Below are 288,358 nucleotides of genomic sequence, written 5' to 3' on the forward strand. Positions count from 1 at the left end.
CAGGAATCACCGTCCCGGGCCACTGGGTCGCTACCCTGGCCGGATGTTCCCGCGCAGGCTCGGCCTGCTCAGGCTTCCGTGGCACCCCTCACCGTGACCGCGGCGCGCCCGTTCCGCCGGCTCACCTCGGCCGAGCTACTCGAGCGGCGCCGCCAAGGGTTGTTCTTCAACTGCGACGAGCCCTACACGCCAGGCCACGTCTGCCCGCGACTCTTCTACCTGGAGGCTTCAGACTACATTCCGGAGGACGCCGTCGCCGCCGACCTGGCCGCCCCAGCTGTCGCGAAGGTGTTTGACGCTGGTTGATCACCTCGAGGAGTTCAGCAAGTGCTTCCCCACCTTACAGCTCGAGGACGAACTGTTTGTGCACGCGGGGAGAAGTGTTATGACCGGCATATTAGGGGCTTAGCCCAGTGAGTTGTGGCCCAAGTTATCTTATCATTATTAGGGGCTTAGCCCAATTATCTTATCGTTATTAGGATCGTTTGCTTAGGAGTCAAGTAAACCTCTCTATATAAGGAGAGGAGATGTATCAATCTAATCAAGCAAGAAGCAATCATTATTTGCTCGGCTTCGCGAAGGGTGCTGGGAGACCTAACCCTAGCCGCCTCTTGCGCCGCCGCCGCCTCTTCTTCATCGCGCCACGGCGCCCTGTTGCCGGCAGCCGCGATCGCATCTCCGTCAACCCTCCCCTTTCCCGTACAACCTACACCCTAGACCAGGCAGGATCCTAGCTCCTACCAGCTTATCACTAAAATTTGGTACTAGAAGCATTTCCTGAAAAGAACAAAAAAATGGTAGAAGCATCATGTTTTAATTGAGAACCTCAATCAATTGTCATTATGTATGACTACATATGCTGCCTTTGATGTAGTTCATGGTTAAGCATACATGAGCCATGGATTTTATTTTACTTTATTATTAATTTAGCGGATGCCGATATATATGACCATCGTTATTATCAGTCAAAACAAAGATAGTAGTACTAACTTAGTATATTCGCAATTCTACTTACTTTGGATTAATTTCAGGCTGTAGGTGGACACGGGCCACCCACGGTGCCCACTTAAAGGCATGTTTATTTTGCGTTCGTGGACATCCACGGTCAATGCACCCACATCGAACCCACTTATCTGGGCACGCCACCGGGATTAGGGCTCGCTGCCAGCCATGGCCGGCCTACCCCGTCGTCCACCTCCTCCATGGCCGACCTAGCGACTCCGTCGACCTCCTCTATGGCCACACTAGCATCGTCGTCCATCTCCGCCGTGGGCGCCGCAGCGCCACCGTCTACCTCTGTCGCAGCTGCCAGCCGCCGGCGCTCGCGGACGTGCTCGCCGACGGTCCTGCAGGCTCGAGGACGTACTCCTGTGTCCGACGTCCATGGAATCTAGGCCTGCTCGTCGGTGTCCGCGAGGGCCGCGGCCTGTTGGACGGCCACGTCGGCAGCCGGTCTCCGTGCATCGCCAGCACCCGCTGCCGCGCCGCCGCCAGCCATGGACGCTTGTATTTGTGTCTGTGTTTGTGTGTGTGTGAGGTGTTAACCTGGTATAAATGCTACTCTACTGAAAACTGGAAAATGTATGGCTATTAGTTAGTTGATTCAGTCATCCGAACTGTTGGGTTTCTTTCAGCCTAAATGCTTCAAAGTGCAGCTGCGCTTTCTGACGAAGCCGAGCGCATGCGCTACAGCTGTTCATTGGCTCATGGCCCGGATAAATCATCGCCCAAATTTGGAAAAATTCTCACCCACCCATTCTATATATGGAAAGATTCCTCTACAACGGTGCGTTGATTTTTCTCCACGTGTTTTGACCAAACACGTCAATGCAATGATGACATAACATGCATTAATTCCAGTACGAGAAACTTCAAAAAGCCATAACTTTCAAAACGCGTGTCGGAATGATGATCCATTTTCACTGCTGGGTTCTTGATGACGAACGCTTCAAAACTAGATCTCATATGAATATGTTTTGAAGGTTTTTTTTTCAAAAGCAACTTTGATGCTAAATGAGGCAATTTCAGTGCTAAACAGAAGCAACTTTGATGCTAGATGAATTGCATCGTGTGTATTAGTGAATTCATCTAGTAGCCTACTAATAGTTGTGTGCAGTAGTTTAATAGATGGTTACCATGGTTGCTAAGTTGAATACATCGAAAACTAATTTGTAGATAGTTTAGTTTCCAACGATACTATGAAAGTTGTTTACCGTGAAGTGAAAAGTTGTCTAACACGGCTTCTAAGGCCCTGTTTGTTTGGGCTTTTATTTATGCTTTTGCAGTTTTTCCACTTTGGTCAAAAAGCCATAAAAACTCCTAAATAGATTATTTTGAATCTTTTATGGCTTTTGGAGCCAAATATTGTTATATTGATTTACCGTGGACGTGCTCGCCGACGGTCCTGCAGGCTCGAGGACATACTCCTGTGTCCGACGTCCATGGAATCTAGGCCTGCTCGTCGGTGTCCGTGAGGGCCGCGGCCTGTTGGACGGCCACGTCGGCAGCCGGTCTCCGTGCATCGCCAGCACCCGCTACCGCGCCGCCGCCAGCCAAGGACGCTTGTATTTGTGTCTGTGTTTGTGTGTGTGTGAGGTGTTAACCTGGTATAAATGCTACTCTACTGAAAACTGGAAAATGTATGGCTATTAGTTAGTTGATTCAGTCATCCGAACTGTTGGGTTTCTTTCAGCCTAAATGCTTCAAAGTGCAGCTGCGCTTTCTGACGAAGCCGAGCGCATGCGCTACAGCTGTTCATTGGCTCGTGGCCCGGATAAATCATCGCCCAGATTTGGAAAAATTCTCACCCACCATTGTATATATGGAAAGATTACTCTACAACAGTGCGTTGATTTTTCTCCACGTGTTTTGACCAAACACGTCAATGCAATGATGACATAACATGCATTAATTCCAGTACGAGAAACTTCAAAAAGCCATAACTTTCAAACCGCGTGTCGGAATGATGATCCATTTTCACTGCTGGGTTCTTGATGACGAACGCTTCAAAACTAGATCTCATATGAATATGTTTTGAAGGTTTTTTTTTTCAAAAGCAACTTTGATGCTAAATGAGGCAACTTCAGTGCTAAACAGAAGAAACTTTGATGCTAGATGAATTGCATCGTGTGTATTAGTGAATTCATCTAGTAGCCTACTAATAGTTGTGTGCAGTAGTTTAATAGATGGTTACCATGGTTGCTAAGTTGAATACATCGAAAACTAATTTGTAGATAGTTTAGTTTCCAACGATACTATGAAAGTTGTTTACCGTGGAGTGAAAAGTTGTCTAACACGGCTTCTAAGGCCCTGTTTGTTTGGGCTTTTACTTATGCTTTTGCAGTTTTTCCACTTTGGTCAAAAAGCCATAAAAACTCCTAAATAGATTATTTTGAATCTTTTATGGCTTTTGGAGCCAAATATTGTTATATTGATTTACCGTGGACGTGCTCGCCGCCGGTCCTGCAGGCTCGAGGACGTACTCCTGTGTCCGACGTCCATGGAATCTAGGCCTGCTCGTCGGTGTCCGTGAGGGCCGCGGCCTGTTGGACGGCCACGTCGGCAGCCGGTCTCCGTGCATCGCCAGCACCCGCTGCCGCGCCGCCGCCAGCCATGGACGCTTGTATTTGTGTATGTGTTTGTGTGTGTGTGAGGTGTTAACCTGGTATAAATGCTACTCTACTGAAAACTGGAAAATGTATGGCTATTAGTTAGTTGATTCAGTCATCCGAACTGTTGGGTTTCTTTCAGCCTAAATGCTTCAAAGTGCAGCTGCGCTTTCTAACGAAGCCGAGCGCATGCGCTACAGCTGTTCATTGGCTCGTGGCCCGGATAAATCATCGCCCAGATTTGGAAAAATTCTCACCCACCCATTGTATATATGGAAAGATTACTCTACAACAGTGCGTTGATTTTTCTCCACGTGTTTTGACCAAACACGTCAATGCAATGATGACATAACATGCATTAATTCCAGTACGAGAAACTTCAAAAAGCCATAACTTTCAAACCGCGTGTCGGAATGATGATCCATTTTCACTGCTGGGTTCTTGATGATGAACGCTTCAAAACTAGATCTCATATGAATATGTTTTGAAGGTTTTTTTTCAAAAGCAACTTTGATGCTAAATGAGGCAACTTCAGTGCTAAACAGAAGAAACTTTGATGCTAGATGAATTGCATCGTGTGTATTAGTGAATTCATCTAGTAGCCTACTAATAGTTGTGTGCAGTAGTTTAATAGATGGTTACCATGGTTGCTAAGTTGAATACATCGAAAACTAATTTGTAGATAGTTTAGTTTCCAACGATACTATGAAAGTTGTTTACCGTGGAGTGAAAAGTTGTCTAACACGGCTTCTAAGGCCCTGTTTGTTTGGGCTTTTACTTATGTTTTTGCAGTTTTTCCACTTTGGTCAAAAATCCATAAAAACTCCTAAATATATTATTTTGAATCTTTTATGGCTTTTGGAGCCAAATATTGTTATATTGATTTACCGTGGACGTGCTCGCCGCCGGTCCTGCAGGCTCGAGGACGTACTCATGTGTCCGACGTCCATGGAATCTAGGCCTGCTCGTCGGTGTCCGTGAGGGCCGCGGCCTGTTGGACGGCCACGTCGGCAGCCGGTCTCCGTGCATCGCCAGCACCCGCTGCCGCGCCGCCGCCAGCCATGGACGCTTGTATTTGTGTCTGTGTTTGTGTGTGTGTGAGGTGTTAACCTGGTATAAATGCTACTCTACTGAAAACTGGAAAATGTATGGCTATTAGTTAGTTGATTCAGTCATCCGAACTGTTGGGTTTCTTTCAGCCTAAATGCTTCAAAGTGCAGCTGCGCTTTCTGACGAAGCCGAGCGCATGCGCTACAGCTGTTCATTGGCTCGTGGCCCGGATAAATCATCGCCCAGATTTGGAAAAATTCTCACCCACCCATTGTATATATGGAAAGATTACTCTACAACAGTGCGTTGATTTTTCTCCACGTGTCTTGACCAAACACGTCAATGCAATGATGACATAACATGCATTAATTCCAGTACGAGAAACTTCAAAAAGCCATAACTTTCAAACCGCGTGTCGGAATGATGATCCATTTTCACTGCTGGGTTCTTGATGACGAACGCTTCAAAACTAGATCTCATATGAATATGTTTTGAAGGTTTTTTTTTCAAAAGCAACTTTGATGCTAAATGAGGCAACTTCAGTGCTAAACAGAAGCAACTTTGATGCTAGATGAATTGCATCGTGTGTATTAGTGAATTCATCTAGTAGCCTACTAATAGTTGTGTGCAGTAGTTTAATAGATGGTTACCATGGTTGCTAAGTTGAATACATTGAAAACTAATTTGTAGATAGTTTACTTTCCAACGATACTATGAAAGTTGTTTACCGTGGAGTGAAAAGTTGTCTAACACGGCTTCTAAGGCCCTGTTTGTTTGGGCTTTTACTTATGCTTTTGCAGTTTTTCCACTTTGGTCAAAAAGCCATAAAAACTCCTAAATAGATTATTTTGAATCTTTTATGGCTTTTGGAGCCAAATATTGTTATATTGATTTATCAAAAGACATAAAAGCTCCAAAAGCACCTATTTAGGAGCTTTTATGGCTTTTCTGTCAAAATGAGAATGCTGCAAAAGCAGAAGCAAAAGCCCAAACAAACAGGGCCTAAGTTGTCTGCCTCAGAAACCAAGTTGCCTATATTGCTACAAATTGCCGATATTGCTACGAAGTTGCCTACGGATGATCCCCAATGGCCTAAAATACGTACTATGAAAGTTGTCCATCTAGGGACATAAGTTGCCTACAATGTCAAAAGGTTTATGTGGGATCTAAGGTTTCTATCATGATCCAAATTCCAAACTATGTGGGGATGGATGGTATGAGAGCTTTTTTATTTCCTTTTCTGGGGTAGTTTACCCGCCTACGCTAATGAACGCGTGTGTGTTGGCTAGCCAGGTCGTGGGTGTTGACTAGTGGCAAAAGTTGGGACAGATGAGAAGTTGCATAGGGGGTGATGAGAAATTTCATAGGGGGCGGATCAGACAGTTGCCTGCAAAACTACACAAGTTGTTCATAAGTTTGGCATGAGTTGCCAACAAAAATCATGGAAATCACCAGATATAATGATGGAAAACACACATTAGTTGATTGTTGAATGCACTAGAGTTGCACGAAAACACCCTAAAAGTTGCTAACTTTTTTTGTGTGATACTCGAGTGCATAACGATCTTAAAGTTATTGTCCTTGTTTTGCCTCCAATAGCCCCATCAATGGTGAACTTAGACTTTTCCATATGTGGTTGCTTTTTTTCTAAGTACCAACTCAGAGTACACATGAGTAGTCTGGTGAGGGCACTGGAGCTGTATAAATACAACCCAAAACTTGCTAACTTTTTTTGTGTGCCACTCGAGTGCATAACAATCTCGAAGTTTTCTACCACGACCAGCAAGTATTCTACCATAACTACCTTCATCTCCAAGTTGATAGTGCTATAGAAAATGTACTTTCCGAGGTAGCCTAACATTATCCTAGGTTGCCTGCCATGACTAGTGAGTAGCCTAACATTATCCTAAGTTGCATAGAACACCTTTTCGGTATGGTAAGCAACTTAGTTTCATTTATAGGCAACTTGGCAACATTGATGGACAACTTTTTAACATTTTATAGGCAACTGAAATAGTAATGACACTCAACTAAGCATCAATGATGGGCAACTCATAGTGTTTTTAGGCAACTTAGAAAATACAATGATAAGCAACTTCATAATATTGTAGGCAACTAATCTACAAAGTTAGACAACTGAGCAGCAATGTTAGGTAACTAATTACCAATAGAAGGTAACTGGACATTGATGGTAGGCCAATTTCATAGTATTGTAGGCAACAGGGCATCAATGATAGGCAACTGAACATCCATGTTAGGCAACTGAGCAACCATGGTAGACAAGTTGTGCTAATGTTAGCAAAATCCATTGATATACATAGTGCAATGGAGTTTCTTATATGTAGCACTAAAGGTGCCTCATGTTTTGTGTGATTTTCTCATTTTTACAAAAGCCAACCTAATGGGCAGTCCTACTAGGGAAAAAATGAAGTTGCCTTCCTATAGCACTAAAATTGCCTCCATCGAACCCAAAGTTGCCTCGAAAAAAGTTCGACGAAAGCAATCAATATGAGATCTAGTTTTGAAGAACTCGTCGCGAGAAACCCAAATGTGAAAATAAAATTGGATTTCGATGCTTAAATCAAAAGTTACAGGTTTTTAAACATTTTGAACCACAAATAAATGCATGTCGGAACAAGATTCTTTTTTTGGTGGACCACGTCAAGCGCGTCAGCTGGTCCTTCCATATTTAGAAAAGCGCTTGATCCAAACATATGGCATTTTTTCGGTGGACCACGTCAAGCGCGTCAGCTGGTCCTTCCATATTTAGAAAATTGCTCGATCCAAACAACTGGCGCTCGGGCGCCCTCTAGCCACGTCCTTCTTTCAGCGAGCGGTCTTTCTTGCCCTAGAGGCTCCATCGACGAGCACTAGGCCAAGGGCATGCCGTGCATGCCAGCAGTACGTGCGCATCATGCACACGAGATGTTCGAGCTCCCGACGAACCGGTCATGGTAGCTCATTGATGTCTACTACACAACCTTCTTCTTGTAGACGTTGTTGGGCCTCCAAGTGCAGAGGTTTGTAGGACAGTAGCAAATTTCCCTCAAGTGGATGACCTAAGGTTTATCAATCCGTGGGAGATGTAGGATGAAGACGGTCTCTCAAACAACCCTGCAACCAAATAACAAAGAGTCTCTTGTGTCCCCAACACACCCAATACAATGGTAAATTGTATAGGTGCACTAGTTCGGTGAAGAGATGGTGATACAAGTGCAATATGGATGGTAGATATAGGTTTTTGTAATCTGAAAATATAAAAACAACAAGGTAGCAAGCGATAAAAGTGAGCGTAAACGGTATTGCAATGCTAGGAAACAAGGCCTAGGGTTCATACTTTCACTAGTGCAAGTTCTCTCAACAATAATAACATAATTAGATCATATAACAATCCCTCAACATGCAACAAAGAGTCACTCCAAAGTCACTAATAGCGGAGAACAGACGAAGAGATTATTGTAGGGTACGAAACCACCTCAAAGTTATCCTTTCTGATCGATCTATTCAAGAGCCCGTAGAAAAATAACACGAAGCTATTCTTTCCGTTCGATCTATCCTAGAGTTTGTACTAGAATAACACCTTAAGACACAAATCAACCAAAACCCTAATGTCACCTAGATACTCCAATGTCACCTCAAGTATCCGTGGGTATGATTATATGATATGCATCACACAATCTCAGATTCATCTATTCAACCAACACAAATAACTTCAAAGAGTGCCCCAAAGTTTCTACCGGAGAGTCAAGACGAAAACGTGTGCCAACCCCTATGCATAAGTTCACAAGGTCACTGAACCCGCAAGTTGATCACCAAAACATACATCAAGTAGATCACGTGAATATCCCATTGTCACCACAGATAAGCACATGCAACACATAGATCAAGTGTTCTCAAATCCTTAAAGACTCAATCCGATAAGATAACTTCAAAGGGAAAACTCAATCCATTACAAGAGATAGAGGGGAGAAACATCATAAGATCCAACTATAATATCAAAGCTCGCGATATCAAGATCGTGCCAAATCAAGAACATGAGAGAGAGAGAGAGATCAAACACATAGCTACGGGTACATACCCTTAGCCCCGAGGGTGAACTACTCCCTCCTCGTCATGGAGAGCGTCGGGATGATGAAGATGGCCACCGGAGAGGGATCCCCCCTTCGGCAGGGTGCCGGAACGGGTGTAGATTGGTTTTCGGTGGCTACAGAGGCTTGCGGCGGCGGAACTCCCGATCTAGGTTATGTTCTGGAAGTTTGGTCATATATAAGAGGTTTTGGCGTCGGGAACAAGCCAGGGGGGTCTCCGAGGCGGCCACGAGGTAGGGGGGCGCGCCCCACCCTCATGGGTGCCTTGGGACTCTTCTGGCCCATCTCCGGTGCTCCGTGGGCTTTTTCTGGTCCAAAAACGATCTCCGTGAAATTTCAGGTCAATTGGACTCCGTTTGGTTTTCCTTCTCTGCGATACTCAAAAACAAGTAAAAAACAGAAACTGACACTGGGCTCTAGGTTAATAGGTTAGTCCCAAAAACATATAAAATGGCATATAAATGCATATAAAACATCCTAGATGGATAATATAATAGCATGGAACAATCAAAAATTATAGATATGTTGGAGACGTATCAAGCATCCCCAAGCTTAATTCCTGCTCGTCCTCCAGTAGGTAAATGATAAAAACAGAATTTTTGATGTGGAATGCTACCTAACATATTTATTAATGTAATCTTCTTTATTGTGTCATGAATGTTCAGATCCGAAAGATTCAAGACAATAGTTTAATATTGACATAAAAATAATAATACTTCAAGCATGCATACTAACCAAGCAATTATGTCCTCTCAAAATAACATATCCAAAGAAAGCTCATCCCTACAAAATCATATAGTTTGGTCATACTTCATTTTCGTCACATAAAATGCTCCCATCATGCACAACCCCGATGACAAGCCAAGCAATTGTTTCATACTTTTGTATTCTCGAACTTTTTCAACTTTCACGCAATACATGAGCGCGAGCCATGGATATAGCACTATGGGTGGAATAGAATATGATGATGGAGGTTGTGTGGAGAAGACAAAAAAGGAGAAAGTCTCACATCGACGCGGCTAATCAACGGGCTATGGAGATGCCCATCAATTGATGTCAATGCGAGGAGTAGGGATTGCCATGCAACGGATGCACTAGAGCTATAAATGTATGAAAGCTCAACAAAAGAAACTAAGTGGGTGTGCATCCAACTTGCTTGCTCACGAAGACCTAGGGCATTTGAGGAAGCCCATTGTTGGAATATACAAGCCAAGTTCTATAATAAAAAATTCCCACTAGTATATGAAAGTGACAATATAAGAGACTCTCTATCATGAAGATCATGGTGCTACTTTGAAGCACAAATATGGTAAAAGGATAGTAGCATTGTCCCTTCTCTCTTTTTCTCTCATTTTTTTTGGGCCTTTTTTTATTCGGCCTTTCTCTTCTTTTTTTCTTTTTTTTCATCCGAAGTCTCATCCCGACTTGTGGGGGAATCATAGTCTCCATCATCCTTTCCTCACATGGGACAATGCTCTAATAATGAAGATCAACACACTTTTATTTACTTACAACTCAAGAATTACAACTCGATACTTAGAACAAAATATGACTGTATGTGAATGCCTCCGGCGGTGTACCGGGATGTGCAATGAATCAAGAGTGACATGTATGAAAGAATTATGAAGGTGGCTTTGCCACAAATACGATGTCAACTACATGATCATGCAAGGCAATATGACAATCACTACTAGAAAAAGGGCTATAGATGGGATTGACACTAATGGCGCACCAGACAAGCGGTGCGCCATTAGTATATACTAATGGCGCACCATCTTCTGATACGCCATTAGAGTTGAAACTACTAATGGCGCACCTGGCGCAGGGTGCGCCATTAGTATCAAAAAAAATTAACTAGTGCGCCTGTCCAAACATACTAATGGCGCATCCAGACACAGTGCGCCATTACTAGGGTGCGCCATTAGTATCAAAAAAAAATTTAACTAGTGCGCATGTCCAAACATACTAATGGCGCATCCAGACACAGTGCGCCATTACTAGTTGTAACTAGTAATGGCGCACCTGCCGGAAAGTGCGCCACTAATGTTGTTTTTTCTATTATATTTTTTATTCCCTTTTTTGCAAAACTACTAATGGCGCACTTTTCCACCGTGCGCCATTACTAGTTTAAACTAGTAATGGCGCACTGTGGAATAGTGCGCCATTAGTATGTTTTTTTTGCAAAACTACTAATGGCGCACCACCAGAAGGTGCGCCATTAGTAATCTGGATTACTAATGGCGCATTTAGAGTTGGTGCGCCATTAGTAAGTGGGCAGCAACAAGATATTTTGAACAGCCTCTCCTACCCACACTCACTTTCTCCCCACTTCATTCTCTCCACCTCCTCCTTGTCTCGGGTGCCTCCTCTTTTTCACCTCATTTCCACCATAGATTCATTCAATTTAAGTGGTTAAATTACCTTGTTTTGATAGGTAAGTAAGGGGGGAAGCTATATTTATGTTGTTCTCCCTACAACAATGTGCACATGCACTTTTTATGGCCTAGCTAGATCTATGTATGTTCGTGGTGTTGCATATGTTTGTGGTGTTGCATATGTGTTTGTGTTTGGAGGTGTACCGATATTTGAAATGCGATAGTTGCCAATATTTTGCCGGAATGTTGATTCATTTCCGTTTCGGCGAGAATTTTGGCATTAAGCATTCTTTTTGGTCCTATTTTTAGGGAAAGTCATGCCAAATTTTTCTTGGTTCTAAAATATCGTTTTGCTCTACCCCGCAGGCGACCATGGTCCGCATGATGACCGAAGGCATCGTGAATAGGTTTTTGAGGTTTGCGAAGGCCGAGATGCTTCAAAAGAACGAGACGGAGATAAGATGTCCGTGTCGAAGATGCAAGCTGAAGAGCCTTATTGCGGACCCGGAACCCGGGCAGGTGCGGGACCACCTGCTCTTGCGTGGTTTCATGGATGGCTATCAGTGGTAAGGTGATGAAGATGACTACGAAGTCGTCCATGGGGGCCGGGCAAGAAATGAGGAAGGGCAGCAAGACAACCACCGCGGCTCGGGCGGGCGAGAAGACGAAGAATCCCCAGGAGATGATCACGACGGTGATGCTGTACACAGTCATCATGTAGAAGATGCAGGACATGATGATGAGGAAGATGCCGGAGCAGACGACGGGCATGATCATGAAGATGATGATGCCGGCGGAGCAGACGACGCTGGACCATCGATGGGCTGGGTGCAGGACCCTCATATTCAAGAGCTGCTTCTCAAGCAGACGGATAACGCAAGAGCTGCCGCCCGAGAGAAAGCCAAGATGGATCAACTTGAGTTAGACGTGGTTACTCCATTGTATGAAGGATGCAGGCCCGAGGATACCCGCCTGAAAGTAACGCTCATGGCTCTGGAGATGAAGGTAAAACACAAAATGACCGACGCATGCTTCGACGAGAACATGTCATTCTGGCACGAACGTCTACCCAAGGGGAACAAGTGCCCGACCAGTTTGGAGGAGGCGAAGAAAATCGTGTGTCCTCTGGATTTACCGCACGTGAAATACCATGTGTGCATGAACAATTGCATCATTTATCGGGACGAGCACGCGGAGTCACCATATGTCCGGTGTGCGGCGTCACTCGATACAAGAAGAGGAAGAAAGCTCCTCGAAAAGTGGTGTGGTACTTTCCGATCACTCCTCGTCTGCAGTGGTATTTCGCGGACCCTAAGGTAGCAAAGCTCCTGCGTTGGCACGCGGATAGGGAGGAGAAGAAGCGAGAAGATGACGCAAATGATCCGGAGATAGATAAAAAAGACAAGATGCTGAGTCACCCTAAGGATGCGAGCCAGTGGCAAGCGTTGAACTTCGAAGACCTAGAATTTGGGAACGATCCAAGGAACATCGTGCTGGGCGCGAGCACCGATGGAGTCAATCCGTTTGGCAGCCAGAGAAGCACACATAGCACCTGGCTTGTGTTTGTGTGGATGTACAACCTTCCCCCCTGGTTGTGCATGAAGAGGAAGTACATTCACATGAGTATGCTAATTGAAGGACCGAAACAACCAGGGAACAACATCAATCTGTATCTGGGGCTGCTGAAAGAGGAGCTTGACATGCTGTGGAAAATGCCAGCCAATACGTGGGACGTCGCAGAGAAAGAATATTTCCCTATGAGAGCCGCGCTGCTCACGATGGTGCACGACTATCTCGGTTACGGATATGTCGCGGGGCAGGTGGTCCACGGATTTTCTGGATGCGTCAGGTGCATGGATGACACAACGTATCGCCAGCTAGATAGAGATCCCGGGTCTTCGAAAACCGTGTTCATGGGACATCGAAGGTGGCTTCGTGACGATGACCCGTGGAGAAAACGCAAGGATCTATTCGATGGTGAAACCGAACCCCGAGGACGCCCGCGTACGAGGAGCGGCGAGGAAATAGACGAGCTGTTGAAAAATTGGAAAGACTGCCCACTGCCGGGAAAGAAGCAAAAGGCGCCAGAGCCGGGAAAGAAGCGAAAGGCGCCAGAGCCGCTGCTGAAGGTATGGAAAACGAGGTCTGTTTTCTGGGACTTGCCGTACTGGAAGATCCACCGTGTGCCTCACAGCCTTGATGTCATGCATATCACGAAGAATGTGTGCGAGAGTCTGCTTGGTACCCTGCTCAACATGCCAGAGAGGACCAAAGATGGGCCGAAAGCAAGGGCAGACTTGAAATCAATGGGCATCAGGCAGGAGCTTCACGCTATATATGATGATGATGATGATGATGAGGCGAAGCAGGACACGGAAAGTCGTCGCAAAGGCAAAAAGGCCAAGAAGACCGGAAATGACTACCCTCCCGCGTGCTTCACTCTAAGTCAGGAGGAGATCGAGCAGTTTTTCACCTGCCTCGTAGGAGTAAAACTTCCTTACGGTTACGCGGGGAAGATAAGCAGATACCTAGACCTAGCGAAGCTGAAGTTCAGCGGGATGAAGTCTCACGACTGTCACGTGCTGATGACGCAGATACTTCCAGTTGCAATCCGTGGGATCATGGACGCGCACGTCCGTGAAACGCTATTTGGCCTATGCAACTTTTTCGACGTCATCTCTCGGAAGTCTGTTGGCGTGAGGCAACTCAGAAGGCTATAGGAAGAGATCGTGGTGATACTATGCGAGCTTGAGATGTACTTCCCGCCCGCATTCTTCGACGTTATGGTGCATCTGCTGGTCCATATCGTGGACGATATCATCCAACTCGGGCCGACGTTCCTGCACAGCATGATGCCGTTCGAAAGGATGAATGGTGTCATCAAAGGATACGTTCGCAACATGTCACGTCCAGAGGGAAGCATAGCCAGGGGCTTTCTGACCGAAGAGTGCATCTCCTACTGCACGAATTATCTAGGCATCGAGAACCCCGTTGGTCTGCCCGTCAACAGGCACCTCGGCAGGCTCGCTGGATGGGGTCACCGTGAGGGTCGCCGCGAAATGCATGTCGACTTCGAGGGTCGACTCGCCGACTTTGAAAGAGCAAACCTAGTCGCGCTACAACACATAGACGTGGTCGATCCTTGGGTGGTAGAGCACAAAACCTTTATTAAGAAGACGTACAATGACCGAGGCCAACAGAGGACGGACGGAGATATACTCAAAGAGCACAACTCATGTTTCACGCGTTGGTTCAAGCAGAAGCTTCTGTCGTACCCTTTACATGAGGATTCTTCCGCGGAAGAACAACTCATATTCGCCTTGTCACAGGGCGCCGAGCACAACCTGATGACCTATGAGGCGTACGATATCAACGGCTACACATTCTACACGGAGGCCAAGGACATGAAGAGCGATGGTTATCAGAACTCCGGGGTAACGATGGAATCCTACACCGGTAACGACAAGGACAGATACTACGGAAGGATCGAGGAGATCTGGGAGCTGAGCTACGCTAGAGAGAAGGTCCCGATGTTCCGTGTCAGATGGGCCAAGAGCGTCCTAAAAGAAGACCGGTATTTCACCACCATGGTTATACCCGAAGCCAAATCCAAGACCGCAGGCGCAAACATCACCGCGAAAAATGAGCCATGGGTACTGGCTTCCCAAGTGGACCAATGCTTCTTCATTACCGACCCGTCAAAGCCCAGTCGTGTTGTCGTGAGGAGAGGCAAAAGGAAGATCATCGGAATGGATGGAGTAGCCAATGAGCAAGACTTCGACAAGTACGGCGACCCGAGAATCGAACATGACGACGATGATGAAGTAGCAGCATACACCACAAGAAGAAGCAGGACCACCCTACCTAAAGGACGTCCGTTCCACAGAAGAACTCCATTTGCGAAAAAGAAGGGCAAGAAGATTGTGAACAGATAGCTAGCTAAGATCGATTGTATTTAAATCGTAGCCTTCATTTCTCGATTGTATTTCATGGGCACTTTTTGAACTATCATGAATATTTTTAAATTTCATGGACACTCGATATCGATCCCCCTCCATCTCGATCGCTATCCCACCTCGCCAGATCCGGTCCCCCTCGCCGCCGAGCACCCCCCGGTCCACCGGCCCCCCGCACCCCGCGCACCCTCCCCCGCTCCACCGGCATTACTGTTTGATGATATTTTTTAAAAATATATTACTGTCTTATAAAAAAATATTACTGTTATGATTTAAACAAGTTTGAACATATTTAAACACAAATAAATATCAAACATCATTTTAAATGCATAAAAAAAATTGTGGAGCCTGGGAATCGAACCCAGGACCTCCTAGTGTGAGAACTGGCTGTTGACCAGTCGAGCTAGTAGAGGGAACTTGGTGTGGATCAGGTCAGGTGGAAGATAACCTGTTGGCTCGAGCAGAAATCAAAAAAAATACTAATGGCGCACCAGGGTGAGGTGCGCCATTAGTATGGATGTACTTATGGCGCACCAGGGTGAGGTGCGCCATTAGTATGGATGTACCTGTTGGAAGATAACCTATCCCCTCTCTCTCCCTCGCCCTCGCCCTCGATCCCCTTCCCCTCTCCTCTCCCGACGCCGCTGCCCCGCCGCCTCGACGCCGCCCCGTCGTCCTCGTCTCCGCCCCGACGCCCCGACGCCGCTGCCCCTTCCCCTCTCCTCTCCCGACGCCGCTGCCCCGACCTCCTCCTCGCCCCTCGACGTCGCCCTCGATCCCCTTCCCCTCTCCTCTCCCGACGCCGCCACCCCGTCGTCCTCGCCCTCCTCCTCGTCCGCGCCACCGCCGCGCCGCTCCGACCTCCTCCTTGTCCCCTCCGGCCTCCTCCGCCTCCTCAGGTACTGCCCCCACCTCTCCCTCCCCCTCCAGCCTCCTCCTTCCCCTTTGTAAATTTTAGGGTGTAGGGTTTGCAAATTTTAGGGTTAGGGCAGTACATTTTAGGGCAAATCTAGCACAGTTAGCAAAGTTAGAAATCTTTTAGGAAATTAGGGTAGTAGCAAAAACAGTAGCAATTTAAAAAAAACAGTACCAAAAAAAATTAGGTATAAAAACAGTAGCAAATATAGCTAGGGTAATTTTGTTTAGGTATAAAAAACAGTAGCAATTTTAAAAGAATAGTAGCAATTTTAAAAACAGTAGCAAAAAAATTAGGTATAAAAACAGTAGCAAATAAAAAAAGAGTAGCAAATATAGCTAGGGAAATTTTGTTTAGGTATAAAAACAGTAGCAAATAAAAAAGCAGTAGCAAATTAAAAAAACAGTAGCAAAAAATTAGGTATAAAAACAGTAGCAAATATAGCTAGGGCAATTTTGTTTAGGTATAAAAAACAGTAGCTACAATTTGTAAAAAGCATGAGCAACTGAAAAATCATCCTGAAATATAGCTAGGACAAACTTCAGTCTTTTTTTTGTTTGTAACAGAAACCACAGTAGTAAATATTTCCTGAAGTAAATATTTTCAGTCATTACAAATATGATGATGCACCCTCAGGTTTGTCAGGTTCAGCTAAGAAAAACAAACACATGTAAAAGCGACAAGGATGGCTCTCAGCCAAACCAAAGCAAGCTATCCATGTAAGAGATCAGCTCACTCCAACAACTTTACTTAGTCTATTACAAAAACCAAACAATCTCTTTCTAAAAGCGACTGTCGTTTAAAAGAAGCTCATCACACAATCAACTTCCAGCGTAGCTCAAAACTTTTTCAGTCTTCAATTCTTTGCATACATTGGCACACACCCGACGTTCGTGAAACATCTCGGATGCCACCAGCAGTAACCTGCGCGTCCCTGCTACTGCTACCTGCAGATTGCACAAGTCAATTCTCTGTTTTATTTGCTTTAACATAACGGAATAACTAATGGTGGCTGCCTAATGATGACAGACTAAGTTTCTGATTTATTTGTTATAGAAGTGTAGATTCATTGGTAGCAATTGTTTTCAGTGTCTCATGTTGCTTGTAGTGTTTTGTCCAAAATGTTGAATGATACTGCTTGGAGATGCATATATTGTTTCACCTCTTCACATGCCAATGTATTTTCCATGTTGTGATGGAGGCCTTTTTTGCCTTGTCCACCCGAGAGGCCCTTGAGTTTGCCGGAATGTCGATTAACTTCCGTTCCGGCAAATTCGGGTACTCCATATGTCCTATTTTCAGCAAAGGTCATGCTGAAATTTTCCGTGAATTTTAGCATGACTTTGCTAAAAATAGGACATATGGGGTACTTGTGACTAATGCATGGGCCGGGGTATCTTGGTAGTTAATTAAGTAGGATCAAGTGCCCCGGCGTACTTGTGACTAATGCATGGCTTTTAGGGTGCCTCGGTGTCGATAAAAACCGAAATGATGAAAGCTTAGGCTTTTAGGGTGCCTCGGCGTCGAAAAACCCTCAATGATAAAAGCTTAGCTTTTAGGATGCCTCGGTGTCGACAAACCCTAAATGATGAGACCATGATCTTGTTCCTTGACAATAACCAACTTTTTGACCAAACTTTGTTCCTATTTAGAGAGAAACATGGCCAACAACGATGAGGCCGGGGGTTCGGGCGTCAAGCCATTCTGGAAGCTGTCCCAGGAGATGGAGGAGCAACCTCACTTGTATGAGGACGCCGCCTTCCCCACCGATCCTGAGACCACTGATGGTACCGCCGAGGATGACCCCACTGATGCCACCACTGATGGTGCCGCCGAGGATGCCACCACTGATGATGGCGGCGCACGCACAGATGGCAGCCAACCGAAGAGGCAACGGAAGGACCGGCGCCCGACCGTGCTCCGCACCCTCAAGGAGGAAGTTACTGAAGTGGACTCCGACGGGAATCCAACGGCGCCCGAACGAATAGTCAAGGGGTACTCGCTTCAGCTCGGGTGCATTCTCTGGAGCACCGTCTCGATCAACACCGAGAACCTGAGGCATCCTGACCGAGGGAATTTGCGCAACCTCCTCTTCACGAAGCTGCACGAACGATACAAGTTCCCCGCTGAATTTGAAAACACAAGCCTCAAAGGGAATAAAGTGAACAATGCTGCCCTCACGAAATGAGCAAGGCCCTGTCTACTTGGAAAAGCAATGTGAAGAGAATGATCGAGAAAGGTGAGAGTTATGAGAAGATCAAGGAGAAAAATCCTTCGATCACCGAAGATGACTACAACGACTTCAAGATCAATTGCTCGAGCACCGCAAACTCCGAATCAAGTAAGTGGGGGAAAGAAATGCGGGAGCTGAACTTAGGGGAACACACACTCGGTCCCGGCGGTTACAGAGTGGCGGAGCCTATATGGGACAAGGAGGAGGCGGACCGTGCCGAGCAAGGCCTACCGCCCCTCTTCGATAAATACGGTGACAAGCAGACCAGGAACTTTGTCAGGGACCGGTACAAGAAGGACCTGAAAACAAAGGAGCTTACCACAGATCCGAAGACCGGGGCGCTTGAGCTTGTTCTGGTAAGGAATACACCCCCCGCGTAATTAGCTCCATATGGTTGCATTCTAATTAATGAAGCCAAATTTCTAAATGGTTCACATTCCTTCCGCAGGCGACTGAAAGCAGTAGCGCGGGGTCGACTAAGAGCAACCCTTGGGACACCACTCTAAATAGGGCGTTGAATGTAATGAAGAACAAGGATAAGCTCAGTAAGCCGACGTCAGCTGGTCGTGTGGCCGGCAAAGGCTTGTCGACAAAATGGTCGTCATACTATAACACTGGTGGGCGAAAGGAGAAAAAGACCAGCTCAGAAAGCCAGGCGCGCAAGGTTCAAGAACTCAGGGCACAGGTGGCGCGGATTCCGGAGATTGTCCAAGAGCAAGTGCAACAACAACTCGGAGCGACGATCACCGCCATTGTGCCTACCTTGATCCAGGGGATTAGTGCGTGGATTGCGGGCGGCCAACAGGGGCCGCCCCCGATTCCTAGCTTCATGGCCAGCAACTCGCAGAACGCGATGGCGGGGCCATTGGTGTCTCCGGCGGAGGCGGCATTGGTGTCTCCGACGCCGGCACGGGAGCTTAATGCACCCGGGTGTACGCCGGCCGGCACCTCTGCAGCAAGCGGCCCCTCCGTCAACTGCACGCCCGCCGTTGGTGGTGCCTCGACATTAGCCGAGCTCGACGCCATCATCACGGTAACTAATTAAGCCTCTCTCGGCCGAGGACTTCATCTCCTTGCCTTTGACTGGGCATCCCTAACGCCCTACATGTTTTCGCAGGGCCCTCCGACGTTCCGTGCACTCTCCTGCACTTCGTGAACAACGAGTTGGTCGATGTCGCCAAGGGCAAAATCGTTCAACCGGGCAACCCCTTGTTCCACGGTACCCAGATGCCACCCAACTTGTTTAGGGTTCAACTGGTTCGGGTGCTGCCAGGCTGCGATGAGTTGTTACCTCCGATTCGACCCATCGGGGCCGACGATGATGACGTGATGACCCTCAGCGCCTGCCTGAGCTGGCGCCTGCTTTGGCCGAAGAGCCAGATTCGTTTGGGGGCGGGGGACACCACCCCAAAGATAACACCGCCAGTCGTGCCGGTGCCAAGTCGGCCCCATGGCAAGACCGCCGCAACGGTGCCGGACATCCCTATGCCACTGGATCCAAACATGCATATGGCACATGATCAGAACGACGACGACGACGATACATTTGCCAACGTCGATCAGTACTTTGGCGATCATGGGGACGGTGGCGACTTCATGGGGCCTCCTTCTCAAGAACCCAACCCAACAAAAGACGTGTGCGATCTAGCTGGTACCGCGGAGAAGCCAAGTTGCAACAGGCGTCGTCTGCAGTTCAGCTCTCAGGAGACGCCTCCAGTTGCCGACTTCACCGAGCCTCAGATAGGCGAGGTGTGAAATATGATCAGCCCCAACACACTCAAGAAGGCGGTCTGTGAGCAGAACTCGGTCCCATTACAGGAGAAGAAGAAGGCACGCAAAAGAAAAACTAACAAGGGTGCGGGCCAGCCGGCACCGAGTACGATCCGTGCTCAGGACGGGCCACCTTCAACTGCGGATATCTCGAGGAGGGTGCATGTGGCGGGTAGGCCGATGCTACCGAGAAATATGCTCGATGCTGCAACCGGTGCTATGCGGAGTCTGCATGACAGTGTTCTTTCTTTGGAGAAGCGGCGTCTCGGAGAGAAGGATGTGGCATACCCGGTTTTCGCGGCCAAGGTGCCAGAGGGCAAGGGCTTTGTGGATAACTCCATCGGGGGTACGATCGTCCTGCGGTTTGATGACATCCACGCTATGTTGAACCTTCATCCGCTGCACTACACCTTCGTTCGGCTATTTTCGCTGAGTATGGAGATGCGGATCATTCGCGACAAGACCCCAGACATCGTGATAGTCGACCCCTTCTACATGCGTGCCAAGATCTTGGGCAGTGCTGGGGACCGGCAAGTCGCGAGTTCTTACCTCGAAGGCGTCATTCTGGCAAACCAAGATAAGGACAACTTCCTCGTGCCTTACTTTCCCGAGTAAGTCCTCCCCTCAACCCCCCCGTAACATATGAATTCTTAGATTTCGATCGTTTTTCTTTTAACATTCCGTGTTTTCTGCAGTGACACACATTGCACGCTCATCCTCCTAAGCCCCAAATATTCCATGGCCACGTATTTCGACCCGGACCGTCAGTCGAACGTAGACTACACAAATGTCAAGAAGGTTCTTGATGATGTTCTCCCCGGCTACGTCAAATCTGGAGGCACCTTCACCAGGCCTATTCATAAGTACGACAAGCACGTGTTCTCCCACAATACGACGTTCTGCTGCGTCAAGCAGCCGCCTGGCGGTCAGAAGGGTGCCTACTACGCCATCCATCACATGCGGGCGATCGTACGGGACCATCATCAACTTCTGCTACCGAGTAGACTCAAAGATTGGGCCGCGAGCGTGTCGGCAATCCAGGACGCAGACATCAGACAAGAATTCTTTCGCATCCAGTCGGAGTTTGCGGAAATCATCCATCAAGATGTCCTTCGTACCTCGGGGCAGTTCTACCTCAGAAATCAACCGTCCAACAGTGACATCGACACAATCCTACAAATGCAGGCTGACAACGCCCGTTGTTTCATGACTCCCACGATAGACGGCGGCTTCATCCACGCTCCGGTCCCTTGAGTCGAGTCGAAAGCAGTGATGTTGTGTCTAGTTCTGAAACATCGATTGGCTCATGTTGTAATTAAACTTTAATGAACTTGTAGTATGTCTCTTTAGTTTCGAGAGTCCTTCAACTTAGATGTAATCGATGCTATTAATGTCTTGCCTTTCTCTTCCGATCGTTCTGTTGCATACTTATATATTGCTTATGTATTGTCTGTGAATTGGTACTAACGTTTCGTTTGGCTACTGCATAGCGATGCCGTGGTATGTCGTGTACAAGGGTAAGGTTCCCGGAGTCTACGACCACTGGGAGGAGTGTCGGAGACAGGTTCACCGATTCAGCGGTAACAGTTACAAAGGGTACGCCACTAGGGCCGAGGCCGAATCTAGATACGCCCGCTATCTAGCGGGAGAGGGGAGGGAGCGTTGGAGGAACCGGATGAAGACGAGTTTCATCGTGATGATGCTCATCGTGATGACCGCAACTCTCTTCTATGTGATGGTAGTTTAGATGATCGATATCGACTTGTAATGTAAAGACAAACTCGCGGTCTCGAGACTTGTAATATAATGTTCTATCTTTGTTCGGTCTTTTCAATTCGGAGACTAATATGATGAATTGTATTCGGAGACTAAAATGATGAATTGTATTCAGAGACTAATCTTCTATTGTATTCGATGAATCTGTTGTTGATGTGTGCTGTCTATATTTTGTCCAATTATACATTTTGTAACCTGTGCAAAAAACAAAAAATTAAAAAAAAACTAATATTCATACTAATGGCGCATCACATCATAGTGCGCCATTAGTATGCCAAAGGATACTAATGGCGCATCACTAAACAGTGCGCCATTAGTATGCCGAAGTTACTAATGGCGCATCCTGCTGTTGTGCGCCATTAGTATGCCAAAGCACCTGGGTACATGGCCCCCTGGGAGGCATACTAATGGCGCACTGTTGTATATACTAATGGTGCATCTGGGGTGCGCCATTGGTGCGCCATTAGTAAAATATACTAATGGCGTGCTACTAATGGCGCACCACTAATGCGCCATTAATGGCCAAATTAGGTGCGCCATTAGTAGGCCTTTTCCTAGTAGTGAATGATGATGCGTGTCATAATAAACGGAACGGTGGAAAGTTGCATGGCAATATATCTCGGGATGGCTATGGAAATGCCATAATAGGTAGGTATGGTGGCTGTTTTGAGGAAGATATAAGGAGGTTTATGTGTGATAGAGCGTATCATATCACGGGGTTTGGATGCACCGGCGAAGTTTGCACCAACTCTCACGGTGAGGAAGGGCAATGCACGATACCGAAGAGGCTAGCAATGATGGAAAGGTGAGAGTGCGTATAATCCATGGACTCAACCGTAGTCATAAAGAACTCACATACTTATTGCAAAAATCTACAAGTCATCAAAACCAAGCACTACGTGCATGCTCCTAGGGGGATAGATTGGTAGAAAAAGACCATCGCTCGTCCCCGACCGCCACTCATAAGGAGGACAATCAAAGAAACACCTCATGCTTCAAATTTGTCACACAACGGTTACCATACGTGCATGCTACGGGACTTGCAAACTTCAACACAAGTATTTCTCAAATTCACAACTACTCAACTAGCATGACTCTAATATCACTACCTTCATATCTCAAAACAATCATCAAGCATCAAACTTCTCATAGTATTCAATGTACCCTATATGGAAGTTTTTATTATACCCATCTTGGATGCCCATCATATTAGGACTAATTTCATAACCAAAGCAAATTACCATGCTGTTCTAAAGACTCTCAAAATAATATAAGTGAAGCATGAGATATCAACTATTTCTTCAAAATAAAACCACCGCCGTGCTCTAAAAAGATATAAGTGAAGCACTAGAGCAAATGAAAAACTACTACGAAAGATATAATTGAAGATCAATGAGTAGTCAAATAATTATGCAACTACGTGAAGACTCTCTAACATTTAAGAATTTCAGATCTTGTTATTTTATTCAAACAGCAAGCAAAACAAAATAAAATAAAATAACGCTCCAAGCAAAACACATATCATGTGATGAATAAAAATATAGCTCCAAGTAAAGTTACCGATGAACGAAGACCAAAGAGGGGATGCCATCCGGGGCATCCCCAAGCTTAGGCTCTTGGTTGTCCTTGAATATTACCTTGGGGTGCCTTGGGTATCCCCAATCTTAGGCTCTTGCCACTTCTTATTCCATAGTCCATCGAATCCTTACCCAAAACTTGAAAACTTCACAACACAAAACTCAACAGAAAACTCGTAAGCTCCGTTGGTATAAGAAAATAAATCACCACTTAGGTACTGTTGTGAACTCATTCTAAATTCATATTGGTGTAATATCTACTGTATTACAACTTCTCTATGGTTCATACCCTCCGATACTACTCATAGGTTCATCAAAATAAGCAGACAACACAATGAAAACAGAATCTGTCAAAAACAGAACAGTCTGTAGTAATCTGTATCATTCGAATACTTATGTAACTCCAAAAATTCTTAAATAAATTGGTGGACTTGAGTAGTTTGTCTATTAATCATCTGCAAAAAGAATCAACCTAAAAGCACTCTCCAGTAAAAAATGGCAGCTAATCTCGTGAGCGTAAAAGTTTCTGTTTTTTACAGCAAGATCGCATAGACTTCACCCAAGTCTTCCCAAAGGTTCTACTTGGCACAAACACTAATTAAAACATGAAGCCACATCTAAACAGAGGCTAGATGAATTATTTATTACTAAATAGGAGCAAAAATCAAAGAACAAAAATAAAGTTGGGTTGCCTCCCAACAAGCGCTAACGTTTAATGCCCTAGCTAGGCATGATGATTTCAATGATGCTCGCATAAAAGATAAGAATTGAAACATAAAGAGAGCATCATGAAGAATATGACTAGCACATTTAAGTCTAACCAACTTCCTATGAATAGGAATTTTGTGAGCAAACAACTTATGGCAGGAATCAACTAGCATAGGAAAGCAAAACAAGCATAGCTTCAAGATTTTCAACACATAGAGAGGAAACTTGATATTATTGCAATTCCTACAAGCATATGTTCCTCCCTCATAATAATTTTCAGTAGCATCATGAATTAATTCAACAATATAACCATCACCTAAAGCATTCTTTTCATGATCTACAAGCATAGAAATTTTGTTACTCTCCACATAAGCAAAATTCTTCTCATTCGGAATAGTGGGAGTATCATAAGAGACTCGAATACTATAAATTGTTTCCACATTGAAAGAGTAATGTTCAGAAAAAGGGTAATCATAATCATGACATGTTTTATAAATATAATCATGACTACTTTTTATAGCATAAGTTTCATCACAATAATCATCATAAATAGGAGGCATGCTATCATCATAATAAATTTGCTCATCAAAACTTGGAAGGCTAAAAATATCATCTTCATTAAACATAGCATCCCCAAGTTTGGGCCTTTTCATACCATAAGCATAATCACTCTCGTCATTAATAGTATGGATAGCACCAATAGTATAGCAATTATCATCATCACAATGAGTAATAGGAGCAACATCATTCGGGAGGGATACCTTTCTACCTTTGCTTCTCCGTCTTTTCTTTTTCTTCTTCACATCATGTGTGGGTTTAACCCTCTTTTTTGAGCTCCTTATTAATGAGATTGGTTGAATAGAAAGCTCCTCCTCGTTACCTGATTCATCATAAGAAATAATAGGAGGATATTGGGAAGTCTCTTCCCTTTCATTAGTATTCTCTTCATCTTCTATTTGTTTTCTTTTCTTTATGTAATTGGCAATATAAGGATTTTCAATGCAGTTCACCGCACAATACATAAAAATTTCTTCTAGATCAAAATCAAGAACTTTATCACGGACAAATTCTGGCATATCCTTAGTTATACGTTTCATTTCTTCATAACCCAAAAGCAAACTAAGTTCATTATGATGCTCAAGGGAAATCAAGTCATCACAATTTTTGGACACGATACGATCATGAAACAATTTGCATTGGATATTTAAATGACCACGTTCATTGCAAAGTTCACAAGGATGACTAAGAAAATTTAAATTTTCAGCACAAACATCTAGTCTTTCTTGCAACCATTTGGTTTCTAAATATTTATGCCTCTTGCAAAATCTATCTTCCCTATTTGGTGTGTACTTGCAAACTCTATGCACTCCACAAAAATTGACATGCTTATAAGAGACATTTTCATCATGACTAGTGCAATCATCATTAGTACTATGGATATTCAAGGAATTCATACTAACAAAATTGCAATCATGCTCGTCATTCAAATATTTAGTGCCAAACATTCTAATGCATTCTTCTTCTAACACTTTGGCACAATTATCAGAATTCTTATTTTCATGAAAGACATTAAAAAGATAAAGCAAATGAGGCACCCTCAATTCCATTTTTTTTGTAATTTTCTTTTATAGACTAAACTAGTGATAAAACAAGAAACAAAAAAATTCGATTGCAAGATCTAAAGAAATACCTTCAAGCACTCACCTCCCCGGCAACGGCGCCAGAAATGAGCTTGATGTCTACTACACAACCTTCTTCTTGTAGACGTTGTTGGGCCTCCAAGTGCAGAGGTTTGTAGGACAGTAGCAAATTTCCCTCAAGTGGATGACCTAAGGTTTATCAATCCGTGGGAGGTGTAGGATGAAGATGGTCTCTCTCAAACAACCCTGCAACCAAATAACAAAGAGTCTCTTGTGTCCCCAACACAACCAATACAATGGTAAATTGTATAGGTGCACTAGTTCGGCGAAGAGATGGTGATACAAGTGCAATATGGATGGCAGATATAGGTTTTTGTAATATGAAAATATAATAACAGCAAGGTAGCAAGCGATAAAAGTGAGCGTAAACGGTATTGCAATGCTAGGAAACAAGGCCTAAGGTTCATACTTTCACTAGTGCAAGTTCTCTCAATAATGATAACATAATTAGATCATATAACAATCCCTCAACATGCAACAAAGAGTCACTCCAAAGTCACTAATAGCGGAGAACAAACGAAGAGATTATTGTAGGGTACGAAACCACCTCAAAGTTATCCTTTCTGATCGATCTATTCAAGAGTCCGTAGTAAAATAACACGAAGTTATTCTTTCCGTTCGATCTATCCTAGAGTTCGTACTAGAATAGCACCTTAAGACACAAATCAACCAAAACCCTAATGTCACCTAGATACTCCAATGTCACCTCAAGTATCCGTGGGTATGATTATACGATATGCATCACACAATCTCAGATTCATCTATTCAACCAACACAAATAAGTTCAAAGAGTGCCCCAAAGTTTCTACCGGAGAGTCAAGACGAAAACGTGTGCCAACCCCTATGCGTAAGTTCACAAGGTCACTGAACCCGCAAGTTGATCACCAAAACATACATCAAGTAGATCACGCGAATATCCCATTGTCACCACAGATAAGCACATGCAAGACATACATCAAGTGTTCTCAAATCCTTAAAGACTCAATCCGATAAGATAACTTCAAAGGGAAAACTCAATCCATTACAAGAGATACAGGGGGAGAAACATCATAAGATCCAACTATAATAGAAAAGCTCGCGATATCAAGATTGTGCCAAATCAAGAACACGAGAGAGAGAGAGAGAGAGAGAGAGAGAGAGAGAGAGATCAAACACATAGCTACTGGTACATACCCTCAGCCCCGAGGGTGAACTACCCCCTCCTCGACATGGAGAGCGACGGGATGATAAAGATGGCCACCGGAGAGGGATCCCCCTCCGGCAGGGTGCCGGAACGGGTGTAGATTGATTTTCGGTGGCTACAGAGGCTTGCGGCGGCGGAACTCCCAATCTAGGTTATGTTCTGGAAATTTGGTCATATATAAGAGATTTTGGCGTCGGGAACAAGTCAGGGGGGTCTCCAAGGCGGCCACGAGGTAGGGGGCGCGCCCAGGGGGTAAGGCGCGCCCCCACCCTCATGGGTGTCTCGGGACTCTTCTGGCCCATCTCCGGTGCTCCGTGGGCTTCTTCTGTTTCAAAAATGGTCTCCCTGAAATTTCAGGTCAATTGGACTCCGTTTGATTTTCCTTTTCTGCGACACTCAAAAATAAGGAAAAACAGAAACTGGCACTGGGCTCTAGGTTAATAGGTTAGCCCAAAAATCATATAAAATAGTATATAAATACATATAAAACATCCTAGATGGATAATATAATAGCATGAAACAATCAAAAAATATATATATACGTTGGAGACGTATCACTCATCACCTCAAGTTGACAGTGCGACCGTATTTCAACAGATACATCTGCATGAATTTTATGGGCACCCCACTAAACCCACATATCTCACATAATAATATGTGGGCTTTAATGGGTATCCCATTTAATCTATGCGGCAGATGCGGGGCGGACACGTGCCTCCCGCGGAGCGTCCCACATACAGCCTGAATTATTATGCATGATAGCGAATGCCCAACGCCCTATCCCTATCCCTATCGGGTATCGGCTATGGTCCAAGCTTCCTCTGGCAAGTCTAGCCTTAAATTGTTTAACAACGTCAAAGATGTTTATCGCACCCTCACATACTTAATTACTTGTACTGCACTACGAAACATAAACTAAAAGGAGTACATAGATAGATGCCAAGTCAGTCACCTCACCAACCACCATATATGTGCATATATATACTCCATATTAATCAAGCGGCAGCCAAGTTTGACTTATCAATCATACAACTCTTATTCGCAAACAAAAGAAAATCATACAACTCCTAACATCTTTCCCTCTTGTAGATCGGTAACACTGGCATTCTTTTATGCAGGATAATTAACAATGCAGAATTATTTATGCACCAACAAGAGGATGGTGGTGCTCTACAAACTCAAGTAGCTACGGATAAATATGAGCGCCAAGGATTCCATGTCATGGATTATATTTGATTAACAATTTCACTGCAAGTAATACTTCTCCGTCTAACATGCTCCTTCGTCATAATTACAAACACCATAGTCAGATTGATGATTTCCCTCTTGATCATCTTATTTAGGTGCTCTCTTTCGGTTGCTGAAACTGACGAGATTAACTTCTTATATCAGAAGAACTGAATACCCCGCTCAGGCTTATTTTGCCTGAATTTACCCAAACAACCTACTTTGTCCGGTTTGTTTTCAGGAATGTAGTCTATGTCGCCGGAGCCCCTGTTTTGTTTAATGGAAAAACTGATAAATGTTGAAATCATTTTATACGGGGTAAGCCCTAAGTATTACAGATTCTAGGATGATACAAAAAAGATTCTAGTATGAAAATTTTAAGTTGTCGTACGTCCAACAGAATCCCGGTCTAGGGAACCTTCTAGAAGGTTCCTGAACAGGATTTTTTTTCTTATACTCTTTTTATTACCGTTTTCTTGTGGGTTTCATTCCTTTTTCTGTTTTCAAATTTTGAAAATTTCAAAAAATGTCCACAATTTAAAAAAGTTCGCAAAGTTGAAAGAGGGTTCACATTTTTCTAAAACTATTCGCACGTTTGAAAAAATCACAAATTTGGAAAAATGTTTGTGTTTTCGAAAATCATACAAAATTTGAAAAACATTTCGTATTTTTTTAATATTCATTTTTTGGAAAATTGTTCAGAAAATTTAAAAAAAATTCGTGTTTAAAAAAATCGAAATTTTGATAACAATGCTCGCAAAATTTAAAAAAACTGTTCGCGTTTTAAAAGTGGTTCTTGTTTTAAAAGTGTTCGCTATAGTATCCTTGGTCGGTTGGCTCAGTAATCGGTTTGATCTGCTATATACAGTACTATAGTGCTTCTTGCCTGGTTCGCTACAGTGCTCATCGCTCGCTCCATACGCCCGTTCGCTCTGCTCCTCCGCCAGTGGGCCGACCCAGTCGGGTCGCCTGCGTTTCCCCGACAGTCTGCCGCGGTAAGCGGCAGATAGAGCCCCTACTCGGCAGCATGCTCGCCTGCAATACGAGACCTCCTTTTCTATTGTATGCTGCGCGAATTTCCTATTGGGCGTTCAATGCACCCAATAGTCATGGTTTTGCCAGCCCGTATAGGTTATGTATCGATCCAACTTTAGTGGGAACGTTCCCTGTCCGGTTTTAACCGATTTTGAAAATCTTCTAGAAGCTTCCTGAATTGTTTTCCTTTGTTTCGTTTCTTTTACTGTTTTTTTTAATTCTGTTTCCCTTTTGTCTTAAATCTCAAATTAAAAAAATGTTCAATATATTCAAAACTTGTTTAGAATTTGAATGATTGATTACTTTTTCAAAGAAATTTTTGGAGTTTTATAAAGTCTTATTTTTTAAAAACTATTCAAAATTTCAAAAAAACAATTTAAAATATTTAAAATTTGTTCACATTATTAGAAAAGTAGAGTTTGAAAATTTGTACATAGGTTCCAACAGTGCCCGGAATTTCAAAATATTTCGCTTTCTTTCAAAACATTTTCACAAACTTGAAAAATGTTCACTTTTAAAAAAATGAATTTGCAAATTTTCGAGTCAAACGCTACAGTAAACTCGTGGTATAAGCATGCCAAGATATTCATGTGCTGCAGCAGTGATCCCCCTACAGTAAAGGTTGTTTTGTAGTAAAATGTAGAACGTGGCCCGTCGAGATTCCCCTTTGCATCGCGCCCCTATTGCATGCAGGGAGGGTCTAATAGGAGCTCCCAGTTCGATATACATCTTAGAATACTGCCTGACGCACATATCCATATGCAACTAAACGGTGGAGGAACAGCCGACGGTGCCAAGGGGAGTGCAATAGAGGGGGCGCCCGACGCTGACCAGGGGTGATGGCGACCATGCGGGCGACCGCGGCGGCGTACGCGCTCGTCGATGAGGCCGGCCCTCCGTCGCCGCCCTCCTTCGCCGGCTCCGCCCTCCTGCCCCGTCCTCCCCTTCCCTGCTCGCCGCCTCTCCCCCTCCCGGCATCACATCCCTCTGCCCCCTCGCCCTAGCTTCGCCTGACCAGGCGTGCTAGGCCGATTGGGCGGCCGAGGAAGACATGGCCGAGGCCGCTACGGCGGCGGCAGACCATCCCCGGCATGCTTGCCGGTTTGGTGACCAGCTCGCGGAGGTCGCCGCGCCAGAATTGGGGCTGCCGCTCCCGCCGTCCCCGCTTCCCCTCCTCCCCCTTCCCTTGCCGGTGCGGCCTCGTGCCCACCGCGCACCACCATCCCCACCGTTGCCGGTTGCGCGCCGCCAGGCCGGCCGACGTGGCGGTGGAGCCCGAGCCCGTGCTTGGGGGTGGCCGGAAGGGTGGACGTCGGTCGCGCCACGGTGTCTTAGCGCCGCTCCTCGCCGGCGTTGCTCCCCGACGCGTGCGTTCCGGTGCGGTCGCTTTCGGCGACGGCCGTGGTGGTTCCCCGGGCCCCTGCCTTTCGGGCCTTTCGCCCTTCCGCGGCGGCTCCGACCGGCATCTCGACGGCTGCGGCGTTGGGAGCTCCGGGAACCCTAGCTCCTTCCCCCCTCCTCTCTGGTCGGGATGGGCTGTCCCGGGCCTGTTGGGCTAGCTGGGACGGGGGAGTCCCCTGGGCCTCGGTGTCCTGTGGCTAGCCCACCGCAATCTGGGCCATCCCCCCCTCGTGGGCTCTGGCAGAGGCCCAGCTCGCCTGTGTGCAGCCACCCTCTTTAGGGTTTGCCGCTGGACCGGTGCCCGCTTCCTCACCCTGCCTCCCTCCAGCGCCACTCGCTTCCGGCTCCGCCTCCCGACTCCCTCCTGCGCCGCTCGCGCGCGACCCCCCACCCCTCTGCACCGTCTCCCCTCGCGCCTCCTCCCCCTCCCTCGCGGCGCAGCCCGCCATGGTCCGGGAGACGGGGGACGGTGCACCCCGTCCCAAGCGTCGCGCCGGGGCTCAGGATTTGCCGCTCCTCGCCGGAGGGCTCCCGGCGGGAGGCCGAGCTGCGTGATGATCTCCTCCGCTCCAATGGGCAGTCCACGGCCGACGGCGCCGATTGGCGCTCCGCGCGCGGCCGAGAGCGGTCTCCGTGGAGTGGCGAGGTCGCGGGCAGGACTGTGACCGCCGTGCCTTCCCCCGCCGCTCCCGCTCTCCGCCTTGGTCCGAACGTGCGTCGGCTTCCCCTCCGAGGCGCTACGACCCGCCACGCCGCCAAGCCCAATTCCCCCCGACCTGTCCAAATAGCAACAACAACCGCAACGGTCGGGGGGCGTTTGCGAACAAGAAGAAGAAGCGAGGTACCCAACCTCAGCCGGGCGCCCCGGCTTCCTCGGTCACTAACCCGACGGTGGTTGCGGCACCCCCCTCGACCACGGCCGCGGCCACCTGCTTCAACTGTGGGGTGGCCGGGCATGTCAGGTCGATGGCCCCAAGCCGTTAGCCTGCTACGTCTACAAGAAGACGGTGTTGGGGAACGCAGTAATTTCAAAAAAATCCTACGCACACGCAAGATCATGGTGATGCATAGCAACGAGAGGGGAGAGTGTAGTCCACGTACCATCGTAGACCATAAGCGGAAGCGTTATGACAACGCGGTTGATGTAGTCGTACGTCTTCACGATCCGAACGATCCTAGTACCGAAAGTACGGCACCTCCGCAATCTGCACACGTTCGGCTCGGTTACGTCCCACGAACTCTCGATCCAGATGAGTGACGAGGGAGAGCTTCGTCAGCACGACGGCGTGATGACGGTGATGATGAAGCTACCGGCGCAGGGCTTCGCCTAAGCACTGCAACGATATGACCGAGGTGGATTATGGTGGAGGGGGGCACCGCACATCCGGGACTCCGAACTATATTCGGTACATCAAAACACATAAACTCATAATACCGATCGTCACCGAACGTTAAGCATGCGGACCCTACGGGTTTGAGAACTATGTAGACATGACCGAGACTCATCTCCGGTCAATAACCAATAGCGGAACCTGGATGTTCATATTGGCTCCCACATATTCTACGAATATCTTTATCGGTCAAACCGCATAACAACATACGTTGTTCCCTTTGTCATCGGTATGTTACTTGCCCGAGATTCGATCGTCGGTATCTCAATACCTAGTTCAATCTCGTTACCGGCAAGTCTCTTTACTCGTTCCGTAATGCATCATCCCGCAACTAACTCATTAGTCACATTGCTTGCAAGGCTTATAGTGATGTGCATTACCGACAGGGCCCAGAGATACCTCTCCCACAATCGGAGTGACAAATCCTAATCTCGATCTATGCCAACTCAACAAGTACCATCGGAGACACCTGTAGAGCACCTTTATAATCACCCAGTTACGTTGTGACGTTTGGTAGCACACAAAGTGTTCCTCCGGTATTCGGGAGTTGCATAATCTCATACTCATAGGAACATGTATAAGTCATGGAGAAAGCAATAGCAACATACTAAACGATCAAATGCTAAGCTAACAGAATGGGTCAAGTCAATCAGATCATTCTCTAATGATGTGATCCCGTTAATCAAATGACAACTCATATCTATGGCTAGGAAACTTAACCATCTTTGATTCAACGAGCTAGTCAAGTAGAGGCATACTAGTGACGCTCTGTTTGTCTATGTATTCACACATGTACTAAGTTTCCGGTTAATACAATTCTAGCATGAATAATAAACATTTATCATGATATAAGGAAATATAAATAACAACTTTATTATTACCTCTAGGGCATATTTCCTTCAGTCTCCCACTTGCACTAGAGTCAATAATCTAGATTACACAGTAATGATTCTAACACTCATGGAGTCTTGGTGCTGATCATGTTTTGCTCGTGAGAGAGGCTTAGTCAACGGGTCTGCAACATTCAGATCCGTATGTATCTTGGAAATCTCTATGTCTCCCTCCTTGACTTGATCGCGGATGGAATTGAAGGGTCTCTTGATGTGCTTGGTTCTCTTGTGAAATCTGGATTCCTTTGCCAAGGCAATTGCACCAGTATTGTCACAAAATATTTTCATTGGACCCGATGCACTAGGTATTACACCTAGATCAGATATGAACTCCTTCATCCAGACTCCTTCATTTGCTGCTTCCGAAGCAGCTATGTACTCCGCTTCACACGTAGATCCCGCCACAACGCTTTGTTTAGAACTGCACCAACTAACAGCTCCACCGTTCAATATAAATATGTATCCGGTTTGTGACTTAGAGTCATCCGGATCAGTGTCAAAGCTTGCATCGACGTAACCATTTACGACGAGCTCTTTGTCACCTCCATAAACGAGAAACATATCCTTAGTCCTTTTCAGGTATTTCAGGATGTTCTTGACCTCTGTCCAGTGATCCACTCCTAGATTACTTTGGTACCTCCCTGCTAAACTAATAGCAAGGCACACATCAGGTATGGTACACAGCATTGCATACATGATAGAGCCTATGGCTGAAGCATAGGGAACAACTTTCATTTTCTCTCTATCTTCTACAGTGGTCGGGCATTGAGTCTGACTCAACTTCACACCTTGTAACACAGGCAAGAACCCTTTCTTTGCTTGATCCATTTTGAACTTCTTCAAAACTTTATCAAGGTATGTGCTTTGTGAAAGTCCAATTAAGCATCTCGATCTATCTCTATAGATCTTGATGCCCAATATATAAGCAGCTTCACCGAGGTCTTTCATTGAAAAACTCTTGTTCAAGTATCCTTTTATGCTATCCAGAAATTATATATCATTTCCAATCAACAATATGTCATCCACATATAATATTAGAAATGCTACAGAGCTCCCACTCACTTTCTTGTAAATACAGGCTTCTCCAAAAGTCTGTATAAAACCATATGCTTTGATCACACTATTTAAACGTTTATTCCAACTCCGAGATGCTTGCACCAGTCCATAAATGGATCGCTGGAGCTTGCACACTTTGTTAGCATCCTTTGGATCGATAAAACCTTCAGGTTGCATCATATACAACTCTTCTTCCAGAAATCCATTCAGGAATGTAGTCTTTACATCCATTTGCCAAATTCCATAGTCATAAAATGCAGCAATTGCTAACATGATTCGGACGGACTTAAGCATCGCTACGGGTGAGAATGTATCATCATAGTCAACTCCTTGAACTTGTCGAAAACCTTTCGCAACAAGTCGAGCTTTGTAGACAGTAACATTACCATCAGCGTCAGTCTTCTTCTTGAAGATCCATTTATTCTCGATGGCTTGCCGATCATCGGGCAAGTCAATCAAAGTCCACACTTTGTTCTCATACACGGATCCCATCTCAGATTTCATGGCCTCAAGCCATTTCACGGAATCTGGGCTCATCATCGCTTCCTCATAGTTTGTAGGTTCGTCATGGTCAAGTAACATGACCTCTAGAACAGGATTATCGTACCACTCTGGTGTGGATCTTACTCTGGTTGACCTACGAGGTTCAGTAGTAACTTGATCTGAAGTTACATGATCATCATCATTAGCTTCCTCACTAATTGGTGTAGGAGTCACAGGAACAGATTTCTGTGATGAACTACTTTATAATAAGGGAGCAGGTACAGTTACCTCATCAAGTTCTACTTTCCTCCCACTCACTTCTTTCGAGAGAAACTCCTTCCCTAGAAAGGATCCATTCTTAGCAACGAATGTCTTGCCTTCGGGTCTGTGATAGAAGGTGTACCCAACAGTCTCCTTTGGGTATCCTATGAAGACACATTTCTCCGATTTGGGTTCGAGCTTACCAGGTTGAAGCTTTTTCACATAAGCATCGCAGCCCTAAACTTTAAGAAACGACAACTTGGGTTTCTTGCCAAACCATAGTTCATAAGGTGTCGTCTCAACGGATTTAGATGGTGCCCTATTTAGCGTGAATGCAGCCGTCTCTAAAGCATAACCCCAAAACGATAGCGGTAAATCAGTAAGAGACATCATAGATCGCACCATATCTAGTAAAGTACGATTACGACGTTCGGACACACCATTACGCTATGGTGTTCCGGGTGGCGTGAGTTGCGAAACTATTCCGCATTGTTTCAAATGAAGACCAAACTCGTAACTCAAATATTCTCCTCCACGATCAGATCGTAGAAACTTTATTTTCTTGTTACGATGATTTTCCACTTCACTCTGAAATTCTTTGAACTTTTCAAATGTTTCAGAATTGTGCTTCATCAAGTAGATATACCCATATCTGCTCAAATCATCTGTGAAGGTGAGAAAATAACGATACCCGCCGCGAGCCTCAACATTCATCGGACCACATACATCAGTATGTATGATTTCCAACAAATCTGTTGCTCGCTCCATTGTTCCGGTGAACGGCGTTTTAGTCATCTTGCCCATGAGGCATGGTTCGCAAGTACCAAGTTATTCATAGTCAAGTGATTCCAAAAGTCCATCAGAATGGAGTTTCTTCATGCGCTTTACACCAATATGACCTAAACGGCAGTGCCACAGATATGTTGCACTATCATTATCAACTCTGCATCTTTTGGCTTCAATATTATGAATATGTGTGTCACTACTATCGAGATTCAACAAAAATAGACCACTCTTCAAGGGTGCATGACCATAAAATATATTACTCATATAAGTAGAACAACCATTATTCTCTGATTTAAATGAATAACCGTATCGCATCAAACAAGATCCAGATATAATGTTCATGCTTAGCGCTGGCACCAAATAACAATTATTCAGGTCTAAAACTAATCCCGAAGGTAGATGTAGAGGTAGCGTGCCGACTGTGATCACATCGACTTTGGAACCATTTCCCACGCGCATCGTCACCTCGTCCTTAGCCAATCTTTGCTTAATCTGTAGTCCCTGTTTCGGGTTGCAAATATTAGCAACAGAACCAGTATCAAATACCCAGGCACTACTGCGAGCATTAGTAAGGTACACATCAATAACATGTATATCACATATAACTTTGTTCACCTTGCCATCCTTCTTATCCGCCAAATACTTGGGGCAGTTCTGCTTTCAGTGACCAGTCCCTTTGAAGTAGAAGCACTCAGTCTCAGGCTTAGGTCCTGACTTGGGCTTCTTCACTTGAGCAGCAACTTGCTTGCCGTTCTTATTGAAGTTCCCCTTCTTCCCTTTACCCTTTTTCTTGAAACTGGTGGTCTTGTTGACCATCAACACTTGATGCTTTTTCTTGATTTCTACCTCCACAGCCTTTAGCATTGCCAAGAGCTCGGGAATTGTCTTATCCATCCCTTGCATATTATAGTTCATCACGAAGCTCTTGTAGCTTGGTGACAGTGATTGAAGAATTCTGTAAATGACACTATCATCAGGAAGATTAATTCCCAGTTGAATCAAGTGATTGTTATACCCAGACATTTTGAGTATATGCTCACTGACAGAACTATTCTCCTCCACCTTGCAGCTGTAGAACTTATTGGAGACTTCATATCTCTCAATCCGGGCATTTGCTTCAAATATTAACTTCAACTCCTGGAACATCTCATATGCTCCATGACGTTCAAAACGTCGTTGAAGTCCCGGTTCTAACCCGTAAAGCATGTCACACTGAACTATCGAGTAGTCATCAGCTTTGCTCTGCCAGACGTTCATAACATCTGGCGTTGCTCCTGCAGCGGGTTTGGCACCTAGCGGTGCTTCCAGGACGTAATTCTTCTGTGCAGTAATGAGGATAATCCTCAAATTATGGACCCAGTCCGTGTAGTTGCTACCATCATCTTTCAACTTAGTTTTCTCTAGGAACGCATTAAAATTCAACGGAACAACAGCACGGGCCATCTATCTACAACAACATAGACATGCAAAATACTATCAGGTACTAAGTTCATGATAAATTAAAGTTTAATTAATCAAATTACTTAATAACTCCCACTTAGATAGACATCCCTCCAATCATCTAAGTGATCACGTGATCCATATCAACTAAACATGTCCGATCATCACGTGAGATGGAGTAGTTTTCAATGGTGAACATCACTATGTTGATCATATCTACTATATGATTCACGCTCGACCTTTCGGTCTCAGTGTTCCGAGGACATATCTGCATATGCTAGGCTCGTCAAGTTTAACTTGAGTATTCTGCGTGTGCAAAACTGGCTTGCACCCGTTGTATGTGAACATAGAACTTATCACACTCGATCATCACGTGGTGTCTCGGCACGATGAACTTCCGCAACGGTGCATACTCTGGGAGAACACTTGTACCTTGAAATTTAATGAGAGATCATCTTATAATGCTACCACCGAACTAAGCAAAATAAGATGCATAAAGGATAAACATCACATGCAATCAATATAAGTGATATGATATGGCCATCATCATCTTGTGCCTTTGATCTCCATCTCCAAAGCATCGTCATGTCACCATCGTCACCAGGTTGACACCTTGATCTCCATCGAAGCATCGTTGTCGTCTCGCCAACTATTGCTTCTACGACTATCGTTACCGCTTAGTGATAAAGTAAAGCAATTACATGGCGATTGCATTTCATACAATAAAGCGACAATCATATGGCTCCTGCCAGTTGCCGATAACTCCGTTACAAAACATAATCATCTCATACAATAAAATTTAGCATCATGTCTTGACCATATCACATCACAACATGCCCTGCAAAAACAAGTTAGACGTCCTCTACTTTGTTGTTGCAAGTTTTACGTGGCTGCTACGGGCTGAGCAAGAACCGTTCTTACCTACGCATCAAAACCACAACGATTTGTCGTCAAGTATGTGTTGTTTTAACATTCAACAAGGACCGGGCGTAGCCATACTCGATTCAACTAAAGTTAGAGAAACTGACACCCGCCAGCCACCTGTGTGCGAAGCACGTCGGTAGAACCAGTCTCGCGTAAGCGTACGCGTAATGTCGGTCCGAGCCGCTTCATCCAACAATACCACTGAATCAAAGTATGACATGCTGGTAAGCAGTATGACTATTATCGCCCACAACTCACTTGTGTTCTACTCATGCATATAACATCTACGCATAGACATGGCTCGGATGCCACTGTTGGGGAACACAGTAATTTCAAAAAAAAAAATCTACGCACACGCAAGATCATGGTGATGCATAGTAACGAGAGGGGAGAGCGTAGTCCACGTACACTCGTAGACCATAAGCGGAAGCGTTATGACAACGCGGTTGATGTAGTCGTACGTCTTCATGATCCGACCGATCCTAGTACCGAAAGTACGACACCTCCGCAATCTGCACACGTTCGGCTCGGTGACGTCCCACGAACTCTCGATCCAGCTGAGTGTCGAGGGAGAGCTTCGTCAGCACGACGGCGTGATGACGGTGATGATGAAGCTACCGGCACAGGGCTTCGCCTAAGCACTGCAACGATATGACCGAGGTGGATTATGGTGGAGGGGGCACCGCACACGACTAAGAGATCAATGATCAACTTGTGTGTTCTGGGGTGCCCCCTTGCCCCCGTATATAAAGGAGCAAGGGGGAGGCCGGCCGGCCCTAGGGCGCGCCAAGGAGGGGAGGAGTCCTCCTCCTAGTAGGAGTAGGACTCCCCCTTTCCTAGTCAAACTAGGAGGGGGAAGGGGGAAGGAAGGAGAGGGAGAGAGGGAGGGAAAGAGGGGGCGCCGCCCCCCCTCCTTGTCCAATTCGGACTCCACAAGGGGGGCGCACGGCCAGCCCTAAGGCCCCCTCCTCTCTCTCTCTCTCACAAGGCCCATGTTGGCCCATTAGTTCCCCCGGGGGTTTCGATAACCCCCGGCACTCCAATAATTATCTGGTGACCCCCGGAACTCATCCGGTGTCCGTATATAGTCATCCAATATATCAATCTTTATGTCTCGACCATTTCGAGACTCCTCGTCATGTCTGTGATCACATCCGGGACTCCGAACTATCTTCGGTACATCAAAACACATAAACTCATAATACCGATCGTAAAGCGTGCGGACCCTACGGGTTCGAGAACTATGTAGACATGACCGAGACTCATCTCCGGTCAATAACCAATAGCGGAACCTGGATGTTCATATTGGCTCCCACATATTCTACGAAGATCTTTATCGGTCAAACCGCATAACAACATACATTGTTCCCTTTGTCATCGGTATGTTACTTGCCCGAGATTCGATCGTCGGTATCTCAATACATAGTTCAATCTCGTTACCAGCAAGTCTCTTTACTCGTTCCTTAATTCATCATCCCGCAACTAACTCATTAGTCACATTGCTTGCAAGGCTTATAGTGATGTGCATTACCGAGAGGGCCCAGAGATACCTCTCCGACAATCGGAGTGACAAATCCTAATCTCGATCTATGCCAACTCAACAAGTACCATCGGAGACACCTGTAGAGCACCTTTATAATCACCCAGTTACGTTGTGACGTTTGGTAGCACACAAAGTGTTCCTCCGATATTCGAGAGTTGCATAATCTCATAGTCATAGGAACATGTATGTCATGAAGAAAGCAATAGCAACATAATAAACGATCAAGTGTTAAGCTAACGAAATGGGTCAAGTCAATCACATCATTCTCTAATGATGTGATCCCGTTAATCAAATGACAACTCATGTCTATGGCTAGGAAACTTAACCATCTTTGATTCAACGAGCTAGTCAAGTAGAGGCATACTAGTGACACTCTGTTTGTCTATGTATTCACACATGTACTAAGTTTCCGGTTAATACAATTCTAGCATGAATAGTAAACATTTATCATGATATAAGGAAATATAAATAACAACTTTATTATTGCCTCTAGGGCATATTTCCTTTAGACGGATCATCCTGCCGCCCTCTGCCCGAACCACCAGCCTCCTGGGACGCTGGGGTTGTTTGGATACGCGTTGGATGACCTGTGCTTCTTCCAAATGGACCTCCCCGAGGTCCGGGCCACCCCGCCCATGACCACTCTCATCTCGGTCTTGGATGGCCGGACGGCTTCCCCGGCCATCATCTCTGAGGAGCTTCGCCACCTGTTTAACCCGGATTGGGATTGGGAGGTGACCCCGATCTCGGACCGGGAGTTCACCACGGTCTTCCCGACCCGGTCAGTCTCCGCTACGGCACCCACAGCGCCAGGCTCATGCTCGCCCTCAACCAGCTCTCAGTCCGCATCTCGGTTCCTTCTGTGGACCCGCTGGCGGTGGCCACCCTGTCCACCGTATGGGTGCAAATCCGTGGGCTTCCTCCACCTGCTCGGGATGAGGGTGTCCTCCGTGGCTTGTCCCGTTTGTTGGGCAAGTTTGTGGCTGTCGACAGCGCCTCTCTGCCCAAGGGCCCTGCTGTATAGGTTCAGATCAAGTCCCCAGACCCCTCCAAGCTCAAGACGGCGATCCGGATGTTCTTCAACGACGTTGGGTACGACCTGCACATCTCGGTTGAGGGTGGGACTCCCACTGATCCCCTCAGCCCAGATGATGGGGGTGGCGCTGACCCGGAGCCTGGTCCTGGCGGAGGGGCTGACGCTCAGGGCTCCCCCCGTAGCCCCCGCAGCCGCTCACCACTCGGAGGCCTCCGACGATGACTCGACAGACGCTGGGGACGACCCCTCCCCCCAGCCGGCTCCTCCCACCCCTCGTCTACTCACTGCTCGGGGCTGGGCTCTCACGACCCCTTCCCCGGGGACGAGTCTGAGGACATCGTGGCTATTGCAGCCATGCTCGACGAGGCTGCCACTCTCCCCCTCCCTTCCTCCCTGCGCTGCTGTCCTTGTCTGATGAGGAGGGGAGTGGAGACAGCCGGGGGAGCATGGAGGTCCATGCCCCATCCTCCCGCGGCTCGTATCTCCGGTGCCCGCTTGGGAGGTTCCCTCGGCGTCGGTTCTCCTGGATGCTGATCTCGCTGACATCGCCTCGCCCACGTCGTCCAGGCCGCCCAAGTGCCGGAGCCGCCACCGCTCGGCCTCTACCCCGGTCTCGTCGGCCCGGAAGAGCACCCGACTCGAGGCGGCGCCGCGGCTGGCGGGGGCCTCGCCGACTGCGGTGGAGAAGGCGTCTCGATGCGCCGCCATCCGCAACCTCGACACAGGTCCGTCCGACTCCCAGGCTCCTTGCCCTGACTCTGATGATGTTTTCGTCAATTCCTTTTCCGCTCTTGCTGGTGTTCCACTTGGCCATCTGGCCCAGGTCGCAGCCGATTCGGCTATAGTCTTCCTTGGCGAGAAGGGCCCGGTTTTAGAGCAGCTTGCGTCCCTCCAAGCCAAGGAGATCCTGGAGGGCCACCTCGCGACCACTAGGGCTCGCGAGGCGGCAGCAGCTGCGGAGGCTCCCCCCCTACGCCCCGCCGGGCTAGGGGCGGGGCCTTCCCGCGGATGACCCCGGCGAGATCCGCGGTTGGACGCGTTCTCGTACTGCCCGGTTGCGTCGGGCCCTTAGTGCCACTACTACCGTAGGGTCCAGGGAGGACCCGTTAGGCGAGTGATCATGCGCGCTCTATTCTGGAACCTTCGGTGCTTCGGTCATGATGGCCGCCGCAGGCATCTCATCGAGTACATGTGTGATGAGTCCATTGATGTGGTAGCAATCCAGGAAACAATGCGCACTGAGTTCTCTCTCGTTGAACTTGAGCGCCTTAGTAGACACCTGTTCGCATGGCACTGGTTGCCATCTAGTGGAGTGACAGGTCACTCTGGTGGCATCCTTCTAGGTATGAAGGATGCCACCTTTGAGGTGGGATCCATGGATCGTGGATCCCATTTCGTCAGCATGGATGTCTCGGAACATGATATGAATTTCATGTGGGAGATCATAGTGGTCTACAGCCCGGCTGACCATAGTCGCTCGACCTCTTTCTTGGCCGAGCTCCACGCCAAGATCACCTCCGCGACACTGCCGGTAGTGGTAGGAGGTGACTTCAACCTCCTCCGCTCTGCTGAGGAAAAGAGCAACTCGCGTGTCGACTTTGCAGAGATTCGTCGATTCAACGACTAGGTTGCTGACTTAGGGCTTCTAGAGTTGGACAGGGTCGGGGCGAGATTTACCTGGACCAACCGACAGGTTACCCCGACCCTTAGTGTGCTGGACCATGTGTTTGTTTCCCCTGACTGGGAGCTTCGGTTCTCTTTGGCCTCTCTCCAAGCTATTACCCGCATTGGGTCTGACCACGTTCCGCTTCTCTTATCATCTCGAGATGAGCGGCCCCATCCCCCCTCCGTTTCGTTTCGAAGCTTTCTGGCTCCGGCAGCCAGGCTTTATGGCCGCTGTCCAGGCTCACTGGGTCTCGGCATTAGCCGAGCCCCATATGCAAATGTCGATCCTGGACGAATGGCATCACCTATCCAAGCGATCCAGGCAGTTCATGAAAGGATGGGGTGCTGATATTGGGAGGGACCTTCGGATCCAGAAGGCTTCCCTCCTCGAGGAAATTCAGGCCCTGGATCTCCGCGAAGATATTTCTGGGATTTCTGCGGAGGAGTGGGCTCATAGATACGATCTGGAAGATTCTCTCATGGAGATCTATTCCAAGGAGGAGTTTTGGCGCCAGCGAGGCTCTATAAATTGGGTGCTGTTTGGTGATGCCAACACAGCTTACTTCCAGGCCATCACGAATGGTTGTAGGCGACGATGCTCCATTCCCCTCTTATGGGCAGGAGGTCAACTGTTTCAAGGTCCTTAGGCTATCCGCTTGCTTGTCGGTGACTTCCACAAGTCGTTATTTGCAGGGCGCCCTCGGGGTGGTATCACCCTTGCCGACCATATTTGGTGGCCTGACCAACAAATCTCCCCGGACGAAAATGCGGCCCTGCTCGCCCCGTTTGATGCCGCGGAGGTGGAGGATTTTGTCAAAGCCATGAACCCGGCTTCGGCCCGAGGCCCCGATGGATTGCCGGTGCGTTTTTTCCAAGCCTTCTGGCCGATGGTCAAGGAGACCATCCTTGACCTGTTCCGTGAGTTCTCTAGGGGGACATTAGACATGTCCCGGTTTAACTACGGGATCATCTCCCTGATTCCCAAGGTGTCGGGAGCTGCGGACATTAGGAAGTTCCGCCCTATCACAGTCCTCAATGTGATATTCCGGATTTTGGCGAAGGGGTATGCCACTAGGGCGGCCCTAATCGCCCCCCGGACCCATCACCCGAACCAATCGGCCTTTACGAAAGGCAGGTATATTCTGGATGGGATCCTCGTCCTTCACGAGGTCATCCATGAGGTCAAGAGCAAGCGCCTTCGCACTGTGTTCCTCAAGATTGACTTCCATAAAGCATACGACACCGTTCATTGGTCCTTCCTTCGGGAGGTGTTGATCAAGCATGGATTTGACTCCCACTGGTTGCCCGGGTGATGCAGTTAGTAACAAGCAGTCGTACTGCGGTGAACATTAATGGGTAGATCGGGCCCTACTTCATGACTGGCCAAGGAGTACGACAGGGTGACCCGATCTCCCCTTTTCTGTTCAACCTTGTGGTCGACCTGGCTTCGATCCTAGACTTGGCCAAACGAGCCGGCCACATCAAGGGGATTTGCCCCCATCTTGTCCCCAATGAAGGTCTAACCCACCTCCAATATGCAGATGACACCATTATGATGGTGGAAGGCTCGGACGAGGACATCCAGAACCTCAAGTTCCTCCTCTGCTTTCAGGAGATGTCGGGCCTCACGATTAATTTCGCCAAAAGTGAGGTGATGGTCCTTGGATACTCTTAGGCGGAAGCTCAGCGAATTGCCAATCGCTTGAATTGCCGCTTGGGGTCCTTCCCGACTACTTACCTAGGCATGCCAATTAGCGACACGCGTCTACTGGAGAAAGACTTCCGCCCAATAATCGCCAAAATCCAACCTCGGATGGAGCCTTGGTAGGGGAGATGGCTGTCCAAAGCCGCGCGAGTGATTTTGATGAACTCCTCCCTTATTAGCCTACTGATGTACGTCATGGGATTCTATAGTCTACATGAATCCCTACATCACGAGGTCACCAAACTCCTCTCCAGATTCTTCTGGGCTGGAGAGAACAATAAACAAAAGTACCACATGGTGAAGTGGTCTGAGATCTGTAAGCCTAAAGACCAGCGAGGCATTGGGGTCATTTCGTCCAACCGGATGAATATTGCCCTCCTCTCTAAATGGCTTTGGCGGATTCAGACCGATGAGGGCGGTCTCTAGCTTGAGATTATCCGGGCAAAGTACCTCTGCGGGCAACCGCTAGCCTTCACCCCTAGATCTGGAGGGTCCCAATTCTAGCAATCGGTGATCTGTCTGATGCCGGTATTGCGCATTGGGACCTCCATTAAGGTGAGCACCGGTTCCGACACCCTCTTTTGGCTGGATAGATGGGCCGGGACCCGTCCCTTCGCTGAACGCTTTTATGCACTATTCTCGATCTGTGTCCGCCCTCAGCTATCGCTTTAGCTGACCTGGGCGCTATTGCCTTCCACCATACCTTCGGGGCAGTGGAGCTCGAGCAATGGGATGAATTGCTTGAGTGTATTTCCCTTCACTCCCCCTCCCTGGAGCCCGACTCGTTGTCTTGGCATCTCGAGCCAAGTGGCTGATTCTCGACTAGATCCCTTTACCAGGCGATTGTCCCTACCCCTGGCCCGGTGGAGCTATCGGTTCTTTGGGAGATCAAACTCCCCTTAAAAATCCGCATATTTCTCTGGCAATGGGTCTGAGGCCGCCTCCCTTCAGGCACGGAGGTCCGGAAATGCAATGGCCCTGGGGATGGCCCCTGCCCCATTTGTTTGGTACCGGAAGACTGTAACCATATCTTCTTCCGGTGCCCTGTAGTGTAGTTCCTCTGGAGTTGCTTCCGGGAGGTGGTTGGCGGCGATTGGTGCCACGACAACCTCCCGGACTAGTTTGGGGAGGTCTTTAGACTCCCCGACGCTAGTCGCCCTCCCACTTGGGTAGCTCTGGGTACCCTGGCATGGACCCTCTGGTGTACCCGTAATAAACTAGTCATTGAGCGTGTGATTCCTCGTCGTGTGACTGATGCAATCTATAAAATGTGTGGCTTCTTACAGCTTTGGAGACCGCTTAGCAAGCGGCGCGACCGAGACGTCATCGACAACATCATTGCGGGTCTTCATTCTTCGGCGTCGGCTTTTGCCCCTCCACTGCCTCCCGAGCCGGATTAGCTTTTTTAGCTTTGTTTGGGGCTTGTCTTGCTGTGCCCCCAGCATGACTTTATGACTTGTTTGTACTCTGTACTACTGTGTTGGATGCTTGGTTCGTTGTTTTATAATATAAAGCGGGGGAAACCCTTTTTCTCAACTAGACGGTGGAGATATCAGGTTCAGTTGAGCCAAGGCTCAGAAAGAATATTCGTCCAAAGTAGCAAATATCCATTTCTGAGCGCGATCTCATCAGCACCATATGAACAGTAAAATAAAATAAAATACTACAAAAAATAAATAAAAAGTGCATGGAAGATGTTTCAGTGCGTGAGGTCCATGCAAAATTTCGGCTTGTTTGAACATCTGAGTAGCTCTTAGCAAAACAAAACTGCCAAAATAGTACATGAACAGTACACTGTTTCACAAACATCAAATTTGTCTATTTTGCTGAGAGCTACTCAGATGTCCAAATGAGCTGAAATTTGGCATGGACCTCACACACTGAAATGTCTATCTTGCAAAAAGGAATTTTTTTTTTATTTTTTCTAGTATTTTATTTGATTTTACTGTTCATGGCCGGTGTAGATGAGCTCGGGAGCCAATTTGCCCCTCTCCCAAAGTAGCTACTTTTCTGTCTAAAGTTGTTGAACCTAAAATTTGGCACTTCAAACTGGACATGTCACGTATGCACAACAGTAGTTTTCTTTGAGTTCCATGTGCACACCTGTCTGTATCATGTGTAAGATATTGTCGAATGCATAGCACTGGTCGCTTCCGGGTGTGCAAAACCGAACCGTAAACCAAAAACCAAACCGAGCCAAAATTTTGGGGTTTTCAAGTTTCGGTTTCAGTTTCAGTTTTGAAGTCTGAAAACCGTTTGCATTTCGATTGGTTAAACCGTTTGCATTTCAATTGGGCTGCTATAGTACAATACTTTCTAGCCATTTAGTGCTTCAGTTTACGTGATAGTAAACATGCACGTGCAACGCACGTCTAGACAAACATAGTATGGCTAAATTTCGGCAAAAACAACTCTTACATTTTACACATATTCTCTGCACAAGGCAAACTGATGCATGAAAGCACTCCATGTTACTACTTAGATCTTGTGGACCGCTTTTTTGTATTTTTACTACAATAGTTTGTATCTGTACAATAAGAAGCTCCCCCATTGTTTTTGTCCAAACAAATAGTCCAGTTCTAATATTCTCTTTAACAAAAACAAAGTGCAGCTCACATGATATTAAAAAACATAACCTTCACTTCCCGGGGAAAGAAGTATATAAAGGAGTGTGTTCCGCATCCCCTGTGATCACCAAAATAGTAAGCAGGGAGGATAACATAGCGAACTCACAGTTGTCATTTGTACATTAGAAGAAAACTTGTACCATAAATCAACAAATGTGCATCTTACAATAAACATAAGAAATTCTGAAATTGACACATAATTTTTGGAAACAGTATGAATACACTGTGCACAATTTAGGTAACAGTGACACTTGAGCTTTTCGATGTTCTTAGTCGCTAAAGTCTATCATTATAGTGCATATTTTGTCCCCCACATACTCCAAGAATGCTTTGTGTGACTTCTGAATATTACCGATATTAATCAACATATTAATAGTTTAATACTACCTCTTGTACCCCACATAAGTTTTCTCTAAGAATGAATCATTTATTCTGAATTCAATCCTATATCCCTGGAGCTAGTGCCTAGGTAGGCACAACCCACCTTAATTCCAGGCTAAGTGACATAATATGTAAAACACACGCTGACTAAATAGCACAAATAAGGCAACTCTAATCAAGGGGATGACATTACCTCTTGATACGGTCCAGTTTAATGCATCTGGTGGTAGGAAGTAAAGCCCAAGGAAGCCGACATGAACATGAGAAGTAATCATAGGAAACAGAGACTCTGCATCTTCATTTCTTCAGTATCCCTCTTGATCCCACTTTGTAAGACAAGATTGCTGCACAATTCTTATGTACGCGTCATATCTAATTACACATTTTCAGTACAGTAATCGGCAACCTAAGATAATCCCAATGCTAGAATTCTAGAGCGCTGGAAGCCCCATGATTCTTATTTATTCTCTAATGCACGTGCACCCACCAAACATACACTTTATGAGGGATAGTGAATTCAAATTTCTCAACCAGCCAAACTTATGCATCTAGTCAAATTCTAATCTTCGTATGTATAAGTATGAACCTCCTTGTAAAAATACAGGTCTAAAAAACACTCTTGCATCAGCCACATTTCCTCCTATATCTATATATGAGAATGATTTTCATGCTCCAGATCACATGTATTTTCCAAAGGGATTATCAAATGATTAATTAAACTCCGGAATAGCAATTTCTTCCTGTCCCAAAAAATGTTTCTAGTATCTATCAGAGGAAGATTGGTTGGTAGATGAAATTGCAGATCAAAAAGTTCTGACCCACCACCAAGTGCCAAAAGTGCAGTATTAGTCATGCAAACCACAAAATACCCCAGATCGAATTAAAGGTTCACCTGATTGATTTGTGAGACCTTCGGTGACCTCGACGGTGCACGTAGAGAGAACTGCAGGAGTTTCTTGATGGCCCAGCCGAAGGACGGCAGGAACGGTGATGACTGCACCTCTTGCGCTCGGAAGGTAAATTATGGTCGCAAGGTAGCAATGAGTTTCGTAGAATGCAAAGTTCATTCTCAGTGCCCTTTGAAGCTGTTAAACCAAATTAACAACACAATTGCCTAGTCACTTATTCCGGATCTTAAAACCTATGCAAGGTAGATTTGCAAGGCTCATTAATCCAATGCTTTATTTCGGTGAAGATTGAGATCTAAGAGGATAGGAAACGAAAGGGGTGAGATTTTACCATTTGATAGGCTGCAATATGAACTCCATCCCCTTTGATGGCGTCGTCTTCCTCAGCCGGCCTCCACTCTCACCCATGCATCGAGCATTGTCAGTTATGATTAATGAACATTTACATCAAAATTTCATATTTCTCTGCCACATATATACACAATTAGATGGATGACAAAACTGAAAACTAAATCTGAAGCATCTGTTGCGTCAAATTGCAAGTAATTAAACACTCACATGGAGGATCCGGCAACAAGATGTGATCTCCCTTGCTCCGTCCATGCACGGACGAAGCGGCTCGACGGCCCAGCCGGCGGGACCCTGGCCGCCAGCCCACACCTTGTGCAGGTCCTCCTCCACCTCATCCGTCACTCCGCACTTTTTCGCCCGCAACCACCCCATCCCGTGCGCCGCCCGCCGCAGCCGCTCCAGCTCGGTGGTGTCCAGCAGCCGCTAGGCGGGCGTCGGCTCCTGCGCCAATACTCGTCCCCCGCCGGGTCCCACGGGACCGGCCTCCCACTCCCATCTCCCCTGCCTCCTCTTCCCGATCTTCCTCGAGTGGGATGTGGAAGGGATGCTGCTGCGGGCTAGGTCTGGGCTTCGGACTTGAAGGCTAGGTCAAGGGAGCTGACCCGGCGGGTGATCCCGAGGACGACACGGCGAGCGCGGCCGCCGGGGACGCCGGCGCTGAGGGGATTCTCGTGGCCGTCGCAATCGCTAGGGCTGTGTCCGTGGCTCGTGCAAATTGCTAAACGTACACAGGTGAGGGTTAATTCTAATGCCAACGGTTAGATCTAATTAGATAGGTTAGATCGTGGGGTGGTATTTGGTCTTAATTTTTCTGTGTACGTGTTTCTGGGTGCGTTTAGGAAAGAATATGTTTGCTTGTTTAATAGTAGTAGAGATAGAGATTTCTGTGTACGTGTTTCTGGGTGCGTTTAGGAAAGAATATGTTTGCTTGTTTAATACTCCCTCCATTCCACCATGTAGTGCTTCCTCTATCTCCATGCTTCAACTTTGACCGTAAATTTAACTACCAAGACCGATTGCGGCGGAAGCAAAAATTATATCAGTGAATTCGTATTCGAAAGAAGTTTTTAATTATGTAATTTTTTCACCCGCCGCAGTCGGTCTCGTTCGTTAAATTTATGGTCAAAGTTCGACCTCGGGAAGCGCGGACGCACTATATTTTGGAATGGAGGGAGTAGTAGTAGAGATTAGCCTGACTGCTTATCCAACGTCCGTTCTTTATCCTTTGAGAGTGCTTTTTCTGCACCCCACCTCGGTGCACCTATGCAAAAAAACATACCAAAACATTTTGAAAAATCTGAAACTTTCTACGAATGATCATCAACAAATGTTAGAGAGGCTTGCAAAGTTTGGTGATCAAATGACATCCAAGGAACTCTGTACAGAAAAAAAAATACACAAAATATATGTGCATTGTTTGAGCAGAATTTGTAAAAAAGTTTACAGAGCTCCCTGGATGTTATTTGACCACCAAACTTTGCAAATCTCTCTAACATTTATCGATGGTCATTCCTACAAAGTTTCAGTTTTTCTTGAAATGTTCTGGTTTCTTTTCTTGCGTGGATGCACCGAGCTGGGGGGTAGCCACTACTTTCCCTTATCCTTTTCTAATTGTTTTTTTCCTCATTATGATATATATCATTTATTTACACGTGGAAAAGTTATGTGTTGGCTCAAAAATTCACGTCAACTTTGGTTAATTTGGTTATTACCGAAATTGAACCGAAAGGAAATGGTTATTACCGAAACCGATCCGTATCTATATATAAAACCATATAAACCAGAAACTGTATAAATTGAACCGAATCAAATCGAAAAAACCGAATGCACACCCCGACTCTTGGTACACATCCCGAGCATCTAGAACCTCACGCCAAAATGAGAGGTTAACATACCGTTTCACATCACTCGTACATGATATATATGCCATGGAAGAAACTTTCAAATCCAAATTCAGCGGCGTGTGGGTTGAACTCATATTTGGAACTCAGTTTTCCTTTCTTTTGGAAAAGGAGGTTAAAACCTCTGCACTATGCATCATTGTAAAGCACATAGTCATTCTTATTAATTACTCCCTCCGTCCAAAAAAGCTTGTCCCAAGAGGAACAAGCTTTTGGAACATCGATTTTTTTTTGCCACGCCTTCCACGAATGTCGTGTCATGCTGAATTTTCGCCAACATACAAAACATTTGCCAAAGTTCACCACAAAAAATTTCAGATTTTTTGAATTTTTTTACTATTTTTTGAATTTTACTGCTCACGAGGGATCATTTGAACTCGGGTGTAGATACTCCATGTCCCATGAGACGAAAGTCCTATTCTACTCTTGAGCACAAATGCTCCCGCGTGAACAGTATAATAAAAAAATAGTAAAAAAATTCTAAATTTTTTTCTGATAAACTTTGACAAATGATTTGTATGCATGCAAAAATTCAGTACGAAACGACATTCATGCAAGGCGTGGCAAGAAAAACAAAATCAGCACTCCAAAATGTTTCCAAAACTAGCATTTTTGGAACATCAATTTTTTTTTTGCCACGCCTTCCACGAATGTCGTTTCATGGTGAATTTTTGCCAACATACAAAACATTTGCCAAAGTTCACCACAAAAAAAATTCAGATTTTTTTATTTTTTTTATTTTACTGTTCATGAGGGAGCATTTGAGCTCGGGTGTAGATACTCCATGTCCAGGGCCATAACTAAATCATTGCAAAATATGAAATTACACCTACAATAAAGTCAACTTTTTCTATAGCGGCGTCTTTAAGAAGGGATAAACATCATCGCACCATCGTATTCATGTCTGATCGGAGACGCGTTGGACAAGAATTTTCATCCTGATTGTCGAGACAAGCCAATGAAGATCAACACAACAAGTACACAACGCTTTCAACAAGATAACACCGCAAGTTGGGTTTTGGTGACCAAGCTCCATGGAGACCAATTTTTTTGAAAATTCAGAATTCAAACTCTTCGGTTTCAAAAAAAATCTTTAAAAATTCTGCATATATATAAGGATGAAATATATGCGTGTGTAAAAATTCATGATGAAATACCTTGAATTGTGACCTGTAAAAAAATTCGTGGACTTTGGGATAAACAATATCATGTGCTGAAAAGCCACGTTTTTTTTTTTTGCATAGACCTCATTTCAACATATTTCATCATTGAAATTTACACACATGTACATTATACCTCTATGTATATCTGTATTTTTTCAGAATTTTTTGAAACATAAAAATATGAATTTTGATGAGTTTTGAATTGTTCAGAAAACGGCCTCCATGGATCTCCGCCTCCAAGAGCAGTTTTCGTGCAAGTTCGCTGCTGCTAAACCCGACGAGATTTGAGGAGCCCATGGAAGTGCGCTCAGAGAGGGCGTATTTTGAGGTACAGAGGTCAAATTTAAGAAGTTTCATATTGCCTCCTCTATGATTGAAAACATAAAACCCGGCTATTGTCCACTTGCAATCACGGATTTGTGTTGCAGCGCTGAAACTATAGACCCGATCTTCCTCTCTCCTACTGATGACGGTGTGCGTTTACACTGTGCTGGCATATTTACTGCTGCTGCTGATGCGAATGGATTGAGGGGTGGAGATGGAAGTAAAGACATGACTAGCAAATTACTTCGTCTCAGTTTTATAACACAAATTACCACATTGCTTACAAGGATGAAAATATATAAGGTTCTTGTCTTTCCCAACTTCTACGTTAAGCTTCTACCAGATCTAAACAAACATTTCTCGGAAACAAAAACGTAAACGTTCATAAGAAACCAGCACTTAGCTTCAGGAAATTTAAGCGACATAGCCCAAATTTTCCATCAAAGGCACATCAATAGTTCATACAAAAGAAACTGGAGTTCCCAGCACAAAAGGTTTGAGCATAACAGAAAACACATGCCAGCACCAGCTCATATACAAGACGGCATGCACATATATGCACATAACAGTGTAAGAGCTCTATATTCTGCTACTCTGCTTGCGGCTATATGTTTCTGCATGGAAGTACAGAGGACCCAGGAAACACAAGCTAAGTGCATCATCTCGTACATTATATCACACATAAATATTTTCGCTCTCCTCGGATATTGCAGTCAACTCGGATGACAAATGGTAAGAATCCTCAACATGGATGTGCCCTTCGTCACAGAAGAATGGCCTCGATGGCATTTGCAAGTCATCAACACCACCTTCCAGCATCTCTATGGCCTCGCTCATCGTTGGCCGATCATGAGATCTCATCTGAATGCACCATAGCCCAACAATGCACAGCTTCCTCTCTAGCTCATGCATGTCAGCAGCAGGAGATATCTCATCCACCTCTCGTTCAGTTAGCCTATCATACAACCATGATGGATAGTATGCCCGGCTTGAGTTCGGTGCATTTGGATCTGCATTTCGTCTTCCTCCAGCCATCTCCAGCAGCAGCATCCCAAAGCTGTAAACGTCCGACTTGCTTGATATGACGCCAAAGTTGCGAGATATCATCTCAGGAGCTATGTACCCAACAGTTCCGCGTAACGCGCTCAGTGGCACAAAACTGTTATCCCTTGGGTATAGCTTGGCGAGACCGAAATCAGAAACTTGTGGGATGAGGTTGCTGTCAAGAAGTATGTTGTGTGGCTTGATGTCAAAGTGTAGAATCTGCATATCACATCCTCGATGCAAATAATCAATCCCTCTAGCAATGCCCAAAGCAATCTCATTTAGCTTGTCCCAGGATAGACTCTTCTCAGACGAGAAGATGTACTTATCAAGCGATCCATGAGGCATGTACTCATAAACAAGAGCCCTCCTCATTTCCTCAGAGCAGAAACCTAATAGACGCACTACATTGACATGGTGAATATTTCCGATGGTGGACACCTCATTAATGAATTCTTCTCCATTGCACATGGAATTGACCAACATTTTAATGGCAACATGGACATCACCAGGGAGAACACCTTTGTACACAGAACCATAGCCTCCTTGGCCCAGCTTTTCTCTGAAGTGGCTTGTGATTGCGGTGATGTCTGTGTAAGCGTACCTTGTTGGGCCAAAGGCTTGTTGCATCTGGAGGAACTTCTCAATAACCGCGTCAACTGATATCTTCATTTTCCAGTATTTGTAGGCAAGGAAGGTCAACACGAGCAATGGTGCAAATACAAGCCTCGATAATATAGCAAGCACTGCATAAACGAGATTGCATACCTAAGTTCGATGTATACAATTATGTAGCCATAATGATTATGATTAGGTGATTCGGTCAATAATGAACTTCACAATATTTATAGCAGATATTATGACTACCGCAGCCCAAAATAATTTAGTCTGGTAGGAATAGTCATGAGATAGGATTTTTAGGACCCGGGTGTCTTATCAGCACCGTGCATTCAGAAATGGGTTCCTCGAGATTTGTACTGTGTCCTCAAGCAGGAATCTGATTAGCAGGGCTAAGCGGCGGGAGGCTCGTAACATTTGAAACAAATCTGACCTAGCCTAGCACTGTTTCTTCTGAAAAGAATCTTACTAGCTAGCTACAGTTTATAGGCTGATGTGACAATACAATTTTACCGGCAGCAAACTTCGACTAAGAAAAAGCGTGGGCTGAGGACCTGCATGGAATCTTACTCAGACAACAACAATTTTTTATTTGCAGCTGGACACTTGTCGGAGAACGGAATCCATGTTTCTTTTTCCTGGTAATGAGAAAGATGGCTGACAGATGTACCATTGCTACTAGAGGCTATCATGTCTGACTCGTGTACCTGGCTCACTTGTTCATGGCTCAACTTTAGCACAGTACACTACATGTGCGGCCGATTAATGACAATCTGCCTGACTAAACGTTTCAAAACCAGGAACTATGGGGCGCATCTAGATCAAACTAAACATGTAGCTGATACATACAACGTACGTTGACCCTCCATAAGCTTGACTGTACCAGGTACAAACAGTGAACCCGTGCATACTTGTACTAGCAGGTTCCCCATTCACACCTTGGTGCCCAACGCTGATGAAGTAAGAAGGTAAAAATCTTGATATAAAAACTGCCACTGATGTGAAACCCCTACACCCAGCATGCACCTGTCTATGTGTTGTCTTTTCAACTACACCCGGCCTGACCTGCTGCCAGGGCTACCATCCTGCTGTCCGTGACCACCTGCCATGCCTACTGAGTCTGCTGCAGCCTAGGACCGGCCCCTGCTTTACTCTGCAAATTGACTGCTTAATTCACACGACAACGCAAGTGGCCTATAGGCCTGGGCACGAATCTTTAAAGAACTAAATGCACCGGATAAGGGGGTGTCAGGACACCCGGGTGCTATGGCACCTTTTCGAATAGTCATTTATGCATTTCAAGAAATGGATGTCGATACCGACAATTGCAGAACTCTGATTTCCGATGCTTGTACTAGATATCTGTTTGTAGAAGTAGCTGCAAGTTATAACATTGATTAGTGAGAGGATATGCTGCTTTGAGGTAAGATAATCAAATCTGAGGGGGGCAATGAAAGCAGAGAAAAGTGTCTCGTCCACAGGGTGCAGACTCACCTCATTGAATCATTCAGGCATGTGTTGATGATCCAAGAATATGTCCAGGGTCTGTCTTGAAATTCAAAAGGAAATCGAAGAGCAAAACCATTCCTCATAAATTTTACAACATTTTCATAATCATAACTTATAAGACTATCTGGTGCCCTTATGTCCAAGCTACTCAAAGGAATCATGGCCAAGTATCTACATGAAGGCTCAACATTTCCAACATAATAAGAGAACATTGAAGTCAAAACATATACAAAAGAACTGTTTGTACTCAGGCAAGCAACGGGCCTGTAAAAAACATTATGCTTTATGATGCGTGGACAACTCAAAAAGGTAGCCCATGTAGATGCATACGGATAGAACAGGGTCATCTTTGCCGATCTCATACCAGAAACATAAGGATGATCCCTACTAGGAATAGGGCAAGTGTTGTTGTACAAATTGGCATCAACAGCCCAGAAAATAGACTCACTGTATGAGATATTGGTCACGAGGTATCTTCCCCTGTTGATGTGAATAATAGCATGGTTATCAACACAAACTAGCTCGTATTCTTGAACACCGCAACCAGGTGGATCACCTCGCAAACGGAAAGGATAGTGGATGTCTTGGAGATGTCCACAAGAGAAAGAAGGGCAAACTGCTTGTCCCAGAATATCTGCTGCTTCACTGCTTATTACAAGAACTGAAAGTGTAGAGGAAATTGTGAATGCTTTCAGAATAACAGAATGGGGGCCAATAGCTCCTGTGCGACGTTTTTGAGGTGAATTGGCAGGAGTACGACGTTGTTCGAGCGAATGGCTATGGTGCGACACATTTGAGCGTGTAAATAGCCCAGGGCCACATGGGGTGTTAAATGTGGTTAAATTGGTCGTCAACCAAGCCCGCCCGTTTATGTTAGGACATGTGGGTCCAACTTAATTGTTCTTCAAAACAGCTGACCATGCCCTGCCGCCCGATCGTGCCGGGCCCGCCACTCTGCCCCCCCTTCTTCGCCGGTGGCAGCGGATCTTGCGTTCTCGGTGGCGGCGGCGGAGCCCTCGTTCTCAACGGCGGCGGAGCCTTCGTCCTCAGAAAATGGTGAGTGAATTCAAACCCTAGTCGCCCTCCCGTTCCTCTCTCGGGCCCGTAGATCTCAGCTCGTTTCCTCTGTTTTCGCTTGCGGAATCGATAGGTTGTGAGGGGAGCCCGTGAGCATACTGAGATGGAGCCGCCAGATTCAACTTCGAATAGGTAATGCGCCTCTCTCCGATCCAATTTTGCATGCAATTAGGGGGTAGCCTTGTCTGCTCTTTCTCACGGGCTCACACTGTCCGCCACTGACAGAGGGGATGCTGCCGCTCGGACCTTCGAATTGATAGTCAATTTCTTTCCATCAAAGGCAAAATTAGTTGATGGTAGCATACAGAACATTGAGAGAGACACAACTGTTAAATGGGAGGTTGAGTTTACAGAGATTGATCCACAAGTTCTACAGAACATGGGAGAGACGGCAGTGAAGAAATGGGTGGAAAAAATTGGGGAGAATATAGTTTGGGGTCCAGAGCAAGAAGTATCACTGTTGCGGTTTGATGATTGGAAAGGAGAGTATGTGAGAATAGAAGATGGTGAACAGATTGTTGAAGAAATCGATCGGCAAAACGGCTGGACAAGCAAACGGGCTAATTTTTTTGCTGAGCTCGTTGATCTGAACATTTTTTCGAAGGTTGGATATGTGCCATCACAATTGGCTGCGCAGATGGTAGATGATGATTGGGCTACACAGAGGCCATTGATTCCCATGTGTACTGAACTTACAGTAATAGCCGAAGAGGGACAGGTGACTGGAACTGAAACTGAAACTGCAACAACTGTTGATTAGAATGTAGTTGAATTAGATGAGCCTACTGATTTGGTCATTGCACCAATGCCTGACATTGAATTTTCCATGTGTCCTCCCTTGACGAAAAGAAAGGCTGGCAGGCCTAAACAGAGTAGATTCAAGGCATGATTTGAGAAAGGTGGGAGTAGTAAGAAGGGAAAGGAAGATGGAAAGCCAAAAAGGGCCCAAAAAGGTAACAAAAACAGATGCAAGTTGTGCCAGGAACTTGGGCACAGAGTGGGGTCTGTCAAATGCCGTTACACTCCTGATAAGCCAAAGTATGTTCTTGTGTATTTTTTTGTGTTTTGATTTGGTGCTTTTTTCCAATTACTATATCTATAACATTTTCCCAATGCCCAGGAGGAAGCGAGCAAGTCAGCCCCTTGTTGTTGAACAGTGTTGGCCAACAAAAAAAGCAAGAGTCAATGGCGGTAGAAAGAAGAGAAGTGTGCCTGAGCCTGAGCAGACTGAAGAAAATCTTGCTGCAGTCAACATTCAGACTGAAGAAACTGCTCTCGAGGTTGAAACTGAACCTGAGCGTGTCGAGGTTCAGACTGAAGAAACCCATGTTGAGGTACACACCGAAGAAACTGAACCTGAGCGTGTCGAGGTTCAGACTGAAGAAACCCATGTTGGGGTACACACCGAAGAAACTGAAACTACTGTCAACATTGAGACTGAAGACACTGATCATGAGGGTGTTGGCGAGGTGTTGGAAAGACCAGTGAAGAAAACCAAGATGATCAGTGAACTTGTGTGTGTAGTAGAACCAAAAACAAGAAGTGCTAAGGCGAAGAAGGGCACGCGACGTGGTAGGAAGAGGTAGAACAGAGAACAGTTTGAAAATTTGGGGCATGTAATAATATTTGTAACTTGGTGCGTACTAGTAGTCACTATGTATCCCCGTATTTCTATTCGAACTTGTTTGTTGGTACCTTGTCTAAACCAGCCAAATAAAATTAAAATTAAAATTCAAATTTGGACTCAAATTTGAATTAGGGATGGGATATTGATGTTTTAATGCTATCTAAAGTACCTCAACTATGTTTGCTTGCTGATCATTCCGAGCCCTTTTGGTAAGTTGAACTCATAGTCATGAAAAGTGTGTCTCAAATGACCTCCAAAGGTAGGATAAACGGCCTCATATTTAAGCAAGTTTTTTTGGCACCTTATCTAAACCAGCCAAATAATTTTTCTACACATCTATTCTACCTATATAGTGTAAATCTAAAGTCTCACTATTTATTGAATTAATTTTCTATTATTTTTTTTTAAAAAAAACAAGGTTAAAGAAAATTATATATAAAACAAGTTTAAAACATGAAAATGAGAAAAGTAAGTTAAGACCTTCTTAGTCAATCCAAAATGAAGTTTTGGTGAGGTTTTCACACTTTTCATTTTCAAAACCCCACCTACTCTCGGGTTCCCACTACTCTCTCCCTTGAACTCCATACTACATTGTTCGAGGAATGACAATTTTGTGAAGGATTTTTCATAAAAATGTATGTAAACCATATTTATATTTTTTTTCTCGTTACTATACGACATAATAAGACTATGTGCGCAAGTTTTATATTTTTTTGATTTTTTTTGAATTAGTTATGCTCAACCCTAATCAGTCAAAACCCCTCAAAACCCCGCACACTACCGGGTCGTCGATCGTTGTGCGTGGACGGTTGAGATCAGGCGCTAGGGTTAGCTACAGTGTGCATCGATCCGCATGAGACACGCTGATTGGTTGAATCAGTGGGGTTTGGATCAGCCTCTTTCGTTGGGGCATCAGGACCGTTCATTTGAATCCAACGGCAAGAGTTGACGCGGTGCATGGACCAAGCCTACGCAGTGCCCTTTCCATCGTTGCATGTGTGCCCGTGCCTACCCGCAGCATGCATGCCCACCCGCAGAACTGCGCCTGTGCGTTGCATGCATGCCCTCGACGTAGCCCTGCTCCGCCACCCCTATCGACGCAGTAACCTGTCGCATGCCTACCATTACAATTGATGCATCGTCGCATGAAAGCATGCGCCCGGCCACAACGCAGCAGCCCGATGAAGACAACCAAAAAGCCAACGTTGCATTGCGTGCTGTACATGGCGTGCTCCTCTTTGAGGACGCAATACTGGCATGGGGTATCGATGTGGGTATCGATGCCCAGTTCAAACGACGTGCTGCCCGTTACAAGATGGGCAAATGAAGGCGTCCATTATTGTCATGTCTCCCATCGACCAAACGTTGCCCTCTAGCCAGGCCCTAGCAAAGATGTGCAAATTAATGGGCTACGGCATGAATGCACGGGCGGCACACGCAGAGAACTTCATGCAGGCGTGTCCCCTTGACCCATGACGGCACAGACGCGTCCGTGAGCCCGTCCCCCTTGACCCGCGACAAGGATCGCAACCCGTTTCCCACACTCGTGTACACACTTTCATGGGGCGCCACCAAACGCCGCCCGCCCATTAATTCTACGGGGTGAAACCACGTCGCACTTGGGCTATTTAAGCCGGGCACTATCGTCTTCCTCTCCCTCCTCATCCACACCCCATCCTCTGCCTCCTCTTCCCTCCTTCTTCCTTCTTCTCCATCAAACCCGATCGAGCCCTCGAGCCACCCCGCCACCATGCAGTACAACGGCCCCACCTACCGCTTCCCCCCAACCGTGCCGGAAAGGCTCTACCCGGCCGGAGTGTATGTAGAGAGAACCCTTAGGGTTTGGGCGATCTCGAGGTGGAGGGGCGCAAGGGAGTTAACGGAGTTCTTCCTTGCGGCCGGCTTCCGCCACCTCCCCCGCGGCACTCCTCGGATGTACCATCTTGAGGAGGTCAACCACAACGGCGTTGTGGTTGGGCTCCTCGCCACGTTCACTAACCCTTTCGATGCTTTCCATCTCCTCGGGCGAGCGTATTGGGTTGGTTGTGAGTTCATAGCTTTCACAACCTACAATATCTTCACTGACTTCAACGGCATCTTCCCCAACAACGGCGTTATGCACACGCTCCCGTACCCCATCAACAACGGGGAGGAGTGAAGGGAGGCACCCGGAGGAGCGAGGTGGCCTGGAGGAGGAGGAGAAGAAGAACCCGCGTTGCGTTTGGTGCCCCCCGATCTATCTAGCTTGCTATAGATCTATCGTATTAGTTTTTTTAAGTTGTAATCGTTATGCTACTATTATTAAGTTTTATTAGTACTTTAAGTTGTAAGGCCATCATGGAGTTGTAAGGCTATCGTGGAACTATGGGTTGCAATCGTTATGCTTCTATATAATCGTTATGCTACTATATATATTGTGTGTTTCGTGCTATTATTTGTGGATTGCTATGGGTTGTTCTTTCTTATTATTCGTGTATTGCTATGGGTTGCTACACCCCAATCACCACACACACCATCTTCAAAATATTGGCCAAACCATGGACATGCAACTAGGAGCCCCATGCAAATCCACTATATATGGACATGGGTGCAACTAGGAAATGCAAACTAATTTACTTCGGGCACTTCATGCAAGCATGCAACTCATTTAGTTCATGGAACCGTAGACATGCATAAAAACAATTAACATTTAGTTTTAGTGCATCAAAAAATGATCTATCACAAAATTTAGTGCAAGAAAAAGTCCAAAATAAAAACAAGTAACATTTTATTGGGCCCCATTTTATTTGCCGAAGTTAGAGGTGGGCTGGTGCCCCTACGCGGGTGGGCTGGTCTTGGCCATGGTTATTTTCTCAGGGCCCATTTTCTCACGGCCCAACATCTATTCGGCAGCCCAGTTTTGTTTTTACTAGAAACTGAATTTGGGTGTGTACCCTGTTAACTGAAGAACAAAAACAGAGGAAACAGAGCATGAACACTGAATAGGGCCCCTGAGAATATCATTACAATAATTCAAGCAAGTTTTGCTTCACACTAATTCAAATTCATCTAACGAATGATCCCTGGCTAACTCAAACTACTGGGCACCCCTGAAACTAGTTGACACACTAACTGAAACTATAACAAATTCTAGCGATTGATGAACATCAAGTAAAATAAACCCATAGCAATGACACAACCATAAAATGCTCCAGCCATCATATTTGCTTGCTGCTTCAAATCGATCAGATGCTTTAGTTGCTTGCCAATTTTCTTCAATTCACACTTCAGTTCTGCACTGTGCATCATCGGATCGGCTCTGTCCGCCAAATTGGGGGCTTGTTCCACGGCAAGCCGCCCCCCAAAATTGAGCTCTTGGGTTCCGGTTGATCCCTCCAATTTCAACCTTTCAACATAGTCATCGAGCCACTCAAAATGCCCACATTTCTTCAGAACCTGAAAAACAGGGGGCCGGCGGCGCATGAATCCTAGATCCACCACCCAGATCCACCGCCCTAATTCGAGGAAAAAAATAAAGAAATCGGGAGAAATTAGACCATAGGATTGGTCAAGAACACAGATCTAACCTGCCCCGGCTGTGGCTTGCTCAAGCATTTCACAAACTCGCGCCCACGATTGCCATTTTCTTCCCTCACACAAGTCAAACGCTTCAGAGGCTCCATGCGCGGGCAATCGGGGCATCTTGTCAACGGCAGTGGACCGTACTGCGTCCATGATTGGCGGGAGGCCGAAGTCGAGCTAGACATCACTCGCCGGCGGCGCGCTTCGTTGCCGGAGCAGAGGAAGAAGAAGGTGGGAAAGGAAAGGGGCAGGGCAAGCAATGGAGGGCGGGGGTGGTGGGTGGGTAGGCTGGCTCGGGCTCGTGGCTGGCTTGGGTCGGGGCACGCTGATGAGCACGGGCATGCTTGCGTGGATAAGTTGTGGGTCCCACCCGCATGCGAGTAACTGCTAGGGCCCGCGTGTCATAACTCGAATCGCTAACCCCTCCTGTTTTTCATTTCATGGTTAAACAGAGCCATGTCGCATTGGAGCTATTGTTTGCTTCTAAAACATCGCATCACAGCCATTCATTCCAACAACGTCGCACTCCTTCCAATTCGCATGAAAAACGTCGCACATGAGCTATTGGCCCACAGAATGGAGGGATGCACCAGAGTTCATCATGACAGCTCCGCTGGTGCAATGTCAGGCCCGGAAGCTATTATCAGAGTATATAAGAACGTTAATCATCTGGGGCCAGCTTGACCAATATGGTTTCAGAATGATATAGAAAGACAGCTTTTGGCATAGATGGGGCAAAAAGTCAGTCCGGTTTCCTTCGTGGTTGCTTCCTAACCCATTACCAGTCATGTGGTCTTGTTAGTCAAACAAGTCGGCACAGACTTTGACTTGCAGTCAATTCCCTTTAGAATACGCAACATCCAAGGAGTCATGTTAGTCAAACAAGCCGGCATAGACTTTGACTTGCAGTCAATTCCATTTGGCATACGCAACATCCAAGCCAGAATCCATCAATCTGTATCATGGGTAAGATTTTTCTTCTTTCTGATTCAACATTTAAAGAAGCTCAGTCTTGTTTCCTTCTTCCATACGGCTCAGCAACAAGCTCAGTTTTGTAGGCGAAACTTCATCTCCTTGCCTCCAGCCTTCATTTCATCACAGAAAATGTTTCAAGTTCTAGCCATAGCTCTGATATTTCCAGTTCTCACCTACAAAATCAGCATGGCCACGGCAAGCGGCGATGGTCAATTTTTCCATGACTGCCCACCATCAAGGTGTAGTGATGGCAACATAGAGATCCGATTTCCATTCCGCCTTGCAACCAGTCTCCCATCTTGTGGGGCACCTGGCATGGAGCTATCATGCTCTAAGGAAGCAGATACCATCCTACTTCATTCAATTCTTGGATTATGCAAGCACTAGTAGGAAAAGGGGCTTTTACCCCGGTTCATAAGAGCCTTTAGTCCCGGTTCTGGAACCAGGACTAAAGGGTCGTTACTAATGCCCTAGCCCTTTAGTCCCGGTTCTTACACGAACTGGGACTAAAGGCCGTCCACGTGGCCGGTGCGGGGAGCCCAGGCAGGAGGGCCTTTGGTCCCGGTTGGTGGCACCAACCGGGACCAATAGGCATCCACGCGTCAGCACCTGGCAGGAGCTGAGGTTTTTGTTTTTTTTGAAGGGGGGGGGGTTGGGGGTTTTGGGGGGTTAATTTAGGTTGTTATTAGGTACCTATTAAATAGAAGTGTCCTCTCTTATATCTCCGTGCTTGGTTTACCAACGCTACGTACTGCTATGCCTAAACATGGCTTAGATTGAAGTGAAGGCAACATGTGGTGCATGTCGAAAGTAATACTAATCCGGACTTGATCAAGTTTAGATTGTACTACTTTCGACACGCACCACATGCATGTTGCCTTCACTTCAATCCAATCCATGTTCATTTCACCCGCTGATATATAATAACTCTTCATGCGCGCATCATGCATCATCATATATAATAACAAGTCCTACTAATCATCATCATACAACTTCTACTTGTTATTAATAACAAGTCATACGATCATCATCCTCACAGTCATCGAACCAACCCTACTTAATTGTTCTTAGCACATGATCATCAGTATTAGGTAGGACCGAAATACCCTCTTTAAGGTAAAATAGCATAAAACAATATAGACCCTGACTCTCCATTATGGAGAATGGAGATCATCCTGTCTTCAATTCTTGCGCCTCGCTTCCTTTTGCTTCCAAGAACCTCCTTGCGACTGTCCATACATTTTTTTCCATTCTTTGATTTGCATGTCTCCACTTCTTTTAGAAATCCGGTATGGACAGTTGAGATTCGTAGGATGACCTGGTTGTATATTCAAAACATCAAGCCTACCATTCTGATACATCAAATGAGGCACACAATCCTCTGGGATTATCTGTTGAAAAACATAGTAATAACTTCATAGTTAGCAATGATAATGTACTAGTTTTAGAACTATGCAAAATATGCACGGATGTCGTAATAGTAAGAAATCTTACCAGGGTATCTCCATAGTAATTACCGTAGTTCAACACGTGCACTAGTGGCACGTATTGACCATAATGTTGAGGAGTTTGATTGTAGATATTGTAATTCTCAATATCAGTACAAAATCCGACCAGATGAGTTTTCTCCTTATAAGTTAACTCACAGCCATCGGTGTAGTAGGTTCTGTCTACCATGTTCCGCACATTGTTTGAACAATCAAAATAAGCTGTCAATGAAAATAAGCTGTCAACTATTTTGAAATGAACAATATAAATTAGCTAATAACTATGTTTGAGAAACTCACATAGCGGTAGAATTGGAGGCGTATCAACAAGGACCCAAATGTCCATATTGTCTTGCTCGATGTTAGGATCACCAAGATCCATGGTGACAAGCATACCCTCATCAAAACCATACATCTTGCAAAATGCTTCCCAATTTTTGCAACCAAAATGGGTTACGCTCTCAGAATTATACAGCTTTACTTCAAAATCTATATCATGATGGGTCCTTAGGTGAATTTTCTTTGTTTCCATACTTTCATGGTCTTCAAAACCCATCCTCTCCAAGACGTAGCGTCTTGCATGGCATGGGATAAGCTAGCCGAATTGTAAAAGATGAAAAGTACACGTTAAAATAGTTGAAGTCGTGCTTAATTACGAAAAAATAACACTTGTCGTCGTTGCGTACCGTTTCAACATCGAACGTCTCCTCCAGCTTAATACTGAAGCGCCGATCTTCGTCCAGGTGAGGCCTGTCGCACTGACCTCGGTCGTCGTGGCACCAGTCGCACTCCCCCGGGAGACTTTCGTCGTCCGAGTACGACATTTCCTATATTCATAATTCAAATATTAAACATCTACAATTAAATATATGTACTAAATAACCTAAGTTAGATCATTATTATTCATCACGGGTTGACTATCGGTTTGTCGAGTCTTTTCTTGAAAACTCTCAGCTCACGTGGTGTATACATTCGACCGTTGGTGATGGTCGCTCCTCCCTTTGTCCCCGTGTGCATTACACCAAAATGTCTAGCTAGCACACGGGAACAAAGGAGAAGCGACCCCCACGACAACAGTCGGGATTCTTCGTCCTCTCATATATATATGGTGGAACTCTCCCTCACTGATTCCTCTCTGACATTTGCGACCGTCGGTGATGGTAGCTCCTCCTTTCGTTCTCGAGTGCATTACACCAAATTGTCTAGCACACGGGAACGAAGGAGAAGCTACCCCCACGACAACAGTCGGGATTCTTCGTCCTCTCATATATGGTGGAGACTCGACAGACTTACAGTCAACCCGAAATATCGTTTAATTATCTTTCTAAAAGAGGATTTGGCTGGTCTCACCTAGATGTCGGAGGGGGCGGTGACGGGGACGACGGCGGGGATGATGGAGGGGCCGGGGGCTCCTAGATTTCTGCGAAAACAAAAACCCTATAAGCTATCAACTAATCATAGTGCTCTCCAATTTTAGCATTCAAAGTAGGATCGGAGTAGTTTTCCACTTTGAGCATTCAATAAGCAAAATCAAATCACAAAATAAAGTAGTATTCAAATTAGGATGCATTCAATTATAAGCAAAACTACATCATCTCCATGCGTCCGTACATCGTCGAATATTATCACTAATACACCTCGAATACTATCATACATATAGCATTGCTAGTACAGATAGAACAGTAGCGCCCGACGGGTATCGGCGCGGGCGGTGGACACCCAAAGGGACGGAACCATCACAGGATCATAGCTCCAGTGAGATCCCTGAAGAACCTGCCAGGTATTGTCGAACCTGCCCTCCAACGCAACCATGTAGCGACGGACGTGCTGGTCCTCCTCGCTGACACGGTGACGTACCACCTCCGCGGTGTCCGGAAGCCTCGGCACCGTCACTGGCCCACGCGAGCGCCACCAAACAAGGATCGGGTCAACGACGGGCTGGTTCCTCACCAACCTACGCCCACCGGAAGGTAGCACCTCCCAAAACCAGCCCGACGGAGCCCAGTCCCGGACATGGCCCCTCTGATCAAGCCGGCCTCCTCCGCCGAGTCGACGATGAGGATGCGGGATAGGCATCGTCGACGTCGATGCGGGAATAATTGCTTTAACTAAAAAAACAAACTAGTTCTATTAATTTCCTTACTATAAATAGAATAAAGCAGTACTTACTAAAAATAAACTAGCTAGTTTAAATAGTTCTATTATTTTTCTAACTAATTCTATTAAACACTTTCTAAGTAGTACTTACTAAAAGTTATCGGGGAGGGGGGTACATATATCGACAACGACATACCCGATAAAAAATAAGAAGAGGAAGAAGACGAAAAAAAAGAGGAGAAGAAGAAAGGAATAGAGGAGGAGATCGAAGAAAAAAAATAAAAAAAGAGGAGAAGAAGAAGGAATAGAGGAGAAGAAGAAAAAATAGAAGAATATATTATTCTATTTCTTCTTCTTCTCCTCTATTTCTTCTTCTTCTACTCTTTTTTTCTTCTTTTTCATCTTCTTATTTATTTCTCCTCTACTTCCTCTCCTCTTCTTCTTCTTCTTCTTCTTCTTCTTCTCCTTCTTCCTCTTCTTATTTTCCTTTTTTCTCTCCTTCTTTTTCTTCTAAATATGAACATATATAAATGACTTTGATCATACACAATTTCTATGAACAAAAAAAATCATAAAAATTCTATGAACAAAATTACAACAGAAAAAATCATAAAAATTCTATGAAAAAATTGATATATTCTTTGTATATATATGAACATACAAAAATTTGCATATTCAATAATAATATCACCAAAAAAATCTAAACTACACATCTAAATTACAACAACTAAATTAACTACACATCTAACTACACATCCAAATTAATACAACTAAATTACAAAAATCTAAACTACAAATATATAATAGCTAGGGGGCGCGGCGGCAGCGGCGGCGGCCATTACAGGGAGGAGGAGGAGGGGATCGGGGCGGCGCTCACAGGGTGGCGGAGGGCGACGGCGTGGGTGGCGGAGGGCGACGGCGACCGTGGCGGGCCGGGGGCGGAGGGCGGCGACGGTGACGTACGGGGCGACGGCTCGGGGGCACGCGGCGGAGGCCGACAGCGACGGCGGCGGGGGGCGGAGGACGACGATGACGGGCGATGGCGTGGGCTCGGGGGCACGGGCGACGGCGACGACGGCGGGGCAGCCTGGCGGCGTAGATCGAGCTCGCGGCGTCGTTGGGCGGGGGGACACTGGCGATGGAAATCAGAAAATTTCCTAAGTGCTTCTTATATAGCAAAGACTTTGGTCCCGGTTCAACGCACAAACCGGAACCAATACCTACCCTTTAGTCCCAGTTGGTGGCACCAACCGGGACCAAAGGCCTCTTTTCACCAGCGCAAAGGGCGGGAAGCAGAGGGCTTTGGTCCCGGTTGGTGGCACCAACCGGGACCAAAGGGGAGCATTGGTTCCGGTTGGAGCCACCAACCGGGACTAATGTGCTGGCGCGGTGCGGTGGGAAGTTTAGTCCCACCTCGCTAGCTGAGAGAGCTCAGCACCTGTTTATAAGCTGCGTTGCAGCTCAGGTGCTGAGCTCCTCTCTAATATGCAGGCATTACATGCCTACCTTTGTCACTGCCATGTTGGGCCTATTGGGCCTGCGGGCCTGCATCCTGGCCCATGTGCAGATGGGTTTCTAGTCGTATGCAGGCCGTGTGGCCCATTAGGCGGCATTTTATTTTTTCCAGTATTTTTTCTTTTTTGAATTATTTATTTTCTTTTGATTTTTGCTTTATTTTTTTATTCTTTTTGCTTTTAGCTCAGAATAATTATAAACTTTCTGTTACTCCATTAGTTTCCAAATTTGAATAGTTTAAATTTCATCCGGAAACTCGTCTGTTACAAAGGGATTTTATTTTTTAAAACTTATTTGAACTCCTGACTTTTTGTGTGTTCAAAATGCACCATTCAAAGCCACATCATCATTTTTCAATCCTTTCTGACTTCATTTGTTATTTTTCATGCATTTACTAATTATTTTGAGCTATAAGACCCTAAAATTGAAAAGCATTTCAAATGAACTCTGAAAAGGTTGAAAGTTGGCATGATATCATCATTTCATCCACATAGCATGTGCAAGAAAGTTGAGAGGGTTACGGCAAAAACTGGATGCACTTCGTATGCAAAACGGACAATCTCTTTCAAAGTATCGGGATTTCATCCGGAAACTCGTCTGTTACAAAGGGATTTCATTTTTTAAAACTTATTTGAACTCCTAACTTTTTGTGTGTTCAAAATGCACCATTCAAAGCCACATCATCATTTTTCAATCCTTTCTGACTTCATTTGTTATTTTTCATGCATTTACTAATTATTTTAAGCTATAAGACCCTAAAATTGAAAAGCATTTCAAATGAACTCTGAAAAGGTTTTGTTTCTACTTACAACAAAAAACTTATTTATTTTATTTCTAATTACTTATGTATTTTACTTTAATTATTTTATTTTTATTTATTTTACTGCTGCTATTTTTATTTATTTTACTGCTGCTTTTTTTTACTTAATTTATTAAGGTTTATTTATTGTAGTTACTATAGTTTATTTTATTTTATTTTATTAAGGTTTATTTAGTTTTATTAAGGTTTATTTATTTTATAAATATAAAAAATGAACATAGATGCGCTTATAGAGAAAATTAAACCTAAATTCACAGTAAATTTCAATTTACTGTGAATTTAGGTGAAATTTCTTGTATAAGGGCATCTATTTTCACTTTAAGAGAAGCTCAACAAGGCATAGAGGGACGGGCTTATAAACTGGTGTGAGCGCCCTTCGGTTGGCGAGGTGGGACTAAACACTGGCCGCAACTAGGACCAGCCCTTCAGTCCCGGTTTGTGGTATGAACCGGGACTAAAGGGTGGTGGGCCAGGAGCGTGGCCCATTGGTCCCGGTTTGTACTACCAACCGGGACCAAAGGGTCCATACGAACCGGGACCAATGCCCACGAGGCCCCGGCCGGCCCCCTGGGCTCACGAACTGGGACCAATGCTCACATTAGTCCTGGTTCGTGACTGAACCGGGGCTAATGTGAAAACTGCCCTGTGACCTAAGCCCTGTTTTCTACTAGTGAAGGTCACTGCAATCGACTATAGCGGTGGTACCCTGAATGTCATCCCGCTTGAAGAATCATGGACTCGGTGCCCGCTTCAGAAGATCTCTACCACCAACCTATCAACTACTCTCTACCACGAACCTATCAACTACTGTATACGTACCATGTACATCTCAAACTGCAACACTGGTACGCTGTTCAAGAGAGTTCAAACCAGATAAGAAGGCTCGTGTTACACCAGGTACAAGGGACAGTGTTGTTGGCCCAATCTCTTGCCTTAGCAACACAAGCCAACTCATGTATTTGATGGACTCTGCTGAATCCATGTCTCTTCTTCCCTTATATTGTACAGTGGTGTTGAATGGCATTTTGCTGCCTACTCCGTTGGGTTATGGTAGCAGATATTTTGTTCTCTTCAATATAAAGGCCAAAAGAATCCCGATAACCTTATTTTGGTCGGTTCCTAACATAACAAACATTTGTCAAGACTCTGAGCAAAAAGGGCACCCATGCGGATTCAGCTCACAACGCAGGCAGGCATTCTGCAAGAACCAAGGTACTATTTCTGACTTCTGAAGCACCAAAAAACAAGTTCAGAACATTTCCATGCCATAAATTATCTTGACAGAATGTCTAAAGGATTCAATAAAGAACAATTATCTTTATCCCATCACTGTGACATATGCAAATATGTTTGCTAACCAGCATATCTGAGTTCAATAAGTATTTCACGCCACCATGGTTCTGATACTCCAACCATATCCATTGTGAAAAGCATTATAGTTATCTTCAATATTGCTGAACTGATAACTATATTAAGCTCCAACAATTCTAACAAACAGGCTGGTTGAGGTATAAGATTGCTATAAGTTCTTTTAAGCCCTTTAAATATAAGGACATTCTCTAATAGACTCACTATTCACTAGGATGTTTAGGTTTTATGTTCATGTTGTAGAAGTCATACCAACCACACTAGTAGAAAAAGGACCATTTGTCCCGGTACGGGCACCGGGACTAAAGGGTCGGTAAGTATGCCCAATACCTTTAGTCCCGGTTCTTATACGAACCAGGACAGATGGGGCTCCACGTGGACACTACGGCTTGCCCTGGCAGGGGGCCTTTTGTCCCGGTTGGTAGCACCAAACGGGACCAATAAGCTACCACGCGTCAGCAGTTCAGGGGCTAGGGTTTTTGGTTTGTTTTCTAAAGGGGAGGGGGGGGGGGGTTGGGGGTTTTGGGGGCTTTTGTAGGGTTAATTTAGGTGTTTCATATATTGTGTTAGCTAGCTAATAGACAGAAGTGTCCTCTCTTATCTTCGTGCTTGGTCGACGCTACGTACTATACGCATAGAGAGGACTCCACACGCTAGCTAGTAAGCAAATGAAGGAAACCATTAAGTACAAAAGATCGTCATGAACACATGCATACAGAGAGAAGTGATATCGACCTCTCCTTCTCCGAGAGATTGGTCGAACAACAAGTTTTCGTATATCTATCCGACGCTACTACTGGCTACATATATACAATATAAGATCTCTTACAATCCCCTAATATATGTACTCAACTTCCACATGGTATTCTCCGGCATTATTGATGACGTGATCAAGAAAGAATCCCACCAATTCCTCTTGAATTGCTTTCATGCGATCTTGTGCTAGGAGTTCATCCCGCATCTGCCACGTCTAATTTGAAGAAGGGGGTCAATACATATATATGAATGAAACTCAACATAAATGATGGTAATAAAATGAAATTGTGAATATTATTGCTTACGCACTTCATATTGTCTTTTAGAGTAGCCCCGCTTATTCTTGGGGTCGCGTTGTAGATGAACTCGCAAAAGTAGTATCCACAGCGATTATTCCCGGGTTCCTGCCACAAGCACTTTACGAGAAATAGAGGTCAATCAAACTGATAATGCAGCATTATAAATGGCATTGATGAAAGTAGCTATAATCAACGGGAGATGTGCGGAACTAGCTAGTAGTACTTACTTTCGGGTATTTAAATCGCAGCTCCCCCAGCAGTCCCGGAGCTTGTGCGGTGAATACTTTCCAAACCCTGCGAGACAAAGAAAACAATTACTTGATATCAGGAAATGAACAAAGTTGCCGATATGGTGCGATAATGATCGATTGAACTTACTTCTTGAGCATTTTAGTCATGTCCGCATAGTCCTCGGGATCTTTTCGTCTCGAGTCTAAAACGGTTACTAGTCCCTGCTCAAGCTTAATCTCTAGGAGAATATAGTGGAACTTGCGCACGCATGCATAACTCATCAATTACATTACTATAACCTCGAGTAATAAGGGAAACCGAATATGCACAAGACAGTAACACTCACTTGAAATTCTAAGGAAAGAGTATTTTATCTTTGTTTTGATTTATTAGCAAGGATTTGAGCAAGTTGGCCTCGGTTTCTTTGGCATGAAATCTAAACGTAAATTCATCTATGAGATTTGTGTTAATGAACCCAATATTATAGATTTTTGCTTTTCTGCATTCGACGATCTTCAATCTGCATAATATAGTGAGGATAATTATATATACATGCAATGAAAGAGCTGAGTTATATATAGAGACTTAATGACAGAAGTAGTATTTACAGACAGTAGCAAGTGACCGTTAATTTATCGAGGGCCTTTTGATTGAAAAACTGGAAGAACTCCTCAAATGGAATAGTCAACAGATCAATTCCAACGAGGTCGTGCTCCTCTTTAACTCTCAGCGTCAAAGTATCCTTCCCCCAGACTCTCTACAGGTTTTCATGTACCAATCATGGAATCTTTGCATCATCGTTGTTAGAGGAGTTCCATCTTTGACGAGAGGCTTCCTGTATTGGTATCTGAATTCGTCCACCTCCATTATATCAAAATGTGCATCGTCGTCGTGCATGTAATCTGCAGGATTGGTACCGGGCAAGATCCCCGGATGATTAGCGATGATATCGCTAGACACCTTGAGAGGGGGGCACGATTGGTTCGCTTGTTCACCGAGCTGGGGATTTTTTTCCCAGCTCGTCGTTCTGCTAATTAACCTTCGATCACTGCAAGTACTTCCCGACCGCTCCGCTTTGATATATGACCTTTCAATAATGCGCTCATAGTTGGTTTTCGGCGGAGACGATGGTGGTTTCTTCAGGGCATCAATAGTGCACTTTGCTTTCACCGGATCTATCTTCTCCTTCGGAGGTGGATGTTTCTTAGCTCTTTGCGTTTCGAAGAAGTCCTTCACATAGGCTTGACAGATCTCCTCATTTTCCTCCGCGGTCATCTCATATGGTAACTTCTCTACAGGCTTGAGAGATGGACCGAATCTGTATTGCCACCCAGCTTTGGCTGTACTACTAGACGCCGGAGCAGACGGAGCGGCTGCGGCTGTCTTCTTTCCTTGCTTACGAGGCGGAGAAGAAGGACTACGACGTGCCGGAGCAGCCGGAGCGGCGGCAACTCTCTTGCACCCTTGCTGACGAGGTGGAGGAGGAGGCGGGCTGCTCGGACACGCCGGCACAGGCTAAGAAGGAGGCGAAGTGCCGCCACACACCGGAGAAGGAGGCGGAGTGCCCTGAACACTCATCGGAGGAGGAGGCGGAGTGCCCTGACTCGCTGGAGGAGGAGGAGGAGGAGGAGGCGGAGGCATCCAGTTAGGAAGGTTGATGAACTCCTTCTGCTATAGGCATGGAGTCTTCAGAGCAGAACCCAGCCGAGTCTCCCCTTCACCGGTAGGGTGGTCAAGCTCGAGCTCCTCAAATCCCTCCATTATTTCATCCACCATCACCCTAGCATATCCTTCTGGAATCGTCCGACAGTGAAAAGTTGCGCCGGGTTCAGGTGGTGCAACAGAGCCGACAGCCGCGTTGACTTTGAAGTTCTGCCATTTCGTCATAAGGTGGCAATGTTGAGACTCCGTGATAGTATCCCCGGGGTAGCTACCAGGAGCCATGAAGACGGGCTCCCAAAGCAGCTCGGTGGAAGCCACACTGCTTATCCGCTGAGATGGTGGGGTAGCTTCGACAGGTCGCTTGCTGTGAACTGCTTCTCGTTCCTCTAGCGCTTTTACCCTTGCATGCAGCGGCTGCAGTTGGGTCTGCTCCACTTTCCTCCTCCTCTCCTGGCCTTTGTAACTGCCTGCATCCGGAAACCCAGCCTTCCACAGAACGGAGCCTCGCGTGCCTCATGTCCGTCCAGGGTGCTCAGGATTCCTGAGGGCCATTGTGAGCTCGTTGTTCTCTCTGTCGGGAACGAACGTCCCTTCCTGCGCTGCGGCAATATACTCCTGAAGCTTCGTGACGGGTATTCGCAGTTGCTCGTTCGTCCAAATGCACTTCCCTATTTCAGGGTTCAAGGTTCCGCCAACCCTGAAGAACCAAGTCCTTGAACGGTCTGGCCAGTTCAATGTCTCTGGTTCGACCCCTTTATCAAGCAGGTCATTCTCAGCCTTTTCCCACAACGGCCGGGCTTTGAGGTAGCCACCTGACCCCGTGCGATGGTGATGCTCCTTCTTCGCAGCATTTTTCTTGTTTATCGCTGACATCTTCTTACTCTTGTCTGATGTCTTGTGGGACACAAATGCGTCCCAGTGATCTCTCATCTTCTCAAACCGGCCGGTGAATTCTGGTGTCTCTTCTTTGTCGACAAATTTTGTTTTTAGCTCATTCTTCCACCTCCTGAATAGATCTGCCATCTTCCTAAGAGCATGAGACTTAACCAATGGCTCTATAATAGTTGGCTTCTCCGGATCCTCCTCTGGCGGTAGGATGAAATTTGCCTTCAGCGCGGTCCAAAGATCATCTTTCTGCCTATCGTTGACATAAGACACCTCAGGGTCTTCATTCTTAGGCTTATACCATTGGTGGATGCTGATCGGGATCATGTCCCTAACAAGAACCCCGCACTGAGCAGAAAATGCTTCATTGGTCCGGATGGGTTCAATCAGTTGGCCATCGCGCGTGATTGCTGTGATCGTGAACCTTTCATCCAAGCACAACTTTTTCTTCGGGCCTCGTCTCGTTACCGAAGTTGTGCTCGATCCGGAGGGCTAGAAAAAAGAAGAAAGAAGAGAGTTAATATGTGTACATACCAAAACAATCAATGCATCAATTAGCTATAGTCAGCACATGCTTAATTAATATATATACCTGGCCGGACTCCGTTCGGTCACCGAAGCCGTCATCACGGTGTCCTTCTTCCACTAGCATTCGGTCACCGAAGCCATCATAATCATGTCCTTCCTCCTCCATTGTTCGATCACCGTAGCCTACTTCACCCTCTCCTTCTAGACCATCGGTGTCGTTGAGATACGACAAGAGATCACCTCCGGCTGCGATTATGTCCCCCAACACCTGTTCTGCTTCCTCGTCTCGGTCGTGCTCCATAGTTTCTGCAAATATTACAACATGGCAATTATTATACAAAACATGACAGATGGATATATTAGTGGCAAACGTAGACCTAGCTAGCTAATCACAACAAGGAATCATATTAGTGGCCTCGACGCTTCTCAAGGGTTAGGGGTGGCCTCAGCAACACTTCTAGGGTTCGCCAACACAATGGATGCTTCCCGGTGCTCACTTCGTTGCCCGCTCTTCCACATCGCCGTCGTCACGCCTGGGACGCCTGGTAAGATCGAGGCCCTAAACTCCCTACTCTTCTCCTCATATTTGCAGTTGAGTCAGTGCTAATCTCCTTGTGCTTGGAAAACAGTGTTCGAAACTACTGTACTAGTTTGAAGAACAGTTTACTGAAACTTTCGCTAGATCATTTTCAGTTAGGACATGGAAATAGTTTGAACTATTGTAGGATTATTATAGACAATCAGTAAGAGTTGTTGTATATATCAGTTTCTGCACAGATGCTAGAAGCTTTTCTTGAACCTAGTTGTTTGTTGGGGGGAAATCATTTCGTAAGTAAAAAAATCCACACTAAACCTTGATATGGAAAGTATTGGTTTTGATGCTGCTGTTCTCCAGTTTAATGCTAGTGGTAAAATTTGGAACCTGAAAACCCAAATCAGTTCAACTTAACAGAGAATACACTGTTTTGAACCTCATTACAGTGTTTTGAGGTTTTGTACACCAGCCATCTTCTTGATCTTCTCATTAACCCGTTTCTATGTCAGGTGCATGCCGAAGGAGGTCTTAGCGCAACATTATCAGGTCAGGCGGAGCAAGAATATCAAAGTGGAGCTGGGTGTCAAGGAGCATGCACATTGTGACACCAATCAAACCGGGATTGACAATAGTGTGCATAGAATATTGAGGATTGGTATCCAGGAGAATGCACATCGTCACAGCGAGCAAAATGTGATCGATGGATTGGCTCTGGAGCTGGATGCCATGTTGTATTGAGCTGGAGATGAGAAAGTGAGAAGCATACCTCCCCGCAGGTGCTCTGTGTTGCTCTTTTTCTCAGTGTGTGCTAACGTGTGAGAGTGATTCCTGCGAGTTCTGAGTCACTGGAGTTTTGTTTAGGGGAGGAGCAAGGTGGGAGTTCCGCTGCCGCAAGCCTCTGTAGCCACCAAAAACCAATCGGGACCCTGTTCCGGCACCCTCCCGGAGAGGGGATCCCTCACCGGTGTCCATCTTCATCATCCCGGCGCTCTCCATGACGAGAAGGGAGTAGTTCACCCTCAGGCCTGAGGGTATGTACCAGTAGCTATGTGTTTGATCTCTCTCTCTCTCTCTCTCTCTCTCTCTCTCTCTCGTGTTCTTGATTTGGCACGATCTTGATGTATCGCGAGCTTTGCTATTATAGTTGGATCTTATGATGTTTCTCCCCCCCTCTCTCTTGTAATGGATTGAGTTTTCCCTTTGAAGTTATCTTATCGGATTGAGTCTTTAAGGATTTGAGAACACTTGATGTATGTCTTGCATGTGCTTATCTGTGGTGACAATGGGATATTCACGTGATCCACTTGATGTATGTTTTGGTGATCAACTTGCGAGTTCCGTGACCTCTGAACTTATGCATAGGGGTTGGCACACGTTTTCGTCTTGACTCTCCGGTAGAAACTTTGGGGCACTCTTTGAACTTATTTGTGTTGGTTGAATAGATGAATCTGAGATTGTGTAATGCATATCGTATAATCATACCCACGGATACTTGAGGTGACATTGGAGTATCTAGGTGACATTAGGGTTTTGGTTGATTTGTGTCTTAAGGTGCTATTCTAGTACGAACTCTAGGATAGATCGAACGGAAAGAATAGCTTCGTGTTATTTTACTACGGACTCTTGAATAGATCGATCAGAAAGGATAACTTTGAGGTGGTTTCGTACCCTACAATAATCTCTTCGTTTGTTCTCCGCTATTAGTGACTTTGGAGTGACTCTTTGTTGCATGTTGAGGGATTGTTATATGATCTAATTATGTTATCATTATTGAGAGAACTTGCACTAGTGAAAGTATGAACCTTAGGCCTTGTTTCCTAGCATTGCAATACCGTTTACGCTCACTTTTATCGCTTGCTACCTTGCTGTTATTATATTTTCATATTACAAAAACCTATATCTGCCATCCATATTGCACTTGTATCACCATCTCTTCGCCGAACTAGTGCACCTATACAATTTACCATTGTATTGGTTGTGTTGGGGACACAAGAGACTCTTTGTTATTTGGTTGCAGGGTTGTTTGAGAGAGACCATCTTCATCCTACACCTCCCACGGATTGATAAACCTTAGGTCATCCACTTGAGGGAAATTTGCTACTGTCCTACAAACCTCTGCACTTGGAGGCCCAACAACGTCTACAAGAAGAAGGTTGTGTAGTAGACATCAGGCACCAACCGAGACTAAAGGGGAGGCATTGGTCCTGGTTGGTGCCACGAACCGGGACCAAAGGTGGGCGGTCCCAGTTCGTGCCACCAACCGGGACCAATAGCCTGTGCCTGGCGCAGCCGCGGTGGATGTTTAGTCCCACCTCGCTAGCTAAGGGGCTTCCGCACCAGTTTATAAGCGCGGCTCTGCCTCCCCTTTCGAACTCCTCTGAACTGCAGGCTTATGGGCCTAAACACACTGTATCTGCCTGTGGGCCTACTGGGCTTTCTGCGGGCCTGAATCCGGGTGGGTTTCTAGTCGTATTCAGGCCGTGGTGGCCGAGTAGGTGGCATTTTTTAATTTTTTTTCCATTTTTTCTTTGTTGCTTTATTTTTTTATTTTGTTTCTACTTACAACAAGATACTTACTGTTGCTATTTCTATTTATTTTATTAAAGATTATTTATTTTATTTTATTAAAGTTTATTTTATTTTATTTTGTTTCTACTTATTTATTTTATTAAAGTTTATTTTATTTTGTTTCTACTTATTTATTTTATTAAAGTTTATTTTATTTTATTTTGTTTCTACTTATTTATTTTATTTTATTTTGTTTCTACTTATTTATTTTATTAAAACTTATTTTGTTTCTACTTATTTATTTTATTAAATTTTATTTTATTTTATTTTGTTTCTACTTATTTATTTTATTTTCTTTTTTGCTTTTTTATTTATTTTATGGAAATTCTATTTGCTTTTAATGTTCTGAACAGAAAATGCTTAAATAATTTTAGTTACATAAATTTTATATAATTTTAGTTTCAATAATACTAGAGGTTTATAAAAGCTTTTTAGTTGATTACTTTAGCTATTAGAGTTTCATTAAAGTTTTCTAATTCATTCTTTTTTCTATTAGTACGGGTTCTAAGGCTGGGGCCCCACGAGCACCTTTAGTACCGGTTCGAAGGCTGGGGCCCCACGAGCACCTTTAGTACCGATTCGTGGCATGAACCAATAATAGAGTTTTTTAGTTGATTCTTTCTACAACTGTTTTTTAGTCCCACCTCGCGAAGCGAGAGGCACTTGCAGCGGTTTATAAGCCCTGAGTGCAGAGACAATGAAGGAGAGGCACAATGCTTACCTACACGTTGCTTAGCTTCAGGCCTTGAAATGGTGTAGACTGCATGGAGCTATTTGTGGTTTCTCAAGGCCTGAAGCTAAGCAATGTGCAGGTGAGCATTGTGCCTCTCTTTTATTTTTAATAACTTATTACAACTCTAGACTTTTTTGCGTTCAGTATGCACCATTCAAAGCCACGTCATCAACTTTCAACCCTTTCTGACATAATTTGTTATTTTTCATGCATTTACTGAATTTTTTAGCTATAAGACCCTGAAATTGAAAAGCATTTCAAATGAACTCTGAAAAGGTTGAAAGTTGGCATGGTATCATCATTTCACCCACATATCATGTGCAAAAAAGTAGAGAGGGTTACGGGAAAAACTGGATGCATTTCGTGTACGAAATGAAGAATCTCTTTCGAAGTATGAGGGTTTCATACGGAAACTCATCTGTTACAAAGGAATTTCATTTTTTTAAACTTATTTGAACTCCAGACTTTTTCTGTGTTCAAAATGCACCATTGAAAGCCACATCATCAATTTTCAACCCTTTCTGACTTCATTTGTTATTTTTCATGCATTTACTGATTTTTTTGAGCTATAAGACCCTGAAATGGAAAGTCATTTCAAATGAACTCTGAAAAGGTTGAAAGTTGGCATGGTATCATCATTTCACCCACATAGCATGTGCAAAAAAGTAGAGAGGGTTACGGCAAAAACTGGATGCACTTCGTGTACAAAACGGACAATCTGTGTCGAGGTATCAGGGTTTCATACGGAAACTCGTCCGTTACAACAGGCATTTGATTTCTTCACATGTAACTGCAGTGATATTCTAGATCAAAGGCATCATCATAACAGTTGTGGAGAGAAAGTCTTCACTTTTTCTTCGCTTGTGTCCGTTGCTTATTGCGCCGTAACCATGGATAATCTTCATCGTTTTTCAGGGTGCTTGGGTCAGCCTTGACTTTGAAGGGAGGAATTTCATGAAACTTTTCATAATCTTCGGACATGTCTGTCTTGCTCTGTGTACCCAAGATTGTTCAGATCCACTATTGTCATTCCGTATTGTGGGTCTACCTGTACCCCGCCTCATGACAGATTGACCCATTTGCACTTAAACAAAGGGACCTTAAAATCATGTCCGTAGTCAAGTTCCCATGTGTCCACTATGTAACCATAATATGTGTCCTTTCCCCTCTTGGTTGGTGCTCTTTTGATCTTGGGCGATCGTGTAAAATGTATTCCCATTTATCTCGTATCCTTTGTAAGTCAATACAGTCGAAGATGGTCCCCTGGACAACGAGTACAACTCACCACAAATAGTGTTGTCACCACTGAGACGTGTTTCCAACCAACTGCCGAAAGTCCTGATGTGTTCACATGTAATCCAGTCGTCACACTGCTCCCGGTGTTTGGAGCGCAGACTGTTCTTGTGTTCATCGACATACGGGGTCACCAAGGTAGAGTTCTGTAGAACTGTGTAGTGTGCTTGAGACCAAGAGTGCCCGTCCCTGCATATTATTGAGTCCCCTCCAAGCATGCCTTTTCCAGTCAGTCTCCCCTCATACCGCGATTTAGGGAGACCAATCTTCTTAAGGCCAGGAATGAAGTCAACACAAAACCCAATGACATCCTCTGTTTGATGGCCCATGGAGATGCTTCCTTCTGGCCTAGCGCGGTTACGGACATATTTCTTTAGGACTACCATGAACCTCTTAAAGGGGAACATGTTGTGTAGAAATACAGGGCCCAGAATGACAATCTCGTTGACTAGATGAACTAGGACGTGCGTCATGATATTGAAGAAGGATGGTGGGAACACCAGCTCGAAACTGACAAGACATTGCGCCACATCACTCCTTAGCCTTGGTATGATTTCTGGATCGATCACCTTCTGAGAGACTACATTAAGGAATGCACATAGCTTCACAAATGGCTAATTAGACGTTTTCCGGTAGAAGCCCCCTCAATGCAACCGGAAGCAGTTGCGTCATAATCACGTGGCAGTCATGAGACTTTAGGTTCTGGAACTTTTTCTCTGGCATATTTATTATTCTCTTTATATTCGACGAGAAGTCAGATGGGACCTTCATACTGAGCAGGCATTCAAAGCAGATTTACTACTCTTCTTTGGTAAGAGCGTAGCTGGCAGGACCTTCATACTGCTTTGGAGGCATGCCCTCTTTTTCGTGCAAACGTTGCAGGTCCTTCCGTGCCTCCGGTGTATCTTTTGTCTTCCCATACACGCCCAAGATGCCTAGCAGGTTCACGCAAAGGTTCTTCGTCACGTGCATCACATCGATTGAAGAGCAGACCTCTAGGTCTTTCCAGTAGGGTAGGTCCCAAAATATAGATTTCTTCTTCCACATGGTGATAACCCACAAGCATAGGTGATCGCAAAAGTTTTCGAGGGTAGAGTATTCAACCCAAATTTATTGATTCGACACAAGGTGAGCCAAAGAATATTATCAAGTATTAGCAGCTGAGTTGTCAATTCAACCACACCTGGATAACTTAATATCTGCAGCAAAGTATTTAGTAGCAAAGTAGTATGGATGTAACGGTAACGGTAGCAAAAGTAACAGTGATAGTTTTGTAGTGATTGTAACAGTGGCAACGGAAAGGTAACTAAGCAAAGAACAATATGTGAAAAGCTCGTAGGCATTGGATCGGTGATGGATAATTATGAAGGATGCGATTATTCATGTAACAGTTATAACATAGGGTGACACAGAACTAGCTCTAGTTCATCAATGTAATGTAGGCATGTATTCCGAATATAGTCATACGTGCTTATGGAAAAGAACTTGCATGACATCTTTTGTCCTACCCTCCCGTGGCAGCGGGGTCCTATTGGAAACTAAGGGATATTAAGGCCTCCTTTTAATAGAGTACCGGACCAAAGCATTAACACATAGTGAATACATGAACTCCTCAAACTACGGTCATCACGGGAGTGGTCCTGATTATTGCCACTTCGGGGTTGCCGGATCATAACACATAGTAGGTGACTATAGACTTGCAAGATAGGATCAAGAACTCACATATATTCATGAAAACATAATAGGTTCAGATCTGAAATCATGGCACTCGGGCCCTAGTGACAAGCATTAAGCATAGCAAAGTCATAGCAACATCAATCTCAGAACATAGTGGATACTAGGGATCAAATCCTAACAAAACTAACTCAATTACATGATAAATCTCATCCAACCCATCACCGTCCAGCAAGCCTACGATGGAATTACTGACGCACGGCGGCGAGCCTCATGAAATTGGTGATGGAGGATGGTTGATGCTGACGACGGCGATGGACCCCTCTCCGGACCCCCGAACGGACTCCAGATCAGCCCTCCCGAGAGAGTTTAGGGCTTGGCAGCGGCTCCGTATCGTAAAACGCGATGAATCCTTCTCTCTGATTTTTTTCTCCCTGAACGTGAATATATAGAGTTGGAGTTGAGGTCGGTGGAGCACCAGGGGGCCCACGAGGTAGGGGGCGCGCCTAGGGGGGCAGGCGCGCCCCCACCCTCGTGGACGGGGTGTGGGCCCCCTGGTCTTGATTCTTTTGCCAATATTTTTTATTAATTCCAGAAATAATCTCCGTGAAGTTTCAGGTCATTCCGAGAACTTTTGTTTCTGCACAAAAATAACACCATGGCAATTCTGTTGAAAACAGCATCCGCCCGGGTTAGTTCCATTCAAATCATGCAAGTTAGAGTCCAAAACAAGGGCAAAAGTGTTTGGAAAAGTAGATACGAAGGAGACGTATCAACTCCCCCAAGCTTAAACCTTTGCTTGTCCTCAAGCAATTCAGTTGATAAACTGAAAGTGATAAAGAAAAACTTTTACAAACTCTGTTTGCTCTTGTTGTTGCAAATATGTAAAGCCAGCATTCAAGTTTTCAGCAAAGATTATGAACTAATCATACTCATATCAATGGCATAATCAACTAGCGAGCAATAATAATAAATCTCGGATGACAATACTTTCTCAAAACAATCATAATATGATATAACAAGATGGTATCTCGCTAGCCCTTTCTGAGACTACAAAACATAAATGCAGAGCACCTTTGAAGATCAAGGACTGACTAGACATTGTAATTCATGGTAAAAGAGATCCAGTCATAGTCACACTCAATATAAATTAATAGTAATGGATGCAAATGACAGCGGTGCTCTCCAACTGGTGCTTTTTAATAAGAGGGTGATGACTCAACATAAAAGTAAATAGATAGGCCCTTCGCAGAGGGAAGCAGGGATTTGTAGAGGTGCCAGAGCTCGATTTTAAAATAGAGATGAATAATATTTTGAGTGGTATACTTTCATTGTCAACATAACAACCAAGAGATCTCGATATTTTCCATGCTATACACGTTATAGGTGGTTCCCAAATAGAATGGTAAAGTTTATACTCCCCCTCCACCAACAAGCACACTCCATGGCTGGTCCGAAACAAAGCGTACCGTCCAACTAACAACAATCCTGGGGGAGTTTTGTTTGCAATTATTTTGATTTGATTTGCTTAAAGCATGGGACTGGGCATCCCGGTGACCAGCCATTTTCTCGTGAGTGAGGAGCGGAGTCCACTCCTCTTGAGAATAACCCGCCTAGCATGGAAGATACGGACAACCCTAGTTGATACATGAGCTATTCGAGTAGAAAACATAATTTCATTTGAAGGTTTAGAGTTTGGCACATACAAATTTACTTGGAATGGCAGGTAGATACCGCATATAGGAAGGTATGGTGGACTCATATGGAATAACTTTGGGGTTTAAGGGATTGGATGCACAAGCAGTATTCCCGCTTAGTACAAGTGAAGGCTAGCAAAAGACTGGGAAGCGACCAGCTAGAGAGCGACAACAGTCATGAACATGCATTAAAATTAATAAACATTGAGTGCAAGCATGAGTAGGATATAATCCACCATGAACATAAATATCGTGAAGGCTATGTTGATTTGTTTCAACTACATGTGTGAACATGTGCCAAGTCAAGTCACTTGAATCATTCAAAGGAGGATACCACCCTATCATACCACATCACAACCATTTTAATAGCATGTTGGCACGCAAGATAAACCATTATAAACTCCTAGCTAATTAAGCATGGCATAAGCAACTATAATCTCTAATTGTCATTGCAAATATGTTTATTCATAATAGGCTGAATCAGGAACGATGAATTTATCATATTTACAAAAACTAGAGAGGTCGAGTTCATACCAGCTTTTCTCATCTCAATCAGTCCATCATATATCGTCATTATTGCCTTTCACTTGCACGACCGAACGGTGTGTATAATAATAATAGTGCACGTGCATTGGACTAAGCTGGAATCTGCAAGCATTCAATTCAAGGGAGAAGACAAGGTAATATGGGCTCTTGGTTAAATTAATAATAATGCATACAAGAGCCACTTCAACATTTTAATCATGGTCTTCTCCTATCGACCACCAAGGAAAAGAAAAGAAATAAAACTGTTTACACGGGAAAGCTCCCAACAAGCAAAAGAAGAACAAGAAATCTTTTTGGGTTTTCTTTTAGTTATTACTACTATAGCATGGAAAGTAAACTAGCTAAAAGCTACAACTAATTTTTTTGTTTTTTCTTAAGGTTTTTCAAACACACAAGAAGAAAGCATAAAAAGGGAAAATAAACTAGCATGGATAGTACAATGAAAAAGTATGAGCACCGACAACTAGAATGAGTGTGTGAACATAAATGTAATGTTGGTGAGAAATACGTACTCCCCCAAGCTTAGGCTTTTGGCCTAAGTTGGTCTATGGCCACGGCTGACCTGGTGGATATCCGAAGTTGTAACTAGGGTCGTACTGAGAAGGAGCCTCGGGTTGCCACTGGTTGGCAATCTCCTCCGGATCCCACTGGTAAACAGACTGTCGTGAAGGATCAAATTATGGTTCCGGCTCTGGCTCCGTAGCTGGTGTGGGGTTTTGGTAGGCGTGAATGACCTCCGGCGGAACAAGGTACTTGCTTGCAGATAACAAACAAAGAAGGAGCCGACAAAGTAATAATCCCAGGGCGAATTTTATCAAATATCAGTCTGTAGTTAAGCTCCTTTTTCTTATTCTTAACAAAACAGGAGGCAACATCTTCTCTTCTTTCTCATAATGCCTAATAGGTATGTTAAAATGTGCAGCGAGGCGCGAAGTGAAGATACCTCCCAAGATGAGGCCCTTCGTACGGTTAAGATTTAACTGCTTTGCAACAATAGCGCCCATACTAAATGTGTCATCACGGAACAAGGCATGGCACAAAATAACAATATAAGGGGCACTAAGGTTGCCACAGTTTCCGCGACCAATTAAACATCTACTAGCAAATATTGCAAAGTAACGTAGAACGAGAAAGTGTATGCTAGTAATTCTTGCATCGGAAACCTTCCTCGTTTCCCCTACATCAATCATATCAATAAACCCTTCCACATCGTTACGATGTGGTTCCTCTATGCTGCCCGCAAAGGGTATCTTACAGACCCGACAGAAATCAAATAGAGACATCTCCTTAAACTCATCATATAAATAAAAATCCACCGAAGGTGGTGATCTCCTAGCATGGAAATGAAAATTTTGCACAAAAATATTAGTGAGTAGGAGATACTGTTCGCGTTGGTCGCGGAGGAATTTGGTGAGGCTTGCATTCTCCGCGGTGCGAGGGAGATTATATTTGGGCCTCTTGTCTTCTTCACTTTGCTTATCCTTCGAGCTTCGGCTCGAAGAGCCCCTCAAAAATCTCTTCATCATTTTCTGAAAATTTCTGAATTTTTTTAGTAACTTCAAATAAAAGTGAACCAAGCTCAACAAAATTGATAGCAACTACTCCCACAAGTGCCTAGAGACTATATCATGCATTAGAACTACTTGGGACCAAATAAATTTGACATGCAAGCTCAAGAATAGGGTCACCTAAGCAGCAAAAATTTGCAATAAATAAAGTACTAGAACAAAAACTAATTGGACCATTGGAGGAGTCACATACCAAAGAACAATCCCCCAAAGCAGTTTTGTGAGTGGAGCTTTGAGCAAGGAGATCGAGAATGGCAGCAAGATGAGCTAGAACTCGTGCTTGAGCTGGCTGGTGATTTTTTTGGGAGGAAGAAGGAGTGTGTGGTGGCTGGAATAAGTGGAGGGGAGCCACCGTGGGCCCACGAGGCAGGGGGGCACGCCCTGAACCCTCATGGCCAGGTGCTTGCTCCCCCTACTATGTTCTCAATGCCAGATATTCTCAAATATTCCAGAAAAAAATCATATTTCAATTTCGGGGCATTTGGAGAACTTTTATTTTCGGGGTATTTTTTATTGCACGGATAATTCAGAAAACAGACAAAAAATACAAATTTTGCTTTATTTATTCTAAATAACAGAAAGTAAAAGACGGGTACAGAAGGTTGTGCTTTCTAACTTCATCCATCTCATGCTCATCAAAAGGAATCCACTAACAAGGTTGATAAAGTCTTGTTAACAAACTCATTCCGAATCACATGAAACCGGAGAATTTTCGAATAGCACTAGGTTACCTCAACGGGGATAAGCACGTCGCCAATAATAAGAATATCATATTTCTTCTTGATAGTAGGAAGAGGAAATTTAAAACCTCCAATAATAATCGATGGAATTTTTCCAATAGAATTGATACTATGGACTTGAGGTTGTTTCCTCAGAAAGTGTACCGTATGCTCATTACCATTGACATGAAAAGTGACATTGCCTTTGTTGCAATCAATAACAGCCCCTGCAGTATTCAAAAAGGGTCTTCCAAGAATAATAGACATCTTATCATCCTCGGGAATATCAAGAATAACAAAGTCCGTTAAGATAGTAACGTTTGCAATCACAACAGGCACATCCTCACAAATACCGACAGGTATAGCAGTTGACTTATCAGCCATTTGCAAAGATATTTCAGTAGGTGTCAACTTATTCAAATCAAGTCTACGATATAAAGAGATAGGCATAACACTAACACCGGCTCCAAGATCACATAAGGCAGTTTTAACATAGTTTCTTTTAATGGAGCATGGTATAGTTGGTACTCCTGGATCTCCAAGTTTCTTTGGTATTCCACCCTTAAAAGTATAATTAGCAAGCATGGTGGAAATTTCAGCTTCTGGTATCTTTCTTTTATTAGTAACAATTTCTTTCATGTACTTAGCATAAGGATTTATTTTGAGCATATCAGTCAAACAGATACGCAAAAAGATAGGTCTAATCATCTCAGCAAAGCGCTCAAAATCCTCATCATCCTTTTTCTTAGATGGTTTAGGAGGAAAAGGCATGGGTTTCTGAACCCATGGTTCCCTTTCTTTACCGTGCTTCCTAGCAACAAAGTCTCTTTTATCATAACGTTGATTATTTGATTATGGTTATCAAGATCAACAGCAGGTTCAATTTCTACATCATTGTCATTGCTAGGTTGAGCATCAACATGAACATCATCATTAACATTATCACTAGGTTCATGTTCATCACCAGATTGTGTTTTAGCATCATAAATAGAAATATCATTAGGATTCTCAGGTGTGTCAACCACAGGTTCACTAGAAGCATGCAAAGTCCTATCATTTTTATTTTTCTTCCTTTTAGAAGGACTAGGTGCATCAACATTAGTTCTCTGAGAATCTTGCTCAATTCTCTTGGGGTGACCTTCAGGATACAAAGGTTCCTGAGTCATTCTACCCCCTCTAGTCACCACTCTAACAGCATTATTATTTTTCTTGTTATTCAATTCATTGAGCAAATCATTCTGAGCTTTAAGTACTTGTTCAACTTGAGTGGTAACCATAGAAGCATGTTTACTAATGAGTTTAAGTTCACCTTTAACTCTAGACATATAATCACTCAAGTGTTCAATCATATAAGCATTGCGTTTTAATTGTCTACCAAAATAAGCATTGAAGTCCTCTTGCTTAACCATAAAATTATCAAACTCATCCAAGCATTGTCTAGAAAACTTAGTAGGCGGGATTTCAGCTCTATCATATCTATAGAGAGAATTTACCATTACTACCAGTGTCGGGTTATCAAGACCATGTGTTTCTTTAATTGGTGGTAAATTAAGACCATGTATTTCTTCAACAGGAGGTAAATTCTTAACATCTTCAGCTTTTATACCTTTTTCTTTCATAGATTTCTTTGCCTCTTGCATATCTTCAGGACTGAGAAATAGAATTCCCCTTTTCTTCGGAGTTGGCTTAGGAGTTGGTTCAGGAAGTGTCCAATTGTTTTCATTTGTCAGCATATTATTCAATAGATTTTCAGCTTCATCAACAGTTCTTTCCCTGAAAACACAACCAGCACAACTATCCAGGTGGTCTCTGGAAGCATCGGTTAGTCCGTTATAAAAGATATCAAGTATTTCATTTTTCTTGAGAGGATGATCAGGAAAAGCATTAAGTAATTGGAGAAGCCACCCCCATGCTTGTGGGAGACTCTCTTCTTCAATTTGCATAAAATTATATATTCCCTTAAAGCAGCTTGTTTCATATGAGCAGGGAAATATTTAGCAGAGAAGTAGTAAATCATATCCTGGGGACTACGCACACAACCAGGATCAAGAGAATTAAACCATGGCTTAGCATCACCCTTTAATGAGAACAGAAATAATGTAAGGATATAATAGTAGCGAGTTTTCTCATCATTAGTGAATAGGGTAGCTATATCATTTAATTTAGTAAGATGTGCCACAACAGTTTCAGATTCATAGCCATAGAAAGGATCAGATTCAACCAAAGTAATTATCTCAGGATCAACAGAGGAATCATAATCCTTATCAGTAACAAAGATAGGTGAATTAGCATCAGCAGGATCATATTTCATTCTAGCATTCAGAGATTTTTATTTCAGCTTAACTAATAATTTCTTAAGATCACTTCTATCATTGCAAGCAATAAAATCTCTAGCAGTTTCTTCATCCATAACATAACCCTCAGGCACAATAGGCAACTCATATCTAGGGGGAGAATCTTCATAATCACTTTCATCAATATTATCAGTTTCAATAATTTCTTTCTCTCTAGCCCTAGCAAGTTGTTCATCAAGAAATTCACCTAGTGGCACAATATTATCAAGGATAGAAGTAGTTTCATCATAAGTATCATGCATAGCAGAAGTGGCATCATCAATAACATGCGACATATCAGAATTAATAGCAGAAGCAGGTTTAGGTGTCACAAGTTTACTCAAAACAGAAGGTGAATCAAGTGCTGAGCTAGATGGCAGTTCCTTACCTCCCCTTGTAGTTGAGGGATAAATCTTGGTTTTCTCATCTTTCAAGTTCCTCATAGTGACCAGCAGATATAAATCCCAAGTGACTCAAAGAATAGAGCTATGCTCCCCGGCAACGATGCCAGAAAATAGTCTTGATAACCCACAAATATAGGGGATCGCAACAGTTTCCGAGGGTAGAGTATTCAACCCAAATTTATTGATTCGACACAAGGGGAGCCAAAGAATATTCTCAAGTATTAGCAGCTGAGTTGTCAATTCAACCACACCTGGATAACTTAATATCTGCAGTAAAGTATTTAGTAGCAAAGTAGTATGGAAGTAACGGTAACGGTAGCAAAAGTAACAGTGATAGTTTTGTAGTGATTGTAACAGTGGCAACGGAAAAGTAACTAAGCAAAGAACAATATGTGAAAAGCTCATAGGCATTGGATCGGTGATGGATAATTATGAAGGATGCGATTATTCATGTAACAGTTATAACATAGGGTGACACCGAAGTAGCTCCAGTTCATCAATGTAATGTAGGCTTGTATTCCAAATATAGTCATACGTGCTTATGGAAAAGAACTTGATTGACATTGACAATCCCCAAGTGCAGGGAATCATCGTAGCAATTTCCAAAGGTGGAAGTGATAAGTATGGAGTGTAGAACCCACAAGGAGCTAAAGGTAAGATCAATATTCTCTCAAGCCCTATCTGCCACTGATACGACTCTACGTGCACCGAACGTTTGCTTCCAACTCCGTGGTGATGATGATGGTGATGTTGATGAAGACGATCACCGTGGCGATGATTCCCCTCCCGATGGCACTCCGGCGCCACCGGAAGAGAGAGAAGGAGAGGTTCTCCCCCTTGTGCTTCCTTCTCCATGGCCTCCCCCCTAGATGGGGAAAGGTTCTCCCTCTGATCCTTGGCCTTCATGGCGATGATGGCCTCTCCGGGATACTCCTCCATGGCCACCGGTGATGATGGCCCCCTCCGGCAGGGTGCCAGAGACGGCCTAGATTGATTTCTCGTGGCTACAGAGGATTCTGGCGGCGGAACTCCCGATCTAGGTTAATTTTCCAAGGTTTCTGTATTTATAGGAATTTTTGGCGTCGGTCTCACGTCAAGGAGGTGCCCGAGCTGTCCATGAGGCAGGCCCATGCGCCTAGGGGGGTGGGCGCGTCCCCCACCCTCGTGGGCAGCTCGGGACTCTTCTGGCCCAACTCCGATGTTCCGTGGTCTTCTTTTGGGCCATAAAAAATCATCAAAAATTGGCACGTCAATTGGACTCCGTTTGGTATTCCTTTTCTGCAAGACTCAAAAACAAGGAGAAAACAGAAACTGGCACTGGGCTCTAGGTTAATAGGTTAGTCCCAAAAATCATATAAAATAGCATATAAATGCATATAAAACATCTAAGATGGATAATATAATAGCATGAATACTTCATAACTTATAGATACGTTGGAGACGTATCAGCATCCCCAAGCTTAATTCCTGCTCGTCCTCGAGTAGGTAAATGATAAAAGAAATGATTTATGAAGTGTGAATGCTAGCAGGTGCACAAGTTTGATCAATGATAATTTCAGTCACCTTTTCTAGCATCATTATATGTCATAACAGTATCTCATCTCATAAAACTTCTCATGATAAAGTAACAAGCTATTCATGTTAAAGTATAGATCATAAACTTTCTTGAAAACTAAAAAAACGTGTTATCAGTCATCAAACAATTACAATTCATCTTATTTTCAGGAAGAGTCTATGTCAGAGCTTTGATTTAGCAAACTCCACATACTCAACTATCATTTAGTCTTTCACAATTGCTAACACTCACGCGATATTTATGGGTTCAAAGTTTTAATGAGACACAGAGAAAGATAGGGGCTTATAGATTCGCCTCCCAACCTTTTACCTCAAGGGTAATGTCAACAATAATAGTTCATGATGCCTTACATCCAATTGGATATATATATCAGAATCTTTCCAACACAATGTGCTTGCCAAAGGATAAAATGTAAAAATGAAAGGTGAAAATCACCATGACTCTTGCATAAGGGTAAGAGATAAAAGTAAAAGATAGGCCCTTCGCAGAGGGAAGCAGAGGTTGCCATGCGCTTTCAGGGTTGGATACACAAAATCTTAATGCGAAAGAACGTCACTTTATATTGCCACTTGTGATATGGACCTTTATTATGCAGTCCGTCGCTTTTATTTCTTCCACATCACAAGATCGTATAAAGCTTATTTCCTCCACACTAACCAATCATACATATTTAGAGAGCAATTTTTATTCCTTGCACCGATGACAACTTACTTGAAGGATCTTACTCAATCCATAGGTAGGTATGGTGGACTCTTATGGCAAAACCGGGTTTAAGGGTATTTGGAAGCACAAGTAGTATCTCTACTTAGTGCAAAGAATTTGGCTAGCATGAGGGGGAAAAGCAAGCTCAACGTGTTGGGCGATCCATGACAATATACTTCATTTCAGATATAAGAAAACATAACCCATTACGTTGTCTTCCTTGTCCAACATCAACCTTTTAGCATGTCATATTTTAATGAGTGCTCACAATTACAAAAGATGTCCAAGATAGTATTTTTGTATGTGAAATCCCTCTTCCTTCAATATTCTTTCATGAATTGTTCAAGTGACCAATTCTACGTTTGCTAACTTTCAATAAGTTTACTACCTATACTTATTATGTGTGAAGTCATTACTCCCCATGTTATAAGCATATGAAACATATATAAATTCAGATTTATGACATTCAATTTATCCAACCATTTACTCATAGGATATACATGAAGCACATGAGAAAATGACAAACTACTCCAAAAGATATGAGTGAAGAACACTGAGTAGTCAAATAATTAACTAGCCATGGGAGGATTCTTTTTCATTCAATATTTCAGATCCAATGATTTTATTCAAACAGAAAGTAAAATTGAAAATACGCTCCAAGCAAAACACATATCATGTGACGAATAAAAATATAGCTCCGAGTAAGGTATACCGATAGTTTTGAAGACGAAAGAGGGGATGCCTTCCGGGGCATCCCCAAGCTTAGGTGCTTGAGTCTTCCTTGAATATTACTTTGGGGTGCCTTGGGCATCCCCAAGCTTAGGGTCTTTACACTCCTTATTCTCCTCGATATCTCACCCAAAGCTTGAAAACTTCAATCACACAAAACTTAACCAAACTTCGTGAGATAGGTTAGTATGATAAAGAGTAAACCATTCACTTTGGTACTGTTAAGGACAAGTTTCATAATTTTTCTCACACAATGCCTACTGTACCATATCATTTCTACAATTTATATTGAGAAATATAAGTCATAGAAACTAAAAAACAAGCAAACTATGCAATGAAAACAGAATCTGTCAGAAACAGAACAGTCTGTAATGATCTGAACATAAACCATACTTATGCTACTCCAAAAATTATGAAATAAATTTGTGGACGTGAGGAATTTGTCTATTAATATTCTGCAAAAAGAATCAACTAAAAATCACTCTTCTGTAAAAAATGACAGCTAATCTCGTCAGCGCAAAGTTTCTGTTTTTTACAGCAAGATCACATTAACTTTCACCCAAGTCTTCCCAAAGGTCTTACTTGGCACTTTATTGAAACAAAAGCTATAAAACATGATTACTACAGTAGATTAATCATGTAGACACACAAAAACAGTAAGGGTAAATATTGGGTTGTCTCCCAACAAGCGCTTTTCTTTAATGCCTTTTAGCTAGGCATGATGATTTCAATGATGCTCACATAAAAGATAAGAATTGAAACATAAAGAGAGCATCATGAAGAATATGACTAGCACAATTGATTCTAACCAACTTCCTATGCCTAGGGATTTTGTGAGCACACAACTTATGGGAACAAGAATCAACTAGCATAGGAAGGCAAAACAAGTATAACTTCAAAACTTTAAGCACATAGAGAGGAAACTTGATATTATTGCAACTCCTACAAGCATGTATTCCTCCCTCATAATAATTCTCAGTAGCATCATGGATAGCAACTTTGTTCTCATACTCAATTGGAACCTCTTCCAAAATAGTGGAATCATTATTAGCTAAAGTTGACACTCTTCCAAATCCACTTTCATAAATATCACACTAAGATTCAACACCCTCCAAAATAGTGGGATCACTAATTCCTAAAGTTGACACTCTTCCAAACCCACTTTAAATTATAGTATTATTCATACTCCAAAAGATATAAGTGAAGTTCATGGAGCATTCTACAATTAATATAGACTAACCAATATCCAAGCTCAAAATATGTAAGTGAAGCACACGAAGCATTCTATAAAACCATACTCAAAAGATTTAAGTGAAGCACAAAGAGCAATTCTATAAGATCATACTTAAAAGATATAAGTGAAGCACATAAAGTATTCTATAAATCAATGAAGGGCTATCTCATGCTAGCATGGTTCTTAAAGGAAAAACAAAAACACAAAGGACACAAATCATGTGAACAAAACAAAAACCGAGGTATACCGATATTTGTTGAAGAAGAAAGATGGGATGCCAACCGGGGCATCCCCAAGCTTAGATGCTTGAGTATCCTTTGAAATACTTACTTGGGGGTGCCTTGGGCATCCCCAAGCATGAAGTCTTGACTCTCTTTATTCTTCTCATATCGATAGCTCCTCGACCTTCAGACACTTCATCCACACAAAACTTTAACAAAAACTTTGTGAGATCCGTTAGTGTAATAAAGCAAATCACTACCTTTAGGTACTGTAATGAACTAATTATTTATTTATATTGGTGTTAAACCTACTGTATTCCAACTTCTCTATGATTCATACCCCCTGATACTAGCCTTAGATTCATCAAAATAAGCAAACAACACGCGAAAAACAGAATCTGTCAAAAACAGGACAGTCTGTAGTAATCTGGAAGTTTAGCAAACTTCTGTAACTCCTAAAATTATGAAATAAATTTTACAATTTTAAAAATTTATATAGAAGTAATGTGCAAAAAGTTTCAGACCCATTTGACCTTCCAGTAAAAAATGTAAAATCACGCACTACAGCCAAAGTTTCTGTTTTTGTTCTGCACATAGTAAACAAGCAATCTAATCATCCTAAAACCAAAGCTTGGCACAATATTTTTATAATACAAAGGATATATACAAGGGGATAATTATTTACAGAGAAACTTCCATGAAAAATTCTACATTGTTTCTGTGAGCATGAACACAAGTGCTCAAGGTCGACCCCCACTTCTTCAATGTATAACTTTCCAATCACTTCTCTTTTTGAAAAACTTTTTAGGCATGAAAGGCAAGTAATTTTTTTTGTATTTTCATTCTTTAAAAAAATTTTGTATGTTTCACCCACAACTAAGCATAAACAAAAAGGAAAAACAAAATCTACTTAGTGAAGAAAGCAAACAAGCACACACGAGAATATCAACCCCACGCTATTGCTCCCCGGCAACAGCGCCAGAAAAGAGCTTGACAATCCCCAAGTGCAGGGAATCATCGTAGCAATTTCCAAAGGTGGAAGTGATAAGTATGGAGTGTCGAACCCACAAGGAGCTAAAGGTAAGATCAATATTCTCTCAGGCCCTATCTGCCAATGATACGACTCTACGTGCACCGAACGTTTGCTTCCAACTAGAAACGAGAAATAAAACTACGTTGTGGGTATGAAGAGGATAACTGTGCATGATATCGGAGAGCTAAAATATAAAAGTAGGTACTGTTATCATAAAGTTAGAATATATTACTAAATATTATAAATAGCGAGTGTGGAATAATGGTGGATCGGTGTGCGGAATTGTCCTAGGCAATTATTAACAAGACCGGTAGTCGTCATTGCAATTTCATATGAGGGTGAGGCATAAGCTAACATACTTTCTCTACTTGGACCATATGCATTTATGATTGGAACTCTAGCAAGCATCCGCAACTACTAAAGATCATTAAGGTAAAACCCAACCATAGCATTAAAGCATCAAGTCCTCTTTATTCCGATACGCAACAATCCCTCTTACTCAGGTTTGTGTTTCAGTCACTCACCAACCCACTATAAGCGAATCATGAACGTATTGCAACACCCTACAACGGGAATCCCTCACGCTTGCGCGACACGGAGGGCACCATAGGATAGCACCAAAATAAAACATACAACTCGTACCAATCTATATCATCAATCAACCCAAGGACAAAAGATATCTACTCAAAACATCATAGGATGGCAACACATCATTGGATCATAATATGTAGCATAAAGCACCATGTTCAAGTAGGGATTACAGTGGGGTGCGGGAGAGTGGACCACGTAAAAGAGATGAGGATGGTGATGATGATGGTGATGTTGATGAAGACGATCATCGTGGCGATGATTCCCCTCCCGATGGCACTCCGGCGCCACCAGAAGAGAGAGAAGGAGAGGTTCTCCCCCTTGTGCTTCCTCCTCCATGGCCTCCCCCCTAGATGGGGAAAGGTTCTCCCTCTGATCCTTGGCCTTCATGACGATGATGGCCTCTCCGAGATACTCCTCCATGGCCACCGGTGATGATGGCCCCCTCCGGCAGGGTGCCGGAGAGGGCCTAGATTGATTTCTCGTGGCTACAGAGGCTTCTGGCGGCGGAACTCCCGATCTAGGTTAATTTTCCGAGGTTTCTGTATTTATAGGAATTTTTGGCGCCGGTCTCACATCAAGGAGGTGCCCGAGCTGTCCACGAGGCAGGCCCACGCGCCCAGGGGGGTGGGCGCGTCCCCCACCCTCGTGGGCAGCTCGGGACTCTTCTGGCCCAACTCTGATGCTCCGTGGTCTTCTTTTGGTCCATAAAAAATCATCAAAAATTGGCATGTCAATTGGACTCTGTTGGGTATTCCTTTTCTGCAAAACTCAAAAACAAGGAGAAAACAGAAACTGGCACTGGGCTCTAGGTTAATAGGTTAGTCCCAAAAATCATATAAATAGCATATAAATGCATATAAAACATCTAAGATGGATAATATAATAGCATGAATACTTCATAAATTATAGATACGTTGGAGACGTATCAGACATCTTTTGTCCTACCCTCCCGTGGCAGCAGGGTCCTATGGAAACTAAGGGATATTAAGGCCTCCTTTTAATAGAGTACCGGACCAAAGCATTAACACATAGTGAATACATGAACTCCTCAAACCACGGTCATCACCGAGAGTGGTCCCGATTATTCACTTCGGGGTTGCGAATCATAACACATAGTAGGTGACTATTGACTTGCAAGATAGGATCAAGAACTCACATATATTCATGAAAACATAATAGGTTCAGATCTGAAATCATGGCACTCGGGCCCTAGTGACAAGCATTAAGCATAGCAAAGTCATAGCAACATCAATCTCAGAACATAGTGGATACTAGGGATCAAACCCTAACAAAACTAACTCGATTACATGATAAATCTCATCCAACCCATCACCGTCCAGCAAGCCTACGATGGAATTACTCACGCACGTGAGCATCATGAAATTGGTGATGGAGGATGGTTGATGATGACGACGGCGATGGATTTCCCTCTCCGGAGCCCCGAACAGACTCCAGATCGGCCCTCCTGAGAGAGTTTAGGGCTTGGCGGCGGCTCCATATCGTAAAATGTGATGAATCCTTCTCTCTGATTTTTTCTCCCCGAACGTGAATATAGAGAGTTGGAGTTGAGGTCAGTGGAGGACCAGGGGGCCCACGAGGTAGGGGGGCGCTCCCAGGGGGCAGGCGCGCCTGAGGGAGTCCTGGACTAAGGGGTCCTCGGGCGTCCGGCCTGTTATCCATGGGCCGGACTGATGGGCTATGAAGACGTGAAGGCTGAAGATTGTACCCGTGTCCGGATTGGAGTCTCCTTGGCGTGGAAGGCAAGATTGGCAACCAAACGATGAAGATTCCTTCTTATGTAACCGGCTCTATGTAACCCTAGATTCCCCCGGTGTCTATATAAACTGGAGGGGTTAGTCCGGAAAGGATACATTCATTACCATAGTCATACAGGCTAGATTTCTAGGGTTTAGCCATCACGATCTCGTGGTTGATCAACTCTTGTAATACTCATATTCATCAAGATCAATCAAGCAGGAAGTAGGGTATTACCTCCATAGAGAGGGCCCGAACCTGGGTAAACATCGTGTCCCCCGTCTCCTGTTACCATCGATTCTAGATGCACAGTTCAGGACCCCCTACCCGAGATCCGCTGGTTTTGACACCGACATTGGTGCTTTCATTGAGAGTTCCACTGTGCCATCGACGAAAGGTTCGATGGCCCCTTCAATCGTCGATAGTGACGCTGTCCAAGGGGAAACCTTCCTCCCCGGATAGATTCTCGTATTCGGCGGCTTCGTACTGCGGGCCAACTCGCTTGGCCATCTGGAGCAGATCGATAGCTACGCCCCTGGCCACTAGGTCAGATTCGGAAGTTGGAACTACGTCGCGGACATCCGTGGAGACTTGATCTTCAACGAATTCGAGACCGCGGCGATCGCTCCCCCTCGCTCCGATGAACACGACTTGAACCTGTCATCGGACCAGATTCTGGAGATGGTTCCTGTAACTGCTACGACCTTATATCCGAAGCAGCTTGCGCCATCCGAAGCCACAGAGTCCGCGGCGTTGGATCCGCGCACAGACTCAACACCAGGCAATATCAGCGTCGATGGAATTCCGGACTCGTCTCCGGCTATAAGTTCCGAACCTCGCACGCCGCCGGACACCGAGTTGGATCGGTTATTAATCTTCGAGTTCAGCGCCATAGATATCTTCCAGCACTCACCTTTGGGCGATGTACTAAACTCTTTAAAGAACCTATCATTGGCGGGAGACTCCCAACCATACCATGTCCGGTTCGAACTAGAGGCTGACAACGGAGAATTTTGCTTCCCACCTGCCACCCACTTCATAGCTACCATCGAGGACTTAACCGACGCGCTAGATTATGACTCCGAAGACATCGACGGTATGGACGATGATGCTGATAAGGAGCAAGGCCAAGACCCGCCAGTCACCAGATGCGGGACGACCACCCCTTCATACGACGTGTACATGGTCGATACATTTAAAAAAGCTCGCGGCAATGACAAGGGAGATCCAGTTGAGAATAAAACTCCTGAGACACAGTCTAAGTTCCGGCGCCCCAAACGCTGCTCCAAGTCACGCCACAACAATGATGGCACCGGAGAAAATAGTGCTCCGCACGGCGCCGAAAGCAATGAAGACCTTGCTGGAGTAATATCTGAACAGGAGGAACAGGAAAACGGGCAAGCCAGCCCCGATGAACAGGCCCTGCCCAGCGACAGTCCGTAGGATGACAACTACCTTCCGCTCTCCAAAGATGAGGAAAGCCTCGGCGACGAAGACTTCATCGTACCCGAAGAGCCCCTCGAGCAGGAGCGCTTCAAGCGCAGGCTAATAGCTACGGCAAGGAGCCTGAAAAAGAAGCAGCAGCAGCTTCAAGCTGACCAAGACCTACTCAACGACAGATGGACCGAAGTACTGGTCGCCGAAGAATACGGCCTTAGTGGCCTAGCCAAAAGCTACCCAAAGCACAGATTGCTATACCAGTCCGATGACGGGGCGTTAGAGCCCGTACCATCATCACACAATGCGGCAGGTTACCGACAACTCTGTCCGGATAAAGAGGCAACTCAAGCCGAACACCAGACCGCCCCACCTCGCCGTAAAGGCAAGAACAACGCAGGCCACGATTACCTAGACAACCTGCAGAGGGACTTGGACAATAGAGCAGAACACGCAAGACCGATCTACGGATCACGAAAGCATGCCTCGACACGCAACGATGGCTATCTATTCGGGCGTGACAAACCTCGCCACGCCCGAGCCGAAAACTGCAACGGGACTCCTTCGGAGTTACGTCACAGTGTGGCCCAACATAGAGGCGCCGCACACCCGCTTTGCTTCACTGATGAAGTAATGGATCATGAATTCCCCGAAGGATTCAAACCCATCAATATTGAATCATACGACGAAACAACCGATCCCGCGGTGTGGATAGAAGATTTTATCATCCACATCCATATGGCCCGCGGAGACGACCTCCAGGCCATTAAATACCTCCCACTAAAGCTAAAAGGACCAGCTCGGCACTGGTTAAACAGCCTGCCTGAAAATTCCATAGGCAGCTGGGAGGACTTGGAAGAGGCTTTCCTCGATAACTTCCGAGGAACATATGTCCGGCCGCCAGATACCGATGACTTAAGTCATATTGTCCAGCAGCCCGGAGAGTTAGCTAGGAAGCTTTGGACTCGGTTCTTAGTCAAAAAGAACCAAATTGTCGACTGTCCGGACGCGGAAGCCCTCGCGGCTTTCAGGCACAGTGTCCGGGATGAATGGCTTGCATGTGACCTCGGCCAAGAAGGACCTAAATCCATGACAGCCCTCACTGCTCTGATGACCCACTTTTGCATGGGAGAAGACAGCTGGCTCGCTCGTAGAAGCAATAGCACCAGCGACCTGGGCACTTCCGAAATCCGAGATGGCAATGGCAAGCCACGACGAATCAAACACAATAGTCACAATGATAATGAAAGATCATGCGACACAGCGGTCAACGCCGGATTCAGCAACCCCAAGCCCGGTCAACGGAGGAAGCCATTCAAGGCGAATCGAGACGAACCCTCCAACCTAGACAGGATATTGGAACGACCCTGCCAGATCCATGGCCACCTCAATAAACCAGCTAATCATACCAACAGAAACTGCTGGGTCTTTAAACAGGCCGGCAAGCTCAACGCCGAACACAAGGGGAGGAGGCCGTCAGGCGACAGGGATGGCGGAGGCGTTCATCAACAAAATACCGGGGGCCATAAGCAATTCTCATCCGTGGATCGACCACTCCCGGAGCGGAAATAGCAACCCAGCTTCCGCCGCCCACTCCGCACACCTGCAAAATTTGTACCGCGCATACATCATTACGCACTCAAGATACCATGGGCATTGGCGGAAGCACAATATGGACAAGCCTGCAAGCATTCCAGTAACATTTTTTTTATTATTTTCTTTTTATTTCTTCCTTCACTATCCTTTAAAAACAGGTGACGAACAAGATAAACATCTGAAACTGGCTCTATCGGAGTCCAGATCCGTACACTCACCTAAGGGGCTATTTCCATCAAGGATTCCCCCACCGAGGACTGGCGGCGCAGATGTGCGACAGGAGGTCCAAAATAACTTTTTTTAGACCGCACTTTCTATTTTTTGAGCCTGTACTATGCCTATTCCTCCACCTTCGACCCCGAGCATGTCAAATAGCCGGGAGGATGGCTTCTATATATATCATAACTAATCATTGGCATATCGCTCAGTCCCAGTAAACAGTATCCGAACTAATCATCCGTGTTGTCTCGCCACTGAATACGGCTCCCATGGTTGTTTCACAGACATACCTTGGCATAACCTGCCAGGGGCTCGATATGGGAACAAATGAGTTGCCAGCAAAAGCCCGAACAGCTCTACAGCGCACTTCGGCGTCGCAAGTTTGGCGTTATATGCATCAGCTTCGAATCACTGTCTTGGGTCAATAGTTGGGTTGCCCGGCTCCTGTGCTTGCTACCCTACGTTCCGCTCTATCGGGTAGGGTAGTAAAGGGAGAACTACTGCGATTGTGCTTCCAGTTCATCTGGTTAAGTACCTCAGTAGAGAAAGCCAAAAACTGACTATCATGATGCGGAGGGAGCTGGTCAACCACTTGACGACTTATTGGAATCTTTAGCGATTCTCCGTGTCACATGAGGGATCTTTTTCAGATCAAATATGTAAGGGACCATACGCCGCATACATACCAGGGGCTATGTCGTAGCCCCACCATAAAACTCCTATGGCTAAGTGAAAGTGTTAACGCCTTATAGTCCAATTGCCTGGTTCGCCGCATTATCACCTCCTTCATGGACCAAGACGTTGGATAAAGAGTGATTAAATGCTTTTCTGAACACCCCCGTACTTCCTACGAGGGGGCTGAAGCCGACGACTGGAAAACTTTCAGATTATATTAAAACGGCCGCACAGGAGGAATTCAAGCTTTCGAGCAAAACACAAAAATAGACTAACTAGAAAATTGTCTTTTACAATTTTCATACACCTCACTCAAACATTATGTCTTTCGAGCACTGACCCTCTATCAAGCGGGCGGCCTCTAGGACGTCTCCAAAATAATGCTTTGGTTCCGGGCGGTCCTTGCCTTTGGGTGGACTCTTCGTCGCAACATCGATGGCCTTCATCTTCCCCCAGAATGTTTTGACTCGGGCAAAAGCCAACCGTGCACCCTCAATGCACGCTGATCGCTTCACAGCATCGATAAGCGGCACCTCATTAACAAGCCTCTGCACCAAACCGAAATAGCTATTCAGAACTGGCTCGGTTGGCCACAACCGGATTATGACATCCTTCATGGCAGCGCCGGATATCCTATGAAGTTTAGCCCATTGGGGCATCTGTTCATTGAGCAACAGAGGGCACTTTGATGCGCCAAACTGCGACCAAAAAAGCTTCTCCGTTGCATATCCATCTCGCGCTTGGTAATACTGCGCCGCATCGGCAGAACTCTTCGGCAAGTCCAAGAACTCATCCGGAGAACTCCATACTTGGTTAAGCTGGGCATAGTTCGGGTCACCGAACTTAGTTTGTAGCAGAAAGGGCTTCCCAGCCGCAATCTCCCTCGCCTGTCGAACCTCCTCATGGGCTGCTTTGGAGTCCGACCGCGCTTCTCTCGCCTCTTGTAAGGCCTTGTCCAGATCAGCCGTTAAGGCTTTACTCTCCTTCTCCAGAAATTCACAGCGGCCGGTAGCATTCTCCAGTTCAAGCGTTATCGTGGATATCTTCTCCTCATCTTGGCGCCGTACAGCTTGTTCAGCTTTTAATTCAGCCGATGCCTTCTCGGCAGCAGCATTGCTACGTCGGGCCTGCTCCTTGGCCCGGGCCAGCTCCGCTCGAAGAACTTCAACGGCGGCACCACCATCTGCAGCCATGCATATACCACAAAAATGTATGAGGATTGCCCCGAATACATACCTTGCGACTCGTCAAGACGCATATTGATCAAGGCAAGATCATCCCCTGCCACATCAAGCTTTTGCTGCAACTCAGCGATCTCCATAGTCCGGGAAGTGGCCAAGGGGGAAGCAGCCTGTGTTTAAAGTTCATCAGGTTAGTCCTCAAACGATCCTTTTCGATCCTCCGTTTGCTTCCCAGTGGAAGCCAACCCGAGTATCAGGGGCTACTACCTATACACAGGCGCATCTTTGCAAATGAAACATAGCTGAAAAAATTATATCACAAACCTCGAAGCCTTTTAGCAGGCTCATCAAGGCTTCATTCAATCCGCTCTTCGCGGACAAAATTTTCTCAACCACTGTACCCATCAAGGTACGCTGTTCCCCCGAGACAGATGCTTTTCGCAACATGTCCTGCAATATATCTGGCGCCTCCGGGTCTCCGGAAGCCGCTCTAGGAGCACCTCCATCCTTTGAAGGAATCTGTTCACCCGCCTCCAAAATCACTGTCGGCTGCGAGCCAGACAGTCCGGGACCTTTGTTATCACCAGCCCCGGATTCCCGGACAGTGGGAGATCCACCTTCGGGCACTGCCTCCTTTGTCCCCTGTGTAACTTGTTGAGTAAGAGGGACCCTCCGCGACGACACTTCAGAGTCATCCGCCCTATTGGGCGAGGAGGTTCGAGGAGGCGTCTCGCTCTCCATCATCTTTGGGAGGAGTCTTCCTGAAGAAGAGGATCGCCCAGAAAAATTCTGTGCCGACCTGAAAAATGCATAAATGCGTTACGTATATCTTCGGTAACAATAACGGAGCGGGACGCTATCAAAGTACTCTGGATTCTCTTATGGTTTGGCTGAGGGCTTGTCCCCCTGTTGGAGCTGCTCAATGGCGTCGCTTTCCAAACCCAAGCCGATCGACGATGGTATCTTGCCCTTCTTGGAAGACTGCCCCTCCCAATCTTCGGAGGCGGCCCTTTTCCTCCTTCTTGGAGAAGGGATACTGGGTCCTTTTTTGCCTCTGTCTTCGGGCGAGGAAAGGTCGATTTCTCCGGACTCAGTGTCCGACTTACCTCCGGAACCAAGGTCATCTTGGGTCTTCTCGCCCTCCCCTGCTGGTGCCTGGTATGGCGCCAAGGCCAGCAGCCTTGTTAACACAGGAGTAGCTGAGTCTCCGGGAAGGGGAGCCGGACACCTAATCCGTTCCACCTTCTTTATCTAGCCCAGAAAAAGAATGATACTGTCGGTATCTTGCCTCTGGGTATCTGATTATAAGGTATTCGGTAAACGGGTGCTTACCGGGGTGTCCGGACGGTTACAGTCTAGGCCAACATCTTCGGTGGTGTCCGGCCATTGCCTTCGTTTCCCGAAGAATAATCCCCACATTCCTTCGTGCGTAGTGCCGAAGAAGTGCTGAAGAGTCCGCGGCCCTTCTGGATTGAACTCCCACATGCGGAGAGGCCGTCGCTGGCATGGCGGGGTCCGACGAACTAGCATTACTTAAACGATGTTGGCTATATCGATGTCCTTCTCAATGAGGCTTCGGATGCGACTTTGCAGAGTTCGCACCTCGTTCATTGATCCCCGGTCCAACCCCTTGTTAATCCATGATGCAAGCTGAATTGGGGGGCTGGATCGAAATACAGGCGCAGTTGCCCACTTGGAGCCGCGGGGCTCGGTGATGTAGAACCACCCCTGCTGCCACAGATCGAGAGATTTGCCGAAGGATCCTTTCAGCCAAACGGCACTAGCAAGCTTGCTCACTGTAGCACCACCGCACTCGGCTTGCTCCCCCTCTGTCACTTGCGGCTTCACATCGAAGGTCTTGAGCCACAAACCGAAGTGCGGAGGGGTTCGGAGGAAGGCTTCGCACGTGACGATAAACGCCGAGATAAGAAGGATAGAGTCCGGGGCCAAATCATGAAAGTCTAGCCCGTAATAGAACATGAGCCCTCGGACGAAGGGGTTAAGCGCAAACCCTAAACCGCGGAGGAAGTGGGACACGAACACGACCCTCTCGCCGGATCTGGGGGTGGGAATAACCTGCCCCTCGGCAGGAAGCCGATGATGGATTTCTGCGGTCAGATACCTCGCCGCCCGAAGCTTTGCAATATCTTCCTCCATGACAGAAGAAGCTACCCACCGGCCTTGATGGCTGGATCCGGAAATGATTGGGGCTTGTGGCGACCGAAACCCGGGTGTTGGAACTCGGGGTAGTAGGGGTTGAGGAAGAAGCAAGCGTGGAAGAAAAAGCCAGGTCTGTACCCCTATATAAAGGCTGCAAATATCAAACGTCTCCTCCTAGGCCTCAAAAACTTGCCTGTTTCCAAGGATTTGTACCCAAGCAACGGTTGGGTGGTTGACAGGAATCCCTTAAAAAAGGGAGACACGATCTCCGCTTGGATAAGACATGCCAATAAAACTACGTCTTGAGATGTGGGGCGACGGGCCAGCTAAAACGATTCGCAAATAAAGGCCGAGCAGGCGTGATGTCATATTACCAAAAAGTTGATAGCGGGTTGAACTCGTGAAATATTATGTCCTCTGCAGTTGTGTATACAAGTCCAGATACAATCATTACATCTGAAGACTACCCTGGAGTTCGGAAGGGGGAACCCACCTTGCAATGCGGAAGACAATCTGCGCACCGGACTCCTCGTCATTGAAGCCAGGTCAAGGGCTAATGAGGGAGTCCTGGACTAAGGGGTCCTCGGGCGTCCGGCCTGTTATCCATGGGCCAGACTGATAGGCTATGAAGACGTGAAGGCCGAAGACTGTACCCGTGTCCGGATTGGACTCTCCTTGGCGTGGAAGGCAAGCTTGGCGACCAAACTATGAAGATTCCTTCTTATGTAACCGACTCTATGTAACCCTAGATTCCCCCGGTGTCTATATAAACCGGAGGGGTTAGTCCGGAAAGGATACATTCATTACCATAGTCATACAGGCTAGATTTCTAGGGTTTAGCCATCACGATCTCGTGGTAGATCAACTCTTGTAATACTCATATTAATCAAGATCAATCAAGCAGGAAGTAGGGTATTACCTCCATAGAGAAGGCCTGAACCTGGGTAAACATCGTGTCCCCCGTCTCCTGTTACCATCGATCCTAGACACACAGTTCGGGACCCCCTACCCGAGATCCGCCGGTTTTGACACCGACAGCGCCCCCACCCTCGTGGACAGGGTGTGGGCCCCCTGGTCTTGATTCTTTCGAAAGTATTTTTTATTAATTCCAGAAATAATCTCCGTGAAGTTTCAGGTCATACCGAGAACTTTTGTTTCTGCACAAAAATAACACCATGGCAATTCTGCTGAAAACAGCGTCAGTTCGGGTTAGTTCCATTCAAATCATGCAAGTTAGAGCCCAAAACAAGGGCAAAAGTGTTTGTAAAAGTAGCGTATCTACTTTTCCAAACACTTTTGCCCTTGTTTTGGACTCTAACTTGCATGATTTGAATGGAACTAACCCGGACTGACGCTGTTTTCAGCAGACTTTCCATGATGTTATTTATGTGCAGAAACAAAAGTTCTCGGAATGACCTGAAACTCCACGGAACATCTTTTTGGAAAATATAAAAATACTGGAAGAAAAATCCATGTCAGGGGGCCCACACCCTGTCCACGAGGGTGGGGGCGCGAATGCCCCCCTGGGCGCGCCCCCTGCCTCGTGGGCCCCTTGACGCTCCACCGACCTCAACTCCAACTCCATATATTCACTTTCAGGGAGAAAAAAATCAGAGAGAAGGATTCATCGCGTTTTACGATACGAAGCCGCAGCCAAGCCCTAAAACCTCTCGGGAGGGCTAATCTGGAGTCCGTTCGGGGCTCCGGAGAGGGGAATCCGTCGTCATCGTCATCATCAACCATCCTCCATCACCAATTTCATGATGCTCACCGCCGTGCATGAGTAATTCCATCATAGGCTTGCTGGACGATGATGGGTTGGATGAGATTTATCATGTAATCGAGTTAGTTTTGTTAGGGTTTGATCCCTAGTATCCACTATGTTCTGAGATTGATGTTGCTATGACATTGCTATGCTTAATGCTTGTCACTAGGGCCCGAGTGCCATGATTTCAGATCTGAACCTATTATGTTTTCATGAATATATGTGAGTTCTTGATCCTATCTTGCAAGTCTATAGTCACCTACTATGTGTTATGATCCGGCAACCCCGAAGTGACAATAATCGGGACCACTCCCGGTGATGACCGTAGTATGTGGAGTTCATGTATTCACTATGTGTTAATGCTTTGTTCCGGTACTCTATTAAAAGGAGGCCTTAATATCCCTTAGTTTCCGTTAGGACCCCGCTGCCATGGGAGGGTAGGACAAAAGATGTCATGCAATTTCTTTTCCATAAGCACGTATGACTATATTCGGAATACATGCCTACATTACATTGATGAATTGGAGCTAGTTCTGTGTCACCCTATGTTATGACTGTTACATGATGAACCGCATCCGGCATAATTCTCCATCACCGATCCAATGCCTACGAGCTTTTCACATATTGTTCTTCGCTTATTTACTTTTCCGTTGCTACTGTTACAATCACTACAAAACCCAAAAATATTACTTTTGCTACCGTTACCGTTACTTCCATATTACTTTGCTACTAAGTCCTTTGTTGCAGATACTAAGTTACCCAGGTGTGGTTGAATTGACAACTCAGCTGCTAATACTTGAGAATATTCTTTGGCTCCCCTTGTGTCGAATCAATAAATTTGGGTTGAATACTCTACCCTCAAAAACTGTTGCGATCCCCTATACTTGTGGGTTATCAAGACTATTTTCTGGCGCCGTTGCCGGGGAGCATAGCTCTATTCTTTGCGTCACTTGGGATTTATATCTGCTGGTCACTATGAAGAACTTGAAAGACGAGAAAACAAAAATCTATCCCTCAACTACGAGGGGAGGTAAGGAACTGCCATCTAGCTCTGCACTTGATTCACCTTCTGTTTTGGGTAAGCTTGCGACACCTAAACCTGCTTCTGCTATTCGTTCTGATATGTCGCATGTTATTGATGATGCCACTTCTGCTATGCATGATACTTATGATGAAACTACTTCTATGCTTGATACTACTGTGCCACTTGGTGAATTTCTTGATGAACAACTTGCTAGGGTTAGAGAGAATGAAATTATTGAAACTGATAACATTGATGAAAGTGATGATGAAGACTCTCCCCCTAATAAATATGAATCGCATGTTGTTCCTGAGGGTTATGTTCTGGAAAAAGAAGCTGCTATAGCTATTTTAGCTTGCAAAGATAGATACGAGCTCAAGAGGTTATTAGCTAAATGGAAGCAGCAATCTCTTAATGCTAGAATGAAACCTGACCCTGCTTTTGCTACTTCACCTATCTGTGTTACTGATAAGGATTATGAATTCTCTGTTGATCCTGATATAATTACTTTGGTTGAATCTGATCCTTTTCATGGCTATGAATCTCAAACTGTTATGGCACATCTTACCAAATTAAATGATATAGCCACCCTATTTACTAATGATGAGAGATCTCGCTACTTTTATATCCTTAAAATATTTCCGTTCTCATTAAAGGGTGATGCTAAGATATGGTTTAATTCTCTTGATCCTGGTTGTGTGCGTAGTCCCCAGGATATGATTTATTACTTCTCTGCTAAATATTTCCCTGCTCATAAGAAACAAGCTGCTTTAAGGGAAATATATAATTTTGTGCAAATTGAAAAGGAGAGTCTCCCACAAGCTTGGGGGAGGCTTCTCCAGTTATTTAATGCTTTGCCTGATCATCCTCTTCAGAAAAATGAAATACTTGATATCTTTTATAATGGACTAACCGATGCTTCCAGAGATTACCTGGATAGTTGTGCTGGTTCCGTTTTCAGGGAAAGAACACCGGATGAAGCTGAAATTCTATTGAATAATATGTTCACAAATGAAAATAATTGGACACTTCCTGAGCCAGCTCCTGAGCCAATTCCTGAGCCTATTCCTAAACCAACTCCGAAGAAGAGAGGTGTTCTATTTCTCAGTCCTGAAGATATGCAAGAGGCAAAGAAATCTATGAAAGAAAAGGGTATTAAAGCTGAAGATGTTAAGAATTTACCTCCTATTCAAGAAATACATGGTCTTAATTTACCGCTTGTTGAAGAAACATATGATCTTAATCCTCCACCTATTGAAGAAACTCATGGTCTTGATAACCTGACACAGGTAGTAAAGGTAAATTCTCTCTATAGATTTGATGAAGGTGATATTCCTCACTATAAGTCTGCTAGACAATGCTTAGAAGAGTTTGATAATTTTATTGTCAAACAAGAAAACTTCAATGCTTATTTTGGTAGACAATTGAAATACAATTCCGATACGCTTGAACACTTGGGTGATTATATGTCTAGAGTTAAAGGTGAACTTAAACTCATTACTAAACATGCTTCTATGGTTACCACTCAAGTGGAACAAGTACTTAAAGCTCAAAATGATTTGCTCAATGAATTAAATAGTAGGAATAATGATTTTGTTGTTAGAGTGGCTACTAGAACTGGTAAAATGACTCAGGAACCTTTGTATCCTGAAGGCCATCCTAAGAGAATTAAGCAAGATTCTCAGAGAAATAATATTGATGCACCTAGTCCTTCTAAAAAGAAGAAAAAGAAAAATGATAGGACTTTGCATGCTTCTAGTGAACCTATTGCTGAATCGCCTGAGAATCCAAATGATATTTCTATTTCTGATGCTGGAACACAATCTGGTAATGAACATGAACCTAATGAGAATGTTAATGATAATGTTCATAATGATGCTCAACCTAGTAATGATAATGATGTAGAAATTGAACCTGCTGTTGATCTTGATAACCCACAATCAAAGAATCAATGTTATGATAAGAGAGACTTTGTTGCTAGGAAACATTGTAAAGAAAGGGAGCCATGGGTTCAGAAACCCATGCCTTTTCCTCCCAAACCATCCAAGAAAAAGGATGATGAGGATTTTGAGCGCTTTGCTGAAATGATTAGACCTATCTTTTTGCATATGCGTTTGACTGATATGCTCAAAATGAATCCTTATTCTAAATATATGAAAGAAATTGTTACTAATAAAAGGAAGATACCGGAAGCTGAAATTTCCACCATGCTTGCTAATTATACTTTTAAGGGTGGAATACCTAAGAAACTAGGAGATCCAGGAGTACCAACTATACCATGCTCCATTAAAAGAAACTATGTTAAAACTGCTTTATGTGATCTTGGAGCCGGTGTTAGTGTTATGCCTCTCTCTTTATATCATAGACTTGACTTGAATAAGTTGACACCTACTAAAATATCTTTGCAAATGGCTAATAAATCAACTGCTATACCTGTCGGTATTTGTGAGGATGTGCCTGTTGTGGTTGCAAACGTTACTATTTTAACGGACTTTGTTATTCTTGATATTCCCGAGGACGATAATATGTCTATTATTCTTGGAAGACCCTTTTTGAATACTGCAGGGGCTGTTATTGATTGCAACAAAGGCAATGTCACTTTTCATGTTAATGGTAATGAGCACACGGTACACTTTCCGAGGAAACAACCCCAAGTCCACAGTATCAATTCTATTGGAAAAATTCCATCGATTATTTTTGGAGGTTTTGAATTTCCTCTTCCTACTGTCAAGAAGAAATATGCTATTCTTATTATTGGGGATGTGCATATCCCCGTTGAGGTAACATAGTGTCATTCAAAATTTCTCCGGTTCCATGTTAGTCGGAATGAGTTTGTTAACAAGACTTGGTCAACCTTGTTAGTGGATTCCTTTTGATGAGCATGAGATGGATGAAACTAGAAGGCACAACCTTCTGTACCCTCTCTTTACTTTCTGTTATTTAGTTGAAATAAAGTAAAAAATAGTATTTTCCTGTCTGTTTTCTGAATTATCTGTGCAATATAAAAATACCCCGAAAATAAAAGTTCTTCAAATGCCCTGAAATTGAAATATGATTTTTTCTGGAATATTTGAGAATATCTGGAACTGAGAACACAACTGGGGGAGCAAACACCTGGCCATGAGGGTCCAGGGCGTGCCCCCTACCTCGTGGGCCCACGGTGGCTGCCCTCCACTTATTCCTGCACCCACACACTTCTTCTTCCTCCCAAAAAAATCACCATCCAGCTCAAGCACGAGTTCTAGCTCATTTTGCTGTGATTTTCGATCTCCTTGCTCAAAGTACCTCTCACAAAACTGCTTGGAGGAATTGTTCCTTGGTATGTGACTCCTCCATTGGTCCAATTAGTTTTTGCTCTAGTGCTTTATTCATTGGAAATTTGTGCTGCCTAGGTGACCATGTTCTTGAGCTTGCATGTCAAATTTATATGGTTCCAAGTAGTTCTAATGCTTCATATAGTCTCTAGGCACTTGTAGGAGTAGTTGCTATCAATTTAGTTGAGCTTGGTTCACTTTTATTTGAAGTTACTAAAAATTTCAGAAATTTTTCAAAGGAAGAAATATGCTTAGGAAAATGTACCAAGCTGGTTCTTCAAGGAAGCAAGGACCCAGGCTTGCAATGCGTGATGCTGACGATGAGCCACCAAGGGACGCTCTAGTGCGGCCTTGTGAATGGCCTTCAGAAACTTTATGGATCGAGCGGGAATCAAGGAAGAATTTAACGCATATTTGCGTAATGCTGATCTTGTGAGCTTCGAGGAAGAAAAGTGCCGCCAGTACCACTATCTCATTAGTTCCTTTGTGAGGAGGTTTGAATTTTCATCTTCACGTAATTCTCCAACTGTCTTGTTTGATCTTTATGAAAAATCTTATACGATGGACTTAGAGGATTTTACCACTGCTTGCAAACTTCCACAATGGGGTAGTGCTAGTGAACCTCGCAAATCTGAATTTAGAAATTTTCTTGCTAGTATAACTATGGGGGAATCTAGAGATATAGCACAAGCTACCATAGGGAGCATTCATTTTCCTGCCATACCTTATTTTGCTCTCTTCATAGGTAGGTGCATAAATGGTAAGGATGAAGCATGTCACCTGTGTGTCCCTGACCTCAGTATTCTTAGGAGTGCTGTGTTAGGATACAAATCTTATAATTTGGGAGCCATTGTTGCACGTAGGTTGCATCATAATAGATTTAATGGAGATTTCTTTGGAGGAATTTATGCAACCCGCTTAGCGGATTTTCTTGGTGTAACCATACGGAATGATGATATTGAATTACCTCCTACTTATTTAGACTTTAATGCTATGGTTCACCACTAGTTCGTCAAGAGGAATGAATCACCTCTCCGGTATCGCTTACTCTTTGACAGACATCGGGCTGTCCGTACACTAGTAGGAAAAGGGGCTTTTACCCCGGTTTGTAAGGGCCTTTTGTCCCGGTTTTCGAACTGGGACTAAAGGGTCATTACTAAAGCCCTAACCCTTTAGTCCCGGTTCTTACACGAACCGGGACAGAAGGTCCTCCACGTGGCCGCTGCTGCCAGCCCAGGCAGGGGGGCCTTTGGTCCCGGTTGGTGCCAACAACCGGGACTAATAGGCAGGGCCTTTTGTCCCGGTTGGTGCCACCAACCGGGACCAATAGGCATCCACGCGTCAGCATTTCAGGGGCTGGGGATTTATTTATTTTGAAAGGGGGGGGGTTGGGGGGTTTTGGGGGGTTAATTTACGTGTTTCATATATTGTGTTAGCTAGCTAATTAATAGAGAGAAGTGTCCTCTCTTATCTTCGTGCTTGGTCGACGCTACATACTATATACGTATGGAGAGGACTAGACACGCTAGCTACAAAGCAAATGAAGGAAACAGAAGATCGTCATGAACATATGCATGCAGAGAGAAGTGATATCGACCACCTCTCCTTCTCCGAGAGATTGGTCGAACAACAAGTTCTCGTATATCTATCTGACACTACCGGCTACATATATACAATAATTATCTCTTACAATATAATCTCCTAATTAAATTGTAAGAACACAGGGTCCACATAGTATTCTCCGTTTTCAGCGATCACGTGGTCAAGGAAGAATGCCGCCAATTCCTCTTGAATTGCTCGCAACGATCTTCTGCTAGGATTTCATCCCGCATCCGAAACATCTAATTTGAAGAAGGGGGTCAATAAATATATATATGAATAAATGAAACTCGACACAAATGATGGTAATAAAATAAAATTGTGAATATTATTGCTTACGCACTTCATATTGTTCGTCAGAGTAGCCCCGCTCACAGGTCGTGTGGCGGATAGACTCGCAAACGTACTATCCACAGAAATCATTCCCTTGTTCCTGCCACAACCACTTTACAAGAAATAGAGGTCAATCTAACTGATAAGCAAGCATGCTAAATGGTATTGATGAAACTAGCGCTTGAATCACTAGGAGATGTGCGGAACATGCTACTATAGTACTTACTTTCGGGTGTCTAAATTGCAGCTTCTTCGGCAGTCCCGGAGCTTTTGTGGTGAATTTTCTCCAAACCCTGCCAAACAAAGAAAACAATTACTTGATATCAGGAAATGAACAAAGTTGCTGATATGGTGAATAATGATCAATTTAACTTACTTCTCGAGCATTTGAGTCATGTCCGCATAGTCCTGGGGATCTTTTCGTCTCGAGTCTAAGACGGTTACTACTCCCTGCTCAAGCTTAATCTCTAGGAGAATATAGTAGAAGCTGCGCATGCATGCATAAGTCATCAATTACGTTACCATAACCTGGACTAATAAGGGAAACCGAATATGCACAAGACAGTAACACTCACTTGAAGTTGTAAGGAAAGAGTATTATATCTTTGTTTTGATTTAATACCAACGATCGTAGAAAGTTGGCCTCGGCTTCTTTGGGATGTTTTTCAACCGTAAATGCATCTATGAGATTTGTGTTAATGAACCCAATATCACCAATTTGTCTTTTCTTCAATTCGGCGATCTTCAATCTGCATAATATAGTGAGGATAATTATAAATACATGCAATGAAAGAGCTGACCTATATAGAGAGACTTAATGACAGAAGTAGTACTACTTACAGACAGTAGCAAGTGATCGTTGATTTATCGAGGGCCTTTTGATTGTAAAACTGGAAGAACTCCTCAAATGGAACATTCAGCAGTTCAATTCCAACGAGGTCATGCTCCGGTTTAACTCTCAGCGTCAAAGTATTCATCCCATCAGACTCTCTGCAGGTTTTCATGTACCAATCATGTAATCTTCGCATCATCGTTGTTAGAGATCTTTCATCTTTGACGAGAGGCTTCCCGTAATGGTATTTGTGTTCGTCCACCTCCATGATTTCATAATGTACATCGTCGGGCAGGTAATCTCCAAGATTGCTATAACCGGCCACCATCCTCAGATCATTAGCGACGATGTCTTTTGACACCTTGAGCGGGGGGCACGATTGGTTCGCTTGTTCGCCGAGCTGGGCAATTTTTTCCCAGCTCGTCGTTCTTTTAACCTTTGATTACTGACAGTACTTCCCGACCGCTCCGCTTCGGCATATGTCTTTGCAAGAATGCGCTCATAGTTGCCTCTCGGCGGAGACTTTGGTAGTTTTGTCAGGGCAGCCAGAGTGCGCTTTGCTTTCACCGGATCTACCTTCTCCTCCGGAGGTGGATGTTTCTTTGCTTTCATCCCTTCAAAGAAGTTTGTCACTTCGGCTCGCACGATCTTCCTGGTTTCCTCCTCGGTCCTCTCGTATGGTAACTTCTCTAGAGTCTTTAGAGAAGGACCGAATCTGTATTGCCTCCCGCGTCTGGCAGCTGTACTGCTAGACGCCGGCAGAGCAGACGGAGCGGCTGCGGCTGTCTTCTTTCCTTGCTTACGAGGCGGAGGAGAAGGACTATGACCCGCGGAGCAGCCAGAGCGGCGGCGGGTCTCTTCCGCCCTTGCTGACGAGGCGGAGAAGGAGGAGGCTGGCTGCTCTAGCGCGCCGGCGCAGGCGGAGAAGGAGGCGGAGTGCCGCCACGCGCCGGAGAAGGAGGCTGAGTGCCCTGCTCACTCGCCGGAGAAGGAGGCTGAGTGCCCTGCTCACTCGCCGGAGGAGGAGGCGGAGTGCCGCCACGCGCCGGAGAAGGAGGCTGAGTGCCCTGATCACTCGCCGGAGGAGGAGGCGGAGTGCCCTTACTCGTCGGAGTTGTCCAGTTCGGAAGGTTGATGAGCTCCTTCCGCCATAGGCATGGAGTCTTCAGAGCAGAACCCAGCCGAGTCTCCCCTTCACCGGTAGGGTGGTCAAGCTGGAGGTCCTCAAATCCCTCCGTTATTTCATCCACCATCACCCTAGCATATCCTTCTGGAATCGGCCGGCAGTGGTAGGTTGCGCCGGGTTCAGGAGGTAAAACAGAGCCAACAGCCGCCTTGACTTTGAAGTTCTGCCATTGCGCCATAAGGTGGCAATGTTGAGACTCCGTGATAGCATCCACGGGGTAGCTAGCAGGAGCCGTCAAGACATGCTCCGGCTGAAGCAGCTCGGTGGAAGCCACGCTGCTTCTCCGCTGAGATGGCGGTGTAGCTTCGGGGGTAGTTTCGGCATGTCAATTGCCGTCTCGTTCCTCTAGCGCTTGAACCCTTTCGTGCAGCTTCTGAATTTGGATCTGCTCCACTTTTTTCCTCCTCTCCTGGCTTTTGTAACCGCCCGCGTCCGGAAAACCAGCCTTCCACGGAACGGAGCCTGGCGTGCCTCGTGTCCGTCCAGGGTGCTCAGGATTCCCGAGGGCCATTCTGAGCTCGTCTTTCTCTCTGTCTAGAACGAACGTCCCTTCCTGTGCTGCATCGATATATTGCTGAATCTTCTTGACTGGTATTCTCAAAAGCTAGTTCGTCCAAACGCACCTCCCTGATACAGGGTCCAAGGTTCCGCCAGCCCCGAAGAACCAAGTCCGGCAACGGTCTGTCCAGTTCATTGTCTATGGTTCGATCCCTTTTTCAAGCAGATCATTCTCAGCCTTGGCCCACTTAGTCCGGGCTTTGAGGTAGCCACCTGACCCCGTGCGATGGTGAAGCTTCTTCTTCGTAGCATTCTTCTTGTTTGTCGCTGACATCTTCTTACTCTTTTCTGATGTCTTGTGGGCCACAAATGCGGGCCAGTGATCTCTGATCTTCTCATACCGGCTGATGAATTCTGGTGTCTCTTCTTTGTCGACAAACGTTTTCAGCTCATTCTTCCACCTCCTGAATAGGTCTGCCATCTTCTTAAGAGCATGAGACTTGATTAATTGCTCTTTAACTGGCTTCTCCGGATCCTCCTCTGGCGGTAGGGTGAAATTTGCCTTCAGCTCAGTCCAAAGATCATCTTTCTGCATATCATTGACATAAGACACCTCAGGGTCTTCCTTCTTAGGCTTATACCATTGGTGGATGCTGATCGGGATCTTGTCCCTAACTAGAACCCCGCACTGAGCAGCAAATGCATCCTTTGTCCGGATGGGTTCAATCGGTTGGCCGTCGCGCGCGATTGCTGTGATCTCAAACCTTTCATCCGAGCGCAACTTTCTCTTCGGGCCTCGTCTCTTTACCGAAGTTGTGCTCGATCCGGAGGGCTAGAAAAAAGAAGAAAGACGAGTGTTAATTAATATGTGTACATACCAAAACAATGAATGCATCAGTTAGCTAGTCAGCACAGGCTTAACTAATATATTTACCTGGCCTGACTCTGTTCGGTCACCGGAGCCGTCACCACGGGCTCCTTCTTGCACCAGCATTGGGTCACCGGAGCCATCATAATCATGTCTTTCCTCCTCCACTCTTTGATCACCGTAGCCTGCTTCTTCACCTTGTTCTTCCAGACCATCATTGTCGTTAAGATACGACAAGATATCACCTCCGGCTAAGATTATGTCCCCCAACACCTCTTCTGCTTGCTCGTCTCATCCGTGCTCCATTGTTTCTGCAAATATTACAACATGGCAATTATTACACAAACATGACAGCAGGTGGATATATTAGTGCAAACGTAGACCTTGCTTATTCCGGGTTTGGGGTGGCCTCGGCAACGCTTCAAGGGTAGGGGCGCGACGGGAGGGGGTAGGAGACCGACATCGTTTTTTTCTAGGGTTTGGGTGTCCTCGAGAGTTTTGTTCGAGCGAGAGGGCTGGGGGTGCTCCCGTGGTATAAGTTATCACGGTCGAGAGGGGGTATAAATATCGACCGTCCATCATGTCGAAGTTATCTGGGAGGGAGTTATATATATCGACAACGACGACATACATACATGGGAAAATAATGTTATCGGGGAGGGGGTATATCGACCCCCCCCCACGTGTTGAAGTTATCGGGAGGGGGTTATATCAACAACGACAATGAACGTACATGGGAAAATAATATTATCGGGGAGGGGGTATATCGACCCCCCCCCCCTCGTGTTGAAGTTATCGGGAGAGGGGTATATCGACGATGACAGACCCGATAAAACATAAGAATACGAAGAAGAAACAAAAAAGAGGAGAAGAAGAAAGGAATAGAGGAGAAGATCGAAGAAAAAAAAGAAGAAAAAAAAAGAGGAGAAGAAGAAAGGAATAGAGGAGAGAAGAAGAAAAAATAGAATTTTTTCTATTTTTTCTTCTTCTCTTCTATTCCTTTCTTCTTCTCCTCTTCTTTTTCTTCCTTTTTCCTCTTCTTATTTATTTCTCCTCTTCTTCCTCTCCTCTTCTTCTCCTTTCTTCCTCTTCTTATTTTCCTTTTACCTCTCATTCATAAAAAATGTTCAAATAGAAAATTTCAAAAAAAAGTAAAGGTTTTGCCTAATGCATTGTTCATATGAATATACAAACATTTGCATATTCTACAATAATTAATATCACCAAAAAATCTATGAACAGAAAAAAAATCCAAACTTTTCTAAAAATCTATCTTTTGCATATATACATGAACATATATATACACAGAGAACATATATATACATAGAGAACATATATACATTTTTATAAAAATAAAAAAAGACAGGGAGGAAGGGGGCAGTGCCGGCCCTGACCAAGGCGATGGCGGCGCGTCGGGGCAGGGGCAGAGGCGATGGCGGCGTGGTCGGGGCAGGGCGAGGCAGAGGCGTCGACGGCGTGGTCGGGGCAGGGCGAGGCAGAGGCGACGGCGGCGTGGTCGGGGCAGCTAGGGCGACGACGACGTGGTCGGGGCAGGGGCGCGCGGCGTGGTCGGGGCGGGCCGCCGGCGGCGTGCTCGGGGAAGGGGCGGCTACGCGTCGACGAGGCAGCAGAGGGCGGCGACGGCGTCGACGGGGCGAGCTCGGGCAGCCTGGCTGCGTCATCGTGGCGGGGGAACTGATGCAGAGATGAATCTGAAAAACGCTAAGTGCTTTCTTATATACTGAGAGCATTGGTCCCGGTTCGTGGCACCAACCGGGACCAATGCCCCCCTTTAGTCCCGGTTGGTGCCACCAACCGGGACCAAAGGCCTCTTTTCAGCAGGCCAAAGGGCGGGAAGTGGCGGCCTTTGGTCCCGGTTGGTGGCACCAACCGGGACTATAGGGGGGCATTGGTCCCGGTTGGTTCCACGAACCGGTACCAATGCACCCCTTTAGTCCCGGTTGGTGGCACCAACCGGGACCAAAGGCCCTGTGTTGCCCGCGTCACGGCCAAAACTTTAGTCCCACCTCGCTAGCCGAGGGGCGCCCGCACCAGTTTAAAAGCCCCGGCGCGGCTGCTGTCTCGAACTCCTCTCTATAGCAGGCTTCTGGGCCTATCTTTGGCGCGCTGCCCGTTGAGCCCTCTAGCCCTTCTGGGCCTGTATTTGCAAACCCGAGGGTTGGAAGGCCCAGCGGGCAGCGCCCCAACAATTTTTTTTTGTTGTATTTAGTTTTTTTGTTTTCTTTTTTGCTTTATTTATTTTGTTTTGTTTCTACTTACAACAAAAGACTTATTTATTTTATTTTATTTTGTTTATAATTACTTATTTATTTTACTTTATGATAATTCTTTTTGCTATTAAAGTTTCTATCAAAAAAAGTTCTTTATGAAAATTCTTTTTGCTGTATTTAGTTTTTTTGTTTTCTTTTTTGCTTTATTTATTTTGTTTTGTTTCTACTTACAACAAAAAACTTATTTATTTTATTTTATTTTGTTTCTAATTACTTATTTATTTTACTTTATGATAATTCTTTTTGCTATTAAAGTTTCTATCAAAAAAAGTTCTTTATGAAAATTCTTTTTTGCTTTTAATGATTTTGAACAGAAAATACTTCGATAATTTTAGCTGCATCAATTTTATATGATTTTAGTTTCAATAATACTAGAGGTTTCTTATAATGTTTTGAACAGAAAATACTTTGTTAATTTTAGTTTCATAAATTTTATTAAAGTTTATTTTATTTTGTCGTAACACAAGAAGTCCGGAGTTGTAATAAGTTATTAAAAACAAAAAAGAGGCGCAATGCTCGTTGATTAGCTTCAAGCCTTTCGGAATAGTGTAGACTGCACTGCACATAGCTCCATGCAGTCTACCTTATTCCTCAAGGCTTGAAGCTAAGCAACGTGAAGGTGAGCATTGCGCCTCTTCTTCATCGTCTCTGCACTCAGGGCTTATAAACCGCTCCTAGTGCCTCTCAGCTAGCGAGGTGGGACTAAAAAATTGCTTAGTAAGAAACTCTAGTACCGGTTCGTGCCACGAACCGGTACTAAAGGTGCTCGTGGGGCCACAGCCTCATTAGTACCGGTTCGTGGCACCAACCGGGACCAAAGGGTGGAATTGGTCCCGGTTCGTGCCACCAACCGGGACCAATGGCCTTGCACAGCTCGCTAGCTGAGAGAGAGCCGCACCTGTTTATAAGGTGCGGTGCGCTTGAGCTGTCGAGCTCCTCTCTAAAGCAGGCTTACGGGCCTAACCTCTCTGTACATGCCTGTGGGCCTACTGGGAGTTTTGCGGGCCTGAATCCTGGCCCATGGATGGGTTTCTAATCGTATTCAGGCCGTGGTGGCCCAGTAGGTGGCATAATTTTTAATTTTTGGCCTGTTATTTTTCATGCATTTACTAATTATTTTGAGCTATAAGACCCTAAAATTGAAAAGCATTTCAAATGAACTCTGAAAAGGTTGAAAGTTGGCATGGTATCATCATTTCATCCACATAGCATGTGCAAAAAAGTTGAGAGGGTTACGGCAAAAACTGGATGCACTTCGTGTACAAAACGGACAATGGTATCATACTCGTCTGTTACAAAGTTGGCATGGTATCATCATAATAGTTGCGGGAGAAAGTCTTCACTTTTTCTTCGCTTGTGTCATTTGCTTATTGCGCTGTAACCATGGATAATCTTCATCGTTTATCAGGATGCTTGGGTCAGCCTTGACTTTGAAGGGAGGAATTTCATGAAACTTTTCATAATCTTCAGACATGTCTGTCTTTCCCTCCACTCCCACAATGTCCCTTTTTCCTGAAAGAACTATGTGGCGCTTTGGCTCATCGTATGATGTATTTGCTTCCTTATCTTTTCTTTTTCTCGGTCGGGTAGACATGTCCTTCACATAGATAACCTGTGCCACATCATTGGCTAGGACAAACGGTTCGTCAGTGTACCCAAGATTGTTCAGATCCACTGTTGTTATTCCGTACTGTGGGTCTACCTGTACCCCGCCTCCTGACAGATTGACCCATTTGCACTTAAACAAAGGGACCTTAAAATCATGTCCGTAGTCAAGTTCCCATATGTCCATTATGTAACCATAATATGTGTCCTTTCCCCTCTCGGTTGTTGCATCAAAGCGGACACCGCTGTTTTGGTTGGTGCTCTTTTGATCTTGGGCGATCGTGTAAAATGTATTCCCATTTATCTCGTATCCTTTGTAAGTCAATACAGTCGAAGATGGTCCCCTGGACAACGAGTACAACTCATCACAAACAGTGGTGTCACCTCTGAGACGTGTTTCCAACCAACTGCTGAAAGTCCTGATGTGTTCACATGTAATCCAGTCGTCACACTGCTCTGGGTGTTTGGAGCGCAGACTGTTCTTATGTTCATCGACATACGGGGTCACCAAGGTAGAGTTCTGTAGAACTGTGTAGTGTGCTTCCGATTGCATTGAGGAATGCACATAGCTTCACAATGGCTAATCGGACGTTTTCCGGTAGAAGCCCCCTCAATGCAACCGGAAGCAGTTGCGTCATAATCACGTGGCAGTCATGAGACTTTAGGTTCTGGAACTTTTTCTCTGGCATATTTATTATTCCCTTTATATTCGACGAGAAGCCAGTCGGGACCTTCATAATGAGCAGGCATTCAAAGAAGATTTCTTTCTCTTCTTTCGTAAGAGCGTAGCTGGCAGGACCTTCATACTGCTTCGGAGGCATGCCGTCTTTTTCGTGCAAACGTTGCAGGTCCTCCCGTGCCTCAGGTGTATCTTTTGTCTTCCCATACACGCCCAAGAAGCCTAGCAGGTTCACGCAAAGGTTCTTCGTCACGTGCATCACATCGATTGAAGAGCGGTCCTCTAGCTCTTTCCAGTAGGGTAGGTCCCAAAATATAGATTTCTTCTTCCACATGGGTGTGTGTCCCTCAGCGTCATTCGGAACAGCTAGTCCGTCGGGACCCTTTCCAAAGATTACGTGTAAATCATTGACCATAGCAAGTACGTGATCACCGGTACGCATGGCGGGCTTCTTCCGGTGATCTGCCTCGCCTTTGAAATGCTTGCCTTTCTTTCGACATTGATGGTTGGTCGGAAGAAATCGACGATGGCCCAGGTACACATTCTTCCTGCATTTGTCCAGGTATATACTTTTAGTGTCATTTAAACAGTGCGTGCATGCGTGGTATCCCTTGTTTGTCTGTCCTGAAAGGTTACTGAGAGCGGGCCAATCGTTGATGGTTACAAACAGCAACGCGTGCAGGTTAAATTCCTCCTGTTTGTGCTCATCCCACGTACGTACACCGTTTCCATTCCACAGCTGTAAAAGTTCTTCAACTAATGGCCTTAGGTACACATCAATGTCGTTGTCGGGTTGCTTAGGGCCTTGGATGAGAACTGGCATCATAATGAACTTCCGCTTCATGCACATCCGAGGAGGAAGGTTATACATACATAGAGTCACGGGCCAGGTGCTGTGATTGCTGCTCTGCTCCCCGAAAGGATTAATGCCATCCGCGCTTAAACCAAACCATACGTTCCTTGGGTCAGCTGAAAACTCAGCCCAGTAGTTTCTCTCGATTTTTCTCCACTGCGACCCGTCAGCGGGTGCTCTCAACTTCCCGTCTTTCTTATGGTCCTCACTGTGCCATCGCATCAACTTGGCATGCTCTTCGTTTCTGAACAGACGTTTCAACCGTGGTATTATAGGAGCATACCACATCACCTTCGCAGGAACCCTCTTCCTGGGGGCTCGCCATCAACATCACCACGGTCATCTCGTCTGATCTTATACCGCAATGCACCGCATACCGGGCATGCGTTCAGATCCTTGTACGCACCGCGGTAGAGGATGCAGTCATTAGGGCATGCATGTATCTTTTGCACCTCCAATCCTAGAGGGCATACGACCTTCTTTGCTGCGTATGTACTGTCGGGCAATTCGTTATCCTTTGGAAGCTTCTTCTTCAATATTTTCAATAGCTTCTCAAATCCTTTGTCAGGCACAGCATTCTCTGCCTTCCACTGCAGCAATTCCAGTACGGTACCGAGCTTTGTGTTGCCATCTTCGCAATTGGGGTACAACCCTTTTTTGTGATCCTCTAACATGCGATCGAACTTCAGCTTCTTTTTTTGACTTTCGCATTGCGTCCTTGCATCAACAATGACCCGGCGGAGATCATCATCATCGGGCACTGGTTCCTCTTGATCTTCAGCAGCTTCCCCCCTTGCAGCATCATTGGGCACATCGTCTGGTTCCTCTTGATCTTCAGCAGCTTCCCCCGTTGCAGCATCACCGTATTCAGGGGGCACATAGTTGTCATCGTCCTCTTCTTCTTCGCCGTCTTCCATCATAACCCCTATTTCTCCGTGCCTCGTCCAAACATTATAGTGTGGCATGAAACCCTTGTAAAGCAGGTGGGTGTGAAGGATTTTCCGGTCAGAGTAAGACTTCGTATTCCCACATATAGGGCATGGACAACACATAAAACCATTCTGCTTGTTTGCCTCAGCCACTTCGAGAAAATCATGCACGCCCTTAATGTACTCGGAGGTGTGTCTGTCACCGTACATCCACTGCCGGTTCATCTGCGTGCATTATATATAATTAAGTGTGTCAAAAACCATTACAGAACATTATGAATAGATAATTAAGTGACCAAATTAATAGAAGTTCATCATCACATTAAAACCAAAGTACATACATAGTTCTCATCTAACAACATATATATAGCTCTCCAGAGCATCTAATTAATTAAACCATCCATTGAAACTATGTAAAACATTTCAATGCGAAAACAAATGCGATCATAATCGCAACCAAGGTAACAATTGATCCAACGGCATAATGATACCAAGCCTCGGTATGAATGGCATATTTTCTAATCTTTCTAATCTTCAAGCGCATTGCATCCATCTTGATCTTGTGATCATCGACGACATCCGCAACATGCAACTCCAATATCATCTTCTCCTCCTCAATTTTTTTTATTTTTTCCTTCAAGTAATTGTTTTCTTCTTCAACTAAATTTAACCTCTCGACAATAGGGTCGGTTAGAATTTTCAGTTCAACCACCTCCTAGATAAATAAAATCTATGTCACGTTGCTTGGGATATTTGTCATAAACAATAAATGAACCAAATAGTTATAAAAAGATAATATATACCACATCCGAATCATAGACAGGACGAGGGCCGACGGGGGCGGATACCAAAACCATCGCACTATGTAATAAGAAGGAATAATAAAAGTAACAAAATTAGACAAGTATCTATCTAAAGTAAGATTTTTTTTCCTTTCAGAAAGAAGATAAGAACAAGAGGCTCACCACGGTGGTGCTGGCGACGAGATCGGCGCGGGCGATCGACGGCGGTGAAGACGGGGACGGGACGTGTCGGACCGCTAAACCTAGACAAATCTCGGGGAAAATGGAGCTCGGAGGTCGAGTTTCGAGAGGAGAAAGATTAACTAGTGTGGCTCAGACATTTCATCGAACACCTCATGTGCATAGGAGGTGAGCTAGAGCACCCAAATGCCCTCCCCTCGCCGGCCAGAAAAAATAGATCACTGTGGAGTGCTCTGCTGTGGCGATGGGGTATATATAGGGAACTCATTGGTCCCGGTTCGTGGCACCAACCGGGACTAAAGGCCTTTGGTCCCGGTTGGTGCCACGAACCGGGACCAATGACACCCTTTAGTCCCGGTTGGTGGCACCAACCGGGACCAAAGGCCTTGTGCTGCCCCGTGTCAAAAGTTTAGTCCCACCTCGCTAGTTGAGAGGGCTCGAGAGTGGTTTATAAGCTCTGCTGCGCCCACCCTCTCGAGCTCCTCTCAACTATAGGCTTTCGGGCCTAACCGTTCTCTTTGCCTGTGGGGCCTACTGGGCCTTCTGCGGGCCTGAATCCTGGCCCATGGATGGGTTTCAAGTCGTATTCAGGCCGTGGTGGCCCAGTAGGTGGCATAATTTTTTTTCTCTGTTTTTTGTTTTCTCTTTTGCTTTATTTGTTTTGTTTTGTTTCTACTTACAACAAAAAACATATTTATTTTATTTCTAATTACTTATGTATTTTATTTTTATTTATTTTACTGCTGCTATTTTTATTTAATTTATTAAGGTTTATTTATTTTAGTTACTATAGTTTATTTTATTTTATTTTATTAAGGTTTATTTATTTTTATTTATTTTATTAAGGTTTATTTATTTATTTACTATAAATAATGAACATAGATGCGCCTATAGAGAAAATTCAACCTAAATTCATAATAAATTTCTATGAAATTCAAAGAAATTTACTATGAATTTAGGTCAAATTCCCTGTATAAGGGCATCTATTTTCACTTTGAGAGGAGCTCAACAAGGCAGAGAGGGACGGGCTTATAAACTGGTGTGAGCGCCCTTCGGTTGGCGAGGTGGGACTAAACACTGGCCGCAACTAGGACCAGCCCTTTAGTCCCGGTTTGTGGTATGAACCGGGACTAAAGGGTGGTGGGCCAGGAGCGTGGCCCATTGGTCCCGGTTTGTCCCACCAACCGGGACCAAAGGGTCCGGACGAACCGGGACCAATGCCCCCACGAGGCCGGCAGGCCCCTGGCCGCATGAACCGGGACCAATGCTCACATTAGTCCCGGTTCGTGACTGAACCGGGACTAATGTGAATATTGCCCTGTGACCAAAGCCCAGTTTTCTACTAGTGGTATTACTCTCCCTGCTCCTGCCTTCTTTGATTATCAGGCAAATGGAAGACATTTTATTACCAGAGAGGAGGCAGATGAGTACGAGAGGAGGGCGGAGGCAGCTCGCCGTCATGCTGCAGCCCAGGAGGCAATAACTGCTGCATCGCAGTACGACCCCGGCTACAACTATGGATATCCGCCAGGCCATCCGTGGCAATAAACCAACTTAGGCCAAAAGCCGAAGCTTGGGGGAGTACGTATCTCTCACCGACATTACATTTATGTTCACACACTCATTGCTAGATGTCGGTGCTTATACTCTTTCATTGTATTATCCATGCTAGTTTATTTTCTTTTTCTTGCTTTCTTCTTGTGTGTTTGATAAACCTTAAGAAAAACCAAAAAAAATTAGTGTAGCTTTTATCTAGTTTATTTTTCTTGCTGTAGTAGTAATAATTAAAAAGAAAACCCAAAAAGATTTCCCGTTCTTCTTTTGCTTGTTGGGAGCTTTCCCATGTAAATAGTTTTATTTCTTTTCTTTTCTTTGGGGGTCGATAGGAGAAGACCATAATTAAAATTGTTGAAGTGGCTCTTATATGCATCATTGTTGATTTAACCAAGAGCCCATATTGCCTTGTCTTCTCCTGTTTATTGAATGCTCGCAGATTCCAGCTTAGTCCAATGCACGTGCACTCTTATTATTTTCACATCGTTCAGTCGTGCAAGTGAAAGGCAATTATGACGATATATGATGGACTGACTGAGATGAGAGAAGCTGGTATGAACTCGACCTCTCTTCTTTTTGTAAATATGATTAGTTCATCGTTCCTGATTCAGCCTATTATGAATAAACATGTTTGCAATGACAATTAGAGATCATAGTTGCTCGTGCCATGCTTGATTAGCTATGAGTTATAATGGTTTACCTTGCGTGCCAACATGCTATTAAAATGGTTGTGATGTGGTATAGTGGGGTGGTATCCTCCTTTGAATGATTTAAGTGACTCGACTTGGCACATGTTCACACATGTAGTTGAAACAAATCAACATAGCCTTCACGATATTTATGTTCATGGTGGATTATATCCTACTCATGCTTGTACTCAATGTTTATTAATTTTAATGCATGTTCATGACTGTTGTCACTCTCTAGTTGGTCGCTTCCCAGTCTTTTGCTAGCCTTCACTTGTACTAAGCGGGAATACTGCTTGTGCATCCAATCCCTTAAACCCCAAATTTATTCCATATGGGTCCACCATACCTTCCTATATGCGGTATCTACCTGCCGTTCCAAGTAAATTTGTATGTGCGAAACTCTAAACCTTCAAATGAAATTCTGTTTTTTATGCTCGAATAGCTCATGTATCAACTAGGGTTGTCCGTATCTTCCATGCTAGGCGGGTTATTCTCAAGAGGAGTGGACTCCGCTCCTCACTCACGAGAAAATGGCTGGTCACCGGGATGCCCAGTCCATTGCTTTATGCAAACTAAATCAAAATAATTGCAAACAGAACTCCCCTTGGACTGTTGCTAGTTGAAGGCACTCGTTGTTTCGAGCAAGCCATGGATTAATGCTTGTTGGTGGAGGGGGAGTATAAACTTTACCATTCTGTTTGGGAACCGCCTATAATGTGTGTAGCATGGAAGATATCGCCATCTCTCGGTTGTTATGTTGACAATGAAAGTATGCCGCTCAAAATATTATTTGTCTCTATTTCAAAACCGAGCTCTGGCACCTCTACAAATCCCTGCTTCCCTCTGCGAAGGGCCTATCTATTTACTTTTATGTTGAGTCATCACCCTCTTATTAAAAAGTACTAGCTGGAGAGCGCTGCTGTCATTTCCATCCATTACTATTAATTTATATTGGGTATGACTATGACTGGATATCTTTTACCATGAATTACAATGTCTAGTCAGTCCTTGATCTTTAAAGGTGCTCTGCATTTATGTTTTGCGGTCTCGGAAAGGGCCAGCGAGATACCATCTTATTATATCATATCAAGATTGTTTTGAGAAAGTGTTGTCATCCGAGATTTATTATTATTGCTCGCTAGTTGATTATGCCATTGATATGAGTAAACATGAGACCTAAGAGTTATTGCGAATGTGGTTAGTCATAATCTTTGCTGAAAACTTGAATGCTTGCTTTACATATTTACAACAACAAGAGCAAACAGAGTTTGTAAAAGTTTTTCTTTATCACTTTCAGTTATCAACTGAATTGCTTGAGGACAAGCAAAGGTTTAAGCTTGGGGGAGTTGATACGTCTCCGTCATATCTACTTTTCCAAACACTTTTGCCCTTGTTTTGGACTCTAACTTGCATGATTTGAATGGAACTAACTCGGACTGACGCTGTTTTCAGCAGACTTTCCATGGTGTTATTTATGTGCAGAAACAGAAGTTCTCGGAATGACCTGAAACTCCACGGAACATCTTTTTGGAAAATATTAATAATACTGGAAGAAAAATCCACGTCAGGGGGCCCACACCCTGTCCATGAGGGTGGGGGCGCGCCTGCCCCCCCTGGGCGCTCCCCCCTGCCTCGTGGGCCCCCTGACGCTCCACCGACCTCAACTCCAACTCCATATATTCACTTTCAGGGAGAAAAAAATCAGAGAGAAGGATTCATCGCGTTTTACGATACGGAGCCGCCGCCAAGCCCTAAAACCTCTCGGGAGGGCTGATCTGGAGTCCGTTCGGGGCTCCGGAGAGGGGAATCTGTCGCTGTCGTCATCATCAACCATCCTCCATCACCAATTTCATGATGCTCACCGCCGTGCGTGAGTAATTTCATCGTAGGCTTGCTGGACGGTGATGGGTTGGATGAGATTTATGATGTAATCGAGTTAGTTTTGTTAGGGATTGATCCCTAGTATCCACTATGTTCTGAGATTGATGTTGCTATGACTTTGCTATACTTAATGCTTGTCACTAGGGCCCGAGTGCCATGATTTCAGATCTGAACCTATTATGTTTTCATGAATATATGTGAGTTCTTGATCCTATCTTGCAATTCTATAGTCACCTACTATGTGTTATGATCCGGCAACCCCGAAGTGAATAATCGGGACCACTCTCGGTGATGACCGTAGTTTGAGGAGTTCATGTATTCACTATGTGTTAATGCTTTGTTCCGGTACTCTATTAAAAGGAGGCCTTAATATTGCTTAGTTTCCATTAGGACCCCGCTGCCACGGGAGGGTAGGACAAAAGATGTCATGCAAGTTCTTTTCCATAAGCACGTATGACTATATTCGGAATACATGCCGACATTACATTGATGAATTGGAGCTAGTTCTGCGTCACCCTATGTTATGACTGTTACATGATGAAACGCATCCGGCATAATTCTCCATCACCGATCCAATGCCTACGAGCTTTTCACATATTGTTCTTCGCTTATTTACTTTTCCGTTGCTGCTGTTACAATCACTACAAAACCCAAAAATATTACTTTTGCTACCGTTACCGTTACTTCCATATTACTTTGCTACTAAATACTTTGCTGTAGATACTAAGTTATCCAGGTGTGGTTGAATTGACAACTCAGCTGCTAATACTTGAGAATATTCTTTGGCTCCCCTTGTGTCGAATCAATAAATTTGGGTTGAATACTCTACCCTCAAAAACTGTTGCGATCCCCTATACTTGTGGGTTATCAAGACTATTATGTTTTTCCCTTGAAGAGGAAAGGGTGATGCAGCAAAGTAGCATAAGTATTTCCCTCAGTTTTTGAGAACCAAGGTATCAATCCAGTAGGAGGCTACGCGCGAGTCCCTCGCACCTACACAAACAAATAAATCCTCGCAACCAACGCGATAAGGGGTTGTCAATCCCTACACGGTCACTTACGAGAGTGAGATCTGATAGATATGATAAGATAATATTTTTGGTATTTTTATGATAAAGATGCAAAGTAAAATAAAAGCAAAATAAAAAGCAATGGAAATAACTAAGTGTTGGAAGATTAATATGATGGAAAATAGACCCGGGGGCCATAGGTTTCACTAGTGGCTTCTCTCAAGAGCATAAGTATTTTACGGTGGGTGAACAAATTACTGTTGAGCAATTGACAGAATTGAGCATAGTTATGAGAATATCTAGGCATGATCATGTATATAGGCATCACGTCCGAAACAAGTAGACCGACTCCTGCCTGCATCTACTACTATTACTCCACACATCGACCGCTATCCAGCATGCATCTAGAGTATGAAGTTCATAAGAACAGAGTAACGCTTTAAGCAAGATGACATGATGTAGAGGGATAAATTCATGCAATATGATTAAAAAAACCATCTTGTTACCCTCGATGGCAACAATACAATATGTGCCTTGCTGCCCCTTCTGTCACTGCGAAAGGACACCGCAAGATTGAACCCAAAGCTAAGCACTTCTCCCATTGCAAGAAAGATCAATCTAGTAGGCCAAACCAAACTGATAATTCGAAGAGACTTGCAATGATAACCAATCATACATAAAAGAATTCAGAAGATTCAAATATTGTTCATAGATAAACTTGATCATAAACCCACAATTCATCGGTCTCAACAAACACACCGCAAAAGAAGATTACATCGAATAGATCTCCACAAGAGAGGGGGAGAACATTGTATTGAGATCCAAAAAGAGAGAAGAAGCCATCTAGCTAATAACTATGGACCCGAAGGTCTAAGGTAAACTACTCACACTTCATCGGAGAGGCTATGGTGTTGATGTAGAAGCCCTCCGTGATCGATGCCCCCTCCGGCGGAGCTCCGGAACAGGCCCCAAGATGGGATCTCATGGGTACAGAAGGTTGCGGCGGTGGAATTAGGTTTTTGGCTCCGTATCTGATCGTTTGGGGGTACGTAGGTATATATAGGAGGAAGGAGTACGTCGGTGGAGCAACATGGGGCCCACGAGGGTGGAGGGCGCGCCCAGGGGGTAGGCGCGCCCCCAACCTCATGGCTTCCTGGTAGCTTTCTTGTTGTAGGGTCCAAGTCCTCTGGATCACGGTCGTTCCGAAAATCACGTTCCCGAAGGTTTCATTCCATTTGGACTCTGTTTGATATTCTTTTTCTGTGAAACTCTGAAATAGGCAAAAACAGCAATTCTGGGCAGGGCCTCCGGTTAATAGGTTAGTCCCAAAAATAATATAAAAGTGAATAATAAAGCCCAATAATGTCCAAAACAGAAGATAATATAGCATGGAGCAATCAAAAATTATAGATACGTTGGAGGCGTATCAATACGACGGAGACGTATCACATGGGTGCGCGTCCCTCAGCGTCATTTGGAACAGATGGTCCGCCGGGACCCTTTCCAAAGATTACGTGTAAATCATTGACCATAGCAAGTACGTGGTCGCCGGTACGCGTGGCGGGCTTCTTCCGGTGATCTGCCTCGCCTTTGAAATGCTTGCCTTTCTTTCGACATTGATGGTTGGTCAGAAGAAATCGACGATGGCCCAGGTACACATTCTTCCTGCATTTGTCCAGGTATATACTTTCGGTGTCAGCTAAACAGTGCGTGCATGCGTGGTATCCCTTGTTTGTCTGTCCTGAAAGGTTACTGAGAGCGGGCCAATCGTTGATGGTTACAAACAGCAACGCGTGCAGGTTAAATTCCTCCTGTTTGTGCTCAACCCACACACGTACACCGTTTCCATTCCAAAGCTGTAAAAGTTCTTCAACTAATGGCCTTAGGTACACATCAATGTCGTTGCCGGGTTGCTTAGGGCCTTGGATGAGAACTGGCATCATAATGAACTTCCGCTTCATGCACATCCAAGGAGGAAGGTTATACATACATACATAGAGTCACGGGCCAGGTGTTGTGATTGCTGTTCTGCTCCCCGAAAGCATTAATGTCATCCGCGCTTAACCCAAACCATATGTTCCTTGGGTCACCTGCAAACTCAGCCCAGTACTTTCTCTCGATTTTTCTCCACTACGACCCGTCAGGGGTGCTCTCAACTTCCCGTCTTTCTTACGGTCCTCTCTGTGCCATCGCATCAACTTGGCATGCTCTTCGTTTCTGAACAGACGTTTCAACCATGGTATTATAGGAGCATAGCACATCACCTTCGCAGGAACTCTCTTCCTGGGGAGCTCGCCGTCAACATCACCCGGGCCATCTCGTCTGATCTTATACCGTAATGCACCGCATACCGGGCATGCGTTCAAATCCTCGTACGCACCGCGGTAGAGGATGCAGTCATTAGGGCATGCATGTACCTTCTGCACCTCCAATCCTAGAGGGCATACGACATTCTTTGTTGCGTACGTACTGTCGGGCAATTCGTTATCCTTTGGAAGCTTCTTCTTCAATATTTTCAGTAGCTTCTCAAATCCTTTGTCAGGCACAACATTCTCTGCCTTCCACTGCAGCAATTCCAGTATGGTACCGAGCTTTGTGTTGCCATCTTCGCAATTGGGGTACAACCCTTTTTTTGTGATCCTCTAACATGCGATCGAACTTCAGCTTCTCCTTTTGACTTTCGCACTATGTCCTTGCATCAACAATGACCCGGCAGAGATCATCATCATCGGGCACATCATCTGGTTCCTCTTGATCTTCAGCAGCTTCCCCCGTTGCAGCATCACCATATTAAGGGGGCACATAGTTGTCATCGTCCTCTTCTTCTTTGCTGTCTTCCATCATAACCCCTATTTCTCCGTGCTTGGTCCAAACATTATAGTGTGGCATGAAACCCTTATAAAGCAGGTGGGTGTGAAGGATTTTCCGATCAGAGTAAGACTTCGTATTCCCACATATAGGGCATGGACAACACATAAAACCATTCTTCTTGTTTGGCTCAGCCAATTCGAGAAAATTATGCACGCCCTTAATGTACTCGGAGGTGTGTCTGTCACCGTACATCCATTGCCGGTTCATCTGCGTGCATTATATATAATTATGTGTGTCAAAAACCATTATAGATTCACATGGATAGATAAGTGACCAAATTAATAGAAGTTCACCATCACATTAAAACCAAAGTACATACATAGTTCTCATTGAACAACATATAGCTCTCCGGAGCATCTAATTAAACCATACATTGAAACTATGTAAAACCTTTCAATGCAACAACAAATGCGATCATAATCACAACCAAGGTAACAATTGATCCAACGACATAATGATACCAAGCCTCGGTATGAATGTCATATTTTCTAATATTTCTAATCTTCAACCGCATTGCATCTATCTTGATCTTGTGATCATCGACGACATCTGCAACACGCAACTCCAATATCATCTTCTCCTCCTCAATTTTTTTATTTTTTTTCCTTCAAGTAATTGTTTTCTTCTTCAACTAAATTTAACCTCTCGACAATAGGGTTGGTTGGAATTTCCGGTTCACATACCTCCTAGATAAATAAAATCTATGTCACGTTGGTCGGCATAATTGTCATAAACAATAAATGAACCAAATAGTTATAAAAGATAATATATACCACATCCGAATCATAGACAGGACGAGGGTCGACGGGGGCCGATACCAAAACCATCGCACTATATAATAACAAGCAATAATAAAAGTAAGAAAATTAGAAAAGTATCTATCTAAAGTAAGATTTTTTTTTCTTTCAGAAAGAATATAAGAACAAGAGGCTCACCGCGGTGGTGCCAGTGACGAGATCGGCGCGGGCGATCAACGGCGGTGAAGACGGGGACGGGACATGACGGACCGCTAAACCTAGACAAATCTCGGGGAAAATGAATTTGGAGGTCGAGCTTCGAGAGGAGAAAGCTTAACTAGTGTGGCTCGGGCATTTCATCGAACACCTCATGTGCATAGGAGGTGAGCTAGAGCACGACAAAGCTCTCCCCTCACTGGCCAGAAAAAACAAAGCACTGTGGAGTGCTCTGCTGCGGCGATGGGGTATATATAGCCACCTCATTGGTCCCGGTTCGTGGCTGGAACCGGGACTAAAGGCCCCCTTTCTGACCCGGTTCTAGGCACGAACCGGGACCAATGGTTGTGGGCCAGGAGCGAGGACCATTGGTCCTGGTTCGTGCCTAGAACCGGGACCAATGGTTGTGGGCCAGGAGCGAGGACCATTGGTCCTGGTTCGTGCCTAGAACCGGGACAAATGGGTCCACACGAACCGGGACAAATGCCTCTCGAGGCCCGGCCGCCCCCTGGGCGCATGAACCGGAACGTATGCCCCCCATGGGTCCCGATTCATGACAGAACCGAGACTAATGGGCTGGCCAGGCCCCAACCAAAGCCCTGTTTTCTACTAGTGCCAGCTCAAGGTGAAAAAAGTAAACCTCTAGCATGTTTCTCCAATAACCATGGTTTGTTAGTTAGAGCGCAATCTTACTGTAAGCACACAAGTCGGCAAGGTAGATTCATGTTAGTTGTTATCCTACCTTCTGAAAAAAGGTGGCCTGAATCCCACCCATCTAAACTGTATTGAAGTGATGCTCATACTTTTGAGACTCTTACTAGAGAAATGAAAAAAAGTGACGTCGCAACAAATTTAAGATCTCTACGAGTAGTTTGACCATTATGTTCTTTTATAAAACCTATCACGTTTTTCTATAGTTGGGAAATTATTAGTTAGAAGTGACGCCAAAAGTTTTTTTCTTTGGCAATATGATCATTGTGTTCTTTCCATCGGGGAGAAATGGAAGGGTTTTCAATTAAGCCCATCATAACATTCAGGACATTCACGGGGATATCAATCAGATTATAGGTCACGGATAGCTGCTGGAGCCTCAAGTGTGAGAGACAGAGATTTAGTGGTGGTATAGGTCGTCTAGATCGATTATTTGCCTATGTAATTTGTAGTTTTGATGTTTGTTCATCTTGGGCCATGCCTCACATTGTGGCTGTAAAACCTTTTCAATCTTAACAATACTAGTAGAATGCCCGTGCGTTGCCACGGACTTTTTAAAAACTTACTTATTGCATATATCACTAGTAGAAAAAGAGGCTTCCATACGCCCCCATTAGTCCCCAAAATAATCGAACCGCGACAAAAGGGGTCTTTAGTCGCGGTTTGGGAGGAGACCCGCGACCAACTATCTGGGCCCAGCGCGCTCGGTCGACAGCTGGCGGACGGGAGGGGCTTTAGTCCCGGTTGGCCTGGCCAACCGGGACTAAAGGTCCCCGAAGGCCTTTAGTCGCGGTTGGCCAGGCCAACAGGGACTAAAGGCCCGTCCTAGTCGCAGTTGGCCAGGCCAACCGGGACTAAAGGCCCATCCTAGTCGCGGTTGGCCAGGCCAACCGGGACTAAAGGCCCATCCCTATATATAGGACTCAGCTCACTTCACTTCACTCAGCTCACTTCACAATTTTCAGAAGGGGGTGGTGGGTTTGCTTTTGGTTCCTCCTATGCACACAAGGTGTTCGATGAAATGCCCGAGAGCCTGAAACAAACATGATATGAAGTGTCCAAGCCACACTTGAGCTTTCTCATTTATTTTTCCTCCGCGATCGCAGTTAGCAACTTGAACCTTTCATGTGTCATTTATAAAATATGCATGTGTGTAGTTCATTGTTTAATTTGTATTATTTCTAGCTAGTTAGTTTAACAAATGCATGATGGTTAATTATATACTTTATATAATAATAATGCAGATGAATCGGCAATGGATGTACGGTCCCCGACTCTCCGGCGAGTTCACTACGGGTTTGAAAGATTTCCTCGTAGTGGCAAATGCGAACAAGCAGCAAGGTTTTACTATCTGTCCATGTGCTGTCTGTAAGAATCAGAAGGGTTACTCCTCCTCAAGAGACGTTCACATGCACCTCCTTCGGCACGGTTTCATGCGAAGCTATAATTGTTGGACCAAGCATGGAGAAAGAGGGGTTAGAATGGAAGAAGATGAAGAAGGGGATGATATCGATGACAACTATCATGATCATTTCGGTGATACTTTCATGGAGGATGATGCTGAAGGTGGGGAAGGGTTAGGTGAAGGTGAAGAAGAGGCACATGATGAGCCCGCTGATGATCTTGGCCGGACCATTGCTGATGCACGGAGACGCTGCGAAACTGACAAGGATAGGGAGAATTTGGATCGCATGTTAGAGGATCACAAAAAGTCGTTGTATCCAGGATGCGATAATAGTCTGAAAAAGCTGGGCTGCACACTGGATTTGCTAAAATGGAAGGCACAGGAAGGTGTAGGTGACTCATCATTTGAAAATTTGCTGAAAATGTTGAAGAATATGTTTCCGAAGAATAACGAGTTGCCCGCCAGTACGTACGAAGCAAAGAAGGTTGTCTGCCCTCTAGGTTTAGAGGTTCTGAAGATACATGCATGCATTAAGGACTGCATCCTCTACCGCGGTGAATACGAGAATTTGAATGAATGCCCTGTATGCACTGCATTGCGTTATAAGATCAGAGGCGATGACCCTGGTGACGATGTTGAGGGCGAGAAACCCAGGAAGAGGGTTCCCGCCAAGGTGATGTGGTATGCTCCTATAATACCACGGTTGAAACGTCTGTTCAGGAACAAAAAGCATGCCAAGTCGTTGCGATGGCACAAAGAGGACCGTAAGTCCGACGGGGAGTTGAGACACACCGTTGATGGAACGCAATGGAGAAAGATCGACAGAGTGTTCAAAGATTTTGCAGCTGACGCACGGAACATAAGATTTGGTCTAAGTACTGATGGCATGAATCCTTTTGGCGAGCAGAGCTCCAGCCATAGCACCTGGCCCGTGACTCTATGCATCTACAACCTTCCTCCTTGGTTGTGCATGAAGCGGAAGTTCATTATGATGCCAGTGCTCATCCAAGGTCCAAAGCAACCCGGGAACGACATCGATGTGTACCTAAGGCCATTAGTTGATGAACTTTTATAGTTGTGGGCCAGACCTGGTGTACGTGTCTGGGATGAGCACAAAGGAGAGGAATTTGACCTACGAGCGTTGCTTTTTGTAACCATCAACGATTGGCCTGCTCTCAGTAACCTTTCGGGACAGACAAATAAGGGATACAATGCATGCACGCACTGCTTACATGAGACTGAAAGTGTACGTTTGGTTAATTGTAAGAAGAACGTGTACCTGGGTCATCGTCGATTTCTTCCCCGAAATCATAACGTAAGAAAGAAAGGCAAGCATTTCAACGGCAAGGCAGATCACCAGCCGAAGCCTGCGGAACGTACTGGTGCTGAGATATTTGATATGGTCAAGGATTTGAAAGTCATCTTTGGAAAGGGTCCTGGCGGACAATCAGTTCCGCGGGGAGTTGACGGGCACGCACCCATGTGGAAGAAGAAATCTATATTTTGGGAGCTAGAATATTGGAAAGTCCTAGATGTCCGCTCTGCAATCGACGTGATGCATGTTACGAAGAATATTTGCGTGAACCTGCTAAGCTTCTTGGGCGTGTATGGGAAGACAAATGATACAAAGGAAGCATGGTAGGACCAGCAACTTTTGAAAGACCCAGATGACCGGCATCCGGAATGGTTTCAAGGTCGTGCCAGCTACGCTCTTACCAAAGAAGAGAAGGTCATTTTTTTTGAATGCCTGAGCAGTATGAAGGTCCCGTCTGGCTTCTCGTCGAATATAAAGGGAATAATAAACATGGCGGAGAAAAAGTTCCAAAACCTGAAGTCTCACGACTGCCACGTGATTATGACGCAATTGCTTCCGATTGCTTTGAGGGGGCTCCTACCGGAAAATGTTCGAGTAGCCATTGTGAAGCTATGTGCATTCCTCAATGCAATCTCTCAAAAGGTAATCAATCCAGAAGATCTACCACGGTTACAGAACGATGTGGTCCAATGCCTTGTCAGTTTCGAGTTGGTGTTCCCACCATCCTTCTTCGATATTATGACGCACCTCCTGCTCCACCTAGTCGAAGAGATTTCCATTCTCGGTCCTGTATTTCTACACAATATGTTCCCCTTTGAGAGGTTCATGGGAGTATTAAAGAAATATGTTCGTAACCGTGCTAGGCCAGAAGGAAGCATCGTCAAGGGCTATGGAAATGAGGAGGTAATTGAGTTCTGTATTGACTATGTTCCTGACCTTAACCGATTGGTATTCCTCAATCGCGGCACGAGGGGAGACTAAGTGGAAAAGGCACGATAGGAATGAAATCCACGATATGTATGGACGGTCATTCTATGACTGAAGCACACCACACAGTTCTGCAAAATTCCAGCTTGGTGGCTCCGTACTTCGAGCAACACAAGAATATTTTACGCTCGGACAACCCGGGGAAGCCTGAATCCTGATTAGAAAGGCCCACATGGAGACTTTCGGCAGTTGGTTGCGAACATTTAATGAATGACAATGATGATGTTGGAGATCAGCTGTACATGTTGGCCAAGAAACCATCTTCGACTATAACGATTTTCCAAGGGTACGAGATAAATGGGAATACATTTTACACCATCGCCCAAGATAAAAAGAGCACCAACCAAAACAGTGGTGTCCGCTTTGATGCAGCAACCGAGAATGGGCGAAAGGTCACATATTATGGTTACATAGAGGAGATATGGGAACTTGACTATGGACCCTCCTTTAAGGTCCCTTTGTTCCGGCGCAAATGGTTCAAGCTAACAGGAGGTGGGGTAAAGGTGGACGAGCAATACGGAATGAAAATGGTGGATTTCAACAATCTTGGTTACCTTGACAAACCATTCGTCCTTGCCAAAGATGTCGCTCAGGTTTTTTATTTGAAGGACATGAGTAGCAAACCGAGGAAACGGAAAGATAAGAAAACGATCAGTACATCATGTGATGATCCAAAGCGCCACATTGTTCTTTCAGGGAAAAGAAACATCGTGGGAGTGGAGGACAAGACAGACATGTCAGAAGATTATAATATGTTTGGTGAAATTCCGTCCTTCAAAGTGAACACTGACCCAAGCATTAAGTTAAATGATGAGGATGCTCCATGGATACGGCACAATCGTAAGCAAGCAGGGACACAAGGGAAGAATTGATGTGTAATAATTTATTGTACCAAACTTTGTTGAATGGATCATGTGAATTAACACGTACGATGGCGAATCCGGATGATTTGTATTTGGTCGATGAACTGAATGATGTATCAAACCTTTTGTCAAACCTTCAAGGGATCAATGAACTGAATTTTTTGATATATTATTTGTATTTTTAAGATTTTAAAATGAATTAGTTTTATTTTTCTGATTTTTTTGATATATTATTTGTATTTTTAAGATTTTAAAATGAATTAGTTTTATTTTTCTGATTTTTTGATATATTATTTGTATTTTCAAGATTTTAAAATGAATTAGTTTTATTTTTCTGATTTTTTTGATATATAATTGTATTTTCAAGATTTTAAAATGAATTAGTTTTATTTTTCTGATTTTTTGATATATAATTGTATTTTTAAGATTTTAAAATGAATTAGTTTTATTTTTCTGATTTTTTTGATATATAATTGTATTTTTAAGATTTTAAAATGAATTAGTTTTATTTTTCTGATTTTTTTGATATATAATTGTATTTTTAAGATTTTAAAATGAATTAGTTTTATTTTTCTGATTTTTTTATACATAATTGTATTTTTAAGATTTTAAAATGAATTAGTTTTATTTTTCTGATTTTTTTGATATATTATTTGTATTTTCAAGATTTTAAAATGAATTAGTTTTATTTTTCTGATTTTTTTGATATATAAGTGTATTTTTAAGATTTTAAAATGAATTAGTTTTCTTTTATATGAAAAAGGACCTTTAGTCGTGGTTGGGGAGGCGGACCTACCTTTAGTCGCGGTTGGTGTCCCCAACCGCGACTAAAGGCTCTTTCTGCGCGGGAACGAAAGCGGCGCCAAAACCCTTTAGTCCCGGTTGGGGAGGCGGACCGCGACTAAAGGTACCCTTTAGTCGCGGTTGGTGTCCCCAACCGGGACTAAAGGGTACCTTTAGTAGCGGTCCGCCTCCCCAACCGGGACTAAAGCTCTGTCTATATATAGAGCACTTAGCAGTTTCCGCCACCTCCCATTCTCCTCTCGACGCCGAAGCCCTGCCCCGATGCCGATCGACGCCGACGCCGCCAGGCTGCTGCCCCGACGCCGATCGACGCCGACGCCCTACCCCGACGCCGACGCCCTGCCCCCAGTGAGCTCCGCCGCCCCCCACTTCCCCTGCCCTGCGCGTCGCCGCCCCCGCCCCCAGTGAGCGCCGCCGCTGCCCGGCCCTGCCCTGCCCTGCCCCTGCCCGCCGCCCCTGGCCCTGCCCCTGCCCCTGCCCGCCGCCCGCCGCCCGCTGCCCCTGCCTGCCGTCCTCCGCCTCCCGCCGCCGCCTGCAGTCCAGGAATGGAAGAAGAAGAAAGAAAAAGGAAGAAGAAGAAAGAAAAAGAAAAAGGAAGAAGAAGAAAGAAAAAGGAAGAAGAAGAAGAAACCAAAAAGAAAAAGGAAGAAGAAGAAACAAAAAGGAAGAAGAAGAAAAAAAAGAAAAAGGAAGAAGAAGAAGAAACCAAAAAGAAAAAGGAAGAAGAAGAAACAAAAAGGAAGAAGAAGAAAGAAACCAAATGAAAATGTTAAATGTTAAATGTTAAATGTGTTTCAAAAAAAGGAAGAAGAAAGAAACCAAATGAAAACCAAAAAGAAAAAGGAAGAAGAAGAAAGAAACCAAAAAGAAAAAGGAAGAAGAAGAAAGAAAAAGGAAGAAGAAGAAAGAAACCAAATGAAAATGTTAAATGTTAAATGTGTTTCAAAAAAAGGAAGAAAGAAACCAAATGAAAACCAAAAAGAAAAACAAAGAAAACAAAACAAACAGAAGAAAAGGAAAAACAAAATAAGAAAAGGAAGAAGAAAAGGAAGAAGAAAAGGAAGAAGAAAAGGAAAAAGAAAAGGAAGAAGAAAAGGAAAAAAGAAAAGGAAGAAGAAAAGGAAAAACAAAATAAGAAAAGGAAAAAGAAAAGGAAGAAGAAAAGGAAGAAGAAAAGGAAAAAGAAAAGGAAGAAGAAAAGGAAAAAGAAAAGGAAAAACAAAATACTTGGCACTGCTCAATAATCTTATTTTTTAATTCCTCCTCCTCTATGTCCCCTTAATCTTATTTTTTAATTCCTTTATACTTAAAGAATTTTTACTACATGCAGGAGTGACATATGGCGGACGATAGAGCCGAGCCGCTTAGGGATCCGGAGGCTGAACGTTATTTAATGGGCATCATCAACAACGAGATTCCTTATGTGCCGGGCTCAGAATATGAGCAAGAAGAGGATGTAGTCTCTTCTTTTCTGAACCTTGACGGTGATCAAGAAGGCGATAATCAAGAAGGTGAAGGAATGGACATTGTCGACGGAGGTCAACCGTCAACAAACGACGATCTCGAATTGCAAGTAGCAACCACCTCCGGCGAGGTATATATATACATTGAGCCTCTCGTGATACAAACTTACTGAAATGTGAATACATATGTATTAACGCGCGCGACTCTCTTTCTTTTTTTAGCCCTCGGCCGGATCGAGTACGACAAAGCGTGGCAAATCCAAGGCGATGAAAACAGGAGAAACATATGCCATTGAGTTTGTCAGTGAAACCGGCAAGCCCCTACAGCACACCACAAAGTTTATCAACCAATGCGGAGTCGTTGTTAGAGACAACGTCCCGATCACCGTCCAGGAATGGAAGGAGCCAAAGAAGGCACGTCTTGGTTTCAGTTTTGTCGACAAGAGAACGAAAAAGGATTGCTGGAGAAAGCTTATGGAATATTTCATTCTACCTCTGGAATACAACAAAGTCGATGAATTCGGTAACGAGGTTCCGGGTGGACGTGAGAGGAGGAGGCTAGTTAAAGAGTTCGCTCTTCAGAAGATGGGCGAAGCATTCCGGAACTTCAAGAAAAATTTAACCCGTGACTATGTCAACAAGGGCAAGACTCCGGATTTCAATGGACAACATGAGAAACTGAAAGATGATTGGCCAGAATTTGTGAGGCAAAAGCAATCGGAGCATTTCAAGGAAATATCGAAAAAAAATAAGGATAATGCGAGTAAGAAAAAGTTCCATCATATTATGGGGCTAGAAGGATACCGCCTTTCGGAGCCTAGGTGGCAGAAGATGGAGGAGGACCTGAGGGTGCGAGGAATCCCTCTAGGTACAGAGGGATGGGACCCAAGGGCCAAAAGCTGGTGGTACGGGCATGGGGGATCGCTAGACCCGGAGACAGGGGTGTGTGTTCACCGGAAGAAAAAGTTTGCTCCCACCCAAGCCCTTATTGACGCAATGACCCAAGCTCAAGAGGGCTTGATCAAGTTCAACAGAGAGAAAGACGCACTGACAACAGCCCTCGGGAATGATGAACACGGAGGACGTGTACGAGGCAAAGGCAAAGTTCTGTGGAAAGTAGGGTTTTCCCAGGACAATGACCCGTACTGTTACAGAAGCCGTCAGAGAAAGACGGACCGGGATGCAGATCTTATGGCGAAGTTTGCATCGGAACTCCATGAGTTGAAGCAGACCGTGCATGAACTAGTAAAAGAAAATTCGGCTGCAGGGCCGCATGAAGATCATGAAGCGGATCGCGGAAGCCAGCAGCGGAGAAGCAGCGTGGCTTCCACGGATGCCCCGCCTGGTGCTAGTGCACCGATGATCGAGATTCGTGCACCGGAGCCTCACTACCCCGTGGATGATGTAAAGGAGATGAAAGAATGTGATCTGCATTATCCCGTGGGGAACGTTTCCACGAAGGTAGCTAGCGGCAGTGCTTTACCCTGTACACCTGGAGCACTCCACCACAACAACCCCATTGCATATGGCTATGCTCGTGTCACGGTGGAAGACATAGTCCAAGGGTTTGAGGACCTGGAGATTGACAAAGCTACACCCGAAGGGGAGAGAAGACTTGGAGATGTCAAGCGCCAGATCATTCTATGGAAAAAGAAGTACATAGTGTTTCCAGGCGAGGCGCCAAGGCTAGCAAGTCCACCCCCCTCCGATGGTGGTGGTGGTGGTGGTGGTGGCGGTGGTGGCGGTGGTGGCGGTGGTGGTGGTCGTGGTGGTTCACCTACACCTCCTTCACGCCATTCGACGCCGTCCCCCGATCCACAACCTCCGGCGGGTACGACGCCCCCCAATCCTCCTCCGGGGGTACGACGCCCCCCAATCCACCTCCGGCGAAGAAGCAGAAGCAGGCGGACAGCAAGTAAACCCGCTCCTAGACTATTAACCCGGACCCTTATGTACCTAAGACCACAAGGGTACCGGAGCCATCACTGAAGCCTCTCCTCCCAAGGCCTTGGGAACTTAGTGAAGCTGAAACCAAATTGGCCGCGTCTGCTGATTATGAGAAATGGAAGGCGGATATGAAGGCGATAAAAGAGCCTGAGCCCAAGCAAGTATTCACTGAGAAGCAAAAGAAGTGGGCTAAGGATTTTTTGACGACACCGTCCCAAGCCGAGCTGAATATGCCTGACGACTATGGACATGAACTTCGTAGGCAAGCAAAAATATTGAAGGAGGAGAAAGAAGAAAGTAAAAAAAGCGGGAAACAAGTTGACCAGCTCGGGATGCAGAAGAAACAATCGATCCCCCCGCTCATAGTGAAAGCCGGTCCGGAAGAGGACCCCGAGATCATAGCAGCTGCGACAGCACTTGGATTGACTGTAGCGAGTGCCATGAAACAAGCGTCCGAGATGGGTTTGACTCTTCGTGCCTTCTTAGGCCTTGAGGATGCGCCAGTATGTGAGATAGCATTACAATATGTGCGGAATGGGCCTCTCGTGGAGCCTGCGCGGGAAAAGAGTCTACCACCACAAATGCGAAATCTGCTACGTTGGTACAAGCAATTCATAACATGGGCCGACAAAGAATATGTTTATGCGGATGTTATGGAGGAGCATCATACCAAACGGTACTCTGTACAAGTTCATATGAGTGAATTGTTCCAGCTGTTCAATCTGCGCGACCTCGACAAATCTATGCTGAGTTGCTACGTTCTGTAAGTGATTTATTTCTACCTCATCTCGTTCTTCATTGCCTGCACTATATATATATATATATTGTCCTAACTATATTGTTGCGTACGCTATTTGTAGGGGAACGCAGCAGAAAACAAAAAAATTCCGACCTACGCACCAGCCCAGGACCACTATGGAGACTGCATACATGGTTTGATCTTTTTCGTTACCGACTCGTAGCGCAGCGGGAAGTAGAGTCGATGACGATCGGCGGTGCAGATCCCCGCAGCTAGGATTTACAACCTCCCAACCGCGAGGATGTATACCCTCATCTGCTCCTCAGACAGCCCTCCGGGAGGCGGTCGAACAGCCCCCCGGACGGTGTCGCGGACAGCCCTTCGGGAGGACCTTCGAAACTCGAACGGTCACTCGGACAGCCCTTCGGGAGGACCTTTGAAACTCGGACGGTCACACGGACAGCCCTTCGGGAGGCACTCACGAACTAAGACCAAAACTACGATCTCTCTACAGAGTTGCACACATACGGTGTCATCTATCCGGCAGGGCTTCGCCGTCGAGAACTAGTTCCTGCCGGAACCCAGACAGCCTTACGGCTCTACGAAACTCTTTTCGTGGGAGGGAGAGAAGAAGCCAGATAATGCATGGCATGTGTATGAGAGCAAGGGATGAGTGTGGAGGGCTGCCCCTCCACCTCTATTTATAGGAAATCCCAAGGGGGTAGGGTAGTTTCACAAAAAACCCAAAATGCACATGAATGAAGTCCTTCCACAAGGACCTAGGAGTGAAACCAAGGAACTAGAGGGTCCCCAGGGGGGATACCCCATGTGGCCGGCCACACCCCCATGAGGGGCCCCAAAAATGGCTCCTATCCATCCATGTCATCCCCAAGATCTTTTGGAGCAAAGCCCCAAAAGGTGGCTTTCCATAAAGTAACCATAAAGCTGATTTTCACTATTCACGACGACATTTTTCAGCGTCTGATCGAACTGAAAATATTTATGTGGGCTAAGAACATTTCCAGTACCCACTAAAATGATTTTCAACGCGTTCCGAAACAATTCCGGTTTTAGTGATTTTCATCTGCGAAACGCATCTGAAGTGGCTCCAGCAGCTCCGGAACATTTCCGGTTTTTATCTCAGAAAATTCCAAAAAGCTTCCAGAATGATTCTGGCATCCTCCAAGAATTATCAGGCATGTGCCGAAACCAATTTGACTTAATGGTGTATCCCGAAACAACTTTTCGGTATCATCGAAACTTATCCGATGACCTCTCTCTGCGGTACGATTCCGCTGTCCGAAACTTTTCGGTGTCCGAAACTTTTTCGGTGATTTTCTCTCAGACTCCCTGTCTAGTATTCAGCAGATAGATGACCCTTAAGCGTGTGACCCTATAGGTTCGGTGAAGTATAGACATGACCCGGAACCCCTTCCGATCAATGATCAACATCGGAGCCGTGGACACCCATATTGACCCCTATACCCACACGAATAAATATTCGAGTGAACCTCCAGTTGCCGTGTGCTATTCCTGTTGCTTCGCGATATGTTACAAATACCCGAGGTGAGACGTGTTGGCATTCCCGTGGATCAACAACTTGTCCACTATGCTAGTTACCTCGTTACCGGTATTGTTCTCTTTTCTCGTTATCGTGTTCCGGCATCCCCGTGATCAAATCACAAAGTGTCTGGCCAGACGATGATGGATACCGTAACACCGAGAGGGCCCAGAGATATCTCTCCATCGTCGGAGGAGCAAATCCCAATCTTGAGCTATCAAGTTACTTGACACACTTTTCCATGAACCCGTAAGCCGCCGTAATAGCCACCCATTTACGGATGACGTTTAACAAACCCCAAAGTTCATGAAGCAAGCATGAAGAAACTCGATACTCTCATGGTCTAAGGAATCATGCAAACGTTAACCATCTCTGTGTTATGTACCAATAAACTTGTGACGAATGAATCTCATAGCATAACATCAATCCGGGTCGATTCAACACAAATGTTCTCTTAACATTGTGCCCTCAAGGTTGCTGACATAGACATGCCCATGATCAGGAAAACATAACCATCATGCAACACTTGAGCTAGTCTTAGAGGCCAGACTAGGAATACATTTTACCGTTTATTATTCCACACGTGCATATGAGTCTTCCTCCGAGCCTCGTGGTTATTGCAGACTCGAGAACCATAGCAGTTATAGCATGGAACATAAACATAATTATGAACTCGGAGATAAATAATATCATTTATTATTGCCTCTAGGGCATATCTCCTACAGACTCCCACTTGCACTAGAGTCAATAATCTAGTTAATGCTAATGCACTTTACACCTGTGGCACACCGGTGTAAATATGCTTCGCTTGTGGTATAGCCTGATGTCCAACGGATCTGACGACTTCAGTTCCGTGTGTATCATTGCATGTCCTCGTGTTTTCACGTTTTCAAAAAATTCATATTTTGTGTGGACTTGGCTTTGTATGTATGTGAATCACAGGTCAAACCTGGATTCCTCAGACTGAGTTTTGGAGCAACTACCTGCAGTAGTGTCCCATTGTCAAAAGCCATCTTGGAACTATACTAAGTTCATGAATGAACTATATGATTCAACATCTTCTTTGTCGCTTCTAAAGCGTCAACATACTTAGCCCTTGTTATAGAATTTGCCACAGTAACTAGTTTGAACAAATTCCAACTAACTGTGCCACCACAATGTGTGTTACACAAAACCCTTAACTTAAATCGAAAATCGCACGGTGAAAAGATGAAGACTATCGATGTAACATTTTACAACGAACTCTTCATGATCTCCGCTTGCAAGAAAACATATCATCAGTACTTACTCTAGTACTCAATGACATCTTTCACTGTTGTCCCACGATCAGTACTTTGATCACTTTAGTATCCATACTCGCAACACCATGGGAGTATCGGACATATCTGGTTGTTTTACATACCATGGAATACATGATTAATCCAAACACAAAAGTGTGTGGAATCTGCATCATGTATTTTACTCATCAGTGTTTTGGGACACCGAGTCTTGCAAAAACTCTTTCCATGTGACTTTGGCAAGAATCACTCCTTGGCGTTTTAAATGCTAAAAGGTTTTAGCATCTTGTCAATATGTATTCATTGCTTAGCCCCATTAGGTAAATCTATCTCCATAGATCATCATGCCTAATATTGAGGCTATTTAGCCTAAGCACTTCATCGAAAAACTATTTTCAAATGAAGTCCTAATTTGTGTCAAGAAATTTATTTCCAATTACCAATGTGCCAAGCACATAAGGTTTTTAGAAATATTATTACGCTCCCACTTACTTTCTTGAATTACAAGAATCTTCGTTACCCATTGATGAAGTCAAAACCCCTTTGACCATTTCATCAAAACCCGAAGATTCCAACTCCATTTTGCTCTCTTCTGTCCATTGCTGGAACTCTGAAGTTTGCATACCTACTAGCATCCTCTGGATCGACAAATTACTTTGGACTGTATCATATACAAGTCCTAGCTTTCATTTCCATTAGATGGAAATCCTTTTATCATCCATGTTTCATATCTCATGATTGAAATATGTATTAATTGCTAGTTCAACCCGAACCGACTTTAAGCATCGCTACGATGAAAACAACCTCATCGTAGTCAACTCTTGAACTTGTTATTCCAACAAGTCGAGCTTTATGGATAAAACATTTTATCCGTATCAGTTTTAAGTTCCATAAATATTCTTTAGACTCTAAGTCTTCCGAAAGGTGTATCAAGGTTTTAATCTTGAATCACTTATATGGAAACTAACTCGGGTTGTATTGGCATTTAGCCAATTCCGGAGTCAGGGCCCATCAATGCTTCCTTGTGTATCGTAGGTATAATGTTGTCTAACAACAATATCTCGTTTGCGCACCTGAGAGGTTTGCACGAGCCTTGCCTACGTGGTTCAGCTGCAAGTTCGACCGAAGTTCATACATTTTATTGTAGAGACTTCCGTATCAGTCGCGGTAGGAAACTATGGAATTACTTCCAAGGTCTCTTTCCTTTGATCTGATGACGTAGATACTGTTTATCTCGTCGAGTTGCACTATTCTCCCACTCACCTTTTTGAAAGAACCATTCTCTTTAAAAGCACACCGTTTCGCGGCAAAACTATTTGCCTCGATATAGTGAGGGAGGAATACCCAACATTTTGGTATAACCTACAAAGTAGCACTTGTCTGATTTGGAATAGGTTTGTAACCTTTTACACAAGCCCCATATTCCAAATGTTAAGAAAAGATATAACATGGTTGGGCGTACCATACCATGGCTTCATTTCAACAGACCCGATGTAGCTCTTTTCAGTGTAAAAACCGCAGTCTCTAAAGCATCACTTTAAAAGGGATAATGGCAAATTTATTTATGTCATCTTTCACCTTACCATGTCATAAATGGTTTGATTACATCTCCACAGACTTTCCACTTGCAGTGGTGTTCCGGGAGGTGCAAGTTATGAAACCCCTTTCACAACTCATCAGACATTCGCTAAACATGTAACTCAAATATTCCTTTGTGCAATCAAATTGCAGAAACATAATTTTCTTGTTACAATAACTTCTACTTCATTTTTGAGAACCTTTCGAATGATTTCAAAAGATCCAGACTTACGTCTCATCAAGTAAATACCCATATATCTACTTGAGTCATTTCTGAAGATAAATAAATCCACCACTAACAACACTTATCGGACTACACACATCAAATGTATGATCACTAATAAGTTTGTTGTTCGTTCCTTATGGCCTGTGAACGGTATTTTAGTCACTTCACTTTTTGGAGGAAAGTTGCAAGTGTCAGATGATTCAAAATCAAGAAGACTTCAAAATCCATCATAGTGGAATTTTCCATGCGGTTTATCCAATGTGACCAAATGTAGTGCCACACTTGTGTGGTATTCTTTTAGTCTTGCGACATTTAGCGTCAGTGTTATGGATGTATCATATTACCATCAATATTCATAACATACATGCCATCTTGGATGGAAGCATGGCCCTTCATGTTATTCATAATACTTAACAACAATTGTTGTTTTTATGAACAACTCTTTTGCAACAAACATTGTGCAATGGGCTAGAGTGTATGAAACTCTAAAATGAATTATGAAAGTAAACCCAGAGGTATTGTATTATTATCAATATTCATAACATACATCTCATTCATAATGAAAGTATGGCCCTTGTGTTATTCATAACATCGAACATAAAAAGTTCTCTTATGAACAACCTTCTTGCAAGATACTTTATGCAATGGGATAGAGTTTGTAAAACTCTAAATGAATTATGAAAATAAATACAGACGGCAATACACCGATGGAAGGTATAGTAACATTTACTATGTTCCCTGTGTATACCTTAACTTCATTTCTAGCTAGTCTTTCAGGCCATAGTAGTTCTTACATCGAGTTGCAACAGAATGCAATCGAGCGGGCAATTTTGTGATGAACTCACAATACCCAAGAATTAGTGATTAACATGTTTAACCATAATTCGCAAGAACTATATCTTTGACCAGCCTTCTATACATCAAAAACTTGTATGACATTCATACATGAGCTGGATATTCCAGTCTTCTTTCCTTTTGCCTTTATACTTCTAACAGTTTAACTTTTAGTATTTCTCCTACTCTCAGAAGAAGCACCCAACTTAAGAGTGGCATTAGCCCCGGACTTCCTAGGCGTGTAAGTCATACTAACACCCTTTGGACACTTCCTTTCTCTTTAAGTTGTTGTTTTATTCACCTTTCATTATATGACAGGCGTTCTTCTGGATCCCTTTCCCAACAGTCAAATGCATAGTAAACACTTTTACTAATACTTGCAAACAAACATTGCTTTGTTTGTATCTGAAAATAATTTTCAGTTCCATGAATATCATATAACTATCCCAACTTTCGAAGTTTGGGTTTCATGGAAGCAAACATATTCCACTTGACTGTAACAGAATCCTAGCTTTTGGATCGAAGGACGAGAGTCACATGATCCATAGCATTAGCGGGAGGATACGGAAAGCATGCGATAGGACAATGTCCTTCTCGGCACTTTTGAGGACAATCCTCATATTACGTTACCAATCGTAAAGTTTTAACCAGATATTTAACAGCTATTCAATTTTAATAGGGAAGGTGGAAATGCGAGCCATTATTCTACAACTATTATGCAAGAAACACTTAGACAGTGTTCATAATTAATTGCACTTAGAATTAAACATGTTAATTCAACAGTGCGCTCCCACTCAAATCAATATCTCTCACAATTAATTTTGAGTGATACAAGATCCAGACTTCAATTCATCGCCATAGAATCATCATCTCATAACGGGAATTTAATCGGTAGGCCAACTTGCCGATCACATCTCTATGTGACTCTTGCTCATCTTTCGATGCGTGTGTTCCGAGCTCAGGACGATCCTGCCATGAACGTCAAGACAACCAAGTGATCTTGCTGCGAGGTCTGACCTCACCCGCCTCACACTTCTCTAATCGTTCGTACCCATGCATCCATGGCGCACCCCGAAAAGATAGGTGCCGTGACGGTGCTACACTTGGGAGAACACTAACTACTTGATATTTTAAGTGAGAGATCACCCTAATAAAAGCGACTACCGCGCAATCAAGAAGGGTGCATCATAAGGGATAAACATCTCAGGCAATTCATAATAGCATGATATGGTATAGCCCTTTCTGACGGAGAAGTATTTCATTTCTTCGTCTTTGGCATTCGCGTCGGTGTTCACCTTCGCGAAGATTGCCACCACCTTGTCGATGCACCAGATAATATTGCTATCTCTATAGCTAACAAAATAATGCATTACAACAAGGTTGACACGCAGGTCATTAAAGTGCAATCATATGGCTCCAGCCATCATGCCGAATCATGACACGCAGGTCATGTTAATCAAATTACATCATATAGTCATCTCATACATAATCGAATTAGTATGAGCACTGCTATACCACATCACATGCACATCCTGCAAAACCAAGTTAGACGCCTCTAATAGGTTTATGCAAAATTTTATTTTACGTGGCTTCTAAGGTTTTGACTTAAACCGCAGCTACCAACGTTTTATCATCAAGTATGATTATTCAAGTTGCTACATTAACATCTCGGGGTGTATGAAACACGGGATAATTAAATCTCGAGCCCCATACTAAACTTCGTCATACGCATGACCCCCGTGCAGATCATATCTGCAATGCCCTTTCATCTGCGAATTTCATCTTTCTTTTGACTACGGCAGAACCCAAAGAACTGATAGCACTTCCATGATCAATCAGGATCACGGATTGCCAGAACTTTGTCAAATTCCACCATGCTGTCTCGAGATTGAGCAAACGCAAATTCTAGGGAAGCAACAAGAACCTCGGGTAACAGATTTCATCTGTCACCCGCATAAATAATTTTCAGCAATAGATCTCATCTACTACCTAATTATATTATGCAATACCCATACATCTCCATGTATTCTAGATCGAAACCTGCATCTACGCATAGCACGGCTCTTGATGCCACTGTAGGGGAACGCAGCAGAAAACAAAAAATTTCCGACCTACGCACCAGCCCAGGACCACTATGGAGACTGCATACATGGTTTGATCTTTTTCGTTACCGACTCGTAGCGCAGCGGGAAGTAGAGTCGATGACGATCGGCGGTGCAGATCCCCGCAGCTAGGATTTACAACCTCCCAACCGCGAGGATGTATACCCTCATCTGCTCCTCAGACAGCCCTTCGGGAGGCGGTCGAACAGCCCCCCGGACGGTGTCGCGGACAGCCCTTCGGGAGGACCTTCGAAACTCGAACGGTCACTCGGACAGCCCTTCGAGAGGACCTTCGAAACTCGGACGGTCACACGGACAGCCCTTCGGGAGGCACTCACGAACTAAGACCGAAACTACGATCTCTCTACAGAGTTGCACACATACGGTGTCATCTATCCGGCAGGGCTTCGCCGTCGAGAACTAGTTCCTGCCGGAACCCAGACAGCCTTACGGCTCTACGAAACTCTTTTCGTGGGAGGGAGAGAAGAAGCCAGATAATGCATGGCATGTGTATGAGAGCAAGGGATGAGTGTGGAGGGCTGCCCCTCCACCTCTATTTATAGGAAATCCCAAGGGGGTAGGGTAGTTTCACAAAAAACCCAAAATGCACATGAATGAAGTCCTTCCACAAGGACCTAGGAGTGAAACCAAGGAACTAGAGGGTCCCCAGGGGGGATACCCCATGTGGCCGGCCACACCCCCATGAGGGGCCCCAAAAATGGCTCCTATCCATCCATGTCATCCCCAAGATCTTTTGGAGCAAAGCCCCAAAAGGTGGCTTTCCATAAAGTAACCATAAAGCTGATTTTCACTATTCACGACGACATTTTTCAGCGTCTGATCGAACTGAAAATATTTATGTGGGCTAAGAACATTTCCAGTACCCACTAAAATGATTTTCAACGCGTTCCGAAACAATTCCGGTTTTAGTGATTTTCATCTGCGAAACGCATCTGAAGTGGCTCCAGCAGCTCCGGAACATTTCCGGTTTTTATCTCAGAAAATTCCAAAAAGCTTCTTAGAAAGCATCAACTCAAAAGTCATATTCTATTTCCTTACCATTTTGGGTGAGTGTTTCTCTCTTGTGCCCATTCTCTTTTGTTTACTCCATGCATGGTATGTCTAATCGATGAGTTATGCATGACTGTGCATGTAACGTGTCCGCAGGTTCCACTGGATTCTACTAAATATTGAACTTCACACCTCCAGAGTTCTAATCATGGATTCGGATCCAAAGCGTTGGGCCGACATGAGAAAAATGCTGCAAAAGTAATTATTTTCAATCATTTGAGCTCTATATCGATCGGTCTCTTTCATTCATTTCCTAATATCAAGTAACTAATAACTCCCTTGTTCATTTAATTTTCTTTGCCCTGTAGGGTTTGGAGACGGTTCTCAGAAGAAATTGTCGGTGAATTCAAACATGAGCTAGATTTTAGAAGGTTAGTTAATGTGGATAAGCAGCCACCGGGGACCAATCTATGTGGATACTGTGTTTGTGAGAACATCCGGAGACACACCTCTGAGCGGAAGGCATCGGATAGCGTGTGGAAGGCGACGGATAACTTGCGGAGGAGGCTTAGTCCAGAAGCTCGCTTCCGACCAATTCAAGATGAATTAGCAGGATTTTTCATGAGGGAAGTCATCAATCCTAAAGGAGAACACCATACCGAGGACGAAGAAATTTATATGCATACCCGAGATTGAAACTTGTTCGAAGTTGTATATGGTCATCCATCCTAATTGTGTATGGAAACTTGTTCGAAGTTGTATATGGTCACCCGAGATTGAATATATATTATATATTCCTCTTGAATTCTTCTTGTTTGAAATTTCATATGCATGTATATAGTAGCGTAGAATATGTGTACTGAAACTTCATCAAAATTAAAATAAAACACAAAATAAAATATAAAAGAAATAAAACACTACAAATTAAAAAGAAACCAGGTTTAGGGGGGCTAAAACCCTAAACCTGCGGAGGAGGCCTTTAGTCCCGGTTAGCCACGAGAACCGGGACTAAAGGTCCTCCGCCCCGACGGACCCCTGGCGCCCACGTGGACGGGCCTTTAGTCCCGGTTAGCTACGAGAACCGGGACTAAAGCCTTTAGTTGCGGTTCGTAAGAGGCGCGAAAAAGGGAGGTCTTTAGTCGCGCATATTTAGTCCCGGTTGCACAGCCGGGACTAAAGGCCTTTGCGAACCGGGACTAAAGGCCTTTTTTCTACCAGTGTATAAACATAATGCATGTCAAATTTCAGATGTGTAGAAAAATTTAATTCCGCTTTAATTGCAATATATTTAGATTAAAAAATGTAATTGAACGACCTATACTAACTCATCTGATGCACAAAATAAAAGAATGTCGTTCAAGAATATAGAACAGTTTTGCACTGCATTACAAACGATAGATAACACCTGGAAGCGTTTCTATACATGTGCTATCTACTCCCTCCATTCCTAAATATAAGTCTTTTTCAAGATTCCAGTGCGGACTACATACGAAGAAATAGTTTAACATGTTTATATATTTGGAGTATTAAATACTTCAAACAAAAGGCAAACAAGCCATTACGTTTGCCCACATAGAATTAAATATCTGAACCATAAATTTCACATATTAACAGATGAGATTTTAAAAAATGTAGCATTACTTATAAATATTACCATGTACAAATAGTTTAACATGTCACATATCATTCTCAAAAAAAAGTATAGATAGATCAATGCCTTTCTATGGTAGCCATCTTATGGTAGACTAAAAAAAGAATCCAAATAAAAAAAAGACCCTAAGAAAGAGTCTAATCAAAATACATGTGATTATGTTCAATACCAAATGGAGAAGTCGGACTCCTGCTTCTTTCTTATAACTTACTCAGCTCTTTAAAAAAAAACTTTTTGTACTTGGATTGGAAAATAGATTTGTAGTATACATACCAGAAAAAACGGGGCAAAGATCAATTGGTCTAGATTATAATGGTTGAGATCTAAAGTCTAATAATACTCCCTCCGCCCGAAAATACTTGTCATCAAAATGGACAAAAAAGAATGTATCTAAAACTAAAATACGTCTAGATATGTCTTCTTTTGTCCATTTTGATGACAAGTATTTCTGAACGGAAGGAGTAGTTATGTATCATGTAATTTTTTGGAAGGTAAAAAAAAAATAGTTTTAGTTCTTCGCCTTCTGGGCAAAGGCCGTGACGCAAGACCCTTAGGTTCTTGTCGCTAGTCCTGGCCTTCTCCTTCCTGAGCCAAGCAAAGGAAGCAAGCAAACGAACCGGGCGATGCAGTGTTGAGCTACACAGGAAGAGCAAGTCAGGGGAGGAAATCCAAACCAGATCAAAGCACAAAATCAGTAAATAAGCCATCCATCTCACTGGTCCTGTCTACAAAAGCAATTTTCCTCATGTCCCAGGTTGGCAACCAATTTGTTCCACATACCAACACGAACCTCGAGCCAGAGCCTAAGATACCAATGTAAGATCTCTGAAATAATTATAGGAAATGGACATTGTAGGTTTTAAATAATGCTAAATTGCACGGTAAAACTCAGGAGCGTGTATTATTTCTTCTTGATATTCCTCAAAATTAAATTCATCTGTTGTACTTCAAAATAGGTGTGTCTCTGAACTAAGAGATACAAAATAAGGCATCAATTTGAGAAATCCAAACGATGAGGATGAGCCATCTAGCATAACGCGTACGCGCACACACACATAGAGAGAAGAAAAGCAAAGCATGAAGGAAGAGAAGTGAATATAAATCACACATCCATAAGGTTGACTACATGGGAAAGTTGTACTTGAAATACATCCATAAGGAAGTTGACTAAAAGGTGAACAATCTACTAAAAAATATGCATATATATTTTTATGATAAAGGGTGTTTTATTGACTCATAATATAGCATCGAGGGATACAATTACAATGAGCCACACCCGGCCTCTGCATAACTTGGATGCACACAGCCAACACACACCAAAGGATCACGTTGGCAAAAAGCTAAGTCATACAAGACCGAATTTATGCCTAAGTGAAAAGTAAAAGAAAGAAAAAAGAAGTCATGAAGCGATACAAACAGCGATTGACGATGTACAACGATAACCATCGGCACCAACTATGTCATGAGAACACAAGGACCACGAAAACGGTTCTTCAAAAGCGACGCCTCCAAGTCAGATAGTAGGTTTTCACCCTGAAGATCAAGTCCGACCAAATTCCGAGCAATGCCTTCGTCAAGGTAACGACGCCAAAAATGCCGTCATTGCCAGGCATAACCGATAAGAGGCTAGACCTATGGTTTTCACCTGGAGCTCAAGACCAGGTACTCGAGATGCACCACCCAATCGAATCTGTCCTGTGTTATCTCATCCACTTGCCACTGAGCCCAGTTGTTGCAAACACGCACTGACCTGACGGCAGGTGAGCATGCCCACATGAGCAAGCAACTAAACCGCTACAAGAGCTGCTCACCACGACACGATAGACATTGACGGAAGAGGAAGGTGACTGGCACCGCTTAAATCCCAATGGGATGCTCGAGAGGCCAAGTACTATCTTCCGAGGAGCAACTGATGGCTAATCTGAATTAGACAACACCACCATGGGTCGCCACAAGCTCCATCGTCCTTGCCCATGAAGGCCCAGATCCACGGCACGACGCCTCCTTGCCGGCGGCGCGGGTGACGGCTGCGGCAACCGCTACTTGTTCATCGACACATCCCATCCAGCCCCTATGCGGGAGAGGGGGACCACCAGCCGCGTCGGTCCATGACGAGCTGGCTCTCCATGACGGGATGCAGGGAGGCGGTGGCTCCCTTTCCTCTGCCGCACGCAACGAGGCAGCGATTACTGCAGATCCATGTCGCCATTGCAACCAGCACCTCCATTGCGTCAAGTTACTGGTCGCACAAGGTCTCATGCTGTCCGAAACGCATCAGGGACAGAGCCCCCCCCCCCCCCCCCGGCCGCCGCAGGTTGCAAGGGCCAGCCCGCCGGAGCTGGCCGGCGGGGGCGGCGAGGGACGGGCGCACAGAGGATGCCCCGAGAAAAGTGGATCGACTCGCTTCCCGTGTCGCCCACGCGGACGACGCGGGGGCAGTTTCTCTTTATGCACAAATCGATTTCTCATCGTAACAACATGAAGGAGAAACTCAACCAAGCAAAACAGAAAAGAGAAACAAGATATAAAAACATGACTAAACCATACGTCACTTCAATGCAAATTAGGGATGATCGTGAGCATCCCACATTCAACCAAATGACTACATAAACACATAGTGGATGTAGCATTTGTCTTACCAAGATAAATGAAAACAGAGACCTGATCTTTGTTGCTCAAATCGGTAGCTTTTTTATACTGGAAAAAGCCTTTCCATTAACCAACAACCATAGCTAAATCATTGTTCATGCACCTTGCCAAGTAGAACAAACATTTGCTTGCCAAACAAAGCTCAGGGTTTGCATATTAAGCTGCAGTGCATTGGGCAACAGACAAGCAATTGGGTATTATTAATTGATGAGACTGTAGTATGTACCTCAGGTGTAGCATGGGCAGAAGAAGTTCCGACAGACGGTGGAGCACGGACAGATAGATTTCCAGCAAAGTCGATGGTGTATAAGCACGCGATGTTGGTAACTTGCGGCACGATTATATTGGGCAAGCAACTTGCGATGTGATCTATTTGCTTCCGGTCGAGGGGTTCCATAGAACCAAGAAACACGCCGGACTTCTCTTTTGGTGTCATATAAATCCCCATACATACTGAAGAAGGAAGTTTCCTAAAGAGAAGTAAGTTTATTTCAGAAAGAATGTGTAGCAAAAGCTGTTCGCTCTTTATAAGCAAGTGGCCAAGTGCAATGTGTGCCTCGGTTCTTCAATACTTGTATGCCACACATGAATATATTGGATGTTTGACTGAAAGTTAAGACTTGCAGGTCAATACATATCATTAAAATCTCTAAGATTTATGTTATAACCTACTGGTAGATTTTGAGATTAAAGGTGAGATTAAGAGCATATGCCCTTCTGTTTCAATACCACTAAATTGTGTCTCAGTCTTTTGTGGGTAGCATCGAGAGTAAAAGACCAACGAGTGCAAGAATTGGAACATAGAAGAATCTTACCTGGGCATGATGCCATCAGGTTCTATGCCAAGATCGAGGTAGTAGAGCTCCCTCAATCTCTCTTGCCAAGCCCTCCCTTTGACCATCAATAGAACAGTCGCTCTCGCTTGCCCTGCTTTTGAAATCTCCTTCTGCACCGCTGCAGATCAGTTGGCAGCATAGGCCGAGCTCTCCCATCTATCATCACGTTGAGCGCATCTATGCTTACTTCCCTTGTATCATCACAACGGATGCTATAAATTTGCTTGTGTCCTTGTCATAAATCTGAGTTCTGCACAATATGAAAAAGAAAGAAAGTCTGTTAATACAACATAATGATAGTTCCAAGGAAACATGTACTACGCCGAAACTGGCCATGATAGTACGGATGTCATGTGGATGGACGTAATTGTGCAGGAATAACCGGGAAGAGTACTCGGATATTGACAACCCACCGGAGAGATCGGTGCACCCTACTTTAAACGTAGTTTCCTGGTGTCGCCACGGTGGTTGATGTTGCAGCAGTACCTGAGTCTTACCTCGAACTCCAAAGAACATGGCGCCGCCGACAACGCCCGAGGATGCAGGGAGAGCACGGAGACCGCTCGGCCAAACGGGTTCAACGCCACGTTCAGCAGGAACAGGTACTGCCGGCATTGGGCACGGGCCGAGAAGGCGTTGAAGCCGTCACAGAGCTGGACCTCGATGCACACCCAGGCCCAAGCTCAGTCATGCACGGCCACCCGTGCGTGTCGGCAAAGTGGTCCAGGAGTGCCACCGTGGAGCTAGCGAAACCGCAGTCTGCCTGCGGGCAATAGCACGGCGTCGTGAGGGCACGCCTTGAGGTGATCGGGGTGGTCATAGTAGGCCGGCGTGGCAGTGCAGCCGTGGGCGGCGTTGGCGCACGGCACCCGGATGGACTCTGTTAGCCTCTCCAGTGCGATGTTCCAGCGATAGCCGCCGGTCAACCGGATGTGACACACACGGCACCTCCTTGCCGCCACCATCTTGTCGCGGCACCGCGAGGATATGGTATGACCGACGCCACACTGCACCCGAGCAGAAATGATGTTCCAGTGTTATTGGTACACAAACTTGTAACGGATCGGCCTAGGATGGACGACGAGCGTACGCACCTAGAAGACTGGTGGCTTGAGAGGGAGGTAGCAGATGCCGCAGTTGAGGGTATCGTCGCCATCCACTATCACGTTTGCGAGCACCATGCGCTTCGCCGCCGGCTCCATCGTACCTGGAACCCGAGATTGCCGTCGTTGTTCTTGTTCTTCTTCTATTTTTTTTTCCTATGGAAATACTAACATCGTCTCCTCCCTCGTCGGAGGTCTCGGGCCAACACCTTGAATCCGTGGGCGCTCCTCGTGATGCCACAAACCCTCGCCGCCGACTGCCTCACACGGATGGCCGTCCCATCCCGCATCCTGACCTTGTACCGCACTGCCGACACCAGCACCACCGATCACCGTTCCCGGCCCCATCGCTGCCATCACAAATTAAATAGGTACATAAATGCTTTCATCGTGAGGTTTATTTTTCATGATAGGTATATGCACGTGTGTTGCACCGGAAGTTGATTTTTTTAAGCAACAGGGGAACATATGGGCACACATCATGATGCAAATCAAATAACAAAAAGGAGATTATGTTTTGGTTATGAAGCATAGAGCTTCTGACAACTTTGTCCTGAGATATACTAAAGCCAAAGAATATCATAGAGGGAAATCAAATTATCTGAACGACATGATGTTATTTCACAAAATAAGTTAAATTTACATTTAAATTTTAAAATTACCAATTGGTCATCTTTACATGTAAATAAAAAGGTGGGAGTCAATATTACAATACGCTTACCAAAAATGTTCCTCTACAAAAAATTATCATGAAGAATCACCTGCCAAGAATAAAAACTGAGAGCAAGTCTGCAAAATAACAAATTGTTAACAATACATTCAGTAATATAAATCTCACTGTTCTTGCACACCCTTCAGAGCATACCAATTTTTCCCTTCAGACTATACTCTCGTCTATGAACAGAAAAAGAAAACCATAGAAACTAAGTTCAAGTCTGCAGAATAACACAAAGAATCACTAACAGTTCAGTACCATGTGAATGGAGACATACCATACCATCCTTTTTACCTTCTGACTGCACTTCTATTTGTGAGAATTCCAGTAAGTAGATGGCAATTTAGCAAAATACAACCATTGGAATATGGGAAGCCGTATAAACTGAATTATGTAGATAATATCACATGTGCATTATTGGCCTCTAAGATGGAACAAAACTGAATACTACCCAAAACAACACACAAATCTGACTAACAATTTTAAAATTTCATATCTCTCCTATACTACCTAATAAATTCAAGTTGTATACACCTTTTTCAATTGCACAAAAATTTAATTCAGTTTCTAAAGTCTGCAATACCCCCATAATTCTAAACAGTCTGCAATACCCCCATTACTAACTCTAGTTCAGCAAATCCCTGAGGAAGAGTCATTGGTGAGGATGGGCTAACTCCGCTATATACCATAACTATTCTCAACTACCATATCCAGAAAAAGTATTGTCAATTTGAGAGGATACCGAAATTGAGTTACAAATAGAAATAACAAAAGTAAAATGTCAAGCATAAGTAGTCTATTCAGAGGAATCATTCCCAAAAGAAATTCTGAGCTGAACACCAGAGCACAGCGAGTTGTGACAACTCACATCCCAAATGATAGCAGATTTATTTAAACTGCCAGTAGCATCACAGTACAGACGTTAAAACCAGTAGCATTATAGGAACACTGTACAGTCAGTTCCTGCATGCATACCTGCCGGTAACCTTGGTACCATCACCGCTCACACTCCTCTGTGTGTCCTTCATCGTCATCTTTCCTTCGTCAAACAAATCCAGCAAACGCACACAATCGAATCACCTAATGCTTCGGCAACTCCAACAGCACGTTGTTGCTCCAAGCAATCAGTGAACACCACGGAGAGGGGCGTACTTGGATCCTAAACTCCAAGCAAACAATTAATTAAGATCCCTTGCGCGCGCGCACACACACACACACCGAGAGAGAGAGAGAGAGAGAGAGAGAGAGAGAGATCAGGGTATCCCAGGGTGAGGGATGAGAGGAGCTGACCTACGGAGCGCGGCGCCAGCAGGTTTGGGGATCGCGAGCAGGCGGCCTCCATCCGCGGCAGCAGGGGATCGGCGTTGTTTTCCGGAGGGGATCGGCGGCGGCGGCGATCCAGAACTGACGACGAGGGTGAGATCCGGCGGGGTCTTCTCGAGTCGTCCGCCAGCGGCGAGATCCGACGGGGCCGATGGGATCGAGAGACGCGGCGGCGGCGACTCCCCTCGGAAGGCGGCGGCCACGAACGATGGGATCGAGAGGAGTGGGCAAGGAAGGTTGGGCTGGATGGAGTATTTTTTTTCTGGGTGCGGGGTTTTTTGCGTGGCTGCGTGGGATGGGGTGGGGTGCGGAAAAACCAACAAAAATAAACCGTGAAGACTATTCACCAACTGCTCCATTAGGAGTAGAGATACATGAAGCTCTCCAGCATGGCCTAAAAAAGACAGTACTAGCATTATTTTTTTTACTTTCTTGTAACAGAATAATAATTTATCTATATTGTATTATTCTGCCCTTAAAATCTAAATTGCTTATTTCCTATGCGCAGGTTCATGTGCCAAAGTGATTGCAGGTATTATGCATACATCTTTTTAGTTATCGCTCTTATTCTTGCGTACATAAGAGGCAGGACTTAGTCTTTTTAATCCAAGTATGATTCACTGTTTCCCCACATTGTGTTCATTCAGCAACATCATCGGCGGCCACATTTGTGGTTCTCTTGTTGACGGCAGCCACTGCACTATATCTATCCCTAAAATCAAAGGCTGATGAAGAGATACGTTTGAAAATAGAAATGTTTCTCAAGGCATACGGCACATCAAAACCAACAAGGTACACATTCTCGGAAGTTAAAAAGGTAACAAGACGATTCAAAGATAAACTGGGTCAGGGTGGATTTGGAAGCGTATACAAAGGTCGGTTGGCAAATGGAGTACCTGTGGCAGTAAAGATGCTGGAGGACTCGAACAGTAATGGACAGGACTTCATAAATGAAGTTGCAACCATTGATAGAATCCACCATGCCAATGTGGTTCACCTTTTGGGGTTTTGCTCCGAAGGAACAAGGCGTGCTCTTATTTACGAATTCATGCCTAATGAATCACTTGAGAAATATATATTCGCACATGAATCTGATATTTGCCGAGAACTATTAACACCTAACAAAATGCTTGAAATAGCATCGGGCATTGCACGAGGAATGGAGTACCTGCATCAGGGGTGCAATCAGCGCATCCTCCATTTTGGCATCAGGGGTGCAATCAGCGCATCCTCCATTTTGACATCAAGCCTCACAACATCTTGCTAGATTACAGCTTCAATCCAAAGATTTCAGATTTTGGGCTTGCAAAGCTGTGTTCAAGAGATGAAAGTATTGTTACACTTACCGCAGCTAGAGGAACACTGGGCTAGATCGCCCCAGAATTATATTCTCGGAACTTTGGGACAGTTTCCTACAAGTCAGATGTTTATAGCTTTGGCATGGTAGTGCTGGAAATGGTGAGTGGTAGAAGAAACTCAGATCCATGGGTTGAGAACCAAAACGAGGTGTATATTCCAGAGTGGATATATGGGAAAATAATCACTGGGCAAGAACTGGAATCAACTAGGCAAATGACGCAAATGGAGAAAGATATAATGAGAAAGCTGGCCATTGTGGCATTTTGGTGCATCCAGTGGAACCCAAAGAATCGCCCATTGGCAGCAAAAGTGATGAACATGTTAACAGGAAGCTTGCCCAGTCTAACAATGCCTCCCAAACCATTTGTTTCGTCTGCAGGTCACCCTATACTGCAAGCATAGAGAGAAATTTACAATGAGTGAAAAATGTCTGATATGCCACAGCAATATCTTGTAATGTAGTAGTAGTAGTTACACAAGAATATCGAACGAATTTGCTTTGACATTGTGCCCATGTAAAATGTAATGCTATTAATTGTACCAGGGTGGTACGTATATGACATCAGATCTAACACAGTTTGCAATTGCTGGCAACAATTGGAAGGTGTATGTAGAAATTGAAGATGATTACCTTGTAATTTACTGACACATGGTGCCGGTGCACTTCTTCTTGGTGGATGCGGAGGAGAGAGGAGGAAGGAGGTCCAAGGCGGCAGCCTCGCTGGACTCGCCGCTGCTTCCGCCGGTGCAGCAGGGAACTCCCAGGTGGGCTCGTCTCTCTGGATGGGCTGGCTGGAGCAGACAGCGGCAATGCAGGCTCGCCTCTCTGGGACGACCTAGATCGCCGCCGATTCCGCCAGAGCCCCGCCGGAGTGTATCTTTTTCTTTTGAGGGGAACCGCCGGAGTGTTTTTTTTTTTTTTTGAGACAACGCTGGAGTGTATCTGTATGGGGACAGCGAATTCGCAACGTGGACTGTCAAATCCAAGCTATCCGGCCCATTCTATAGTCCCGGGCCCAACTCTACGTCTCTTTCTCACGAACAGAAACGCGCATGTCTAAAAAAAACGAACAGAAACGAGCATTTTCTAAAAAAACGAACAGAAACGAAGCAATTCTCGACAAACAAAAAACGAAGAAAAACGAAGCTGAAAAAAAAAACACCCCAGTCTCCATGATAGTTAAAAAAATCGAACTAGTGAGGCCGTCGGTTCAAAATTTTACCGGTCAGACCACCGGTTCACCGGTTCGATGTCTAGTTTTTTATACCATAAATAATACATTCCGTGTACTAGTGTCATACTAAATAGATGTTAAATACAATCATTTAAATAAAATTGAAAAGAAAATTGGCCAGCCAAGATGGTTTTGGGTCAAAGGTTTGAAATCCTTTTGACGCAGGTTATTTTCTATTTTTTGTGTGGCACTGGTTCAACCGCCGGTTTTATGCCTTGGGTTCATGCAAAAACTAGCGTACATGGTTTTTCCGGTCCAATTGCAGGTCGGTCTTTTTAGCTTTAAAACCCGATAGGGACGCTGGTTCTGGTTTTTTTTGGTCCGACCGCCGGTCTGGTCCGGTTTTTTAAACTATGGTCTCGATACCCAAATCAACACGAGTGACCCGCCACTGGGGCGACAGCTTGCCGACGGCGCTGGATTCCACGTTCTCCTCCGCCTCCCGCCCCAGCCATCATCGTTCCTCCGAGCCTCAGCCGTCTGCAAGCACGGTCAATGACTCGTCACTGACCCTAAATTCCTCATCTGCTTCCGCGCCCGGCACCAGAAGCCACCCCTCCTTGGCGTCTTCGAGCGCAGCGCCAGCTAGTATATTATGTATCCAATACTTTCATCTGTTTTAATCTTGCCATTAATTTTACCTTCGTAATAATATAACTTTTCTTGAATCCAATAATTCTTTTGTTACTTGATGATGATCCTCTGCAAGTGACCAGTGCATCTGTAGCACAATAGAAATAATACCAGTCTCCATTCTCCAAACTGAATACCCAATAGCACTTTCGTTGTGGTGAGGGATGAGTTTACATGAGAAAAATTCTTTTGACAGCTAAATATTTCATTATGAGGTATCTATATATGTTGTTTATTCTTTGCATTTTACAGCATACTCCTATATGATTTTGTTTACTATTGCTAGTATCTATAAAAATTTATTATTATTTTCAAGTTATATTGCCTTCTCTTATCTTATCTATAAAAGGTTAGTTACAAAACATCTATGAGGAGTGATTTATTTTTCTCAAGTCAACACATATATGATATATGTGTAATTGACTCATTGTTCATTTCTCTTGTCCATTTGTCTTCTCCTCAGAACTGTTGTTAATTGCCTGACTTCTTATACTTTATAGGCACAACCATTAAGTGTGGATCTAATGGAGCTAAAATGTTGCATGACCCATAGGATGATTAACTCGTTTATGTGCGAATGTGCTGAAATGGTTCAAAAGGTAAGAAGATATTCTCCATATAGCTTGTGAAATTGACTGTTTGAATTTTTTATATATGGAAAATATCTGGCTGCCAGCCTGGATAGTATGCACTCACAAACTGCTGCCCATTTAGCTATAGGGATTTACACATGAGAATAACATAGACAACAATTAAAATGGCGGTGATGCAAAGATAAACTGACTCCCTTTTTCAGTTCGTAAATGATATCCAGATGTTGAATATAACGTTGGTGTTGAAATCATGTGTGTGTGTGCGCGCACGAGTTTGGACATGCCTACAGTTTTCTCTTTGTTTAGCTGTTTCGTTATCTAAAAGCTCAACTAAAAAAAGATGTATAAGCTTAAAGCAATAGAAACCAGCTTCTACTTAACTTCCCACAGGAGTGTCGGTGCGGAGAAGCATTAAAAATCTCAATAGTCCATTTTGTTATTAGTTCATTATTACAAACATCAGGTACAACTGAATTTTTCTATTCGCAATATATTGGACTGCAAGACTGGAACACATACATCATATTAAAATGACTAAAATAACTCGCCATGCCTGAATTCTCATTGGTTTAGCTATTTCAGAATGAATAGGTTGGAAGCATTATGTTAGTAGTCCAGGTTTTAGGAAACCTCACTCACGAACAAGTGCAGCCTATCAGCTCTACTACTAAAAGTAATATATTGCAGGACGCTGAAGAAAAACTAACATGGACATGTACCGTTGAAGCACATAACGATTTAATAGATTCCATGTTTCTTCTTCAGTCCGGCATGCACCCCATCAGGTTCTTTCCGTCAGTCAGTTCATATGGCTGCAGCTCCTCCAATTAGGCTGCTGCTTCAAAAGGGAAACTCTGGGTGGGATGAAAAATCGTCTTTCTTGCAATCAAACTTTGCATCATTTATATAGATTGTCTGAAACCAAACCAAGCAGATAAACCCATGGTATAAGCAGATTGAAGTGGTGTTTGTTGGGGTGGAGAGTTGTCGCATGAAGTAGAACATTGGATAGGTAGATATATAGTACGATAATCTAGTATGTACCAGTAGGTACAGGGACGGGTGTTCAGACGTAGCCTTGTCTTCCTTCCAACAACGACGATTGTGTAGGGTAGGGACGGCGCACTTCGAATATCTATGAGAGAATTCCTTATTTGGCCCTATTTGAAAATGGGCTTCCTTATTTGGCCATAAAAAATATTTTCCCCTATTTGACCCTCTATCATTTTATTTTTTCTATGGCATTTCGATCAAACGCGTTAAGTGGCACGTGAATAGACTGTTTTGCCCTTTGGTTCAAAAAAGCCAAAAACTGTTTGACCCTCTACCTAAATTATATATAAGGAAACGCCAAACCTCTTCCCTGTTTTCTCTTCTAGATCTCGCCAAACCTCTTCCCCGTTTCCTCTTCTAGATCTCACCAAACCTCTTCTTCGTTTTCTCTTCTAGATCTTGCCGGCGTCTCCATTCCCAAATCGAAATCCCCACGGCGATGACTCGTCGGCGAAGCCTGTTTCCCTACTGGACAAAGACGATCTCCTTCAGGGGAGCATGGTACGTCTTCGTCCCTTCCGGATGAAGATGATCTCCTCTAGGAGATCCTCATCGATGGCGCCTGAGTTTCACGGAGAAGATCTCGCCCGCCCCGCGCCGCAGACATCCTCCCTCCCGCATGCTTCATCGATGGCGCTGGCCTCCCCGCTTGAAGATGACGATCTCCTCCGGGAGATCCTCCTCTGCCTCGTGCCGCAACCATCCTCCTTCACACGTGCCTCTGCCGTCTGCAAGCGATGGAGAGGCCTCCTCACCGACCCCAGGTTCCTCCGCCGCTACTATGCCCACCACCGCAAGCCTCCCCTCCTCGGTGTCTTTGAGACTCGCAGCAGGAGGAACCCCTTCATTTCAACTTTGGACTCTCCCGACCGCATCCCCCCCCCCCCCCCCCCCCCCCCCCCGAGCGCTTCGACCTACAACGTCACGACAGCTTCCCCAAAAGTGTTCTTGATTGCCGCCATGGCCACGTCCTAGTCAAATATTGGATGCGGGAAGACCTCGTTGTGTGTGATCCCATCACCGGTGAGAATCACCACATGTCTATTCCATCAAAATTCAAGGGGGTATTCATTAGCGGGGCGGTGCTTTGCGCTGCCGGTGACCAGGGCCATGTGCACGGTGGCTGCCACTCCAGTCCTATAAAAGTGGTCTTGGTATCCACGACAAAAGATACTAGAGCCCTAGCTTGTGTTTACTCCTCGGAGACTGGCGTATGGGACAATCTGATCTCAACATCAACTCCATGTCAGCTTTTTGTTGGTCGTTTTTCTGGGACCCTCATTGGCAAGGCCCTTTATTGGCCGCTTTTTACTCCTGAGAAGGGCATACTGGAGTTTAATTTGGAAGAGCAGAGCCTAGCTGTGATTGAGGGTCCTCCTTTGACAAACAATTTCGACATGGACAATATTTGGATCATTCAGGCTGGGGATGGTGTTGTTGGCTTAGCCGTATTGTCTTACCCTTTCTTCCAAATTTGGCAAAGGGAGGTCAATTTTCACGGTGTTGCCGCATGGGTACTGCAAAAGACCATTGAAATACATAGCATTCTTGGTCTGCCTCCCCAGATTGGAAGAGGGGCAGGAGCGAAGAAAACTACAGTGGGATATTCTGAGGATGCTGATGTAGTTTTTATACTTGTGGGTGATAGTCTATATATGGTTCAACTTAAATCGATGCAATGCAAGAGACTTTGTGAAACCAATAATTCGGTTTGCTACTATCCTCTCACGAGCTTCTATGTACCAGGTGATTCTTCTTCCATGGGCATTATATTGTAGGAGTAACTTAATCCAGTTATTTTCCGTACATGGTTAGTTGATGAACATGTTCTGTAAGTGATGAGTCCGTAGCACACAAGAAATAATTGCATTTCTTGTGTCTCTAATTAGGCTAATTTATTTCAAATTGAATACCCAAGATCACTTTTTTCGCTAGAGTTTATAAGCCATATTATTTTTGTCTCCTTGCCATAGCAAGGAATGAGTTTACATGAGCAAAATTCTAGACAATATATCTTATGAGTCATGAGGTAGCTACTTATACTGTTGTCAGGAATATCTTTTGCACTTTACAACAGATGTGATGTAGTTTACTATTGCTAGTATCTTGCTAAGCTACATAACCTTCTCTTGCCTGTAAAGTCCGTTAAAAAGTCTATGGAAAGTGACCTATTTTGCTCAAGTTAGCTCATATATGTAACTGACTCAGTGTTCCCTTTTCTTATCCATTTGTCTTCTCATTGGAATTGTTGTTAATTGTTTGAATTCTTATTATGCTAGGCACATCCATTGGATCTAATGGAGAAAATGATGCGTGAATATAGAAGATAATTGTTTTCTTTGATGTGCTAATGTGCTGAAGTAATTCAACAGGTAAGAAGGTCTTCTGAATATAGCTTCTGAGATTTGGATTGTTTGATCTTTTTCTATGAAAACATTCGTTTGCACACGTGCGTAGCATGCACTCACAAATTATGATCCATTTGCATGGGCTTGCGTAATTTATATCTACGTGGTGAATACAGTGTTTGTGTGCCTATCTGGACATGCATAGAGTTCTCCGTTAGTTTTTTCATAATCTAAAACCTGAAATCAATGGATTGCCCCCTTCTTTTTGGGCTGGGACTTAGGCAGTGTGGAGAAGCCTTAGAAAACTTAATGGTCAATTTAGTTATTGGTTTATTGCACACATCAAGCATTCAACTCCTCCACCCCAAAAAAATGATAGTGTCAAGTTTTTCTATCATTAGTATTCCTAGGAGATTTATCCAGGACTATGATATATGTTATAGTGATGTTCTTTATATTGTTGGACTAATAATGAGTTTGTTCCTCCAGATGAGGGAATGACCGATGCAGTTCTCACCGGGTTTGTTCCATTGCATCAATGTGGCCTGCACTATTTATATGTTATCTGAAAAGAAAAAACTTGTCATGCTAGTCTAGCCCAATTTCTACTGTAGCAAGATGGTGCTTCTGAATACCTAATCCAGGGAATTTCAGCTTACCCTAGTGTTATTTGAAATCAATTTCTTTCTTTATATGCTAGTGCTTGGAACCTCCTCTCTTCGACAATGTGTGGTTCAGGCCCAAGGATCACCAAAACTTATATGTTTGTCAGTTTGTGTATTCTTCTCGGTTCTTGTGCTTGGATGCCATTACAGTCGATGTATTTTGTACCGATGGGAATTTCAGCCATAAATATGACCTATACTTATATTGTTGTGTATTCTTTTCAGCTGTGGTTTGAAAAGCATGTCATTGCTGTCGATCTTAACTAGCCATGATCCACTTAACCTCCTTTTATTTTTGAGATTAATAGCAGGAAATTACTGTGCACAAGTTTAAGCCTGCCTGCTTGAAAGAAAATGGTTCTTGGTCTGAATTAACTGAATGCCAGGAAATTCTAGTACTTCGTTATCCTGAGTGAGGAAGCTACTGTCGAGTACTTCATTATGGTTAGTTCATATGAGCCAGAGGATTCGTCATTCTCGCAACAGCTGTTTACTACTGAAGACGCGACACTAGACGACAGCGAGACTACAGTCATAGCGAAATCCGCAGGAGCTAGATAACATGAGGGTTGGCATTCTTAGATGTAATTATCCCTGAAAGAGTGAGGTTGCACGCGAGCTATTACCCTGAAACGGTGTGAGTTCCTCTACGAGCAGGTATCACAGCTATCATCACCATCGTCGCCATCTCATACAAAATCATGGGAACAAGTTCATATATACCAGTACAAAAGTTTTAAGCAGTTAAAGATCAGCAGCAGCTGAAGCATAAAACTATAGACCAAGTACTCCACGCCCCTTAGACCATGCTTTCTTTCTGTTTCCATTACAAGCACCCATAGTACACCCACTATATATATATTCATGCTAACAATGTTTGCACAGAACTTTCGCAAAAAAAATGTTTGCACAGAACTTCAAATACAACTCCAGATTTTGCAAGCTATTAGTCACCTAATAATATTTTCAAATAATACATGCCTTCCAGAAATATGATTACTCCATCATCTAACTGCTACTATTACATAGATATAGATATAGCAATTGGACTACTCCATCATCTAACTGCTACTATTACATGATTCTGCAATCGAAACACACATAGTAGATTAATTTCATTCTCGGTACAGCCACGACCATTGCTCCAGCTTTCCAGGAGCTAGGTGCATCACCTCATGCATTACATCACACACACCTTATTTTCACTCATCCTCCTCGGAGATTTCAGGCACCTCAGATGACAACTGGTAAGTATCATCAATATGGATGTGCCCTTCATCACAGAAGAACAGTCTGGAAGGCATTTGCAAGCTATCCTTCCAGCATCTCTATGACCTCGCTCATTGTCGGACTGTCACAAGAGTTCATCAAATAGCTAAGCCTTGTATGTTTCTTACTTTAACCCTAAATCCAAGTCTGATTAAACCAAAGCTTGGGTTAAAATATAATAGACAAAACTATCCATGTAAATGATCCTTCCCTCATGTATGTACCTAAATAAAAATTATATTGTTTGTAAGGATCAAAATATAGTTTATATTTTTCTACTTTTTGGAAAGGAAGGACGAAGCCTCCCGAATCCTGCATGCCAGATGCAGGCAACCATAATTTTATTAAAGTTTGTATGAGACACTGGTACTAAACTAATCAATAAACAAAATACAGTAGGTAAACAACAATGGCCTCAACCACCTCAATTAAGTCTCGCTTACCAAATTAGTGGATTATTTAAAAATTACGAAGAGACTGACACAAATAACTAACTTTCTCAAATCAACCCCTAATGGATAAGGTCACTACGGTACGACAAAGCTACCAACTCCTCCAAAATTGCCTCCATTCGAGCCTCTAAGCCACATCTGAATCTATTTGTTGATGGTGTAGAGAAAAGCAAATTAATCCGGCGCTGGAGGAAAAGCACGCTTGACTTAAAAAGGTAAAGTTTTCATGGAGAATTTAAGTGCCAACACGTCTAGGAGAAGTTTTGATAGGTGCACTTTTCTAGCTTGTCTCGTCTGTTTTTGTTTTCTAAACGGGCTCGATCACTCATCTAGGGAATTTGAGACAACAACCGATGACCACTCCACTCAGATGGTTTCCATGGAGGGTTTCTGGCCTGTCTAATATAGCCATTTATGTACTAGTGTAGCCTTCATCTATCTTGTCCTCCTAGGATGGTAGGCAATGGAGTATCCGAAGACGGTGGTCGAACCGTAGGGAGGTGGAAGTAGCATTGCCGATTGTCGTAATGCATAATGGTACACCATAATAAGGCCCTAACACCAACACATCTTACCAGTTTAATACCATATAATCAGTACAATAGATTAGTTTTAATCTTGGGTACACTAAGAGTCTACAACCAATGATGATGTGCTCATTAAATGAAACATGCATGGTTGAGACCATGTGCAATCATATCAAACTGGACGAGCCTACGATGCAAAAAAGATATAGCTCTAACTTAAAATGCGAGTAATAAATCAATAAAATTAGAATACAAGTGAATGCCACATGTGCTAGAAGTGAAGAAGCGTGAAGGCACACAAGTCGATAAATACAGTGAAATACCTTCACTCCAGCAATTCCCAACATATGAGCATAGACCCCCTCCAAGACATGTTGCTCCTCTGATGCTGATGAGTAGAGATCGTGCATATGTTTAGATAGTACATCTTGTGTTGTACATGGATGGATTTTGTAGGCTTGGAAGGCATTGGAAATTATTTTACCACTGCATGGTTCATCATTTCAAGCATTTTGATCCTTTACGTCTCCTCTATGAGAGTAAATTGGGCATCATATCCATAATTGCGACCCTGCGGTATCAATCATGTATCAAACTAAGTCCAAGATACTCAAGGAATATCGTTGGTGCCCATGGCAGCCTCCACCAGCGTAAGCATTAGATTTTTGCACTGATGCCACCGTGTCTCAGCTTGAGTGTGGAGCGTCTACATCAAGCCCGAAGCTAAGTTGTTGATGGTTGGATTATCTTTGCTACAAACTGAAATCCTAGCTGTCACATCAAAACCACCACCCTGCCATGACTATACAGGTGCATGTAGGTAGACTCATCAAGAGCCGTACGTGCATTGTAGATCTACGAACCAACTCATAGATTAATTCGGTTTCTTCAATTGTGTTTGCATATACATGTGTCAACGGGGGAAAAGAGAGGAGTGAGCGAAGAAAAAAACACACAAAATCGATCAAAGGCTCGATGTGCATTCACCAATTGCACGCATATAGAAATTTCTTATGTGTATGTCTTCAAGCCGATTAATAAAGATTTCCACTCGAAAGCAAACGACGGATCAAATCACATAACTATAACCGGGGAGGACTGGCACTTGTTGAACTCCATACATACTCTCTAAGTCTCTGACCAAACTCAAACCCCATTTTTTTTCTTTTTTTGGATGCAACAGCAGTCGAGCTGAGAGGAGGACGAGCGAAGGGGGGCGAGATGTGATGTGAGGTGCATCAGATCGATGCAAGGTTTCAATGACGACGACTACATCTCCATAGCCCTGGTGCTTAGGGGCATTTTGCATGAAACTTTTCGGTTGTCGTCGACAAGGTCAGGCCTGGTCTAGTAGGGAAGCGGTGACAACGGCGTGTCGGCGGCTCGTTTTGGCAGCAGCAGTGGTTATTCCACGTGACATTGAATCTCGATGTAATGTTTGAGATACTTTGTACTTCCAATGAATTTTTATAATAAGATCTGATGCCTTTCATAAAAAAAGCAATACTGTAAGAACGGAAGTTTATTGTGATGAAGATAACAAGATCGCAAAATATGGTATCTCATTGTCCGGCTAATTATGTTTGTTACAACGTGCTCCGCATTTATTCATGAACTTGTATTAGCAGAGTGTAAACCTACTCAATGGAATAGAACTCCCTATTTCGCCGCAAAAGAAATTAATCCCTGACAAAGTCTCTATGTTTTTGTGTGGAGACAAAGTGTGCTTATTTTTAAGAACAAGACAAAGTCTTGCTTATGGAGTCATTTTTGTAGATAAAAAAAAAAAAGAGACTCGTCAGCAGACATTTGGTGGGCTCAGCTGCGTATTGGGCTACTGGGTTGTCCATGCCTGAGCAAGGCTCGCTCATCCCCTTCTTCCCCCAACCGCAGTAGCCGGCGGTGCCCCATCCGCGGTGCCGGCGAACTGGACCCTGCCTCTCGTCTTGCACGCGCTGCCGCCATTGCTCGCTGCGAAATCCTCCCCTCCCTAGTATAGCATCTCTCTGCCCCACCCCATCTGCAGGGGTGCGCGCCACCCCGCCGTTCCTAATCGACGGCCTCTGGAAGGGGGATAGGGCCATGAGGCCGCCGTCGTCTTCGCTCTCATCCCCCACCCCCACCTCGTCGACAAAGGTAAGTCCCGTGTCAAACTGTCAATTAATCACTCGTGCAACACAATTTGATGAACAGCTCACCTCATATAGCCAGACAAGTGTGCAGCCTGAAGGGCAAGGATGGGGATAAATCATACGAGTTGTTCAGTCAAAAAAGAATCACATGCGTTCAGTCAAAAAAGAATTCAAAGTAAGAGCAGAAACTTCTCGCACACCTTCTAACTACTACATTGCAAATTACTTAGTATCCTGTCTATCTTTATTCCGCCGGTTGTGGCTATCCCTTTTGCCTTGTTTTTTTAGCTCTTTGTGAGCCCCTTTGAATTCTGAGATTCGGAGACCTTGTTGAACTATTTGCTTATTAATAAATGGGCCATATGCATCTTTTGGATGCAGAGGCCGGGGGATAACCTCCTTTTCGAAAAAAAACATTGCAAATTACTGGATGATCTGATGAATGTCATTGCTTTATCTGGTTCGTGATCTACAACTTACAGCAAGAAATCTAACATACCAACTTATGGCAGAAAGTAAGAAAGCTAACGTACAGGAAAAAACATGATAGAACTGTAAACATCTTACTTGTAGGATACTGTTCCAAATTTCAGAAAATGTGGTCCTTTATGTGCCTCGCTCGGTGTTGAATACGATTACAAGTTCGTCTGGAGGTAGATGATACATACAGGATGGTTAATTATTGTTGTTTAATTAAAGGCTAGGTTAGTGTTAGGTTTAGAAGGAACTTATGAGGGGAAACCCAGGATTTGTGCGCCATTGTGACCTTAATTGATGAAAATGATATATGTGTGTAGTTACTGAACAAATCAAGGGAATTTACTGTTAATTCCTTAACTTTGCAAGCTAAATTTCAATCTGAGTGTCATACCCCAGGTAGTTGCTACCATGTAACCTGAAGTTGTTAGTGTGTTGGCCACTGTGTGTGAGCCTTATGTCTTTTTAAAGATTCTGTAGGGGTGCGTGGGCTTGTACCGGCAAGAGGAGACGAGGTACTTAAGGGCTGAGCATCTGTAATGAGTCAACTAGAAAATGAACAGAAACTGAATCCCCTGTCTCTTGCTCTGTTTCCCTGTATCATTTCTTCTCTTCCACAAAAAGCTCACCAGCGGCAATCTCATCGCTTGTGAGGTAGGCATGGTGTTACACTGAGTTCCTCCTCCTACTGACAGCTTTGCAAGCTAAAAAACTAAATTCTTTGGATTTAAAATGTATCAAAATCCTCTCACAGTCAATGGAAGCAAGAACAAAGAAACATCTCATCAATCTTCAACACTTTGGTTATCAATATCAATACATGTAGAGTTTTAAAGTTTTCTCGTGACAGCTTATAACAGGTTTGAGCGACCTTTTCTCCTTTTTGAGGAAAACAAGCCGTACCTAATGGCTAATGCCATAAAAACCCAGTGGAAATGCTGGAGAACATAAAGGCACTTGTGGTAACTAACATACCAACTGATCGGTGTTTATTAGTTGTCCCTCGGACTGCCAATTTACTTCTCTGCTTTATTGGGGCAATGGGAATTTTAAAACTTGTTAGTAATTTCAGCCATGATGGCTCAAATCAGATTTGAGCTACAGGTGGAGCTCGAAGGAATAAAAATGAGTTCATCTTCTGGACCGAACAAGGTTTGCAATGCTGACATATTCTGCAGGTTAACATCAGTACAACACTCAAGAATAGTAATAATTTGAAAAATACAACAGACCATGGCTTTTGTTTTCTGTAAGAGAATCTCCTACACACAATCTAATTGGCTACCTTGTCATTGTCTCTGTTTCACCTGGGACCTGATACATCTGAGGCTAGAGGTGGAGCTGAAGAGCTCACATTTCCTGTGCTACCAAAATTTGCTGGAGTTGTTACAACAAAGTTATGTTCTATGTTGAGGTCCGTTTTCATGGTACCTTCCAATACTTTCACCACCTCAGACATTTTAGGCCTTTTTTTGCAATCAATCTGCAAGCACCACATTGCAAGCATCATCATCTGAATTACATCTTGCTTGTGTGCTTGCATGTCGTTGCTGCTATTGTCAATCAAATCTACCAACCGATCACTCTTCACCTTTTCCTCCAATAGGGTGATGAGATGAATGCTCTCTTCTGACCGGGAAGTGTCGAGGTTCTTTCTTCCGCTGATGATTTCCATGACCACGACACCAAAGCTGTAGATATCTGCCTTTTCCGTGATATGTGATGTCAACCATTCAGGAGCCAAATATCCAGGTGTGCCTCTCATTCTGGTAACCACTTGGCTCATATCCCTGTCTATGAGCTTGCATAATCCAAAATCAGAAAGTTTAGCATTGAAATTGTCATCTAAGAGGATATTTTGTGGTTTGACATCCAAATGAGCAATTCGTTTTGTGCACTCCTCGTGAAGATAAGAGAGGCCCTTAGCTATTTGAGTTATAATTTTGCACCGCGTGCTCCAATCTAGAGGAGGAGCATCATTGTCATGTCGACAATAGATCCATCTGTCCAAGGATCCTTTGGGCATGTACTCATATACCAAGAGCCTATGGGATTTCTCTGCACAGAAACCAATCAATCTCACCAGATTAATATGATGAATGCTGCCAATTGTCTGGACCTCTGCCGAAAATTCTCTTTTACCCTGACCAGATCGATCCAGACGTTTTACTGCAATCCTTTCATCACCAAATTGTCCCTTGAAAACAGACCCAAATCCTCCTTCCCCGAGCTTGTCTGCGAATTGCTCCGTTGCTGATTTTAGCTGTTCAAATGTGAACCTCATAGGTGTTCCTTGTAGCTCCCCAAACTCTTCCTCTTCCTCTTCCTGCATCTCACTCCGTCGTTGGGTTCTTCGTTTACAAAAATAGAAAATGACGAGGAACAGAAAAATGAAGCCGCCTATAGGAGCTAAAATTGCAACAACTGTTCTTACAGTTGAGGATTTTGGTTTCATGGTTGTTGGCCCACTAGGTGTTACCACAGCCGGGGGTGCAGGCAGAGCACTCGGCGGTGTTGCTTGATTGGTCAAGGGACAAAAGACTACCTTGTAGTTGGTGCCGGCCGGGCAACTGAAAGTGCTGGTTGCATCATCCATGGGGTAGCTGTAGGCATCTGGGCACATCTTCTTGAAGAAGTCGGAGTAGTCCGTGGTGCTGCAGTTATTTGCCGCGCTCCTGGTACAGCAGTACCTGTCCTGCTTGAACACCGTGCACGGGCTGTTACAGCCCCCCGGCGCCTTCAGACTGGTCGGGCACTGCGCCGTTATGTTGGCTCCGCAGCGCGGCCCCTTGCTGCACCCTGGCCCGCCCTTGGCCGGCACCGGCAGGAAGTCCATGGGCACGTTGAAGCCCTCGACAAAGGAGATGTCGAAGAAATCCTGGCTGCTGAAGCCGCCGAGCCGAAACTCCGCGATGGTGTTGGGCGGCCGGCCATTGGCTTTGCAAGCGAGCAGGCCGCCGCAGTCTCCCGTCTGGCAGGTCCCGGTGCCATTGCCGTCGAACGAGCAGCCCGTGCGCGCCCACAGGCGCGTGGTGTTGGTGTCGCCCGTGTTGAGGGTCCAGGGCTTGCCTGGGTCGAGCTGCATGCCGCCGCCAATCGGGAGAGCCGCCGGCCATATGGTGTAGGGGCACCCGTTGGTGATGTAGAACGTGGTGGCCTCGCTGGTGGCAGCAAGGAGGAGGAGGAAGAGGAGGAGGAGCGGTGAAGAGACACCCACGGCTGCCATTTGCGTCATGGTTCTTCCCTGCAGCCGTTGATTTGAATCAGGGTCAGAGTTGCAAAGTTGTAATAGGGCTCCCCTGTGACAGCTAACAGCGTGGAAGAGTTGTGTGGGATTAGCAGACAGGGGCCGGATTTCGTGTGTCGAATAATTCAACGGTCAACATACAACAGCGACATGAGACCTGTTTGATAATAGGACCAGGCTTGACTGTGGAACTTGTTTGCTTGCAAATTATTTATATATCTGCGCGTCTTCCCAAAAAGGGGAGCTGCATCTGTATATCCGCATAACACGGTGCCAAATCTGAGCAAATACTACCTTTTAACTTAGTATTCTCTCCGTTCCATAATGTAAGACATTTTTTAACACTAGCCATATTGTAAGACATTTTTTAACACTACTCTAGACTCAAAAAATGTTTTACATTATGGGATGGAGGGAGTAATATATAAGACATTTTTTGACACTATCATGGGCTCTAAAAAACGTCTTATAAAAAATTACGGAGTGTTACATAGGTGTTTCCACATGAATAAAACACACAGTTTGGTAAGTCTCACCATCAGAGAGTAGGCTTTTGTTTTTGTGTTTTCACATGAATAAAACACACTGCAGGCATGTCTTTTCTTATTTTAGAAACTTGTTGGGTTGCACGTCTTTTCTTCCTTCCTGATCCATGCTTTGTTGTGACAGGAACGGGCAAGAGTGATCACTTTGCAAGAAGTAGCGGGTGGTTGGGGTCAAGCTGAAGGCAGCTGAAGCTGCGGTGGGCAGCTGCCTGGGAGCAGCTGGATGCCTCGTTGACTGGCCATCAACCATATGGAGCCTTGTCTCACTAACCACATAACGCTGTCAGGTTTGCTCCCTGACGAGGGTGGCGGAAACCTTGTGTTCTTTGTGGACATCTGTGTCAACTAGCGGAAGGTAATTGTGGCGACTTTTTTTTTTGTACATTTTGCAGCGCCAAAACTGAGGTTTCGAGCTATGGTGAGTGTTTTTTTGTGTGTGTGTAGTTGACAGAATTGTGGTCGGCTGCTTGACCTTAGAGCATCACCAATTGCTTACCTAAAATGTACTAGTTACCTATATGGCTTTTAGGTATGGACGCCAATAACTAGCGATCGTTCCCAGGGGAGGAATCCTCATGAACGAATCGTGAACGTCGCTCGGGTGTGCTCACTGCCCACCAGCGGTGTGCCTCAGGTGCTCCTTCTATAAAAATAAACAATTTCGTTTTTTTTTGAGGAAAAATAAACAATTTCGTTGATACAAGCAAGTAAATTTTGCCATGTAAAAGGTCACATGGCAAAAACTAAACAAAAATATGTTTATTTACCAAATATGTATAGCTACATGGCCAAAAAAAGTTGTCGTGCTCTAGAGAATAAAAGTACCACATATTTTTTTTAAATAAATAAATCAAGTGTAATGTAAGGCACATAAAAATGCATGCTTGTACAAAAAATATAATACATCAAGTCGGAGCAATTATTAAACTAATAAAAGATAGAACTTGACATAGAGAAGAAAAACTTAACAATTATTTTTGTGCCTAAGTTGACATTAAGTATAAGATGATGACAAAAGAAATATTGAAAATTAAACTTGTGAAAAATTATAATGAAAATAAATTTGCCATGGGATGTTCAAATAATTTTCTATGATATACCAAAAAGAAATTACCATGCTTTGTTCAACAAATTTCCATGTTTTGGAAATAGAATTTATGATGTTGTATGCATTAAAAGTTGCCTTAGTTTGTACAAAACAAATTCGCCGTGGTCCAAACAATAAGTTTGGCATTCTTTACATTTTTGCCATGGTCCCAAAATTTATCATGGTCTAAAATATAATTCCATTTTTTAAACAATAATTTTTGACATGGTTTGAACAATAAATTTGCCATGGTCCCAAAGTTTATCATGGTCTAAAATATAATTCCATTTTTTAAACAATAATTTTTGACATGGTTTGAACAATAAATTTGCCATGGTCCCAAAAATTATCATGGTCTAAAATATAATTTTTCCATGTTTTAAAACATAAATTTTGACATGGTTTGAACAATAAATTTGCCATGGTCCAAAGTATAAATTTGCCACGGTCAAAAAATAAAGTTGTCATGGTTCAAGAAATAAATTTGGCATGGTATAAATTATAAATTTTCCATGGTCCAAAAAACAAATTTGCCATGATTCAAACAATAACTTTTCTATGGTTCAAAAAAAAATCCATGATCCAAAATGAAAATTTGCCATGGTCCATAAAAGTAAAATTTGCCAAATGGTCTACAAGGGAAATTATGAATGTTGATTAATTATATAATACATCTAACAATATTGATTTTGTGTTATGAATGTTGATGAATTTTCTTATAAACTTAGTCAAAACTTTACAACGTCCGACCGAAGACAAATCTTAACGTAACATGATACCAGATCAGACTTATAGACAAAAACAAGTCAACGGCTATCAACTACGAGGATGTGGAGCAAACAAGCTACTTCTTCTTTTTATTTTGAGGCAAACAAGATGGATCATGATATCAGGTCAAGCGAAAGCCCACCTGGCCTTGATAGGGCCAGACAACACGGCCCAACATGTTCATGGCCCAGACCGGCCAGAGAGAAAATCGACCGGGCCCGTCCCCTTCCTCCGCCGCACTGCCCGGCGGATGCTGCCGCTCCGGTGGACCATATCCCCACTTCTGATGGATTCCGGTCGTCCCTGCGCTCCTCTGGCAGGCCGCCGCTCTTCCGTCTCCGGTAGCTCACTGCCGCTGCCACCGCATCGACAGGTTTGATTCACTGAATACTCCAATCAACTACAGATTTGAGGATCCTCCTACCAATCAACTGCTCGTGCAAGGATTCTGAGCGCTGGGCGGCGAGGCGAAGAGCTCAGAGGAATAATCCAGAGGGGACGCACCATTGGCACGGTAAGCAGCAACTTCTTCCTGACTAGTACTACTATCAAATCCCAAAAATGTTTGTGAAATCTCATGTGCCATACACCCTGGTAATCGTAACTAATAGCAGCATTACATGGTCACGGCAGTAGCATAGATGATCCGGTCGAGCGCGATACGTGCTAGGAGCGGTACATCTTTCATTCCATGAGCAGGAAAGTAGTTTATGGCTGGCTTCTCGTGTACAAATACGCTTTCTGTGTATGCACAGCAGTATCCGTGCAATAAAAACACACTGGAATTTTTCTCTGCAACACACGCCGAAACGCGTGTCGCTTGTGCCAAGTGTATTAGAATGAGAACACCAGTATGCCCGCAGCGTATATATACAAAACAAAACCAGCCAACAAAAGAAGTAGGGAAAAAAACTAAGCTAGCCAAGCCTAAGGCAGGGCTTGTGGCTACACTGGAAATTGGGACAACTTTAAAGCACTTGTGGTTCTAATTGTTCTTTCTTAGTTATTCCCTACTCCTAAAATGTTTTTTAATTCAGTCTGTCCATTTCTCTGCCTTTATTGGAGCTAGGCGCCTAGAAGCATTCTGGAACATGCTATTAATTTCAACTAGAATAACAAGAAACAGATCTGCATTACAGAGAGAAACTGAACAAACTGTAGAATAAATAAGTTCTTCTGCTGTAAAACAAGAAGGTTTGTAATATTAAAACATTTTGCAGTTAAAATTAACTCAACATAAGCGGCTTCAGATTGTAATAATTCGCAAAGATACAACAGGCAAGTCTTTCACTCATTTCATTTGGCACCAGATAATCTAATTGTCTGTCTTCTCGGGATTGACTCATTTCACCTTGGACCCGATACATCTGAGGCTACAGGTGGAGCTGAAGAGTTCACATTTCCAGCAATACCGAAATTTGGTTCATTTGTTGCGACAAAGTTATGATCTATGTTGCTCTCTGCATCCATGGTACCTTCCAAGACTTTGACTACCTCGGACATTTTAGGCCTTCCTTTGCAGTCAATCTGCAAACACCACATCGCGAGCTTCATCATCTGAATCACATCTGGCACGTGTGCTTGCATGTCGTTGCTGCTCTTGTCAATCAAATCTTCCAAGTGATTGTTCTTCACCTTTCCTTCCAATAGGGTAATAAGATGGATGCTCTCTTCAGACAGGGAAGTGTCGAGGTTCTTTCTTCCGCTCACAATTTCCATCACCACAACGCCAAAGCTATAGACATCGGCCTTCTCCGTGATTTGTGATGTCAACCATTCAGGGGCTAGATATCCAGGTGTGCCTCTCATTCTTGTAACCACTTGACTCATATCCCTATCAATGAGCTTGCATAGTCCAAAATCGGAAAGTTTAGCATTGAAGTCATCATCTAAGAGGATATTTTGTGGCTTGACATCCAAATGAGCAATTCTCTTCATGCACTCCTCATGAAGATAAGAGAGACCCTTAGCTATGTCAGCGATAATCTTGCATCGCACCCTCCATTCTAATGGAGGAGCACTATTTTCGTGTCGACCATAGATCCACCTGTCCAAGGATCCTTTTGGCATATACTCATAAACCAAGAGCCTATGGGATTTCTCTGCGCAGAAACCAAACAGCCTCACCAGATTGATATGATGAATGCTGCCGATTGTCTGAACCTCTGCCAAGAATTCTCTCTTTCCCTGACCAGCTCGATCCAAACGTTTTACCGCAATTCTTTCCTCGCCTAGCTGCCCTTCGAAAACAGACCCAAATCCTCCTTCCCCGAGCTTGTCCTTGAATTGCTCTGTTGCTGCTTCTAACTGTTGAACGTAAACCTCATTGGTGTTCCTTGTAGCTGATCAAACTCTGCCTCCTCATCTGTCATCTCATGGTGTCGTCGTGTTCTTCTTCGACGTATGATGAAAAAGATGAATGTGACGATTAAAACTATGGCACCTGCAATTGCAACTGAAACAAAAGTGCCTATTGAGGGTCCTTTGCGTAGTGGCCTAAGATCAGCTGAGTTAGGAGGACTTGGAGGTGAAGATAGTGGCCTAAGATCAGCTGAGTTAGGAGGACTTGGAGGTGAAGACGTTAGATTGACCGGTGGGCAGAAGATGACCTGATAGTCGGTATCAAATGGGCAGCTGAATGAAGTATCTGTGGAAGCATCACTGGAGTAGCTTATTGCCTCCGGGCACATCCGCACAAAGAAGGCCGAGTATTTGTTGGGTTCGCATTGGCTCTCATAGCAGCAGTACATACCATTATTCTGCTCCTGGAACACTGTACACGCGCTGTTGCAGCCTCCCGGTGCCTTGAGCTCGCTCGGACACTGTGACGTGATGTTGGCCCCACAGTGGGGCCCCTTTCTGCACCCTGATCCCCCTTGCCCCTTGACCGGCATTGGCAAGAACTCCATGGGTACGTTGAAGCCCTGATCGAGGGAGATGCCAAAGAAACTGTTGTTGTTATACTGGTTTAGCGAGAATTCAGCAGACGTGTAGGGTGGCTGACCATCTATCTTGCAGGCGAGCAAGCCTTCGCAGTCGCCTGTCTGGCACGACCCGCTGCCTTTGCCGTCAAACGAGCAGCCTGTGCGCGCCCACACGCTTCCTCCACGGGTGTCAGAGGGCACCTGGAGGGTCCATGTCTTCCCTGAGTCCAGCCGCATGCCGCCGCCCACGGGCAAAGCGGCCGGCCATACGGTGTAGGGGCATCGGTTGGTGATGTTCAGTATGGTTTGGGTGGTGACGAATGGCAGGAGGAGAAGGAGGCGGAGCAGGAGGAGGAGGGGAGGTGGGTGGTGGAGACTCAGGGAGGAGGTACCCATAACTGCCAACTGTGTTGCCTGGTAATACGACCCCTCTTGGATGAGATGATAAAGGAGGAATGGAGATTTAGATCCGTGTATACTTGTATAATATCTGCATGTTGAAAATGTTCAACGGTCTACGGTCAGCAGCGTATGGCCTAACTCACTGTTAGCTATCCTCCGATACAAACAGTTTGACAGGCCCCAACTTGAGGGAGATTGCTGCTTGTGGTAGCTGTTCACTTTTCTTAGCTCCTTTCAACCTCATGTACATGTTGAACATCCTTACCAAGTTACCATACATGCAAACTGTTGACAGTACATATTTTTGCTTACGACAGTGCAAACATATTGCCGACATATTTTTTTCTTCTTCTTTTTTGCGAAAGAAAACCTGTATTACTCAATGATATTTTTTTGCTTCGGGTGTTCATTTCTTGTCTAATCTGATGTATATGCTCATGCTGCGACAGCCAGATCACCTGTAACACTGGACCCTGGAGGGGCGCTGGGGCAGCAACGCGAAGGGTATCTGTGGGGTCGAGATCGCTATGGAACAGGATCATTGGGGCCAGTGAGTTGAGCTGGTCAGCGGCAGCTGCGTCGAAGCAGCTTGAGGATTGGAGGTCAACAATGGCGGCAATGAAAAGCAGTGGCCCTGCCTTTTCGTCAAAAAAAAAACAATGGCGGCAACTCTTGGGTGGTGGGCAGAATGCCTCGCGCATTATTTTTGTGGTTGGGATGTAGGCACTGTCATATTCAACCCATCTATCTCAATTACAAGTTGTCATGTAATCCAAGCTTTTTGGAAGTGAAAGATTTGGAGGAATAGAGGAGCTCATCAAGGCCACAAAAGAAAGCATGCTGTAGATCACCATTCAGCAGCCCATTCGAGGATAATTAGGCCGCGCTTGGTATGGATGTAACAGAATACGGGTGTAATTTATTTACACGTGTAACTTACAGGCCAAGAGCTGTTTCCAGGTCAAAAACAAAACGACGAGCTGATGTCTGTATTAGTTTTACAGGGGTATTTGAAATGGAAATGATAATCCAAACGACGCCTTAGTCTCTCTTCGTGGCTATTTTTGTCTCTCTCTCACACACACACATAACATATGTCATGCATACTGTATAAAGAAACTCACTGGGAACGGTGGAATTAAATTCAGCAACAACTGATATTCAGAGGAAAGGAAAAACTAAGACACCTGAAACAAAAACAGTTCAAATGATTTGAACTACTGTCATTGGACGCCGATAACTGCCACACGTGTGGTGTATCGGGTGGTTGTGCTGCACGTCCTGTGTGGCACGGAGACGACCCCGCCCGCACGACCGCGTACGGGCGCGCGCAGCCACAACCCGCACGTCCGGTGAAGCGCGATCGCCCCCGCACGAGCACGTCCGGGCGAGCAAGCACGCGGCCCGCACGACCCATCTCGGCCGTCGCCCCTCCCCGCCTGCGAGCCACACGCCCCGCGTGTCAGTAACCACGCGTCCTGCCGCGATTGCCATGGTCCGGACCTCTTCGGTTGCCATGTTGCCATGTTGCTGAACTGCAGTTGCCATGTTGCTAAACTACAGTTGCCATGGTTGCTCAACTGCAGTTGCCATCTTAGGTCAAAGTGTCGGATGCCATTTTTGGACAACTGCAGCTATTGCCATGTATGGTCTGGTCTACTACAGATACCATGATTTGAAAAACTTTAGGAGTTGCCACCTACTAACACTGGACAGTTGCCATGTAGCACTAAAAAACATGGCAAAAACATGTTTCGATAAAAAGAGAGTTGTCATCTGCTTACAAGCGCGCTAGGGCAGTTGCCATGTACCCTGCAAAACACATGGCAAGTGATAGCTTTTGATGTGTGGAAGAGGAGATGGGCATGTGGGCGATGGTGGTATCTTTAGAGTTGCCACCTACTAACACTAGACAGTTGCCATGTAGCGCTACAAAACATACGTAGCAACAATAACATGTTCGGGGTAAAAGAGAGTTGCCATCTGCTCATGCTCACAAATAGGGCAGTTGCCATGTACCCTGCAAAACACATTGCAACTGATAGCTTTTGGTGTGTGGGAGAGCAGACGGGCATGTGGGCGATGGTGGTATCTTTAGGAGTTGCCACCTACTAACACTAGACAGTTGCCATGTAGCGCTACAAAACAGACGTGACAACAATAATATGTTCGGGGTAAAAAGAGAGTTACCATCTGCTCATGCTCACAAATAAGGCAGTTGCCATGTACCCTGCAAAACACATGGCAACTGATAGCTTTTGGTGTCTGGGAGAGGAGACGGGCATGTGGGCGATGGTGGTATCTTTAGGAGTTGCCACCTACTAACACTAGACAGTTGCCATGTAGCGCTACAAAACAGACGTGGCAACAATAACATGTTCGGGGTAAAAAGAGAGTTGCCATCTGCTTATGCTCACAAATAGGGCAGTTGCCATGTACCATTCCAAAACATGGCAAATGACAGCTTGGGTGTGGGAGAGTGGGAGAATGGGCAGTCGTAGGAGATGGTGCGCGGCGTGCGGGCGCGACAGCAGTTTCATCGCACGCCCCGACTGGCGAAACGTTGACCGCGGAGAGAAACCGGCATGCGGCTCCCTCACACCCATACACGAGTTGTCCTACGTGGCACACAAAATCAGCCTTTTCATGCCGAGATTCGTGCAAAGGGCGCTGGACGACGATGAAGACGTGTGGGTGAGTTGTCTAACGCCGACACATGTGGGCATTAGTGTTTTCGCTGTCATTTCATGAAAATAGTAGTTGTATGTCCCCGGTTGAATCAAAATTTTGACCAGGCATGGGCGTCTTCAACCTAACAGAAAAGGAGTTTTTTTTCAAAAAAAAATTAAACTTGGAATGCAATGCTTATCCTATGCTGAAGACTTAAGCTAGTGTTGCTTAGTAGGTTCATGAAATTATAAGATAAGGAAACATAAAAATTCAAAAAAAAAAGTAAGTGCAACAATTTTTAAGTTTATAAGGGAAAAAATGTAACGGTAAGAGTTTTTTCCTCTTTGTTTGAACTTTGAAGAGTACAGGAATTTTTCAACAAGTTACTCAAACATTTTTTTCGTAAATACATGAACATATTCCATGTATGGCGGAACATTTTTTTAATATTTTCTGTACAGACCAACTTTATCCGGCGAAATAAGCTTTTATAAGTTGTTATAAGCAGTTTGTTTCACACGCATAAACATTTTTTTATATGGATGAACTTTTTTTTTATTATCAATGAACATATTTATCTGGTTAAAATAGTTGTAGTGATCTACTCCCTCCGTCCGGTGAAAAGTGTATATATAGAAATTTTAGGACAAATTATGAAGTGGAGTAAAAAATGCATTGAAAAGGTGTAAGCCATCATCTTTCTCCTCTTTAATTACCCAACCCCCAATAAGTTAAGTGCATGTAGAAATTAAGAAGACCATGTATAGAATGTTATTGATCTTGATTACCGTGTGATGAGAGAGACATTTTTTTCTACTTTAAAGTGCATTGAGAAGATAGATGTACACCCTTTTGTGAACAAATTTTGAAGCCAAATGTGCACTCTTCACCGGACGGAGGGAGTAAACGCTCTTATATTTCTTTACGGAGGGAGTACTCAAAGAGTGTCACGTGTATTAAATACATGACCCCTAAATTTTGGTCCAACTGAAAATGAAAGCGAACAGCTTGTCTTTCGGAGCACACGTTGCGGCATCGCCTTGCATCTAACACAATGCTGTTGGATTTTGGCAATAGGGGCTGAAATTTCATTCAGGTTCAAATCCCCCAGAACTCCAAATATGAAGGCTGGGGCCAAAATATGAAACATCCACCAAAAAAATTTGTACTCCGCTAGTTGTTCTTTTGCAGTCGGTGCTCCATAAAAACAGTTTTTTTTACGGATATGAGGCTGTTTTGGGGAATCTGCTAGAGTTGCCCCGTAGGATTATCACATATTCCCAGCAAATTATTAAGTGGATAGCATTAAACTTGTCTGAATAAAAATTACTACTCCCTCCGTCCGAAAATACTTGTCATCAAAATGGATAAAAAGGAATGTATCTAAAACTAATATACATCTAGATACATCCCCTTTTATTCATTTTGATGACAAGTATATACAGACGGAGGGAGTACTATCTAACTGATCAGGATTGCCCCCGGATTATCACATTATCTCTATGCCGATAGACATCAAACAAGTTCAGTGCATAATATCCAACCGATCAGGCTGAAGAATTCGGGGCATTCATGCATATATGCTTGGTCCATTTTACGCGGACTCAACCATGACTTCATAAAACTCAAAGTACACGCACCCAACACACAAATGCGGCTTTGTAACCACCACTTCAAAATCCCATGTCCCTTACTCCACAGACTACTCCAAGCATGTTTACATGATAAGACGTGTCGATCAGGAATTTATTTCAGGCGGTGGTGGTAACGAGCTACATCATAACTAATGTTCTGAGGGTCCGACTGTCAGAGCCTTTTTATCTTGTTGGATCCCCCTTGAGGAGGTCTTCCACCGAGCTTTTGTATTTCGCGATCAAATCCCTGGTAAACATGGCAATGGGGTTAGGATAGAACTCTTACTGAATCACAAAAAGTGTTGGCATGTTGCGTTGATGAATGGAGCACTTACTTTCTTTGATCAAGCAGCTGACGGGTTTCTTCCAAACTTTGCATTTGTCCTTCAACCGTCTGTTGGTAACAAAAGGAAATACTTTCCGTGAGAATCGGGGCTTAGGGTTGGAACTATTTGTGGCGTTAGCTGGTCAGTACTTTACGTGAGTGGTCAGGATTCACTGGTGAGACCCATAAGAATTATGTCATCTTTCAAACCGCAAAAGCACCTAGAGTTACACACACCATTAGTAAGATAGCCATGGTCAGAATAATGAGAGCTGAATATTTCTCCCAAGTTAATAGCTGATACAAAGATAAACCAGCCAAAAAGTCATAAATAGAGTTGGGGCTAAATCCTTTACAAGGCAAGAAGTTATGTAGAAATCACCAAATTTACAATGGCAAACTACTAATTTCTTGGGAACATTTTTGGAACTACGTGTGCATTGTCAATGAGGGTCGATTATTACAAATATGGATACTACCTCCGTAGTTATTGCATATCTACCAAAATATTAACAATTTAATATTGGTAGATTATATTTCAAAGAAAACAAAAATAGAAGATCGCCTAGTGTGCAAGTTACTCTCGCAATTGTGACTAGATGTCTAGATTACATTAATGCAACTAAAATAATACCCACTCCATATCAAAATGGATGTCCTTTCAGCCTCTTAATTTTTTATATGTTCTTTTAACCCTTATAATTTAGTTTAGATGTGTTCCTACTTTGCCCTTCGTCAATGTCATCAAGAAAATAGCAAATTAACTCCTCCTGTCGTTGCATTTGCATGCTTTGCTTTGCGTAGGAAAACAGAGGTAACTTAATGCCCTTGGCATGAGAAAGAGATGGCCAATATCAACATTTCACACTCTCTTAAATCCTGTGCCCAACTCTTAAAGGGCATCTATTTTGAATATGAGGGAGTTCCAAACTTGAAATAGCATCATTTCTATAACAAATACAGTATTTGGCTTAAAATATCAGGTTCCTGGTCCTTTCAGGAGAGAAAGAAAAACCAGGGTACGACTAAGCTGCTCCACCGATCTGCTAGTGTTTCAACTTTCAAGCTACCAGGCTTAACACTTTTAGAACTTTGGATGTATTTTGGTAATTCTGCAAATGGGTCCACAATATTCATATATCGTATACTATATTTACAACCAAACTAACCTGTCTAGCATGTGATCCCTGCAGTTAAGCCTAACTAGATTAGACAAAAGTAACATGCCACCTAGTTGAAACTTGAAACAGTACTCTGTTTCTATCATCACACTAAATTATTGTTATCATTATCAGAAAAGCTACTACATATGAAGTCATGTGTAGAAACTTACAACAGATTTTGAGCTTAGTGTTCCTGAAATGGAGTTCAATAACTGTTGGCTCCTGGCAAATTGACTGGTCAATTCTTCAACCTGCATAAACAAATAAAAACAACTCAGGTTACTAGACTACCATGCTCTGAGTAATCATATTCAAAACTCTACAAAAGCACAATTCAATACGAAGATAGTATAGTTTATTTACTTGGCACAGATAAGTATGAGACCAAAACATCCTAGAATCTCTGGAGTTAAATAGTTTAATTCTATTGTATTATTATTTTCATATTAAATGAAATGAATATGTAACTTTTCTTAGACCAGAAGCAGTCATCTACCATACTACCACTATCACATCATTATTTCTTCAACAAAAGAAAATAAGAGATTATACGAAATTCTTACCAATGCATCAAAAGCTTGATCCCTTGTGCCTGTTGCAATCGCATCACCTAATCTTGTCACCAACTGATATAGCAAGAAAAAAACAAATAAAAGAATCATCAACCATACTGCTTAGTACTTTAACAAAGATAAGAAAATGATGGTTAGCTTTATTGCTAAGATGTGCTAGTTTTGAACATGGCTTTTTTCTCTCGGTCGTTTTTTCCAGTAACCCCCTCCAAGAAACAGGGTTAACGGCCGGAAAAATTTGGATAGATTTAAATTTGAACGTAAAAAATGGAACCACTACTACTAAGGATGCCAGTATTGACGTAAACAGGCGGGTGTTGGAGTGGTACGCGGTATCGTGCAAGCCGTGGGTGTCCGCGGTGGTCACGGGCTCGAATTCCCACGCCTTGGATTTTTCACCAATTTTTTTTACTATCACTGCAGTGAGAGACCAACCGTGGCAAAACAAGGTAAAAGTGAAAAGCAGCTCCAAGGACTCGAGCTCAAGAGCTCGGCTTAAGCAGGTTCCGTGCCGACCATCTCACCACCGCTTCGTTTGAGTTCAGTTGTATATAGGGTATAGATATATTTATTCCATTACTAAAAAATAATAACTCAAATTTCTTTAGAATTTTCAAGGCAGTTAAACACCGAAATTTCCAGTATTTTTGGGGAATAGGTTTTACCGGTGGCCCCCAATAAAAAAAGGGAAACGATTACAAAAACCTTGGTTGTTAAAACGATATTGCAAAGAAAACAAGCCTCTTTCTTGATGCAACTACAAAATGTGATGGTCACAAAATGTTATCACCAGCTTAACAAAGTTCTATAATGACACCATGATATTCTTATTTAACAGGCCTAGCTTGAAAATTGTGTTCCCCTTGTTAACCTAAACATTATTTTTTCTATTCCATCATTACAGCCCCACTGTTGTATTCTTCAACATAGTCCATCTACTCTCACAATGCCAGCACCTACGGTTGGCCAATCACAAATCTGCCTTGATATGACATTGACAGCATCAAGACCTTCTATTTAATCAGAAATGGATTATATTCCAATTTGTGCCAAGCTAGATGCTTCATAAGTGATTCCTCGAATGGTGACACATGAACCATGTTGCAGCAGCAGAGACGGCCGTACTGCAGCAGTGACAGCATAGCCAAGTAGTAAGCATCGTCACCCCACCTACGTTGTCTGTAGGTTGGTTTCTTTTGTCGAATAATTGATTTAGTTTCACCATTTCCCAGAATGAGTGTCTGGAAAATGAGATCCCAGGCGACCCACAATCAGATCATGCAACCAGGATCACAGTTTGGCAGGGGTTGCCGCAGGTCCATATGGTGTGCAGACAAGGAAACATCTGCAGTGGGTACTTAGTACAGAGGATTGTTTCTGTTTGCAATGGCATTTTGCAATCATACCATATTTGCAATTCCATACAGATAAATATTATCCAACTTAAATGTGCCAAGAAAATTTGTACCCATAGCACTTGATACTCCCTTTGTAACTTAAAATTAAGACCTTTTCTTGACACTATCATGGACTCTAAAAACGTCTTATAAAAAGTTACAGAGGTACTATGATACTATGTCTTCGATTCCATGGCAGTTGGCTTTCCATACAAGAGGTATATGTAATGGCAATGTAAGTTCATGCCATGAATCGATTAATGATATACTCCCTCCGTTCCAAAATAGGTGACTCAACTTTGTGTTAATTTTAGTACAGAGTTGGGTCATCTATTTTGGAACGGAGGGAGTAGAAATCAACGGCATACAGAACAAATTTTAGAAGGAACAAGAACCACATTTGGTATAACCGTTAAGAATGATATACCAAAACGATTATGTTAGAACGAGCGACAGCCTGTACCAGATCTATCCTATTACGTACTACTCCCTCCGTTCCTAAATATAAGTGTTTTAAGAGATTCCAATATGGACTACATACGGAGCAAAATGAGTGAATCTACACTCTAAACTACGTCTATATACATCCTTATGTGGTCCGTATTGAAATCTCTAAAAAGACTTATATTTAGGAACGGAGGGAGTACTATTCCAGAATAATTGTCTCTGGTACTCCCTCCGTCCGGAAATACTTGTCGGAGAAATGGATACAAATGGATGTATCTAGAACTAAAATACATCTAGATACATCCATTTCTCGGACAAGTATTTCCGGACGGAGGGAGTACTATTTACACAATACACATCTGCACAGTAACGATACAATGTTAAAAACTAACTTCGCAAAAAAAAACATGAAACTGAAAACCAAAAGTGGATGGTTAATTACTACAGTACATTAAATGATTTAATTTCACCATTTCCCAGAACGAGTGTTTGGCAAATTATATCGCAGGCGAACCACAATCAGATCAAGCAACCAGGATCACAGTTTGGCGGCGGTTACCGCAGGTCCATATGGTGTTCAGACAAACAAACATTTGCAGTAGGTACTTAGTACAGAGAATTGTTTCTGCTTGCAGTGGCATTTTGCAATCATATCATACAGCTAAATATTTTTTCCAAGTTAAATGTGCCAAGAAAATATGTAACCATAAAACTACTTAAATATGTTTTCGGCTCCATGTTGGTTGGCTTTCCATACAAGAGGTATATTTAAGGAAACCGTAAACCCATGCCATGAAATCGATAATGATACAGAAGTCAACGGCGTACGGATTTTTCTAGAAGGAACAAGAACAACCAGTACCAGAGCTGTCATACCAAAACGATTATGTCAGAATGGTCAACAGCCTGTACCAGAGCTACCCCATATTGCTACTGTTCAAGAATAATCCTCAGATTATCTCTAGTAGGTTTGACACAGTACACATGTGCAGAGTAATAATACAATCTTCAAACTAAACCTGAAACTGAAAACCTAATACTAGTAAATAGTAATACATTAAGAAATGGCCAACAAACAACGAATCCCAATCAGCTCGATATCAGATTTGTAACCGAAGAAGATGCTGGCTTTCTGGACAAACGGATGGTGACTTACGTGGAGGAGGTGGAAATGGGACGCCAGCGAGGGGTGGTGATGCTGCGGCGGCGGCGTCGCTTGCTGCTGCTGCTGCTGCTGCGGCTGCTGGTACTGAAGGGCGTGGGCGTGGTCGGGCTGCGGGGAGAGCACCAGCGGCCGGTAGTGGTCGCCGTGCTGCTGCGGGAGCGGCGGCGGGTGGTGATGGTCCATCTTCTCCCTCCCCACCTCCTGCTGGACGGATCTGTGGCGATTTGGTCGAGGATTTGGGTTCTAGGGATTTGACAGGAGGAAATGGGGAATTTCTACTACGGCCTTAACTTCCGACCCCCTGCTGGTGCCCACCTACTCTACTCTCAATGTTTTTATTTTACGTTTTACTTCCTCCGTTTCTAAATATAAACTTTTTTAGAAATTTTTATACAGACTACATGCGGATATATATAGACATACTTTAGAGTGCAGATTTAATCATTTGCTCCATACGTGATCCATATTGAAATCTCTAGAAAGTCTTATATTTAGGAACGGAGAGATTATTCACGAAAAAGACTCTGAATCTTTTATTGCTGATAGCCAATGACACGACGCACCCATAAAAAAAATGAAGATTACAATTGGGTCCTTGGAGCTAGCTCCGACCCACCAACATTGCCGATGCCGCCGCTACCGCCGCTTCCCCGGAGCCGGCATGACCTTTTAATCTGCAGACGGGATCTTTGCGGACGAGAAGTTGTCAACCTCGGTCCTACTGGACGAGCGCATCGGAGATGAAGCAGGACAAAGTACCATCGGAGAAGAGACGATGCCTCCCTCGCTAGCGACCAAGAGGGAGGAAGATCTGGCACCCTCCCTCCAGAAGAGACCAACGCGACAGTGCTGCCCCATCACTCCTATACGAGCTCTGTGGCTCCACACCGATGCCAAAACTCGTGTCGACGTAGCGACGAAGCCAGAGCACAAAATCCCCTTCAAGGCCGATGTCGCCGCCAAATCAGCCTTGATCCATCCCCAAGGGACACCTACCATCCACAGATCGATGGGCCACACACCGGGATGGGGGCAAGCAGCAACACCTATTTCACACGACGCCATCCCCACCGTCACGGCGCCGCCGCCGACACACCAACCCCAACACCTATCAACATGCCAGAATCGGAGAACCGGGGTTCCCCCACCCTCATGCCGCCGGAGAGAAGGGAAACCGACAGCCACGTCGGTGCGCGACGAGGGAAACAAAGGGCGATTTCTCTTCCACCTGTAAGTTGTTTTGTTGCACGGTGCTACTAGATTGCAGAAACCTTAACTGTTACGTTAGCACTTCACCTGTCCAAGATACGTAACACTTTGTACTTTTAGATTTTATTTACTCCCTCCGGTCCATATTATTTGTCTAGATACGGATGTATCTAATGACAAATAATATGGATTGAAGGGAGTACTTTTTTTTGCAAGTGATACCTTCAGATTCGCTTAGTCAACGGTGGAGCCAGGATTTAAACATAGGAGGCAAAGACAACAGCGAGAGTGGTTTTTTTTTCTTCTTTCCGCTGCACCCCTTTTCACTATTTTTTCTTGAAATTTAACCCGTCTGTTACAGTAAGAAGAAGAGAATAGTAAATATGGGCACTAATGGAAAGACAAGGAGTACAGCAGTTTACAGATCAATTAAATTAAGGTCAGGGTACGTATTATGTCCGGTAGGATACCCTGTCTTCGAATTCCTTTTCTAGTGGCACATTATCATTCTTAAAAAATACAAAATTTAAGATTGACTATAACAGGTTTCCTCCGATCTATTCTTTACAAGGATTCCTCTGATATTATTTACCAATACAACAAACAATGCACTACGTACCAACCAGTGATATTAATACGTGATTACCTTGTCTCATCTAAAAAAAACCAGGTGATTACCTTACGCTGTTGGTGCGACGTGCGCGAGCCATCATGCGGCGCATTGGAGATCGCGTCCGGAGATCGGAGGCGTCCTCCATCACGGGCGCAGTCGTTCGCTTTCCTGTACGAGGTTTAGGCCGCCGCCCTAGCGGCGGCGCCGGTGGTAGGTCATGGCCATCGCCGGTCGAGATCGGATGTGTTTCGTCATCGATAGGAGAGTCTTGGGTGTGGTGCTGTGCGTGCGATCTTGGCCTTGGCCTAATGGCCGATCCACAAAAATAGGCTTGCGACCCGTGTGGTGCCAGCGCCCACGTAGAAAAGGTTGATCGGGTCGCTCCTCCTCGCTCGCTCGGGTCGCTCGTCCCTCGATCCCAGGCCGCTAGTTGACTCTTGACCGCGACCATGCACCACTACTGAACAGGTTGTTGACGGTTGACTTTTACAAAATAGTTCAAGAAAAGTTTAAAAAAATCGTAAATTCGAAAAAATATCATCGATTTGAGAAAAAAGTTCATCAATTTGAAGAAAAATCCGTCGCCCGATCCAGGTCGCTAGTTAAGTCTTCACCGCGACCATGCACTACTCACCAGGTTGTTGACCGTTCACTTCTAAAAAAAAGTTCACGAAAAGTTCAAAAAAAATCATAAATTCAAAAAAGAGTTCACAAATTCAAAAAAGTTCATCGGATTTGGAAAAAAGTTCATGGATTTCGGAAAAATCACAAATTTGAAAAAGGTCTTAGTTTTTTTAAATCATGAATTTGAACAAGTTCGTGGATATTGAAAAGCGTTCATCAGTTTTGGAAAAAAATCACGAATTTGAAAAAGGAGTACAGATTTTAAAGAAAAAGTTCATGAACAAAAACCGGCCAGAAAATGAAAGAAAAAAAGAGTAAAAGCAAAGAAAACCGTCCAAAGAAAAGGAAAAATGAAATTGATCTTTTCAGGGTTGCAAGTTGATGCACAAACAAAGAGGAAAAAAGAGTAGGTGGGCACGAGCTGTGAGCTGACCCAGTGGTTATCGCGGTTAGGATTGGAACGTGAGGTCCAGGTGTTTAATTCTGCGTAAGCCTATTTTTTGACGTTTGAAGAATGCAAAAACCAAAATGGGCCAAGCCTTGGACGGAGTGGGTGTGCGCCGGTTTGCCAGATATGAAGAAACGGGCGCTTGCCCGCTTAAGGCGCCCGGTAGGAGAAGTATTAGGCTAGCCACCGCTGCCACTGAGGCAGGTCTGTTTACGCGGAGAAGAATTAGTGCATTGATAATAACACTAGTTGAATGCCCGTGCATTGCAAACTTTTTTTTTCATTGTACATATAAATATAACGCATAACAAATTTTACATGTATAGAAAAGACAACCTGCAACAATTGGAAAATAATCAAAATCCACTTCACTTGCTATGTAATTTGATGATGTATACATAGAGAGCATGATCCAAAAAAATAGCTTCGAGATAGGGGATGCTTGCCCCATATCAAATTCAAAGTAAAAGATGGGAGGATTGCCAACTTTTGGCTCAATCACTGGATATAGGAGGGGCCCCTTAGATACAGATTCCAACGATTCTTTGTGATTAGGCACAATCCATCATTTGGGCCATTGGAACTGGCGGATTGGGACCTCCTTTGGGACAAGCTAGCTGGGTGAGGTTAACCAATGGGCGTTTGGGCCCTTGAAAGTAGCGGATTGGGACCTCCTCCGGGACGAGCTAGCCGGTGAGGTTAACCAACGGGGACGACTAGATTTATTGGAAGTTGGAACCTTCAGGCAAATTCTCCACATGATCCCTATACAGAGGAATTTTCAAGACGGATGCACAAGTTGAGGTGATGGATATCTGAAAGATGAAGATTCCTTCCAAAATATAAAAAAATTCTTTGGCAACTTGCTAGGAACCGAGTTCAGAGTGGTGATCAAGTGATCAAATGGACAGGGGCGGCAAATAGCAAGTGTACTTGGCTCGTGCGTGCGGCCAAGATGGAGCTTGCGACCATGTCCTATTTAGATGCATCATTGTAAGGTTTTTTTGGTGTGTCATTACGGAGACCACAAGTTGTACCTGGAAACCTTGTGAGGTTTGCTAATTTACACCATCTTTTTATGGGGACCATGAAAGAGATAGACGAATAGTTTGGATGGGTTTTGCGGCGATTGCTTTGGACTTATGGACGACCTGCAACAAGGCTTTAATAGAGTGACAATCTATAAAACACTTGGCTGGTCTAGTGTATAAAATTGTGATTTAGTTGCAACTTTGAAAACCACTCGGACGGCCGCAGGACCGACCTCAGCTTGACTAGTTGATCAGCACCCTTCGGGACAGGTGCTGGAGCCTTCGTGACACATCACAATGGAACGACATTTGGCTAAGGGAGTCATCCTCGGCGTGAAGTGTTGTTGTGGCCGCCTTTGATTGATACGCCATGCTTGCGTAGCTCGCGCGCTCCCGGAATCTTCATGCGTTCGATCCGCTGGAGGCGCGAGGTGCCCGCTGTATTGTACGTGACGGGTGAGGACAGTTAATGTGCGTACGTAACGGGCAAGAGACGTTGGTGGCGCCGGCGTTAGACGAGGATTTCACGGTGTTTATGTAACGCGTCGTCTGTCTACTGTTCTGGACTTGTGTGTACCGGAAATACGAGATGGCCTGTAACGGTGAGGTACAATAAGTAGTTGACCGGCCCGCTGGATGTATTTAACGCAATCCACGGGTGCTTCTGGATCTGGTCCCCATTCGATCCGCAAATCGCAAGACCAAACCCTAGACTCGCCCCACAGTTTCTTCTAGGTCGTCCCAAATCGGAGAAGATAGAAGCCTAGGTATCGAAGATGGCAGATCCAGTAGCGGATCCAGCTGCTCTGCCAATCGTGCCTTGTCCGGATTGCGGCAGGAACGTGGTGACCTACGTTGCTAGGCGCGGGCAGAACGCCGGTCAGCGTTTCTACAAGTGCCGGAATCACAACGTAAGTCAAGTTTCTTGGATTGGGTATGGGTGTTTTTTGAGATGTTTAGCTTGGTAGATTATCACGAGGTCCGTGTTCTTGTGGATCCATTGCAGCCTTCAGCGGGCGGATGCGATTTCTACAGGTGGCAGGAAGGCTATGCGGCGCATCTCGCCAATCTTGAAGGAGGAGAAGCTGCTGTGGGTCAAATCGGTCCAGGTCTGATGCAGGGTGGGCAAGCGGTCCAAGCTCAAGTTGTGCAGGCGCTTCACGGCCAGCCGGTGCAGCAAAATGGGCCGCCGGAGGCGTCGCAGGCTGCATCGTTTGCAATTGCTGTCGCAGGATATATGCTCGCGGCTGCTCCAGTTGCCGGTCGGCAGGGTGTGACAGTCGCCGACGCCGCGTCCATCAACCTGGTGGTATCAGAACCAAACCTGGTAATTGGGGTGGCAATTCTGCTGTTGCTTGTGGCAGATGTTGTCCTGCGCGTGGTTAATTAGGCGATGTGGCCGTTCTTATGTGGCCGAGATGGCAGCGTGGTTAAGTAGGATTAGGCTTAGTGTTATGTAATAGTACGTTATGATTTTGTAGTTGGTCGAAGCGTGGACGCCAAGTGTGAGTGACGATGTAAGCATGTAGTGCTAAGTGTGGACGAGCTGCAGATGTAATGTCGTGTTATCTAAATGCTATGGATGAACTGATGGTTTGATGCCTACGGTGTGTGAATTATGTCGTTTTTTATTCTGTCAGAATGGGAGTTAGGAGAGAAGGCTTTTTAGAATGAATGTCATTTTTCTTTTTTGGATTTTAAGTCGTGTTTTTTAGGAGCTGGCGTGCATGTCTGAAACGGATGGTCACCAAGAGGGTTAACCATTGTTTGTATGCAGATATTCAGGCATAAATGTTTTTATCCCTTTTGTGTTGTATTGATTTAGTATTTACCTTTATTCATGCACGGCAAAGATATATTTTTAAAATACAAGCTTAATATTTTTTATATGTGTCCATATTTTTTTATATGCATATTTTTTTAGTATGGTTTTGAAATGCCCGATAAAGATTTTTTTGAAAATAAAAGAATTACATCTTTTATATTTATGGTCAACATTTTTATAAACACAGTTAAATTTTTTAAAACAGAAGTGTTGCTTTTTTATGGGTAGTCATTCTTTTTTTAACGCATTTACATTTTTTATAGTGGATGACAACATTTTTTGAATACTTGTTTTCACCAATTTTCAAATGCTTGATAATTTTTATAAGTAATAATTAACCCCTTTCACACATGCTTTATATAATTGGTATACACTCTTAGGGAAGAGAAACATTTTATTTATACACTTTGAACATTCCTTGCAAATGCTGATTAATTTTTCTGACATGGTTACCACCTGTTTGTTCGCAACTTTCTACATTTCTCAAATGATTGATTATCCTTTTGATATACTTTATTATCGATTTTTATGCAAACATTTTATACTATCAGATGCTTGCTTAACATTTGTCAAGCACAAGTTTTTTTGTTTTTTAATATCCGGTCAGTAATATTCACGCATAGGAGGTGAAACAAGCGTGTAACAGTAGTACTCCTCGTCCCTCACGGTTATTGGGCTGTCCGTTCATGTGGGCTGGCCCGTCGTCCGTAGACTGGCCTGGCTCGTGCATCCCTTGGCATCGAAATCGCCCGGAGCCTTGTCGGATGTGCTCGACCACCTATGCCCTTATCCGCATCTGAATGGCTATCCAGTCAGAGACGCCACAACCGGAGCTTCAGTTCAAAGAAAGGTCGCTGGATCTGGATCTCGTGAAGCAGGTATCTGCTCCGTCGGCTCTGAAGGCAGGATTGCAGTAGCTGCTCGGGTGCTGCCCTTGACGCCTCGTCGCGCGGGTATTCGCTGGTACGTTTTTCATGGCGTCAGATCTAATTTCGGTTGTGGCATGTAGTTTTGCATATAGATTTTGTAGCTTGGAATTGAGGAGTAGATCCATGTCGTGATTCAGTTGCAATATTGTAGATGGACGAAGAGTTTGAGGACCAAGATTTTTCTGATGGAGCGGTGGGTGAGGGAGAGCCTGCACTTGATCGGACAGAAGAACATCAGCCAGTTATTACTTCTCGATTGTCAGTTAAGCGTGTTGTAGAGATGGTCGCAAAATTTGACGAATACAAGAGATGGCTTGTAACTGAAATTGGTTTTGGTGGAATCCTGAAGATCCCAATGCTTGTCAAGTTGGATCTGAGGATGAGTGCTTGGGTTATGAGGAAGGTAAATGCTCGGTGTTGTGTAATCGTCATTGATAATGGCAATATGATTGGTTTCACAACAGAAGATTTCCACAAGGTTTTTGGCATCCCATGTGGTAATCGAGATGTGGGTGGCAGGGATGCACAAATTTCTCAGTCTGCAATCAATTTCATCAAGCAGTCAATTGGGATGGACAGTACAGTTGCTCATAATCTGAAGGTGGCTGAAAGTTTCTTAAGTAGAGATATTTCAGAGGATTCGAGTAAAATTGAAAAGGATTGTTTTCAAATTGCATTCGTCATCTTTGTCATGGGCTATTTGATAGCACTGTGTACCAAGCATGACACCATGACGATCGATTTCTAGGGTGCTCTGGCCAATCCGGAATTGATCCCACAGTTCAATTGGTGTGAGTATGCTATGCAGAAATTGATGTCAGCTGTTGTGAAGTTGCAGAATGATTATCAAAGCAAAGCGGCAACGGTTCATATGTTTGCGTGCCACCTTTTTTTCCAGGTGAACACATGTGTTAGTTTTTTATAGTTTGGGTGTGGATTTTCATGAAGCGATGTGTGTGTACTATTGAATTCTTGTTCCTTACTTGATTATAATCCATGGCAGTTTTTCTTGCTGGACAACATTGACCTTGGATTGTTCAATATGCCGCCATCTGAATTGCCCCGCGTGCAGTGTTTTGAACAGAAAAGGTTTCGGCAAATGATCATAATGGCTTATGGCATGAAGCATGGGAAGTGGGGTTATGTCCCTGGAGGGGTATGTTTTTTGTAGTTGTTGGTCTAAAAATTCAGTTCGGTAGAGGTTGAGAAGTGATTGCGTTTGTCTATGTTTTTTTGTTCAATGCTTGTAGGTGCGGCCTGCGGAGCTAGTTATGTACACGCGGCCAGACATGACGCGCCAAGGATGTATTGACTCCCATGCATCATCAGGTTCAGTGAAACAATCAGTTCCAAGGATGCCTGATAGAGTGGACCAACGGACTCCGGATTTGGGTGTGCATGCAACGACGGCACCAGCTGACTCTTTGGGTGATGTGAGGTCGGCATACCATTCACTTGGGCCAAGGGATTTTGCAAATCATTTGCGCCGGACTTGCTATGGCGATCCGGTAAGTTTTGTTCATCTAATTAGGTGGGGTTGTGGGTGGCTAATGCAATGACTTTTTATTGTTGAAATTTTGATGGATATCGGTATTTAAGACAAGCATTGTGCATTCTGCAGGTCCTTGAAGAGCTGAGCCTGATGCTGAAGCAGCAGAATGCAAAGTGCACGCTGAGCATGTCGTTGCTGCGGAGTAGGATGCAGTCTGACATGCTTAGCTTTGCTGATAGAATTGTATTACTTGTGCGGGATCGTTGTAGGTGCTGTCAAGCGCGCGGGCTGTCAAAGTGTGTCACACTGGATGGATCTTCCAAGTGCTCTGATGGTATTTTTGTCCACTATATCTGAGTATACGAGTTCATTGAAAACAATCAGGATAGGATTGGTTACGGTTATTGTTTTTATGGATGCAGATGCTCAGGCCATGCATTCAAGGGTGATCCCGATGGTTGCTCGGCGGCTCGAAATGTCGGATGATGAAGGTGCCGTAGGTGTGCATACATTGTGGAGGTCAGCCAGATAGGATGTATGTTAACTTTAATTCGTTCATGCAGGTGGTAGTTCAAGCAAGGCCCGTTTTGAACGTAATTCAGTGAAGAAGCCTTGGGTTGATTCTTGTGATGTGCGAGGTGATCAAATTTTTTTATGCGTCATATTCACCTCATCAAACTGTTGTCGGTGATGTTTAATTAAGTTGGTTCTTGTAGTCAACACGGTTTAATTCAGTGTGTTTTGTTTGCTGTGTTAGATATGAAGTTGGGGTCATCACAGCAGCCAAATGACGCCCCTGTGTATGATAACCCAGTTGCTGAGGAACGACAAATGGAAGAGAAGAATGTAGTATTAGACAGGATTATTCTATATGCTCGAGTAATTACGGACACGGTTAACTGTCTGTATGACATTGGAGAGGGCGAGCCCAATGTTGTTTATTTTGGGACCATGGTAGCTACGTTGCCGAAGAGGAAGTATGCTACCTCTGCAAGCTTTGCACGCAACCCATGGGTGAGTGGGTGTCTAGCTCAGCCCCCACCAATCCCCTTGGTGGATAAGTTCTATAACTGGGTATCTGGAAACAACGATTTTGACCTTGACAGGTATAATGTTGGTGTTCTTTTTTTGAAGTTCACGTCGTTAGTTAGATGGTTAAAGCAATTTTATAAATCGTGCTTATGTTTGTGCGATTTTATGCAGCATGTGGATTGAGCAGAAAACTCCGCGGATGCTTCGGGTAAATGCTGTGTGTGTTCAGCAACAATTAATTGGGGGACATCCTCTTGATCATAAGGTGGCTGTGCTTGCAATCAGGAGGTTTAATCAGCTTGATGTTGGTGCACACGCTGTGAACCAGTATATGCTATGGAGGGAAGTACTTGAACCAGATTTCTCGGTCAGTATCCCCTTTTTCCTTGTTTTGGGTAGACATCTTGTAAATGTTTGCCAGGTTGCAATTGGCCATGAAACGTGTTTGTTTTTTTACTGTGTCTATAACAGACGCATGCTCTTGCCGGGGAGAAAGTTGTGCATATAAAAGCTATTCAGTTGCAATTTTCGCAGTCTCTTCATGATGTCACGGCATGTCAGACGGTAAGGTTTCGGCCAGTTTCTGTCAACTAGTTTGCAATTTCGTTAATGTGGAAAAGTATTATTCATGCAAGCGTTTGTTGGTTGCAGTTCTTTGTGCCAGCCATTCTTGACCATGGTTGGGCAGCATACATGTGGGATATGATTAGGAAGGAGATTCACATACTGGATCCTTTGTGTGCTCAAATAGTGGGAGCAGAGCAGCGACATACAACCCATCACGAGGTGGTGTCACAGATTCATAGTGTGCTATTTAGTTGCCTTAATGAGTTCTTTGCAAAATGGCACTGCACACCTGACAGATGGAACCGGAAGTTCCCAAACATAACCCGGGAAGTTTTTACAAGGTAAATGACACTTTGTGCCGGACATATTTTTTCGCAGATTTTTTTACATGCTTGGCAGAGAGGTGATGCATGCACACTTCTGTATATGTGACAGGGATGAGTCTGGTATCTGCATGCTGCATGCGATCAGGCAGTACGACGGTGAAAAGATGATGTGGCCTCTGACGAAGGTAAGAGAATCTGTCATTTTTTTTGGTCTTCTCATATGATGTGCCTTTTTGTTGTATCTCAAGATAGATGTTTGTGTCGTTGCATGTGACAATGAAATGTGCAGAAAAATTTGGCCACTTTCCGAAAGACAACTATTTTTGAGCTTTTCCGTCTGCGAGATGAGCAGGGCAATATTGTGGGTGATGATGTCTTGCGTGCTGCTCTGGAAGGAGGCGAGCGATGAGGACATTTGTATTTGTGTAGGTCGCGTGGAGTTTGCTTTAAAAATGGTGGATTGCTTTGATGTGGTGTCGTGGGCAGAGGATATCTAGTTATCTTGAATAAATGAACATAGGTTTAATTCGTGTGTAGTATGATATTTTAAATGTGTGGACGTATGACATGTATGGAGGCTGGTGCAGTAGTTTGTGTGGATTTGGTTGAGTTGGGTCTGTCTGAATATTTGTTTGTCTGGGATTTATTTTATGTGTATCAACGGAGAGGATACTATTATGAGTGGTTGGTAGCTGTTTCAATATCATTTTTAAGGTCTTAGCATCGAAGGTCCCTTCTGAAATGGCAATATCTCCTGCATGCGCTAATTGTGTGACGAATGAAATCATGCATCATTTTGTTTCAGATGCCTCTGTATTAAATATCTACACAAATTGACTTGATGAATTTATAACAAAAGAACCCTTTTCGTGTGTGTGACCATTTTTTTCACAGTCTCCTGTTGATTGCCACCAGTCCCCCTCTTCGCTTCCCTGCGTTTCGCACGCAATTAAAAAAAACACGATGCGTCTAGATGGAAATGAGAAGGTCAAATTTCATTTGTTTCTTTTTTTATTTAACCTTTTGTCGGTGAACACTCATGCATTTTCAAGGGTCATGTTTTGATGAGCGAGTAATTGTGCTTCCCGTGTCCCGAAAGGACTTTAGTTGCCTAGGCTCGTTTTGTTTTGATTATGATGGTAATTCAATATGATGTGGAGTTACTGTTGACAGTTTTGTTATTTCAATCTAGGAGCATATAAAACTGTTCCAAGGTGCCATCATGGAAGTTTGTAGTCGTGCTCATATGTACAAATTCATGATCCATAGGTAGTTGCCAATGTTGCGCGTGTTTATGCATGAGTGTGAAATGGGCATGGGCATATATGTGAATGCGGATCCAGTGGTTTTGCACTACATCCCTTCTTTTTTAAATAGATTTTGGAGAAAAATATAAAGATGCACAATAGCAGATGTGTTAACATGACATAGGTAATATGTTGGTTATATTATCATATCGCGCATTTTCATAATTTTAAGCAAGAAGGCAAATTGATTATAATGGGTTATATCTAAGATAACATTTAGCATAGCAATTTTCTGGTATAGATAAGATAAGGCAAATTCATTGTACTGGAAGTGTCAACCAGATAATAGCATATCAGTTCAATGCAGCATAGTAGTCGATTACATGGCAGCAAGGCTAGATAGAAATACTTGTACTGGTAGTGCATAAATAGGTAGAGATAAGTCTTAAAGCAGAGAGCAATAAACAAGCATAGAGTGACTTAGTCATGGTGATACTATTAATCCCTCTGCACAGGAAAGCTTGTCCAAAGCTTGTAACTCAAACGGATGTAACATCAATTTGAGGGGCAAGCTTTTCAGCACAGAGGGAGTAGCCGCAACCCTGTTGCATCGGTCATAGATTTGATATTGGTTTGTTTTTTTGAAGCAAGCAACTCCTCCTAGTCCTGCTTCCCACCGCAGAGGTAGCTGGCCAATTCAGCCTTGTTGCCTTTCATCATCAAGACTTCATAAGCCATTTGTTTCCTCAGTTGTGCAATGATTTCCTAGGAAACATAGATGGAAAATGCTTGAAGATGATGTATAGTGACGTGAAATATAAAATGTTATTGAATATGTACTTTGCATACCTCAGTAGGAATTATTTGCAGGATATCTCCATCAAACTCCTTTATGTAGTGTAGCACACAGAATCCACTGTCAGCTCTGCATTTGTTTTTGGATCTTTATTAGGTTACTAGGATTAGGAGCACATATATAGAAATGATGGGGGTATTGCATAGTGGACTGTACTTGCTGCAGCTGGGGTGCATGCCATAATTGCACTTGTAACTCCATGGAAATGTTGAAAAATACCAGTTTGGATACCATTCACGAAGACGATTGAAAAGGGAATCTAGTATAAGTTCAGCCATACGCATATGTTTTATCTCCATACTCCCCTGTTCTGACATGGTCATAGTTGGGTCCATTATGAACATAGTTTTTTCAGCTATGTCAATTTGATAGAGGCACCATGAATTGTCGACAATGTGTACCACCATGAACTGAATAAGGAACATGGATGAGTTATATCAGTCTTTTATGTTTTTAGATTGTTTTATTGTGTAACATTCAGTTAGCAACAAGCAATGTATTGTTTTTTATTGCTTGCCTTTTTGCATTCTGCCAGGTTTGTTGCATTGAACATCCAGAAGAGTGTGTCTGTCTTGTGATGGTCCTGGCAGTTGATGGCTTGTTCCTGTAGGACACATTTTAACAGATGAATAACATTATGAGGTATGGATGAGGATGGAAGTGTCGCATATGAGAAATGTGTTGTGCTGAGACTCACCGCAAAGCTTTGGGGAAATAGCTTCCTCCACCGCGGAGTTCTGTATTTGTATAGTTGGCCGTCCTTCATGTCTAGCGCCAAAACACCTGCTGGCATCCCGTTTGGTTTGAGGTCTTTATTTTCACCATAGTTCCGCAGGATCGAGTGGACAGTCATCTCCAGGTGGCAAGGGTCATCAATTGAAAGCCATTTCCTGTTGTTAGCACACCATCAATTTCAGTTATATTTATATTACAATTGGAAGTGCAGACTCAAAGTTTGCAGGTACATTTCAAGATGCAAGATATAAAGAGATGAAGCTCTTTGGTAGCCTGCAACCAGAATTATTATTTTTCATGTGCACTTGTGGGTTTATTGTCAACGATAAAGATGCTTATCAGGTGAGAAGATGATGTGCTTTTTCAAAAGGTTCAGATGCGATGTTGAGCTGAGTAGTTGACGGCAGAGCTTATTTGTTGAAAAGTTATGAATGTATGGCAAGGAGTAATGCTCACATGGAACGTTCACTCAGCTTGCATTTTCTTATCTTCTTGTACCACTTGTCCACATCAATGGGGGGATCTGTTGTTATCCTCAGAAATTTTGCTACGTGAATGTCTGGCTCTATTTTTGGAACTGATGAATTGTCTGCAATATATGTCAGGAGAAAATTTGAGTTAGACAATGACAGTACACAAAGAATAACAGCTTGCTTCTCGGTAGCAAAAACCATATGGATGATATGGTACATTGGTTTTCAAAAACAAGATTTTTTTTTGCATGGGATCATCATTTGGAAAGCAAGAGAAGTGGAGATGGGAATATGAAGGACATGGTGATGGATGGAATGTACCTTTATGCGCCGGGTCAATGTGAATACCAGTGATTACCATAGTTGTGTCAGCATCAATAGCTTCCAGAGATTTGATTTTAGGAGCCTTGACCTTTACGTGATCTGCACAGGTGTATGAACAATTTTTGAATCATTGCCAAATTGTATAACATATGTACAGGGCGAGCAGGAGATTTTAAAATTTGACAAGTTAGATACAGGTAGGCTTGTTTCATCACATTTATGGTTCTAAAACAATTTTTTTATTGAAAGTTATGTGATTAGATAGAAGTTGCCATGCATTTGCTTGTACCTCTGCTCCTTTTAGCTTTTTCACTAGGTGCAGCTGAATCAGCGCTATCAGATGTAGGCCGCCATGGGTCTGATGAGTTTTTGTTTGTCTTTGTTGGAGTTTCTGATTCTGCCGCGTCTACATTATCTCTGATAGCTGCAAGTTTGAATTTTTATGCAAGAGCGTTAAAGCAATGATCTATTTGAAATCATGATACGCTCATACAACATTCGTTCACACGTTCCTAAACATAATTGATGTGTTGTGTGTTCATACAGGAGAGGATGGTTAATGGACAGTAGCGACAATGTACCTTCATCGCGGAGCAGTGTGTGAGTAGGAGTCACTTCAACATTAGTAATGTCTCCAGCCTCCCCGGCAACTGTATGGTGAGCGCGACATATTATTTTTTGCAGCTGGAGTTTTTTTTGGTTGATCGGTTGGTACATCAATGCTACAGCGTAGAGTTTTACCTTGTGACAACAAGTCTATGCCATATGTTGTTTTTTGTACGGAAGTTGCTGGGCTCATGTCCCACAATGGTTGATTCATTGCCAAAGTGCTTGCTGGAACTGGAAGAAGGATCATTGTAGTTTAGCATTTTGGAACATAGCATGAATGAGAAGGCAGGCGACATGTACCTGTGTCCGTGGATGTACGTCCTGTTGTTGTAGTTTCCATAGGTTGCTGATTAGCTGCAGCAGAAATGACACGTGGTGTGCGTTGTCGTCGTTTGTAAGCTATCACGACAGCAGGATCTTATAGCTTTTTCATATTAGTCTGAGTTTGAGCTGATGGTGTACTACACATACTCTGGACTTGCCCTATAAGAAGGAGATTATGCAAATTGAGTTATATGCTTGCAGGCTGAGGTAACCAAGCAACAAAAAATGTGTATCACTGATACCTTCTGTAGAAGTGCCGGCAACATCCTTTTTACCAACAGCCTGCTTTGCCTAAGGTGCATGTTTCTTTGTTTTATAGTCAGGGGGTTGATCAACAGAAGCTGCTTCTGATGTTCTATGCCTCTTAGCGTCTACCATCATTACAATATTTGATCTCGGACGTTTCATTGTCCATGTGGGATTTCGAGTGACTTCAGTGATATACCTACGACTCCTTAAATGATAAGGTGTCCGCGGAAAATGAGCTGATATTGGCACACCTGCAGATATAGGAAGAGCGTGGACAGAATGCTTAGCCTGACCTGTGGCTTGTATCACAGAATGTTTAGTCTGAACTGCAGATTGATACCTTTGTTGCTTGGCTCATTGTCGGGAGATATATCAGTGAAACGAAGCACACGAGGCGCAAGGGGCACCTTTGTTACAATGAGAGTTTCTGCTTCTCCAGGAATGGTAGGTGCTGGCAATCTAGCTTCAGGAGTCTTGTCAACACATGGAGGTTGTTGATCTGTTGATGGGATGACAAACATTAGACATAATGCGAGCACTGAGTTGTCATTTTAAAAAGGAAAAGGGTATGTTATGTTAAGTACATGTTTGAGAGACTGATTTAGCCATCTGTACAAGAGTGCGTGCGCATGCATTTGCAAATGGCGATCCTTGAGGGAGCTCTGTCTGCAGGGCTGTATCAACAAGCATGAAGTTTAGATATTCTGCTGCTGTTGGTACAATGACAAAGCTAATCAGAGGAAATTTTCCATGACTCACGTGTTACGAATCTTGGGGTGGAATTTGTTTTTTGTAATTCAGAGCCAGTGCAGTCCTGTTTCTCCCTGCGTGCCTTTGCTAATTGTTCTTCATGGGTCTGTGTTGAAGCTTGCACCAACTGCCCTGCTGATGTAGCTGGAAGAAGCAAGGGGGGCAGATATAATCAAGTGGTTAGTAATTTTTTAGCGGTGGTAATGAAATGGAGGAAAAAGGAGTGAGATTTTGTCAGGAACGAACATTGAGTAACCACAAGAGCTTTTGTAGCACCGACCAAGGGGCTTGGAGTTAGCCGGACACGTTGTGTGCTCAACCGTGTTTTTTTTGTAGCGGCAATCAAGGCCATGAACTCATCATACATCAGAGAAGCAGCTTCCTCGAGATCGCCACAAATACGATTAATGAGAGTTTTGCAACGCTCTTGGTGTTCAGCAGACAACACCTCATCAAGAGGGCAGTGATTTTCAGCAAAATGCAACACAGCGCTCCGCATCCGAGTGCAGACTCTAGAAGTGATGTAGTGACGGGCAGCAGTCTTGACTGTCTGAATTGGAATCATGGACCCCTGGAGCAGGATTGGATGGATATACCATGACCCTTCAGAGGCCCTTGTTAAAGGTTTTGTCTGTTTGTGCATGTCCATCAGCAATTTTAGTTAGATATCGTTCCTAATGCAATAGATTGATCAGTTTTGAAATGATAGGATTAGGCACTCACCTTCAATCTTTTGTCTGGATCCCTTGCTATAGTAAATATGTCCTTCAAGGTGTCATTGCTATATGCAGATATGCGTGGCCAGATACTGGCTGTCATGTTGGTTTCAAAATCAATCCATTCCGCAAAGAACACCTGAAGGAGATGAGGACAAGAAGTAGCTTTTTGCATTAGCTTTTGCATCTACTTTTTTGGTAATCATGCACAAGGATGAAAAGGACACAATCATAAAGAGCTTTTTTCATTATTCCATACCTGAAGACATAGTTGAAATCCTCCCATTGGGCACGCCCCTATTTTGCTTTTGTTTTTGTAGTGAAGCTGCACATCTTTTGCGTTCTGCATGATGTGGTCAATGATGAACTTCCCCCAGTTAAATGAACCGATTTTATCTGGCTTAATGACACAGTGAAGCACCTCGTCAGGCACTAACCCACAGCTGGCTTGCGGCGCAATCATCGTTGCACACACAAGGAGAGTGTAGCCGACATTTGTTGCGTCCAAGTGCTTTTTATTTGTGGAACGCGGATCTATGTTCCTAAGTACTGTCACCACCTCCTTAACCTGGATTTTCCCTCTTTTGGCCCTTCCCTCTGCCACCCGATCTATCCCAAGTAATTCTAGATCAGCAGCCCGATTTGTATTGATCTCGCTTTGCAGGGTTTCTGATACTAATGGGATGGGCTTAGATCCTGACTTTATCCCCGTAACAAACTCTATAGCTGCTTCATTTAGGGGTCTATTCTGCCATCTGGGAATGTCATGGTTTTTTTATCTGTATCGATGTTCATAAGCAAACTCCAGTACATCTTGTTGTCTCCTCCACCGGATGCACGAGTCGTTAACAGGGATGCTAGTCCAGTTGGTTTCACCTGTTCGTACATCAGGGGCGAGAGGGTGCCGACGTACGCCGTCGTGAAGCCGTATCGAACATTGGGGATGTCATCAGCGTCAGAGCCTTGCAAGCCCGTTGGCTTGTGCGGGCCGCTCCCCTTCCTCCTTGGAACTTCGGCCACCAATGCGTCCGATGCGGCTCGATCTGGGTCGGCGCCGTCGCCCTCTTCCAGCGGGGGCATCGTGTTGCAAGCACGTACGGACGAGCTACCAGCTGCATGCAAACACGCCGTAAAAAATGCAATTAGATGTGAGATTAGATGCAAGCTACAGTGCTACAGCGCAAGATCCATCTCAGAGACAGAGAAGAAGAATGCGGAAGCAAAGACATGTACCTCGCTCGATCGAGCTTCACGCTCCGCTGAGCTTTCCGATTCGGTCAGCGGCGTCGAGTCGAGTGTACTGCCGCCGTTGCGCTGAGGGGCGGGAAGGAGCGCTGTGAGGAGCGCGGAGGGGCTATTGAGGAAGAAGAAAAGATGTGGCCTGGATTGCTAGATGCTCCTACCAGAGCGTGTAGATAAGGCAAGGGCTGGATGCCGGAAGCGACGCACGCCCGCATGCACAGTGTTCAGTTTCACCGGGCCCAGCATCAGCGACGTAACCACTGCATGGTCTCATGGGTTCGGACCAAATTCAACGCACCCGCTTTTTGTTGCCTTACCTCATTTGTATCGACGACGCGGGCTAGAGACAGGGGAAAATAAGGCAAAGGTGGGCACGTGGCGAAGCGTATCTGAGAAGAAGCGCGTGCGTCGGGCACGCATCCCGGGCTGGGCCAAGCCAGATGAATTGCAGTTGTGGGTTGGTCGGCTGAAATAATGCCGTTCGTTTCCCAAAAGTGCTACTGTATCTCACTGGCCTAGATTTGGCCGGATGCACCAGTCTTGGATTGTGCCAACTGGCTCCCTCGCGGGCAGCACGGACGCATGCATAGACAATTGTTTGGTTGTCCAGGGGATCAGCTGAGATTAATAATGCAGACGGTCCACCATCTGGAGTGTGCTGCCTTGCCTAATGTGTACTTGGCTGTTAGCGCAGCTCATTAAACCATTGTTCGTGGCTGAACACACAAACCTCCTGATTCGTGTGTGGGCGGTGGACAAGGAACTGATTATAACTAAAAAATCATTCATCAACTAAGGAGAGAGTTACTGCTGCTGCAAAAAATACATTAAAATGTCTTTATTGCAAAACATGCATATTACAACAGAAATTCATAAAAAAAATATTACAAAACATGGAGTATTTAACCAAAAACTACCACATCTCACGGACATGTGACAGAAAACTACCACTTTACGTTTTTGTGCGGAAAACTACCAAATTTGTCCTAAACCGTGGCAAAAAACTACCAACTCGCGTAAGCGCTCGCTTCGCCCGCGCTAACCTCGAATCTGACCGGTTGGGCCCGCGAATCAGTTGCCACGCTGGCAACGGACGGCCGCCGCGCATTGACGGCCGTTAACGGCCCGTCCGCTGTCGGAACGGCGGCTGTCGGTGGTCCAATAAGTGAGAGCGAGCTCAGCCACTCGCTCAGTCTCTTCCTCCTCGCTCGCTCTCACTCGTCCTCATCCTCTCCCTCTCCCTGGTGTCGTCGCCGTCGCCGCCGCGGCCATTGCTGCCGGTAGAAGTTGAGGATGCCATCTTGGAATGACGAGGAGAGCTCTGACGAGGACATCAACATGGTTTCAATGGATCCTCATCTCTTTGTAAGTGCATAATGGTGGAACAGAGTTAGGGTTAGGGTTAGTTCATCCAAATTGGAGATTCCAGTTTGCTTTAGGTTTGATTCGAAGTTTCTCTTGCAGCAAACCCCTGACAGTGTGGTGGAACCAACTTTTTGTGGTTCTTACACTGAATCTGAGCCGACGTGCATGATGCATCATCAGAGGCCGAAGAAGATGGTGGCTTTTGAAGGTGCTTTGACTGGGAGGCGATTCCTGGGTTGTCCTATGCAGCAGGTATTTAATCTGGAACGCTAACTTGTTTTGCTGGTGGAGATGTGTGATGTGTTTTGCTGCTGGAGATGTGTGGTGCAGCATGTGGTGCAGAGATGTGTGATGTGCAGAGATGTCTGCTGTGGTTTACAACTGAAACTTGAAAGTGCCATACATATGCAGAGATCTTTAGTGTACTGTGAACTGAATGTATTAGTTAGGTGTTTTCTGAATATAGCTGTTAACTGAAAAAGAACAGAGTTAAATGAATTTATATCTACTGCTAAATATAGTTGTTAACTGAATTTATCTCTGATGCTAAGTCAGGTGATGTGTGCTTACTGTGAAAGAATTATGTTTGTATAATTCAGAGAGCATATTGATGTAAACAAAGGGTTTCAGTTAAATGAAATGACTTTATAACTTTAGTTATCTGTACTAAGATTGTTACTAGTGCTTTGTGCTTAATTATAAAATAATTGCTTCTGTAGGATGTAGGTGTGAACTGTGGGGTTGTGGAGTGGGTGGATGGTCCTTGGCCAGAGATTCTAAAAAGGTGCCTAACCAGGATTTGGGACATGTACCATGAGCAGAACTTGGGGAGGGTGAATGACAAACAAGCCCATGAGAAAGAGGTGGCCAAGCTACAGAAGGAAATTGATTTCCTGTCAAACAACTACAGCCAGTTGGTGGAAGATGTATCCAAGCTATTTGACTATCAAGATGGCAAGATGTCTCATGACATGGACTATACCAGTCAGGCAATCAATGAACTAAATGAGAAGAAGAAACAACTTGAGGATCAGGCAAAGATTGAGTTAAGTATGGAGAAGATGAAGCTTGCCAAGGAGCAAAGGTGCATTCTTCAAAGCCAAGCAGATATCATTCAGAACATGAGGAAGGCCATGAAGGAAGTGGAGGGGGAGAGGGACCTACTAAGGCAAGAGAAGAAGAAGCTGGAGTATCTGATTGCTGATCTGCTCAAGGCTGGGCATGCCAGCAAAGATAAACTGGAGAGGATCAAGGCAATTATGAATGAGTGAAGTGGTTGGTGTGTGGGTTAAGTAATTAGTAGGCCTATATATATATATATAGCTGGCCTTGGAATGTCATGCATGATAGGTACTTAGGTGTATATTTTGGGAAAGTTTCATGTGCTTTTAGAATGGTATGAGGGAGGGAGGTACTGTTATGGTTTAAGAACTAGTTGGTTTTATCTATGATGTAAATTATGTTAAGACCTACTATGCCAAGTGAGTACTCATGCTAAGTTAAGTAAGTAAGAATGTTTTATCTATGATGAGGCTGTTTTACTCTGCATATATCATGTGTGGATAACTGACAGTAGTGACATAGTTGGAAGTAGCAAGTAACATATATAGCAATTAGCTTAGATAGTCTGACAAATAACTTAACATATGTAGTAAGTAGCAAGTAGCAAGTAACATATATAGATAGTCTGACATAGATAGATAGTACTGCCATTCATAGTCTGACATAGATAGGAACTAGTAGTAGATAGTGCCTGACATAAATATAAATAGCAACTAGTAGTAGATAGTGCCTGACGAAACTGAACCTAGGAACTTACTGAACTTACGAAAGTTCAGGACTGACGAAACTGAACATTAGTGCATAACTGAAGGCATCACTTCACTCCTCCTTCTTCAACTTCTGCAGGCGCTGGGAGTGGCGCACCGCAGTCACGGCCGCCCTCTTCTTCTTGTTCTTCTTGGCCGGCGCCGGCTCCAGCACATCTTCCTCGCCGCCATCTTGTTCTTGCTTCACGACGACGCCGTCTGGGAGATCGGCGACCTCCGGCAGCGCATCCATGTGGATTGGGAGGTTCCTATCCCCCTCCACGGCGTCGAGGACGGGAGCCAGCAGCTGCACTCCAGGCTTGTCGTCGGAGAGGACGACGACCTCATCCACCTCGTCGTCAGAGTCGTCAGAGGGCTCGTCCTCATCATCGTCACTGGACTCGCCGTCAGAGTCGTCAGAGGGCCCAAGGACCCATGGATTGCGCCTCTCCCAGTAGGCGTTGTTGATCGGGGCTGGGACAGGAGGACGGCGTCGGTGACGTGGTCCGCGGCGGCCGGCACCGTGGTGGATGAGCGATACATCCACCATCGGGCGCGCTGCCTGGGGTCGGGGGAGAGCTGCACCTCGCGCATCGCCGACAGCAGAAGGGTCGGCGGCGGGATGGTGCGACCGGCAGGGAAGGCACGCTGCTTTTCAGCAGCTGTCATCACCTTCACGAGGCCATGGGCGTGGTTCCTCAGCATCGCCAGACTGGGGAACCAGCGCGCGATCTCCCTGTATTGCGTGCGCATCTCCTGGTTGTTGCCGGCGAGAGCTTCGATGGCCAGCTGCCAGTCCATGGCGACGGCGGTGGGGGTGGTTGTCGGCGGCGATTTCGACAAGAGAGAGGGGGAAGTGGAGTGGGCGGTGCGAGTGGCGAGTGGGCAGAGAGAGTGGTGGGTGGACACGTATTGAAGCCGTAGAATCTGAAACGTCTGGTGTTACTCAACGCTGCCGGCTAACAACATATAATAAGTTTGGCCGATGCTAGTCAAACAAATCACAAGCATTAGCCCATTGGTATTGAACGCATGGTTACAACCAACTGGTCCTGGGTTCAAGCCCCAGGCCAGACTTTTTTTGTGCAGATTTTTTTTTCTAAAATGAATTTGGCAGTAAATGGCAATGTAACTTCTGAACTGTTTAAATGGCAATGTAAAACAAATAAAACAAGTTAAAACAATTTCAAAACAATTTCAAAATGCATATCCAAATCCAATGGATATGCATTTACACGTGCCATAGCTATTATGAAACAAAATAATTACGCCCATTTAAACAAATTACTCATAATTTACGACAGAGTGAAACAGAACCTAGATCCAAAGTTGCACAGACGGTCAACTTCGTCAACTAGATACCATACAATCCACCTAGCCGTGGTGGGAGATACAGTTAGATTTCAATACAAATCTAACTCAATACCACCCCCATGCTTGGATTTGCCTAATACAGCGCTAAAGGGGGAAACGGAAAGAGTCTTATTTTAGTTGACCGGCTAATCTCATCTATGCTTTCTACCATCTTAGCAGATGTTAAGAAAACCCGTAGGTTTTTCATTCGTGCAGGCGTGCCCGCTTAGCTGGTGTAGCGCCATCGTCGTTGTCCGTACTGGATCCACGGACGAATCTGGTAGTTGACTCGCAACAGCTGCTCGTGCTTGTGGGGTCGTCACCGCCAGCTAAAACATGTTCTTCTGGATCATATGTAGCCATCCCCTCGACCGCTGAAAGACGAGATTCGACTTCAGGTTCTTCTGTCTGATCTCCATCCGCCATTGAGAGGCCATCAGCCCTCCCGTGAACTGATTCCTACATGCAGAAGCCAACACTTTTTTAGATCTGCATTATTACTGCCAGAACATGCGAAAGGGGAAGAACAGACCAGAAACAACAAAGATCATATGTACATACCGCGATCAAAGAGCAGTTGCGGGAGAGAACATCATGATGCAGATCACTGCCGCTCGACTGATCTCGCTTGTCGACCAATCGAATGCCGACCGAAGCAGATCTTGATGACACATGCGCATCAGATTGTGCGCTCGATAGAGCTGCAGACATATCTATACTCGTATGCGGTACGCACACACCGATTTGCTTTTAGCACACCTCGCTCACAAGCAGCAGGATGTAGAGGGCTTGGGGGATTAGGGTGGCAAGTGGTGGAGGTTGGTGTGAAAGACGGGAGTGTTGCACGAGAGGCAAGGTATCGGTCTTTAAGTACAGCGTGGTTCCCCGAGCGCGCTCGTTCCGTATGAAATTCAAACGGCGGGCGGTTCGCGCTCAACGCACTCATCAGGGTATGTGTTCACAGCTGGCATCCACGCCAGTGATACGATGTTAATGCTGCATGCGAGTACTAAGGTAGAAGTTAATATATACAATCGGGAGAATAAACTTACAGAAAAATAAACTTCCATTCTGAAAATACAGAGCACAAAACTTGTTCAGTCCACAATTAAGTTAGAAGATTTGTGGCACACAGCGACAAATGCTGTGTCTTATTACAGAGAGTTATGATCTATTGGCTGCAAAGCCCTCAACATCGTGGATCCCATGAGTTCAAACCAAAGCACTAATTCTATTTGTGTCTATATCAGTGTTGGCAGCAATATGGAGAACAACTTTTGGCTTGTTGCAGGTGTTTCTCCTATGGCCACCGACGCCGCAATTTGAGCATTTTGCCTCCTTCCTTTCCTTCTGAGGAAGATCACCTCTCTGCGGACAAGTTGTGCTCTTGTGTCCAGGTTCGCGGCATATGCTGCAGAAACGAGTGCGCTTGCTTGTGCTGCACTTCTCAACATCTTCACCGGTTTTGCACTGTTTTAACCTTTTGCTTTTTGCACCCCGATCATCGTATGGAGGTTTATCTCTGCTGTTGGTAGGTCGTCCGGCTTTCCTTTTACGCTCTGGTGCTTTCAACCCTACAAAATCACCAATAGCACTGCCTTCTGCATCACTTGTATTGCCGTTCGTGTATGCGATTGCTGGAACGGCTTCCTTGTCTTTAAGTTGCATCCGCTGAGTTCTGTCCTCCAATCCCATGCCATCATGGACAACAGCTACAGGAGTTAGCTTATCCATTGTTATCTTGAGCATTTCCATTGCAATCCCATATGCTTCTGGATTTGCATCCCCTAACCTCACGACTTCAAGTGCATGGCTGTAGAGATTTGAATGTCTGAATGTTACTGACTTTACAGAAATGCTATCCTTCTGAAGGTATGAGAGATGGGCTGGCAGTATATCTCGTGCATCTTTCGTCCAACGTTTGAGAATATGCTTCTCTGGTATGTGATCTATGCCGATGAAATCCAGTACCTGTCACACATAGGTGGTGTTTCATCATGCAGGCATTCAAAAGAGAACTTTGCAGATATTTTATCAGCAGCATGGGGCAGGGTATCACCTTGACAGCATGGCAGCAGAGCAGGCCGGTGTGCTCGAAATTGCCGCATTCACATAACACTTGTGGTCCATCATCAACCAGTTCTACCTTATATAGAATCCTGCACCACATTTCATGTTTTTCTGGATGGTGTCGTCTGACAAAGTATGTTTTACCTTTTTCAACTTCTTCAACTCTGTACTGTGATGCTTCATATGTGATTTGGCCAAACATGTCAAATATAGCTCGAGTGTACACCTTGCTGGCATGATGCTCCAAGGGTGTGTTCATTCTCATTACAGGGGACACCTGAAAAAGCAGACATTGTATTATGAAGATGACATGACATCACCCACTAACAAAATCCGAGCAACACTTTCTGAAAAACTTACTATTTTCGTCCTCCTCTTCATAGTTCTCACTTGCCTCTCTATCAAAAAGAAGCCGCATGTACTGACGAACAAATAGATGCATTGGACAACTAGCTGGAACATAAGTCTTCAACATGTGGTTGGCACTTTCACTGCGCTGCGTACTGGTCATCTTAGCACAAAACTTGCCATGGAAATATGGCTTCGCCCATTTCTCTCTTGTCTCATATATCTGGGTGAGATAATTGTTCTTATGCAGACCATATGTTTCAATCATCTGCTCCCATGCCGATTCAAATTCGTCTACTGTCAACATGTGTTGTACTATTTTGTGGAAATCTGACTTGAATTTGCTGCGCTTCGTGTAATATGATCCAAGATATTCCTTTGCTTTTTTGAGCACATGCCATTTGCACCATCGATGTGTTGTGTCAGGCATAACTTTCTCAATAGCTAATTCCATTGCTCTGCATTGGTCTACAAGAAAAATCGGAAGTCATCATATTATGTCAGTACAGTGATACCACAGTGTTCTACAATACAAGAGATTAAGCAAAATATCTTATTCCATTCCTCACCGGTTAGTATTGTTTGTGGATGCTTCCCACCCATCATGCGGATGAATTCAGCAAACACCCACTGGAAACTTTCCTCTGTCTCGTCCCTGATGAGCACACCAGCAAAGATCACACTCTGGAAGTGATTGTTGACTCCAACGAACAGCCCAAATGGCATGTCATACATGTTTGTACGGTAAGTTGTATCAAAGGTTATTGCATCTCCAAAGTAGTAGTTGAAGGAAATATGCCCTAGAGGCAATAATAAAGTTATTATTTATTTCCTTATATCATGATAAATGTTTATTATTCATGCTAGAATTGTATTAACCGGAAACATAATACATGTGTGAATACATAGACAAACAGAGTGTCACTAGTATGCCTCTACTTGACTAGCTCGTTAATCAAAGATGGTTATGTTTCCTAGCCATAGACATAAGTTGTCATTTGATTAACGAGATCACCTCATTAGGAGAATGACGTGATTGACTTGACCCATTCCGTTAGCTTAGCACCCGATCGTTTAGTATGTTGCTATTGCTTTCTTCATGACTTATACATGTTCCTCTGACTATGAGATTATGCAACTCCCGTTTACCGGAGGAACACTTTGTGTGCTACCAAACGTCACAACGTAAATGGGTGATTATAAAGGTGCTCTACAGGTGTCTCCAAAGGTACTTGTTGGGTTGGCGTATTTCGAGATTAGGATTTGTCACTCCGATTGTCGGAGAGGTATCTCTGGGCCCACTCGGTAATGCACATCACTATAAGCCTTGCAAGCATTGTGACTAATGAGTTAGTTGCGGGATGATGTGTTACGGAACGAGTAAAGAGACTTGCCGGTAACGAGATTGAACTAGGTATCGAGATACCGACGATCAAATCTCGGGCAAGTAACATACCGGTGACAAAGGGAACAACGTATGTTGTTATGCGGTCTGACCGATAAAGATCTTCGTAGAATATGTGGGAGCCAATATGGGCATCCAGGTCCCGCTATTGGTTATTGACCGGAGACGTGTCTCGGTCATGTCTACATAGTTCTCGAACCCGTAGGGTCCGCACGCTTAAAGTTACGATGACAGTTTTATTATGAGTTTATGTATGTTGATGTACCGAAGGAGTTCGGAGTCCCGGATGAGATCGGGGACATGACGAGGAGTCTCGAAATGGCCGAGACGTAAAGATCGATATATTGGACGACTATATTCGGACTTCGGAAAGGTTCCGAGTGATTCGGGTATTTTTTTGGAGTACCGGAGAGTTACGGGAATACGTATTGGGCCTTATTGGGCCATACGGGAAAGAAGAAAAGGGGCCTCAAGGGTGGCCGCACCCCTCCCCTTGGTCTGGTCCGAATTGGACTAGGAAAGGGGGGCGCCCCCTTCCTTCCTTCTCTTTTTCCCTTCCTCTTTTCCTATTCCATATGGGAGGTGGAATCCTACTAGGACTAGGGAGTCCTAGTAGGACTCCACACTTGGTGCGCCCCCTCCTAGGGCCGGCCTCCTCCTCCCTTGCTCCTTTATATACGGGGGCAGGGGGGCACCCCAGAGACACAACAATTGATCCTTGAGATCTCTTAGCCATGTGCGGTGCCCCCCTCCACCATATTACACCTCGATAATACCGTTGCGGAGCTTAGGCGAAGCCCTACGTCGGTGGAACATCATCATCGTCACCACGCCGTCGTGCTGACGAAACTCTCCCTCAACACTCGGTTGGATCGGAGTTCGAGGGACGTCATCGAGCTGAACGTGTGTAGAACTCGGAGGTGCCGTACGTTCGGTACTTGATTGGTCGGATCGTGAAGACGTACGACTACATCAACCGCGTTGTGATAACGCTTCCGCTGTCGGTCTACGAGGGTACGTGGACAACACTCTCCCCTCTCGTTGCTATGCATCACCATGATCTTGCGTGTGCGTAGGAAATTTTTTGAAATTACTACGTTCCCCAACAGTGGCATCCGAGCCTGGTTTTATGCGTTGATGCTATGCACGAGTAGAACACAAGTGAGTTATGGGCGATATAAGTCATACTGCTTACCAGCATGTCATACTTTGGTTCAGCGGTATTGTGAGATGAAGTGGCCCGGACCGACATTACGCGTACGCTTACGCGAGACTGGTTTCACCGTTCGGAGCACTCGTTGCTTAAAGGTGACCGGCGGGTGTCTGTCTCTCTCACTTTAGTTGAACCGAGTGTGACTACGCCCGGTCCTTGCGAAGGTTAAAACAACACCAACTTGACAAACTATCGTTGTGGTTTTGATGCGTAGGTAAGAACGGTTCTTGATAAGCCCGTAGCAGCCACGTAAAACTTACAACAACAAAGTAGAGGACGTCTAACTTGTTTTTGCAGGGCATGTTGTGATGTGATATGGTCAAGACATGATGTGATATAATGTGTTGTATGAGATGATCATGTTTTGTAACCGAGTTATCGACAACTGGCAGGAGCCATATGGTTGTTGCTTTATTGTATGAGATGCAATCGCCATGTAATAGTTTTATTTTATCACTAAGCGGTAGCGATAGTCGTAAAAGCAATAAGTTGGCAAGACGACAACGATGCTACGATGGAGATCAAGGTGTTGCGCCGGTGACGATGGTGATCATGACGGTGCTTCGGAGATGGAGATCACAAGCACGGTGCTTCGGAGATGGAGATCACAAGCACAAGATGATGATGGCCATATCATATCACTTATATTGATTGCATGTGATGTTAATCCTTTATGCATCTTATCTTGCTTTGTTTGACGGTAGCATTATAAGATGATCCTTCACTAAATTATCAAAGTATAAGTGTTCTCCCTGAGTATGCACCGTTGCAAAAGTTCTTCGTGCTGAGACACCACGTGTTAATCGGGTGTGATAGGCTCTACGTTCAAATACAACGGGTGCAAAACAGTTGCACACGTGGAATACTCAGGTTAAACTTGACGAGCCTAGCATATACAGATATGGCCTCGGAACACAGAGACCGAAAGGTCGAGCGTGAATCATATAGTAGATATGATCAACATAGTGATGTTCACCATTTAAACTACTCCATCTCACGTGTTAATCGGACATGGTTTAGTTGATTTGGATCACGTAATCACTTAGATGATTAGAGGGATATCTATCTAAGTGGGAGTTCTTAAGTAATATGATTAATTGAACTTAAATTTATCATGAACTTAGTCCTGATAATATTTTGCAAATTATGTTGTAGATCAATAGCTCGCGTTGTTGCTTCCCTATGTTTATTTTGATATGTTCCTAGAGAAAATTATGTTGAAAGATGTTAGTAGCAAAGATGAGGATTGGATCTGTGATCTGAGGATTATCCTCATTGCTGCACAGAAGAATTATGTCCTTAATGCACCGCTAGGTGACAGACCTATTGCAGGAGCAGATGCATACGTTATGAACGTTTGGCTAGCTCAATATGATGACTACTTGATAGTTTAGTGCACCATGCTTAACGACTTAGAATCGGGACTTCAAAGACGTTTTGAACGTCATGGACCATATGAGATGTTCCAGGAGTTGAAGTTAATATTTCAAGAAAATACCCGAGTTGAGAGATATGAAGTCTCCAACAAGTTCTATAGCTAAAAGATGGAGGAGAATCGCTCAACTAGTGAGCATGTGCTCAGATTGTCTGGGTACTACAATTGCTTGAAATCAAGTGGGAGTTTATCTTCCAGATAAAATAGTGATTGACAGAATTCTCTAGTCACCATCACCAAGTTAGTAGAACTTCGTGATGAACTATAGTATGCAAGGGATGACGAAAGTAATTCCCGAGCTCTTCGTGATGCTGAAATTGACGAAGGTAGAAATCAAGAAAAACATCAAGTGTTGATGGTTGACGAGACCACTTCAAGTGTTGATGGTTGACGAGACCACTAGTTTCAAGAAAAGGGCAAAGGGAAGAAGGGGAACTTCAAAAAGAACGGCAAGAAAGTTGCTACTCAAGTGAAGAAGCCCAAGTCTGTACCTAAGCCTGAGACTAAGTGCTTCTATTGCAAAGGTACTGGTCAACTGGAAGCGGAACTACCCCAACTATTTGGTGGATAAGAAGGATGGCAAAGTGAACAAAGGTATATTGGATATACATGTTATTGATGTGTACTTTACTAGTGTTTATAGCAACCCCTCGGTATTTGATACTGGTTCAGTTGCTAAGAGTAGTAACTCGAAACGGGAGTTGCAGAATAAACAGAGACTAGTAAAAAGGCGAGGTGACGATGTGTGTTGGAAGTAGTTCCAAGATTGATATGATCATCATCGCACACTCCCTGTACTTTCGGGATTAGTGTTGAAACTAAATAAGTGTTATTTGGTGTTTGCGTTGAGCATGAATATGATTTTATCATGTTTATTGCAATACGTTTATTCATTTAAGTTAAGAGAACAATTGTTGTTCTGTTTACATGAATAAAACCTTCTATGGTCATACACACCAACAAAAATGGTTTGTTGGATCTCGATCGTAGTGATACACATATTCATAATATTGAAGCCAAAAGATGCAAAGTTAATAATGATAGTGCAACTTATTTGTGGCACTGCCGTTTAGGTCATATTGGTGTAAAGCGCATGAAGAAACTCCATACTGATGGGATTTTGGAATCACTTGATTATGAATCACTTGATGCTTGCGAACCGTGCCTCATGGGCAAGATGACTAAAACGCCGTTCTCCGGAACTATGGAGAGAGCAACAGATTTGTTGGAAATCATACATACAGATGTATGTGGCCCGATGAATATTGAGGCTCGTAACAGGTATCATTATTTTCTGACCTTCACAGATGATTTGAGGAGATATAGGTATATCTACTTGATGAAACACAAGTCTGAAACATTTGAGAAGTTCAAAGAATTTCAGAGTGAAGTGGAGAATCATCGTAACAAGAAAATAAAAGTTTCTACGATATGATCGCATAGGTAAAATATTTGAGTTACGAGTTTGGCCTTCAGTTAAAACAAAGTGAAATAGTTTCACTACTCACGCCACCTAGAACACCACAGCATAATGGTGTGTCCGAACGTCATAACCGTACTTTATTGGATATAGTGCAATCTATGATGTCTCTTACCAATTTACCACTATCGTTTTGGGGTTATGCATTAGAGACAGCTACATTCACGTTAAATAGGACACCATCAAAATCCGTTGAGACGACGCCTTATGAACTGTGGTTTGGCAAGAAACCAAAGTTGTCGTTTCTTAAAGTTTGGGGTTGCAATGCTTATGTGAAAAAGTTTCATCCTGATAAGCTCAAACCCAAATCGGAGAAATGTCTCTTCATAGGATACCCAAAGGAGACAGTTGGGTACACCTTCTATCACAGATCCGAAGGCAAGACATTCGTTGCTTAGTATGGATCCTTTCTAGAGAAGGAGTTTCTCTCGAAAGAAGTGAGTGGGAGGAAAGTAGAACTTGATGAGGTAACTGTACCTGCTCCCTTATTGGAAAGTAGTTCATCACAGAAATCTGTTCCTGTGACTCCTACACCAATTAGTGAGGAAGTTAATGATGATGATCATGTAACTTCAGATCAAGTTACTACCAAACCTCGTAGGTAAACCAGAGTAAGATCCGCACCAGAGTGGTACGGTAATCCTGTTCTGGAGGTTATGTTACTAGACCATGACGAACCTACGAACTATGAAGAAGCGATGGTGAGCCCAGATACCGCAAAATGGCTTGAGGCCATGAAATCTGAGATGGGATCCATGTATGAGAACAAAGTGTGGACTTTGGTTGACTTGCCCGATGATCGGCAAGCCATAGAAAATAAATGGATCTTCAAGAGGAAGACGGACGCTGATAGTAGTGTTACTATCTACAAAGCTAGACTTGTCGGAAAAAGGTTTTTGACAAAGTTCAAAGTGTTGACTACGATGAGATTTTCTCACTCGCAGCGATGCTTAAGTCTATCCGAACCATGTTAGCAATTGTCGCATTTTATGAAATCTGGCAAATGGATAAACAAAACTGGATTCCTTAATGGATTTATTAAAGAAGAGTTGTATATGATGCAACCAGAAGGTTTTGTCAATCCTAAAGGTGCTAACAAAATATGCAAGCTCCAGCGATCCATCTATGGACTGGTGCAAGCATCTCGGAGTAGGAATATACGCTTTGATAAGTTGATCAAAGGATATAGTTTTATACAGACTTGCGGTGAAGCCTGTATTTACAAGAAAGTGAGTGGGAGCACTACAACATTTCTGATAAGTATATGTGAATAACATATTGTTGATCGGAAATAATGTAGAATTATTCTGTAAAGCATAAAGGAGTGTTTTGAAATGAGTTTTTCAAAGAAAGACCTCGGTGAAGCTGCTTACATATTGAGCATCAAGATCTATAGAGATAGATGAAGACGCTTGATAAGTTTTTGAATGAGTACATACCTTAACAAGATTTTGAAGTGGTTCAAAATGGAACAGTCAAAGAAAGAGTTTATTGCCTGTGTTACAAGGTGTGAAATTGAGTAAGACTCAAAACCCGACCACGGCAGAAGATAGAAAAAGAATGAAAGTCATTCCCTATGCCTTGGCCATAGGTTCTAGAAAGTATGCCATGCTGTGTACCAGATCTATTGTATACCCTACACTGATTTTGGCAAGGGAGTACAATAGTGATCTAGGAGTAGATCACTGGACAGCGGTCAAAGTTATCCTTACTGGAATAAGGATATGTTTCTCGATTATGGAAGTGACAAAAGGCCCGTCGTAAAAGGTTACGTCGATGCAAGTTTTGACACTAAGCTAGATGACTCTAAGTCTCGGTCTAGATACATATTGAAAGTGGGAGCAATTAGCTAGAGTAGCTCCATGCAGAGCATTGTAGACATAGAAATTTGCAAAATACTTACGGATCTGAATGTGACAGACCCGTTGACTAAAATTATCTCACAAGCAAAACATGATCACACCTTAGTACTCTTTGGGTGTTAAGCACATAGCGATGTGAACTAGATTACTGACTCTAGTAAACCCTTTGGGTGATGGTCACATGACGATGTGAACTATGGGTGTTAATCACATGGTGATGTGAACTATTCATGTTAAATCACATGGCGATGTGAACTAGATTATTGACTCTAGTGCAAGTGGGAGACTGAAGGAAATATGCCCTAGAGGCAATAATAAAGTTATTATTTATTTCCTTATATCATGATAAATATTTATTATTCATGCTAGAATTGTATTAACCGGAAACATAATACATGTGTGAATACATAGACAAACAGAGTGTCACTAGTATGCCTCTACTTGACTAGCTCGTTAATCAAAGATGGTTATGTTTCCTAGCCATAGACATAAGTTGTCATTTGATTAACGAGATCACCTCATTAGGAGAATGACGTGATTGACTTGACCCATTCCGTTAGCTTAGCACCCGATCGTTTAGTATGTTGCTATTGCTTTCTTCATGACTTATACATGTTCCTCTGACTATGAGATTATGCAACTCCCGTTTACCGGAGGAACACTTTGTGTGCTACCAAACGTCACAACGTAAATGGGTGATTATAAAGGTGCTCTACAGGTGTCTCCAAAGGTACTTGTTGGGTTGGCGTATTTCGAGATTAGGATTTGTCACTCCGATTGTCGGAGAGGTATCTCTGGGCCCACTCGGTAATGCACATCACTATAAGCCTTGCAAGCATTGTGACTAATGAGTTAGTTGCGGGATGATGTGTTACGGAACGAGTAAAGAGACTTGCCGGTAACGAGATTGAACTAGGTATCGAGATACCGACGATCAAATCTCGGGCAAGTAACATACCGGTGACAAAGGGAACAACGTATGTTGTTATGCGGTCTGACCGATAAAGATCTTCGTAGAATATGTGGGAGCCAATATGGGCATCCAGGTCCCGCTATTGGTTATTGACCGGAGACGTGTCTCGGTCATGTCTACATAGTTCTCGAACCCGTAGGGTCCGCACGCTTAAAGTTACGATGACAGTTTTATTATGAGTTTATGTATGTTGATGTACCGAAGGAGTTCGGAGTCCCGGATGAGATCGGGGACATGACGAGGAGTCTCGAAATGGCCGAGACGTAAAGATCGATATATTGGACGACTATATTCGGACTTCGGAAAGGTTCCGAGTGATTCGGGTATTTTTTTGGAGTACCGGAGAGTTACGGGAATACGTATTGGGCCTTATTGGGCCATACGGGAAAGAAGAAAAGGGGCCTCAAGGGTGGCCGCACCCCTCCCCTTGGTCTGGTCCGAATTGGACTAGGAAAGGGGGGCGCCCCCTTCCTTCCTTCTCTTTTTCCCTTCCTCTTTTCCTATTCCATATGGGAGGTGGAATCCTACTAGGACTAGGGAGTCCTAGTAGGACTCCACACTTGGTGCGCCCCCTCCTAGGGCCGGCCTCCTCCTCCCTTGCTCCTTTATATACGGGGGCAGGGGGGCACCCCAGAGACACAACAATTGATCCTTGAGATCTCTTAGCCATGTGCGGTGCCCCCTCCACCATATTACACCTCGATAATATCGTTGCGGAGCTTAGGCGAAGCCCTGCGTCGGTGGAACATCATCATCGTCACCGCGCCGCCGTGCTGACGAAACTCTCCCTCAACACTCGGCTGGATCGGAGTTCGAGGGACGTCATCGAGCTGAACGTGTGTAGAACTCGGAGGTGTCGTACGTTCGGTACTTGATCGGTCGGATCGTGAAGACGTACGACTACATCAACCGCGTTGTGATAACGCTTCCGCTGTCGGTCTACGAGGGTACGTGGACAACACTCTCCCCTCTCGTTGCTATGCATCATCATGATCTTGCGTGTGCGTAGGAAATTTTTTGAAATTACTACGTTCCCCAACAGTAGTACTGTGCTCTGCTGGCACCAGTTGACCATAACAGATTCCATATGCGGCTTTCTTCGTCAGGCTGTACTCTGTAGTACAACCCAGAATCTTTTGCTCCTAACTCTGCAAAAACATCCATTGTCTTCTTTACATCATTATCAGCTTGTTCACGACTGATCTTTCCACACAACCCTCGGAGAGCTCTTTTGCTGAACGGTACATTGCTCATTGAACCGAAGAAACTTCGGATTATATTGTAAACTTTGCCAACGCTAATGTTGTTTTCACGGAGTTGTTTAATCACATCACGTGTGTATATATCAATATGCTTGTGTGAAGGCCAGTAAACTTTCTCACCACATCTTTCAGTGAGAGCATGGTGGTGATCTGTCCTGTACTCATTTATATACCAGCCATTATCGGCTGAACGCAACATCCGTATCATAGCAGGGCATCTACATCGGCATGTACGTTTGTTATCCTTCTTTGGTATTCCCTGAAAACGTTAAAAAAACGTACAACACAGTGATTGTCAATAACATCTTCACTCATAGGCAGTGATACGAGACAGTAAATGACTACTCACCGAACATCCACAAACTATCTCCTGCATGCATTTGGTTCTTTCAACATTTAGCCGGCTTTTGCCATATCTTACTCCAAACCCAACCTCCCATGAATATAGATTGTAGTAATCATAAGCTTCACCCAGTGTATCAAAGTTCCTCCCCACAGCAGGAACTATGACAGTTTCAGTTTTGTTTTCTGCATAGCTTCGCAGTGTTAGTTCCAGCGCACTCATCCTAGCAGCACATGGGGGTCTTTCGTCAGGTACATGCCCAACCCGGATTCTCCATGTACAGAGATGTATATTTTCAGAATTTTTGTTCACTTAGCTATTTTAGCACACGACATGCACATGGAGCAACAAATAGTACACACATCAAACGCAATAAACCCAATGCCGTGCGGATGTACCTCTTCGTCCAGCCAGGGGCTTCAGGGTTGTCTTTCCCTGTAGACTGCTCTGAAGCTGCTGCAGACAGCGCTACTGCTTCGCAAGTGCTGTTCAGATCCGTTTCCATGGCTATTCTGGCATCTCCCGCTTCTGCAATGCTGGATTCAGCAGGCCCGCACATTGGCGCTTGGTTCGCACCGTGTTTCAACAGCGGCTCTGCTCCGGGCAGATCCGGCAGTGGAAATCTATTTCAAGCAGGACGAGTATGAAAGTAAGGAATTGATCTATCCTACCACAGAGAACATAAAGTGGGAGCGGCAAGGTTTACCTGTCAACTGGATCCGACAAGAAATCGATTTCCTCCTCTCCGGCGGTCGCGACCTCCATAGCCATGAGCTCCTCGCTATCGCCACCGTCCCAGGGGAGAAGATAGATCTGCTTTTACTTTTGAGAGCCGGACGGACGACGGTGGCCCACATTACAGTATTCACCCACGCATCCGGCACGAGGCGTTTATGTAACGGACGCACGAGACGGATTTGTAACGTGAGCAGTCTCAACCCATCTGTACCAACGGAACAATAATATCGTGTACCGATTCTCCCCCGTTAGTCTCGACGTCACCGTTTCGGCAACTCGCTTGCGAACGTACGTAACAAGGATTTCTACATACGGTTGCATTTAATACTATACACCACGCGTCGCCGCTCCGTCCTTGCCAGATAGCAGGAGCGCGCGAGCTCGTCCGCGCCATCGCCGCTCTCCCTTTTATACCAACTTCTTAGTACTTTTTTTTAGGAATGCCTCTTATTAGCTTTAGCCTCCAAATCTGCGAAGCCGCTATGATTCGGTCCTATGGGCTATGCAATGATTTTTAGACTTATTCTTTGCTATCTCTTCGTGTAATAATCGTAATGCCTCTGTTTAAGATCAGTCAATCGCCTTTTATCCCGAAAAAAATAGATACAATTTCTAATTTGGTGCTCTATTCTCTAAAAACGATTTTTAGCCTTACCTCATCGCATAAGCTGCTCGTTTCCTCATCTTCTTAAAGAAAAGAAGCCTAACATGACAAGGCTGTGTGCTTGTTAGTTTTTTTTCATCTACATAGCTTTGTGCCCTTATTCTCACCAAACCGCAGCGCATAGGCTCGTTCTTCTCACTCCCTCACAGCAGTTGGATCCTTTCGCTCTCTCACCGCATCACAACTGCGGCTTCCCCCTCCCCTCCATAGCATCGCTCGCCCCCTCCTATCCTCACCCCGCCATCTCTCCTCCACGTCACGGCGAAGCCCGTCCTCTCCTCTAACCGTAGTCTTCCCTTCCCTCTAACACATCGCCCGTCCACTCTCTCCCCGCCATGGCATCACTTGCGTCCTTCTCTCCCTGACAACCGCTTGCGTCGGGACTGAGCCCGCGCGCCCGCCGGTAAGGCATTCTGGGTTGCTGGACCCGATCAGGAGGTGTAGAAGGGATCAACACTCTTCGCTCGATCACAGGTCGCTAGTTGACTGTTGACTGCGACCACGCACTACTGACTAGGTTGTTGACTGTTGACTTTTACAAAAAGTTCAAAAATCATAAATTCAAAAAAGTGTTTGCAAATTCAAAAAAAGTTCATCGATTTTGGAAAAAGCTCATCAATTAAAAAAAAGTCCATGAATTTGAAAAAAAAGTTCATCAATTTTGAAAAAAACACGATTTTGAAAAAAGTTCATTAATTATTTTTTTAAAAATTATCAATTTGAAAAAAAGTACATCAATTCCGGAGTGAATGATATAGCGCTGAAAATAGACGACTCTCATATGGGAGTTCCTTACATTGAGAAACTGGCCTCATTTCATGCGGTCGGTAGGTTTTGTGCGCTTTTTCCTGTCATCCTTAAGATAGCTTCATGAGATGGCTTGCTCCTCCTGCCTGGAACAATATTTAACATGCATGTTATACCAAACATATCATCAAATTTGTATGTGAAAGGAGTTTTAAATGATTTATTTTTTATCACATGCATCTCATGTATTAATAATCTTATTATTGGTCAAAGGCAATATTAAAAAACTATTAGGCCCTATATATTTGATGGAGGGAGTGCCGTAAATGTACGATTCACCACGACATGTGTACGTATCTCCTGATTCTCATCAGCACCCGTGGAACAGCAATGCCTAAAAAAACATGGAAGAAAGGAGTTGTAAATGATTTAATTTTTATCACATGCATCTCATGTATTATTAATCTTATTATTGGTCAAAGGCAATATTAAAAAACTATTAGGCCCTATATATTTGGACGGAGGGAGTGCCGTAAATGTACGATTCACCACGACATGTGTCCGTATGTCCTGATTCTCATCAGCACCCGTGGAACAGCAATGCCTAAAAAAACGTGGAACAGCACAAACTAAAAGCCTAAAATACAGCAAATTCTATGCAAAAAAAATACAGCAAATTAAAAATGGAAAAATTCCGTCGCCGGGACTTGAACCCGTGTCTCTCGGGTGAGAGCCGAGTATCCTAACCACCTAGACTACGACGGAATGATGCTTCATAGGCAACAATTCACCTGACAACTAGAGAGTTCACTGTACTGTCAAGCATAGTTACAGCTGCTTTGTTGTGCTGGACTGTAAAATCGTGGTTCGATTTTGGGATCAATAATAATGCCATGTCAGGGTTCTCTCTATCTGTGTTAGTCCATTCGGCATACAAACATGTCAGTGTTCTATTGTCATATTCAACAATGTCAGGAGCATTGATCTTTTCTCTCCCTTTTCTTTCCAAGTCTCAAGGATAAATTTACACTTAGACTAGTCTATTCTGCTGAAATTTGAGATGGGCTCTAGGCCCGTATAGCAATTTCTGAAAAATCTCTAAGGGCCCATGTGGGTTATATGGCACTAGGTGTAGTGGGAAGTTTAGTCCCACCTCAGAAGTGGAAGAGGAGTTGGACCTCCTTATAAGGGTTTCTCTTCTACATGCTATTGGAGCTTGAGAAGAGGAGAGGCCCTCGCGCACTCCTCCTCCGCCGCCCGCCTCGGCACGACGCGACGCGGGTTGCGGGATTGAGCCGAGCTCACACCTACGCGCTTATTTTTGCCAATCACTAACGGAGAGTTCTCTGACAGCTGGGCCACGATCTGAGACGTCGGATCGTGGGCTGTCACGGACTCGGACGTGGGTCAAGCCCACGTCTCTCCACGCGGCTGCGCCTATATAAGTGTGCGGTGTCTCCTAACCCTAGCGGCCACGAACAGATCACATCTACTCCACGCGCACGCCCACCGTCGTTCCCTTGCTGCTGCTGCCGCCGGTGACTCCATCCCGCCCGCCGCGTACACGGTCGACGGGAGAGCAGGTCTCCGAAATCACGCCCTTCTGGTTCCTGTACGGGGTGAGGGGCGAATAGGTTTTTGGGCAGCGATTACGCGACTGCTCGCTTCCGATCGTCTACTTCCTCTACGACCGCGTCGCCTTCATCATCACCATGTCCACCGACGCCGAACGTGCCGCCGCCGAGAAAACTGAAGCCGACAAGAAGGCCGCCGAGGACGCCGCTGCTGCCACCAAAGCCGCGGTCTCTGCATGGCCTACTGGAGGGTATAACTCGTTTATCCCGCTTCTACTGTTTTCTGTTTTAGCCATGCTAGCGTTATACGTAGATCTTTCTGCAATTAGCGTAGTATGTGCTAGCTTGACTGAATATCAGTATGCGTTTATTTGTGTCAATGCCATGCTAGTGATTTACTCGTGGATTAATTTAATCGAGAAATTACCTATTTATTCAACATATTCCAGATCAGGTTACAGTACTACATCAGCTCCTTCCTTCCTTCAGAGTTCAGACCAAAGATCTTACAGGAAGGTGGATGATGAGCCGGTGCTACATTGCTAATGCCCTACTGCCGTACCCGGAGCACCTGGTTCATCATACTAAACCAAACTGACGGGCACCATCATAAGACAGATGTCAGTGTGTTCTGCAATGCAGTTCTCCCGGAAGGAGTTTTCATTCGCGGAAGAGACGTGCTCCCATTCGACGGCGCGCTCGATTGGAGCACATTCTTCGTTGGTGGTGCGGAGAGAGACGTGCTGAAGCTAAAAGTTGTGCACATGGAGCCCGTCAAGTATCACTTCTTACGTAATATACTGCAAATTGATTTTTCAAAATTCAAGTGTCACCCTTTTTTATCTTATATTTCGAGAAAAACTTTTGATCTATTCTGTGAAGCCCCGCCGACCTCCAGTTCCGATGTTGACAATCTCCGCACCTAAACTCGTTAACCTTCTAATTCGCCTAAGCCGGCTGCAGCGGTCCACATAGCTTTTAACATTACACCACCGAATTCCATTAATACTCCCTCCGTCCGGAAATACTTGTCGGAGAAATGAATGTATCTAGATGGATTTTAGTTCTAGATACATCCATTTTTATCCATTTTTTCGACAAGTATTTTCGGACGGAGGGAGTATGTTATTTGGGACGTGGCTTGATGGGATAAATTTTGATACAGCGCCACACATTTGTGTGGGAGTGTGTGCTTTATTATGGGCAATCTGGAATTGCATAAATGATTTGGTTTTTAACAGAACAACAAGTATTCATTTTTTGCAGGTTATATTTAGAGCCACTGCGTTGATCCGTATGTGGTCGCTACTCACTCCGACGGAGGCCAGGGAGCGTTTGGTTACTGCGTCTACCCGATGGGAGATGGTAGCTCGGGGTATTTTCAACCGGTTTGGATAACGGTCATGTAATAGGATAGGCATGTAGTGCTCTTATCTTTCTATGCCAGCCGGTTGTGGCTTTTCCTTTTTCTATGTTCAGCTCTGCTGGAGCCTTTTTACTTTTTTTGGTTCGAGACTTGGAGACCTATGTTGGATATTTTGCTTATTAATAATATTAGCCATATGCATCATTCAGATGTAGAGACTTGGAGACCTATGCTCGGGAACGCCTTGGCCGTGCAGTCATCGTCGTTGTCCTTGGACCGGCCGTGCTGGTCCCTCATGGCGCGCATCCTCTTGTACAGGCGCATGGCGGCCACGCAGTCGTCGTACGGGTGATGGTGGCCGCCGGTCTGTATGTCATAGCCCAGGCAGCTCCGCGTGAGGTACCGGAGCGAGTTGCTCATGAGCCTGGCGCTGGTCTTCATCAGCGGCGGGTACGCGGCCGTGTCCCGCCTGAGGTGCGCCGGGTAGTCCATGCCGAGCGCGTCGAGGTCGTGCTCCAGCCCGTGGCCGACGAGGAGCCGGGCGGCGCCGCGGGAGGAGTAATAGGACTGCTCGCCGTTGAGGAGGATGTCCTGGATCCGCCTCGTCGCCTGCTTCACCGTGGGCGCGTCGCGGAGGTGCTCGGGGCGGATGCCCGTGCTCTCGTACCGGTAGTGCGTCACCGGGATGAGAGGCTTCACGAAGCTCTCGTAGAGGATGGCCTCGTGCTCGTCGACGACGCAGACGCGCGCGCACACGTCAAGCGTGCCGTCGCTACCCCCGCCCACCATCTTGCACCCCAGCGCCACCGCGCCACCGCCGCCTCGAACGCCCATCCTCGACATAGTCCTTGTGAGGCTCTGGACGGAAGAGGGGATCGGAGCGCGGGAGAGCTTGCATGCGGCGCAGTGGGCGCGGAGGGCGGCGGAGGTGGGGAAGACGGCGAGGCAGAGCGGGCAGCCGTGGGCTTGGAAGGCGGTGGCGCAGGCTGGCTTGGATGGCAGGGAGGCGCCGAAGCCGAGGTGGTCGCGGAGGGCGTCGAGGGAGCGGCAGTGCTTGCCGCAGACGCCGCAGCGTGGCTCGTGGCGGGAGTGGTGCGACGTCCGCATGTGCTCCACCAGGTGCTCCATCCGGTTGAACTGCCGGTAGCACGCCGCGCACCTGTGACGGCTGCACGTACGTACGTACACACCCAAGAATCCCTCGATCGTCAGCAAGAAGAAAATGTATATATATGTTGTATAGTACGTGTGACCGTGCAATGTGACTGTGAGTACAGGAGAAAACAAAGCAGTGCAATCTGAAGATGGAGCAGTGGGCACCGTACCTGTGAGCATCTGAAGAGTTGTCCATGGTCGGGAAGTGAGTGAGTCTCCTAAGCAAGTGCAGAGACGCAGCAAACCGTAGTCGTTGTGCTTGGGTTGTTGGTTGGGCTGTAAGAAACGGACGGCTATTTATGTAGCTCCAAAACGGATGGCATTCGATTCCTGACAGCGTCGCCAACGGCTACGGGCCTAGCTAGCTAGTAACTTTCTCCACAGTACAGTATACATGAGCGACAAAAAACATGCTATCAACTTTCTTGTTCGCAGCATCACATTCACACACCATATTATCATGATGCAAAGGTGGCTGCAGCATATTCATGGTTCATGATACTAGCTTGCTAGCTACTATGCTCAGAGATAGTAGAAGAAAGAACATAGACACCAGAATATCCTCAACATACACCCACCGATTGCTTTTTGCAGAAAGAAAAAGAGATGATGAGATGCCCTGGTCAAAATGTCCGATTTGAAAAGGCAAGAACAGCCCACCCAATCCCGGCAGATCGATATATGCCGCGGACGGAAAGATTGGATTGGGATTCCGGCCGGAGGTCGACCGAGGTGCACACACGCCGGCAGGTAGGTAGCCGCTGCGGCGTCGGGCGGACGACGATCAACGTCGTCTTATATTGGCTCCGTCTTTTGGCGGCCGCAAAGAGCCGCGCACAACTTCGGGTGATGGGATCTGCGTGGATATCCTGGGAACATACCCTCTCCGGCTGAGCTTTTGCGATGTGAGATACCCTCATCTCATTCTCCTGCTCCTGGTTCTGGGCATCTGTTTTGCTGCCTCTGTGACTGAAAATCAATGTTGAATGGATTCCCAAAGGTTTCTGCTGAGCACAACAAACGGCATATTGGATGGATCTCACCAAAGCTAAGTTTGGCATATCATGACACGACAACAACAACAACAAAATTTAGCATTGGCCTATGCATACCAGTGTACGATGGAGAAACTAGCACATCTTCGGCACCCGATCCCTGAAATTATTATTGATCCCATAATCGAACCACAGTTTTATAGTCCAGCACAACAGCTAGTCACTGAGCTTTAGGTTATGCTAGGCAGTACAAAGAACCCCCTTATTAGTATGTGGATTGTTGCTTGTCAATCGTCATTCCGTTGTAGTCTAGGTGGTTAGGATACTCGGCTCTCACCCGAGAGACCCGGGTTCAAGTCCCGGCGACGGAATTTCTAGTTTTTAATTTGCTGTATGTTTGGCCACTAAAGATGAAAAGCAAATGGACATTTTATTTGTCAAATACACGGCCGAAATTAGAACAAACATCACGATGCTAATTTTTTTTTTTCCGACGCCCATTCAGCTATGAATGAAATAACAATATTGCGCTGCACCAACAAAAATATGATATCAAATTCAAAATTAAACAATCAAATTAAAGCAGAAGAAATTGGCAACTTATAGCTGCACGTGACATCTGGGTGGAGAGACACCAGCGCAACCACCCACTCCCATCTCCCATCCCTACTAGATAGGGAGTGCGCCTTGGCACACATTGCCTGGTCCTTCCCGTTGGTCCAGCGTGCCAAATACGATGCTTAATCGCTCAGTAAATCATCACATAGATCCTTGATTGCAAGTCATGTATTTGAATATAATTAAGCTTACCAAACACAAACTTGTGTAAGAAATCTGAATAGGGCTATCAGGCTAAGTTTATTGATATGTTATTTCACCACAGAACATAAAGAACCTGAATAGGGCTATTAGGCTAAGTTAATTGATACATCAATTGAACTCTTCCTCAAAATAATGTATGAAGTTAATAACATGTGCATCATCCAAGCTATCTATTTTCCAGATTGTTTAGGATATTTTGTTAGCAAAAAGTATGTGAATAATACAGAAAAGGGTATGATATATCAACGAAGAGCATATCAGCACATTGAGGAAGAAAAGAACGCTTCTCAGTTCATGTAGATCAGGTATGAGCCATGAACGTGGGGCACCACACATGTTTAAGATACAAAAATGAATGGAACAGTTAATTTCTTATTAACTTTCTACGGACGTAAGCTTGATCAAATTTTCAATGAGTCTAATATGTCATATAAATATGTACGATGATTTACATGCAGACAAAGGATGGCACCGAAGATTTTATCCAAATTTTGAAGTTTTGATACAACGGCATAAACTCAATGTAAGTAGCTTCAGCAAGGTTGTATGCTCGAGGTGAACACCTTTTAAGAGTTTATGGGTAAGAGAGACTACAGTTTTGGAGACCCGAAGAAGTTTAGACAACATAATCCTCAATCCGATTTCATTGTGGGTCACTGATGGGTTCATAATAGTAGTTTCAGGAGAAAGCTACAACAGAAAATAAAGATATTGGTAAAAAAAAAGCTCAAAGGTTTGGGCAAAGATACGATAATACAAATACATGATCTGTACACTTCAGAACCATATAGCAAATGGACATGTTTCAGAAAAATGACCAAGGTTCCCTAATCCTGGTAACATGAGTTGCTATTGTCTTGTCAGGGACTAATGGCTGTATACAACTTCCACAAGAAGAATCCCATATGTGACAACCTACCTTTGGTGACAATGCTATAAACTATCTAATGAGCCAAAATGAAGCTTTGAACAATATGTATAACATTTTTTCCTACTACAATGTGATGTAGCTTTGAAACTGTAGATACCCTCCATCTAAGGCTTCCCCAACAATAAAGCAATACTTTATACCTATAAATCCATGAATGGAGAAACAATAGGCCAACGGACACATCTTCGACCAGCCAAGGTAAAGCACGCACAATTGTAGGCAACAACACAGAGGTCTGCAAATCAGTAGCGGCCGGGAAGCATAAAAACAGACAAAGGAAGAGCAAAGGTGGAAACCGACCAGAAGCAGGAAAAGAGAGTAAATAGCATAAAACTATTAGTTTACATGTTATGGTTCCAAAAAACTACCAGATTTTAATTTTTCTCAAAAAACTACCAAACGTGTGGTCGGCTGTTTCAAAAAAACCAAATCACCGAGTGTTTAAATTGTAAACCGATTTTTGACAGTTGTGGCCCACCTGTCAGGTCCATGTGGCATAAAAATTAACACCGTTAGGTTGACCGTTAGATTGACCATTCACAGGTTATGACGGGTCCAAGTATTTATAAAAAGCAATTGAGTCCCTGTAATTTTCAAAAGAAAAGCGATCGGGTCCCTGTATTTTTTCAGAAAAAAGCGATCGGGTCCTTGTGAAGAAAAGAAAAAAGCAATCAGATCCTGGGCCAATCCCGCACGGCCTCTCTCTGGCAACCGGCCGCCGTCCACTCCCCTCCATCCCCTCCCCTGCCGGTGACTGGAGGAGGCCGAGCTCCAGGACATGGGGTGCGCGGCTGGCGGCTTGCCATGGCGCGGCCAGCAGCGGGGCCTCGGGCGGCTCCCCATGGCGCGGCCTCAGGCGGCTCGCGGCCAGCAGCGGGGCCGTAGGTGGCTTCCCATGGCGCGGCCTCAGGCGGCTCGTGTCCAGCAGCACGCGGCGGCTCCGCATGTCGCGGCCAGCAGCACGCGGCGGCTCCCCATGGTGCGGCCAGCAACACGCTGCGGCGGCGAGCGACAACAGGTGGCGGCGGATAGGGTTAGTCTGCGGGGGGAGGGGGAAGGCGGGAAGCTCGCCGGCAGCGGCGCTCCGGCGACCGGCCCAGGGGGCGAGCGTACGCGTCGAGCACCCTCCATGGCTGCGTCGGGGGCAAGCCACGGGAGGAAGAAAGAGAGATAGAAGAAGAAGACGGGGTGAGTAAGAGAGATAACGGAGTTGACATTTTATGCCATGTCAGCTCCGACGAGTGGGCCATCCTTGTCATAATCAGGATCAATTTAAAAGCATTCGGTGATTTGGGTTTTTTGAAACAGCCGACCACGCGTTTGGTAGGTTTTTGAGAAAAATTAAAATCTGGTAGTTTTTTGGAACCATAACCTGTAAATTAGTAGCTTTATGCTATTTACTCAGGAAAAGAAAAACATAAAGTGTTAAAACAAAACATAGAGCAGTAATGCAACCCAAAAGGCAGCAAGAAGCTTTAAAACGAAACATAGAGCAACATGAGCACAAATCATAGAAAAATTGGGTCATCTCAAGATTAAGAACCAGCTGTGCTTTCTCAGTTCAGATCAAAAAGAAAGAACCACTATTATAGATTAGTTATTTCTAATTAGGGAAAACACCAAACCACCTGCTGACGCAATGCCGTCCCTGCCTCCTGTCAATGCCACTTCGTCATCACTGAAGGCCGCTGACGTCGGGCCATCTCTGACTCCTGCCGGCTCCCCTCGGCCACTGTCGCATCTAGGGGGTCCTCGTTCTGCGCTCGGCGATGAGGTGCTGGTGAGCTCCTATGGAGATGATGATGTAGGTTGGGAAAGAGTGCAGTCACGGTGTAGTCTGCGACGCCCGACATTTACACCTTCAACATTCAAACATCGTTGAAGACCTCCTGCTTGGCTCGGAGGTCGCTGCTTTCGCTGCCTAGCCAAAGGGCACCGGCCTGTGGACTGTCGCGATCCCATTAAGTGCAATAGCTGCTTCCGCTCTGGTCATCATGCTCGTGATTGCCACAAATTCTGTTCTCCCACAACAACGACTACACAAGTCAATCAAGCTCCCCTCCAGCAAGATCAGCCCGCGCCACGACATCTGGGTGACAGATGCGTCACAAGCTCGGGGTTGCAGTCTCTTCTTGCATCATTTCACGTATGAACCAAATTCTCATCGAATTTGATTTTTCCATTCAAGGGGGTCGTACAAGGTCGGCAGTACCCCCTGTGAATACTCCGCTACTATGAAAAGTTCTTAATGTTAGTTGAGTCCCTGGCTTCCTAATTGATTGACCCGCAATAATACCTACGGCTTCTCCCAATTCGACCAAATCACAATGAGTAGGACTCTGGCCATAGCATAATTTACAGATCCAAAAAGTGCTTCGGCAAGTAAAGGGCCCATATTAACTATCATGAGATCTTTTCTTGTAAGCGGTATATCCTTTCTTCCTTAATTCATTATTCCATGAAAATGGATTATTCCATGAATTCCTCAAAGCGAGGCTCATCAAAATGAAAAATCTAAGACTACTAAAAATAATAATATGAGGCTTCTCATAATTTGATTGATTTATTTCTCTCTTTTCTACACGTGGAGGAAGAGGGCACTAGTTTCGAAGAAAATAAAAACAGGTTTACTCCACCCCTTTTTACTTCATTTTATCCTTACCAACTGGATCTTATTGCACCTGGTAACAAACATTTATAAACTATTTCTCGAAGTACGTGTCCGGATAGCCCATAATGTCGATAGTTAGCTCTAGGTCTTCCGGTCAAAAAACAACATCGATGAAGGCATGTAGGTGCACTATTATGCGGTAGGGATTACTTATATGCTTTCAACAGCTATCCTCTCCGCACTTGGCTACCCAGCGTTTACCGTATGCACAATAATTGGTACACCAGAGGTGGGTCCTTCCCGGTCCTCTTGTACTAGAGAAAGGTCCTCTCAGTGCTCTAACGCCCACAACTGATCGCGTCGGGGAGGCGACTCGTCCCTTGTTTGATGAGGTGGCATCAATCAAGCTTTGGATGAAGCGTGCGACTGCTTGTTTGGAGCGTGCAGAGGCAGTGCCGCAGACCTCAAACACATCGTCTCTAGCCGAGCTCGATGTTAGCTTCGTGGATGAGCCGGGTACGAAGCTCTATGGCTGTTTTCTCCTCGTGCTCTGCATGCGACGCCGTTTGTTTGTGGGAGTGTGGGCATCACCGGGGTCGTGGCTCCAGTTCTGCAGATAATGCCTGAGCTGCAGGAGCTTTGTGGGGAACCATCTATGGCTATCGATGAAGCTGGGCTCATTGGAGTCCTTGGCCGTGGCCATGATGTCCTCGCCACCACCGTCAGAGTCCAGCCGGTCGCTCGTCTTTGTGGATAGTGGAGACTTAGTTGGTCCTGTCACTCTCTAATCTATGGCCATTGGGCATGTGGCATCATTGAGTGGCATCCTAACTCTGAGGCTCTGTCATGTGAGAAACTAGAGACGCCTGAGTCCATCATGTCGGTGGTACCTGTGCTCGATGATATTGAGGTGGTCAGTTGATGACCCACAAGTATAGGGGATCAATTGTAGCTCTTTTCGATAAGTAAGAGTGTCGAACCCAACGAGGAGCAGAAGAAAATGACAAGTAGTTTTCAGTAAGGTAATGTCTGCAAGTGCTGAAATTCTAAGTAACGAGTAGTTTGAAAGCAAGATAATTTGTAACGAGCAAGTAACGATAGCAGCAATAAGTATGAAGCAAGGTAGCCCAATCCTTTTGAGGCAAATGACAGGCCAAAACGGTTTCTTATGATAAGGAAAGCGTTCTTGAGGGTACACGGGAATTTCATCTAGTCACTTTCATCATGTTGGTTTGATTTGTGTTCGCTACTTTGATAATTTGATATGTGGGTGGACCGGTGCTTAGGTGTTGTTCTTACTTGAAAAAACCTCCTACTTATGATTAACCCTCCTGCAAGCATCCACAACTACGAGAAAAGTATTAAGAATAAATTCTAACCATAGCATTAAACTCTAGGATCCAATCGGCCCCTTACGGAATAACGCATAAACTGGGGTTTAAGTTTCTGTCACTCTCGCAACCCACCATCTAATTGCTACTCCACAATACATTCCCTTAGGCCCAAAATATGGTGAAGTGTCATGTAGTCGACGTTCACATGACATCACTAAGGGAATCACAACATACATACTATCAAAATATCGAACACATATCAAATTCACATGATTACTTGCAACATGATCGTGACCTCAAGAACGAAAGTAACTACTCACAAATGATAAATATGTTCATGATCAGAGCAGTATTAAATAGCATAATGGATCTCAACATATATATAATCTTCCACCAAATAAACCATATAGTAATCAACTACAAGATGTAATCAACACTACTAGTCACCCACAAGCACCAATCTATAGTTCCGGTAACAAGATTGAATACAAGAGATGAACTAGGATTTGAGATGAGATGGTGCTGTTGAAGATGTTGATGGATATTACCCTCCCCAAGATGGGAGAGTTGTTGGTGATGATGATGACGATGATTTCCCCCTCCGGGAGGGAAGTTCCCCCGGCGGAATCGCTCCGCCGGAGGGCAAAAGTGCTCCTGCCCAAGTTCCGCCTCAAGACGGCGGCGCTCCGTCCCGAAAGCCTTCCTCTTATTTTTTTCTAGGTCAAAATGACTTATATACCAGAAGATGGCACCGGAGGTGGGCCGAGGAGGGTACAACCCACCAGGGCGCGCCTGGGCTCCCTGGCGTGCACAGGTGGGTTGTGCCCACCTGGTGGGCCCCCTTTGGTAGTTATTTGCTCCAATAATTCTTAAATATTCCATAAAAAATCTCCGCGAAGTTTCAGCTTGTTTGGAGTTGTGCAGAATAGGTAGCCTGACGTAGCTTTTTTAGGTCCAGATTTCCAGCTGCCGGAATTCTCCCTCTTGATGTGTAGCTTGTAAATTATGAGAGAAAAGGTATTATAATTACCCCAAAAAGCATTACTGTGGATAAAAACATCATAAATAACAGTAAGAAAATATGATGCAAATGGACGTATCATCAGTATGTTGGCGCCTCAACTACAGTGTTCGCCTCTGCCATGTGGGAAGTTGGAGGCGCCTGAGTCCATTGTGTCGGTCGTACCCGTGGCTAATGATGTTCTTACGGTGATGTCTGTGAGGGACAAGGTGGCATTTGTGGGTGCTGAGGTAGTTACTTTAGCACCTCATTCTGAGGCGCTGAACTCCAACTGGCTACCCATCTTTGACCGTGAAGGTATGCTGGCACGTATTGACGAGGCGGTCTTCAAGAAAAAGCTTTGCGGCTTGCTCGTCTCCTTGGAGGCAGCTAGCCCTGGGTCTGGCAAGGCGATTGCTTGCCTCCAAGCGGAGGAGTCTTCTACGGGCAAAATCAAGAAGGTGAAGAAGGCTCTCAAAAGTATTGGGCTATTGGCAAGAAGAGTGGCGCCCTTGGTAAGGCGTCCGCGGCTGCTTAATGGATGATGCTCAGTCTCTTCGACCACCATCTTCGATTGGTTCGTCTTCATGGATTTGGTGGTGTTCGTTTTCTTTAACCTTGGTTTTGTTGGGTTTTTTTTGTGATGTAGAGGTATGAGGGATTGTGGTTCTTGCGTGTTATGTATGTTTGTCGGGTTAACCGTGGAGTCATGGAGTTTCTTTCGTAACGAGTAATCCGCACGTGGTCCATATGTATCGGTTTTCGCTCGGTTTTTCATTAATTAACTGGGCAATTCTCTTCTTAATTAATCGATGAAGCAAATCTTTTGCCTCCGTTACGAAAAAAGACACTAGGGCAGCGATGTTGGGAGGCTGAGCGATAGCGAGAGGCGGTGGCTGCGCGAGGGAGAAAAGTGAAGGGAGAGGGGGGGGGGGGGGTCGCTGCGCCTCTACGTTTCCTTCACCCTCCACTACTGTCCTTTGCCAGTACAATCCAGCTGCAACAAATTTTTCATGTGAATGCACAAGAAAACCAGGTTTACTGGACCCCATGATTAAACGAGCCCACCAGTCATCTAGCACAAACACATCAGCTGAAGTAGGCGAGGAAGCAACGGCTGACGGTCCGCCGGCAGCCAAAAATGGACGCTACATAAGAGCATCTACAGCCGGGCAGCCCAAACCCGCCTCAAACACCCGGGCGGACTGTGGGTCACGAAATTTTAACTCAGACGTGCGCCTCAAATGGGCCTCAAACGCCCAAGCTGACCGGCACCCCTCATATCCAACCCAAATATGGGGCAGATATGGGGGCGCTCTAGCGCGCCCAGGTGCATCCACCACGTCGTACCCAGCTCATGCTGGTCCACCCGACCCCACATATATTTGTTGGGGAACGTAGTAATTTCAAAAATTTCCTACGCACACACAGGATCATGGTGATGCATAGCAACGAGAGGGAGAGTGTTGTCCACGTACCCTCGTAGACCGAAAGCGGAAGCGTTAGCACAACGTGGTTGATGTAGTCGTACGTCTTCACGATCCGACCGATCAAGTACCGAACGCACGGCACCTCCGAGTTCAGCACACGTTCAGTTCGATGACGTCCCTCGAACTCCGATCCAGCCGAGCTTTGAGGGAGAGTTTCGTCAGCATGACGGCATGGTGACGATGATGATGTTCTACCGACGCAGGGCTTCGCCTAAGCACTGCTACGATATTATCAAGGTGGATTATGGTGGAGGGGGGCACCGCACACGGCTAAGAGATCAATGATCAATTGTTGAGTCTCCAAGGGGTGCCCCCCTCCCCGTATATAAAGGAGTGGAGGAGGGGGAGGGCCGGGCCTCTCTATGGCGCGCCCTAGGAGGAGTCCTACTCCCACCGGGAGTAGGATTCCCCCCTTCCAAGTAGTAGGAGTAGGAGTCAAGGAAAGGGGAGAGAGAAGAGAAGGAAGGAGGGGGCGCAGCCCCTCCCCCTAGTCCAATTCGGACTAGGCCTTGGGGGGGGGGGGGGGGGGCGGCGGGGGCGCCCAGCCTCTCCTCTCTCTTTCCCCTAAAGCCCAATAAGGCCCATATACTCCCCGGCGAATTCCCGTAACTCTCCGGTACTCCAAAAAATACCCGAATCACTCGGAACCTTTCCGATGTCCGAATATAGTCGTCCAATATATCGATCTTTACGTCTCGACCATTTCGAGACTCCTCGTCATGTCCCCGATCTCATCCGGGACTCCGAACTACCTCCGGTACATCAAAACACATAAACTCATAATATAACCGTCATCGAACTTTAAGCGTGCGGACCCTACGGGTTCGAGAACAACGTAGACATGACCGAGACACGTCTCCGGTCAATAAGCAATAGCGGAACCTGGATGCTCATATTGGCTCCCACATATTCTACGAAGATCTTTATCAGTCAAACCGCATAACAACATACGTTGTTCCCTTTGTCATCGGTATGTTACTTGCCCGAGATTCGATCATCGGTATCTCAATACCTAGTTCAATCTCGTTACCGGCAAGTCTCTTTACTCATTCCGTAATACATCATCCCGCAACTAACTCATTAGTTACAATGCTTGCAAGGCTTATAGTGATGTGCATTACTGAGTGGGCCCAGAGATACCTCTCCGACAATCGGAGTGACAAATCCTAATCTCGAAATACGCCAACCCAACAAGTACCTTTGGAGACACCTGTAGAGCACCTTTATAATCACCCAGTTACGTTGTGATGTTTGGTAGCACACAAAGTGTTCCTCCGGTAAACGGGAGTTGCATAATCTCATAGTCATAGGAACATGTAAAGTCATGAAGAAAGCAATAGCAACATACTAAACGATCAAGTGCTAAGCTAACGGAATGGGTCAAGTCAATCACATCATTCTCCTAATGATGTGATCCCGTTAATCAAATGACAACTCATGTCTATGGCTAGGAAACTCAACCATCTTTGATTAACGAGCTAGTCAAGTAGAGTCATACTAGTGACACTATGCTTGTCTATGTATTCACACATGTATCAAGTTTCCGGTTAATACAATTCTAGCATGAATAATAAACATTTATCATGAAATAAGGAAATAAACAATAACTTTATTATTGCCTCTAGGGCATATTTCCTTCAATATTCCTTCCCATCCGCTCGCCGGATCAAACCCTAGCCACTTCACTCCACTCCCCTCCTCTCTCTCCTCCGGCACCAAAGCTCACCTCCGGCGATCTCTGGTCGTCTCCGGCATGGCGGGCAGCGGATTTGGCTCCGACTAGTCTGGATTTGTCGACTGGGGTGTCATCCCGTGCGGGTTGGAGGAGGTAATGACCGTCCGCATTGCACTCCACCGCTCCCCGGAGGATAGCGCCCGACCGGAGGCAGGATCGGTCTGGCGCGACTCCATGGTGTCGGCTCAACGGGCGCTTGGATCCTCTGGGGCTGGATCATCGCGGTCCCGACTGTTGGGGATCGTTGCAGAAAATTAAAATTTTCTACGCATCACCAAGATCCATCTATGGAGTTTACTAGCAACGAGAGGGAAGGAGTGCATCTACATACCCTTGTAGATCGCGAGCGGAAGCGTTCAAGTGAACGGGGTTGATGGAGTCGTACTCGTCGTGATCCAAATCACCGATGACCGAGCGCCGAACGGACGGCACCTCCGCGTTCAACACGCGTACGGAGCAGCGACGTCTCCTCCTTCTTGATCCAGCAAGGGGGAAGGAGAGGTTGATGGAGATCCAGTAGCACGACGGCGTGGTGGTGGAAGTAGCGGGGATCCCAGCAGGGCTTCGCCAAGCGCAAGCGGGAGGGAGAGGTGTCACGGGAGGGAGAGGGAGGCGCCAGGGGCTAGGGTACTGCTGCCCTCCCTCCCCCCACTATATATAGGGGTCCTGGCGGGGGGGGGGGGGGGGCGGCCCCCCTGGAGATCCCATCTGAGGGGGGGCGGCGGCCAAGGGGGTGGCTTGCCCCCCAAGCCAAGTGGGGCGCCCCCCACCTCCAGGGTTTCCAACCCTAGGCGCAGGGGAGGCCCATGGGGGGGCGCACCAGCCCACCAGGGGCTGGTTCCCCTCCCACTTCAGCCCATGGGGCCCTCCGGGATAGGTGGCCCCACCCGGTGGACCCCCGGGACCCTTCCGATGGTCCCGGTACAATACCGATAACCCCCGAAACTTTCCCGGTGGCTGAAACTGGACTTCCTATATATAATTCTTCACCTCCGGACCATTCCGAAACTCCTCGTGACGTCCGGGATCTCATCCGGGACTCCGAACAACTTTTGGGTTTTCGCATACTAATATCTCTACAACCCTAGCGTCACCGAACCTTAAGTGTGTAGACCCTACGGGTTCGGGAGACATGCAGACATGACCGAGACGACTCTCCGGTCAATAACCAACAGCGGGATCTGGATACCCATGTTGGCTTCCACATGTTCCACGATGATCTCATCGGATGAACCACGATGTCGAGGATTCAATCAATCCCGTATACAATTCCCTTTGTCAATCGGTATGTTACTTGCCCGAGATTCGATCGTCGGTATCCCAATACCTTGTTCAATCTCGTTACCGGCAAGTCTCTTTACTCGTACCGCAATGCATGATCCCGTGGCTAACTCCTTAGTCACATTGAGCTCATTATGATGATGCATTACCGAGTGGGCCCAGAGATACCTCTCCGTCACACGGAGTGACAAATCCCAGTCTCGATCCGTGTGAACCCAACAGACACTTTCAGAGATACCTGTAGCGTACCTTTATAGTCACCCAGTTACGTTGTGACGTTTGGTACACCCAAAGCACTCCTACGGCATTCCGGAGTTACATGATCTCATGGTCTAAGGAAATGATACTTGACATTGGAAAAGCTCTAGCAAACGAACTACACGATCTTTGTGCTATGCTTAGGATTGGGTCTTGTCCATCACATCATTCTCCTAATGATGTGATCCCGTTATCAATGACATCCAATGTCCATAGTCAGGAAACCATGACTATCTATTGATCAACGAGCTAGTCAACTAGAGGCTTACTAGGGACACGTTGTGGTCTATGTATTCACACATGTATTACGATTTCCGGATAACATAATTATAGCATGAACAATAGACAATTATCATGAACAAGGAAATATAATAATAACCATTTTATTATTGCCTCTAGGGCATATTTCCAACAGTCTCCGACTTGCACTAGAGTCAATAGTCTAGTTACATTGTGATGAATCGAACATCCATAGAGTTCTGGTGTTGATCATGTTTTGCTCTAGGGAGAGGTTTAGTCAACGGATCTGCTACATTCAGGTCCGTATGTACTTTACAAATATCTATGTCTCCATTTTGAACACTTTCACGAATGGAGTTGAAGCGATGCTTGATATGCCTGGTCTTCCTGTGAAACCTGGGCTCCTTGGCAAGGGCAATAGCTCCAGTGTTGTCACAGAAGAGAGTCATCGGGCCCGACGCATTGGGAATCACCCCTAGGTCAGTAATGAACTCCTTTATCCAGATTGCTTCCTGTGCTGCCTCTGAGGCCGCCATGTACTCCGCTTCACATGTAGATCCCGCCACGACGCTTTGCTTGCAACTGCACCAGCTTACTGCCCCTCCATTCAAAATATACACGTATCCGGTTTGTGACTTAGAGTCATCCAGATCTGTGTCGAAGCTAGAATCGACGTAACCCTTTATGACGAGCTCTTCGTCACCTCCATAAACGAGAAACATATCCTTAGTCCTTTTCAGGTACTTCAGGATATTCTTGACCGCTGTCCAGTGTTCCATGCCGGGATTACTTTGGTACCTTCCTACCAAACTTACGGCAAGGTTTACATCAGGTCTGGTACACACCATGGCATACATAATAGACCCTATGGCCGAGGCATAGGGGATGACACTCATCTTTTCTCTATCTTCTGCCGTGGTCGGGCATTGAGCCGTGCTCAATTGCACACCTTGCAATACAGGCAAGAACCCCTTCTTGGACTGATCCATATTGAACTTCTTCAATATCTTGTCATGGTACGTACTCTGTGAAAGACCAATGAGGCGTCTTGATCTATCTCTATAGATCTTGATGCCTAATATATAAGCAGCTTCTCCAAGGTCCTTCATTGAAAAACACTTATTCAAGTAGGCCTTTATTCTTTCCAAGAATTCTATATCATTTCCCATCAATAGTATGTCATCCACATATAATATGAGAAATGCTACAGAGCTCCCACTCACTTTCTTGTAAACACAGGCTTCTCCATAAGTCTGTGTAAACCCAAACGCTTTGATCATCTCATCAAAGCGAATGTTCCAACTCCGAGATGCTTGCACCAGCCCATAGATTGAGCGCTGGAGCTTGCATACTTTGTTAGCATTCTTAGGATCGACAAAACCTTCCGGCTGCGTCATATACAATTCTTCCTTAAGAAAGCCGTTAAGGAATGCCGTTTTGACGTCCATTTGCCATATCTCATAATCATAGAATGCGGCAATTGCTAACATGATTCGGACGGACTTCAGCTTTGCTACGGGTGAGAAAGTCTCATCGTAGTCAACCCCTTGAACTTGTCGATAACCCTTAGCGACAAGTCGAGCCTTATAGATGGTCACATTACCATCCGCGTCTGTCTTCTTCTTAAAGATCCATTTATTTTCTATGGCTCGCCGATCATCGGGCAAGTCAGTCAAAGTCCATACTTCGTTTTCATACATGGATCCTATCTCGGATTTCATGGCTTCTAGCCATTTGTCGGAATCTGGGCCCGCCATTGCTTCTTCATAGTTCGAAGGTTCACCGTTGTCTAACAACATGATTTCCAGGACAGGGTTGCCGTACCACTCTGGTGCGGAACGTGTCCTTGTGGACCTACGAAGTTCAGCAGTAACTTGATCCGAAGCTTCAGGATCATCATCATTAACTTCCTCCCCAGTCGGTGTAGGCACCACAGGAACATCTTCCCGCGCTGCGCTACTTTCCGGTTCGGAAGGGGTGACTATCACCTCATCAAGTTCCACTTTCCTCCCACTTACTTCCTTCGAGAGAAACTCTTTCTGCAGAAAGGACCCGTTCTTGGTAACAAAGATCTTGCCTTCGGATCTGAGGTAGAAGGTATACCCAATGGTTTCCTTAGGGTATCCTATGAAGACGCATTTCTCCGACTTGGGTTCGAGCTTTTCAGGTTGAAGTTTCTTGACATAAGCATCGCATCCCCAAACTTTTAGAAACGACAGCTTAGGTTTCTTCCCAAACCATAATTCATACGGTGTCGTCTCAACGGATTTCGACGGAGCCCTATTTAAAGTGAATGCGGCAGTCTCTAAAGCATAGCCCCAAAATGAGAGTGGTAGATCGACAAGAGACATCATAGATCGCACCATATCCAATAGAGTGTGATTACGACGTTCGGACACACCGTTACGTTGAGGTGTTCCAGGCGGCGTGAGTTGTGAAACGATTCCACATTTCCTTAAGTGCGTACCAAATTCGTGACTTAAATATTCTCCTCCACGATCTGATCGTAAGAACTTTATTTTCCTGTCACGTTGATTCTCAACCTCACTCTGCAATTCCTTGAACTTTTCAAAGGTCTCAGACTTGTGTTTCATTAGGTAGACATACCCATATCTACTTAAGTCATCAGTGAGAGTGAGAACATAACGATAGCCACCGCGAGCCTCAACACTCATTGGACCGCACACATCGGTATGTATGATTTCCAATAAGTTGGTTGCTCGCTCCATTGTTCTGGAGAACGGAGTCTTGGTCATCTTACCCATGAGGCATGGTTCGCACGTGTCAAATGATTCGTAATCAAGAGACTCCAAAAGTCCATCTGCATGGAGCTTCTTCATGCGCATGACACCAATGTGACCAAGGCGGCAGTGCCACAAGTATGTGGGACTATCGTTATCAACTTTACATCTTTTGGTATTCACACTATGAATATGTGTAACATCACGTTCGAGATTCATTAAGAATAAACCATTGACCAGCGGGGCATGACCATAAAACATATCTCTCATATAAATAGAACAACCATTATTCTCGGATTTAAATGAGTAGCCATCTCGCATTAAACGAGATCCAGATACAATGTTCATGCTCAAAGCTGGCACTAAATAACAATTATTGAGATTTAAAACTAATCCCGTAGGTAAATGCAGAGGTAGCGTGCCGACGGCGATCACATCGACCTTGGAACCATTCCCGACGCGCATCGTCACCTCGTCCTTCGCCAGTCTCCGTTTATTCCGCAGGTCCTGTTTTGAGTTACAAATATGAGCAACCGCACCGGTATCAAATACCCAGGAGCTACTACGAGTACTGGTAAGGTACACATCAATTACATGTATATCACATATACCTTTGGTGTTGCCGGCCTTCTTGTCCGCTAAGTATTTGGGGCAGTTCCGCTTCCAGTGACCACTTCCCTTGCAATAAAAGCACTCAGTCTCAGGCTTGGGTCCATTCCTTGGCTTCTTCCCGGCAACTGGCTTACCGGGCACGGCAACTCCCTTGCCGTCTTTCTTGAAGTTCTTCTTACCCTTGCCTTTCTTGAACTTAGTGGTTTTATTTACCATCAACACTTGATGTTCCTTTCTGATCTCCACCTCCGCTGATTTCAGCATTGAATATACCTCAGGAATGGTCTTTTCCATCCCCTGCATATTGAAGTTCATCACAAAGCTCTTGTAGCTCGGTGGAAGCGACTGAAGGATTCTGTCAATGACCGCGTCATCCGGGAGATTAACTCCTAGCAGAGTCAAGCGGTTGTGCAACCCAGACATTTTGAGTATGTGCTCACTGACAGAATTATTTTCCTCCATCTTACAACTAAAGAATTTGTCGGAGACTTCATATCTCTCGACCCGGGCATGAGCTTGGAAAACCATTTTCAGCTCTTCGAACATCTCATATGCTCCGTGTTTCTCAAAACGCTTTTGGAGCCCCGGTTCTAAGCTATAAAGCATGCCGCACTGAACGAGGGAGTAATCATCAGCACGTGATTGCCAAGCGTTCATAACGTCTTGGTTCTCTGGGATGGGTGCGTCACCTAGCGGTGCTTCTAGGACATAATCTTTCTTGGCAGCTATGAGGATGATCCTCAGGTTCCAGACCTAGTCCGTATAGTTGCTGCCATCATCTTTCAGCTTGGTTTTCTCTAGGAACGCGTTGAAGTTGAGGGCAACATGGGCCATTTGATCTACAAGACATATTGTAAAGATTTTAGACTAAGTTCATGATAATTAAGTTCATCTAATCAAATTATTCAATGAACTCCCACTCAGATAGACATCCCTCTAGTCATCTAAGTGAAACATGATCCGAGTTAACTAGGCCGTGTCCGATCATCACGTGAGACGGACTAGTCAACATCTTCATGTTGATCGTATCTTCTATACGACTCATGCTTGACCTTTCGGTCTTTCGTGTTCCGAGGCCATGTCTGTACATGCTAGGCTCGTCAAGTCAACCTAAGTGTATTGCGTGTGTTCCGAGGCCATGTCTGTACATGCTAGGCTCGTCAACACCCGTTGTATGCGAATGTTAGAATCTATCACACCCGATCATCACATGGTGCTTCGAAACAACGAACCTTCGCAACGGTGCACAGTTAGGGGGAACACTTTCTTGAAATTATCATAAGGAATCATCTTACTTACTATCGTCGTTCTAAGAAAATAAGATGTAAAACATGATAAACATCACATGCAATCAAATAGTGACATGATATGGCCAATATCATTTTGCTCCTTTGATCTCCATCTTCGGGGCGCCATGATCATCTTCGTCACCGGCATGACACCATGATCTCCATCATCGTGTCTTCATGAAGTTGTCACGCCAACGATTACTTCTACTTCTTTGGCTAACGTGTTTAGCAATAAAGTAAAGTAATATACATGGCGTTATTCAATGACACGCAGGTCATACAAAAAATAAAGACAACAACTATGGCTCCTGCCGGTTGTCATACTCATCGACATGCAAGTCGTGATTCCTTTTACAAGAACATGATCAATCTCATACATCACACATATCTCATTCATCACATCCTTTTGGCCATATCACATCACAAGGCACATGCTGCAAAAACAAGTTAGACGTCCTCTAATTGTTGTTGCATGTTTTTACGTGGCTTCTATAGGTTTCTAGCAAGAACGTTTCTTACCTACGTAAAACCACAACGTGATATGCCAATTTCTATTTACCCTTCATAAGGATCCTTTTCATCGAATCCGTTCCGACTAAAGTGGGAGAGACAGACACCCGCTAGCCACCTTATGCAACTAGTGCATGTCAGTCGGTGGAACATGTCTCACGTAAGCGTACGTGTAAGGTCGGTCCGGGCCGCTTCATCCCACGATGCCGCCGAAACAAGATAAGACTAGTAGTGGCAAGAAAAATTGACAACATCTACGCCCACAACTTCTTTGTGTTCTACTCGTGCATAGTAACTACGCATAGGCCTGGCTCATGATGCCACTGTTGGGGATCGTTGCAGAAATTTAAAATTTTCTACGCATCACCAAGATCCATCTATGGAGTTTACTAGCAACGAGAGGGAAGGAGTGCATCTACATACCCTTGTAGATCGTGAGCGGAAGCGTTCAAGTGAACGGGGTTGATGGAGTCGTACTCGTCGTGATCCAAATCACCGATGACCGAGCGCCGAACGGACGGCACCTCCGCGTTCAACACGCGTACGGAGCAGCGACGTCTCCTCCTTCTTGATCCAGCAAGGGGGAAGGAGAGGTTGATGGAGATCCAGCAGCACGACGGCGTGGTGGTGGAAGTAGCGGGGATCCCGGCAGGGCTTCGCCAAGCGCAAGCGGGAGGGAGAGGTGTCACGGGAGGGAGAGGGAGGCGCCAGGGGCTAGGGTACTGCTGCCCTCCCTCCCCCCACTATATATAGGGGTCCTGGCGGGGGGGGGGGGCGGCCCCCTGGAGATCCCATCTGAGGGGGGGCGGCGGCCAAGGGGGTGGCTTGCCCCCCAAGCCAAGTGGGGCGCCCCCCCACCTCCAGGGTTTCCAACCCTAGGCGCAGGGGAGGCCCATGGGGGGGGGGGGGGCGCACCAGCCCACCAGGGGCTGGTTCCCCTCCCACTTCAGCCCATGGGGCCCTCCGGGATAGGTGGCCCCACCCGGTGGACCCCCGGGACCCTTCCGGTGGTCCCGGTACAATACCGATAACCCCCGAAACTTTCCCGGTGGCCGAAACTGGTCTTCCTATATATAATTCTTCACCTCCGGACCATTCCGGAACTCCTCGTGACGTCCGGGATCTCATCCAGGACTCCGAACAACTTTCGGGTTTCCGCATACTAATATCTCTACAACCCTAGCGTCACCGAACCTTAAGTGTGTAGACCCTACGGGTTCGGGAGACATGCAGACATGACCGAGACGACTCTCCGGTCAATAACCAACAGCGGGATATGGATACCCATGTTGGCTCCCACATGTTCCACGATGATCTCATCGGATGAACCACGATGTCGAGGATTCAATCAATCCCGTATACAATTCCCTTTGTCAATTGGTATGTTACTTGCCCGAGATTCGATCGTCGGTATCCCAATACCTTGTTCAATCTCGTTACCAGCAAGTCTCTTTACTCGTACTGCAATGCATGATCCCGTGGCTAACTCCTTAGTCACATTGAGCTCATTATGATGATGCATTACCGAGTGGGCCCAGAGATACCTCTCCGTCAACGGAGTGACAAATCCCAGTCTCGATCCGTGTGAACCCAACAGACACTTTCAGAGATACCTGTAGCGTACCTTTATAGTCACCCAGTTACGTTGTGACGTTTTGTACACCCAAAGCACTCCTACGGCATCCGGAAGTTACACGATCTCATGGTCTAATGAAATGATACTTGACATTGGAAAAGCTCTAGCAAACGAACTACACGATCTTTGTGCTATGCTTAGGATTGGGTCTTGTCCATCACATCATTCTCCTAATGATGTGATCCCGTTATCAATGACATCCAATGTCCATAGTCAGGAAACCATGACTATCTGTTGATCAACGAGCTAGTCAACTAGAGGCTTACTAGGGACACGTTGTGGTCTATGTATTCACACATGTATTACGATTTCCGGATAACACAATTATAGCATGAACAATAGACAATTATCATGAAAAAGGAAATATAATAATAACCATTTTATTATTGCCTCTAGGGCATATTTCCAACAGTCTCCCACTTGCACTAGAGTCAATAATCTAGTTACATTGTGATGAATCGAACACCCATAGAGTTCTGGTGTTGATCATGTTTTGCTCTAGGGAGAGGTTTAGTCAACGGATCTGCTACATTCATGTCCGTATGTACTTTACAAATATCTATGTCTCCATTTTGAACACTTTCACGAATGGAGTTGAAGCGACGCTTGATATGCCTGGTCTTCCTGTGAAACCTGGGCTCCTTGGCAAGGGCAATAGCTCCAGTGTTGTCACAGAAGAGAGTCATCGGGCCCGACGCATTGGGAATCACCCCTAGGTCAGTAATGAACTCCTTTATCCAGATTGCTTCCTGTGCTGCCTCTGAGGCCGCCATGTACTCCGCTTCACATGTAGATCCCGCCACGACGCTTTGCTTGCAACTGCACCAGCTTACTGCCCCTCCATTCAAAATATACACGTATCCGGTTTGTGACTTAGAGTCATCCAGATCTGTGTCGAAGCTAGAATCGACGTAACCCTTTATGACGAGCTCTTCGTCACCTCCATAAATGAGAAACATATCCTTAGTCCTTTTCAGGTACTTCAGGATATTCTTGACCGCTGTCCAGTGTTCCATGCCGGGATTACTTTGGTACCTTCCTACCAAACTTACGGCAAGGTTTACATCAGGTCTGGTACACAGCATGGCATACATAATAGACCCTATGGCCGAGGCATAGGGGATGGCACTCATATTTTCTCTATCTTCTGCCGTGGTCGGGCATTGAGCCGTGCTCAATTGCACACCTTGCAATACAGGCAAGAACCCCTTCTTGGACTGATCCATATTGAACTTCTTCAATATCTTGTCATGGTACGTACTCTGTGAAAGACCAATGAGGCGTCTTGATCTATCTCTATAGATCTTGATGCCTAATATATAAGCAGCTTCTCCAAGGTCCTTCATTGAAAAACACTTATTCAAGTAGGCCTTTATTCTTTCCAAGAATTCTATATCATTTCCCATCAATAGTATGTCATCCACATATAATATGAGAAATGCTACAGAGCTCCCACTCACTTTCTTGTAAACACAGGCTTCTCCATAAGTCTGTGTAAACCCAAACGCTTTGATCATCTCATCAAAGCGAATGTTCCAACTCCGAGATGCTTGCACCAGCCCATAGATTGAGCGCTGGAGCTTGCATACTTTGTTAGCATTCTTAGGATCGACAAAACCTTCCGGCTGCGTCATATACAATTCTTCCTTAAGAAAGCCGTTAAGGAATGCCGTTTTGACGTCCATTTGCCATATCTCATAATCATAGAATGCGGCAATTGCTAACATGATTCGGACGGACTTCAGCTTTGCTACGGGTGAGAAAGTCTCATCGTAGTCAACCCCTTGAACTTGTCGATAACCCTTAGCGACAAGTCGAGCCTTATAGATGGTCACATTACCATCCGCGTCTGTCTTCTTCTTAAAGATCCATTTATTTTCTATGGCTCGCCGATCATCGGGCAAGTCAGTCAAAGTCCATACTTCGTTTTCATACATGGATCCTATCTCGGATTTCATGGCTTCTAGCCATTTGTCGGAATCTGGGCCCGCCATTGCTTCTTCATAGTTCGAAGGTTCACCGTTGTCTAACAACATGATTTCCAGGACAGGGTTGCCGTACCACTCTGGTGCGGAACGTGTCCTTGTGGACCTACGAAGTTCAGCAGTAACTTGATCTGAAGCTTCAGGATCATCATCATTAACTTCCTCCCCAGTCGGTGTAGGCACCACAGGAACATCTTCCCGCGCTGCGCTACTTTCCGGTTCGGAAGGGGTGACTATCACCTCATCAAGTTCCACTTTCCTCCCACTTACTTCCTTCGAGAGAAACTCTTTCTGCAGAAAGGACCCGTTCTTGGTAACAAAGATCTTGCCTTCGGATCTGAGGTAGAAGGTATACCCAATGGTTTCCTTAGGGTATCCTATGAAGACGCATTTCTCCGACTTGGGTTCGAGCTTTTCAGGTTGAAGTTTCTTGACATAAGCATCGCATCCCCAAACTTTTAGAAACGACAGCTTAGGTTTCTTCCCAAACCATAATTCATACGGTGTCGTCTCAACGGATTTCGACGGAGCCCTATTTAAAGTGAATGCGGCAGTCTCTAAAGCATAGCCCCAAAATGAGAGTGGTAGATCGACAAGAGACATCATAGATCGCACCATATCCAATAGAGTGTGATTACGACGTTCGGACACACCGTTACGTTGAGGTGTTCCAGGCGGCGTGAGTTGTGAAACGATTCCACATTTCCTTAAGTGCGTACCAAATTCGTGACTTAAATATTCTCCTCCACGATCTGATCGTAAGAACTTTATTTTCCTGTCACGTTGATTCTCAACCTCACTCTGAAATTCCTTGAACTTTTCAAAAATCTCAGACTTGTGTTTCATTAGGTAGACATACCCGTATCTACTTAATTCATCAGTGAGAGTGAGAACATAACGATAGCCACCGCGGGCCTCAACACTCATTGGACCGCACACATCGGTATGTATGATTTCCCATAAGTTGGTTGCTCGCTCCATTGTTCTGGAGAACGGAGTCTTGGTCATCTTACCCATGAGGCATGGTTCGCACGTGTCAAATGATTCGTAATCAAGAGACTCCAAAAGTCCATCTGCATGGAGCTTCTTCATGCGCTTGACACCAATGTGACCAAGGCGGCAGTGCCACAAGTATGTGGGACTATCGTTATCAACTTTACATCTTTTGGTATTCACACTATGAATATGTGTAACATCACGTTCGAGATTCATTAAGAATAAACCATTGACCAGCGGGGCATGACCATAAAACATATCTCTCATATAAATAGAACAACCATTATTCTCGGATTTAAATGAGTAGCCATCTCGCATTAAACGAGATCCAGATACAATGTTCATGCTCAAAGTTGGAACTAAATAACAATTATTGAGGTTTAAAACTAATCCCGTAGGTAAATGCAGAGGTAGCGTGCCGACGGCGATCACATCGACCTTGGAACTATTCCCGACGCGCATCGTCACTTCGTCCTTCGCTAGTCTCCGTTTATTCCGCAGCTCCTGTTTTGAGTTACAAATATGAGCAACCGCACCGGTATCAAATACCCAGGAGCTACTACGAGTACTGGTAAGGTACACATCAATTACATGTATATCACATATACCTTTGGTGTTGCCGGCCTTCTTGTCCGCTAAGTATTTGGGGCAGTTCCGCTTCCAGTGACCACTTCCCTTGCAATAAAAGCACTCAGTCTCAGGCTTGGGTCCATTCCTTGGCTTCTTCCCGGCAACTGGCTTACCGGGCGCGGCAACTCCCTTGCCGTCTTTCTTGAAGTTCTTCTTACCCTTGCCTTTCTTGAACTTAGTGGTTTTATTTACCATCAACACTTGATGTTCCTTTCTGATCTCCACCTCCGCTGATTTCAGCATTGAATATACCTCAGGAATGGTCTTTTCCATCCCCTGCATATTGAAGTTCATCACAAAGCTCTTGTAGCTCGGTGGAAGCGACTGAAGGATTCTGTCAATGACCGCGTCATCCGGGAGATTAACTCCTAGCAGAGTCAAGCGGTTGTGCAACCCAGACATTTTGAGTATGTGCTCACTGACAGAACTGTTTTCCTCCATCTTACAACTAAAGAATTTGTCAGAGACTTCATATCTCTCGACCTGGGCATGAGCTTGGAAAACCATTTTCAGCTCTTCGAACATCTCATATGCTCCGTGTTTCTCAAAACGCTTTTGGAGCCCCGGTTCTAAGCTGTAAAGCATGCCGCACTGAACGAGGGAGTAATCATCAGCACGTGATTGCCAAGCGTTCATAACGTCTTGGTTCTCTGGGATGGGTGCGTCACCTAGCGGTGCTTCTAGGACATAATCTTTCTTGGCAGCTATGAGGATGATCCTCAGGTTCCAGACCTAGTCCGTATAGTTGCTGCCATCATCTTTCAGCTTGGTTTTCTCTAGGAACGCGTTGAAGTTGAGGGCAACATGGGCCATTTGATCTACAAGACATATTGTAAAGATTTTAGACTAAGTTCATGATAATTAAGTTCATCTAATCAAATTATTCAATGAACTCCCACTCAGATAGACATCCCTCTAGTCATCTAAGTGAAACATGATCCGAGTTAACTAGGCCGTGTCCGATCATCACGTGAGACGGACTAGTCAACATCTTCATGTTGATCGTATCTTCTATACGACTCATGCTCGACCTTTCGGTCTTCCCTGTTCCGAGGCCATGTCTGTACATGCTAGGCTCGTCAAGTCAACCTAAGTGTATTGCGTGTGTTCCGAGGCCATGTCTGTACATGCTAGGCTCGTCAACACCCGTTGTATGCGAATGTTAGAATCTATCACACCCGATCATCACGTGGTGCTTCGAAACAACGAACCTTCGCAACGGTGCACAGTTAGGGGGAACACTTTCTTGAAATTATCATAAGGGATCATCTTACTTACTACTGTTGTTCTAAGCAAATAAGATGTAAAACATGATAAACATCACATGCAATCAAATAGTGACATGATATGGCCAATATCATTTTGCTCCTTTGATCTCCATCTTCGGGGCGCCATGATCATCTTCGTCACCGGCATGACACCATGATCTCCATCATCGTGTCTTCATGAAGTTGTCACGCCAACGATTACTTCTACTTCTATGGCTAACGTGTTTAGCAATAAAGTAAAGTAATATACATGGCGTTATTCAATGACACGCAGGTCATACAAAAAATAAAGACAACTCCTATGGCTCCTGCCTGTTGTCATACTCATCGACATGCAAGTCGTGATTCCTTTTACAAGAACATGATCAATCTCATACATCACATATATCTCATTCATCACATCCTTTTGGCCATATCACATCACAAGGCACATGTTGCAAAAACAAGTTAGACGTCCTCTAATTGTTGTTGCATGTTTTTACGTGGCTTCTATAGGTTTCTAGCAAGAACGTTTCTTACCTACGTAAAACCACAACGTGATATGCCAATTTCTATTTACCCTTCATAAGGACCCTTTTCATCGAATCCGTTCCGACTAAAGTGGGAGAGACAGACACCCGCTAGCCACCTTATGCAACTAGTGCATGTCAGTCGGTGGAACATGTCTCACGTAAGCGTACGTGTAAGGTCGGTCCGGGCCGCTTCATCCCACGATGCCGCCGAAACAAGATAAGACTAGTAGTGGCAAGAAAAATTGACAACATCTACGCCCACAACTGCTTTGTGTTCTACTCGTGCATAGTAACTACGCATAGGCCTGGCTCATGATGCCACTGTTGGGGATCGTTGCAGAAATTTAAAATTTTCTACGCATCACCAAGATCCATCTATGGAGTTTACTAGCAACGAGAGGGAAGGAGTGCATCTACATACCCTTGTAGATCGCGAACGGAAGCGTTCAAGTGAACGGGGTTGATGGAGTCGTACTCGTCGTGATCCAAATCACCGATGACCGAGCGCCGAACGGACGGAAGCTCCGCGTTCAACACGCGTACGGAGCAGCGACGTCTCCTCCTTCTTGATCCAGCAAGGGGGAAGGAGAGGTTGATGGAGATCCAGCAGCACGACGGCGTGGTGGTGGAAGTAGCGGGGATCCCGGCAGGGCTTCGCCAAGCGCAAGCGGGAGGGAGAGGTGTCACGGGAGGGAGAGGGAGGCGCCAGGGGCTAGGGTACTGCTGCCCTCCCTCCCCCCACTATATATAGGGGTCCTGGCGGGGCGGCCCCCCTGGAGATCCCATCTGAGGGGGGGGGGCGGCCAAGGGGGTGGCTTGCCCCCCAAGCCAAGTGGGGCGACCCCCCACCTCCAGGGTTTCCAACCCTAGGCGCAGGGGAGGCCCATGGGGGGGCGCGCACCAGCCCACCAGGGGCTGGTTCCCCTCCCACTTCAGCCCATGGGGCCCTCCGGGATAGGTGGCCCCACTTGGTGGACCCCCGGGACCCTTCCGGTGGTCCCGGTACAATACCGATAACCCCCGAAACTTTCCCGGTGGCCGAAACTGGTCTTCCTATATATAGTTCTTCACCTCCGGACCATTTCGGAACTCCTCGTGACGTCCGGGATCTCATCCGGGACTCCGAACAACTTTCGGGTTTCCGCATACTAATATCTCTACAACCCTAGCGTCACCGAACCTTAAGTGTGTAGACCCTACGGTTTCGGGAGACATGCAGACATGACCGAGACGACTCTCCGGTCAATAACCAACAGCGGGATCTGGATACCCATGTTGGCTCCCACATGTTCCACGATGATCTCATCGGATGAACCACGATGTCGAGGATTCAATCAATCCCGTATACAATTCCCTTTGTCAATTGGTATGTTACTTGCCCGAGATTCGATCGTCGGTATCCCAATACCTTGTTCAATCTCGTTACCGGCAAGTCTCTTTACTCGTACCGCAATGCATGATCCCATGGCTAACTCCTTAGTCACATTGAGCTCATTATGATGATGCATTACCGAGTGGGCCCAGAGATACCTCTCCGTCACACGGAGTGACAAATCCCAGTCTCGATCCGTGTGAACCCAACAGACACTTTCAGAGATACCTGTAGCCTACCTTTATAGTCACCCAGTTACGTTGTGACGTTTGGTACACCCAAAGCACTCCTACGGCATCCGGGAGTTACACGATCTCATGGTGTAAGGAAATGATACTTGACATTGGAAAAGCTCTAGCAAACGAACTACACGATCTTTGTGCTATGCTTAGGATTGGGTCTTGTCCATCACATCATTCTCCTAATGATGTGATCCCGTTATCAATGACATCCAATGTCCATAGTCAGGAAACCATGACTATCTGTTGATCAACGAGCTAGTCAACTAGAGGCTTACTAGGGACACGTTGTGGTCTATGTATTCACACATGTATTACGATTTCCGGATAACACAATTATAGCATGAACAATAGACAATTATCATGAACAAGGAAATATAATAATAACCATTTTATTATTGCCTCTAGGGCATATTTCCAACACCAACAGCCTTCAAATCTCTGGTTCCCCATCTCCGATCGGGCGGAGTATGGGTCCCACTAGGACCGGAGTGCCTGCCGTGGGAAGGAGAGGATAAGGGCCACCGAGGCCCAACTTGTTGTTGACATGGTGGCGGCGGATGCGACGGCGCTGGCGGACGTAGAGGAAGAAGCCATCTACGCCTACATTGTGAAGAAGCGGCAGCGGCGAAATACATGCACCCTCGCCCAAGAGAAGAAACGGGCGGTCCGTGCCATGGCTAGACTGCCACCGAAGGAGGAGAAGGACGACAACGACGATGAGGACAGCTCCGGCTACGAGAAGATCCGGCTCGATCTCTACAGTGCCTTCAACCGGTACTACCGCGACAAGGACACGGCAAGCGCGCCGAGAAGGGCAAAGGCAGCCGTGGATAATTTTCTCCACCATAGCTAAACATGCCAAATTTAGGTAGTCCGATGACATGTTTAGTGATGTAGTAGCTGAACGATGTGTGTAATACATCAATGTAGTTGCATGAGAGTTTGCATGGATTTAATGTATGATAATTGAGGTGTCCGGTTATGAGAAGGCAAATTTGAGACTTGACCGGTCAGTGTCCGCGCGTCCGCGGGCGGACGTTTGAGGGGTCGGATTTGCAAGTGCGACTATAGATGGTCCAACAAATGGGGTTGGTCCAGCTGATCGCCTCGCGCCAAACCCCCTAGAATGGCCGGTAGCGCGGCAACCTTTCTAAGGTAAGTTAGATTTCCTTGCCGGCCAAAATTATTTCGATACAAGCAACGATGCTTCAAGATCTGAAGAGGTAGTTTTATGACGTCCATCTGCATAGAGAAAATGAAGAACATGGAGATATTATTATCTCACGTCAAAGTTTCCAACGGCAAGAATTAATGAGCTAGGCGGCATCGCTCAGCTGCTGAAACTGAGGAAGCTTGGTGTAGTTTTTTTTTTAAAAGTAAAACATCCTCTTTATTTATTAGTAATAATGGTTACATCGTCTATAAGAAAATTTACAATATCGTTCAAAGGTTCCTCAAACCAATCCCTTGTCTCAGAAAATTTAGCTACTCTGGCAATTTCATGAGCTACTTTATTTGCCTTTCTATTACAATGTTCAAATCTAACTAACGGAAAATCACAAGCCATAAAATAACAATCATCAAACACAGCTGCCGCCGCTCCCGCTATATGTCCTCCATTCTTCATCGTGTCAATTACTTCCATATTGTCGGAGTTAACTACAAGTCGGTTGCTTCCCGCCTTTTGTGCAAGTAATAAGCCAAAACGTAGTGCCATAGCTTCCGCTGTTAAGACATCTGCACACCAATCCATCTTCCAATTCCCTCCAACAATAAATCTTCCTTTATCATCTCTAAGTACAGCTCCCGCTGTGCCTCTAAGCATGTCTTGATCGAAAGAAGCATTGACATTTAATTTGAGAAAACCTAGAGGAGGTCTCGTCCATCCCTCTATTCTATTTGTTGCCTTGGAGGATTGGGCAATAACATAGTTTGTTGTTATAGCATGGACTCCCATCGAAATTTGGTATGCATCTTGGGTCTTCCCATGATGGACTAGCGAACGTCTTTCCCACCATAAATACCAGGTTGTTATAGCGATCAGTTCGCGAACATTCTGTATGCCCACTGTAGATAGCTCGTGTTCTGGCATAAGAAGTAGAAATTCGAGTACTGCCTCTCCTGCACGATCGACAACGTAAGCTTTTTTAATGGCTTCGTGCAATCCCAGTTTCTCCCACACCTCTTTTTCCTTTTGACACAAAAATAATAAGTGTTTAGTATCTTCATGCCCGTTCGAACATGATGGGCAGGTGGGCGAAACTTTCATATGTCTATTAGCAAGTGTAACACGACATGGGAGGGTTCCATGTAAGGTACGCCAAATAAAGATCTTCACTTTTGCTGGACAAGATAATTTCCAAATCTTGCTCCAAATAGTATTGACACTTGTTCCTCCCATGCCATCTGATTGTTGCAATTTCCTCCCATGTTGTGTTTTCCATTCCTCCAGATAAGCAGAACGAACCGTGAACAGTCCATTCTTTGTAAAGCTCCAAGCTATGAAATCCGACATGTTATATGTGGGGAGGGGGATCGTAAGAACCCTCTGGACATCAATTGGCCACAACGTTTGTCTTACCAAATCTTCATCCCAGCAATTGTTGATTGGATCTATAAGATCAGCAACTTTTGTTAGAAGCTGCCCTCTTCTAGGAGTGATAATTTTCCTATTGGCCCCATTCGGGATCCATGCATCTCTCCAAATATCAATATTTTGTCCATTACCAACTCTCCAAATATAACCTTTTTTGAGAGAATCCACTCCGGCCATAATGCTTTGCCAAGTGAAAGAAGATCCTTTTTTCGGACTCGCATTCATTAAATCTCCATCCGGAAAATATTTAGCTCTCAAAATGGTGGCACATAGGGAATCAGGATTATCAAGCAGGCGCCACGCTTGTTTGGCTAACAAGGCCAGATTGAATCAATGTATGTCTCGAAAACCCATTCCTCCTTGGTCTTTTGGTACACACATGTTCCACCATGCCATCCAATGCATTCTCTTCTGATTGTCTTCATCACCCCACCAAAAGTGCGACATCGCGTCAATGATTCCTTTACATATTTTTTAGGAATTTTAAAGACGGACATTGCATAAGTTGGGATAGCTTGTACAACCGATTTGAGAAGGATTTCCTTTCCTCCTGCTGATAGCAGCTTTTCCTTCCAACCACTGATTTTCATGACAATTCGATCTATTAAGAATTGGAAACAATCACTTTTGTCCATACCCACATTTGAAGGCAGACCCAAATATTTGTCATTGAGAGCTTCAGTCATAATATTCAGAATAGTACATATATGCGCCTTATCTTCCACTTTCGTGTTGGGACTAAAAAATATACTAGATTTTTCAACACTCACCATTTGCCCCGAAGCAGCACAATAAGAATCCAAAACTGATTTCAGCGCCTCCGCGTTCATCGAATGAGCTTGCATCAGGATAAGTGAATCGTCCGCGAAGAGGAGATTTGAAATAGATGGGGCATCTCTGCTAACTTTAATTCCGGAAATACTTCCATTCTCCTCTGCATTAGCTAAGAGTGCAGTCAGGCCTTCCGTACATAACAAAAATAGATATGGGGAGAGAGGGTCCCCCTGCCTCAGTCCTCTAGATGGTTGGAAGCTCTCTGTTTCTTCCGTGTTAAAACGAACCCGATATTCCACCGAGGACACACATTGCATAATTAAATTCACCCAATCCTGCTGAAAACCTAGTCGCAACATAATTTTCTTTAAAAAAGGCCACTCCACTCGATCATATGCTTTGTGCATGTCCAGTTTGATTGCACACATGCCCTCTTTACCGGTCCTTTTATTTTTTATTTTATGGAAACATTCATAAGCCACTAAGATGTTATCTGTAATCATTCTTCCAGGCACAAAGGCATTTTGGGTAGGGCTAATAATATCTGGAAGGATTGTCTTCAGACGAGCAGCAATCATCTTTGAAATGACCTTATACACCACATTGCATAAACTGATTGGTCTAAATTGAGTTACCTTTTCTGGGGAGTTAACTTTTGGGATCATTACTATTGTAGTATCATTTCAACCATCAGGTATAGTACATGTATTCACCGCTTTGAGAACCTCTTCAGTCAAATCATCCCCTAAGATAGCCCAAAATCTCTTATAAAAAATGGCGTGAAGGCCATCTGGCCCTGGCGCCTTTAAATCACCAATGTCAAAGAGTGCCTTCCTAACCTCTTCGGCCGTGTAAGGGGCAAGGAGAGCCCTATTCATCTCATTTGTTACTTTTCTTTTTAGAAGGGAGAGGACCTCATGGTTCGGTTGATTAAATTCTGAAGTAAATAGGTTAGAAAAATATCCCAGAATATGATTCTTCATCTCCGTGTCTTTTACTCAAACCCCATTATCATCAAGCAATTTTTTTATCTGATTTCTCTTCTTTCTAGCTGTTGCGGCGTTATGGAAAAAAGAAGTATTACGGTGACCATGCAATAACCAGTTTGCTCGACCCCGTTGTAGCCAGTGTATCTCCTCTTATTCCAATAAATTTTCAATCAATACAATAATCTCCTTTTGACTTGCAAGAGAGTTAGCATTCACAGGCCCTCTCCGTGGTTTTTCTAAATCTTTTTTTAGTTTATTGATTCTTTTTTCGGACCCTTGAGGATATCACGATCCCAAGTGTGCAAATCTGCATGTACCGCTCTTGTACGATCAGCGCGAGACGGCCCTATGCCCAACATCTTCGCTTTTTCCCAAGCTGTACGTACAACTTCCGTAACCGTCTCTTCTTTCAGCCATCGAGCTTCAAATTGTTTCCTTCGACTTTTTGAGCGGCCAAAAGTATTATTGTCAAAATATTCCGTGTCTAAAATAATAGGGCGATGGTCTGAGTGTACATGTTCTTCGTTTATAACCGCCGCTCGAGGGAATTTATTCGCCGAATCCACATTACAGACTGCTCGATCCAGTCTTTCCCTGATTTCGCCCCTCCTCCATGTAAATAAATCACCCATACATCCCATATCTGCTAGTCCACATTCCCCCAAACAATTTCGAAAATCTCTCATCATCACATTTGGTCTCGCATTCCCTCCCTCTTTCTCTGATGGGAGCAAAATTTCATTAAAATCTCCTAAAACTACCCATGGGTGATCGCCTTTTTTATACAAGTTTCGAATATCATCCCATGATAGAGCACGGTCACTCCAGTTGGGGTGCCCATAAAACCCCGTAAAACGCCATTGTACAGTATTCCCATTCATAAAAAGAACATCAATAAAATTATTAGACACATACTTCAACTCAACTTTATTCATATTCTGATAAAACAAGACAAGGCCACCCGCCCGGCCATCGCTCTCAACTACAAACATTGAATCGAAATTTAAAACTCGACGAAGCTCATCGGCTTTACATTTATTTAAGTGAGATTCTGAAAGGAAAATTAGCTCTGCTTTGGTACGCTCATGTAGTCCAAGAGCTCGCGAACCGCCGTGGGAGAGAGCATCCCACGGCAGTTCCATCCGATGATTCTCATTTGGCCCGGCGTACCTCCTCTTCGGAGGCCGCCGATGCGCCATCATCTCCAATTGACTCCCTTCTCTGCTGCCCCGGAGCCTCTTCTTTCTCCTCAACTTCTTTTGATACGTGAGTAACCACCCCATTTCCATCTCTCACAGCTTCCACTCTACCCGTACATACACGCTTAGAAGATACATTTATGTCCCCATACAGAATATGCTCATAGCTATCCATGGTTTTCTCAAAAGAGAAATCTAGCTCACTACCAGTTGCTGGAGCTTCATAGAGGCTTCTTTTTTTACCTATAATGTTCTTGCGTGCTTCCTCTGAACTCCCAACTCCTCCTCCCTTCTTTCCTTTTCTGCCCTTTCCTTTTGTCTTTCCCTGCATGGAGTTCTTTGTAGCATTGAAAGTGTAAATAGGGGTGTCAGTGGTATTTTTTGGAGCAAGTCTTGCAGCGACAGCCCCCGACAACGCCTCCAACACCCCCGGGCGAAAGAGGAGTTGATCACCCCACTGCAGAGCCTCCCTACCCTCCTGGCCGACCGGGTTAGGCTGGTACGCAACCATAGCCGCAACAAACCTGATTGGGGAAGTAAAATTCCCCTGATGCAACATGTCCTGGCCCGCCTGGTCAGTTAAAGCAGCCGTGGTGGTGGCCGCTCCCCCCACCAGCGCTTGGCCCTCCTGACCTTCGCTAGTAGGGGGTGCAGGGGCGTACAGTGATGCATTCTGGTCCACTTGACCATGATCACCACCCCACATGGAGTGTAGGGACGCTACAGGAAAACGACCCTCCTGGCCAACCTGCAGCGCCCCCTTGGTGTGCTCCCTTCTGGCCGCCAGTCCTTGGCCCTCCTGGCCAAGGGTAGTGCGCTCGAGTGGCCCGTGATCCAGGTCCACCTGACCCGAGGCAGCTCCTACGGGCACCAGCAGAGAAGGTCCCCCGGCCCTCCTGGCCGAGCGAGTGGCCTCCCTGGACTGGACCTCCAGTCGCCAGGAAAGACGATGCAGCATCTTTCTCTTTTACAGTGAGATCACTCACAGCTTTGGTTACTTTGACCACCATACCTTCAGTAGCCTTTGAAATGTTTTTGTTACTATAGCCCGAGTACACAAGAGCTCTTCTACTAGCTGTATTAGTAGGCCTCTACACTGAGGTTTTTTGCAAAAACAGCTACTCTACTCTCTTTAGGAATCCTACAGAACCTCTCCGACATATGGCCTACAAGCCCACAAGACTCACAATATGATGGCAACTTTTCATAACGAACATCAAAGTGACGTTTTTCTTTGCTGCCTAGTGGAGTGAATTCTACTCTACTCTTGATTGGCTCATGTAGCGGGACTTTCACGCGAACACGCAAATACTTTTCTACTATCATGTGATTCTGGTGTGAGACGGTTATCACTTCCCCAATTTGGCCCCCTACCCACATCTTCAGTTTTAAGCTCAAACGGTAGGTCACGAACCTGGGCCCAAATAGCCATGGTTCCAAGATCCACCTTCGCTGGGTTACCCTTGCCGTCGAACTCGGCGAAGACGATCCCATCACACTTATGGTGCCACGGCTGGGCCTTCAACACAAAGCGTCTGTCCACGTCGGCGGAGAAGTTCAGGATGAACCTCCAGTCGTCGCTGTCCACCTCCTGGACGGTGACCTCGCCTTTCAGCCTCCAAGCCGACGAAGCACGAAGGTCATCGACAAGGACCTACGGGTGAACTTGGAATGGCGACAGAAGTCGCCCTACCACCAAGAAACCCCTCACAGCCCTCCTGGTGTCCTCCATATCGATGACCAGCAGTGAGTCATCCCCACAGGGCCGCCTGGGCTCCTTCATCCTCTCGCCCCCAGGTGAGGTAGCCAGAGCAAGAGAACCGCTCCCCATGGTCGCCGGCACACTCCCCGATCCCTGACCCATCTCCATCTCCGCCTCCCCCTTCCTCTCCATCTCCATCTCTTCCTTACACACTAATACAGCTCGTACAGGGAAGAAACTCAAGAGGAAACCCCTCACCCCTCTGTAGTTGATATAGTATACCCCCTCTCCCAGAATCGCCACCAACTGGACGAAAATTGTACACTTAACAAAAATTAAAGGATCATAAATGGGCAGTTTCCAAAATAAAATCCCACTAATTTCTCTATTTTCCTTTATTGTACAGATAGGACTCCTTCCCTGATTTCTCTCTTCCTCATCCATATCTCCCACCGAATAGATTTCTCTATAATCCTGAACAATAGTACTAGTTTCCATACTACTAGCACCCAAAATCGGACCCCCTGTCAAGTTGGATGACCTACTTCGCTAGTTTGAGAATTCGCATAGATGCCTTGGTTCCTTGTCAATACGGATCAAACAGTGATGAGCGGACTAATGAAACAGGGGAAATACACGCTCCATTCAGCTACCCACAGTTTCTTCAGAGACTAAACATGAGCGGCGTCACGAGTGGAATGTCGAGCGCGACGATAACCATCCAGTATTTTTCAGACACAACCCATGCATGCCTTCAGGGTCAAGGACCTGGAACTGCGGGTGCGGCGTCACACAGTTTCTTCTGTTTTAGATAAAAAAGAGTATCAGTTTCAGTTAAATTTACTCATAAGATGCTGGTTTTGAGTTGGGGATCGGTGCGCTCTTTGAACAGAAATCAAATGCCGTTGTTATTCATTTTAGAAAATTGATTACGTTTACAGATTGTTGTACTACAATTCTAATTCTTCAACCGAGTTTCAAATACTTCTTCCAGCTCTGGATGTTTACCTCGTTGATTCAGCATTGCCATTCCATCCCTCCTAATCAGTTTGTTGTCCTGCAATCCTTTTCGCTCTACTTCATATCTTGACAAATGCCTTGTGAATTTTCCAGAGTATGCCTAACAGTACAATCAAATAACCAGTCATTATTATCCTTTGCATCGGGCACAATAACACGTATGTCGCGTAACCACGGTGCATGGAGAGCTGTGAAGATATATTGTCATCATGAACACCACTAGCCAACACAAGCAAAATCATCATTCCCATGCTTCAGGTGGTCTTATTCTGAAGGCTGGCTGAACTGTGTGAAGCAGAGCCCCATTCTAACACGCCAATCCAGAGGCCTTCATAACTTGACATCATTAAGGACTAAGGAGGCTAAAGCAATAGAGCATACCCAAGGATTAGCACGGTAATTTAATAGTGAGTGAGGGCTTGCATGTGTCAGCAAACCCATGAAGAAGATACTTTGGTAAGAAACAATGCATGCAGATGTTATGTTTTGAAATTTTAAACTGGCATCATTATCCAACCATACATGCATGCAGCAACACCTGTGGTCATAATGCATTTGCGAAATGTGCCCTGGATCAATCTCACACCACCCCAGCTGATAACTTCAGTTTACACACGACTGAAAAAATGACAATGACTACTTACTGCATGACGCCATTTAATCAGACAATCACCTGATGGGAACAAATAAGGGGCGTCATGCACCTGAGGTAAATTCACTTCTTTCCTCGAGTAAAACCAGACTACTGACTGTACTCTATTTAATCAGACAAGAAAGCAGGTGGTAGTAGCAGCACAATACAAGTCCATAAAATAGAGGGCACACAGTAATACACACCTGCTGTTACCTGCTTTCTTGCCTGATTAAATAGGGTGTGTATTAGTGTAGCAGTTGTGTGCCCTGTATGGCTTCAGTTTACAGATAACTAAGGAAGAAAATTTGTATTGCATGATGAAAACAAATAAGCAAGTGTGTCATGCACCTGAAGAAGATTCACTTGCTTCTTCAAGTAAAACCAGATTATCTCTGTTTAATCAGACTGCATAAACTGAAAAAAAGAAAAATGCTACTGCATAAACAGTTTCTTCAAGCAAATGTGTCATGCCAGCAGGTAGAAGTCTCATGCTATGCTACCATAATAATACGAGTCAGCAACCACAAGCATAGTAATTAATCAGAGAACAGACCATAGCAGATTAATCAACACAGAAATGCTTTCAAACAGCATATTAAAAGTCACAGTCAATACACAACCAAACAAACAGTTGCCTGGTGCATCAGTCATAGTTGAACAGGCGCTATATATAGCTAATCCGATGCAGATGCATAGCATAAGGCATAGTTGGACACCTTACATATATAACTAAACACGATGCCGAAATACTACTATAGGAACTTCAACAAGCTAGTACCAAGCAGTTCTTAAAAGATTCGTTCCGTGTCAGGCTCTCCATTCAGCCCCACTTGTGTGAACGCAACCTCTGGTTCGTCCCTTTGAAATTCCCTGTCAACACCCGCAAGCATCTCCACGTTGTAAGAATATTGGGAAGCGTTAAACCCTTTGCTCGGGCCGCGTTGTATTTATATTGGCGATGCCGTGGATTACAAGAAGGAATCGATCTTCCAGAGAAGGTCGGTAAAGAACAGAAGAAGAGATAGAGAAGAGATACAAGTTTAAACAGAAGAGTCCTCTCTCTATCCAATTCTATCTCTACAATTATTCCAACACTCCCCCTCAATCTAAACCTACAGAACGCCAAGGTTGAGATTGAACTTGAATTCATCCAGCCTTCTCATAGTGAGAGGTTTTGTAAAGCCATCAGCCAGTTGATCACCAGTGGGTATAAACTTGATATCAAGCAGCTTCCGAGCTACTCTTTCTCTGACAAAATGGAAATGAACCTCAATATGTTTAGTCCGTGCATGGAAGACAGGATTAGCTGAAAGATAGGTTGCACCAATATTATCACACCATAACCTTGCAGCTTGTGGAGTCTTAATACCGAGCTCATAAAGCAAAGTTTGAATCCACATGACTTCGGCAGTGGCATTTGCTAGAGCCTTATACTCTGCTTCAGGACTTGACCTTGAAACTGTAGCCTGTTTCCTTGCACTCCATGATATAAGATTTGTTCCCAGAAAAACAGCAAATCCACCTGTAGACCTCCTATCATCAGAACATCCTGCCCAGTCTGCATCTGAGTAAGCAGTCACAAGCATAGACGAAGACTTGACAATTCTAAGTCCAAGTCCTTCTGAGAACTTTAGATACCTCACAATTCTTTTAACCGCAGTCCAATGAGTAGTAGTAGGTGCATGCAAATATTGACACACTTTATTTACGGAGTAAGAAATATCAGGACGTGTAAGAGTCAAATATTGTAATGCACCGACAACACTTCTGTATTTTGTTGCATCCTCAGGTCCAAGTGCTTCTCCACTATCAATTGTGAGTTTCTCTGAAGTTGAGATTGGTGTACTTACAGGTTTACAGTTTTCCAGCCCTACTCTCCTGAGTATATCATGAGCATATTTCTCCTGTGAAAGAAGTATACCATCTTTTATCTGTTTGACCTCTATGCCAAGGAAATAATGAAGATCTCCTAGATCCTTAAGAGCAAACTCCATCTTTAAATCCTTAAGCAAACAAGTGGTAGCATCTGAACTTGAACTAGCAACAATAATGTCATCAACATATACTAGAACATAGATAATGACATGTCCTTTTTGATAGAAAAACAATGAGGTATCCGCCTTAGATGGTGTAAACCCAAGTTGTTGTAACTGAGTGCTCAATCTTGAGTACCAGGCTCTTGGGGCCTGTTTCAGACCATATAAAGCCTTATCTAACTTGCAAACAAAATGAGGTGAGCTTTTGTTCTCATAACCTGGTGGTTGCCGCATAAAAACCTCTTCTTCCAGAACACCATGAAGAAACGCGTTCTGAACATCTAGCTGCCTTAAGCTCCAACCTTTGGAAACCGCAACAGATAGCACAAGTCGAATAATAGCTGCTTTAACAACAGGACTGAAAGTATCATCATAGTCAATACCAAATCTCTGCTTGAAACCTTTTGCAACTAACCTTGCCTTATACCTGTCTATGCTTCCATCAGATTTCCTTTTAATTTTGTATACCCACTTGCAATCTATGACATTTATGCCTTTTGTTGGTGGTACTGGGTGCCAAGTTTTGTTTTTCATAAGTGCTTCATATTCAACATCCATGGCCTTTTTCCACTCCTTACTAGCAAGTGCATCATGCAAATGAGTTGGTTCACCCATACTAGTGAGAAAGGCACGTTTAATTTTATCATACCTTATAGTGCCATCAGTGTATTCCTTCTTCTTAACAATACCGGACCGAGACCTCGTGTGTCGAAGTAGAATACCTGGTGCAACAGAATCCTCAGCCGAATTGACAGCCGCAGAAGATCCGGCCGGATCCGCTGTACCAGACTGATCTGGATCCACCGCGTCAGATCGCTCCAGATCCGAGACGGCAGAAAACTCCCGCGCGATCAGCGCTCCAGTAGACCCCCATCGTGTATCGCCCTCGCTAATTGTCTCCTCGGACGCGCGGGGCGAGACGTTGGCGCTGGGCCCCGCGCCTGTCTCCTGGTCGGCCACCAGCCCATCAGCCGCGCGCGTGGCGCTCGGGGAGCCGCACCGACCCGTGCTAGCTCGGCTCAAAGGGCCCACGCTGCCTGGGCTGTCGGCGGCTGGCGCATGCGACACGGAGGGAATCACCTTGGATCGCGCACCTGACAGCCTGACGCGAGGATTTTCCTCGGATCCCGTTCTGCTGCTGCCCAAATCCACCTGGGATCCCGTGACAACGTTGGCTGCATCCTTCTGCATGAAATCACGCCCTGAAGCTGCACTTTTATCATCAAAAATCATATTTTCTTTGGAATTAGTCACATGATCAGTACTATTTAACTCACCCCCGTGATCTGGACTAGACATATACTCCGGAAGAAGTGCAATTTCTGCACGAAGGAGGGCTCCAGCATTTGGATGAAGCTTTTCAAAAGGGAATATTGTTTCATCAAATATAACATCACGAGAAATATAGATTCGTCCAGTGGAAATTTCAAGACACTTGTAGCCTTTGTGAAGATTACTATAACCAAGAAACACACATTGAGTAGAGCGAAACTCAAGTTTGTGATGAATATACGGACGAAGATTAGGGTAACAAGCACACCCAAAGATTCTCAAAGAATTGTAGTCTGGTTTTTGATGAAACAATTTTTCCAAGGGGGTAATATGTCCAATCACTTTGCTAGGAAGACGGTTTATAAGATAAGTGGCAGCAATAAAGGCTTCATCCCAATATTTCAAGGGCATGGATGCATGAGCTAGAAGGGATAAACCTACTTCGACAATGTGGCGATGTTTACGCTCGGCGGAGCCATTCTGCTGATGAGCATGAGGGCAAGAGACATGATGACTAATACCAATATCACGAAAGAAAGAGTTGAGTTTCTCATACTCTCCTCCCCAGTCACTTTGGACTGCAATAATCTTTCTGTTAAACTGACGCTCAACAAGTTTCTGAAATTCTTGGAAGATGGAAAGAACTTCAGATTTAGACTTGAGCAAATATATCCAGGTGAATTTGCTAAAGTCATCAATAAAACTAACATAATATTTTTTTCTTCCAAAAGAATCTCTTGCATGACCCCATACATCACTAAAAATAAGTTCCAAAGGAGCACGAGGCACACTATTTGACTTAGGATAAGGGAGTTGGTGACTCTTTGCACACTGACAAGCATCACAAACAGACTCAATATTTTGACTAGATGACAATGGAAGATTGCCTTTATTCACTACTTGCTTGACGATGACCGAAGAAGGATGTCCTAATCGTTGATGCCATCTTGCCAAGGAGGGCTTGACGGCGGAGTAGACTTGACGACGACGCTTTTGACTAAGTGCTCCGGATGTGATGGGATACAAGCCTCCAATGCATCTACCGTGATGAATGAGCTCCCTCGTTGCCCGATCCTTGATGAGAAAATATGTTGGATGAGTTTCAAAAACAACATTATTATCGGCAGATAAACGAGACATAGATGCAAGGTTTTTATCGGCTTGTGGGACATGAAGGACATCTTTTAGAACAAGATCACGTTTAAGAGTAGGGGAATTAATAGATGCTTGACCAATGTGACAAATATCCATACCTCCACCGCTTGCGGTGTGAATTTGATCGTTGCCGAAGTATCTCTCCCTCATGGAGAGTTTTTCAAGCTCGTTGGTGACATGATCAGTGGCCCCCGAGTCGGCGTACCAGACCGTGCCATCTCCTCCTTGCTCCCTGATTGCAGCAGCGGCATGACGAGCATCAGGGATAAAGTCTTCATCGTAACGGTGCCAACAGTCCATGACCTCATGACCTGGTTTTTTGCATAATTGGCACCGAACACGATTGCTTGAGGAAGGACCAGAGGAGGCGTGATTGTTGCTGAAGCTGCCCCCTCCAGAACGAGCAGGAGCGTTGGTGTTGGTGTAGCCGCTCCCGCCTGGTCGCGCACCAGAGCCGTTGCCGCGGCCTCGCCCACCGCCGCTACGGTTTCTTCCCTGGTGATCGCGCCCACGGCCAGTGCCGCGGCCACGCGAGGCGGCATTGGCTGAAGACTGGCGCATATTCATCCCATGGAGAAGATTGAGCCGCGCGTCAAAGCTGAGAAGTTGGGTGTACAGCTCCTGTACAGACACAGGTTCAACCCGTGCAGCGAGGGCCGACACAACTGGGTTGTAGTCGAGGTCGAGGCCGGCCAGGACTTGAGAGACAATCTCGCCTCTGGACATGGGAGCTCCGGTGCAGGCGATCTCATCCGTGAGCATCTTGATCTTGGCCAAATATTCTGCCATAGACATGTTCCCCTTCTTGAGGTTTGTGAGTTCCATCCGCGTGTTGATCGCTTGTGCTTCGGTTTGAGCAGCAAACATGGCTTGGATCGCCGCCCAAACCTCTGCTGGTGTCTGCAAAGTAACCACCTGTGCAAGAATCTCGCGAGACAAAGAACCCATCAGAAAGCCCTAAACCTGCTGCCGCTCTACATACCAGAGAACGCAGGCGGAGTTGGCGATCTGCTCCTCCTTCCCATCCTTGGTGATGGTGAGGGTTTCCGGTGGCGCCTGGCTCGCCGGCTCAAGGTGGTGGCCCATCTGTGCGCCCTTGATTTGGGGCAGCACGATGGCCTTCCACATGAGGTAATTGTTCCTCATCAGCTTCTCCTGGGGGGGTGATCCGAGGGATGTGGCAAAGGATGGGGTGGACGAGGAGGAAGGGGCGAAGGTGGAGGCGGATGCAAGGGACGTGGCGAGGGCACTCATAGTGCTGGCGTTGGTGGAGGCGGTAGTCATGGCGATAGGTTGAAGAATAGCTTGGCTAGATGCGATCTCCTGTCGATCTTAGGAAGAAGTCGCTCTGATTACCATGTAAGAATATTGGGAAGCGTTAAACCCTTTGCTCGGGCCGCGTTGTATTTATATTGGCGATGCCGTGGATTACAAGAAGGAATCGATCTTCCAGAGAAGGTCGGTAAAGAACAGAAGAAGAGATAGAGAAGAGATACAAGTTTAAACAGAAGAGTCCTCTCTCTATCCAATTTTATCTCTACAATTATTCCAACACACGTCCGAAGCAAGACGGGACCAAGCAACACAGATCTCCACCTCGGCACCGAGGAGGCAACACCGACCACGATCTATGTTGCATTCTTGGGCTTCGAAGCAGACCTGAGCTTTTGCAGGGAGAACGCCGGGTGGTGCATAGGCCTGTATTTCAACTTCCAGCTGTCCGCTTGGTTCTACAGAAACAACTTGCCTTGACAGATAAAGGTATCCATCTGAATGCGCAGGTCTTCTTCCATCTTTTGAATCAAGCAGCAAGATTTCCCCAGACGAAGGCTGAGCAACATACTTGATTTCACCATCACTGTCCTCCATAAGTTCCCGTGATGCTGGGGAGCAAGCAACCCGAACACCATGTCCAAAAGGCCACGCCCCATTGTCTTTGACGACACGTACGCCAATGATGGTGGCCTGGACCGAACCTAGAAATCGCTCCAAGCGTAACTCCATCGCACAGAAGCAGTTCTGAAAGCAGATGGTGGATACACCAATACGGCATCGGGTTTGGCGGTATGTATCTGTGATCATCTCGAGACTTGACGCTGCCTTTCACCATAAGCTGGACCTCATAATTAACATAGTCCTCAAACAAAACAGCGCGAGACGGGCCGATCAGGCGCAAATAAGGATCCTGCGTGCACAAGCATCATCATATCAGCCACCGCATTAATTAATAATCAACAAGGGAGGACGCAGGCAGACAGGCAAGAAGATCCCCAAAAGAAAATGGAGAGCAAATTAATACACCAGCAACCGTACATTTTGAGTAAGTTTTTGGGAGTTGCTCCTATCGCAAAAGAAGATAAGGTTGTGGTTGTAGTCCACGCCATCACGGGCAGCGACCACACCATACACGGACAATGGAAATTTGAAGCCGCCTTTCACCTCTGTAAGCTTGACGGAGAGATCTGCACGGCAGGTTCTATGCCAGCGCCCCATGGGATGCGCCCACAGGTGCCAAGTGTGTAAACTGCATGGAACTCACTGTCGCTGCACCCAAGTAAATCAGATGTCAGAAATCTAACATGAACCGAGTAAATCCCCTATTCCCTTGTTAAGGAAGGACAACCGTCGAATGTAAACTAGTTAAATTAAACAAGAGTGAGAAAACAAAGCCACATGGTTAATTACTACTCACTCTTGTTAAGGAAGTGGCCGCTGCGTCGGCTAAACGCAGTCTCCCAGCCACGACGGAAGGACTCAAACTTGAGCTCCTCGGTAGACATCACCCTCTTCTCCTTGGCTAATTGTGCCTCTGATTTGCCTCTGTCTACCTCATCGTCGTCAACACAATCAGTGTCAGCTCCATCATGGCCATCACCGTTTATGGACACTTTTGCCGTTGTGTTGGTGGAAATGGGATCAGGTTTCTCTGATACATCGGTATCTTGGGCATCTGCCTCCATCACTGCCTCTGCATCAATCTCCGAAATTGGTGTGGAGCCGGTGATCCTCTGGGCCTCCTCCTCCTCCATGGCTGGCTTGCCACACTCCATCTTATCCTCTTCCTCGTCGTCACCAGAACCATCAGCACCATCATCATCATCTGAAATTGGATCTGCTCCGAATGTCGAACTCAGATCACTGAGACCATTCATATGCTTCCCCGAGGGGTCCGACAGATCAGAGATCGCGGGGGAGGTGTGGGCAGTTCCGGCGGTTATCCCCAGCCGCTTGCGCAAGACCTTGATACGATTGTCGAGAAAACCAAGCCCCTTCTGCGTGCCCAGACTACGGTAGGAGTTGGAACAATCGAACCTCTCCTTCTCGGGCGTGCTCTTCTCCTTCTTCTTCTTGTTCTTCTTCATCAGCAGCGTATTGCGGAGGTCCGTGAAGAACTCGAGCTCATCAGCAAGGTCAGCTTGATTCTTCTTGCGACGAGGCTGATTCCGCTGCACGACCTTCTCTTCCATCTGCATCTCCAACTCACGAGGCGTCCGCACCTCCTCTTTTGCCGGGCTGCCACCCGCCATCGCTCGCCTTTTTGTGGTTCCCTCGCCGCCGGCCGCACCCCGCCGGCGCCGCCTGGATTTTCACGAAAGAGGGATTTTGAACTTTTCGTTTCTCTCTCCGACCCGGCCCGGCCCGGACAAATAGATCGAGAGCACCGGGATGATAGGTTGTTATTAGTACTCTATAGGCCCGTAAGGGTTTCTTTTTCCTCTCTTTTTTTTTAAAATATTTTTGCACCCTTAAATAAACGGAAATGATAAATTTTGAACTTTTGATGGCAAAAAAGTTTTCAATGCCAAGTTTAATGACGCGAGGATGACAGGTTTAGTTGCAAAAAATACACACCCCGAACGTTCAGCCTTCCGATTTGTTCCTCCCAGCAATTGGATAGGTCAACGCACAAACGTCGTTCTTGTTCGAATTGCGCCAATCAGCCCTTTGATTTGATCTCGTCTAGCAGTAGCAAGGCAACAACATGCATTCGCTGCAAGCATCACGACAACTGTCAGCAAACGCTACATCGCAGCACCAGGAGCAGCCGCCTAGCGCTTCATCACAGCACCGGTATGCCACCAGTGAGCGCTCCATTGCAGTATCGAGCATTCCATCGCAACTCCGAGAGCCGCTGCCGAGTACTGCATCGCAGCACCGGGACCCGCCGCCGAGCGCTCCATTGAAACACTGAGAGTCGTCGGCAAGCGCTCCATTGCAGCACTGGGTGTCGTTGGCAAGCACTCTATTGTAGCACCGACCGCTAAATTGCAGCTCTGAGAACTGCTAAATTGCAGCTCTGAGAACCGTCGGCGAGCACTCCATTTCGACGGCTAGCGCTGCATCGCAGCAGCGAGAGCCGCCGACGAGCGTTGCATCGCAGCACTGGGAGTCGTCGGCACCGATGCGTGAGTGCGACCCCCGTTGCAGCCTCGGTGGTTGCGTTGTAGCATATGCATCGCCGGTGGCGTTGTGGCGACACCCCGTTGCAACACTTCGAGCGCCCATCGTTGCCCGTGTAGCACTAAGAACCGACAATGACCCCCGTTCTAGCACCCGCACTAAAACAACATCGGTGAGCGGTTGTTGTCCTTTCGTTTTTGCATCAGCGGCTCCAAAGAATGGTGGTTCCTCCAGACGGTGCAGACGAACAGGAGCAAAAGCCTACAATGGTGGTGGATGGGAGAAAATATGAGGTGGAGAAGACAAAGGACAAGGAGGAATTGTGTGGTTTGTCATCTCTGCCCAAGGTAGGAGATGAACTCACGCACAGGAGGTAGAAGAGACACTCATGAACTTGGCACCACGCACACTTGTGCCTTTTCTGTATTTCTTCTCACACTGAATGAACTGGATTACACGGGATTAAATAGAGCAGCCAACACACGCACTAGCTAGCATGCAAACGCACCGGTCAAGCCACTAATCTCTCCACTAACAGCTTGACCCACTAATCTCTCCACTAACTGCTCACACGTACAGGCTTTGAGTCACTCCCAAGTTTTTGCAGATGGATAAGCCCTCACTTGGTGCATGCCGCAACTGCCTGTGCCCGCTTCTTTCTCCATCTCTGGTCTGCTACACAACTTGGCCGGCCGGACCCCTCACAGACTGACACATGCATCACAACCCATTTAGCTTTGCATTGTGCACGTGAACACAACTCTACGTGCACACACTGCCGCAGCTTCAACTACATGGATGAACTGGAAATAAACATGACGCACACACACCTAAACAACAATGGTTAACACCAACATGGTTGTGAGCCCTCCACTAATGGAGAGATCACACGTGCAATTAGTTGGGGATCTAGCCACGTACGCTCTCAGGTGCAACTTGTTTTTTCGGGTCGGTTTACTTAAGCTGTGGCTACTAGATATTTGATCTAACCTCTTTTTTAGAAAATCAGGAGAGGGGGGAAACCTCACCCCCAGTACCATTGCAAGAATGAAATCAGAGAGCCGATACAACCATGCAAACATGCCTCAAGTCACAAATTAAAGCTAAAACAAGAGAAGAACTGGGAAAGCTAGAAGAAATACCCAATAATTTGCGTTAGCACGGTCCTGAAGGAGAACTGCACGCAGGCAGCACACACATTACTTGCCCTATTTTCTACGAAGGCAGCCGAAATTACATCATCACTTCCAGTAGCGCTTCAGGTGTTCCCCCGGCACCACCTTCTTGATCCTCTTCATCAGAGTGGCTCCAGGAGAAGGTGACCACATCCCCACCGCGAAGAAAGACACCGGGCTCAAGAAGAGTGCTCCCCAGCAAGCTTGCCACCTGTTGTTGAAGCTGGTTCATCCTCCTCCGACAAGCTAGGTCACCCAACCCAGTATGTGTCTCCATCGAAGCTAGCCACTCCTTATCATTAGGGGTTGTTTGAGAAAATGCAGTAGATGTGTCAGGAAAGTTTCAGATGCACCTTCAATTGGGCTGGTATTAGAATCAGCCACGGCCTGAGGGTCTTTAGGATTCCCCACCAAATCTGTTTGATATCAATCCGAGAAAGATAGTCAAATATCATGTTATTTCTATATTTCTAGACACACTAAAGAACATCAGCATTGTCTGTGTTTAGAACTAGATGTTTCTTGTTAGAAACCCACAGTCTAGCTACTGATTCATAGCTGGTGCCTACTGGCATTTTGAAGAAATTTTGCACAATATACCAAATATTGGAGGAGACCACACATTCAAAGAATAAATGGGTGTTGTCTTCATTACAGGTACAAAAAGGCATTCTTCACCCTTATCTATATGCCTTTTGAGTAAGTTGCTTTTAGTCATTAATTTGTTGTGGCCTAAAAGCCAAAGGAAGATGTGTATCATGGGTTGTACACACAGTTTCCAAACAGTAGAGATAACACCTCTGAAATTAATAACAAAATAAAGAGAGCTCGTGGAATGCACATCAGTATTCTCTAGTTTCCAGATCAAGGCATCAAAATCACCAGAAAAATTAATGCCTTTGGCTATTTCCACCAGCTCGCACCACTTCTCCATCCATCAGAGAAGTAAAGGACATCCTAAAGGTAATTTTAAGGGTGTTGCTACTTGTGAGATGCGTTGGGATTTTCCCCGAAGAGGAGAGGATATGCAATACAGGCTTAGTGAGAACCAAGGTTTATCGAACAAATAGGAGAATCACGCAAAGCCTTGTGAACAACACATACACACACAAAAGCAAATAATTGCACCAAACACGGGTAAGAGGGTTGTCAATCCCCTTGAACTCATTACTTGCAAGGATTAAATCTTGTATAGATAGAAAGATAAATTGCAAAGTAAAATAAAAGTAAATAAATTGCGCAAAGGAATTTTGTTTTTTATAATATGATAAAAGTAGACCCCGGGGGTCATAATTTTCACTAGAGGCTTCTCTTAACATATAGCATATGACGGGTAAACAAATTATTGTTGGGCAATTGATAGAAAAACGCATAGTTATGACGTATTCACAGCAATGATCATGTATATATGCATCACGTCCGAAATAAGTAGACCAACTCCTGGCTGCATCTAATACTATTACTCCAACAATCGACCGCTACCCAGCATCTATCTATGGTATTAAGCTCATGACAAACAGAGTAACGCTTTAAGCAGGATGACATGATGTAGACAAACTAAACCCAATCAATATGAATAAACCCCATCGTTTTATCCTTAATGGCAACAATAAAAATATGTATCTTGTCCCTTACTGTCACTGGGATATAAAGCACCGCAAGATTGAACCCATGATAAAGCACCTCTCCCGCTGAAGATAAATCAATTTAGTTGGCCAAACCAAACGGATAGATTAGAGAGAAATACAGAGCTATAACAATCATGCATAATAAAATTCAGAAAAGACTCAATTAGTTTCAATGACTATTCAGATCATAAACCCACAATTCACCGGATCCCAACAAACACACCACAAAAGAAGATTACATCGGATACAACTCCAAGAAGATCGGGGAGTGAATTACTCACGCATCATCAGAAGGCAGCAAGGATGATGTAGAAGCCCTTCGTGATCGGTTCCCTCACCCAGTACCGGAAAAGGCCTCTAGATGGGGTCGCGGAAGAACAGAAGCTTGCGGTGGTGGAAAAAGTGTTTCGGCTGGCTCTCTGTTGGTTCCCCAATATTTGATAGACGGGGCCTTGAGGGGCCCACAAGGCAACAGGGCGCCCCACCTGGGAACGCCCTGTTGCCTTGTCGTCTTCTCGTTCGTCCTCTGGTCTCCTCCCAAAGCTCCTATGGTCTCTTTTGTCCAGAAAAAAATTGTCAAAAAGTTTCGTAGCGTTTGGACTCCGTTTGATACTGATTTTCTGAAAAACCAAAAACAAGCAGAAAATAACAACTGACACTAGCCACTGGGTTAATAGGTTAGTTCCCAAAAATGATATAAAATAGGATAAAAATGCAAATAAAATATTCAAGATTGATAATATAATAGCATGAAACAATCAAAAGTTATAGATACGTTGGAGACGTATCAGCATCCCCAAGCTTAATTCCTGCTCGTCCTCGAGTAGGTAAATGATTAAAAAATTGATGTGGAATGTTACCTAACATGTGTATCATGTAATCTCTTTTATGGTATGAATATTGAAATACAAGTGATTCAAGGCAATAGCCTATAATTTGATATAAAGACATCAATACTCAGGCATACCAACAAACAATCATGCCTTTCAAAATAAAAATGCTAAAGAACATAAAGCATTAATCATGAACTACTCCGATGACAAGCCGAGCAATTGGATCGTTCTTTTTAACGCGCTTCTGCTTTTTAACCCAACATAATAAGTGAGCGTGAGCCATGAATATAGCACTATAGGTGGAATAGAATGCGGGAATAGAGATCAATAAGGGGAAGTCAAATAAGAAGAAAGTCTCGCATCGACACGGCTAATCACCGGCTATGGAGATGCCCATCTATTGATATCAATGCGAGGAGTAGGGGTTGCCATGCAACGGATGCACTAAGAGCCATAAGTGTATGAAAGCTCAACAGAAACTAAGTGGGTGTGCATCAAACTTGCTTGCTCATGAAGACCTCGGGCATTTGAGGCAAGTTCTATAATGTTAAATTCCCACTAGTATATGAAAGTCACAACTCAGGAAACTCTCTATATGAAAAACATGATGCTACTCTGAAGCACAAGTGTGGAAAAGGATAGTAACATTGCCCCATCTCTCTCTCTCTCACTATTGGAATCAGCAGGTAGGCTTTGCCATCAGCTACCAGAAAGCGGACGGCAAAGGAAGGCTTTTCCATCAGCCAACTCTTTGCCATCTGCTAGCAGACGGCAAAGAGGGTAGGTGGCGGGCTAACGAGAACGACCTAACGGCCACTTTCTTTGCCGTCTGCTCGCAGACGACAAAGGTTCTTTGCTGTCCGGCCGTTTCCCCCCGGCCGCACCCCACTAATTAGGCTCTTTGCTGTCTGCTAGCAGACGGCAAAGAGCTGTGACCTAGCAGAAAAAGGGCCGCGCCCGCGCCCCACCCCCCTCTCTCTCTCCCGGCCCTCACCACCACCCGTGCCGCCGCCCCCGGGCCCGAGCCTTCGTTGCCCCCGACCGCCGCCCCGCCTCGCCCCCGCCGCCCCGGCCCGGCTCTTCGCCCCGCCCCGGCGCCCGCCGCACCCGGCTTGCCGCCCCGCAGCCCCGGCGGCGCCCCGCCCCCGCCGCCTGCCCCGGCGGCCGCCCCGTCCCATCCCGGCGCCAGCCCCGCCCCGGCTCGCTGCCCCGCCGCCCGCCGCTTCCTCCAACACCGCACGGAGCTAAGGTGAATTTTTTGTTTTTTTCTACTGTTATTTGTGTTTAGGTTTAGGTGTTATTAATAGGTTTAGGTTAGTGGTAGGATTAGGTTACTGCTAGGTTTAGGGTTAGATAATTAGAAGAAGAAGAAAATTGAAAAAAAGAAGAATAAGTAGAAGAAGAGGAAAAAGGAAAAAAAAGGATGAGGATCATGGATCGCCGGTCGCCGAGGGGATAGATGGTGGAGCCAGTGGGTCCCGCCGGTCCCGACGCCCATGGCGAGAATCCCCCGGTCCGAGTCGCCATCAGCACGGATGGGTTCAGTGTGCTTGGTCTGACGGCAACCCAATACAATTGTTGGCCCATACTTGTCCTTCCACTCAATCTCTCCCCGGACAGATTATGCAAAGAAAGAACATTTTCCTGACGTTGATAGTTCCAGAGCCCAACTATCCGGGGAAGAATATGAATGTCTACATGTAGCCACTGAAGGATGAATTGCAAGAAACCTGGGATAATGGGTTCAAGACATACGACGCCTTTAGCAAACGAAACTTCATTATGCATGTCTGGTACATGTACTCGACGCATGACTTGCTGGCGTATGCGCTATTCGTTGGCTGGTGTGTGCATGGAAGGTTCCCGTGCCCCACATGCAAGGGAGCTCTTCAGTTTCGTTGGCTCTAGGCCGATCACAAGTTTTCTTGCTTCGACTTGCATAGACAGTTCCTGGATCCTCGCCATAAGTTCAGGAAAGACATGCAGAACTTCATCAAAGGTAGAGTTGTCAAAAACTCTGCACCGCCTCCGTTGACAGGCCAAGAGATCCTGGACCAGTTAAACGCTCTCGAGCCAGATCCAGAGCGTCCAGGGTATTTCAAGAGGTATAATTCGGTACACGCCTGGACTCACAAGACATGCTTGTGGGATCTGCCTTACTTCAAAGACCTCCTTTGCCCACACAAAATCGACGTGATGCACACTGAGAAGAATATCGCCGAGGTACTTTTTGGTACATTGTTCGGCATAGATGGGAAGTCAAAGGATAATACCAAGGCTAGAGTCGACCAGGAGGCGCTATGTCATAGACCGTTAAAAACATGCAACCACCAAAAGGAAAGCATAACTGGACAAAGCCAATGGCATGCACTGGTACGCGTCGATGCTATACAAACGGTTTTTAACCCCTTTCCGCGACGGCATTTGGGACTGTCGCCAAGTGAGTGTGGGCGATAGGGTGTCCTTCCCACACAACCCAGAAACTGTCGAGGATATGGAGCAGTGATTCAGAGGCCTTCCAAAATGTAATCGCGTGCGATGCGGCACACACTAAATTATTTCCCACACGTGGTATCGGTGATTAAACGTTTCTAATGACGCAGTGAAACCATACAGTCTATCGCAATGAACCGTTTGGGAAACAGTATGTAAGGCACACGGGCCAACATACAAACTGTGTGTGATTTGTGCCCCATCGCACACGAGTTTTCTACGTAACCCGTCTGCCATGCAAGACTCCATCGCACACATTTCCCAAAAATTACCGTCTGCGATAATGTTCTATCACAAACGGTTCAGGAGCCCCTTCGCACACATACAAGTGCTGCAGACCGTTTATGATTTGTTGGGTATCACCGACGGTTGCCGCAAGAGTGACATGTGCTTTTCGTTTGGGATCCCACACGTTTTCTGAAAAAATTACGACTGGATTTGTATTTTACATTAGGAACGGTTTACTCCAAGTACTCGTGTGTGATAACGCGATATCACAAACGGTTCCGGAGACCCTACGCACACGTACTAGTGCTGCAAATCGTTTGCGATCTGCTGTGTATCACCGACGGTTCCGCTACGATTGACGTATGCTTTCCGATGTGGACCGCACACACTCATTTAGTTAAACCGTGTGCGGGGTAATTGCCAGGTTAAAACAAAAATATCCCATTTTGAATCGGCATGCAAAAAGCAAATTCGGCACAATATTCTATTGAACAAATAAAAAAAATCCCATTTTGAATCGGCACGCAAAAAGCAAATTCGCCACAGTATTCAATTGAACAAATAAACAAAAACATCCCATTTTGAATCGGCACGCAAAAAGCAAATTCGCCACAATATTGAATTGAACAAATAGTGTCCATAGGAAGAACATTCATCAGATTTCGCAACAATTGCAATTGAACATATGGTAGCTAAATTCCAATGATTTGTCCACACATATATGCATTACATAATTAATCATAGTGTACGAAATACGAAGACCTAATCAGATGGAAAACAATGGATCCATGCGTATATGTTTAGCGGCTAACTCTTACTCAATGTTTCAGGAGAAGACATGCTGAAATCTTCATTATCAACAGTGGGATTGATGTAGTGATCCAGGAAGAAGTCGCTGATAAATCTCCGAACCATCAGCAATTCACCAGCCGGGAGTGGTTCAGGGGTCCTCGGTTTTAGGATGAGCTGCAGTATTTTTAAGATCAGAATGTGCCATATGAGTGGAGTAGAAGATATTAATTAAGATAGACTTACTGGTACTAATTCGCGAGGATCGTCATAACTATCAGCAGATTTGCAGATGGAGATCATGTGTCCACAAAGGTTGGTCGTCCCTGTTTCTTGCTGAGGACACTGAAATTTTTTGTACAAAATTAGTGATGTATTTGTCCCGTTAGGAACAACCTAACCGGTGTTAGATGTATTATTTTTTCTTTGGACAAAATAGAAAGAGGTTTATTTAGAAGCTTGAACATTTGACTAGCGTATGGAAACGTATTTGCAGACTGTTAGATAAATTTTTTGAAAATAACGGATTTCGGTGTGTTATCGGAGAAACGATCTCGTGCTGCAGAGGTAGTTTCCTCTTGAACAGGTTCCCTGGTTTAGCTTTCCACAATGCGAGCACACTGCAAATGATGATGAATTTTGACAACATCAATTATTGAACCAGATATGAATGCAGATTAATTTCAACATCATAGAATTCAATACCTATCCATGAATTGCTGAAGATGCGTCAGATCCTGAGCGTTTGTTGAATCTCTAAGAGAATCGATGTAGTAAACTGTGTTCTTGTTTGGAACAATGAATACCAATATCCAGTGATTGCTACATATTAAGAAAGCCATGAAATTACGAATTATGTCGAAATCTGAAAGACAATAAGTGTATGTGTGGTTGTTTACTTGACTTACCGTTCATGATATGGCCAGAGAAATGATTCTGCATGAGACGTGTTTTCGAAGAGACGGACGACCGTGTTAACGTCCTAGTCCCGTAGGTCCTTACCATGTATTGTTGTGCCATTTGCTAATTCAGGATCTATGAAATACACACTCTCCCTTTTTCTTCTCTACGCATTCAAACCCCTGAGAGGAATAAAATGCAGTTAGCTATTTATCATTTACAGCCTTGTATGGAGAAGTTGATCAGAGTTTGTTAAGTACTTACAAAATCAGGCATCTAACAATAGTTTCATCGAGCATGTTGAAGTTGAAGAAGAGATGTAAGTCCTCGGAACTCACATCGATGGAACCAGCATCGTGTCAGAAATGATCTCTGTTGTAGTGGACTAGCAAACCATGATGACCTGCTGACATTAGATCCATGCAATATTCATGTAACTCGCGGCAACTGGAGCTGCACTCATCAAAGTATTCGCCAAAAAGAAATGGCTGGCCATGGACGTAATAGCGTGCTTGAAGTATGTCTGCTTTACTTTTAGCAAGCAACAAACGTACTTCTTCATCATCCATGGCGTCAGAAATAATATTACTCCCCGATTCGAACAAGCTGTTGTTAATTTGGTTCTGGGCGATGAGTGCTTTAAGTAAGAGGCAATCGTTCTCTTTCCTCTTCACTTTCCCCCCACGCTTCCTCGTGGTCGTGGGTGTAGCCTTTTTTGCCACTTCCTTCTTTGTACTTGAAGCATTTCTGGTAGAATGTATGGTTGCCTGCAAGGTAGACTGTCGAGCAGATGATGAAGCTTGGACGGACTGCTTAGCAGACGGTTTATCTATGCCAGACTGCTGAGCTGGCGGTGCTGCTGTGATGGACTGCTGGGCTTAGGAGCAGAGAAAATCAGACTGCTGACCATGCGTTGAAGCTATGTCGGGTTTCTACGCAGGTGGTGCCAACTTGTCGGTGTGCTGAGAAGGCCGTGCCAACACGTTGGTTTGCTGAGCAGGAAGTGCTGACGCATTGGTATGCTGATCACGCGACTACAGACCGACGGACTAATGAGCAGGAATCGGTTCTGGACCTACAGACTGCTTAGCAGACGGTTTCGAAGCATCAGACTGCTTAGCAGTCTGTTCGACCAGGTTGGTCTGTTGAGCATGTGCTGCAGCTGGGTCTCCCCCCGCTGCTTCAGCGGCCGGCATCTGAACCGGTGGTGCGTCTTCAGCAGTTGTAGGCCTTTCCACTGCCTGCTTTGGGGCAGAGGGTGACATGGCCTGTACGCCACAAAGTCGGGCCGGCTGATCACAGGTTGATGCATCAGCCCGGGAGAGCTGCTGTGGCAAGGAGAGCATCACCGGTTGAGGGGCGACAGTGGTTGCTCTTGGCGGGTCTTCAGGGATCTCATTGATGAACTCTGTTTCCTTTCGTGGCCACTGGATGTGATGTAACTGTGTTTCTCCCAAGGTCCTTTGCTCATCAAAGTCTCCTAGGACATTCTTCAGGGCAAATTCATTGAATCCAGGCTTTACTTCAGTCACATAGCACTTCACACAGCCCGGCTTCAATGGCACATTGTCCAACAAGAGGCCATCTTCCAAGAAGGGTGGGCAAAACCAGGCTGTTGCACATTTTAATGTACCTTCATAATGTGTAAGCATGCCCTTCAGTCTGTCTTTCATTCCAGATAGATCAGATATAGCATCATCACGAGCAGCTGCAGTCTTAGTATCGCTGGGGTCAGCTGATGCACAACTACTCTTGTGCAGTGTTGTCATGCAATAAGCAGCATCCTCCATGCCCGCCTCCCCTCCCATCTGCTGGCTATCTGTTAGTGTTAGAGTCTTCTGCATCATCATTGACTCCTCAACATCCTTTCGAACAGCCGGATAAATCTCCTTCCTCAACCTTTCATACAATGCATTCTGCTTCATTTCACTCCTCGCTTTTTTCATGTTGAGCCTCTCTTCTTTGCTGAGTGTGAAAGCCCTCTTGTGCGGGACGTTAACACCTATACCCCTTGCACGGCCAGGGGCACTTTTGTTTCCAGAGAAATGGACAGAATGTCACATGGCCCTGAGTTCCTGTAGAACCTTCTAGGGATCTTGGAAGCCTCTAACATCACTTGATATAGTCAGCGTCACGTGAGTTTTCAAAGTAAATTCCGTCATCACGCCTCTTTGCACGTGCCCGCAAGTAGTCTCTGGCGCGTTCGCCCCTAATTTCACTAAAGGCCCGATTCCCACCCACCGCTACTGCTTCTTTGTCCTCCTGGTCCCATATCAGTTTCATGCCGTAGTATCCCGCCGCACCCATACGGTGGGGGTGTATGTTCTTCTTCTGAAGTTTCGACTGCTTGAAACTCTTCTCAGCAAACTCTTTAGTTGCCCTGACCCTTTTGAATTCTGCCCAGTACGCCTTTGTAATTTGGGGGTATGCGGGGATTGGGTCCTTGCCTTCACTCAAGTACTTATTGTACAACACGTGCTTCGAGTTTCTCCAAGCATCCCTAGCCTTCTTAAGTGCAGCATGTTCCACCTGCATTCTCCACTGCTCTGGAACATTGAAGTGATCCATGATCTCCCGGACTATCCTTCGCCGTGTTTTTGTGTCAGCCTTCCGAAACCCCGGCAGATTAATGTTGAGCCTTGCCCTGCCAAAAAATCCACACACACTCCTGAACCTCGTGCGTGCTTTATCTGGTTTAGTTGGAGCCCAAGACTTTAAATCAATCTCGGTTACTTCATATACACCTTTAGGCTGGTGTGTGGGCTTCCTTGGAGCGTTCCTCCATGTCCTGACCGGAAGGGTAATTGCTGCAGCTCTATCTCATTCAAGATTACTTGATCCCTCACAATCTGCTGAAGACCTAGGGTTGTCCGATTCAGATGAAGATACATCGCCTGAAGCATGAGTGTTGTCGCTGCTACTCGGCATCTACAGAGAACACATGCGAAACTCAGGAAAGGAGGATAAGCATAAAAGTAACAACTTGGTATCAAGCTTTCTAAACATGCCATGCAATAATTTAGAAAATTTACGGCTAATTTGTTAAGTTTGTGTGACTTGGGCGCCCGCGATCTGTAAATAGGCAGTAACTTATTGGAACAAATACAGCTTATACGTAGTAAGGAAGGTAGATAATTAACATATATACGCTCTCTGTTATTTTATAGCCAATTTGGGAACATACGGAACGAAATTGGAAGAGGGATTGCGAGGACATATGCCTCACCGCGATGGAGAGCAGTAACTAACATGCTTCTTAATGCAAACCCGGCCGGACCACAGGAGAGGCGAGGGTTAATGCATTGATATGCTCGAGGGTGGCTGGCGAGCAAACGAAGACGGCGAGGCGCGGGACGCCGCGTGTTGGGAACGACAGCGGAGGTAGGCTTGACGCCGAAGAGCGGGCACACGGCCGGGGTGAGCATGGCGGCGCCGGAGAGAGTTCTTCTGTGGATATGGGTTAGGGGGAGCTGGCGATGGATATTGGGTGGACTAGTTGAGTGAAACGTGGGCGGACGGTGGGGGGTGTTGGGGACTCCGGGTGTTGGCGGCCTAGGTGAAAAGGGTGAAAAATATCCCCGGTCGTCGCGCGCGCGGAAAGGCCTATGCAAACGGTTGCCTCTAAGCGCTCGTGTGCACAAATAGAATAATTTCATTTGAAATGAAGACATACTAATTTTGAAATGAAGACGTGAGTTCATCGTTTCGCCCCTAAATTTTTCCCACGTAAAGCAATCACAATTATACCACCGGTTTGATTTGCTGGCGCATTTCAGGTCTCGTGTGCTATATGTAAGACATTTTTTGTCATGTACCATGCATTTTGGCATATAAATCAATTCCTAGACGGACTGCATTTCATGTCGAAAGGGATGATGATTGCCATTCGATCTGGGAGCATCCAACGGTGCAGACGTACGATCCGTGGGGTTTGGGTTCTGGCCAATCAGAACGCACGACTCATACCGCGCGCGCAGCAAGGGGGGATCGGCCACGGTTTGGTAGGCACACGACTTTCGTGAGTGAACCGTGTGCTATTTGAAAACATTTTTCTGGGAGGGGCTATTTGAAAACATTAACATGTGCTGTCGAAAGGGATGAAGATCGCTGTTCGATCAAGAAGAATCCAACGGTTCAGACGTACGATCCGTGGGGTTTGGGTTCTGGCCAATCAGAACGCACGACTCAGATCGCGCGTGTGGCAGAGGGGGGCATCGGCCACGGTTTAGTGGACACACGGCTTTCATGAGTGAACCGTGTGCTATTTGAAAACATTTACATTACCTAACATCATATTTTTGTTCGAATGAAAACATGAATTCATCGTTTCACCTCCAATTTTTTTCCACGGTAAGAAATCACGATAGTACCCTATGGTTTGATTTTCTGGTACATTTTACCAGGCGGCAGGCCTCGCTAGCAATCTCAAACTTTGAATATGCAAAAAAAAATCTCGTTTCTATGTGTGTGTATATATATATAGTCGCAACTACATGTGCGTGTTAGCATGATCATTTGTGTGACGCTTTGCGAGTTTTCATTCATTGTGCGAGAAACGGGAAAAAACTTCAAATAGTTCGGCCATAGGGTGCGGCCAGAGGCGTAGGCCTTGTTCGTATTTTAATTTCAAGAAATGCATATAGAGTCCGGAAAATCACGAAAATCATTGTGTCACTGTCGCGTGCTCTCACGATCGCATGGAAATTTTTTGGTAAAGTTTGGCACAAGTTTTGGTGCTCGCACCTTCCATACCGGAACATTTTACAAGAAGGATCATAGTTTCCAAAAGGAGACGCGGCACTCCGGACTACAAATCGTCAGTTACTAGCTACATCGTTCCGGCCCATTTCAGGTCGTCTGCTATGTTTAAGTCATTCTTTGCACTTACCTTGCACTGCATTTTAGTGCATATAATTAATTAAAGTCAAAAACCCTACTACAACTACACGTGGGTGTTTTAGTTAGGCTATATATACTTAGGCTACTCATAGTGGAGAGTTTCATATACTAGTATAATGCATATATATATGATACTAGTGTATGATACTACCTTTAATTAATTATAGCGCATAGTATAATACATAGAGTATAGTATTATAGATCATATTTATTGCCATGCATGACACAAATTAGCATCGCATTTAACATGATACGGTATCTACCTATATGTTACTCTAACCCTCTCTATATATATTTAATTCTTTGCCACATCAGCATACTTGCTATTTCCGAGTGCATGACATGGTCAGCTATGATACCACCACTATGGCCAGCCTTATATAGTGGGGGGTATCATATACCACATATAGTATCATGCATGTGATACTAGTGTATGATACTAAGTACGTACCATCATAGTGCATATATAGTATCATAGAGTAGTATATATCATAGATGATCGTATTTATGGCCATGCATGACACAAAGTAGTATAGCATCTATTTTATATATATATATATATGTTACGGTATCTACCTATGTTATTGCTTCTTTGCCACATCATCATATTTGCTATTCCCGAGTGCATGATACCGGCTATGATACCCCCACTATGGCCACCCTAAGGCTGGTCGTAATATGGGAGTATCAAGCGGTATCATGCATGCCAACTAGACTTTTTGGATGATGTGGCACACAGTTAAATGAGAAAAGAGAGGGTGTGGTATCATATCATGATACCGTATCATATTAAATGTTGTACTACTTTGTATCATGCATGGCAATTAATAAGGCAACCTAAGATACTAACTTATGATACTATGCATGTGCGCATTACGGAGGTATTACCAATCATATACTAGTATCATGCATGCATATATACTCCCTCCTTTTCGGTTTATAGGCTTATCTCAAAATTTTAGTTTTTCCATTTTACAAGGGTCAATTTGGTTGTTCCCCATCACATGTCCAGATTCCAAGGTGCATTAAATCATTGCATGCAAGTATTAAGAGAAAATTGACCAAGGCATGTACTTTATGCATGCATGTATTGCAATTAATACATTGGTACACATATTTTTTTGAGGAAAACAAAAGCACTAATTGGGTGTTTTTGCAAACTACAAAAAATATTCCACCACTCACCATATACCTTGGTTGGTGAGATTTTTGAATTGGGCCTATAAACCGGAAAGGAGGGAGTATGATACTAGCTAGTCTATGATATACTAGCTACCTCACTAAGAGCATGGTTAATAATATTGCCAACGGTCGGCTATAAGAAGTTGCCATGTCATATACAGCCAACCTCTTAGCCGGCATGTACAATAATATGTTTTAAATACATACTAGTTTATCAATAGTTGGCCCACCTTACATCCACACAAAGTGTCTTGGGTCTCGTGTTGCAGCTGGCTCTACTAACCAAGAGTCCGCTTCTCTTCTCTCTCCTCTTCTCTTTCCTCCAACTAATAAGCACATATATATTATTCTATTCCTTATAGCCTGCTTATGTCACTCTATTGTACTTGCTCTAAGACTAGCCACAATGGAGAGTAACATACACTAGTAACATACACATATCCCTAGACTATCTTACTACCTTTCATAGTGGGTAGTAACATAAGTATGGTAACATGCAAAGCCTCATTTATTAGGTTATAGACTCATATTGCATTGGGACATGTGATGTTACAGTAACTAGCTAAGTTACTCAAACTACCTCTCTCCTCATTAACTCATTG

General features: G+C 44.8%; 10 protein-coding genes, 3 long non-coding RNA genes, 2 other non-coding genes and 2 pseudogenes across 21 annotated transcripts; 6 read left to right on the forward strand and 11 right to left on the reverse strand.

The window, feature by feature from the left end:
- Nucleotides 1-41,533: 41,533 nt before the first annotated feature.
- On the forward strand, nt 41,534-42,040 carry LOC120975511 (uncharacterized). The gene has a single exon (XM_040402115.1). The coding sequence runs from the start codon at nt 41,534-41,536 to the stop codon at nt 42,038-42,040; it is 507 nt and encodes a 168-aa protein (XP_040258049.1).
- A 4,139-nt stretch (nt 42,041-46,179) lies between these two features.
- Nucleotides 46,180-48,925, reverse strand: LOC109739481 (uncharacterized). Its single transcript, XR_012204113.1, has 5 exons — nt 48,258-48,925; nt 48,031-48,164; nt 47,684-47,932; nt 46,985-47,135; nt 46,180-46,468 (listed from the first exon to the last, which is right to left on the reverse strand). It is a non-coding gene; the product is annotated as an uncharacterized lncRNA (long non-coding RNA).
- A 2,257-nt stretch (nt 48,926-51,182) lies between these two features.
- On the reverse strand, nt 51,183-57,077 carry LOC109739480 (rust resistance kinase Lr10-like). The gene is made up of 8 exons (XM_073511526.1): nt 56,899-57,077; nt 56,383-56,435; nt 55,175-55,254; nt 55,058-55,089; nt 54,595-54,780; nt 54,387-54,478; nt 53,316-53,393; nt 51,183-53,228 (listed from the first exon to the last, which is right to left on the reverse strand). The coding sequence occupies exons 1-8, from the start codon at nt 57,075-57,077 to the stop codon at nt 52,114-52,116; spliced, it is 1,815 nt and encodes a 604-aa protein (XP_073367627.1). The 3' UTR covers nt 51,183-52,113.
- Nucleotides 57,078-61,935: 4,858 nt separating this feature from the next.
- On the forward strand, nt 61,936-159,251 carry LOC141042663 (rust resistance kinase Lr10-like; annotated as a pseudogene).
- On the reverse strand, nt 150,834-157,777 carry LOC109783942 (uncharacterized). Of its 4 annotated transcripts, XR_012204116.1 has the most exons (7): nt 157,458-157,773; nt 156,174-157,326; nt 155,444-155,802; nt 154,763-155,356; nt 154,329-154,599; nt 153,740-153,983; nt 150,834-151,500 (listed from the first exon to the last, which is right to left on the reverse strand). It is a non-coding gene; the product is annotated as an uncharacterized lncRNA (long non-coding RNA). The 4 variants fall into 4 exon arrangements; XR_012204115.1 differs by having other exon boundaries at nt 154,847-155,356; nt 155,444-157,326; nt 157,458-157,777; XR_012204114.1 differs by having other exon boundaries at nt 155,444-157,326; nt 157,458-157,749.
- Nucleotides 159,252-162,423: 3,172 nt separating the features above from the next.
- LOC120975307 (uncharacterized) lies at nt 162,424-165,579 on the forward strand. Its single transcript, XM_045234062.2, has 4 exons — nt 162,424-163,234; nt 163,270-164,109; nt 164,643-164,735; nt 165,201-165,579. Exons 1-3 carry the CDS (start codon nt 162,862-162,864, stop codon nt 164,678-164,680), a joined length of 1,251 nt encoding a protein of 416 aa, XP_045089997.2. The 5' UTR covers nt 162,424-162,861; the 3' UTR covers nt 164,681-164,735; nt 165,201-165,579.
- A 3,137-nt stretch (nt 165,580-168,716) lies between these two features.
- LOC109783941 (uncharacterized) lies at nt 168,717-180,206 on the forward strand. Of its 4 annotated transcripts, XR_012204117.1 has the most exons (5): nt 169,419-169,760; nt 169,832-169,931; nt 174,150-174,659; nt 175,895-176,394; nt 179,656-180,206. It is a non-coding gene; the product is annotated as an uncharacterized lncRNA (long non-coding RNA). The 4 variants fall into 4 exon arrangements; XR_006671673.2 differs by having other exon boundaries at nt 168,717-169,760; nt 169,848-169,931; nt 174,150-176,394; XR_006671671.2 differs by having other exon boundaries at nt 168,718-169,760; nt 174,150-176,394.
- Nucleotides 171,351-174,087, reverse strand: LOC109783940 (PR5-like receptor kinase). Its single transcript, XM_020342516.3, has one exon. It carries the CDS (start codon nt 173,466-173,468, stop codon nt 171,537-171,539), a length of 1,932 nt encoding a protein of 643 aa, XP_020198105.1. The 5' UTR covers nt 173,469-174,087; the 3' UTR covers nt 171,351-171,536.
- LOC109783939 (PR5-like receptor kinase) lies at nt 177,039-179,615 on the reverse strand (annotated as a pseudogene).
- Nucleotides 180,207-183,362: 3,156 nt separating the features above from the next.
- On the reverse strand, nt 183,363-188,921 carry LOC109783938 (mediator of RNA polymerase II transcription subunit 9). Its single transcript, XM_020342515.3, has 5 exons — nt 188,571-188,921; nt 185,562-185,624; nt 185,169-185,249; nt 183,846-183,904; nt 183,363-183,757 (listed from the first exon to the last, which is right to left on the reverse strand). The coding sequence occupies exons 1-5, from the start codon at nt 188,760-188,762 to the stop codon at nt 183,694-183,696; spliced, it is 459 nt and encodes a 152-aa protein (XP_020198104.1). The 5' UTR covers nt 188,763-188,921; the 3' UTR covers nt 183,363-183,693.
- An 18,760-nt stretch (nt 188,922-207,681) lies between these two features.
- LOC109783944 (uncharacterized) lies at nt 207,682-208,994 on the forward strand. Its single transcript, XM_020342520.4, has 2 exons — nt 207,682-207,817; nt 208,285-208,994. The coding sequence occupies exons 1-2, from the start codon at nt 207,731-207,733 to the stop codon at nt 208,834-208,836; spliced, it is 639 nt and encodes a 212-aa protein (XP_020198109.2). The 5' UTR covers nt 207,682-207,730; the 3' UTR covers nt 208,837-208,994.
- A 2,944-nt stretch (nt 208,995-211,938) lies between these two features.
- On the reverse strand, nt 211,939-223,676 carry LOC109783937 (protein FAR1-RELATED SEQUENCE 5-like). The gene is made up of 7 exons (XM_073511528.1): nt 223,516-223,676; nt 223,124-223,340; nt 222,577-223,033; nt 213,806-213,944; nt 213,157-213,545; nt 213,021-213,073; nt 211,939-212,697 (listed from the first exon to the last, which is right to left on the reverse strand). Exons 1-7 carry the CDS (start codon nt 223,674-223,676, stop codon nt 211,939-211,941), a joined length of 2,175 nt encoding a protein of 724 aa, XP_073367629.1.
- A 2,282-nt stretch (nt 223,677-225,958) lies between these two features.
- TRNAE-CUC (transfer RNA glutamic acid (anticodon CUC)) lies at nt 225,959-226,031 on the reverse strand. The gene has a single exon. It is a non-coding gene; the product is annotated as a tRNA-Glu (tRNA).
- Nucleotides 226,032-228,341: 2,310 nt separating this feature from the next.
- On the reverse strand, nt 228,342-229,725 carry LOC109739652 (RNA exonuclease 4-like). Its single transcript, XM_020298728.4, has 2 exons — nt 229,532-229,725; nt 228,342-229,374 (listed from the first exon to the last, which is right to left on the reverse strand). Exons 1-2 carry the CDS (start codon nt 229,555-229,557, stop codon nt 228,408-228,410), a joined length of 993 nt encoding a protein of 330 aa, XP_020154317.1. The 5' UTR covers nt 229,558-229,725; the 3' UTR covers nt 228,342-228,407.
- Nucleotides 229,726-230,654: 929 nt separating this feature from the next.
- Nucleotides 230,655-230,727, forward strand: TRNAE-CUC (transfer RNA glutamic acid (anticodon CUC)). Its single transcript has one exon. It is a non-coding gene; the product is annotated as a tRNA-Glu (tRNA).
- A 35,150-nt stretch (nt 230,728-265,877) lies between these two features.
- On the reverse strand, nt 265,878-270,512 carry LOC141042664 (uncharacterized). The gene is made up of 5 exons (XM_073511529.1): nt 270,192-270,512; nt 269,327-270,143; nt 268,515-268,587; nt 267,156-268,257; nt 265,878-266,885 (listed from the first exon to the last, which is right to left on the reverse strand). Exons 1-5 carry the CDS (start codon nt 270,510-270,512, stop codon nt 265,878-265,880), a joined length of 3,321 nt encoding a protein of 1,106 aa, XP_073367630.1.
- A 1,046-nt stretch (nt 270,513-271,558) lies between these two features.
- On the reverse strand, nt 271,559-272,953 carry LOC120975308 (uncharacterized). The gene is made up of 2 exons (XM_040401921.3): nt 271,921-272,953; nt 271,559-271,772 (listed from the first exon to the last, which is right to left on the reverse strand). The coding sequence occupies exons 1-2, from the start codon at nt 272,753-272,755 to the stop codon at nt 271,705-271,707; spliced, it is 903 nt and encodes a 300-aa protein (XP_040257855.2). The 5' UTR covers nt 272,756-272,953; the 3' UTR covers nt 271,559-271,704.
- Between the last annotated feature and the right edge of the window lie 15,405 nt (nt 272,954-288,358).

The sequence above is a fragment of the Aegilops tauschii genome, chromosome 3 (assembly GCF_002575655.3).
Source record: "Aegilops tauschii subsp. strangulata cultivar AL8/78 chromosome 3, Aet v6.0, whole genome shotgun sequence".
In the NCBI taxonomy this organism is placed as follows: Eukaryota; Viridiplantae; Streptophyta; class Magnoliopsida; order Poales; family Poaceae; genus Aegilops; species Aegilops tauschii.

Coding starts and splice junctions, on each gene's coding strand:
- LOC120975511 (XM_040402115.1), top strand. CDS start 41,534: ATGCGCGCTCTATTCTGGAACCTTCGGTGCTTCGGTCATGATGGCCGC.
- LOC109739480 (XM_073511526.1), bottom strand. CDS start 57,077: ATGGGTTTCTTCAGTCTGAACCTCGACACGCTCAGGTTCAGTTTCTTC. Junction 53,394..54,386: donor TTTCTTGAAATGCATAAATG/ACTATTCGAAAA, acceptor TCCTAAAAATCC/TATCTCATGACTATTCCTAC. Junction 53,229..53,315: donor TGCTATAAATATTGTGAAGT/TCATTATTGACC, acceptor TCGTTTATGCAG/TGCTTGCTATATTATCGAGG.
- LOC120975307 (XM_045234062.2), top strand. CDS start 162,862: ATGGTACGTCTTCGTCCCTTCCGGATGAAGATGATCTCCTCTAGGAGA. Junction 163,235..163,269: donor AACTTTGGACTCTCCCGACC/GCATCCCCCCCC, acceptor CCCCCCCCGAGC/GCTTCGACCTACAACGTCAC. Junction 164,110..164,642: donor CACGAGCTTCTATGTACCAG/GTGATTCTTCTT, acceptor TTATTATGCTAG/GCACATCCATTGGATCTAAT.
- LOC109783940 (XM_020342516.3), bottom strand. CDS start 173,468: ATGACGCAAATGGCAGCCGTGGGTGTCTCTTCACCGCTCCTCCTCCTC.
- LOC109783938 (XM_020342515.3), bottom strand. CDS start 188,762: ATGGACCATCACCACCCGCCGCCGCTCCCGCAGCAGCACGGCGACCAC. Junction 185,250..185,561: donor ATCAAGCTTTTGATGCATTG/GTAAGAATTTCG, acceptor TTGTTTATGCAG/GTTGAAGAATTGACCAGTCA. Junction 183,758..183,845: donor CAGCTGCTTGATCAAAGAAA/GTAAGTGCTCCA, acceptor CATGTTTACCAG/GGATTTGATCGCGAAATACA.
- LOC109783944 (XM_020342520.4), top strand. CDS start 207,731: ATGATGCATCATCAGAGGCCGAAGAAGATGGTGGCTTTTGAAGGTGCT. Junction 207,818..208,284: donor TGGGTTGTCCTATGCAGCAG/GTATTTAATCTG, acceptor TTGCTTCTGTAG/GATGTAGGTGTGAACTGTGG.
- LOC109783937 (XM_073511528.1), bottom strand. CDS start 223,676: ATGTGCGGGCCTGCTGAATCCAGCATTGCAGAAGCGGGAGATGCCAGA. Junction 223,341..223,515: donor GCCCCTGGCTGGACGAAGAG/GTACATCCGCAC, acceptor ATGTGCTGCTAG/GATGAGTGCGCTGGAACTAA. Junction 213,945..222,576: donor GAATCTGTTATGGTCAACTG/GTGCCAGCAGAG, acceptor TATTGCCTCTAG/GGCATATTTCCTTCAACTAC.
- LOC109739652 (XM_020298728.4), bottom strand. CDS start 229,557: ATGGACAACTCTTCAGATGCTCACAG. Junction 229,375..229,531: donor AACTCTTCAGATGCTCACAG/GTACGGTGCCCA, acceptor ACGTACGTGCAG/CCGTCACAGGTGCGCGGCGT.
- LOC141042664 (XM_073511529.1), bottom strand. CDS start 270,512: ATGACTACCGCCTCCACCAACGCCAGCACTATGAGTGCCCTCGCCACG. Junction 268,588..269,326: donor TCACACCGCAAGCGGTGGAG/GTATGGATATTT, acceptor TATTGGTATTAG/TCATCATGTCTCTTGCCCTC. Junction 268,258..268,514: donor AACATCGCCACATTGTCGAA/GTAGGTTTATCC, acceptor TCTTGGTTATAG/TAATCTTCACAAAGGCTACA.
- LOC120975308 (XM_040401921.3), bottom strand. CDS start 272,755: ATGGCGGGTGGCAGCCCGGCAAAAGAGGAGGTGCGGACGCCTCGTGAG. Junction 271,773..271,920: donor CGGCCACTTCCTTAACAAGA/GTGAGTAGTAAT, acceptor ACTTGGGTGCAG/CGACAGTGAGTTCCATGCAG.